Source organism: Lissotriton helveticus, chromosome 5_1 (assembly GCF_964261635.1).
Source record: "Lissotriton helveticus chromosome 5_1, aLisHel1.1, whole genome shotgun sequence".
NCBI lineage: Eukaryota > Metazoa > Chordata > Amphibia > Caudata > Salamandridae > Lissotriton > Lissotriton helveticus.
In genome coordinates, this window is record NC_136065.1 from 2,108,634,925 (window position 1) to 2,108,923,282 (window position 288,358).

Sequence of the window (288,358 nt, forward strand, 5' to 3'; positions counted from 1 at the left end):
TCATCGCTAGCCTGTACATACGCACTGTCATCGCTAGCCTGTAGATATACACTGTCATCGCTAGCCTGTAGATATCCATTGGCTTTACTAGCCTGTAGATATGCATTGGCTTCACTACCCTGTCGCACGTGTGACTCCACTCAGCCTTTCATCCTTCTGAGGTTGATAAAATGAGTACCACCGAGTCGGATAACAGTAAACATCTGTTATCTGTCAACAGCAGCACTCGAGCTCTTGTGGGGTAAAGTGGCGCTCTGTAAATGCATGTTATATAAGAGAGAGAGAGACATTTTCAGCAGAGCAAGAAGGTTTCAAACATCCAGGCAAATAACCTCACATTTCTGGCAATTTTATTCACATTCCAGTCTATTGCCGAGATTGTGGGCTGAATCGCGACCCAGGAGAGGACTCGAAACCACTTCCACATGGCATTTTTTCCACGTATGGCCAAAGAATGGAATGTTATTATTATTATTTTTTTTGGGTGCATGCACATTGTCAAACTTCTCCCAGGCTGCTGATTTAAAGCTCGGTAAGCCCCCACAGAGCTGCTTTTTAATTGCTTCCGAGGGATGCAGGTCAGATCTCCAGTTAGCCGCAGCGCCTTGTGGTTGCAAAAGTCAGACTGTGGCTTTTATTTGCATTTGGAAAACATTTTTTAACTTATTAATGGCATGTAGGTAAATAATTATTTTTAATAAACGGAAGAGAAGCCTACGATAAAGGAATACCGTTCACAGAATTATGCGCTCTTTCAGCGCTCCCACAAAGGGTCCTTAGCTCGCTTACAGTGTCACTGCAATGGTGAACGCGCTCGCACCATCTGGATTGCATTACACGGGCACTCTGACAGCTCGTAATTAAGATTAATGACTCTGCCGTGCTCGTTCGCGCACACAATATGCCACATCGGGCACGCGTAAATTACTTACAGCCTATCACTTCAAAGCTACTACATACACAGCACAGCGAAGACGAATCACTAGGCAGATGACAGAATACACTAAGGAATGTGTCTGTTTAGAGCCCTAGAGATCCTTTCTTTCTTCTTTAGCATTAGGAGCTCGAAGCTCCACCCCCTTCGTGGGCGGAGGCCTCGCCCTAAAAAGATATACCTTGAATGACCTTTGTTGAAAATGAAACCGGTTGATTTTGCACTGTTTTGTTTTAGAAGCGGAGCGGGACGACTTTTCACGAAATCTAGTTTAATCTTTCACATTTTATAGGCGGGAAAACGCGGTCTGCTCCTCTCCTTAACACGTAACCTAAGCAAAAGTAGAGCAGGTCGCTTTAATCTATCTTTTGCCAGGGTGCAAAATCGTTTTGGAGTGGAGCAAATCCTATCCAGTTCCTATGAAGGAGACAGAATATAGCGCAAAGGAGCTTTTGCTTTGAGTTTGCACCGGTGCAAAGTGTGTGTATGACTGGGTTGATTTCGGCCTTGATTCCGCCTCATTTCTTGCCCCCTTTTCTTTCCTTAGACCCCCCCCCCCCCCCCCCCCCCAGCGCCCCCTCCCCTCCTCGCAGTGCTGTGAAGCGGAGGTTGGGTGGCATGAGGCGCCCCCAGCTCGCGCACGGGTCACGGGGGAGGGAGGGGGCGATAATGTGGTCAGCCCGGGCCCTATCTGTGCCCGTGCCCTGGGCACCACACCCAGGCCGCCTTTCACACGCTGGCAGTTGCCTCCCGCCCGGCTCTGATAAAACTATCTGGTGGCCCCAGACCCGCAGGGCCCCTCGGTGCCCAGGCGTCAGATTTTCACAAGCCCCCCTGTGCGCCCCCAGTCCTCTCTCGCATCCTTCAGACCTACCCGGATTGCAGCCCCTAGCTCTGCCCGGGGTCCGGGGCAGTGCCTGGGTCATGCACACGGAGGCTTCTGGGAGACGTGAAGCCAGGCCCGGAACTCTAAACTGCGGCGGGGCTGGGGCGGAGTCACACGCACCTCTCCAGTCTGCACCAACTCGACCTCCTTGTCTTGACCATAGAGCTGCTCCCCAAGGGCCGGCGCTAGGCATGGGCAGCATGGGCGGCTGCCCAGGGCCCCGAGCTCAGCCCATCAACAGGGGGCCTCGCAAAATGTTAACTCACCACATCTTAGGCTTCGCGCCTGTGGTGAGCACTGCGTGTCCCAGGGAAGGGCTGCCTCTCCTCTGGGCTTCACAGGCTTGTGTAGGAATAGCGGAAGAGGCCCCCCTCCCCTGTGCCTTGCAGTCCTTGGCAATGGCTGTTAACCCCTAAGGAGGGGGCCCCTTTCCCCCCTGGGCCTTGCAGCCCCACGTGTCCCGCGAGGCCCTTCTGAATTTGCCAGGTTTGACCTGTGATTAAGGATGCTGTCCACTTCCCACGCCAGTGACAATTAGCACACATTTTGGGGCCTGACAGTTTTAACATTTATAAAGACAAGCAACTCTCACTCTTTCAGATGCTGATGAGCTGCGAAAGAGATGCTGGTCAGTGGCAGAAAAGAAGGTGTTGTAGCACACGAGGGGGGCATGCACCATGAAGGATCAGGAGCACCTTCCATAATTTAAATGCAAATAGCTTTCAATGTGTAAATGAAACCCGTTTTCTTCTGCTCTTTTTATATAGCGCAAACTTGACCCAAAGGTATTGGAGTGCTTTACGTGAGCACAAGTTACGTTAAACATGGACATATTCCTTTTTTTAGGCACAGTGTGATTAAGTGACTTGCGAGAATCACAGGATGAGACACCGTCAAAATTCAGCAGCCCTGAAGTAACGCCACATCTTCTCCCCACCTCTACCTCTCCGGGGAGTCATCTTTTAATGTCTATTTCTCACATGAAAGCTGTTTCAAAGTGCTGCCCTGCTGTCAAATCAGTGGACGGGGCACAGTGCCAAAATTATTTGCCCAGAATCAAACAGTTGGTTAAATCAGTAGAGCCAGGACTGCAGTGCACTCCTACTTGGAGCAAACCCTATATATTTTCCACTGTACTGCATTTAGGTGACATACCCCCAGATGCATCAAGAACCCATTTTGCTATTCCTTAATAGCGAAAAATAACGATTCGCTATTAAGGAATAGCAAAATGCAATGCATGAAGATATCACAAAAAAAATAGCGATTTCTTAAAATTCCTTAATTGCAACTCGCAAATTGCGAATCGCAATTAAGGAATACCTCCCCATTCATTCCTATGGGCCTAAAGGCCCATAGGAATGAATGAGAAGACATTCTCAATTTGTGAATCGCAATTAGCGAATCGCAAAATGAGAATGCGATTTCAAGGGTGCAGGGGTGTCCAAAGGACACCCTGTTGCACCCCTGAAATTAATCTGTGCACATATGTTGCGCACACGCATGCCCCTAGGGCATGTGTGTGCGCAACATGAAACTTTGAAAAATGCACTTTAGTGCATTTTTCAAAGTTTTTGCAAATTACCATGAAGTTGTACTTCATCGTAATTTGCGTGCCCTATTAGCAAAATCGCTATTTTTTTAAATTTAATGCATTGCATTTAAGGAATCTCAATTTGAGATTCCTTAAATGCAAGTAATCGCAATTTAGCGAATTCTCAATTTGCGATTTTTGCATTTGGGATGATGCATCCCAAATGCAAACATACCGGTCGCAAAGGGGCAGATTCTGGGAATCTGCCCCTTTGCGACCAGATTTTCCTTTGATGAATCTGGGCCTATACCATGGGTTGTATGAAGTTACAAAGCATACTTTTACAACGCATGCCTTTACAACACATTTTTCACATCACAACATCCTTTACAATGCATTCCATTACATCGCATGACACGACATCGCATTTTAAGAAACTACATTTACAATGCATTCCATTACATCACATAGTGGAGAAGCGTGGCTCAGTGGTTAGAGGTGGCAGACCCAGAAGCTGAGATCAGCCGTGGACCAGGGTTCGATTCCCCGCCTCGGCGGGTCTCGGGCTCAAAAATTCCACGGACTCAATAATTCTCGTTCCGTTGCCTACTCAACTCACGGGGTCACACTCTGCGACTCTGGGCAATAGCTTGCTTAATCTCCACTACGGCCCCTCGCGGCGGGATGCCTGGCTTTCACCTTGTGGACACCCTGCCGGGGTATCTCACAGGGGAATACCAGGACGGGTTCCCTAAGCAAGCGCTGAGATGCCTACAGGTAGTTGTGCGCTATACAAGAGCGTAATCATTTCATTTCATACTACCTTTACAACGCATACCATTACAACACATACCACTACATTACATTTATGGTAAGTATTGGATAGTAGGGGTAAAAATTACTATTCTAACTCCAGGTAGTGCAACAGTAGGGTAAGTGTTGGGTAGTGTAGGGGTAAAAATTACTATTCTAACTCCAGGTAGTGCAACAGTAGGGTAAGTGTTGGGTAGTGTAGGGGTAAAAATTACTATTCTAACTCCAGGGGCTGAAACAGTAGGGGAAGTGTTGGATAGTGTAAGGGTACTATGCGTTGTAATGGTATGCGTTGTAATGGTATGCATTGTAATGACATGCGTTGTAATGACATGTGTTGTAGTGTCATGCAATGTAATGGTTACTATATGTGTTGTGTTTTAAACTTAACATAATTCTGGTGAGTAAAGAGCCTACACACAAAAAAGATTGTCCTATGTCTCTTAGCATGTGCCTGTGGGATACTGATGAGAGGGTTTATGTTAAAACAAATTACGAAGTATTAATGTCATCCTAAGGTAGCACAATAATGGCACGGAAAGATAAGGGGGCCTTTTGAAATTTGCAATTATATCCATGGTGCGAGAGGTTTTCTCTTGTGTCATTTTATTTTTTGAATGATCCCGCCCCTCATTACCTCACAGTATCTCCCCCCTTTATGAGGCAGAACTGGAAATTGTATCATGGAGTTATCTCGAAACAATAGGTTAACGAGGAGTAAATAATATACATCTTTGTGAGACCTGCACCTAGCTTTTCCATCCAATGTGACAAATTTAATCCATTTAATACAGATTTAAAATATATGGACTTATTTAATTTGTATATTTATCTTTTTGCCCATGTTGTTACTGATATCGACGTTAGGTCTCTTCAGGGATGACAAATAAGATCAATAGTCCCGCAATGTAACTTTCAAAGCTCCTCCACTAGGGCGGAGGAGCGTTGCCCCACTGCTTTCTCGCAGTGCGAAAAGCAGAAACACAAAATGCAAAAACTACCATTTTATGTTTCTGCTACGCGCACTGCGAGAAAGCAGAAGTGTTTGGTTGGGGGCGGGCGGGTCTGCTTTAGGACAGGGGAGGAGTGCCTTGCCCACGGCTAAGGGCCCTGACTGTTTGGTCTGCCCTCCAGTCATGCACACGCTGGCCTTTCTCCATGTAGGCACCAGTGCACCCTACATGGAGAAAATGGCCTCCCCATAGGCACCTGGCTGGTCGGCTGACATTGCAGTATTGTGATTGGCTTAGGGAAGGGAGGCTGCCTGCTTCCTGTTCCTGCTAGAGGCAGGAAAGAAGGAAAGCAGGTCAGGAGCAGAGATGACGCAAGACCTGGGAAGGTAAGTTTATTTTATTTTTAAACTACTCCCCCCCCCCCCGCGCGCACGAACCCCCGCGAGACCTTGGCTGCAACTGGATTTTACATGCAAATTAGAGGGGCCTCACAACTTTCCTTTCGCCCAGGGCCCCAGAAGTTCTAGGACCGGCCCTGTGCTCCCCCCTCCCTCCAGCTCTCCTGCTCTGGCGACTTTTCAGTTCTTATTTTATTTTATTTTATGCGTTTTTATATAGCGCGGACTTTACCCGAAGGTGTCAGCGCTTCACAATAGGAACAGTAATGAAACATGAGAACATTACAAGTGAACAAATTACAAAAGCAAACGTTACATTAAATGAGGCAAAAAGGACAATCGTGAGCCAACAAAATACAAGAGGTAGCAAACGGTGCATTACAGGAGGAAAAAGTGACGTGTGCAGGTTACAAAGGCGTACAAAGTACAAGTAGAGGTATAATACTGCAATAAATGGAGGACACTCAAACACAAGAACAAACATTACGTAGGCAAAGTTGGCACTTGTGCAAGTATCGAAAGCAAACAAAATGTAAGAGGAGCAAACAGTGTGTTACAAGAGAACAGTGACGTGTGCATGTTACAAAAGAGTACCAAACACAGGTAGAAGGATAATACTGCAATAAATGGCAGAACACACTGGGAAGGCAATTCTATAGTCATGGAGAACAGAGTTTTCTATAATGGAAGGTCTTCCTTCAGATACTAGAGAGGGTGTGAATTATATTTGGAGGTGTCTTTGAAGGAGCAGAACTTTGAGGTCAGTTTTGAAGGCCTGGGAGGAGATGGTGGTCCGGAGCTGGGGCGGAAGTGAGTTCCAGATTCTCACTGCTCTGCCTGAAAAGGATTGGACCATCGATCTTTCCTTCTTGAAAGTTTGAGGTTCAAGCAGTAGATTTTCCGCATTTCGTGATGGTCTAGAGCCTCCAGAGAGTTTCAGTTTATTCGCCAGGTAGCGAGGAGAGGAGGAGTGCAAGGCTTTGTGGGTGATACAGGCAGTCTTGTAGATAGATCTTGCCTCGATGGGAAGCCAGCGGAGGGTGGATAACATCGGTGTGATGTGGTCGCTTCTTTTGGCCCCATAAATGAAACGAGCTGCTGAATGGAGAACAGACTTTAGGGGGGACAGGTGTGATTTGGGGAGGCCAGTAAGAAGAGAATTGCAGTAGTCCAGTCTGGAGAGGACCAGCGATTAGACCATGGTTTTAAGGTCTTGCTCCGGGAAGAAGCGACGAATTCCCCAAAGAAGGCGCAGTTGGTATCGAGCAGACTTTGCAATGGAATTGATGTGGGAGATGAGTTTTTTGTTGAGTATGACTCCAAGGGATTTTGTGCTGTCGACAATGATGGGTTTATTGTTCAGTAGATTCATCTGATCCATCCATGATTGAACCGGGGGAGGAGAAAGTGAGGAGGAGAGGAGGAGGAATTCAGTTTTGTAGGGATTCAGAATCAGTTGATGAGTTAACATCCAGTTTTGAATGGAGTCGAGAGTAGAGCTTAGGACGGAGAGATCGTGAGTGGAGGCAACCTTAAGGAAGATTTGAGTGTCGTCTGCGTAGAGATGATAGTGGATCCCGGATTTACTTAAGAGACTTCCCAGTGGTTCTAAATAGAGATTGAACTATGTGGGTGGAAGAATAGACCTTGAGGAACACCTTGACCCACCGCCAAAGGAGATGAAAGACTGTCCGCTATTTTGATCATTTGGGATCTAGCAGAGAGGAAGGAAGCAAACCATTTATGCACAGTGCCCTCCATGCCCATTCTCTGTTGAAGAGTGTTGAGGAGAGTGTTGTGATTGACAGTATCAAAGGCTGCAGAAAGGTCAAGGAGAATTAGAAGACAAGACCCAGGGGCGTAACACAGACCCAGCCCCGTAGTGCGGGGGGGGCCTCTAGCTCCAAGGAGCCCCCTCAGCACTGCACTGTGGCCAGAGAGCTCTTGATTGAGCCCGGAGGGGGCCCCTCTAAGTACCGTGCAGGGAGGCCCCCTCACTTTTTGTTACGCCAGTGACCAGAACCGCGCGCGAGCTGCGGGCGCTTTATGCCCCCCCACCGCCACTGAATCGAGTATCCGCAGCACGTCATCAATCACTTGCAGCAGGGCTGTTTCTCTGTCGTCCACCATCTCTTCGGCTCTACGTTCCCTCTATTTCTAAAACTTTATATCTGTCGCCGTATATCTCACTTTACCTTTCCCTCCCACCCCTTTTTACCTCTCCCTCCCCACCCCCTTCTTACCTTTCCCTCCCCACCCCCTTCTTACCTCTCTCTCAGTCCCCACCCCCTTCTTATTTTTCACCCACCCCTCTCTCTTAAACTTTTACTCCCCACACCCTTCTTGACTTTCCATTTCTCCCTCTACCAGGCTCCCTCTCTCGACCCTTATTGCCCTCCACCTTTGTCCCCTCTCTCTTATAATCGTAGCCTATCTCCCCCCTCTGCCCCCCCCCCCCTCTCCTCCTCTCCCATGTTACCCGCTCTCACATCTCTCCCTCTGGCAGTCTGCGCTTTGCATTCACCTTATTTGCAAAGCAAACCAGAGGCAGAAGCGCCTGGAAGGGGGGGGGGGGGGGGATCAGACACACACAACCCCCTTTGTCACCGCGGATCAGTAGAGATTTTACCATTTTTAAATTTGCCTTTTTGAGATTCGAGCTTTTGTTTTCCTGCCGAATACATCCGCGCGCTCTGCGGCTGCCAGAGGCGCCGTGTCAGTAATATATCCGTGCAGTGCCGTAATACACACGTGCAGTGTCAGTAATACACACATGCAGTGTCAGTAATACACACATGCAGTGTCAGTAATATATACGTTCAGTGTCAGTAATACACACATGCAGTGTCAGTAATACACACATGCAGTGTCAGTAATACACACATGCAGTGTCAGTAATACATACGTTCAGTGTCAGTAATACACACATGCAGTGTCAGTAATATATAGGTTCAGTGTCAGTAATACACACATGCAGTGTCAGTAATACACACATGCAGTGTCAGTAATACACACATGCAGTGTCAGTAATATATAGGTTCAGTGTCAGTAATACACACATGCAGTGTCAGTAATACATACGTTCAGTGTCAGTAATACACACATGCAGTGTCAGTAATATATAGGTCCAGTGTCAGTAATACACACATGCAGTGTCAGTAATACACACATGCAGTGTCAGTAATACACACATGCAGTGTCAGTAATATATACGTTCAGTGTCAGTAATACACACATGCAGTGTCAGTAATACACACATGCAGTGTCAGTAATACACACATGCAGTGTCAGTAATACATACGTTCAGTGTCAGTAATACACACATGCAGTGTCAGTAATATATAGGTTCAGTGTCAGTAATACACACATGCAGTGTCAGTAATACACACATGCAGTGTCAGTAATACACACATGCAGTGTCAGTAATATATAGGTTCAGTGTCAGTAATACACACATGCAGTGTCAGTAATACATACGTTCAGTGTCAGTAATACACACATGCAGTGTCAGTAATATATAGGTTCAGTGTCAGTAATACACACATGCAGTGTCAGTAATACACACATGCAGTGTCAGTAATACACACATGCAGTGTCAGTAATATATACGTTCAGTGTCAGTAATACACACATGCAGTGTCAGTAATACACACATGCAGTGTCGGTAATACACACATGCAGTGTCAGTAATACACACATGCAGTGTCAGTAATACACACATGCAGTGTCAGTAATATATACGTTCAGTGTCAGTAAGATATACGTGCAGCGGCAGTAAAACACACATGCAGTGTCAGTAATACACACATGCAGTGTCAGTAATATATACGTTCAGTGTCAGTAATACACACATGCAGTGTCAGTAATACACACATGCAGTGTCGGTAATACACACATGCAGTGTCAGTAATACACACATGCAGTGTCAGTAATACACACATGCAGTGTCAGTAATATATACGTTCAGTGTCAGTAAGATATACGTGCAGCGGCAGTAAAACACACGTGCAGTGCCAGTAATACACACATGCAGTGTCGGTAATATATAGGTTCAGTGTCAGTAATACACACATGCAGTGTCAGTAATATATAGGTTCAGTGTCAGTAATACACACATGCAGTGTCAGTAATACACACATGCAGTGTCAGTAATACACACATGCAGTGTCAGTAATATATAGGTTCAGTGTCAGTAATACACACATGCAGTGTCAGTAATATATACGTTCAGTGTCAGTAATACACACATGCAGTGTCAGTAATATATAGGTTCAGTGTCAGTAATACACACATGCAGTGTCAGTAATACACACATGCAGTGTCAGTAATACACACATGCAGTGTCAGTAATATATACGTTCAGTGTCAGTAATACACACATGCAGTGTCAGTAATACACACATGCAGTGTCAGTAATACATACGTTCAGTGTCAGTAATACACACATGCAGTGTCAGTAATATATAGGTTCAGTGTCAGTAATACACACATGCAGTGTCAGTAATACACACATGCAGTGTCAGTAATACACACATGCAGTGTCAGTAATATATAGGTTCAGTGTCAGTAATACACACATGCAGTGTCAGTAATACACACATGCAGTGTCAGTAATACACACATGCAGTGTCAGTAATATATACGTTCAGTGTCAGTAATACACACATGCAGTGTCAGTAATACACACATGCAGTGTCGGTAATACACACATGCAGTGTCAGTAATACACACATGCAGTGTCAGTAATACACATATGCAGTGTCAGTAATATATACGTTCAGTGTCAGTAAGATATATGTGCAGCGGCAGTAAAACACACATGCAGTGTCAGTAATACACACATGCAGTGTCAGTAATATATACGTTCAGTGTCAGTAATACACACATGCAGTGTCAGTAATACACACATGCAGTGTCGGTAATACACACATGCAGTGTCAGTAATACACACATGCAGTGTCAGTAATACACACATGCAGTGTCAGTAATATATACGTTCAGTGTCAGTAAGATATACGTGCAGCGGCAGTAAAACACACGTGCAGTGCCAGTAATACAAAGTACAGTGTCAGTAGTACAATCCATACGTGCAGTGTATTAGGACAGCTAGTGCCTTTACACAGCTGGTGTGAGTGTGTAACAACCGTTCCACATGTAAAATAGGCCAACATACACACAGTTACACAAGGTGGTGGTTACATAGTTGAGTTACACATCATAGTTGTTGAGTGAACTTTGTTACACGGTCGGTATAGTTACATCGTTACCCAGCAGCTCACACAGTGTGGCACTGCACTATGAGGTCACAGCGTTACCATAGTTACACCCTTGGGTGGTTACACTGTTAGGACGTATAGATTAGGAGTTACACAGCAGTTAGTGTCGGTGCACGGTATACTTTAACATACTTTCCATACTCGGTGGAGCTGTGCTTGTGGTGTATGCGTTCATTGCACTAGTTAGCAGTGAGGCTGGAGCCATGTAACGTCACTGAGGTCACAGGGGTTGTGAAGAGTCCAAGGTCACACAAACAACAAGTGTATAAATGAGCCCCGCGCCTTCAGCAGGAGAGGGGTGGGTGTGGTGTGCAGCCAGTGATGTGCTGGGGCGCACTGTCACCAATGTATCACTAGAACCAGGGCTTTAAAACGTAAATATAGAAGTGCAGGCACTCACTGCTTCGAGTGCCCGTTTGATCCTGAGAAGTGATGGTTCCTTTCTTTGAAATGTATTGCAGGAGTGCTGAGAAGTGCAGGTACCCTCACTCTCAGATTAAAGCAGTGCAGGTACCCTCGCTCTCAGACTAAAGAAGTGCAGGTACCCCCGCTCTCAGATTGAGGAAGTGCATGTACCCTCACTCTCAGGTTAAAGATGTGCAGGTACCCTCGCTCTCAGACTAAAGAAGTGCAGGTACCCTCACTCTCAGACTAAAGAAGTGCAGGTACCCTTGCTCTCAGACTAAAGAAGTGCAGGTACCCTCACTCTCAGACTAAAGAAGTGCAGGTACCCTCGCTCTCAGATTAAAGAAGTGCAGGTACCCTCACTCTCAGATTAAAGAAGTGCAGGTACCCTCGCTCTCAGACTAAAGAAGTGCAGGTACCCTCACTCTCAGACTAAAGAAGTGCAGGTACCCTCACTCTCAGACTAAAGAAGTGCAGGTACCCCCGCTCTCAGATTAAAGAAGTGCAGGTACTCTCGCTCTCAGATTAAAGAAGTGCAGGTACCCTCACTCTCAGATTAAAGAAGTGCAGGTACCTCACTCTCAGATTAAAGAAGTGCAGGTACCCTCGCTCTCAGACTAAAGAAGTGCAGGTACCCTCACTCTCAGACTAAAGAAGTGCAGGTACCCTCACTCTCAGACTAAAGAAGTGCAGGTACCCCCGCTCTCAGATTAAAGAAGTGCAGGTACTCTCGCTCTCAGATTGAGGAATTGCAGGTACCCTCGCTCTCAGACTAAAGAAGTGCAGGTACCCTCGCTCTCAGATTAAAGAATTGAATGTACCTTCACTCTCAGATTAAAGAAGTGCAGGTACCCTCGCTCTCAGACTAAAGAAGTGCAGGTACCCTCACTCTCAGACTAAAGAAGTGCAGGTACCCTCACTCTAAGACTAAAGAAGTGCAGGTACCCCCGCTCTCAGATTAAAGAAGTGCAGGTACTCTCGCTCTCAGATTGAGGAATTGCAGGTACCCTCGCTCTCAGACTAAAGAAGTGCAGGTACCCTCGCTCTCAGATTAAAGAAGTGCAGGTACCCTCACTCTCAGACTAAAGAAGTGCAGGTACCCTCACTCTCAGATTAAAGAAGTGCAGGTACCCTCGCTCTCAGACTAAAGAAGTGCAGGTACCCTCACTCTCAGACTAAAGAAGTGCAGGTACCCTCACTCTCAGACTAAAGAAGTGCAGGTACCCCCGCTCTCAGATTAAAGAAGTGCAGGTACTCTCGCTCTCAGATTGAGGAATTGCAGGTACCCTCGCTCTCAGACTAAAGAAGTGCAGGTACCCTCGCTCTCAGATTAAAGAATTGAATGTACCCTCACTCTCAGATTAAAGAAGTGCAGGTACCCTCGCTCTCAGACTAAAGAAGTGCAGGTACCCTCACTCTCAGACTAAAGAAGTGCAGGTACCCTCACTCTCAGACTAAAGAAGTGCAGGTACCCCCGCTCTCAGTTTAAAGAAGTGCAGGTACTTTCGCTCTCAGATTGAGGAATTGCAGGAACCCTCGCTCTCAGACTGAAGAAGTGCAGGTACCCTCGCTCTCAGGTTAAAGAAGTGCAGGTACCCTCGCTCTCAGGTTATAGAAGTGCAGGTACCCTCGCTGTCCGATTAAAGAAGTGCAGGTACCCTCACTCTCTGACTAAAGAAGTTCAGGTACCCTCGCTCTCAGATTGAGGAAGTGCAGGTACCCTCGCTCTCAGATTGAGGAAGTGCAGGAACCCTCGCTCTCAGACTGAAGAAGTGCAGGTACCCTCGCTCTCAGGTTAAAGAAGTGCAGGTACCCTCACTCTCAGACTAAAGAAGCGCAGGTACCCTCGCTCTCAGACTGAAGAAGTGCAGGTACCCTCGCTCTCAGACTAAAGAAGTGAAGGTACCCCCGCTCTCAGATTAAAGAAGTGCAGGTACCCTCGCTCTCAGATTGAGGAATTGCAGGAACCCTCGCTCTCAGACTGAAGAAGTGCAGGTACCCTCGCTCTCAGGTTAAAGAAGTGCAGGTACCCTCGCTCTCAGATTAAAGAATTGAATGTACCCTCACTCTCAGATTAAAGAAGTGCAGGTACCCTCGCTCTCAGACTAAAGAAGTGCAGGTACCCTCACTCTCAGACTAAAGAAGTGCAGGTACCCTCACTCTCAGACTAAAGAAGTGCAGGTACCCCTGCTCTCAGATTAAAGAAGTGCACGTACTCTCGCTCTCAGATTGAGGAATCTGAGTAGACGCGGCGGCCATGTTGGAGTGGGCAATGTTCCGCCGTGTGTGCGTCGCGCATGCGTTACTAGGGGCCCGGGACTCCAGGGGTCACTGTAAAACCACGGTGATTGTGGCGGCCATGGTTGAGTGAACATTGACGTAGCCGAACATCGGCTGTGTAGACCGCCTCCTGTCAGGAAGAGCCCCTTGTTAGAGTCTACAGTGCTTAGCTCTCTATCCTAACCCGGGAACCATCGAGGGCAGTGTGAGAGAGTTGAACTACAATGTGTGCCGGTAGATGAAATGGTATATATTGGAGCACTACACGTATAGAGGGAGGCTACATGCCCAGGGGTGCATGGGGCCAGACAACCGCAGTGGGAAAGGGGAAAAGGGAGGGAGGGGGGGTTTTGTGTGTGAGGCAAGGGAAGCCCAGAGGCAAGGTCGGATGTGACAGAGATAGAGGTTAAAGAGAACACTGCTCCCCATTGTCCGCTGGTATTTAGTGACTCAGCGAAAAATCCAGAACTGGACAGTGGTTTACCTAGAGACGGAGACCCAGGGAACTGCATCGTTGAGTCCCACTGTATCTAACTGTAGGCGATGCACCCACCGCTGTTCCAGTTTGAATAATGCCTGCCTGGACATGCCTGGTTGAGACTCAAGTACTAGCCACTCCAGACTGTCTACAGAGTGGTTGTGTTGATGATAGTGTTCATATAGTCTCGTGTGGGTCCTGGAGCACCGTATATTACTCTTATGCTCTGTTATTCTCAATTTAACTTGTCTCATGGTCATCCCTCGCTGTCCGATTAAAGAAGTGCAGGTACCCTCACTCTCTGACTAAAGAAGTGCAGGTACCCTCACTCTCAGTTTAAAGAGTGCAGGCACCCTCGCTCTCAGATTAAAGAAGTGCAGGTACCCTCTCTCTCAGACTGAAGAAGTGCAGGTACCCTCGCTCTCAGATTAAAATGTGCAGGAATCCTTGCTCTCAGATTAAAAAAGTGCAGGTACCCTCACTCTCAGATTGAAGAAGTGCAGGTACCCTCAATCTCAGACTGAAGAAGTGCTAGTACCGTCGCTCTCAGATTAAAGAAGTGCATGTACCCTCGCTCTCAGGTTAAAGAAGTGCAGGTACCCTCATTCTCAGTTTAAAGAAGTGCAGGTACCTTCGCTGTCACATTAAAGAAGTGCAGGTACCCTCACTCTCAGACTAAAGAAATGCAGGTACCCTCGCTCTCAGATTTAAGAAGTGCAGGTACCGTCCCTCTCAGACTGAAGAAGTGCAGGTACCCTTGCTCTCAGATTAAAGAAGTGCATGTACTCTTACTCTCAGATTAAAGAAGTGCAGGTACCCTCGCTCTCAGATTAAAGAAGTGCAGGTACCCTCGCTCTCAGATTTAAGAAGTGCAGGTACCGTCACTCTCAGGTTAAAGAAGTGTAGGTACCCTCGCTCTCAGATTAAAGAGTGCATGTACCCTCATTCTCAGATTAAAGAGTGCGGGTACCCTCGCTCTCAGATTAAAGAAGTGCAGGTACCCTCGCTCTCAGATTAAAGAAGTGCAGGTACCCTCGCTCTCAGATTAAAGAAGTGAAGGTACCCTCACTCTCAGATTGAAGAATTGCATGTACCCTCGCTCTTAGGTTAAAGAAGGGCAGGTACCCTCGCACTCAGGTTTAAGAACTGCATGTACCCTCACTCTCAGATTAAAGAAGTACAGGTACTCTCACTCTCAGACTAAAGAAGTGCAGGTGCTCTCAGATTAAAGAAGTGCAGGTACCCTCGCTCTCAGATTAAAGAAGTGCAGGTACTCTCACTCTCAGAGTAAATATATGCAGGTACCCTCATTCTCAGATTAAGGAAGTGCAGTTACCCTCACACTCAGATTAAACAAGTGGAGGTACTCTCACTCTCAGAGTAAAGAAGTGCAGGTACCCTCATTCTCAGATTAAAGAAGTGCAGGTACCCTCGTTCTCAGGTTAAAGAAGTGAAGGTATCCTCATTCTCAGATTAAAGAAGTGCAGGTACCTTCGCATTCAGATTTAAGAACTGAATGTGATTAAAGACGTGCAGGTACTCTCGCTCTCAGAGTAAAGAAGTGCAGGTACCCTCATTCTCAGATTAAAGACGTGCAGGTACCCTCGCTCTCAGGTTAAAGAAGTGCAGGTACCCTCGCTCTCAGATTAAAGAGTGCATGTGCCCTCGCTTCAGAGTACAGAAGTGCAGGTACCCTCGCTCTCAGATTAAAGAAGTGCAGGTACGCTCACTCTCAGATTAAAGAAGGGCAGGTACCCTCACTCTCAGATTAAAGAAATGCAGGTACCCTCGCTCTCAGATTAAAGAACTGCATGTACCCTCATTCTTAGATTAAAGAAGGGCAGGTACCCTCGCTCGCAGATTAAAGAAGTGCATGTACCCTCACTCTCAGATTAAAGAAGTACAGGTACTCTCCCTCTCAGAGTAAAGAAGTGCAGGTGCTCTCAGATTAAAGAAGTGCAGATACCCTCGCTCTCAGATTAAAGAAGTGCAGGTATTCTCACTCTGAGAGTAAAGAAATGCAGGTACCCTCATTCTCAGATTAAGGAAGTGCAGGTACCCTCGCTCTCAGGTTAAAGAAGTGCAGGTACCCTCGTTCTCAGATTAAAAAAGTGCAGGTACCCTCACTCTCAGGTTAAAGAAGTGCAGGTACCCTCGCTCTCAGATTAAAGAGTGCATGTACCCTCACTCTCAGATTAAAGAGTGCAGGTACCCTCGCTCTCAGATTAAAGAAGTGCAGGTACCCTCGCTCTCAGATTAATGAAGTGCAGGTACCCTCGCTCTCAGATTAAAGAAGTACAGGTACCCCCACTCTCAGATTGAAGAATTGCATGTACCCTCGCTCTTAGGTTAAAGAAGGGCAGGTACCCTCGCTCTCAGGTTTAAGAACTGCATGTACCCTCACTCTCAGATTAAAGAAGTACAGGTACTCTCACTCTCAGACTAAAGAAGTGCAGGAGCTCTCAGATTAAAGAAGTGCAGATACCCTCGCTCTCAGATTAAAGAAGTGCAGGTACTCTCACTCTCAGAGTAAAGATATACAGGTACCCTCATTCTCAGATTAAAGAAGTGCAGGAGCTCTCAGATTAAAGAAGTGCAGATACCCTCATTCTCAGATGAAGGAAGTGCAGGTACCCTCACTCTCAGATTAACAAAGTGGAGGTACTCTCACTCTCAGAGTAAAGAAGTGCAGGTACCCTCATTCTCAGATTAAAGAAGTGCAGGTACCCTCATTCTCAGATTAAAGAAGTGCAGGTACCTTCGCATTCAGATTTAAGAACTGAATGTGATTAAAGACGTGCAGGTACTCTCGCTCTCAGAGTAAAGAAGTGCAGGTACCCTCATTCTCAGATTAAAGATGTGCAGGTACCCTCGCTCTCAGGTTAAAGAAGCGCAGGTACCCTCGCTCTCAGATTAAAGAGTGCATGTGCCCTCGCTTCAGAGTACAGAAGTGCAGGTACCCTCGCTCCCAGATAAATGAAGTGCAGGTACGCTCGCTCTCAGATTAAAGAAGTGCAGGTACCCTCACTCTCAGATTGAAGAATTGCATGTACTCTCGCTCTCAGATTAAAGAAGTGCAGGTACCCTCACTCTCAGATTAACAAAGTGGAGGTACCCTCGCTCTCAGATTAAAGAAGGGCAGGTACCCTCACTCTCAGATTAAAGAAGGGCAGGTACCCTCACTCTCAAGTTAAGGAAGTGCAGGTACCCTCGCTCTCAGGTTAAAGAAGTGCAGGTACCCTCGTTCTCAGATTAAAAAAGTGCAGGTACCCTCACTCTCAGGTTAAAGAAGTGCAGGTACCCTCACTCTCAGATTAAAGAGTGCAGGTACCCTCGCTCTCAGATTAAAGAAGTGCAGGTACCCTCGCTCTCAGATTAATGAAGTGCAGGTACGCTCGCTCTCAGATTAAAGAAGTGCAGGTACCCTCACTCTCAGATTGAAGAATTGCATGTACCCTCGCTCTTAGGTTAAAGAAGGGCAGGTACCCTCGCTCTCAGGTTTAAGAACTGCATGTACCCTCACTCTCAGATTAAAGAAGTACAGGTACTCTCACTCTCAGACTAAAGAAGTGCAGGTGCTCTCAGATTAAAGAAGTGCAGATACCCTGGCTCTCAGATTAAAGAAGTGCAGGTACTCTCACTCTCAGAGTAAAGATATGCAGGTACCCTCATTCTCAGATTAAAGAAGTGCAGGTACCCTCATTCTCAGATTAAGGAAGTGCAGGTACCCTCACTCTCAGATTAACAAAGTGGAGGTACTCTCACTCTCAGAGTAAAGAAGTGCAGGTACCCTCATTCTCAGATTAAAGAAGTGCAGGTACCCTCATTCTCAGATTAAAGAAGTGCAGGTACCTTCGCATTCAGATTTAAGAACTGAATGTGATTAAAGACGTGCAGGTACTCTCGCTCTCAGAGTAAAGAAGTGCAGGTACCCTCATTCTCAGATTAAAGACGTGCAGGTACCCTCGCTCTCAGGTTAAAGAAGTGCAGGTACCCTCGCTCTCAGATTAAAGAGTGCATGTGCCCTCGCTTCAGAGTACAGAAGTGCAGGTACCCCAAAACGTGAACATTGGAACAAAAAGACATTAAAGAAAAAAGACACCTTGATCCATTACACCAGGGAAGACTGGGGACCTGTAAAGAAGAGAGAAAAAAAGAGAAGAAAAATTCAATGTTATGAAATATATGAAACACAATTAAAATGTTCTAAGTTCAATATTTTCTCCTTTATGAATGTGTTTGAATGTATTTAGCTCTACAGAGTCTACAAAAGTTGTTGACTTGTCTTTGTGTGTAACCTTGAAGAAGCAAGGATGAATAAGGCCATCACGAGCATTCATAGATCTAAGCGTTGGTCTGAGATCCACAAGTTCCTTCCGACGATTAGCAGTAGCCCTGGAGAAAAACTGACTAAAGAAAATCTTTTGACCAGACCAAAGCATTTGCTTACGTTGTTTAGCTGCTGTAAGAATCGTCATTGGATCAGAGTACTGAAGAAAAAAGGCAATGATCTCTCTTGGTCTATTAGAGGTCGAGGCTTGTGAAGAACCAATCCTGTGTGCCCTCTGAATATTGAGTCCAATGGATATTTGTAGGCCTACTATGATTGGAATATGAAGCTTCAAAAAATGTATCATGTCGTAGCCTTCAGAGCCTTCTGGTATGTCATATATGCGTAGATTATTGCGCCTGATGCGTTTTTCAAGATCCTCTTTTAACTTCTTCAATTGAATTACCGCTTTAGATAAGATATCAATTTTAGCAACCACAACCTGTTCATTACTAACTCTCTGGTCAACTTCAGTAAGTCTTGAGTCAAGATGAGACCATTTCTCTTTGATTCTCTGAAGTGCCGCACTAGTATCTGCCATAAATGGTCTCATATTTCTTAGTTCGCCCATAATAGCCTCTAGTGTCAGAGGCAATGGTGATTTATCCGGAGGACATGGGTCTTTTTAAAAAAAAATTATTAGCGTTACCACCAGACTATTTGCGACCATTTGCGTTAGAAGTGATAGAAGCCTTTGATTTAGATTAATGTGCAGTCTCCATATTTAACCAGTAGTAGGGTTGACATGAGGTATGGAGCCATTCTAACAACCACAAAGACAACAAAAAAATAGTAAAATCCAAAGTGCATAGCAGGAATCAAATGGCCCACTATATCAGGAAAATTCATACAAAAAATCATATGTAGAGTCGCAGGAACGGCTGAGAATGTGCAGATAATCAAAAATTAACCAATTCGCATTGATATAATCTTCATTGAAGACAAAAACACAGATCAAGTTGCTCATAAAACTGCCCATTGAATACCGAGCAGCTTGAAAAAATGAGGAAAGAGGCTATATTAGCATGAAAATAAAATGAGCGAGGGTGTCTCCAATGTAAATGAGTGAAAACCACCTCTGGACCCATGCCAGCATGTCTGAAAATAAACGTGCTGTTTCCTGAAGAAAAACTAGCCAAAAGCTCGCAAAATGGCAGCCATAATCAAGAGCGTGACGAACTACAAAGCTGCTAATAGACCAAATATGGGTCTAGACCTCGCCGCCCGTGAGAGCCTCGACACCATCCAGGATGTCCAGTTGAGCTGCAAAGCCGAAATATGCGTTCCTCCAGGCAAAAGATTACTCAGTGCCTTGAGAAGAGTGCTACCGAGTGGCCATCTTGTCTTGCCGATGCTGCTGAATCCATCATCTTGATTTTGTTTTGAACCTATCAATATTTTTGTTTTGGGGCTAGGTTTTGAACTTTTCAAACTTTATATGCAAGAAATCTGCAGGCATTGAAAGAATGTCAGATGTAAAATGGACAAGAGAGAATCATTTTAGCAAATCTACCAGGCAATAAATACACTTGAAGCCCTATAATCCTGTGTTTAGGCACACACAAGGTCAACATCTGGGCTTAATGGGGCTGCCAACTCTGATGGAAATATTTTTAAGGGGGTTGGCAACCCCATAACAACGCAATAAGTTGAAAGAGTCACCAAATTCCTAAATAAATAAATAGCGAAGCCCTAATCAAATCAATTCAAATCAAGGATATTTGTACAGCGCACACATCACTCGAAAGTCTCATGGCGCTTGCAGAACGGCTCTGATGGAATGTTTGGATAGTTGTCAAATAGCCATGTCTTCAGCTTCTTGCAAAAGCAGTTGTGATCGGAGATGATGCGCAAATTTAAAGGGATTTTGTTCCAGGATGTTGGAGCAAGAAAGGAAAAGGATCTGCCTCCTTTTCTGGCAGTATGAATTCTGAGAGGAGTAAGCAGTGACTCGTTGCTAGATCTTAACATCCTCCGAGGCTGGTACCAACATAGTTTTTTGGACCAGTATCCCGGACCTTTGCCATACATATGTTTGTGTGTTAGACAGAGGATCTTGAATAAAGTTTGTTTTCTGACAGAGAGCCAGAGTAGAGATTTAAGACAGGGGGCAGAGGGAGATCTGGGAGAAAGATTTAGGACCAGCCTGGCCTCGGTGTTCTGCAGAATTTGAAGTCTGTTAAGATGACATTCATTAATTGAGAACAGCAGGGCATTTCCATAGTCCACCCGATTTATTATTAGTCCCTGGACTAATGGTTTCCTGGCCTCAACAGGGATCCATTTATAGACCTTCCAGAAATTACGCAATACTCCAAAACATGTACCAATGATATGATTGGTTTAATTTGTCATGGACAATTGATTGTCCATATAAAATCCCAAATTTCGTACAGTTTGTTTGGGAGTTGGGCAAAGGCCGAGGTTCGCGGGCCACCAATCGTTGGTCCAGTACTCCTGAGCCTCACCAAAGAGCATGATCTCCGATTTGGCTCCAATCAATAGTAGATGGTTGGAACTCATCTATCTGTCAATATGGGACATGCATTGTTTAAAGCGCAGCTTAGTGTCTACAGGGCCTGGGACAAGAGTGACCAGAATCTGCGTGTCGTCTGCGTAAGATATGACATCGAAACCATAAGATCTGATCACCTTGGCCAGCGGCGTCATATAAAGATTGAAAAGAGTCAGGCTCAAAATAGAGCCCTGTGGCACTCATATCTTGACTGGTCTTTCGCATGAGACAGTGTTTCCCATTTGTACCGTAGTGGTTCGCTCAGTGAGGTAACTCTTGAACCACTTGAGGGCATTCCCCTGACACCGATCTTCAAAAGCCGATGTTCTAAAATGCTATGGGAGATGGTGTGAAAGGCAGCGAACAAATCGAGCAGGACAAGAATGACAGACTGACGTCTGTCCAGAGCCAGCCGGATATTATCCATTACCTCGACCAGAGCTGTCTTTGTACTATGTGCCGTCCTAAAACCGGACTGTGACAGATCCAACAGTCCATGATTTTCCAGATGACTGACAAGCTGTTGATTTATAAGAGATTCCAGCATTTTTCCGAAATAAGGAAGTAGTGAAATGGGACGGCAGTTTAGAAGAAGTTTAGGGTCCGCAGTGCATTTTTTTAGAATAGGTCTGACCCTAGCAGCTTTCCAAGTTTTAGGGACCTCAGCTTCCACAAGTGATTTATTAAATAGGTCTGTTAGGTTTCGTAATAGTACTGGTGCAATAGTAGAAAAGAATTTTGGTGGTACTGGGTCAGCGGGAGAACCCGATTTAATTTTCTGCATGACGGTTGTTACTGTCTTGATGTCACATTTGACAAATTCATCCAGGATATGAGGGGGATCGAGGGACATGCTGGGCCCATCTTCAGAATTGAGGTTAGTTTGTTTAGGCGGGAAGGAATGATGGATTGTTATAATTTTCTCATCAAAAAACTGAGAAAGAGAGTCCGTCCATTCTTGGGAGTCAGGGATTGATGGCTGGTTTCTGTGAGTTGAGAGTTCTTTCAGAATTTGATAAAGATCCTTACAAGAGCTTTCTGCCTGTTCAATTCGATTTAGGAGGGATAGTTTTTTTTGCTAGTTTAATGTCCAGCATATAAAAGTTGTTATTTTTTTTATAAGTTTCACGATCGACAGTATTTTTGCTTTTCCTCCACTTTCGTTCTGCTGTTCTACACGAATATTTTTGTTATCTTTATTTGCTCCGTAAACCAGGGAGCAGCCCTGTGCTTGATTTTAACCTGGGTAAGGGGAGCGATTTTATCAAGTGCAGTCGTAATGGCTTTGTCAAAGGCATGTGCCACTCGGTTGATGTCATCATCTTGGTCTGGTTGGTCAAGATAGAAGTGTTTTGAAAAAAGGGGCGACGTAACTTTGCGCCATGACCATCTCCATATGAGTTATTTTGTTTGGTCATTATTAATCAAGTGAGCTGGAAAAATAAACTTTAATAGATAGTGATCTGACCATAACAGTGGGGTAGGGGATTAAGGTCTAGGGTGTGACCAGCTTACCATCACATTTGTCCATGTTGACAATTTCTTTGAGACAGTTTTACAAAAAATAAATGTATAAGTTGACTGTCAGACTTAGCTCGTCGTGATACTACCCTCTTTCTGCTGCCAACCTTTGGCCCCCCATTTAAGGGAACTCAAACTTATCTTTTCCCATTTCCATCACTCATTACGGCTCTACCCAATTTATAAAACTAGGGTTTGCCTCACAAGTGGCCGTTTTTTAAAATACATTTGACTCTGCCTAAGTAAATCTCCTGCATCATTTGCTCACAAAGCGGATAGTATTTTAGTAATAAACCTGACATAACATGTCAACAATTCGTCAACAGTCAATTTAATTTCCTAAATCGAGAACAGAAAAAGGCACTTCCTGCCTCCATACTTCTGGGATTCTGGAGTCTGAAATGCTCCAGCAAACATGTAATTTCTAATCTACACTGCAGAGGTGAATACTTCCGTCGAGAAAGTAAAGGCTAACTTGGCTGGTCTGGAAACGGAAGAGACAAATTTAACAAAACACTAAGGGCCAGATGTAGGTAGGCAAATACCGGTCGGTAACGGCCGATTTCGGCCGTTACCGACCGGTATTTGGAGTTTGAGATGTAGGGGCCTTAAAAATTACCGATTTGGTAAATTTACCGATTCGATAAATTACCGAATCGGTAAATTTACCGAATCTGTAATTTGAGATGTAGGTGGCACTGTAAACAGTGCCACAGGGCCTTAAGGATTCGTTATTTACCACCAACTATTAGTTGGTGGTATGTAACGAATACCTGTGTATCTGCAAATCTGTGCATGCACACCTGTGCCATGTGACACACATACATGCCCTAAGGGCATGTATGTGTCACATGGCACACAAGCACTAATCAGGGGTGCAACAGGGTGTCAAAGTGACACCCTGCCACCCTTGACTATTCGGTAATTTTACCGAATCGAAAGGCAATTACCGAATCGGTTACCGATTCAGTAATTACCGAATCTTAACGATTCGGTAATTTTTACCGAATATTTACCTAGATAGCATTTACCGATTTGTAAATACCGAATCGGTAAAATTCGGTATTTACGAATCGGTAAATACCATTTACCTACATCTAGCCCTAAATCAACACTACAAGTACCACTGTACCAAAATACAAATACAAAAAACTAAGACTGGGTGATCCACTCACACATGCATCTAGAAAACCTTGGTTACTCAGCCTCCCCCTCCACCTCCTCTCAGTAGGATGATAGAGCCCTCCTGCCGGGACGCCAGTGCAAAATCAGGCTCTGAACCTAATATCAAAATAATTGTTCTACTCATTTTGTAATTGAAGGGAGTCTGGCTCGTTGTTTTGCATGGAGAAGACATCAACCCTTTGGAAAAATCTGTACCAGATGAAAAGTAACATTTAAACTTGGGTTGGACAGAATTCTCTACCATAATAAAACTTGATGTTGGTAAATAGCTAAGTACAAATATAAGCTATATTTTATTTATATAGCGTGAACTTTGTGCGCTGACAGATTAAATGATTTGTGCAGAATCACAGGATTTTGAGCCGATGCCAGGACTCGAACTTAGGGGCATAATATCAAGCCCCTTATCGCCACGTTATCGCCACTTTTCTGCCGATAACCCAGCGATATTTGCATCGTCCTATTATCAAGGCAGCGTTAAGTCAATTATCGTGGTTTAAAGCCACGTTAATTGACTTAACGCTGAAGTACTGGGTTTTCTGGACCCAGCGGTGCCAGGGGACACACCCAAAGACTTCTGGTTCTCCTGTCTCAGACTACAGAAACGCAGAGACTTCTTGGTGACTCGCTCCCAGCTCTCGAGCCGAGTGGTCGCTCCCCTGCTACTGGTATCGTTGTGCCCTCACTGCCTGCATTGTACCTCGCCTGCCGCTTTTCATTATTGCTTATTGTGAAATAGACGATCTTTGCCTTGTCTAATTAGCCTGCATTGTGCCTCGCCTGCCGCCTTTCATTTTTTGCTCATTGTTAAAGCGACGCTTTGTGATCTGTTTAATCAGCCTGCATTGTGCCTCGCCTGCCGCCTATCTTTTTGCCAATAGTAAAATAGACGCTTTTGCTCTGTTTAGTCAGCGCTTGTTAACCCCTGCTTAACTTTGTCAGAGGTAGCGCGTTAGCCCCCAGCGCTCCGCTGCCATTTTGTTTGTTGTTTGTGCTGTTATTTGTACACGCGCCCCGCCTCCCAGCTGAGCCGCCCTCGCCCCTCCCCCCTCCTCTTCCTTATATGACAGTAGTTCCCGCGTGCAGCGTTCACGCGCAGCGACCGCGCCCAATCCGCGCCGAAGGTGCGCCAAAGGTAAGCCCGTCTACGCCCGTCCGCGCCTGGACCGCGCCCAGCGCCAGACCCCCTGCCCCTCTCGCCGCCCACCCCCCCCGCATTACCTACGATGCCGCCACCCTCCTAGCCCTTAACCCCGGCCGCGCCCCCACCTGCGTCCAAGCCGCTCCTGGACGCAACCATGGACCTTTCTCCTGCTACTCCTGCAAATTCAGCAGCACCGTCACCAACTCCGCTACGACCACAACACAGATTCCCGACCCCAACCACCTAGAATGCATCCTTCTCAACACCCGCTCGGTCCACAGGCACGCCATTGACCTTTGGAACCTACTAGACACCATCTCTCCTGACGTCGCCTTCCTAACGGAAACATGGATGAACGCTTCCTCCGCCCCTGACATCGCCATCGCCATCCCTGATGACTATAAGATCACACGCAAGGACCGCACCGACCATACAGGAGGTGGAATCGCTATCGTCCATAAGAAAACAATCCGCATCTCAACCAGCTCTGATGCCAACCTCGCCAACTCCGAACACCTTCACTTCCAGATCCACATCGACCCCAAGACCACACTCAGAGGCACCCTCCTCTACAGACCACCAGGACCACGCGCAAAATTCAGTGAAGACATCACGGACTTCATCACCCCACACGCGCTCCCCTCCAAAGACTACATCCTTCTGGGAGACCTCAACTTTCACCTTGAAAAGATCAACGACCGCAACACCGCCACCCTCTTAGACAACCTCGACAACCTCGGACTTAAACAACTGGTCACTTCCCCCACCCACATCGCAGGTCACACTCTCGACCCCATCTTCACCTCCAGCAACCATGTCTCCTTCAGCCACACTACGGATCTCCTCTGGACTGACCACAGCTGCGTCCACTTCACCTACAACAAGCCGAAACCCATCATCCACCTCCAACCAACTCTACAAAGAAACTGGAACAAAATCACCACAGAACAGATCTCCACATCGCTCCTTCAAACCTCCCCAGCCCTCTCCTCTAACACCAACGAAGCCGCCTCCAACCTCACCCTTTGGTTATCCAACACCGCCGACACCTTAGCACCACTGAAAAAACGTCAACACAAACTTGGCATCAAGAAGGCCGCATGGTTCAACGACGACCTCAAGAAGTCCAAGAAACTATGCCGCTCCCTTGAAAAGGCCTGGAAAAAAGACCCATCCACCAGCAACAAGGACGCCTTCAAAAGCGCCATCCGTACTCACCACCAACTGATCCGAAAAGCCAAGAAAACAGCATTCAAAGATCGACTTGACAACAACGCCCACAACAGCAAGGAACTTTTCAACATCGTCAAGGAATTTTCCAACCCCTCGGCCAACTCCAACGACATCACCCCCTCTCAAACCCTCTGCGATTCCCTAGCCTCTTTTTTCCACAACAAGATTGCTGACATCCACAACAGCTTTGTCAACCAACCCGGAAGCCAACCCACCCTACCATCCGCTGACCATCTTCCCCCCGTTAACACCCTTAACGCCTGGAAGCCAATCTCCACTGAGGACACCATCCGCCTGATGAACTCCATCCACTCTGGATCCCCCACAGACCCATGCCCTCACCACATCTTCAACAAAGCAGACTCCGTCATAGCTCCGCACCTCCGAGACGTCATCAACTGCTCCTTCAACTCCGCTACCTTCCCAGAAGACTGGAAACACGCTGAACTCACCGCCCTTCTGAAAAAACCAACAGCAGACCCCACCGAACTCAAAAACTACCGCCCCATCTCGCTTCTTCCATTCCCGGCCAAAGTCATCGAGAAAGCCGTCAACAACCAACTCGCCGCCTTCCTCGAAGCCAACAAATCCCTCGACCCCTCACAATCTGGCTTCCGAGCCAAACACAGCACTGAGACCGCCCTCATCGCAGCAACAGACGACATTCGAACTCTGCTGGACAATGGAGACACAGTCGCCCTCATCCTCCTCGACCTCTCTGCAGCCTTCGACACAGTCTGCCACAGCACCCTTTTACAACGCCTCAGAAACATCGGAATCCAAGGAAAGGCACTGGAATGGATCACTTCGTTCCTCACCGGAAGAACCCAGAGAGTCCGCCTCCCACCTTTCAAGTCCGAGGCCACCGAAGTCATCTGCGGCGTACCACAAGGATCCTCACTCAGTCCCACCCTCTTCAACGTATACATGAGCCCCCTCGCGGCCATCGCCCGCCAACACAACCTCAACATCATCTCTTACGCGGATGACACTCAACTGATCCTATCTCTCACCAAGGACCCCAGCACCGCCAAAACTAACCTACACGAAGGAATGAAAGAAGTCGCCGAATGGATGAAACAAAGCCGTCTGAAACTAAACTCAGACAAAACAGAAGTCCTCATCTTAGGTAAATCCCCCTCTGCATGGGACGACTCCTGGTGGCCGGAAGCCCTCGGAAATGCACCCATCCCGACAGACCACGCACGGAACCTTGGCGTCATCCTGGATTCTTCACTCTCAATGAACAAACAAGTCAGCGCCGTATCCTCTTCCTGCTTTAACATTCTTCGCATGCTCAGAAAAACATTTCGCTGGATCCCCTCCGATACAAGGAAAACAGTCACCCACGCTCTAGTCACGAGCCGACTGGACTACGGAAACACCCTCTACGCAGGTACCACCGCTAAACTCCAGAAGAAACTACAACGAATCCAAAACGCCTCAGCCAGGCTCATATTAGACATCCCACGCAACGAACACATCTCTGGTCACCTTAAAGACCTCCACTGGCTACCCGTCAATAAGAGGATTACTTTCCGACTGCTTACCCACGCACACAAATCACTCTACGACATCGGACCAGATTGCCTCAACTCTCGACTGTCCTTTTACACCCCCTCCCGACAACTTCGCTCTTCCAGCCAAGCCTTCGCCACTGTACCTCGCATCAACAAGACCACCATGGGAGGCAGATCCTTCTCATACCTGGCTGCCAAAACATGGAACTCACTCCCCGCTTACCTTCGCCTCACCCAGAATCACCTAGCGTTCAGAAAGCAGCTTAAAACGTGGATATTTGACAAATAATCCTCCTCCCCTTCCTAAGCGCCTTGAAACCCTCTGGGTATGTAGTGCGCTATATAAATGTTATGACTTGACTTGACTTGACTTGGTGACGTCGAAGATCAAATTTATTGGCTGCAACCAGTAACAGAGTTCCTAGAAGTACAACACGGTGTATGTTCTCAGGAGACTGCTCAATTTTTACAAAACTAGTCGTCCCTTTTATACCAAATAATATGCTTCAGGCAAACATTCCTTATTTTACAGTTGACCATTCACATATTTTCACGACAAAGCAAATGCAGCATCATGATGACAAGCTAATTTTTCAGTTTGTCCAGCCCATAAGCAATTATTAGTCAAACCCACCATTCTTCATCAGGTAGATCGAACGGACCCCTAATAAAAACGGGCACCTCCTCATCGTAAACAGGTCATAAAGAAAGAAGCAGAGACAGGTGTGAGTAAGATAAGACATAGCTGTGTGTAATAAAAAAAGTTTATGGTGTCTTGTGGCTGATTAATAATCTTGATCAGCTACTGGGAAAGGAACTGGCTTAACAAGTTTGGCTTCAGGCAAGGGGGTCGCTTGCTCAGGTCATTCAGAAGTCAGCTAAAGTGTACGCGTGCTTGGAGACTCGTCCGGCCACTATCATCGGCCTATGTGAGGGCAACTACAAAATGGCTGCCGTATACAAAATGGAACCCGAGGGTTCAGAACAGAATCCCTGATTTCATGGCGATCTCGTCACTCGAACATGACGAAAATACTTGTGCATCTTACACTCGCCATTTTCGGTCTGCTGTTACCAAAATCGTCATGATACGACGACTCTTATGACACAGGTGCAGAATTTCAGTACCACAGACCCTCCTTTTGCCCTTACATAGGCAATAACCTACACTCACGCTAATCTGAGTCTAGGTCTATATTCATAAAATCATTGAGATGTTGCTGTAGCATCATCATATTACTTAGCTCGTCTCTCGATACAGGTTTCCTTACACATGATGTAGCACAGAGGCCACATATAGTAGGAGCACATTGTACGCACAGACAGAACAGGAAAAGAATGGCTAAGATCATCCCAATGACCATCACAATTTTCCATCCCCAGGCGGATAACAGTTCCCAGAACCACCCCATCAACGACCAATCTCCTAGATCCACATGTATAGATTCGGAGATTTTATGTAGTTTGTAAATGGCCTGGTACACTGTTGGAGCATTATCTGGAATGAAAACACAGCAACTTGATTGGATCACTTTACACACCCCACCTCGATCTGCAAGTAGGACATCTAACGCAACTCTGTTTTGGAGAGTCATAAGACGATCCGACTGGAGCTCAGCAGTAAAGTTACTAAGGGCACCGGCAGTTTCAACTACGGTGGACTCAACCACCCTCGTTAATTGCCTTATGTACCTGCTGTTAACCATAGGTCCCCAAAACGTCAGAGAACCCTTCAAGAAGTCTCCCAATTCTTGTCCTGCAGTGTCTTCCTTACTGAGGACACCTCTAACTACCCTTGTCTTGTGGTAATCTGCCGCAGCTGTGTAGGTGGGAGGCAACAGGAACGAGACAAAACATGTGCCCGAGAAGTCAGGGGGCAACCATGTGTAGGCTCTATCATAACAGATGAAATAGGTACCCTTAGCTGCTAGGAACGATGGGGAAGTCTGGGACGCAAAAACATACGTCTCAGTGAAGATACTCTTCCCTAACTGAGCTCTTGGATTCTTGCCATTACCATGCAGACATAAATGACCTTGATGGGGTACAATCCAAATCGGAGTGGATCTTTTTGCTCGTTGGTTCTCGCTTAGACTTGCTCCATATCCAGTCACGTTCCATCCAATATACGCTAGTGTCTCATCTTTCGGGATAGCCTCATAGGAAGCAGCTCCCTTTATCATGTTGACTATTGCCTTGACTAAAGCACTATTCTTTGGATTATCCTTCGCAGAGCGTAAGGGGTGGACTTCACGAGCATAGATGAACATCGTTCTGTATGCCCATACAGAACCATTGTAGCTGAATGGCAGGACCAGATAAGGGATACCTTTATCAGTAGTATGAGGCATAAGACCACACACCCAACAGTTAGTCGTGTTCACTACTAATTGGTGTTGGTGCAGAAGCTGAACGAAGGAGTTCTTGATAAACTCTAATCTTCTAACGGACTCATGTTCAGGTAGAGGGTGAAAGAAAGCGAGGAAACAGTAGAAGGAGGTATGGGCTGTGTAGTGGGTGCAAACGTCACTCGAAAAGAGAATAAAACATATCCTATTAAAAACATCATTACGTTAAGCAACATGAAAATGCATAATATCAGAAAACGTTTTCTAGTCATCATTGTACACATTTTGGCTCTAAAGTTCATCTCTTTGGCAGGTCTCTCCATCTCGAAAAACTCCATCTTCTAACCTTGCTGCTCGCGGAGGTAGGGTGTTCCGTGCTAAGGAATGCACCTGTCAGTCCAGGGAACTCCCAAGGACCAACCAGAACCGTCGACCTTGTGTCTTCGGCTTGCACTCCAAAGACTTGACGCCGCGACCCTACAGCTGAACCCGGATGGTGGTTCGAAAAACAAAAATCAAAAAAGTTTCTCAGATGAGAGCGCTGCACTTTCAAAAATATCAAAAGAAGAATTTATTTATTTGTCCATAGTTCTCGGCCTCAGATTATAACGGCTTTTTCCTGGTAATGTCTCATCACGAAACAACAGGTCAGGCTCAGTAGTGTCCAATCGAACTGAAGATGGCACGGCTTCTTGCAGAAGATCGTCGCTTTCGTGCTCAGAATTTGTCCCAATTAAACGTGCATCGCTAAGAGGCAGGAAACGAGGCACAGTTTCAGTTTCAGAATCAGTAATGCCCTCCTGGACCCACTGGTCGTACAGCAGAGGTAAGGGAACCCTCTTGCAGTGTACGCCGTGGATCCAGTTATTTTTTCCTTGCACCCGCACTGCAGTTCTTGTGGACAAGAGCACCAGGTAGGGGCCGATCCACCGTGGTTGATCGTTCTTTGTCCGCTGGAAGTTCTTAATTAGGACCCACGTGCCACGATCGATGATGTGCCCTGGATTTTCAGAAGCCTGAGGCAAAGTATCGTGAACATGTTGGTGTCAAACACGCAATTTAGCCGTCAGATCATATAAGTAATCAAGCAGTACAGGGGGTTCAATCTCGCTGTATTTTGTCGGTCTCGGCACTCCCCATATATTGGCCGGGCGACCGAACACAATTTCATAAGGACTAAGTCCCACTCGTGAATGCACAGTCATTCTTGTCGATAAAAGTGCTAATGGCAAAGCATCAGGCCATTTAAGACCAGAGCTTTCTTGTATCTTGGCCAGTTTCAGTTTTAGCGTGCCATTATAGCACTCTACTAATCCAGCTGATTGGGGTGATTTGCAGCATGGAACTTCTGCCGGATTCCTAGCCCTTCACATACTCTCTTCATCACTTGACCCACAAATTCACTCCCATTATCACTCCAGACCATTCTCGGCAAACCAAATCTGGGGAAGAATTCTTTGACAAGGGCTTTAGCTGTGGACATGGCAGTGTTATCTTTCAGGGGATATGCTTCTACCCATCTCGAAAAGGCACAAACAACAACGAGTACGTATTTCAAGTTGTTGCACCTCTCCATGTGGATGAAATCTAGCTGCAAAACCTCGAATGGATACGTTGGAGGGGAAAAATGACCAGCTGGAGTTGGAGTTCCCCTACCAGGGTTGTATTTCAGACAAACCATGCAATTTTTGACCATATTCTCTGCACACTTAGGAATTCCAGCATTTTGCCATACTGGGGCCAACAACTTACAGATCCCTTTTACACTGATGTGAGCCATTCCATGCGCCATTGTAACCACTGCAAGCACGTATGCATCGGGTAGCAACCATCGCTGATGCTCTGACAATTCAACCCAGCAGCCATTCGAGTCTAATTTGCCCGTACTCTCTCTCCACACACTCAATTCGTTCTCCGTAGCCTTAGCTTGAATAGACTTCACACTCTCTATCGTATCTTCACACATTCCGACGTCACCAATCCATCTTGCAGGGCCTGCAACATACATTCGACTCATCACATCTCTTGCTGTTTCTTTCGCAACTTCATCAGCAAACGCATTACCGCGACCAACATCATCGGTAACCTTCTTATGTGCACTGCATTTCACAATCGCGACTTGCAACGGCAAAGTAAGTGACTCAAGAAGCTCATTCACCAGCTTACCATGCTGTATCTTAGTTCCATGAGACGTGAGGAACCCACGTTCCTTCCACAATCGTCCGAAGCTATGAGCCACACCAAACGCATACTGGCTGTCGGTATATATGGTCACTTTCATTCCTTTTGATAATACACACGCTCTCGTAAGTGCAATCAACTCTGCTGCTTGAGCTGAATTATGTGGGATGCGTGCAGCTTCAACAATCGTATGCAAAGTCGTAACGGCATATGCTGCAGTCGTATCACCATTCGGAAGCTTGAAGCATGAACCATCCACCCATAAGGTACCATCACACTCCACAAGAGGAGTGACCTTAAGGTCTACTCTCCCTTTCGTTTCTTCATCTGTCCTAAAAAGGCAATCATGCTGTTCAGAAACATCTGTTTCTCCTACAATCGGCAACAACATGGCCGGATTCAACGTATTGCATCTCTTTATGTGTACATGACTTGCTAAAAGTGTCAGTTCATAACCTGACAATCAGGCACTAGTTAAGTGCTGTGTCTTGGTCCTGTTTAACAACGTATCCACTGCATGTGGAACCATCACGACCAGCGTATTATTCATCACCAAACCAGCAGACTGTCGAATAGAAACAGCTGCTGCTGCCATGGCTCTCAAGCAACTCGGCAATGCTCTAGCTACCGGATCCAAAGTCGACGAGAAATACGCACACGGACGCTGCTTGTCCCCAAAAGACTGTGTCAACACTGACAACGCACATCCTTCTTTCTCGTGGACATACAGTGTAAAGGGCTTGCTGTAGTCGGGGGTATCCAACACAGGAGCCGAACACAATGCATCACGCAATTCGGAAAAACTTTTCTGACAATTTTCAGACCACGGAAGGGGATTTGGCGTGTCTTTACAGGTCAATGCCACCAAAGGTTTGGCCAGCAGGGAAAAATTCGGTATCCATTGTCTGCAGTATCACGTGATACCCAATAAAGCGCGCACGTCTCTCTGTGTAATTGGCACACTCAATTTTGCAATTGCCTGAATTCTCTCTGGGGTCAACTTTCTTCCCTCCTTCGATAAGAGATGACCTAAGTAGGTCACTTCTTGTCGACAATACTGTAATTTAGAAAGAGACACTTTATGATGCAGATCAGACAAATGACGCAACAACGACAAGGTGGCTTCTTTACAAATTTCCTCAGTATCTGCAGCGACTAGTAAATCGTCGACGTACTGAATAAGAGCAGCACCATCAGGTAAAACAATCGTATCAAGCTGTGTCTTCAAAGCCTGACTATATATTGATGGACTCTCACAATAGCCTTGAGGAGCTCTCTTAAACCGGAAGCTTCGACCTCCTAAAGAGAAGCCGAAAATATCTCTACTCTCCTCGGCAATCGGGATGCTGAAGAAGGCATTCTTCAAATCAATCACCGAAAACCAAGTGGCTGAAGCTGGAATCATGGTTAGTAAGGCAATGATATCAGGAACAACTGGAAACTGTGGCACAACTATTTTATTCACCTCTCTAAGATCAATCACAAACATGTAAACAGGTGGCTGAGAGGAGTCAGTACGCTTCAGAACAGGCAGAACAGGGCTATTGCAAACGTTACCTCTTGTTTCTTCAATTACATCTTTTTCAATCAAGTCATGAATGATCGCTAGCAACGCCCTTTCACCTTCACTAGAGATCTTGTATTGGGGAATGCGTGGCATTTTAACGTTCGCTTTCAACGTCACAACATATGGCGGTATTTCCAAAAGACCCACATCATTAGGACCAGTAGCCCAAATAGAATCAGGAAGAGAAAACAGTTCTGCCGGAAGTTTATCCTTCGACAAATACATTGAGGAGACCACTTTCTTACCCAGTGTAAGCTGTACTCCCGAAGGAGAACAATACAATGTCACGTACAATCTTTTCAACAGATCCAATCCTAACAAGTTCTCACCACAACCTGTTGTCAGAATAAGGGGTCTTTCGATTCACAAGGTCCAACAGAAAGAGACATAGGACTAGAAATCGGGTTCCTAACCGGGGCGCCAGAAAAACCTACTGAAACATTTGTCTCGCCAGACAAAGGTGCGCCAGGGAGTCTAGAGTGCATAATAGAACTCTTCGTAGCACCAGTATCCAACAGAAAAGGCTCTGACACACCTGATGTAATTACTTCAACATAAGGTCCACTCTGATCTACTGGAACTGAAACAACTCCCTCTCTTTGTCTGCGGCTGTCCTAGCAATCGTCACCTTCCATATTCTCACCTTCTGCATAGTAGTTGTCAGCATAGTACTGAGTCGTCCTACCAGATGCGTTATTCTGCGGATCAAAACTATTAATTGAATTTTGAGGAGGAAAGGAATGTGTGTTCTGGAGGAAACCTCCACGTCCTCTACCTCTAAGAGTTTGTGGAACACCTCGACCTCTTGCGCTAGAAACACCATTCATACGCTGTAACAAAGCAGGGCAGGTACTTTTAAAATGACCCTCTTCTTTGCAATATGCACACTGATTAGGGCCTACAGGAAAACGTTGTTGAGAAGGTTCGAACCTTTGCGAGTTTCTCTGAAACTGCTGAGGTTGCTGATATTCACGCTGACCACCACGAGGCGGATAAGCTTGCCATAAAAGAACCTTCGTCTTTAACTCTTTAGTTTTTTTGTCTGCTCTATCCTTCTCATCTTTATCTCTATTTTCGTAGTACTTTGCAGTAGCCAATATCTGTGCTGAAGAGGAAACTGCCCACGAACTCTCTGAATCTTTCAATTTCTTACACAACTCGGGCAACAAATTGTGCACAAACTTGTCAACGAACAACCGTTGACCACCTTCTGTACTCATGTCTTGACCACTGTGATCGATAAACGTTTCTTCAAACCTGGTGAAGAAATCAGACACAGTTTCCTCTTTCTTCTGCTTGCATGCAGACAATTTATCCCAATTTACACGCATCGCAGGCATTAAAGTTTTCATGTAAGTGACGATCTTACCAGGGAGTTCAGCTACTAAAGGCTCAGGTTTAGCGCCGCCTACTTGTCTGTCATTCGCAGCACTAATATTAGCCCATGTGTCGCCTAATTCTTGCGCATGATCCTTGTGACGAATCAAACCCCATAAAGGCTGTGGAACCACATTTCCATACAACATGTCTATATCAACTAAATTCATAACACATGAGTCTGCGGTCTGCGATAATTCCTTATAATACCCTGCAGGATTTTTACGGGGGTCAGGTAAGGTCTGTTTAAGAGCCAAGACCTCAGCTCGCTTCCCTGGAACATGTACCCAAACACGCTGAAAATGAGGCTGAACAGGTGGATTAGCGGTTAGATCCCCTTCTTTCCAAACTGGGGGAACTTCTCTCATGGGATACTGTCTCACTTTCCTCCTAACAGAGGGACCAGACTCAAACAACGATCGAGAAATAGTCTCATTCCTGAATGACAACAATGTCGCAACTGCTCTCTCAACGTCGGAACCCACAATCGTGCCTTTCGCAAACTCGAACCGTACACGTCACAACTCAGGTGGATTGGGTTCCAAATCATTACCCTCCAATTCTTCACAAAGAAAAGCACACATTTTGTCAAAAACATATCTCTGCTTTGGTGCTTCCCATCAACGAAAAACATCCATAACAGACTCTAGCTCATATCTTGTGGGGTCAGTAACCCATTTATGTGCCAAATAATCCAATGTTTCCCGTTCTCTAGAATCAGGCAGTTGACTACGCAACTGTTTACGTGTTGAAACAGGGGTCATACTTGATGCCCCAAAGAAAGGAGATAGAAGACTAGCAACAGTATCAGTCATCCTCTGTCGAACAGAAGGAGAAGTCGACAAAAGAACAGGAGGAAAACAGGATGAGACAAGGCAGATGCAGAGGCAGTATCGGAAGGAATATCGAAGAAGTAGTCGATATATTAGGCAAAGTCGTAGGAAATACAGGCGGGGCAGGTAGCAAAGTCGGCAGCCCTTGAGGAGACTGCGCCATAGCAGTGGGAGCCAACTGAAGAGGAGCTGGCGGTTGTGGAAGAACCTGAGGCAAAACAACCGGAGGTTGCACAACTAAACGTTGCGGAGGTGCTGTAGCACTCTGCCCATAAGGGGGTGGCGAGCTCAACAAATGCGACATTAAAGGATCTTTCTCAAGTTCCTTTGCTGCATCCTGCTGAAGAGGCGGCAAAACTGGATAGCATTTATCAATTGCCATTTTACGTTGCCTGTGCAACTGCTCACTCGCTTGTTCTTCTTCATCATCTTAATACTGCATAGCAGCTTGCATTATCGAGATACCCTTTTCTCTTTTATTCCATTTTGCTAATTTAATTTCTTTCTGTTTGGCTTCCTTTCGCCATAGGCGGAAAGAGTCAAACATCGCCGGCCGGGATTTCTTCTTAAAAAGTCTAACCTCTAGATTATCTAAGATTTCCGTGTCAAAACTACCATATTGGGGCCATTTGAGGACACCGTCCTTCCTAGTGTATCAGATCCACACTTCATTATATGTGATGGGGCCCACGCCATGCTTCACATAGAGTTCATAGGTTGGAGTTCCAATCGGAGGAACCGGACACGAGTCCTCCAATCGGGAATCCCTATTTCAGCAACAACAAAACAAATTTCCAAGTCTGCTAAGACCAGGCATCTTCGCTCACTAGTCTAGCTTCAAACTTCAAAGGATTATCAAATACGATAGTCTCGTGAATACACGAGTCCCTCGGCTTTGGTACTTGCAAGTTCCAAATCAAAGGTCCCAAGGGGATACCCAAAAACTAAGGACTGGGAGACGCTGCACTCATACTTAACTGAGGTATCGATGACGTCACCAGAAGACTCGTCTATCGCCTCGCTCTACAAATCATCAAAGGGTCCAAGACAGGGCGATAGTCAGGGCAGCAGTCCTTCGTAGCCGTCGGGAAGCGGGGAACCTCGCAGCAAAGACTTTCGGACCAGGACGACATACAGGGGTCGATGAAGTGGTTGGCCTTCCTCCAGAATTTTCACACGAAGCTCCTCACGAACCTCTGGCTTGGACCGGTACCGCAGAAATCGCCCAACGTTGGGCGCCAAATGAAGTACTGGGTTTTCTGGACCCAGCGGTGCCAGGGGACACACCCAAAGACTTCTGGTTCTCCTGTCTCAGACTACAGAAACGCAGAGACTTCTTGGTGACGTCAAAGATCAAATTTATTGGCTGCAACCAGTAACAGAGTTCCTAGAAGTACAACACAGTGTATGTTCTCAGGAGACTGCTCAATTTTTACAAAACTAGTCGTCCCTTTTATACCAAATAGTATGCTTCAGGCAAACATTCCTTATTTTACAGTTGACCATTCACATATTTTCACGACAAAGCAAATGCAGCATCATGATGACAAGCTCATTTTTCAGTTTGTCCAGCCCATAACCAATTATTAGTCAAACCCACCATTCTTCATCCGGTAGATCGAACGGACCCCTAATAAAAACGGGCACCTCCTCATCGTAAACAGGTCATAAAGAAAGAAGCAGAGACAGGTGTGAGTAAGATAAGACATAGCTGTGTGTAATAAAAAAGGTTTATGGTGTCTTGTGGCTGATCAGTAATCTTGATCAGCTACTGGGAAAGGAACTGGCTTAACAAGTTTGGCTTCAGGCAAGGGGGTCGCTTGCTCAGGTCATTCAGACGTCAGCTAAAGTGTACGTGTGCTTGGAGACTCGTCCGGCCACTGTCATCGGCCTATGTGAGGGCAACCACAAAATGGCTGCCATATACAAAATGGAACCCGAGGGTTCAGAACGGAATCCCTGATTTCATGGCGATCTCGTCATCTTACACTCGCCCTTTTCGGTCTGCTGTTACCAAAATCGTCATGATACGACGACTCTTATGACACAGGTGCAGAATTTCAGTACCACAACGCTGCCTTGGTAATAGGGCCCCTTTCACGATTAACTCATCATCAAAGGGGGCGTGCAGTGAGTGTTGCGGTGGGCGTTCCACCGCAACACCCATTCACTTTGACGCTGCCACCTATTATCAAGCTTGGCGATAATAAGTGGTAGCGCCAAATTTAAGACCAGATAAATCGCGGCGTTAAGGTGGCGAAACGAGGAGAAATGCTTAATTTCTCCTCATTTTTGCTTTTTCCATGTGTGCTGCCTTGTGCAGCTTACATGGAAAAAGCAAAACGCCAAGGTTTCTTTATGTACAGGAAGGTGTACCTTCCTGTACATAAACAAACCTCTTTTTAAAAATGCCAATTTGTAACTTACATGTGTGCTGCACAAAGCAGCACACATGTAAGTTATAAAAATGGCATTTAAGGTTTGTTTATGTGCAGTTAGAAACTCCTTCCTGAACATAAACAAACCTCCCTGCTCGCAGACACCCTTGCACTCTGGTGCAAGGGGGCCTGCGCTGGCGATAAGTAGTAAAACCTATCACCATCGCAGGGGGAAACGCTAGGCTGCACCATATCCTTGGTAATGTGGTGCAGCCTAGCATTTCCGAAATGGCGAAGAGAGGTGTTAAGCCAAGATGGCTAACGCCTCTCTTCGCCACTTTGTTGATAATAAGGGGCATATGTAGGTAGCCGTTTGCGATTCGTAAACGCCGAAATTCGCAGAATTTCGGCGTTTGCGAATCGCAAACGGCGTTTTGATATGTAGGTGCCACTTAGCAAAATAAGGAATTGCAAAAATTGCGATTCCTTATTTTGCTTATAGTATTTAAGGAATTGCAATTTTGCGATTCCTTAAATGCTATCTAGGGGTGCTTTAAAAATTGCGATTTAAGGAATCGCAAAATACCACCTACTTCAAGTAGATGGTATTTTGCAATTTCCTTCAAAAATGCATTTTTTTTTAAAATTCAAAGTGCCATGTGGTGCACAGACATGCCCTTAGGGCATGTATGTGCGCCACATGTACTTACAGGCACATTCCAGGGGTGCAACAGGTGTCCTTTGGACACCCTGGCTCCCTTGGAATTGCGATTCTCAAATTGCGATTTTCACACAGAAAATTGCAATTTGAGAATGTATCCCCATTCATTCCTTAATTGCGATTCGCAATTTGCTAATCGCAAATAAGGAATCTTAAAGATTCGCAAAAAAATGCGAATTTTTACCTACATTCCATCTTGCTATTCTCAAATAGCGATTCCTTAAAAATCGCTATTTGGGAATCGCAAAATGGAAATTACCTACATATGCCCCTATGTCCCCTGGTTCCCCTGTTCCAAGCTCTGGCCTTAGGCCTAGAATTTCTCTGCTAACCTATGTTAGACTTTGGTGCATGAAGGATATTTACTGCACCAGTCGCTTAGGCCAGACTCGTTTCCTGCAGCTTGCCGGCAGCATTCTTAATCTTCTGGTCTCCTGGGTTGGATTGAGAGTCCTGGACCTGTGTGGTGCTCGGCCGTGCTGGGGTCCTCCAGTCAGCTGGCAAGAGGCCAGGCCGTGGCATGAGGGCAGCCAGTCACCGAACAGCAGAGGTGGACTCAGACTGACAAAGGCCCCAGGCCCTGCTCTCCCAGTGCTGCTGCATAATCCTTGCTTTTCCCCCTGTTTTTGAATGCCTTCTCCTTGCTTCCCTTTCATTTTCATTCCTTTCCACTTGCTTCCCCTGTTGCTTTTCCCTCAACCCGTGCGGCGCAACGGGGGATTGCCCGGTGCCCGCGATGGCCAGTCCGGGCCTGTTTTCCCTACTTTCTCCTTGACTTTTCCCGTGTTTTTTTGAGTGCCTTCTCCTTGCTTCCACTCATTTTCAACACTTTTTCATTGTTTTCTCCCGTTTTTGAGTACTTTTTCCTTGCTTTTCCCTAGTTCTTCACTGCTTTCTCCTTGCTTTTTCCCTAGTTTGTTGAGTTCCTTCTCCTTACTTTCCCTTCCTTTTCATTGCTTTCTTCTTATTTTCCCCCACTTTTTGAGTGCCTTCTCTTGATTTCCCCCCTTTTTCACTGTTTTCTCCTTGCTTTTCCCCATGTTTTTTTTAGTGTTCTCTCCTTGCTTTCCCCTCATTTTCATTGTTTCTCCTTGCTGTTTCCCCTGTTTTTTGAGTGCCTTCCCCTTGCTGTTCCCTCATTTGCACTGCTTTCTCCTTCCTTTCCCCCCAGTTTTTTGAGTGCCATCCCCTTGCTTTCTCTTCGTTTTCACTGGTTTCTCCTTGTTTTTACCCCATTTTTTGAGTGCCTTCTACTTGCTTTTCCCTAGTTTTCACTGCTTTCTCTTTCCTGTTTCTAAACTAGTCTCTGTGTGGTTTAGCCTCTGGTTGTCGGATGGTGCACAGTATAGTTACTTGGAGCTGACCCTGCAGGGTTGAATGTGCTTTGTTGAGCTCAACATTACCCGCACCAATACCAGGCGCCTATGAGTCTATGTCCGAGGAGAAGTTGCAACACTCAAAGGGAAAATGTTAAAAAGTGCTGGTACTCAGTACCGGAGGGCACCAGCCCATTTAAAGCACTGGTAAAAACAGAATAAAACAAGATGCAAACTGCAAGGCGAGTAACAATAGATATGTTAATGTAACAACATGTACACAGGGACCTAGCATAGTGAGTGAGATTCAGGGGAGGGAATCTAAAATTTTCCAACTAACAAATCACTGGGCCACAGGGTGAATCAGTGAGAAGACCAAGGTTCCGGATGGGCTGCTCTGTACTGATGTGCATTAGGTGGGCCTCTGGGGCTGATTTAGAGTCTGGGGGAAAGGTAGTCCATTGCAACGGTGGCAGAGTACCCTTTCCGCCAAACTAAAGGTTCGCCCATCCACTTTTGAGTCTGGAAGAATGCAAGTTGTACGCTGACGGAGTGAAATGTACTCAATCCATGTAAAACTTCCGCCAATGGCCCAACGGAATAGGGGCTATCAGAGGTTAGCCTTCCGAGCATCTACCCTATCTATCGTGGATGATCAGATGGCTTTTATTTTTTACAGTTCATCACCGCCAGGCTATGAGGGACAGTAAAAAAAGAGACTTAACCCCACACCATGGGAAAAAGCTCCCATGGTGCGGGGGTCATTCGTATTTTTTTATTTTTCAGAAACAAGCTTCCATTTCGTGAATTTTAAAAAGTGGTCACTTTTGCATCCATTCAAGTATTTCTATGGCTGCAGATTTGCTACTTCTTAGGTAAACTGATCACTACATATATTTTATTTGTGATTCAAAAATGAACAAGTAAAAACTTCTCAGTGAAATCAGGACACCCTGAAAAAAAACACAGGCATAGCAGACCAGACTCAGACGCCCAGTCCCCACTGCCAACTATGGTGTCTTAATAGAAAAAGACACACAATTGATAAACTGAATGCAGAAAAAATCAAAACATTCACCCCCAGTCAAGAGATCTGGGTTAAATCCACTGTCTTTTGCTCACCATGCCACCCCAGTTTAGACCTGACCATATGCAAATCAGTCTTGACCCTGCGCCCAAAGGGAACAGTCCAGCCCGAACTGCCAAGCCAGGTCTTCCCTGGACTGGAAACAAGCATCCTAGGACACGTTTCAGGGTTTCACCCCTCTTCAGCTAGCATAGCTTGATTCCAGTGGCACAGTGAATTGTTCTTTTTGAATTTGTCACCCTGAGTGGGACAAATATGCCCAGACTTGGGTCCCGTGCTCTCCATGCCACTGGAAACAAACTAATCTGGCTGATGAGGACTGAAAGCCCGAAACCGGTCCTAGGATGCTTGTTTCCAGTCCAGGGAAGACCTGGCCTGGCAGTTCGGGCTGAACTGTTCCCATTGGGTGCAGGGTCAAGGCTGATCTGCATATGACTGGGTTCAAACTGGAATTGCATGGGGGACATAAATAAATAAAGAAAACAATGGATTGAGACCCAGATCTCTGTACTGGGGTGAATGTATGACATTGTTCTGCCTTCTGTCCATTAATTGTTCTTTTGCATTTGTCACCCCAAGTAAATGTAAATGTAAATGTCGGAATTTGTAAAGCGCACAGCTACCTCCACCGGAGGTGTCCCGGTGCTGTCCGTATACCGCTTAGGAACCCTTCCTGGCTTTCCTGGGAAATGTCCACTCCTGGGCACCCCTCAGGTGCAGCCAGGCATCCCAGCTCTTTTGGGGCCGTTGTGGAGATTAAGCAAGCTATTGCCCAGAGTTGCAGCGTGGGACCCATGATCAGAACAGGCACTGAGGCGAGAATATCCAGTCAGGGGAATTAATGAGCCGGAGACCCGCCGAGGCGGGAATCGAACCCTGGTCCCTGGCCAGAGCTCTGCATCAAGGTCTGCCTGCTCTAACCATTGAGCCACACTTCTCCACTCCAAGTGGGACGGGTATGCCCGGACGTGGGTCCTGTGCTCTCCAAACTGGTCCTTGGATGCTTGTTTTCAGTTCAGGGAGGACCTGGCCTGGCAGTTCGGACTGGACTGTTCCCATGGGGCACAGGGTCAAGGCTGATTTGCATATGGCTGTGTTCAAACTGGAATGGCATGGGGAGCAAAAAAACAATGGATTTAGGCCCAGATCTCTGTACTGGGGTGAATGTTTGACATTGTTCAGCATTCTTTCTCTCAATTGTTCTTTTTGCAGGTGTCCTAATAGAAGCATGTCAGGGCCTGCAGTTTGCCATAGGTAACACCTCCCAACCATAATATATTAGTGCCCTTGTACATAAAGGAAGAATAACCTCAAGAATGCCAGACCAGCAGCACTCTTGCACACATAACATACACACACATTCTCACTATATCTCCTGCACTCCACTCCTCTGTACATTTGTACCCTGTCACACTCACACGCAGACACACTGCCCTTACACTTCCATTAGTCAATCTGCTTTTACTGAGTTAGAAAAGCTCGCCCTGCTGCTTCTGTTGTACCTGTCTTGCCTATTAAATGGAGCTTAACCCCTTGCATGCTGATGACGGCCCCCAGCCGTCATGCACTGCGGCGCTCGTGTGCTGATGACGGCTGGGGGCCGTCATGAACCCGCCCACTTGCGATTTTGCCGCACAGGCGCAGAATCGCGGCCGCATGCAAGGGGTTAATTAAAACATATTCTGTAGAGGCTATTCAAAAATATTATTATATTGCTATGTCAATGTTTGTTACAAGTACGATGTAAATAAAAAGTACCCTTCCTTAAAATAGCTGTACGGGGCTTATTTTGGTTTCCCATGTGGATCAAGCGGTTAGAGTCTAGGAAGTAAACAAATCCACCCTCTAATATGTAATATTACAGCATCCAACTGATCTTATGAAATGCTTGGCTTCTTCAGCAACCATATATTTTATCCAATAACAATTTGCATTTTTTTTTTTTTTTAGACCCAACTTTTAATGTAAACAAAAAACGACATGTCTTGGAATGAAGCATTCTGGTGAATGGAAAGCCAGGAATGGCTGAAGGTGTCACACAATCCCCAATCCATCACCATACCCCACAGCCTCACCCCTAGTCTCCCTTCTCGTACCATCCCGCATTCTCAGTCCACTCTCTCCACATGCACCAGCCCCATTGTTGCAGATGGAATAAAGTAGGCATTTAGTGCCATGGGAAGAGCAGGTATTCTGTGTGTGCCTTTATATAAATACTAGCAGCCCGTCCTGACGTTGTCCGGGTATGAATTGCTGCCGGCCAGTAGTATATTGTTTTGTAGGATTTCGTTTTGATAGCATTTCTTAGCTGTGACAGGCCTGTGAAATGCTCCGATTCACAGTGCACTGCTGATGCACTTGAGAGTGCACGTTCAGTAGTGTGTGAACTTGGGTTTCCCTACTTTATTTTTCCTTGCAATATAAATAGCGCGAACTCGACAACATGGCATGAGCACAATTTACATTACAGAACACATTCATTTGTGGTAGGCACGGGGAGACAAAGCGATTTGCCTGGAATCACAGGATGTTGAGCTGATGCCGAGATTCGAACGTAGCTCCCCAGCTCTAAAGTTCGTAAATCTAGAACTTGTGGCGGGAGGTGTGTCTAAAAGTGTATGTCGTGCTCGCCATCAATGAATGAGACCTGTACATTTTTCAACTCGGTGGTGAAAAAATATGAGTATGTTGCTGGAGATGTGGGCCGCCGTGCCACCAATGTACTTACCGGGGGAGGGTAAACACCCATTACTCCGCAACTTTCTTTCTGCATACCATCACTCCGCATACTTTCATTACAAAAGTACCATGACTCCGCATTGCCATTATAACGCATGGCATTACATTTTATATGCTTTTAAAAGCATGTTTTTTTTGTATGTTTGGATAAGGTAAGTATGGGTATAGGGGTATATGTTTTGGGGTACTGAGGTATATGCTTTGGGGTGTGGGGGTATTTTAAGGGTTCAGATATAGTTTTGGGTTATGGGATACAGGGGTAGTTTTAGGGTTTAGGGATAGGTATGGGTTTTGGGGTACAGGGGTATTTTTAGGGTTCAGGGCTAGGTTTGGGTTTTGGGGTACAGGGGTATTTTTAGGGTTCAGGGCTAGGTTTGGGTTTTGGGGTACAGGGGTATTTTAGAGTTCAGGGGTAGGTTTGGGTTTTGGGGTACAGGGTTATTTTTAGGGTTCAGGGCTAGGTTTGGGTTTTGGGGTACAGGGGTATTTTTAGGGTTCAGGGGTAGGTTTGGGGTACAGGGGTATTTTAAGGGTTCAGGGCTAGGTTTGGGGTGTTGGGGTATTTTAAGCAGTAAGGGTGGGTTATGATTAAGGGGTGCAGGGGTATTTAAAGGGAGCATGGTGGGATGAGACATGGCATGAAGGGCGGTACGTACCACACGCCCCCAGCATTTGTCACGCCCCCAGCACACGCCCACAGCACAACGCAGACACGCCCACAAGAACTACTTTGCTGGCACAGTTCTTTTACCTTTTAAATGTATATGGTGGGCGTCTGCATAGCCTATGTCCTGCTGCAACTGCCCTTTCCAACGCTGTATTGGGTGTTGTGATTGGTGCTGTGGTTCCTGAGATTACCCGCCTCAAAGGTTTGGGCTCTCTCTTTATAATATTGGTATAGACGTGTATATTCATGAGAGTTGTGTAATTTTTATATGTGCAGCGTAAGAGGTGTGCTCAATTAAGTGCTGGGTGATGGTGAAAAGTGTGAGTGAGTGCAGCATGAGTGGTGCCAGTGTAGGGTGAAAAATGTGCTAATGTGAGTGTCGGGTGAGCTGCATGAATGCAATGTGAGAAGAGGCCTCTGAGCAGGACCTCCCCCCCCCCATGGGACCCACCCCAGAGCTGACTTCACAGAGAGAAGGGAGCTTACTGTTAGAGGAGGCCACAAGCCCAGACCGTGGGACATCGAGGGGCGGCTATCAGTCGGAGCAACCACAGCCCAAACGTTGATAGTGTCTCTTCCTGCAGCGCTCTGCTTCTTCACAGGGCCCGGCTCAGGAACCAATCACAGACCTGGCAAAAATGATCAAACCAGCTCTGCTTCTTTCATGTCCTCGCGCAATCTCTCTCTTTCCATCCCACAGCAGTAGCTCCTCAAATATGATGGAGGAGCATCGCCCCACCGCAGATGAAAAATAAAACAATAATAAAACAATTTTATCATAGTTTTATTTTTGACTGACAGCCGATGCTGCTGAGCTTAGCGTGGGGCGGGCCAGACTGTCCTCTATGGACATGTCGGTTTAGCCCCCGTCTTCGGATGGCTCAACCGACATGCGCACTTAGATTTATCCAACCCAGCTGTATTGCACAGCTGGGTGGAGAAATGCCACAGGTTCTCAGTCCCTTAGTGAGCACCTATTCAGGCCATTCAGACTAATCCTGGGTCTGTTCTCATAGCATGAGAGCAACTTCTGGATTGGATGGTGAGTCAGGGAGCCTGTGCTGGCCCTTGGACGTCTTCCACGAAGAGAGGAGCACCTAGGCGGCTGGCAGGGGGAGCGGCAGCTAAGTGCTTATTTATCTATAGCTCACTCCCTCCCTCCTTCTCCCTCTCTCCCTTCCTCCCTTCCCACCTCTCTCTCTCTCTCTCTCTCTCTCTCTCTCTCTCTCTCTCTCTCTCTCTCTCTCTCGTTTCCTACTCTTTGTTTCTGAACACGGTTCCACTGATTCTCCCTGTCACCCTTCAGTTAAAGTATGTATGATGCATGTTTGTATATTTCTAAAGCACAAACCTAGCTGGTTAGCTATGGATCGTTGTACAGAGAACAATGGACACATTTCTATATAGCCGCTGGTCTGCAGAGCGGCTTTTGTCTCTGAATCAATTGCCACTGCCACTGAAAAACTCACCCGACCTCTGGGCCTGACTGGGAATGCAAACCGGCCCTGGCTATCAAATCTGACCAGCCACCACTGAGGGCGGGGGATGCTGGTGGGAACTGCTGCTGCATTTGGTAATAGGGGCCGATATTTCAACACTGTTGCAAAACTGGCCACCTATACCAAAAACGGCCCGACCAATCCAAAACCAGCCCCCACCCTTCCGTCCCACTGGGAAAACACCCAATGCCCGCTAGGGCCAGTCCGGACCTGCCGGACCTGATATCCTTCAGGAAGAGCCTAAAGACCTGGGGGCATATTATCAACAAATAGCGATATTTATCGCTAACTGGGCTTAGCGACAATTTTTTTATCGCCGCGCATCGCCGGATTTTATTGCAGAGATAACGTGCTATTAGCAACGTTTATCTCTACAGCTACAACATTTCTGGCGATAGCGGCGAAATGTGTGAATATCGCTGAGAATACAGCGATATTCACGCATTAACGCCAATAGGGTCTTAGCCTGAATATCCGCCTCCCATTGGATATACAGGCTAAGAACTGGTCGGAGCAGGCGTTAGGTTTTGGAGATATTCGCGTTTAGCGTGAATTTTTCCATCGCTACGCCAGCGTGATAATAGGCAATAGCGTTGTTAGCGACTGTTTCCAGTCGCTAACAGGTTGGGTACGCCCACTTTGCATGTCATTAGCGATAAATATCGCTGACATGCAAAGCGGGCCCCAAACCGCTTTCTATCACCTAGAAGCTGTCGCTAACTGATGTTAGCGACGGCTTGCTAATAGGGCGATGAAATTATCGCCGCTTCGGTGATAATTTCATTTCACCTGCCTTGATAATATGCCCCCTGGCTTTTTAAGTCCTCAAATATGTAAATATTATTTTCTTCTTCTCTTGATGACTCATGGCCAGATGTAAACAAGGATGTCAGCGCCTAGACGCCGTCAGGTATTAGTGCGCTATATAAATACATAAATAAATAAATAAATAGGGAGTTATGGATTTTTAAGTAACTGTATGTTTATGTTTCTGTGTCTGTATTTTTGAGCCTCTGCATCTCTCGTTATCTTTACATTTGTATATCTGTGGTTGGCTGCTTGCATATTGTGTGAAGGTGTGTATGAATGTTGTGGATGATCGTTTTATGAGATTCTGTGTCTGCATGCACAAGTGTGTAACTGCATTATAGTTTGTGCGCTGAGTTGTGTCTTCTGGATGTCTGGTTTATGTGTTGGATTGTGTTTGCGGTTCTGTGTGCATTTCGCATGTAACTGCTTTTGTATGTACTCATCAGTATGTTTGGCTGTGAGTGGATGTCTGTGTCTGTGTGTGTAATTGAGTGTGATTTGTGTGTGTGCATCAGTTTGTATGGCAGCTGCATCTCTCTCAGGGGCGTGGCCTGGATCCACCTACCCTGCCTCTGATGATGTACCTTCGCCAATGAAAGCCTCACTCCTCTAAACAGCTAAAATACTCCCTGCTTAAATAGAGATTTTGCTTAAACCAGGGCCGGGCTGGCTGTAGCGGGCACCGGGCGTTTCCCCGGTGGGCCGCCAGGGTGGGGTCTAGTTTTGGACCCCTGAGGTCTGTTTTTGTTATCGGGGGCCGGCAATATTGGCTGACTTTAACAAAATCGTCCGAAACCGGCCCTAGCAAACATCTCGGCCGCACCTCCCCAGCCCCCGCAGGGGGCTGCCCGAGCAGTTTGCCATGGCTAGTTTTGGTTCTCAGTCCGGCCCTGGCTTAAACTACATTACATGGACATCCTCAGGAGGAACAGGACCTATCTTTGGGTGAGGAGCGTTCCAGTCCATCAGATGAAATAATCAGCCTTCAGAAATTCAATAATTGTGAAACACCTTTAGCCTCAATCTTGGGGTTTCTTCTGGCATCCCTGCTCCTGGTGGTACCCAAGAAGTTTGAGTGGGGTGGTATTAGCGTGGTCTGCTTTCACCAAGGAGACATGAAACACCCCTGCACTGGCACCTTCGGACGACTCTGCCTGACCTATCATTCTTCCTCTAGAATACTCAGGGCTTCCCCTGCCAATTCTGGACATTTTTTACATTCCCCGTTCAACAAAACATCCATCCACACTCCCGGCAGGGATGTCCACTCCACAAAGACCTTAGGCCTTAATTACGAGTTTAGGAGTTAATTATCGCACCTGATAAATAACGATACCACGGGGGCGTTATTTATCAAGTGTGATACATAAGACCTATTACAAGTTGGTGGGGAATAACATGCGGACTTTGGTATTTAATGCTCCAAAATCCTCATAATACTGTAAACAACATATGCTTTTCTCCCACAAATTTCGGCAGGTCAAACTTGCCGAAATGTACCTTAGGTTGAGGTATTGAAACATCCAATTGTTAACGGATGTGTTAAATACCTACAAACTGGCCCTTCCGATCACTGCATAAACTGGGGTTCACGCATAAACTGGGGTTCACGACAGGTCGGAATATATTCATCAACTTGTAATCAGGACCTACCCGTTCTTCATCCCAAATTCCAAATATTTGAGTTGTTGAGCTCGACACTCTGCTGCCCAGAACCTAAGTCCCTGCAATAGCTGCTTTTTTTGCATCTAAGGGCTCCACTTCTCAGTGTCGTTCATGAGAGCCTGAATCACTCTGTTTCAGGGAATCACCGCCTGGCAGGGTCGCTGGAAACCTGAGTCCCAAACTAAAGACAATTACATTTCCATCTGCACATTACAAGCTTCATCAATCGATGTGCAAACATATTGTAGTCTACATATGGAGGACCAAAGTGTCATGAAAGTAAGTATATAGAGGTAAGTATAGATTGTCTATGCGTAACTCTAATAAGTGTATCATGACGGTGTGTATAGATTCAAATTATGTAAATATGGAGAAAAGAAGAGTTAATCTAAACTCTTCTATATTTACATTTATCTGCACAATATTTTGCTCCTTGAGATTTAAGATACAATATTTTCGCACATCAATATTTCCCGAATGTATGACGATACATCGCAATCATTTAGATCGCGGTATATTACATTGCGGTTTTTACAATGCAAGTCCTTACAACAACTTGCGCTGGAGGGCGCTGGACTTAGGAATAGTATGATTTACTATTCCAACTCCAGCCTACGTAACAGTAGGGAAGGTGCTGGAATAGTAAATCACATTATTCCTTAGTCTAGAGCGCCATCCAGCGCAATTCGTTGTAACGACTTGCGTTGTAATGACAGCGAAGTAAATGTATTGCGGTGTTTTGACCGCGTTGTAAAAGTGGTTTTCCATATTTCCTGCGTGATATCCTGACATACAACCGATCTGGTGGACATATTCTAGACACTTGGTTTATGGTTTCCTCAACCATAAAAGGACCAAAAAATAAGGCTATTGTATCTTAAGATAACATTGAATAAACTATTACTTGTACCGAACCACACACATTGTCCACATATTTATGAACAGGTTGTTTAGTCACATCTCCATAATTCTGTTTCTTTTTCTTGCAAGTAGGTATTGCCAAAGGTTATTGAATTTGATGTATCTGTTGACCTTCTTTGCAGCTTGATTCAACCTTTTGGGATTTAAGTCACTGAATTTGGAGGATGCCTTGCTTTTAAAGAGAAGAAATGGTGGTATTTCAGAGGAAATATGAAACATTATCAAACAAGAATCCCGCAGCAGGAGTTAGATCTTTCCTTTGACTTGGTGCGTTTTAATATACAATGAAGGAAACATTGTTCAGATGTCATGTTAGTTCTCTCTGTTTGGCCACTCAACTGCGGATGAAAGACATAGGAAAAATGTTATTCGATATTTATCCATTCAGAAGAGACTTACCAAAAGCAAGAGGTTAAGACAATGATTTACTTAGATCAGTGCAAAACTATTCCTTGTTTTTTCAGACATTTAAGACTGTCAAGATAAATAACTTTATATAAGACCCCCTTATAGCATTTTTATCTCATCAAACTGAGGACAATTACTAAAAATAGGCAACCTGCCTTAAACCTTCTGTATCTGTACTAGCGTTCAGGCCTATCAAGGCAACATCAAAGAGGTAATTGCCAAACTCATCTGGCTGTGGCAGCTATGAGGGGTGTAGGGTCGTGTACCCATGTCGGTTGCATCCATTTGGGTCTGACATTAGTAATAATCCACTTCCTGTCGGAGGATGTCCTGTGCAGGCAACAGGCCCTCATCGCTGCCCTCTTAAAACAGCTTCATGCAGAAGTAATGATGTTCTCATGTTTTCAACCAGTCTCAATCATGCCATAGAGGCAAAGGTTTTAGAAAAGGAGGAAACCAGGGAGAGGTTAATAACCCTTTCTTCCACTACTGACAATGTAGCTTCATTCCAGCCAGAGGCATTGAGCCACTGCTCGGACGGAAGAGAAACCCTTGAGAGCCCTCGACAAAACTGGACCAGCAGCCCTTATACTGCCAGACCTCTCAGAGATTCAGAAAAGGGGGTGGTGATGGACAGAGCATCTGAGTTAAACAGAACACTCATACCCAGTCAAAAGATCAGGGCTTGATCCATCACCGTTTTTTAGCTCACTGCACCATCCCAGTTCAGAACCTGGCTACATGCAAATTAGTCTGTCCCTGGCCCAGTGCATCATGGGAACAGGGCAGACCAAACTACCAAGCCAATTCTTTACTGGAATGGAAACAAGCTTCCGGGGACCGGTTTCTGGCATTGCAGCCGTCTTCGGCCCGGCTTGCTTGAATCCTGATGGTGCAGTGAGCAAGGGACTCATGTCTGAGCATACCCTGCCACTCCTATAGTGGCCAAAACGATTCAGAAAAGGTGGTGGTGATGGACAGAGCATCTGAGTTAAACAGAACACTCATACCCAGTCAAAAGATCAGGGCTTGATCCATCACCGTTTTTTAGCTCACTGCACCATCCCAGTTCAGAACCTGGCTACATGCAAATTAGTCTGTCCCTGGCTCTCAGAGGCCTGTGACACTTTAAATCAACCTTCCTACTTCGTCGCCACCAGGGCAGCTTGAGCATTGATCAACCTGGTCTAGTATGGATCCGATTTATGCTGCAGGATTATGATCAATTTGCTAATGATGGGCCAGTCCAGTTCAGCAATGCAAGAAATTCAATGTGGGGTGCCCCGAAGGTCGCGCATATACCTTTGGCACGGTACAGCACGCTGAGGTCAGCTGTGCATCGTTATCCTTTCCATTTACCAATATGACTCAGGGCGCTCCGTCTTGGAGAATCTGATATGCATTTTGTGTGTGTGTGTTGGGTGTGTATATAAATATATGTATATATATATATATATATATATTCACTGAAAAAACCATAGGTTATACACCATATATAGTTAGGAATTAGCATTTAAAAAACCTTATTTTACTCACACAAAACCATTGAAATTCCATATATAGTTAGTTGCACTAACTATATATCGCGCACCCGCAATCCACTGCTGATGATGTCACATATTACATCATTCATGACATGGTCAGTGACATCACTGATGACATCACTGATGACATCTCAAATGACATCACTGATGAGATCACTGATGACATCATCCAGTGACTGTGTGTTTTTGTAAAGTTTAAATATGTTTTACATATTGAAGAATGAGTAGATGTATAAGTGTCTGGACGAAGGATTTAGTAGGTGCATGACTGAATGTAGGAGTGAGTGATTAAATGTGTCTCACTGAGTGCATGGGTTAGTGACTAAACTGTCTTAATTTGTGCATCATTATGTCTGTTGTTCTGTAAACTGCTGCATGTGTTGATCAGTAGCTATATGATTAACTATATGGGTTATTGATTGATTGTCCAAGTATTTGTATGGGAGACTGAGTGTGTGTGTGGCTGGCTGGGAGGTGTGTGACTCTGTGCAGATCAATGTGTACTTGTATCAATGATTGTATAAGAAAGTAAGTATGTGTTAGTATATGTTTGAAAATGTAAGGTGCTCTATGTTTAACTGTATAGACAAGAAAATGGAAGTGTGATTGATTCTTTACAGGACTGACTAGGTGTGTGAGTAACTCCATGGATGAGTGGCAGACTGTGAGTGTCTGTATAGGTGTATGAGTGCATATGATAGTGTTGTAAAGATGAGTGATTGTATGTATGAATGATTGTATGGGTGAATGAGTGAAGGTGTGTGTAGACGTAGCAATCAGTGAGTGCGTATGTAGTAACTAGTATTGGTGTGTCAATGGTTTCAAAAATTATACTCTTTTTAACACTGGGTGAAACAGAGGTTATATTAAAATGTGAGGAGATGCATTGTATTGTCACATGAATGATATCATCAGTGATGTGGTCATTGATGTCAAATGAGATGTTATCAGTGATGTCATCAGTGATGTCATTTGAGATGTCATCAGTGATGTCATCAGTGATGTCACTGACCATGTCATGAATGATGTAATATGTGACATCATCAGCAGTGGATTGCGGGTGCGCGATATATAGTTAGTGCAACTAACTATATATGGAATTTCAATGGTTTTGTGTGAGTAAAATAAGGTTTTTTAAATGCTAATTCCTAACTATATATGGTGTATAACCTATGGTTTTTTCAGTGAATTTCATTGGTTTTTTAAAAGCTAATATCTATACCTGTAAAATGTATTCTTCTTTAAATCCAAAAATATATTTTATATGTTTATTAATAACTTTTTTTTTAAATATTTTTTTTTCTTCGATCCCGCTTCGCGAATCGGGAAGCTTCCCGTTAGCTGACCTTGATGCCGCGAAATAGACCGCGAGCATATAAACGTTTCTTTACCGCAACTGCCGCGTTAGAAAACAACATCATCACGCCTCCCGTCCGCATGACGTTTCGCGTTGTCGTGTGATACGTCATATGACGTGCTACGTTAGCGAACTGGTACGCTTACCGAGTCGCAAAGCACAGGTTTCTGGAAGCAAACCGGGAGGCCCTGCAAAGCGCGTAACGTAAACACAGCAGGTCATGTGACTTGGTAATAACACTTTTCATTGGTTCATTTCACTTTTGGTTTCCTAATGATGTAAGAAGCTTCCCGTTAGCTCAATTTGATGCCGCGACCCGGTCCGCGAACCGGTAAATGTTCCGTTAGCGCAACTGCCACGTTAGAAATCATTATCGTGACGCGTCGCGGAAGCGTGACGTATCACGTTGTCGTGTAATGCGTCTTATGACGCGCCGCGTTAGCGCACCCGGAAGTGCTCCTGGGCGCGGACCGAGGCGCGAAACGCAGCTCCCCGGAAGCGATCCGCGGCGCGTCGCGTAAGCGCGACGTATCGCGTTACCGCGTAATGCGTCTTATGACGTACCACGTTAGCGCACCCGGAAGTGCTCCGGGGCGCGGACCAAGGCGCGAAGCGCAGCGACCCGGAAGCTATCCGGGGCGCGTTCCGCAGCGCGTAACATAAGCGTGAGAGGTCATGTGACTTGTTAATAACACTTTTCATTGGTTCATTTCACTTTTGGTTTCATAATGTTGTTAGGCTTGGTCATGTGACCTAAAAATAACACTTTTCATTGGTTTAGAACTATTTTTTTTTCTCAAATGATGAAAACCCCTCCTTCTTTTTACCTCATTCTTACTTTCTATTTCCAGAGAGCAAGACCTATTTTTCACAATGGCTTCTGTAATAGCTGCAGCTGGTGCTTCTCAGCAACCACCACCACCACCACCACCAAAAGGACCACCACCAACACTGGACTTTGGTAGAGAGGAAGATAATGAGGACGAAGAGGAGGAGGAGGAGGAAGAGCAAGTAAGGCAGTTCCTGCCAGAAACACCAAGGCAGAGCCATATTAAAGACCACTACATATGGCAATTCTTTAAAATTCCACCTGGACAAAAGAAGGTCAATGCACCCCAGGTGTCTTGTTTGATTTGCAAAAATATACTTTCTCGTGGCAACCCCAACAAGAAATACAGCTTTGGCAATCATACAATGATTCGCCACATGGAGCGATGGCATCCTAATAATCTTTCCCAAGCACAAGTAAGGGATCTTGCTGCCAACCCCCCAGATGTCATCCCCAGCACCAACAGGGGTCAAAGCTCATTCGCCGGACCAGAAGGCCGAGAAATAATCCCCAATATTCAAGCTCCTTTTGCACACTACAAAATAGTTTGTATATATTGTGGAGGAACTATTGCTTATGGAGAGAAGAGTATTACTTTGATTAACCGAGCTGGAGAAAATCATAAATGCTACAAGATGAGAAAACAATGAATCCTTTTTATTTTTTTTTGCTCCTGTTGAGACATGTTCTAACCCTGCTTTTTTGTTATTTCCCCCTTACAAAACACAAAAAAAACACAAAATAGTTTTCAAAAATCCCAAAAAAAATCAAAAAATTGTTCAGAAAATTCATTAAAAAAAAGAAAAAAAAGAAAAAGAATAAAAAAACAGTTCTTTTCAGAACTACCTTCCATTTATAACAAAATTGCCAAAATGTTTATACCCTGTCTTTCTTTTCTCCTCATAGTACGCTCCTCCGACCGCTTCCCGGTACGCGTACCGGGCGCTACCCACGCAAAAAAAACTAAATTTTTTTTTTGTTTTTTTGCCCCGCGTGGCCCTTTTAAAGCCTCCACATTGACGCCGCCTCACGTGCCAACGTATTTTCTCCGCATTTTACACCCTATGCCGCATAACAGGTCATGTGACTTGTTTATAAAACTTTTCATTGGTTCATTTTACTTTTGGTTTCCTAATGATGGAAGGCATGATCATGTGACCTAAAAACAACACTTTTCATAGGATGAAAACTTTTTTTTTTTCCAAACGATGAAAGCCCCACCTTGTTTCTGGATGTTTCAGACTGAAGCTGGCGTCAGCATGAAAGCACCACCATCTCGTAGCTCAGTCGTGGTCATTCCGCGAGCAATCATGGCAGCCGCTCCCCACCAGAAGCCTGCAGGAGTCGGAGCCCCCAAAACTTTTGATGAATTCTCAAGGCGGAGGGGACGCTTTCGAGAATGGGGTCCAAGACCTAGCAGACAAGCGTCCGATTTCCAAGGTGTCCCAGGGCCATTTCAGTGGACCAGGCCCAAAAAGGAAACAGCCTGCCGCCATTTTGAGAGTCCTGTGACAGCCGCCTATCGCTGCACCGCAAGAGTGGGCGCAACTCAGCTGAATTGCGGCTTTTGACACAGTGGACCAAAAACGGACGGAATGGCAACTGAAACGGTAAAGGGGCGCCCCACTACAACAGATGACACTCCACCTGGAGAGGCCCGTTCACGCCGCCTCCCCCGGGGAGCTCCACGCCGTTATTCGGAGCAGCATTGTAGGATACCAAAACCAGTGCGGCAACTTACTGGACATCACCTTGGTGCCATCGTTCTGCTGCCTTGGAACTATTCGCGCAACAGTTTGCTACTGATGACCCACCCCCCGCGACGCCCCATGCCGTTATTTGCTGGGTGGCAACTTACTAGACATCACTTTCGTGTCATCTAGATTTCGGCGCGTTCTGCTGCCTTGGAACTATTCGCACAACAGTTTGCTACTGATGACCCACCCCCCGCGACGCCCCACGCCGGAAATCTGGACGTTGTGCTGCGTTGGGACTATTCGCACAGCCGACCGCTACTTCGTTGTTTTCCCCTAAAAATGTTTATATGTTATTACTATTTTTGTTTTCTTGTATATATTTATAAATTATTAAAGTTTTATAATCTTACTACTTTGTCGGAGTGCTATATATTTTTAATGTGACACATAATTGTAAAAACTTTGATGTACAAACAGTCATCCCTGGAATCTTCCGCTTCAGGCTCGGTCCCCTCCCCAATCACAATACAGGATGGTTTTCAGATAATAGCAACGCTTCTGCTGTGACGGATCTCATCGAGTGTGGGCCTTGATCTACTATAACTCCTTTGAAGAGGGGTGATTCTTTACAGCTGTGGCCATAAACTACATCTGCAGGGCTAGCTGATACCCTAGGACCAGCCTGGACAATCGGACACAGAGGAAAAGGAGTGTCAGAGGGTGCGGTAGTGAATAGGGCGAAAGGGAGGTGTCGGGCGGGCACAGGGTGTGATTCTCAGGGAACAGCAGCGCAGATGGGGGAGGTTTATTACCCATGCATAAGACAGAGAGCGGGGGTGACCACTGCCTGGGGGAGATGCTTGCGAGGGTGGGGAGCCATGCTAAGGATCGACAGCGTGCACAGAGTGGGTCTGGTCAAGGCATCTAAAATGGCTGCCGTGCACGACAAAAGTGTGGCATTTGAAAAAAGACAAGATGGCGCAGACAATGTTTTTCAACACTTCCTGATTTCCTTCGAATCGAACGTTAACAGACGTTGGGGCATATTACCAAAGTTAAGCGATATTTATCCCTAACGATGCTTAGCAACGATTTTTTTACCGTCAGAAATTATCGCAGATAAACCTTGCTATTATCAAAGTTTATCGGAAATACGATAAAAAACGACCGCAATGCATTAATATCGCTGAAAACTCAGCGATATTCATGCATTACCGAGCTAATGCTCTTAGCCATGTTATCCACCTCCCATTGGATAACATGGCTAAGAACTGCTCAGGGCAGGTGGTAGCTTTTGGAGATATTCGCCCTTATCTCGAATATTTCCAAAAGTTGATAATAGGAGATAGCGATGTTAGCGACTGTTTCCAGTCGCTAACATCTTGGCATGCCCACTTTGCATGTCATTAGTGATAAATATCACTCACATGCAAAGTGGGGCCCAAGATGGTCGCTATCTTCTACTAGCCGTCGCTAACTGGTGTTAGCAACAGCTAGGTAATACACATATAATTTTATCTCCGCGAAGCGGAGCGCTGTTACAGATATATATCTTGTTTCTGAACGTTAATTTCTCAAAATGCACTGAAGCACATATATTGAGACCTAGCAAAGGCACATCGGGCTACCAGTCCCTACAATTTTGCCAAGTTTCGTGCAAATCCATTCAGCTGTTCGATCCTACCGAGAGACAAGATGGCGGCCGCTACGGACTGTTTGGAATGTTTACAGACACCGGAGAGCCAATCAGCTTCGCTTCGCAAAGCTCCGTAACGCGAAAAGTACGCGAAGCGGTGCGCTGTTACAGATATATACCTTTTTTTGAACGTTAATTTCTCAAAATCCACTGGAGCACATATATTGAGATCTAGCAAAGGCACATCGGGCTACCAGTCCCTACAATTTTGCCAAGTTTCGTGCAAATCCATTCAGCTGTTCGATTATTATTATTTTTATTTTTTTTTGCCCCGCGGGGCCCTTTTAAAACCTCCACATCAAACCTAGGGGGTGAGCGACAATGTACTATGCCCCCTTATGGTCATTTGCCCCTTCGCTTTGGCCTCCTCTTGTCTCTCGATCCTACCGAGAGACAAGATGGCGGCCGCTACGGACTGTTTGGAATGTTGACAGACGCCGGAGAACCAATCAGCTTCGCTTCACAAAGCTCCGTTGCGCGAAAAGTACGCGTAGCGGAGCGCTGCCCAGTCCGCTGTTACAGATATATATCTTTTTTTGAACATTAATTTCTCAAAATCCACTGAAGCACATATATTGAGACCTACAAAAGGCACATCGGGCTACCAGTCCCTACAATTTTGCCAAGTTTCGTGCAAATCCATTCAGCCGTTCGGGCTAAAAGTGAGGCCAACCGCCCTATGGAAATTAACATGGGAAAAACGCGTTTTGGGACCCCCCTTTTTTCTCGGCCCCCCCTTGACGAACCCCCCCAAAATTTTCAGGGGCTGCTCAGAAACAAAATGTGCCATTTTCCTGAAAATTTCAGCCAATTCCGTCCACAAACGCCAAAGTTATTAGACATAGAATTTTCAAAAAACCCATAGAGAAAAAATCCTAACTATATATACCTACTGGCGACCGCCAGTAGGTAATATATATATATGTATATATATATATATATATATATATATATATATATATACATATATATGTGTGTGTGTGTATAACTCACACACATATATATGTATTTATGTGTGTTTGTATGTAAGTATATGTATATATATGCTTGTGCGTGTATATATAATACACACACACACATATATATATATGTGTGTGTGTATGTGTATATATAACACACATATGGATCCCGTGACACAAGATACACTCCAACCTTGCACTCCTTTCTATTTCAACAGTGATTAATCCATGTATTCAAACTAATTCATGATTTTATTTTTCATTTATTCTTTCCTCACTACCGACGCCGACGGTAGCGAGGAAAGGGCGAATTTTGACAAACACCAGCACACAGAGAACTCTGACAAAGATGAAAGATATAAAGAAGTCCCCTGATGATGGGCTATATGCTTGAAATTCATTGGGGAAATGATGAATTGTTGAATATGAAGTAAAATATTCATGGAAAAGTGTTGAAGAAATTGAAAAATCTTCTTTACCAATAAATGAAAAATAAAATCATGAATTAATTTGAATACATGGATTAATCACTGATGAAATAGAAAGAAGTGCAAGGTTGGAATGTATCTTGTGTCACAGGATCCATATTCTTGATTTACTATTTTATCACTCCAGCAGCTCAGTAGGATTGCCATCCTATGCACCATCGAAATGGAGGAAAACTTACATAACTAAAACTAACTGATTACATACTTTGAGTGCGGAACCAAACTCCAATTGGTTAGGAATATATATAACACACACACATATATCTATATATGTGTGTGTGTGTATGTAAGTATATGTATATATATATATATATATATATATATGCTTGTGTGTGTATATATAATACACACACACATATATATGAGTGTGTGTGTATATATATATATATATATGTATATATATATATATATACATACATATACATTATGAAATGTTGGTACATGTAGTATTCTCTGGTGCTGTCTTGTCTGATGCTATGATGTCACAGTCAAGTACACGATCAGAATGTGACTGTTTGAAATGTTGTAACTGAACCTAACTGTTTTAATTGTACCTGGAAAGTGATGACCTGCAGCTGTGTAGTTCCTGACATTAAATCTCTTCTACATCTCACTGTCTGGCAGTTGATTAATACAGTACATAAACAAACAGTGATAAAAAAGCGAATCTCTGTCATCACAGAAAAGTACCACCCTTGCGATTTTTTCCAGCACAAATTAAATACCAACATCCATTGTTTTTACACATTTGAATTAAAAAAGACCACGGGAATTCATATCGACTAGGGACTGAAAACAGGGCATCCCAGGCTTAGGTGTTCTTGCAGGTTCTTTACATCACCTAGAGCATGGTTTATTCTTTTGAGACAGGGACGTTCATGGTGTGGGCTGTGCTTTTGTAGTTGTTGCAGGTGAGAGTCCCCAGGTACATGACAGGGAGTTATCTACTGTGTACTGACGTTGATGGGACAGTTAGGTATGACTGTAGCTCTTGTATTACTTTGACTTGTGGTCTGCCTTGTTTAGTTTGCATATTTGCTCCATGGTTTTGCCTACTGCATTTGCTTTGCTCAGACTAGTCTTTGTATCATATTCCTTTGTATGCTTTGATTTCCCTTGCAAATCACAGTGGGTGATTGATGTGTGCGTGAACTGTATATTGAGGGTAGCTCCTACAGCGATCCGTCCATGGACGTCATTCGTGATTCAAGCGCTAGCAGTGCTGGACTACAGCATTACTCTATGTGGTAGGCACCCTCATGCCAACGGTATGGTAAATGCAGTGTTTATCTTCCGTTGGCTTTGGTGAAGTTGGTGCAGCTGCATGTTACTCCGCAGTTTGATAGATGTTTACTTACATTTTTTCGGTGTCTAAGAAGAATACTGGGCTTTTTTGACCGTGCCCAACATCTATGGGTGTATCTAAATATATAGTATTTTCTTTCGTCCATTTTGGGAAACCCAGACCTGTCTGCTGAAGACATGAGGAGCAGAGTAATCCCCCCAGACAGAAGTGTGTAACGCTGCGTTCCTGTGAGCTGGGTGAGGACACACTGGAGAAAAGGATGAGACTACGTTTACATCTTTGATTGAGTGATAGATCACAAGGAAGGGGCCTGGAAACATCTCAGGAACGGAGGGGGTGCTGATAAGAGAATCATACGACTGTGGGTCTGAGATTAACCCTTTGATGCACATATCCCTGTGACCGTAATCCAGGTGTAAACTCTGTCCACTCCCATAAATTATGTAGTGGGCAATCAATTTCAGTGTTGTGCCTGCCGTGGCAGACCTCTTTTGTGAAGGAAGATGAACAGGAGAAGTGCCCACTTCAAAAGAAGCAGAACTCCAACATAAAACTTGGTGTCTGGATAAGGACTATAAGAAGGACAGGTTGAGTCCCCAAACATGTGTCATCTGCCAAGCTGCCAGATGGAAAGAGGGGAAGCTCTGCAAGACTTCTGCCTGAGACCTGGCCTGGGAGTCAAGCCCTGCTGGTCTTCCTGCTGGGTGAGGGGACATCACCCAGGGACACCAAGACCACCTGCCCCAGAGCCTGGAGCACGAGCTCCAGGTTACCAAGACCAGTGTGCTCTGTTAGGAAGAGGAGAGCATTGGAGGGAGCGAAGGCCAGTGGGGATCCCTGCTGAGAGGAATCCCTGAGCAAGGTGTGAGGAGAGCGGCTGCGCACCGATCGGGTCATTGCCCACGTACAGGAACAGTCCAGTGACCTCCGATTGCCAGTAGAGTGCCACCATGATCTCAGGCGTGTGAACTGTGCCATGTGGGAAGCACCATCCCCACACAACCACACTGCAGTGACCCCATATGCCAGAAGGGGCCACTGGTGAACTTAATTGGGCCGAAGAATGAGTCTTTTTTTTAGGCGGGTTGCCCCAATAGCTAGCCATGCATCAACCCCAAATGCCAGAAGGGACTCCCAATATTGATGTGGCCTGTGGTCCAGACAAAAAGATTACTGCCCTCTGACTGTGCATGACTGTTACCCCAAGGATCACTGGATGCCATTGAGGACGTCGCATCCTCACCAGAGCTCCAGTCAGGAGTCAAATACCCCCCACGCCTTTTGCTAGGGGAAGCGCAACTTACCTTTTGTATCTGTTGAGCGGGAGCAGCTCTGAATGCTGGAAATCGACTGGCAACGCTGCTCGACAGGAAAAGCCTGTGCCGTCGGGCGCTGACACATCCTTCACGAGCGGCTTGACTTCGCAGTACAGGATGCAGACTTGAAAGTGCCTGAGCAGAGGGTACTCACTGCACTGCTGAATACTGTTGCACCGCCAGAGTGGGTCAGACTGACACCAGGACTGTGGGGACCCCGGGGTTTCACTGCTGAAGGTGCTGTGGCACCATAGACACTTTTGACTGAAAGCCTGAAGAGTCAAAAGGGAACTCTTGAGTATGGCCTAAAACTATTAGGCCGTATTCCCTAATGCGGCCACCTATGAACGGAGAACAACCCTGGGCTCGTTACACTAAGGAGGGTGGGAAAGAGATTTGTCTGACAATTATTAGAACACCAACCTCAAAGGAGGTTGTGCTGTTGCTTTTAAATGTCGTATTCCTTTGCATGTGTAGAGTTAGAAATAAAATACTACATTTTATTATAAAAGCAAGTATTTTGCTGGACATAGACGTATTGTTCATACTGTCTGCACTTTGAGTTATGAGTCGTGTTCATTGACCTGAATCTACACCTCCCCCTCCCCTGAGGGAGCCTTGACTGCTCGACCACAGCCACCACTGAGAGTCAAGTGCAGGAGAGGTCCTGGGCCCAGTTGATCAGGATCCATAGTAGGACAAGCCCTGGGACATCAAGAGTAAAAGTCCTCAAGCACCACGGTTGTGCCCAGTAGCCCCTGCATGCCCAGTGGCCCTCTGAAAGGGGTTCCCGACACTAGCAAAGTATTTTAAGTGCACATTTTTAAAGCAATGGACAAGTGCTTCACAGTCTGAGTCGCTAGAAAATATACCCCTGAATTCACTTAAATTCCATACTTTTTACATACATTTTCTGCAATGCAGCAAGTGGTCGATGGGACATGTGATGTTATCTGAACCTCTAGATTTCAGCTCGAGAGCAGGTACCTAGCTCCTGAATCAAAAATATCAGAAGGCCTTGAAGACTTGATACAGTAGGCTTGGACGCTCACTTCACAACAGCTGTTGTTCTCCCTCAGAATGGGGAGATGTGACCATATAACTTCAGACCTTGAATGATACGAGCTGCAATGCCAAGGATGCCCTGACGGTGTGCCACTGTGGACTCTGGGAGGCCAGGGAGTAGGGCATTACCACCACCCAGATGTGGATGAGGAGGAGAGCTTGAACAACAGTTGTGAAATCGCTTTCTGGAAGAAATAGATTCATTTTTCTTAGAAGAGTGAGGTGATACATGACTGTCATTGTTTTTGACAATGTGTTCCTTAACCCCTCCCCTGCTGGTGACGGAACCACTCCGTATTCAGCTGCGGTCGCGCTGTGCTGATGACGGAGCGGTTCCGTCACGGCCCGCTCGGAACGCCTGCGCGGCGCGGATTCCGCGCCTGCGATGAGCGTTCCATTGAGCGGGCGAGGCCGTGACGGAACCGCTCCGTCATGAGCACAGCGCAACCGCGGCTGGTGACGGAGCGGTTCCGTCACCAGCATGCGCCCGCCGCGCGGCCGCCCCGCCCCCTTACCACTGCGGCGGAATAGCCGCCGCAGTGAAGGGGTTAAGAGCGAGGTTTGTGTAAAGGGTGAATATTAGTGACTTGGCATTCAGTGAGAGTTGGGGTTTTAAGCCGTCAATGTTCATGCCACTGAGCCAGGTTTGTACAAATTCTTGTTTGTTGTTCTTGTCAAATTACAAGAATTCAGTCTCAGTGGGGTTGAGCTTCAGGTTGGAGTTAGATGTCTAGCTTTTGATGATGTACAGGCAGTGTTGGAGGTGGTGGATGCCTGAAGCCGAGGAGACTTTGATGTACAATTCTTGACGCTGTGAGTAGAGCACCAAGCAGCTCAATGTCACTTTTTAGGATAAATAACAACAATAAATTGTTGTAAATAATATTGAAAAGGTTTCAATTCTGAAATTGTAAAACTCAATTAAACATCACTGAGGCCTGTTGAAGGGGTCGTGGTCTTTAAAGTGTCAATCACTCCTTTTATGTTCACTCAGTGTTATCCATGTACTCCCCTTTTCCTCTCCACGTTCCTCCATCTGCCCATCTCACACCTCATCTCTTTCCTCTTCAGCACCCTCTTTTCACTCTCTCCTGAATGTATTCCCTCGCATCTCCTTCACTTCACCATCCCCCAAACACACAATGCACCCACTCACCTGTGAGTGCTGCATTTTCTTTTACCTTTACCGTGTCAATGTTTTGGCAACTTTGTACCTCCTTCACATACATTTGCACAGAATCACAATTGCAACTGGAATACAAGAACATTGTCCTGTGTGGTCTGCAGAGCGTGCAAGTATTGGCTGACCATGAATTTTGAACATCTTTCTGGTCCCCTGACAGGTACTATGAGGAGCATGTGCAGCCTTCATTCTCAGCTCCAGAACTCTTCATCGGGCCCATTATAAACACCCGGAGGAGACTCAGGCCAAACTTCCATTGCCAGGTCCATCAGACTTTTAAGTTCACTGGTAACGAGGTCCAAAATCCAACTCCCTAGCAGTAAAAGTGCAAAGAGGGCACAGGCCTTTCTATTTGTACTAAATACACATGAACATTTCCTGAATGTACCTTTTGTACTCCCAAATGAGATATTTTGGTGTCAATTCACAAAGGCAAATACAGTATGTAAAATAGTACTCCTGTGGGATCCCTTTTCATACATTTGCATGCCTTGAAATGTATTTATATTGAACTGTCATGTTGTTCATAAGTGTTCCTGACTTCCACTAGATGGCAGTGTGCAGCCTGCTTCCTGGCATGCATCAATGATAAGGGACGCTTTATCACATTCATACCATGAGAAACTGCTCTTTTCTTCATAAACTGTTTAGAGTTAAATGTAGTGTTAGGTGCTGCAAAAACTGTCTGCTTACAGTACCATGTAGGCATTATGAACATAATTTAGTGGCAGCCAGGGTTCACACCTGCAACCTTTGGCTTGCCCCTTGCAACCCCTGGCTTGCCCCTTGCAACCCCTGGCACTGCCTTTTTTTCCCTTGGTGTCAGAGGTGACAAAAACAGTGCCAGGGATGCTGAGGCTGCCCATATTCTTTACTTTCTGCCCCCTTTTCATTATATTAAAAGTGATTATTGTTCTTTTATTCACAGTTAATGTAATCAAAAGTGGAGCACATTTCCTGAACATCTGGGAAGCAAATGACCTTACAGATATAGAACAACAATTCACCACCCTGGGATACACCCTGGTTAAAAGAGCCATTGCTATGAAATGGGGGGGGGCTGCAGACAAGCCGTTGCTGATTGGTTGGGTGGCGGAAATGGACAAATGTATGGTAGCCGAAAAGGAAGTCTACAAAACAAGAGGATGCCCTAAGAAGTGGGATAAAAAATGGGGGGGCCTGGAATGCTTATCGGGGGGGGGGGGAACTATGCATCTCACCAACTGTAGAACTTGAAATGACACAAAGGAAATTCATGAAACTGTAATACCTGATTGTATTGTTGCATATTAAACAGCATTTCTCTTTTTTCAATGACGAACTGTATATCCCGATTCTGTACATGACGAATGTTGTAATGGTCAATAAAAAATAAAAAAGTGGAGCACATTTTGCTGGAACGAGACCTTTTGGTGACGGTTATGATGTTAAAATGATTGTAAATGTATGTTGTGTGCGTGCTTTCGGTGAGAGTGTTTAAGTGAGAGAGAGCGTGTGTATGTTTGAGCAAGTGTGTGTGAGTGAAACTGAGGTAGAGTCAGTGACAGGCAGTGAGTGAGACTGTGTGAGATTGAGGCCCAATTTTTAGGTTTCGCCTGGCGAACAGCTGCGCAGCAGCGTTTCGCGCAGGCGAAATCTTTTGAGAATAGTATGTGTGTGTTGTCCCGCCTCTCTGTTCCATTGGCTAGCTCCATAAATGGAGGCTAGCCATTGGAAGAGAGAGGCGTCCGTCATTCTGCGAGGCTTCGTGGGCGTTTCCGTCGACTTTTTCTCATCCCGCCCCTTTGTGACGTCATTCCGGCGGTGGGCGGTTGTTTTTTTTTTTTTCGTATCTGCATGTTGGTTTCATTTGCAACGTGTGCTTTGCAGGGGTGGGCTGCGCGATTTGACTTTCCAAGAGTTGCTAGCAGGTAAGCGGCATATTTTAATACTTTTTTAAATCCCGTTCCAGCCCCCCCCCGCTGTCCGTGTACCCGTTCCCGACCCCCTCCCGCTGTCCGTGTGCCCGTCCCCGCTCCCCTCCCGCCATCTGTGTGCCCGTCCCCCCTCCCGCTGTCCGTGAGCCCGTCCCCCCTCCCGCTGTCCATGTGCCCGTCCCCCCTCCCGCTATCCTTGTGCCCATCCCCCCTCCCGCTGTCCGTGTGCCCGTCCCCCCTCCCGCTGATGCACCAGAGGCCTGTAGCTGAAGAGCGTTGAACTAAAACATGAATAGGCAGCAAGGAGGTCGGGCTTCATCTCAGGGGCCCAGATGAACATACTGCGAGGGACACGCCAAGCCCCATGCAGCATCACCTCCCCATTCACACTGTGCAAGTACGATTTGCAATTTGGAACCAGAATGGCCAAGTTGAGAGCATGCCCCCCTCTCCTTGGAACACACGATACAAATAGTGCATAATTTACATTATTTTTGTTTGTCTGCTTCTAATAAGGAAAAGACACAAATAGTGGAGTGTTTAAACTTCATTTGTGATATTTTAATACTTTTTTTAATCCCGTTCCCGCCCCCCTCCCGCTGTCCGTGAGCCCGTTCCCGCCCGCCCCTTCCGCTGTCCGTGTGCCCGTCCCCACCCCCCCATCCGCTGTCTGTGTGCCCCCCCCCCCCGCTGTCCGTGTGCCCGTCCCCCCTCCCGCTGTCCGTGTACCCGTCCCCCCTCCCGCTGATGCACCAGAGGCCTGTGGCTGAAGAGCGTTGAATTAAAACATGAATAGGCAGCAAGGAGATCGGGCTTCATCTCAGGGGCCCAGATGAACATACTGCGAGGGACACGCCAAGCCCCATGCAGCATCACCTCCCCATTCACACTGTGCAAGTACGATTTGCAATTTGGAACCAGAATGGCCACGTTGAGAGCATGCCCCCCTCTCCTTGGAACTTGTAAGGCCAGCGATCAAAGTTGCGTGAAATAGAAAGCGGTGCCCTTCGGTCGATTCCTGTTCCATAACGGCAGTTTCAGAACGCGCCCCTTTATTTGTGGCATTATACCCTTCACCTGTGGCAATGGGGGCACGTCCAAAATAGAGACTTCTGCTGTCGCTTGGGGGCTGGCATTCTTACTTTTGTACCTGTGTGAAATCGTGCACGCAACCAGAGCCCACTTCAAATACTCATAATACGGATGTGTGAGTCTCCAGTTCCCTTTTCCTAAGTGCAGTTAGTATATGGGGTACATAGCGAAGGACAGGCGGGGTCATACCGCTTCACCTCTCAGATGCTGCAACAGGGTGAGTGTGTACATACGGACAACACCGAACCAACCAATGAGTTTTGGAAAGGCAGGACTTCACCATTACATGTAAACCTCACGATGATTACATGATGCTGAAGACTTATTGTTATTCTGTTCCTGTGTCAACCTTCAAAAGCATCCCAAAAGCGCACCTTAACAGTCTGAGTATTTGCCCTCCCTAAGCAAATGATCCAAGTAGAGCATTGTTTACAGACTTTGCTTTGCCCTTACCGAGCACTGTTTGCAGACTTTAGTCTGCCCGTACTAAGCACATGCTGCAAACAGAGCAGTGGCCACCGTCTTCCCTCATTAAGCACACGGTGCAAATAAAGCAGTGTTTACAGTCTTTCCTCTGCCCTTACTAAGCTTTGTTTACATACTCCCTCACTAAACACACGATACAAATAGTGCATAATTTACATTATTTTTGTTTGTCTGCTTCTAATAAGGAAAAGACACAAATAGTGGAGTGTTTAAACTTCATTTGTGTCTGCTCCCACTAAACACATGATGTTTACTGTATGCCTAAATGCCATTGCAAAGCTCGATGCAGATAATGCAAAGTTTACATTCTTTTTGTGGAACGTATTCCACAAAGTATTTATAAGCATATTAACTAGTACTCCTGTAGTTCTGAATCCCAAATTGAAATAATTGACGAAGAGCTTGGGAGAGCCCTATCTTTGACTACGCCTTTATGGAGCTGAGGCTCTGTGTGTGTGGCTCTGTGTGTGTGGCTCTGTGTGTGTGGCTCTGTGTGTGTGGGGGGCTCTGTTTGTGTGTGTGGGTCTGTGTGTGTGTGTGGGTCTATGTGTTTTTGTGTGGCATTTGCCAGAGATTAAACTATTGGCATTGTAAATGACAATGCCATTTAATTATCTGTTTTCGAAAACCAACACATAAATAAAAATGTTGTCATTTACAATGCCAATAGCTCAAACTTTTCAAAAGGCGAAACCATTGCATTGTAAATGCTTGTTCTATTTTCTGATGAAATGCAACGCATCCCCAAAGTTGCTGCACTGCCTTGCGTCAACGGGAGAGAAAAGAAATTGCCAAATCTATTAAGATCTGGTGCATTTTTCTCTCTGTGTGTGCTGGCGCACATTTGGCAGCCATGCGGAAAAGCAAAAACCCTTGTGCCGTAGGACAAGGATGCAACCAGGATGTCTTCATTCACTGAAGCATAGGTTTGGGACTGCAAGGCGTCCCCTCCAGTACAAAAACTATGCTTTAAATCTCTTCCCGCTTTGTATGTGTGCTGTACAAGGCAGCACACATGCAAAGTTGGAAAAACAAAGTCAAAAGAAAGCACTTCTCCTCATTATGCCTGCCTCAAGGAGGTGTAAGATTTTGGAGCTAATTCCTGTCTACCAATGTTTGTAGTTAGGGATTTGTATCAAATCCCATGGGTGGTTGCATGGAAACACCCCTGAGCCACCCATGGAAATCCCTCATCACACAAAATAATATAAAGCAACGCATAGCGCAACTTTGCTTTACTTTGGGATACTATCCAACGCGAGCCCTGATTAGCATTGGACATTAAATCCCACCTGAACATTTTGCACCTGGTTTGCATCGCAAAATTGACGCAAATCCGGCATAAGAAGTTAGTAAATCTGGAACTGAGTGTTAGTAAGTATGAGTGAGTAAATAAGGGAGAGTGAATGCAAGTGAGCAAGATTGAATAAGAATGAGTGTATGGGGGTGTAAGAGAGTGTGAGTGAGAATTATTGGGTGAAAGAGAGGGTGAGTGAGAACATGAGTATGAGTGAGTGAATGTGAGTGTGAGCAGGTTTGTCATTGGCCCTGGCATGCTGCAGGTAATTTTTGTCTTATGGAAATCCATATGGCAAAATACTTGTGCTGGCATGCTTGCGCAATTCTTAGTAAAACAGACACCTGTGACATAATGCTGGCACTGGCACACTAGGGTAGTTCTTGGAATACTGGGCCACCAACGGAAAAATAATGCTACTGGCATACTCGAGGTAATTCATGGCATGAAGGGCACCCATGGACAAATACTGGCATACTTGAGACCATGGCACGTGGACAGCAGTGGCAGAATGCTGGCCCTGGCACAACTGAGGTCATTCTTGGCATACAGGTGAACAATGAGGCATATGGGAGGCCGGCAGCCATGACAAAAGGCTGGCCCTGGATTACTGGGGTAATTTTTGGCATACACAGGGCCGGCCTTAGGCATGTGCAAGCTGTCCACCTGCACAGGGCCGCCAAACCCCAGTGGCCGCCCCGCCAATATATATCCTTAATATAATAATCCTCTGAGGATGGATACATATTTGCGTGGCGGCCCCTGGCATGGATTTGGCGGCTCCGGCTCTGTTTCACTTCCAAACACCCTGAGCTCCGGGGGGCTTCGCCCCGCCCGGACCCCCTCTTCCAGGGCCCCCTACCTACGCTCCCAGCCCAGGGCCGCCATGAGCCTAGAGCCGCCCCTGGCATACAGGTCTCCTATTTTATATCTATGGTATACATTCCAAAATGTTGACACTGAAATGATTTGTGTTTTTGAATAAGGGTGAGCCCTTGGAATACGTGGATGCGCATGACAAAATAATGTGCCTAGCATAGTGGATATCATTTTTGACGTGTGGGGGCATCCATAGCACATTTGGGAGAAAAAGGTCAACTCCTGGGGTAGGTCAGGGTTCATTGGCTTGGTGCCCCATGAAAGGATTTGAACATTTAATATTTGCCCTTTCAGCGCCTATGGCATTTTAGCAAATGCATGTGAAAATTGCGCTTTAAAATTCACAATTTTTCCCCATTCTTTTCAACTTTTTCTTGGGAGGAGAACCCCCCAAAAAATGACTGACTTACTCACTTTGTTCACTCATTCAAATCAAGGGCAAAAATTGTGACCTAGAACTTTCAAAGATCAAGTGCGCACCATAATATATGCGGTATCTAATCTAAATATTTGTTTGTTTTATGCTGTTATACTAATCACACAGTTATCGCAGAACTTCACCTATGACAATGGTTGTGATTTTAGGGTCTTGTGAGAAGCCTTCCCGATTATAAAAGCAGAGTCAAAAGTCATATGATATCACTACCTGTGATGTTGTTAAGGTCAAAGGGTATGTGAGGTCACTTCCGCTACTTCTGGCAATAAATAAACATACCTTTAAATTCTGTATTATTCTTGTCACATTTGCTGCTCTTCATAAACAGAGGTCAAATGTCAGGCCATGTATTCTGACAAATGGCTGCTTCTGTTTTTGTTTTTTAACATGGGCGTTGGGGCTTAGAAACTGCTCTCACTTTACAGTGAGATAAAGAAAAGTAAAGTGTATTATGTGACAATCTTGCTGAAGGAGAGGGAGTGTGAAAGATAAGGCTGTAGGATGTAATGTTTTGTAACACATAACAAAGTGTAAATACCTTTAAATGAACTGTACACATTCAACAATTAGGAAAGCAAACTGAAACAATTTTTTTTTGTAATTGTAACTGTGAAATGTGATGAAGCAAAGACTTTAATAGGTTCAAAACAAATCAAGACAATTTACTTGGTGATTCACAAATAATAAATATTCACTGAAACCCGATCCACACACTCTATCATTTGTGTGCTGTATAGTTTTATCAGTAAAGCTGTATTTCTGGGCACAATTAGTTGGTAACGACAATAGAAAATATTCTGTCTGTAATGACAGTGTTCTGCCACACAATGCTTTATTACATTTGCATTAAAAAATCACCCACTCCATGTCCATTAAAGCTAGGTGGTTGGTGAAGGTTTGTCGTTCTAAAAAGTGAGTCTGTGTTAACAAATGTTTGGAAGTCCTGCTTTATGAGAGGTAAACAACCTTTACAACGAAACTTTAACAACGCTCTACCATTACAACGCGGTCATTACAACGCAAACCATTACAACGCATTGCGCTGGGGGGCGCTCTAGGATAGGGAATAGGTTAATTTACTATCCAATAACCTTCCCTAGTGTCCACGGGGACTGGAGTTGGAATAGTAAATTAAACTATTCACTATCCAACACCCAAAAGCACTATGCGTTGTAATGGATTGCGATGTAAAAACCGCGTTGTAAAGGCAGGCGTTGTAATAGCCTGCGTTGTAACGTCATACATCCTTTATGAGATGAACACAGTTCCTGAGCACTATCCTTACATGTGGTTTTTCATAAGTCACCTTAAAGTACACACTTAACAATGTTGCTTGCATCACATTTCCCAAAGCCTGACATTCACCTACATTATAAGTGCTCCACCTCTAAATTAATAAATAGTAAAAACTGCCTCTGAAGAGAAAAACACTTTAAGCACATTCAGACTTATGTATAGATTGTGCCTGAGTAGAAAGAACAAATTCATGTTCGGGGAGCACCTGAACGACACTAAGTGGACAGCACTTCACAGCAGCATCAACAGTGCAAGCTTTGGTCCCTCCTGGTGAAAATGAAAAGTGCATCCCTTAAGGAGGTAGGTATAAAGCTCACCTCAGTAACTATACGGAGCCCTAATGAAATGCAGAATCACTCTAGTGAATGTACCTTTGGAAAAACAGTTGCAGTTTTCGTGCACTTTTCATTTATTTTTCATTTAGAACTGAAACTTAGGAATGGACTCTAAGGAGGAAAAATATAAAGGGAAACATCCTTTACACCGCAGGTAGAACCACAAACTGCTCTACTCCGCAGTCACTACCCCAACTTCGGCGTTACCATGTGTTGCTTTACCACGCAAGCCGTTACAATGACTTGCTTTAGGCGTCTGTCGTTGGACTGGTGTTGGATTTTAAGTCCAACACCTTCCCTACTGATACACCGACTGAAGTTAGAATAGTAATTTATAGTATTCCAAAGTCCAGTGCCCCCCTAAGTGAAGTTGTTGTAATGACTTGCGTGGTAGAGGAATGCATGGAGCGTCGCAGTTGGGGTAATGACTGCGGAGTAAAGGCATGCGTGGTAAATGCATGTATAGTTGCGTTTACATCCGAAAATAGAACAAGTCACTTGCTGGCACTTATGTTCAAATATTCTGCATTTTCACTCCCTTGCTTTGGGATGGCAGCAGCCTTTTCCTATTGTTTGTCCTAGGACTGTTTTTGTCTCTGAAGTGAACTGTGATGGGAGCTTGCAGTCTGTTGTGGTAGAGTGGCAGTGTCACCAGAGACCCCTGCTGTTTGTGTGTGCATGTCCCAGCAGAACCTATCCCTACTATACTCACACCTGGCACTTAAAGTAGCCCAAGTCACTAGTGTTAATCATGAAAGTGAAACCACTAAGCACAGAAATGTCTGCTGCAGGACCCTGTGAAGCATGTAGAAAAAGATAAAACTCTGGTTTTCCAGTTCCTCAATGGGCCTTGGATGAACTGGTTGGGTATCAGGGGGTTCGGGCTCCAGTCAGACCCAAACCTGGTGCCCACTCTTTAACCAAACTCACAATGACATGAAACAGAGAGAGTGTGTGTGTGCGCGTGCACGTGTGTGTTCATGTTTTGGGCGGTATACCCCTCAAGTCTCGGCCCCTACTCCAGTCTCTGCATCACAACCTCAGACACTGCCACTTCTTGCTTTTGGTCTTCAGAAGTCTGTCTATTAGTGCAAAGAGGGTTAGGCCTGGCTGCCGGGCATGTGTCCACTAGTACGACTCCCCTAACACCGCTTGATGCACATGTATCCACACTGAAACATTCAATGAGTTGGCTCTGAAAAGTTCCTTTGTGTTGGCTTTCCCAGTGCCTCCAGTCACGCGTTTATCTGCTCTGGGCCCACATTCACCAGTGCTGGCTCTGCCCTGGCTGCCAGTTGCACCTTAAGCCATGGTGGTTCTTCTCCGGTAGACCACCAGGCACTGCTTCAGCCATGCTGGCTCTCGCGGTGGCGCCTGAGGTCCACCTTCCGCTGGAAGCCCTTGCCGCACAATTCACAGGTGAAGGGCTTGAACCCGGTGTGCTTCCGGCTGTGTGTGATGAGGTTGGAGCTCTGGCTGAAGGCTTTGCCACAGACTTGGCATTTGTGAGGCTTCTCCCCTGAAACACAAGGCAGGAAAGAGATCAGATCAGGGTGGTGGGCTCCAAAACAAGGAAGAAGAGCCTGATAACTTGAGCACTCACCTACTAAAACACCCCAAGCCTCACCCACCCAAAAACACTGATGCTGTGGTTGGAGCTGAAATGGACCTTTACAAGAACCGGCCTAGGCGACCGAAGAAGAGGGTCATTCATTGCCAAAATAACCCAGACCACTTTTCCACTGTCCTTTCCTGACCAAGAGGAGAGTTCATATGGCTTCCATTCTGAGACATCTTCACTGACCCTGGTTAAAGCAGGAACCACCACCAAAGTCCAATCAATCACACACTGCCATCAAAAGAGTCTCCCAATACACCAAGGACAGAATTAGCTGACACCCAACAGCCAAACCTTTATAACAGACTAAAAATCAACATGTGGCTCCCCTCAAGGACCCTCACCCAGTACCAAAAATAAACAGCTCTGCAAGACAGAAACCTTCAAAAAACAAAAGCTAACCTAAGATCCAGTACCCAGGTCTTCCAGAAGCCAAACGTAAACCTGTGCTCCAACATCAACACCCGTTTCAAATATCAAACTTCTACTACACTCCAATTTGTAGGTCAGCTTTAAGTAAATATAAGTCAACTTATACGTCACCAAGCAGACCCTAATTCAAAATGAAAAGGACACATCCTGACATCCAACACAAAGACCCTCCTTCAAATACAAACAGGTCACCTGCAGTCCAACACACAGACTCTCCTTCAAATACAAACAGGTCACCTGCAGTCCAACACACAGACTCTCCTTCAAATACAAACAGGTCACCTGCAGTCCAACACACAGACTCTCCTTCAAATACAAACAGGTCACCTGCAGTCCAACACACAGACTCTCCTTCAAATACAAACAGGTCACCCAAAGTCCCACACACAGACTCTCCTTCAAATACAAACAGGTCACCTGCAGTCCAACACACAGACTCTCCTTCAAATACAAACAGGTCACCCAAAGTCCCACACACAGACTCTCCTTCAAATACAAACAGGTCACCTGCAGTCCAACACACAGACCCTCCTTCAAATACAAACAGGTCACCTGCAGTCCAACACACAGACCCACCTTCAAATACAAACAGGTCACCTGCAGTCCAACACACAGACTCTCCTTCAAATACAAACAGGTCACCTGCAGTCCAACACACATACTCTCCTTCAAATACAAACAGGTCACCCAAAGTCCCACACACAGACTCTCCTTCAAATACAAACAGGTCACCTGCAGTCCAACACACAGACCCTCCTTCAAATACAAACAGGTCACCTGCAGTCCAACACACAGACCCACCTTCAAATACAAACAGGTCACCTGCAGTCCAACACACAGACCCTCCTTCAAATACAAACAGGTCACCTAAAGTCCAACACACAGACCATCCTTCAAATACAAACAGGTCACCCAAAGTCCAACACACAGACCCACCTTCAAATACAAACAGGTCACCTAAAGTCCAACACACATACCTTCCTTCAAATACAAACAGGTCACCTAAAGTCCAACACACATACCTTCCTTCAAATACAAACAGGTCACCCAAAGTCCAACACACAGACCCACCTTCAAATACAAACAGGTCACCTGCAGTCCAACACACAGACCCTCCTTCAAATACAAACAGGTCACCCAAAGTCCAACACACAGACCATCCTTCAAATACAAACAGGTCACCTGCAGTCCAACACACAGACTCTCCTTCAAATACAAACAGGTCACCTAAAGTCCAACACACATACCTTCCTTCAAATACAAACAGGTCACCCAAAGTCCAACACACAGACCCTCCTTAAAATACAAACAGCTCACCCAAAGTCCAACACACATACCTTCCTTCAAATACAAACAGGTCACCCAAAGTCCAACACACATACCTTCCTTAAAATACAAACAGGTCACCCAAAGTCCAACACACAGACCCTCCTTAAAATACAAACAGGTCACCTGCAGTCCAACACACAGACCCTCCTTCAAATACAAACAGGTCACCTGCAGTCCAACACACCGACCCTCCTTCAAATACAAACAGGTCACCTGCAGTCCAACACACAGACCCACCTTCAAATACAAACAGGTCACCTGCAGTCCAACACACAGACCCTCCTTCAAATACAAACAGGTCACCCAAAGTCCAACACACCGATCCTCCTTCAAATACAAACAGGTCACCTGCAGTCCAAGACACAGACCCACCTTCAAACACAAACAGGTCACCTAAAGTCCAACACACATACCTTCCTTCAAATACAAACAGGTCACCTGCAGTCCAACACACAGACCCACCTTCAAATACAAACAGGTCACCTGCAGTCCAACACACAGACCCTCCTTCAAATACAAACAGGTCACCCAAAGTCCAACACACCGATCCTCCTTCAAATACAAACAGGTCACCTGCAGTCCAAGACACAGACCCACCTTCAAACACAAACAGGTCACCTAAAGTCCAACACACATACCTTCCTTCAAATACAAACAGGTCACCTGCAGTCCAAGACACAGACTCTCCTTCAAATACAAACAGGTCACCTAAAGTCCAACACACAGACCCACCTTCAAATACAAACAGGTCACCTGCAGTCCAACACACAGACCCTCCTTAAAATACAAACAGGTCACCTAAAGTCCAACACACATACCTTCCTTCAAATACAAACAGGTCACCCAAAGTCCAACACACATACCTTCCTTCAAATACAAACAGGTCACCTAAAGTCCAACACACATACCTTCCTTCAAATACAAACAGGTCACCTGCAGTCCAACACACAGACCCACCTTCAAATACAAACAGGTCACCTGCAGTCCAACACACAGACCCTCCTTCAAATACAAACAGGTCACCTGCAGTCCAACACACAGACCCTCCTTCAAATACAAACAGGTCACCCAAAGTCCAACACACAGACCATCCTTCAAATACAAACAGGTCACCTGCAGTCCAACACACAGACTCTCCTTCAAATACAAACAGGTCACCTAAAGTCCAACACACATACCTTCCTTCAAATACAAACAGGTCACCCAAAGTCCAACACACAGACCCTCCTTAAAATACAAACAGGTCACCCAAAGTCCAACACACATACCTTCCTTCAAATACAAACAGGTCACCCAAAGTCCAACACACATACCTTCCTTCAAATACAAACAGGTCACCCAAAGTCCAACACACAGACCCTCCTTAAAATACAAACAGGTCACCTGCAGTCCAACACACAGACCCTCCTTCAAATACAAACAGGTCACCCAAAGTCCAACACACCGATCCTCCTTCAAATACAAACAGGTCACCTGCAGTCCAAGACACAGACTCTCCTTCAAATACAAACAGGTCACCCAAAGTCCAACACACAGACCCACCTTCAAATACAAACAGGTCACCTGCAGTCCAACACACAGACCCTCCTTCAAATACAAACAGGTCACCTAAAGTCCAACACACAGACCCACCTTCAAATACAAACAGGTCACCCAAAGTCCAACACACAGACCCTCCTTAAAATACAAACAGGTCACCCAAAGTCCAACACACATACCTTCCTTCAAATACAAACAGGTCACCCAAAGTCCAACACACATACCTTCCTTCAAATACAAACAGGTCACCCAAAGTCCAACACACAGACCCTCCTTAAAATACAAACAGGTCACCTGCAGTCCAACACACAGACCCTCCTTCAAATACAAACAGGTCACCCAAAGTCCAACACACAGACCCACCTTCAAATACAAACAGGTCACCTGCAGTCCAACACACAGACCCTCCTTAAAATACAAACAGGTCACCCAAAGTCCAACACACATACCTTCCTTCAAATACAAACAGGTCACCCAAAGTCCAACACACATACCTTCCTTCAAATACAAACAGGTCACCCAAAGTCCAACACACAGACCCTCCTTAAAATACAAACAGGTCACCTGCAGTCCAACACACAGACCCTCCTTCAAATACAAACAGGTCACCCAAAGTCCAACACACCGACCCTCCTTCAAATACAAACAGGTCACCCAAAGTCCAACGCACAGACCTCCCTTCAAACACAAACAGGTCACCAGCAGTCCAACACACAGACCATCCTTCAAATACAAACAGGTCAACTGCAGTCCAACACACAGACCCTCCTTCAAATACAAACAGGTCACCCAAAGTCCAACACACAGACCCTCCTTCAAACACAAACAGGTCACCCAAAGTCCAACACACAGACCATCCTTCCAATAAGAACAGGTCACCAGCAGTCCAACACACAGACTCTACTTCAAATACGAACAGGTCACCAGCAGTCCAATACACAGACCCACCTTCAAACACAAACAGGTCACCTGCAGTCCAACACACAGACCCTCCTTCAAACACAAACAGGACACCTGAAGTCCAACACACACAGACCCTCCTTCAAACACAAACAGGACACCTGAAGTCCAACACACAGACCATCCTTCAAATAAGAACAGGTCACCAGCAGTCCAATACACATACCTTCCTACAAATGCCATTCTGGACCCCAGGCTCCAGTACCCACTTGGCAGGTCCTTACCTGTGTGGATGTACGTGTGTTTCTTCATGTCGGACTTCTGGTGGAAGCGCTTGCCACAGAACTGGCATGGGTAGGGCCGGGTGTCCGAATGGATCAGGAGGTGGGTGGACAGCGTGGACGACCGCTTGAAGGTCTTACCGCACATCTTGCACTCGAAGCTTCGCTCCTGGAGGGGGATAAGACCCCAATGCACAGGTTTAACTTTTTATCAACTTTTGTAAACCTAATCCTCACAAGTCTTCAACAAAGTGACTTGCCGGACACCTTGCGGGAGTATACTACTGGGATACCATGGGCGAAATATGGATTTACAGAAAATTGTGGCCTGAATATTGAATGCTAACATATTGTGAAGGTGCACACATGTACCCTGAGGATACGTATATCTTCAAGGTACGTAGATGTGGTGTTAACAAAAGTGAATCAATACTTACCTATGAATGCGTACGTTCACTATATTCTTGGAATCGATAGCTAAGCTAGGATAGCTTTGTATGTCGCGATTTTGCCCTCATTAGCGTGACATACAATGATGCTCTCAAAGGACGTGGGAGACCAATATACCCTTGTAGGCTTGGGCAGTAGTTAGTTCAAGTAAGGGGTGGCTACAAGGGATTTAGTTTATAGATCAGTGGGGGTATATATAATAGTTATTCGTAGGTTCTTTCAATAAATTGAACCAGATGTATCCACAGGATTACTCAAATATAATCACAGATTTTCATACAAATAAAAGAATGTGGTCAAGAGAAGAAGTACACAGCAAAGAAAGGTTATGTTTCAAATTTTTGTATTAAGATCAATCATAGAGAAAATTTCATGGGGACAAAACATAGAACAAAACTTTCACATAAAAGTCATGAAAAGCAGTATATCTGAATCAACTGGTCATTTCATAACAATCCATCAACTTCATTAACATGATGTATTAATGAAGTTGATGGATTGTTATGAAATGACCAGTTGATTCAGATATACTGCTTTTCATGACTTTTATGTGAAAGTTTTGTTCTATGTTTTGTCCCCATGAAATTTTCTCTATGATTGATCTTAATACAAAAATTTGAAACATAATCTTTCTTTGCTGTGTACTTCTTCTCTTGACCACATTCTTTTATTTGTATGAAAATCGGTGATTATATTTGAGTAATCCTGTGGATACATCTGGTTCAATTTATTGAAAGAACCTATACAATGATGCTGGCATTACATCAGACAAGACAACAAAGACTGATAAACAGAGTTATGAAGAAGAATGTAACATAGCTTATATTTCGACTTGTCACAGCAAGATACACCTCAAACAATCTCCCACCTTCCCATGTGCCGGAGAACGCTATTGTGGTCTAATGCAACTGATTTAAGCAATAGATAGGCACAATCGCAATATAAAGGGTACAGTATTGTCAGAGGGTAAGAAACCATTTACACTGAAAGTTCAATATACCATATTTTATGATTTTTAGAAGAAACAAAAAAATATACGTACACTTTTTTTTAAAATTCAAATAAGCTAACATTTGTGCATTGTGTCCCCAAGTGAAAAATGGAACCTAAATGTGAGTTACAAGGTGAACAGTTATATACAAGGTTTCCATAAGTTCTAAGAACGACCATTCATATATGAATTTTTTGCAGCATAAATACACAATGATACACGCAGGGTAATGGCTCGTTCTTAACCCACCTAAAGGGAACACTGGTTCCCATCACAGGCTCTTCATGGGCTCAGGGTACCACGAGACTGGTGAAAGGTGAAAGTTCCAGTGTCCAGTTAATAGTGATTCTTGGCTCTGGCACTTGGTGACAATGGTAGGCACCGGGCACAGGTCAGCAGAGCTCGGTTCCTGCCTCAAATGGGCTCGAACCACAACATCTCCCCAAACTGTATGTTGGGAACAGACGGTCACAGTCAAACATCCAGGTAGACCCTCAAGACCTGGCTCTTTGGCTAAACTGACCTGCGGATCCCCCTCCCCCAGCACCTTGAGATCCTCACGGGTGAGTAGCGCGCTTATAATCCCCTGGTTGAGGTACATGGAGCGCCCACACAACTGGCATCCACAGGCACCAGTCACTGCCAGCTGCCCCCTACACCCAGGGCTCTGGCACCTGGACCTTGTGGCGTGTCCTCTTGGGTAGAGGTCAGCCACTACCCATGGCAGCTGAGGTTGTACTGCCCTCTCGCTGGGCAGTACAACCTCAGCTGCTTCCACTAAGGCTCCCAGGCAGTGTTTCAACCACACCCCTAGCCTTCTTCCCAGACACAGGACAAAACCACTCCCAGCATCTGCTCCTGGTCAGAGGTCCTGGTGCAGCAGAGCTTTCCAGATGTCCAGACATGGACCGACTGCTGGCTCTTGGGTGGGTCCAAGGTGGAGAGCATCTGTTTCTGCCCTTCTTCTCAGACTCTGGTCCAGCCTGGCTCTGTGATGCGCATCCCCGGGGAAGCAGGGCAAGGCTTGTGAGATTGTAAGGCACCCCAAGGTTGAACAAACCAAGGGGAGCAGGGATGGCTCCAGAATGTGGACAGAATCCATGTGCAGCAAACATTGTGGAGAAGTGTGGCTCAAGGGTTAGAGCGGCAGACCCTGATGCAGAGGTCTGTCCCGGGACCAGGGTTCAATTCCCGCCTCGGCGGCTCTTGGACTCAATCTCCCCGGACCTGATAATTCTCGCCTCGGTGCCTATTCCAATCTTGGAGTCCCACTCTGACTCTGGGCAATAGCTTGCTTAATCTCCACAACGGCCCCAACAGCGCTGGGATGCCTGGCTTCACCTTGGGGGGTGCCCAGGAGTGGACACCTCACAGGGAAAGCCAGGAAGGGTTCCACAGCGGTTTGAGTGCAGCGCCGGGACGCCCCGTCGCGTGGGCAGCCGTGCGCTTTACAAATACAACATTGTATTTACATTTACCTACAGTGCAGGTGGGGCTCTGGTCTAGACAGATCCACAAACAAAGTTGTGCAGCCGCTGGGCAGGTCTCAGGTGATCTTCTGTGCTCAGACCAGGCTGTAAGGAAAGCCACGATTACATGGCCTACAGCGCCATGACGCTTCTGCATTAATCTGCTTAGACGACACCCTATAACCATGGACAGTGGAATTATGTGGCAGAGGAGGACCAAATTATGCGGCAGGCTTACGTTTATTGTGCGGCAAGAATAGGCAAATTATGTGGCGTAATGCGCCACATTTTGCTATAGTATTACTTTCACTTTTACACTGTTTGGGCATTGAGTGCACCTCTTTAGTACCAGTTTAATATCCCGAAATAGCTACCAACAACAGAAAGGTGACCAGTCAACCTTTGCAAAGGGCCTTCTTCTGCCGGCAGACATGTGGCTGCATTTTTAGTAACTCTTGAACCATTTGACCAAGAAGTATTTTGTTTTCGTTCAAACCTGCAGATTACGCAGAAGATGATGGATTAGGTGGCAAATGCAGCAAATGTATAATTATGCCACAAACACTGCAGCCCCACAATCGCATAATTCCAGCAAGACAAGACCAGACAAGAGCATAGGTGCTGGAAGCAGGGGTGAAGGGGTTGCTGCAGCACCTCCATTATAACCATGCTGGAGATAAGAAACAGAATGAGCAATAAAGATGCCTTTACATTTTGTGTTTTTGTACCACATCACATTTGTTGTGCTTCAAAAACAGAGGTCAAATGTCAGGCTCTGTTTTATGACAAAGTGCTGCTTATTCTTTTAACATGGAGATTGGTGTTTAATTTTCTTTGTTTGATTGCAAAGTAAGAGGATTTTATACAGTGACAATCTTGAAGAAGATCTGGTAGTGTAAAAGGAAAGGCTGTAAGGGGGCTCTCATAACGCTTTGGGGCCATTTTGTGTGGCACCCGCATACTCGCCTGCCCAGACCGCCGTCCAGGGGGTCTGCTGAAGCCGCGATTTCTCCCCCGCTGCCGCTGCAGGAACAACGCGCCCGCCGAGAGGGGAGAAAGACTACGGCTCCCAGCGTTCCTTCCCTGCCTGCTGGGGGACGCCTACCACCGCCCACTTCCGCGCCCGGAGGCGCCTAAAGGAGAGCTGCTCCTCCCGCATCGCGGGACACGCGCGGGCGAGCCTGGGAGGAGCCCGGGACAAGGGGGGGACCATCTGTGGCCATCAGGGGCCAGAAGAGGCTGGGCTGGGCCACCCCCCTTAAAAGTAAAAGTTACTGTAAGAAACGCTGTGAGTAGGCATAGTCGCAACTTGATTAAGTGACATTTAGCTAAGTGGGATCGCTTGGACGCTTTTCCTGTTAGTGTTAAAACTCGACTTACATTGACATTGAGTGTTTTTTCCCCGGCTAGGTCTCTAAAGGCACAAAGAACTTACGGAAATAACATCTCATTTTCAAGGTTAACAGGAACTATAAACAATCGATTTGGGTGGTCTCAATCCAGATGGTGTAAATACTATTGTGTTTGTTTCTACACTTATTTTCTGTGTGGTTTAAGCTCTCTTAAACGGTAAATTATTTGCTTCTTTGGTTGAGGAGCCCAATATGGCACCACGCAAAGAGAAAGACACTGGTACAGCGGGGATGATTGGGACCCTAGATGCCTACCTGACTAGGGCCGAGTCAGTCGTCAATAAAGAAATCTCCCTGATGAGCCTAGGCTCTCTAGGGACCCTCTTTTTGGACGAGTAATAGCCTCCCCTGCTTTATTGAGTAATGAGTCACTAACAAACCCCCACCTGGCCAACTAACGGTGATGCAGCCAGACAGTGACACTTCCTCAATAAATGATAACCTAATTATTGGTACAGGCCCTGAGCCCGGTAAAACCTAGACTAAGGGCAAAACAGAAAAGCCAGTCTTGAACTGCTCGAAAAAACCCACTTCCCTAAAAAATAGCAGGGTGCCTAAACAGAGCCGCGTAGCTACAGGTAGTGAGTTTATAACGGTAGCAGATATCCATGCCACCGGGGGAAAAACCAACAGTGGTCTCACCCGAAACGTACAATGCGACGGAATAGCACAGATTTGTAATTTGACTGGGGGAGAGTTCTGGGGGAAACTAGAAGGTATTATGCAAACGCTGTTGGCACCAATTATACTGAAGCTTACTGGGATAGAATCCAGGCTTCTGCTCCTGGAAACGTCCATGGGGAATGGAAAGCAAACAGCGGTTACAGCTCCCACTACTAACATAGCAAATCCTCCTTCTACCACTAGCAGTAAATCCAAGACACTCAGCAGTAGCATCAATCCGACTGCTCCAGAAATTAATAACCTAAGCTCTCCAGGTCCTGCTGATGCGACTATTTCTACCTCACAACAGGCAAGCACTAGGAGGGATATGCCCTTACCCGACCCCCAACCGAGACTGGACGAAAGAGTCAGTGCGACCCGCCGCTCCATAGTCATTTATTTACCCCCAGAGGTGACCCCATATGTCATTATATTGGGGATTGCTCCTGCTCTCCCACACGGGGAGTCAGAGAGCTATGAGCAACTATGAAACAAAACAACCTACTGGCTTAATCAAAACCGCCTAGGGAGGATGAATGTCGCAAATAACATATTAATGTTACGTAGGGTCAGCTGAATTGGCAGCACAAACAAAAATGGGAGTGGGGACTGTATCATTGTTAATTTCGATAACCCTTCCACTGCTGGCCAATTACTATCCTACGGACAATGTCATCAGCGGATGACTGGTACTGCAATTGAATTATTCCCTCTAGGCTTTTTCTACAGGCCCGCTTTTGGGAGAGGCCTGACACGCCCTAGCCAGGGAGGTAATTGGCGCACAAGAGATAATTCAAGGGCGAGACCCCTTACCAGCTATCCGCCACCAAGGTTACAACTTAACAATCTTGGCAACCACTGTAGGAACGGGTTCGGTGTCCCAACCCAAAACAGATTTGAACTTTTATCAGGTCTAGAAGCATGTGATTGACTTGAGTGCCCCGGAGAACAGGGACTGGAGAGATCGATTGATCTGGGAGCTACAGAAGCTACCTTGGGCAAGAGGACCTCTAACAATGTAATCTCTTGGAACATTATGTAAAATAACAGGAGCCCCCTGGTGCGAATAGCAATCCTGGGTCAGGGTAGAGAATATACGTAAACAAAAATTCCCAGGCATGCACAAACGTAACTAGCAAGTACACATGTAGATAGAATTATCTACAACAACATTAGACAACTGCTTTCTCCAAAGAAATTGGTTTTAATTTCTTTCAAATATTCATAAGAAGTTCATACGATAAAAATGCATTACAATGTTCAGAGTCAATGCAAACTTCATTGTAACTATACATAATTTGTCATGGTTAAAATTTCAATAGACATTATAAAAACTGATGGTTTCCTGTCGACGCGTTTCGACACGTAAGTTGTGTCTTCTTCAGGACTGTACCATCGATATTCTGTAAGAATAATAATTATGGACATTTTTTACTTTATAGTTCTTTTCCTGGTAAAGCAGTTATTCAATCATTTATAACATGTTCGTTGTACCGCTAGTCATTCTTTCATACAAATTGATGTACCGCATTACTGCTCTAAATATCTATAGTGAACCCATTAACTATGTCTATTGTCTCTATACACATAGGCGTCTTCAAAATAGGACATAAACATGCTTTAAAGTTAATAGCAGTATCAGCATTTGCTATTCAACATCATCAAAATAAAGCGTAATTATGCTTCATAGTTCTTCACATTGTTGGCATTTCTCATATACAATCCAGATTTTCTAGTTACCCTGGTAATTTGTTGAAAACTCAAAGACAAGTTTATGTCAGAACAGGCTGGCATGGGTACATACTATGCTGTATATATATTCTACTCAAACACAAAAGGCAGGGATTACCCATGGAGGAAAAACGTATAGGTCTGCACAGTCCTGGATAGAGTTCTACCGACTGTACAGAGTAAGTCGTATTAATACCCGAATGCGTAATCGGTGCACTATCCCGCGGGAAGAATTATCCAGCGAAGCACTGCAAGGAATGCGCACTGATCTATTGGTGAATATGTGTTAGAGAGAATGACCCATGCATGTATACCTATCTCTGCATGTGTAAATCGATTCACACATATTGGTCTTGGCCTATTCCTATTTAGGAGACAAATACTACAAAAGTATATCAAGGCAGCTCGTCTGTCCCTATATAAAGTGATTGCTTTCTAATTCATTATTTACTCACATATACAAGAATCTCACCTTCTAGTATGTCAAAAAATGGCGTTGATATATGTTAGGTTTAATTTTCTAAAGGCGGGTTACCCAACGAAGTACTCCAGTCACAGGGATATAAAGACACTTAATATCTGGAATGGTATGAAAACAAAGGGTATCATTTAAGGTGTTCTAATTTAATTAGGACGACACAATTGCTTTACATTTTAGCACTGGGGCATGTTACCTTGGATTCGGTGACTCGTGACTGGTGGCATGTGCTATTTTGGTAATAGTTAAAACATCCTCTTTCCACTATATGATATATCGGGACGCTGGGCACGCTGTAGACGCTGTAGAACGCTCGTATTGCCGACCCTGAAGTTAAGAACATTTACTATTATAGCGTGTATTTACTTTTCCCCATTATTCAGATTCTCGATGCTCTAATTTAATTAGGACGACACAATTGCTTTGCATTTTAGCACTGGGGCATGTTACCTTGGATTCGGTGACTCGTGACTGGTGGCATGTGCTATTATGGTAATAGTTAGAACATCCTCTTTCCACTCTATGATATATCGGGACGTTGGGCACGCTGTAGACGCTGTAGAACGCTCGTATTGCCGACCCTGAAGTTAAGAACATTTACTATTATAGCGTGTATTTACTTTCCCCCATTATTCAGATTAAAAAGCACGGCGATTCTTACCGAGTTGATTTTATTAGCCACACCTACTCAGAGGATTTGGTATAACCAATAGACGGACAAGGGGACGGCCAGACTTGACGGAATGAAGTTCGTCCGTTTCTTGGCGGATAAGATGAAAAGAACGCTCTGTGCTGAAACCGGCAGCTATAGGGATAGAGGCCTGATTTTAGAGAAGTGATATCTGTAGCCTACCCCCTTAAAATTGAAGGACATGTATACCGTGTGGACAATTCTTACCGGTATTCAGGAGGAGCCAACTATAACCAACCTAGAATAAATAACTTTTCGATTCCTCCGACCCGGATTCAGACATAGATTCAAATTATCAGGAAGACGGCCCATATAATCCCCAACAGGGACGAAAAAATACTCGGCAGCCTTTTTTAGGCCACCGCGGGGCAAGACGGGCCGACAACGGGTTCGGTTCCAACCCCAGTCCCGAGGTCAATATCAGACACACCAACATCCTCCAGAACACCAGAACTACCTAGAAACACACCACAAACAATACCACAAACAATGGATTTAATACCCATCTTTAACCTTTCCAAATACCATCTGGAAACATCAGATGTATCCCTGCTAACAAAAGGGCTTACTTTCGTCCCCCATACAAATGTAGATACATTTGAACTTCATCAGGACTTACACTTTTTCTTCAGGAAGATAAGACTTCAAAAATTCTTCCAGGACAAATCTGACAATGATATAGACATGGGAAGCAATAACATTGTAGCCTTACCCTCTACCTTTACCCCAAATTTGGACCAATTAGGCCCAGAAGTGGCTATTTTTGAAAAAGTGGTTATAACCAAGTTGGAACAAGCTCTCAGATATATACCCAAACCTAGGTACAATATATCTAAAGATGAATACGACTCTTTAAATAACTTAAAAAATAACAAATCGGTCGTAATCAAGAGTAGCGACAAAGGAGGGGGCATTGTTCTTATAGATTCAACACAGTATGAAACCAACATGCTAAAGATGTTGAATGACCCCCTTTTCTATAAAAAAGTAACAAACAACCCTACTATGAGAGTAATCAACAAAATCCAAAAAATCACCACCAAGGCCCTACAGGAAAACATAATAAATAAAAAGGAGTATGAGTTCCTCAACACATCACAAAAAAAGATAGCATGCATCTACGGGATGCCTAAAATGCATAAGGACCAACTAGACCCACCCTATCGTCCCATTGTATCCACCATAGGCACCCCCACTGAGGCCATTTCAAAATATTTAGATAATATTCTGAGACCATACGTATCATTGTCTCCATCGTACATCAAAGACACTGGAGCGATCATCACTAAGATAGAACATCTTCCCTTCAACACCAATAGTGACCTATTAGTCACTCTTGATGTTGAAGCTCTGTATAGCAACATCCCCCAAACAGAAGCAGTAGAGGCCACCATGTGGTTCATCGACTTACATAGCATTCCATGTAATAAACAATTTATTTGTGAATGCCTCAACCTGGTACTGAAGGAAAATGTCTTCCAGTTTGGTGACCATATGTACCAGCAGATCAAGGGCGTGAGCATGGGGGCAGCCATGGCTCTGTCCATAGCAAATATATATATGGCCCTCTTTGAGGCTCACCATATATTCAATGAAATGGCCCCCTTTTATGAGTCTGTTTCCCATTGGTACCGGTTTATAGATGATATCTTTTTCATCTGGACCAATGGGGAACAGACTCTACGAGAATTCCTGCAATGGATTAACATGGCTGACAGTAACCTTCGGTTCACTGCACATGTACATGAGTCCCAGGTTGAATTTCTGGATATATATATCAGAAATCAGTCCAACAAACTGGAGGTGGATCTATTCACGAAATCTACCGCGAGGAACACCCTCCTCCACTTTTCCAGCTATCACCCCAGGTGCCAAAAAGATGGAATCCCCTTCTCCCAATTCTTGCGTGTAAGGAGAAACTGCACCAACATTAGAGATTATGACCAACAATCTATAAAAATGAAACAAAAATTCATAGATAGGGGATACCCACGTCGTCGGGTGCGAGAAGCATACAAGAGAGCCCGGTTTTACAACCGAGAGAGTCTCCTCAAACAGAATAGACCAACACAAGAACCTAAACTGGTGTGTATTACTAAGCACTCCACATTGAATGCTACCATCAGACAAACTATCAATGCCAACTGGCACTTGTTGAACACAGATCCATCCAGACCGAAACTTGCCAAACCGATGTATGCGCATCGGCGAAATAAGAATCTGAAAGATCTGATAGTCAGATCGCGCTTTGACAGCCCAACGGCAAGAACCCCCTTTATACAGAAGTCAATAACAGGCACTGATGCCTTTAAAGGCACTTCTCGATGTGGCACATGCCTATCTTGTGATGGAATCATCTCAGGAGATACTCTAATACATAATGATTTTAAAATAACAGCAAGGGAACTTTGGACCTGTAAGACAAGCAATGTTGTCTATCTGATTTTATGTCCGTGCAACAAAGGGTATGTTGGCGAAACTGCCCGTATGATCAAAACACGATTGACGGAACATAAATCAGCGATCAAGACAAAGAAATTAACATCTCCCTTAGTGAGTCATTACATAGAATATCGCCATGCTCCAACTGACATCAGATGGCGCATTCTTGAGAAAATACACACACCCGATAATGCGGGTGGCGATAAAATAAGAAAGAAGAAAGAAGTCTTCTGGATTTTTTCGCTTAAGACATTTTCTCAAGGCCTGAATAATGATCTACCATGGTCAAATGCCATCCTCTAACAGAAATAGTAGCCCAACTACTGTCGAATGAGATGTCCAGGAGCCCAAATACTGTTTTTCATACACACTCAATGATATCTATGAGGGATTTTCGTCTTAAATCCATGCTGGATTTAAAGATGAAGTGTGTCCCCCTTGTATCTTCCAATTATAACCCCCCCCGCCCCCTCCCTCCCCCTCCACCATTCCATACCAATGTTGATGTACACCGCAATATAATCGCAATGTGGAAAAAATACTTATGTCATGACTAAATAAAAGAAACAAATTAAGTTCTCATGAAAACCCCTTAAGGGTTAGATAAATAACGCTATATTTGCTTCATGAGAAAACAGGCTACATCTATATACATGTGTTATCACCGCTAAGTTGTAAGTCCAAGGCTAAGAACGACCGTCGCCTTGTAAAAGGCGCTATATCCCTTTAAATAAAATGGATTGTATCCACCAATGGCTAGTTCGTTTATATAAAAGGCCTGGGTAGTCACAGACTCAAACCTTGATCGAACGAAGGAAGACAGCATACGCGACTCACAGACCTGGGAGAACGGTAAGAGTAGGACGGCTTCAGTAGCGTTAACTATTTCCGTGTACAAATAGACTGTGAACTCAGTTCGGGTGACACCCTCTTTCCCTTGCCTTATTATACAGATAGACGTCACCGCTATCAACCTACACGCTGCACCGCTCCAGACAACCAACTAGATCTAGGAAAATTTTACCGGTAAGAATTGTCCACACGGTATACATGTCCTTCAATTTTAAGGGGGTAGGCTACAGATATCACTTCTCTAAAATCAGGCCTCTATCCCTATAGCTGCCGGTTTCAGCACAGAGCGTTCTTTTCATCTTATCCGCCAAGAAACGGACGAACTTCGTTCCGTCAAGTCTGGCCGTCCCCTTGTCCGTCTATTGGTTATACCAAATCCTCTGAGTAGGTGTGGCTAATAAAATCAACTCGGTAAGAATCGCCGTGCTTTTTAATCTGAATAATGGGGGAAAGTAAATACACGCTATAATAGTAAATGTTCTTAACTTCAGGGTCGGCAATACGAGCATTCTACAGCGTCTACAGCGTGCCCAACGTCCCGATATATCATAGAGTGGAAAGAGGATGTTCTAACTATTACCATAATAGCACATGCCACCAGTCACGAGTCACCGAATCCAAGGTAACATGCCCCAGTGCTAAAATGCAAAGCAATTGTGTCGTCCTAATTAAATTAGAGCATCGAGAATCTGAATAATGGGGAAAAGTAAATACACGCTATAATAGTAAATGTTCTTAACTTCAGGGTCGGCAATACGAGCGTTCTACAGCGTCTACAGCGTGCCCAGCGTCCCGATATATCATAGAGTGGAAAGAGGATGTTTTAACTATTACCAAAATAGCACATGCCACCAGTCACGAGTCACCGAATCCAAGGTAACATGCCCCAGTGCTAAAATGTAAAGCAATTGTGTCGTCCTAATTAAATTAGAACACCTTAAATGATACCCTTTGTTTTCATACCATTCCAGATATTAAGTGTCTTTATATCCCTGTGACTGGAGTACTTCGTTGGGTAACCCGCCTTTAGAAAATTAAACCTAACATATATCAACGCCATTTTTTGACATACTAGAAGGTGAGATTCTTGTATATGTGAGTAAATAATGAACTAGAAAGCAATCACTTTATATAGGGGACAGACGAGCTGCCTTGATATACTTTTGTAGTATTTGTCTCCTAAATAGGAATAGGCCAAGACCAATATGTGTGAATCGATTTACACATGCAGAGATAGGTATACATGCATGGGTCATTCTCTCTAACACATATTCACCAATAGATCAGTGCGCATTCCTTGCAGTGCTTCGCTGGATAATTCTTCCCGCGGGATAGTGCACCGATTACGCATTCGGGTATTAATACGACTTACTCTGTACAGTCGGTAGAACTCTATCCACGACTGTGCAGACCTATATGTTTTTCCTCCATGGGTAATCCCTGCCTTTTGTGTTTGAGTAGAATATATATACAGCATAGTATGTACCCATGCCAGCCTGTTCTGACATAAACTTGTCTTTGAGTTTTCAACAAATTACCAGGGTAACTAGAAAATCTGGATTGTATATGAGAAATGCCAACAATGTGAAGAACTATGAAGCATAATTACGCTTTATTTTGATGATGTTGAATAGCAAATGCTGATACTGCTATTAACTTTAAAGCATGTTTATGTCCTATTTTGAAGACGCCTATGTGTATAGAGACAATATACATAGTTAATGGGTTCACTATAGATATTTAGAGCAGTAATGCGGTACATCAATTTGTATGAAAGAATGACTAGCGGTACAACGAACATGTTATAAATGATTGAATAACTGCTTTACCAGGAAAAGAACTATAAAGTAAAAAATGTCCATAATTATTATTCTTACAGAATATCGATGGTACAGTCCTGAAGAAGACACAACTTACGTGTCGAAACGCGTCGACAGGAAACCATCAGTTTTTATAATGTCTATTGAAATTTTAACCATGACAAATTATGTATAGTTACAATGAAGTTTGCATTGACTCTGAACATTGTAATGCATTTTTATCGTATGAACTTCTTATGAATATTTGAAAGAAATTAAAACCAATTTTATTGGAGAAAGCAGTTGTCTAATGTTGTTGTAGATAATTCTATCTACATGTGTACTTGCTAGTTACGTTTGTGCATGCCTGGGAATCTCTTGGAACATTGCCAGCTTAGGTGCTAAAATGCAGGATTGTAATTGGATTACTTACATTAAACAGTATTTTATAATTTGTTTACAGGAGACTTGGTCTATTGAATGTAATCCCTTTTTAGAAGGGTAGAAGGCATATTATGTTCCAGCCACTGCAACCAACAAGGGAAGACCTGGGGGGGGGGGTTGGTTATATACATTGCTGTTGCACTAACTTGTAAAGTACGTAGAGTACCATCTGCTAACCCTGGTATTCTTGATTTAATTTTAAATGGAGAAAATTGTCTGGCTGGTCTGGTAAATTTTTATAATTCAGTTAACTCGTGCTCAGATTTTAGTCACTTATCTGCTTTGAATGTCTTCATTAGTATGTCAATGAAACAGAGCTTGCATAACCTTATGATCATGGGTGACTTATGTTCACCCTTGTGGTGACCCCTTATTCAAATGTATCTCAGATCTAAACTGTGTACGATTTAAAGGTTTACACCTAGAACACTCAATTGAGGGGGAGCTTTTTAATGATTTACTGAATTATCTGGATGTGACACCTACTATGGCCTTGATGGATCCCGTCAAAAGATTTGAGACACCTACTTTTAAGGGTCATGGGAGGAGAACTTTCATTGACTATGTACTAATTTCTTTATCTATGCAGTCTTTTGTGGATTCTTTAATTATTGAAGAGAGTGAATTTAGCGACCATAACCCTCTCACTGTACGTCTGCTGGGACCTTGGATAGTTAAGGAAGGGCCGAATCCCAGTCAGGGAAGACTGAGCACAACTGATGGGCGACGCAGACAGAGATGGTCCAAGATTACTCCAGATCTGCTGCATAAAGACATCAAAGTCATATGCGAAGATGAAATTAATACTTGTACCCAAGAAGGTGCTCAGCCTAGAAAGGTGCTCGGGGCGTTTCAGTGACTCTCAGATAAGGTCTCCAAGCTGCTGTCGGCACCAGCTAAAAATCAAGCTAATGTGGGCCCAAAGTGGTTTAATCATGACTGCACTAAAGCAGCAAGTAACCTCAGGCTGGATTTAGTAGCTAAACCAAGAGAACAGGCGACCGTACAACTTTGCCGGAAAGAATATAAATCTAATATAGCCAAACGTAAGGAATCCCTAAGGGAAGTGGCCTGGAACGAGATACTGGACCCCATAACTTTAAAGAGTAGCTCTAGATTTTGGGCCGTAATGAAAAAGCCTTTTCTTGTCCATCTTTGCTGTAACCATCTTGGAGCCTGCTGGCGCTGCCGCGGTCCACACTCGCTGAACCATCTCGGAACCTGCTGGCGCTGCCGCGGTCCACACTCGCTGAACCATCTTGGAACCTGCTGGCGCTGCCGCGGTCCACACTCGCTGAACCATTTTGGAGCCTGCTGGCGCTGCCGCGGCCCACACTCGCTGAACCATCTTGGAGCCTGCTGGCGCTGCCGCGGTCCACACTCGCTGAACCATCTTGGAACCTGCTGGCGCTGCCGCGGTCCACACTCGCTGAACCATCTTGTAGCCTGCTGGCGCTGCCGCGGCCCAACCTTCCGGAACCCCCCAGCTCGAGGATTGAGAGCTGTGCGTAGGGTCTCCTTGCAACCGACCATCTATAAGACTGTCCCGCTACCTTGCCCCTTGCCACGAGACTTTCCAGATCTCGGGATCTGCTGAATATATATTGAAACGATACTAATTGCCCGATAAAGATTGAAAACTCTATCTACGTGTGGTGTATATTTGTAGTGGTGTGGTTACTCTGCTGTACGATTCTAGGAGAGGGCCCTCCCGTCGGAGGCCTCTCGACATCGCTCGGTCCCTTCTCTGAAGGAGGGGTAGACCTAGGGGTGGTCAGTCAGACACCTTCTGCCTCCCCCGGGTTCGCCTTTCTAACATTGGTGGCAGGCGCTGCGATCCGAGCCAACGCAAAATCGTACAGAGAGTGATCTACCCGCTACGACGGAAAAACACACAGAGACCATGACGACCCAAGGAACCAACCTACCTGCCGAATTCCAGAAAGAGAAGATAGAAGAATACAGCCACAAAGAACTAAAACAATTCTGTAAAGACATGGGTATCGCTACCACTGGCCTGAGCACAAAAGAGGACTTCAAATCGGCCCTACAAGCCTGGGTGGAAACCCGAGACAGACCACCCCAAGAGGAGAGTGGCCCGAACGGGCAACAGGAAACCCGCGCACCCCCCACGGGGGAAAGAACCGCAACACTAAACGCGGACCTCATCTATGAAGACGCTCGAGAACGAGAGTGCAACCGGCTACACGAAGTGGAGCTTGCACGACTCCGGCTAGACGGAGAACTCCAGCTAGCGGAGAAAAAGATAGCCCTCGAGCAACTACGGCTGGAGGGGGATCTAGAAGAGAAACGGAGACAACGTGACCTCGAAGAAAAACGACTAGTATATGAACACGAACGAGGCCTGAGAGAACTAGAAATCAAGTCCAAGATCAACGAAGATAGCGCGGCCGGGGCCAAGACCTCGGCCCCTCCCATGGACACCAAGGTTCACCTACCGAAAGATGTAGTCAAAGAATACTACAAGAACGATGATATCCAACAATGGTTCAAAGCCTACGAGGTGGCCATGACCGTCCATCGGGTGCCCCTGAAGGATTGGGGCGCCGGCCTGTGGGGGAAGTTCGTCAACGAAGGGAGGGACGCCCTGCTGGAACTCCCTGATACCGAAATGACCTCCTATGAACACATGAAAACGGCCCTACTCACGCGCTACGGACTCACCCCCGAAATGTACCGGCAGAGGTTCCGAGACTGTAAAAAAATCCCCGGTACCACTTGGGTAGAATATGTGAACTTTTTTAGCAGAGCCTTCGAGGGGTGGGTCAAAGGCAGTCAGGTCACTACCTACCAGCAGTTGGTCGACCTGATGTTATGGGAGCACATCTCCAACAACTGCTTCATTGAACTACGACAGCACCTCCTCGACAGCAAGTTGACCGAGCCGCGAAAGCTAGCGGTCGAAGCAGATCGGTGGGCGATCAACCGCGTCCACCGGAACACCACAGGAGAATACGGACGGGGGTCCCCGGGGAACCACCAGCCGCGAGGCGGCGGGTCTGGCATCAGCCGAGGCCGAGACCTCCCGCCGGGGTCTTCGCCCGCCTCCTCTACACCAGCCTCCAGCCCGAGGGGGACCCATCCAGCCCGACCGGGGCCACGCCCCAACGTTACGTGCCACAGATGCCAGCGGCTGGGTCACTATGCCAATGATCCTCTCTGCCCCATGAACCAGCGGCCCGGCACCACCGGGCCCCCCGGTCAACAAATCACGGCAGCTGCTCTGAGCGAAGAAAAGGATGAAGAAGAGGAGGTCCCTATGGAACCAGAAGAATGGGAGTCCGCGGCCATGTGCCTCGCCTCCCTGGGCGACAAAGACATGATCCCCCGAGACCAGATTCCGATCAACACCCAGAAGTACCGCCAGTGGGTCACCATCAACGGACGCCGGGCCGAGGCTCTCCGTGACACGAGGGCCAGCATAACCGCCGTCCGCTGCCATCTGGTGACCCCAGAACAAATCTTGCCCCACGTTCTGTGCCCTGTCCGGTCAGCGGACAATTCCGAGAGCCTGTGCCAGATGGCTCGCATCCCCTTCGAGTGGGGAGGAGTGTCCGGCATGCTGAAAGTCACCGTCCGAGACGATGCCCCGGTGGACTGCCTCCTAGGGAACGACCTGGAAAGTTCCCCCTGGGCACAGATCGAGCGAAGAGAGCATCTGGGGATGCTAGGCCTTCCTGAATGGGTTTGCGTAACGACCCGATCCATGTCCACCCGGGACACCGCCCCAACCGAAGACAATCTGCCCGAAGAACCTGAATGGCCGGCACCTCCGCCACCCGCCACTGCCACGGCCGAACCCGAACTGGGGCCGCAGGGCCCCAGCCATGAAGAACTTCCCGAGCTCGGGCCCCTTCCCAAACTAGCCCAGTGACTTCAAGAAGGGGTCCCCACCCGCGAACAGTTCCGTCGGGAACAAAAGACATGTCCTTCCCTTGAGGGACTCCGACAACAAGCCACCACGCAAGCCTCAGGAGACTCCTCGGGGTCCCACTGGATCTATTGGGACCAGGACCTCCTGTACAGTGAACAAAAGATCGCCGAACTGGGGGCCGGCCGAGTGCTAGTCGTCCCCCTCCACTTCAGAGACTTTCTCTTAAACCTGGCACATGATGTGCCCCTCGCCGGGCACCTGGGGCAGGACAAAACCTACAGCCGCCTGGTGACCCACTTTTATTGGCCGAAGATGCGCCGCGATGTGTACAACCACTGCCGAACCTGTCCGACCTGCCAAGCCAGCGGAAAGAGTGGGGGGAAAATCAAGGCCCCACTCCAACCGTTTCCCGTGGTGACCACTCCCTTCGAGCGAGTAGGGATCGACATCGTGGGGCCCCTGGATCCCCCAACCTCTCAGGGGCACCGCTTCATCCTCGTCCTGGTGGACCATGCCACCCGCTACCCAGAAGCTATCCCCCTCCGGACTATCACAGCCCCCGTAGTGGGTCGGGCGCTAATGGGGATCTTCTCCAGAGTCGGCTTCCCCCGAGAGGTCGTCAGTGATCGGGGCACAAACTTTATATCGAAATATATGCGGTCCCTGTGGCAACAGTGCGGGGTCGCGTATAAGTTCACCACCCCGTATCACCCTCAAGGGAATGGACTAGTGGAGTGATTTAATAGGACCCTGAAAGGAATGATCAAGGGCCTAGAAGAGCCCCTCCGGCGCAAATGGGACGTTCTGCTGCCGTGCCTCCTGTTCGCCTACCGGGAGGTACCCCAGAAGTCCCTGGGGTTCAGCCCCTTTGAACTATTATATGGACACCCGGTGCGAGGCCCCCTCAGCCTGGTCAAGGAAGGCTGGGAGCTGGCCGCCTCCGATGCTCCGCCTGATGTTTTCCGATACCTCTTGACTCTCCGCAACCAGACTCGGAAGTTCCGGGAACTGGCCGAAACCAACCTTAAGGCCAGTCAAGCGGAGATGAAGCGCTGGTATGATGAAAATGCCTCGTCCATTGAATTCGAACCGGGCCAGCAGGTCTGGGTCATGTCCCCGGTCGACCCCGGCGCCCTCCAGGACAAATGGACGGGGCCCTTCAACGTGGTGGAGCGCAAGAGCCCCGTCACCTACCTAGTGAACATGGAGTCCCCCCGGAACCCCCTCCGGGTCCTACACGCCAATCGGCTCAAGCCCCACTTTGTCCGCACCGAACTGAGCCTGTTGTTGGCTACCGATGACGGAGCAGAGGACGACTCCGAGCCTCTACCAGACCTCCTGAGCCCCTCCGAGAAAGATGGCTCCGTCGAGGGAGTCTCCCTCTCTCCCACGCTGACACCCAAACAGCGCCAGGACTGCCAGAAACTGCTGGGTCAATTTGCGAACTTATTTTCCCTCACCCCCGGAGTCACCGGGGACAGTCCGCCCGTGCGGCACCGAGCCTACCGAGTCCCCGACCGAGTCCGGGCCTGCATCCAAGCCGAAGTTTCCAAGATGCTAGCCCTAGGGGTAGTCGAGCCCTCAGACAGTCCAAGGGCCAGTCCCGTCGTCCTGGTCCCTAAGGCCGCCGCCCCCGAGGTGCCCCCGGAGCTGCGGTTCTGTGTCGACTACCGGGGACTGAATGCCGTCACCAGGACCGACGCCCATCCCATCCCCCGAGCGGATGAACTGATCGATCGCCTGGGAGCCGCCAGGTACCTCAGCACCTTCGACCTCATGGCCGGATCCTGGCAAATCGGCCTCACGCCAGGGGCCCAAGAACGATCCGCTTTCTCGACCCCTGATGGCCACTTCCACTTCAACGTGATGCCCTTCGGCATGAAGAATGCTCCGGCCACCTTCCAGAGACTAGTGAATCGGGTGCTGGCAGGGCTGGAAGAGTTCAGTGCCGCCTATCTGGACGATATTGCGGTGTACAGCCTCTGTTGGGACGAGCACCTGACCCACCTCTGGAAGGTCCTGACGGCCCTCCAACGGGCCGGACTAACAATAAAAGCCAGCAAGTGCCAGATCGGTCAAGGGTCCGTGACCTATCTGGGACACCAAGTGGGGAGCGGCCAAGTGGCTCCCCTCCAACCCAAGATCGACGCCATCCAGGCCTGGGAGCCCCCCGTCACCCAGACCGCCGTCCGAGCCTTTGAGACACTAAAGACTGCCATGTGCACCGCCCCGGTGCTCCAGGCCCCCGACTACAGCCGAGAGTTCATCGTCCAAACTGACGCCTCGGAACACGGCATTGGGGCCGTACTGTCCCAAATGAACTCTGACGGAGTTGACCTCCCTGTGGCCTTCATCAGCCGGCGCCTGCTGGCCCGAGAACAACGATGGAGCACCATCGAGAGGGAAGCATTCGCCGTCGTATGGGCCCTAAAGAAGCTCCGGCCCTACCTCTTCGGCACCCACTTCCGAATACAGACCGACCACCGGCCCCTGCGGTGGTTGATGCAGATGCGGGGCGAGAACCAGAAGTTGCTACGTTGGTCCATCTCCCTCCAAGGGATGAACTTCACCGTGGAGCATCGCCCTGGCAACGACCACGCCAACGCTGACGGCCTCTCCAGATTCTTCCGCCTTGGCGAGGAGAATCCCCAAGAAGATGGGTGACTCTCCCCCGCCTTCAGCTGGAGGGGACATGTGTTGGACCCGGCCTCGTGGCATGGTCCTACCCCTCCCGCATGGCGGGCCCCGGACGACATCGGCCCTCCATCCAGCCCGGGTCGGCCTCGGGCACACCTCTGCACGCCCTCCAAACCTCCAGATCCGCCACCCGGCGGCCCACAACCACTGACACGGCACACTCGGGCCGCCCCAGCATTACCGGTCCGGTGCCCACCCCGGACCCACATTCCAGGCCCGACGCCATCTTGGGCCCATCACGTCCCAGACACGTGGTCCCGGACCAGCCGCGGCCACGGCCCTAGCGAGCTCGCCATCGAGGCACCAAGAACCCTCCGGGTGGTAGAGTGGCCACTCAACCAGAGACAAGGAGAGGGGAGTTTCGATGGCTCTCCAACCGTCCCCGGATGCCTGGTTTCGATCGACCTCCGGCCTCCCTGAGCGCTGGCCCCAACCCCTGCTGGGTGTCTGGACACCATCATCCCGGCCCTTCTGACCCCCAGGCGAGAGGGTCCGGACATCAAAGGACTCCAGACCTATATCTGGGCCAGCCCCGGAGTAGGACGGCAGTTGTATCCCGGAGTCGAGAAGCCCTGCTGACACTGTCGCGGCTGACCCTGAGACGAACTCCCCTTGCTGCTCTACCTGGAACCTGCTGGCGCTGCCGCGGTCCATCTTCGCTGTAACCACCTTGGAGCCTGCTGGCGCTGCCGCGGTCCATCTTCGCTGTAACCACCTTGGAGCCTGCTGGCGCTGCCGCGGTCCATCTTTGCTGTAACCATCTTGGAGCCTGCTGGCGCTGCCGCGGTCCACACTCGCTGAACCATCTCGGAACCTGCTGGCGCTGCCGCGGTCCACACTCGCTGAACCATCTTGGAGCCTGCTGGCGCTGCCGCGGCCCACACTCGCTGAACCATCTTGGAGCCTGCTGGCGCTGCCGCGGTCCACACTCGCTGAACCATCTTGGAACCTGCTGGCGCTGCCGCGGTCCACACTCGCTGAACCATCTTGGAGCCTGCTGGCGCTGCCGCGGCCCAACCTTCCGGAACCCCCCAGCTCGAGGATTGAGAGCTGTGCGTAGGGTCTCCTTGCAACCGACCATCTATAAGACTGTCCCGCTACCTTGCCCCTTGCCACGAGACTTTCCAGATCTCGGGATCTGCTGTATATATATTGAAACGATACTAATTGTCCGATAAAGATTGAAAACTCTATCTACGTGTGGTGTATATTTGTAGTGGTGTGGTTACTCTGCTGTACGATTCTAGGAGAGGGCCCTCCCATCGGAGGCCTCTCGACATCCCTCGGTCCCTTCTCTGAAGGAGGGGTAGACCTAGGGGTGGTCAGTCAGACACCTTCTGCCTCCCCCGGGTTCGCCTTTCTAACATCGTTCAACAATAACCCAATGCCTTAACCTATTCTTAATTTTAAGTAAGTACACAGTGGCTCATAGGGGCACCATCCACCTCCCCTTCATGGACCTGTCCTCAGCTTTCGTCTGTGTGAACAGGCGGAAGCTGTGGCAGTCGATGAGGGCGAAGGGGGTGGACAGTGGTATTGTCGATTTTCTTATGGATCTTCACAGCAATACCAGAGCTAATGTTAGATACTCTCAAGACCTGAGCGTGACTAACAATTTTGATATTGAAAAGGGAGTCCGCCAGGGATGTATCTTGGCTCCTTTCCTTTTTAATTTTTATATCAATGATCTGGATAGCGTCTTACAGGAGGTGCCGGCTGACTGTCCCAGAGTCGGTCGGCAGGGTATTCCAGTTCTTTTATATGCAGATGATGCAGTATTAATATCCAGGACCGAAAGGGGCCTTCAAGCTCTTTTAAATGCTTTTAAATCCATCATGACAGATAGAGACCTAATGATTAATAACTCTAAATCATTTGTCATGCAAGTAGGTCAACAACCCAGAAGAAATTTTCTATTTAAAATAGACGAAGCAGTAATCCCGATATTAAAAACGTTCTCCTACCTAGGGGTACTTTTTGATACAAAACATAACAGGGGCCCTAAAAAAGAAAGGAAAACTGATTAGGGTGAGCGCTTCTATTTTTAACTTTGCCTCGAAATTGGGGAAAAAACCTACTGGAGCCATGCTGCAACTTTATAATGCCAAATCAGTGGCCACGGCTACATACGGTAGCGAAATATGGGGGTATGTCGGTGGTGAGCAGCTGCAGATTGTTGAAAATTCTTTTATGAAGCATCTCCTGTGCGTCCCCTCAGGTACGTCCAATCTTGCAGTTCATGAAGAATTGGGGACACAATATATATGTGACACCTTCTCTTTACGCCCACTGACCTGCTGGATAAAACACTGGTTGAATCCTGACATCCCATTGACACACCTGATTGTGATGGACTGTTTGTCTCAGGACAAGGCACTGGCTATCCCATGGATAAAATACCTGAAATCCAGCTTCTCTAGACTGGGGCGTCCCGAACTGTTTGTAAATCCCAGTCATATTGTTAAGGGGGACCTGGAGGTAACGAAATGGGCCTTCCTCATGGATAGGAAGACCCAGAGGGAAGGCATAGAGCTCCAGAAGCCGAGTGTCAGAAAATATGTTATGTTAAAAACGTGTGTAACTACTGAGCCGTTCCCTGACCTCTTATGAAAATTTTTTATTAACCAGGTTCAGGCTGAATCTTTTTCAAAATCTGCTTATTAGGCCAAGAACTGCTAATTTTAACAAGACTGCAGCTCCCTGCGGCTGTGACGGAAAGTCTCCGCAGGACATGCTGCATTTTATATTTTTATGTCGTTTTTATGAATACCCCGTAAGCGCTATCTGGTGACTCTTTTAAGGAATCTTAATTTTACTCAGATCAGACCGGCCCTGATGTATTTACAACTTCTGCACAATGATAGTATTCTCCAAGTTACTGAATTTTTAAAACTAACTGTTAAATATAGAAAATGTGTGGATCTGTAATGTGCCTTACGCAATGAATTTTTCCAATCTCCTGGTATTCATGTAATGACGAAATTAGATCCTTGCACCTCTGCACTTTATTATGATATGTGCTTTTAACAAAAAGTATTATGAATTGCTAGCATTACTGTATATGTACTTTTATGGTTTTGAACAAAAACCGAAATAAAGTTTTATTGACTTGACTTGAAAGGCTGTAGGATGTAATTTTTTTGTCACACACAACAGCATTTTAATATTTCAGAATATATCAGCAGATGAGAAAGCCCAATGAAGCACATTATAATTGGATCACAGCAAATCAATACACTTGGTGACGCACAAATTAAAATATTTGCTGAAACCTGATTTCCAAACATCATTGCTTGTGAGCTTTATAGTTTTATCAGTAAAACTCATCTTCTGTGCATATTTAGTGGTCATTTCAATGGAGATGTGCTGTATGTAAACAACAGTGCACTGCCACACCATGCTTTAATAGTGTGTTTCTGACGGTGTGCCCCAAAATGCACCACCAACTACACACTACACCTTTCCCACTCTCCTGCTGAATGCTTGGAGTTTTCACAATCCCTACGACTTTAATGACGTAAACATTGAAGACGGCAAACAGTAAACTGCACCCAGCACCACAGTGCAAGAGCTGCCCCCCTCTAAATGAGTAAAAAATATCTCTTTTTCGATTATTTTCTGTACAATATGGCGGTTTTGTCTTTATGCCCCCCAAGGTTCCAGCACATCTACAAGGTTTCCAATTTCATGGCATATTTTTCTAAAAATACTAGGGGACAGAATTATAAGCCCTTTGCGCCACTTTTGCTTCACTTTTAACATGGGAAAAGTGACGCAAAAGTGGCGCAAGGGGCTTGTAGATCTGCCCCTTACTTACTCATTTAACTGTTCAAGTGGTTCTGACTTAGGAGCAAAGACATGCCATGCGTTGTAGAGTAGGGCGATAATAGACTGCAAGCCATGGCGGGGCTTGTGAGACAGACAAGGTGATTTGGAGGATAGTGGCGTAATCAAAGCAGACGGTGACCATGGGTGCTCGCCAGAGACGTACCTGAGAGTGGATGTTCATGTGCTGTTCCCGGCTCACTGAGTGGCCAAATGTTTTACCACAGATGTCGCACGCAAAGGGCCGGGTGCCGCTGTGGGATCTGCGCACGTGGACTTCGAGCCCATGTGGCGTGGAGAACACCTGGGAAAAAGTAAATGGCAGCCAGTCAACTCACTGTTATAGGGTAGAAGGGGGTTCCCAGTACAGAGAGTGGGATTTCAGCAAGATCTTGGACAAAAGACTTCAATCCATCCCTCTCTCCATCCCTCATCAATACATCCTCCCTCCATATATCCATCCATCCATCCACTCACCCATCCATCCACCCACCCACCCATCCATCCACCCACCCACCCATCCATCCACCCACCCACCCATCCATCCATCCATCCATCCATCCACCCACCCAACCATTTATTTTATTTTAAAAGCTTTTATAGCGCGCTCCATTACCGTGGGGTATCCTGGCGCGGTGAGTAGTTCAGCCTCGAGAGTGGAGCACATCTGTTATAGTGGGGCGTTAAAAAGATGGGTCTTAAGATCTTTTTTGAAGACAGTGATGGTTGGAGAGGCTCTGAGAGAAAGGGGGAGGGCATTCCAAGCATAAGCTGCCTTAACTGAGATAGATTGGCCTCCCAATCGAGCATATCTATATTTAGGAACAATCAGTTGGCATTGGTTAGCCGATCGCAGGGCACGATTAGGAATGTAAAATAAAAATCGTCTCCGCAGATACATCGGACCCTGACCATGTGCTGCTCTAAATGCCAGCACCAGAATTTTAAACAAAATTCGGTGTGGTACCAGGAGCCAGTGCAGGCTACGTAAGTGGCTCCGCACGCTCGTCCTCCTAGGGAGCGAGAAGAGCAGGCGTACTGCGGCATTTTGTATCACCTGAAGGCGATGAATCATATACCCAGGCAAGCCGCAAAATAAGGCGTTGGCATAATCGAGCCGAGACAATATCAGGGTTCGAAGAACAGTTTCCTTAGCAGCCCTGGGGAGGAGAGGAAAAAATCTTCTCAGGGTCTGCAAGGTGCCAAAGCAGATACCAGTTAATTTTTTTACGTGATCCGAAAACTTCAGGTCCTGGCCGAACCACACCCCCAAGTTCTTAGCTGGGCCACCCATCGCATTAGGACCATCCATCAGTCAATATATCCATCTATCCACCCACCCACCCATCCATCCATCCATCCATCCATCCACCCACCCAACCATCCATCAGTCAATATATCCATCTATCCACCCACCCATCCATCCATCCATCCAGCCATCCACCCACTCACCTAACCATACATCCACCCATCCACCCACTCCTCCACCTACCCATCCATCCAGTTGCATGGATAGCTCATACATATCCTAGGTTCTGTTATGTTCTAATAGAGTTAGGCTCCATTGTGGGACCAGAAGATGGCACTGTAGAAAGATGATCTTATTGAGTAAAATTATGTACATATAATTAAGTACATGAGCAGAGACATATGTTGCGTAAGATAGACTTCTTTTTTTTCAGAACCTTTTTCAGAGGGCCACAGGAATACTATACTCAACCGTGGGGGTTGAGGTCTTTTACTCCTGATGCCCCGGGGCCTGACCTACTATGGATTCTGGGCAACTGGGCCAAGAAACCTCCTGCACTTGACTCTCAGTGGTAGCTGTTGAAGAGCAGTCAAAGCCTCTCTCGGGGAAGAAGTGTGGATACAGGTTTGTGAACACGACTCACAACTCCAAGAACGTACAGCAGTATCAATAAACCAATATCTAGACTAATACTTATTTTTCTAACAAAAAAACACCTTTTATTTATAACTCTAAGCATGCAAAGGCAGGTTACGACATTTATAAACAACAACACATTTCTCCACAAAATTGGGCTCTGGTGTTTCTCTGGCAAATCCCTGTCCCACCCGCTCCTCGCAATGTGGTTGGGGTTATTCCCCCATTCACCAGTGGCGTGATCCATGGAATGCCACTAGTAGCCTTAAATCAAGAGTCCCCTCGGACTTTTAGACAATAGTCAAAAGTGTCTTGGCGCTGCAGCACTCTAAGCAACAAGACCCCTGGGGTCTGGTAGACCCGTTGCCAATCTAACCCGCTCCAGCAAAGAGGAAGAGTGCAGCGTTTCTGCGGGAGCCCCGTCTGCGGGGGGAAACATCACTTACAACGCAACTTTTACCACGCAGTGCCTTTACATCGCAACCATTACAACGCAAACCATTACAACGCATTGCGCTGGGGGGCGGTCTAGGATAGGGAATAGGTTAATTTACTATCCAATAACCTTCCCTAGTGTCCACGGGGACTGGAGTTGGAATAGTAAATTAAACTATTCACTATCCAGTGCCCAAAAGCACTATGCGTTGTAATGGTATGTGTTGTAAAAACCGCGTTGTAAAAGCATGCGATGTAAAAGCATGCGTTGTAATGTCGTACATCCGTCTGCGGGCACTCGTAAGGCTCCAGTCCTGCTCGGTGAGTAGGATGCACATGGAAGGTACAGCAGCACTCGACAAGTGCAGGCTCTTCTTGAGTCATCTCCAGCAGCAATCAGAGGTATTCCCACACTCCTCCTGCACAGTAAGTTCTGTGCTGTCCAACAGGGAAGGGGGGTTGGTTCTGATGCTCCTGATCTGGCTCCCAGTGATGTGGCGATACGTCGGTGGCGTCCTCATTCTCCCTACGGGTCAGATGCAGTCCTCGATGCTCCATATGACTGACGAGTCATCACGGCTTCACAGTTCTCAGGCATCGTCCTGATCCTTACAGCAAAATATTCCCGGAGCCCCTCCGGGCATACATAGTTGCCGTACCACTGCCACCCAGGTGCTGACCCTCACTGCACAGCGGTCTGTACCATGGCGGACCCTCCTTGCACAACGGGTTGCCACTACGATGCAGCACAGGCTTCACCCCTCGTTATTAGGCAGTAACTTTCACAGCAGCCGCTCCTGGCATACGGGGTCACCACAGCAGTGCTGCACCGGCTGTGCTCTCACCGCACGGCACTTTCCACAACTATCTTTACGGAGGCCCCTCTCCTGGCATTTGGGGATCACCAAATTAAATCTGCACACAGGCAATGACCCCATAGGTGCAATAGTCGTTTCCTGACACTGCGCACTAGGAGTCCACCTGACAGACCTCAACAGTAGATCTCACTCCCTCCAATGCTCTCCTCTTCCTCACAGTGCACGCTGGTCTTGGCAAGCAGGCAGGCACTGGTGCTTCAGAGTAGGTGGTCTTGGTTTCCTTCGGTGATGTCCCCTCACCCAGCAGGGAGACTAGCAGGTATTGGTCCCCAGTCCTGGTCAAAGTGAGAAGTTTTGCAGAGCTTCCCCTCTCAAACAGTCCACCTCGCTGCTTGATAGATGAGACTTTTTATGGTCTCAACCTCCCCTACCGATAGTCTATCTCCAGACACCAAATGAGATTTTGGGCAGGGCCGGCTTTAGCACTAGTGATGCCCCGTGCAACAAACATTTTTGAAGCCCCTACACCCCATGACCGCCTCTTCGGATTCTCTCACTACTACCGGGCAAAAGTGCCGCTCAGCTCTCCAATCATAAGTTATTACTAAATGTAGCGCCCCCTCCACAGGTCAGCGCCCAGTGCAGACGCACTGGTTGCACTGCCCTAAAACCGGCCCTGATTTTGGGTCTCGGTCTTTGAAGTTTTATGTTGGAGGTCTGCTTATTTTGGAGTACACAATTCTCCTCTCCCTCTTCTTCTTGAAAGGCCGTCTGTCACAGCAGGAGAGACTTCGAAGCTGATAGTCCCACAAAACAGGCCATGGGACTGACTGGCGTTCACACCATCGGTATGTCAGCCCAAGTGACGTGTATTAAAAGGTTAAGTCCAGGCTCCCAGCCCTACTCTTTATGGTTCCCTTATCAGCCTCATCTCCTTCCTGAGATGTGTCCAGACACCTTCCTTGCGGCATAACACTGAGTCAAAGAGCAGTCTTTGAAGTGTTGAAGGGGAGCCTCGCTCTCCTTCCTCCAGTGTGTCCCACCCGGATGTACGTTGTTACAACGCATGCTTTTACTACGCATGCCTTTACAACGCAGGTTTTTCAATGCAAGTCGTTACAAAGACTTGCGTTGGGTTGTGCTGGATAGTGAATAGTTTAATCTACTATTCCAACTCCAGTCCCCGTGGATAGTAGGGAAGGTTTTGGAGGTATACAACCTTTACAACGCAACTTTTACCACGACCTACCATTACCACGCATTTTTTACAACGCAGGATCCATGACAACGCATACCATTACCACGCATGTATTTACAACGCAGGTACTTTTACAATGCATACCATTACAACGTAAGTATTGGTAAGTATATTATTTTATTAAAAATATTATTTGTTTTTTTTTGTAAAGGGGTATTTTTTGGGTTCAGGGTCAGTTTTGGGTTTTTGGGTAAAGGGGTATTTTTAGGGTTCAGGGTCAGTTTTCAGTTTTTGGGTAAAGGGGTATTTTTAGGGTTTAGGGTCAGTTTTCAGTTTTTGGGTAAAGGGGTATTTTTAGGGTTTAGGGTCAGTTTTCAGTTTTTGGGTAAAGGGGTATTTTTAGGGTTCAGGGTCAGTTTTCAGTTTTTGGGTAAAGGGGTATTTTTAGGGTTCAGGGTCAGTTTTCAGTTTTGGGGTAAAGGGGTATTTTTAGGGTTCAGGGTCAGTTTTCAGTTTTTGGGTAAAGGGGTATTTTTAGGGTTTAGGGTCAGTTTTCAGTTTTTGGGTAAAGGGGTATTTTTAGGGTTCAGGGTCAGTTTTCAGTTTTTTGGGTAAAGGGGTATTTTTAGGGTTCAGGGTCAGTTTTCAGTTTTTGGGTAAAGGGTTATTTTTAGGGTTCAGGGTCAGTTTTTAGTTTTTGGGTAAAGGGGTATTTTTAGGGTTCAGGGTCAGTTTTTAGTTTTTGGGTAAAGGGGTATTTTTAGGGTTCAGGGTCAGTTTTGGGTTTTTGGGTAAATGGGTATTTTTAGGGTTCAGGGTCAGTTTTGGGTTTTTGGGTAAAGGGGTATTTTTAGGGTTCAGGGTCAGTTTTGGGTTTTTGGGTAAAAGGGTATTTTTAGGGTTCAGGGTCAGTTTTGGGTTTTTGGGTAAAAGGGGTATTTTTTTAGTTCAGGGTCAGTTTTGGGTTTTTGGGTAAAGGGGTATTTTTAGGGTTCAGGGTCAGTTTTGAGTTTTTGGGTAAAAGGGGTATTTTTTGGGTTCAAGGTCAGTTTTGGGTTTAAATTTAAATTACATTAAATTAAATTGATTAAATTAAATTAAATTAATTAAATTAAATTACATTGAATTAAATTAAATTAAATTAAATTAAATTAATTAAATTAAATTAAATTAATTAAATTAAATTAATTAAATTAAATTAAATTAAATTAAATTATATTAATTTTAATTAAATTAAATATTAAAAAATATTATATACTTACCAATACTTACGTTGTAATTGTATGCGTTGTAAAGGTATATGCGTTGTAAATACATGCGTGGTAATGGTATGCGTTGTCATGGATCCTGCGTTGTAAAAAATGCGTGGTAATGGTAGGCGTGGTAAAAGTATGCGTTGTAACGTCATACATCCGGTTTTGGATAGTAAATTAAACTGTTACCTATCCTAGAGCGCCCTCCAGCGCAATTCGTTGTAATGACTTGCGTTGAAAAACCTGCGTTGTAAAGGCACTGCGTGGTAAAAGTTGCGTCGTAAAGGATGTTTCTCGTCCCACCCAGCTCATTGGAGTGCAGCAAGACACACATCTGTCTGCGGGATTCCTCTACCCACTCATGACTTCAACAGGCAAGCCTGGGTTTCCCAAAATGAAACCCAGAGTCGTCCATGTAATGTACCATTACAGGCGCACTTGCACTCAGTGTATGTACACAGTACACACACTGCCCAGCACTGTCACCTCAATGTCTTGTGCCACTCCAGGCACATAAACTTTCAGCACACATCTTCACTCTGCGCACACTGCTCAGTACTGTAGCCTTTCTGCATTGTGCCATACAAACAGCACACACGTTCACCGTGTGCCCGCTGCACAACATTGCACCCTTTGTGCAGGAAGGTGCCCATTCCTGCACAAAAACAATCCTGCATGCAACAGAGGCACCTTGGCACATTGGTGCACGAGTGCCTACATTGGCGCACGGCTGCCGTAACGGCACCAGCACATGGAGAAAGGATAGGAATGCACTGTATTGCTTAATTACTGTGCATTCCAGCCCTTTCACTTTGGTGTAGGGCAGCACAGCAAGATGCCCTGCTGTGCTGCCCTACTCTAAAATTCCATAAATAGCCCCACAATACAGCACCTTGAAACCTGACCCCATCTCCCACCAGCAGGGGGCACCAGTCCCTCCCACACAGGCCTGATAGACTCCACTCTGCATTTAGCGCCTCCCCAAATCGGATGATTTTCTGTTACAGCGCCTCTGATTCAGGCCCCAGGCTGGATGTGTGTGTCTTTGTGCTAACTTCTCTCTAGCTTTGTTAACCTTGTGTTCCCTAGTGCAGAGACGTGATCTGGTGACGTGCACCGTAGCTGCACCTTGGTTCTGACCAGGGCTCTGGAAAGTCCCAAAGTTTTTCCTCCACAATCATCTACTGAAGCTTTGCAATCTTTGCAGGGGTTGTGAAGCAGGGCCGGCTTTAGCACTGGTGGTGCCCGGTGCAATGAGCTTTTTGGCACCCACAATGACCTCCTTCTCCATGAATTCACTCACTACCACCCTCAGACAAAATTTTTTTTATAGCGCTACTCATAGTTCACTCACACTCAGTTCTGTGTCCTGCATGGCACACGTTCTTTGCAGCAGGCACATTAACCCTGTGCGCTACTTTAGGATGAGTCAAAACAGCCACTAGACAAAACTCCTATCTCTTTCCAGCAGGAACATTAATCACCAGATTTATCTTGACATTTTTATTGTTGCCTGAAAACGGCCGGATGCGCATGGAACTCAGCAACACCTGCATTTAAACCCATATGTTATTTTTAAACACAGGACACCGTGATGTCAGTGCCTGGTGCGGCTGCACCGATCGCAACACCTTAAAGGTAGCCCTGTTGAGAAATAAGAAGTATAAATTGCTGGCAATAAGATCGACATTATTGTTTTTCAGGAACAAACTGCCGGCAGAGGGAGACTTATTTTCCCAAAATATAATTTACAGAAATTCTTCTTTAAGCCTAGTTTTGCATGGCTGGTAGAACTCTGCAACCTGTGAACTTTACAACAACTTTGGAAGCCAGGTTAAAACCCCTCCCACCCCTATTAACAGCCCTTTTTTTCGATGCGTAGCTCTGCACCGTAAAGTTTGTATAACTGCAAGCATTAGTTTTAGGGCTCAGATCATTCAGGTTAGGAATTTTGAACAATTTAATATTTAATTGTTTATATGACAAGTGTTTGAATGAAACATGTCTGTCTTTCCCTGTTATTACGGCCTCGCTGCAACCCGCTCTCTTCAGCCACCCAGTGAAGTCCTCGGCATGGACGGGTTGCCTCCTGAGCTCTGATGGATGTTAATTCACCAGATGCAAGGGGTACCGGAAGTGACACCGCGCACCTTCTCCCTCCCCATTACGTCACAGACATGACACATTATCCAATGGAACAGCCTCCTTTAGGCTACTGAGGGGATACGCGATGGGTGGCATGGTGTGGGAAGGACAGAGAGGGAACAGGGCTCAGATTACTGTTCGTACCTGCAGCTTACCCTTTGACCCCGGGTAGTAAGAGCAACGCCAGAGGCAAGAGGTAAGCCAGGTATAGCAGCTGCTACCCCAGGCTGCCCCTAACTGACGTCAATGTGAGTCTGTTAAAAGTGGAAGCTTAATATGAGGGGGGAATTCACCAAAGAACACCCACCAGCTGTTTCTTTGTGAGGGCGGGGGACGGGGGAGCAACGACCCCCCCCCTTCCCCCCTGGAGGCGCGCTAAACTTGAAAAATAAAATGGATTGCCATTTTTATTTGTCAAGTTTAGTGTGCCACAGCTGCCAGCTTCGCCAAGCCGGGAGAAATGGAGGCCTGTCCTCCTCTGCTGCCTGACTGGCAGAATACAAAGACTGGAGGAGCTGGTCGCTCCAAAGTGCGCATGTCAGTTTGGCCGGCAGTCTTGCGCCGGCCAAAGTGACATGGCACTTTGAAGCTCTCCACCCAGCTGTCTTAAGCCACTGGGTGGAGGCCAAGCACAGGCCTACAAGGCCTGAAGGATTGTCCGGCCAGACCACTCCATCCAATCCTGGCACTTCTCTCATGCTGGTTACCAGCTTGAGAGTGGTGCCAGGATTGGCTAGGGGAATTGGCTGGAGCCCATGGAGCCGACAGAAGAGGCACAGGAGCGAGGATGACGTCCTACCTGCAGCAAGCAAGGTAAGTGACTTTATTTTTTTTTTTATTGTCTGCCACTCGCCTTGCCTGCATGTACCTGACCACCAACAACTCAGTTGCCCGCCCCACCGATCCATGTACTTGCCAACCGCCCCTGCATGAGAAGGTGTTAAGGTGGCCCAGTGGGGTCTGTAAATGTGATTTTTAGGGGGGGGGGGAGACACAAGGGGTCACAGATAAAACTGATGGGGCCGCATGCAACCAGTGATCATGAAGAAAGTGCATGTCTGTTTTGTGTATATATTTTTATATATATATATATATATATATATATATATATATATATATATATATATATATATATATATATATATATATATATATTAATTTAAACTTTTTAAGCAGACTGTGAATTAATCATTACTATGGTCAGTGAAGGGGGAACGGTCTTCAAAGTATCTCAATCACTCCTGTTCTCTTCTTCACAGGACTCTCTTTTGCAGTCTTTTTTTGAGACACGTATGCTCATTTTCTTCTCATATCTTTCAGAAAAAACTGTCTGCCGTCTGCGTGTCGCACGCCTCGCCCCTTTTCTCTCCAGCACCCACTTGTCACTCTGTCCTGCATGTACTCCCATCTTCTCTTTCACTTCACCACCCACACACACACACAAACACAACGCACCCACTCACCCGTAAGCACCACATTTTCTTTATCTTTCTCCCTGCCAATATATTGACAGCCGTGTACCTCCTTCACATACTTTCGCATATACTCACAGTTACAATTGACACACCTTTTTTAATTGAAGCATCTTTATTGTATGATTAATTAAAATCCTTTACAAAAACGGCAGAAAGTGCAAGTTTAGAAAAGGTAATAATAAAATACATAAAATCTAAATCTCAGGGCATACTGTATTTAGTTTTTCTTCTTTTCTTTTGTGTTCATTGTTTTAAAAGAGGGAGATGTGTTATATCCTGTTCATCTCTTTCCCTGCTGCTCAGCCTGTGAGTGTGATGTCATTGGAATGTTCCTGTGTGCATGGTTTGAGTGTGTGGGCAGTTGGAATGAGTGGGGCTGAGCAGCTGGATGCTGTTCCCGGTGGGGTCTTCCTATTCTTACTATTAATCATCTTTAACCAATAAACATCTATTCAAAAATACCAACGACTACTGGATCTACTTACATTACAAAGTACTTTTATTAATGCAACAATGTGTTATATCCTGTTCATCTCTTTCCCTGCTGCTCAGCCTGTGAGTGTGATGTCATTGGAATGTTCCTGTGTGCATGGTTTGAGTGTGTGGGCAGTTGGAATGAGTGGGGCTGAGCAGCTGGATGCTGTTCCCGGTGGGGTCTTCCTATTCTTACTATTAATCATCTTTAACCAATAAACATCTATTCAAAAATACCAACGACTACTGGATCTACTTACATTACAAAGTACTTTTATTAATGCAACAATGGCGACGAGGGAGAAAAAACTACGTGTGCAGGAACTAAATTTACAATATGGAACTACAAGATATGAAGAAAAGTTTTTAAATGAAGACAAGCAACGCTTTTTGATGCCCCACCGGTGTCATGTCACATCTGACAGCCTACTGAAAACATCCATAAAGGTATGTTTCAAGCGTTGGACTTTGTGTGGCTTATTGAATTTAAAAATGGCAGATTTATTAACAAGACCGTCAAAATTTCAAAGTTATGGCTGAGTGTCTGAGTGAAACAGTGGAAAACTTTATTACCTTTCGTGCTACGATGTTCAGGAAGATAAAAAAAAAAAAAAAAAAATGTCATGTTATTTATAAACTTTTGACGATAAGTGTGACATCTGGCTGGACTAATTCAGAGTAGTTTATTAAGCTGAGAAACAAATGAGTGGCGCTTTTATGGAAAGAAAACGGTCTGAAGAAAACTCATTCTCTGCAAGTGTTGTGTACAAGCTGTGACTTTATCCACACTAAAGCTTCCGATTTTGTTAAAAAAAGAAAAAGAAGATATCTTGAGCAGTGTTTAAGAGATAATTGGGTGCCAGCGCGCCCAACTTAACGGAGCTGTCACATTCAGTAAGCTTTCTTTCTTTTTCATCTAAAACGCTGACACTCACCGTCCAGTTTGGGGATGACAGTTGAGTTGTCAGTTGGACTGCAGCGATTCTTGCCCTTTCCCTGCTTCAGTCTGTTTGATGACGTCTTCTGAGGGCTTCGAGGAGTTAGCGAAGTGAAGCTCTCCTCGCGTTCTGATGCAGTGATGTCAGTCCATGAGTCACCGCCTTTGTCCATTCGGAATGCTTTTTCAGTCAGCACATTTTGTCGTGAGCCATCTTGTGAAGACGTGACAGCGTGATGCTTGCTGCGTGCTGTCGTCATCAATCAAGTGCTTTCATTCCTACAGCGTTTCCTTTCTAAGTCTCTGCCGTCGCATTTCACCATAAGTGTCTGCTATCGCATTTCACCTTCATGCTACAGCGATAGGCACGCTTTATAATACTTGCCTATTTCATTTCTTAAAATTTTGTTACAGCGACTGGCACGCTATGTTGTTTTGAAACCCTGCATTCATCAAGTCTCTGGAATGTGTCCGTTATATTTCACCGAGACAAGGTACTGTTTATTTCTCCAGGATATACAACTTCTAGCATGACAACGGTGACTACTTTTATTATTTTAGTTTCTTATTTTAAATCATTTGCTAAACACATGTGTATTTATTTACATGTTTATGTTTTAAGTGACTGACTTATTTACTTTTACTGCGTGCAACCGTTATGTGCTGAAATTGATGAATCAATTAATGTTTACTGTTTTCTTTAAATGTCGATTTTTTTAATTGTCAAGTTTTACTATGCTGAGTCGTGGAAATGTTAGATTTTATTTATGGAAATGAACCACATTTGTGCTCAATTTATTTGAGGTGTTCATTAAGTGTTGAGATTTATTTATACTGTATTTTGATGAACCACTTATTTCATAGTGCTCTATTTTAATAGAGGAGTTCACATTTTATTTGAGGTGTTCGTTAAGTGTTGAGATTTATTCATACTGTATTTTGATGAACCACTTATTTCATAGTGCTCTAATTTAATAGAGGAGTTCACATTTTAACTGCGAAGAGTCGTGCAGACTCTACATTTATTGCTTTGAACCACATTAAGTGCTCATATGTTTTGAGGAGTTCAATACTAGTATGTATTTTCTGAAGATTAGTTTTCAAAGTTTGATTATTTAGTCTGTTTCTTCTGCGGAGCCACATAGGTGCTCATTGTTTGAGGCGCTCCATCTGTTTAAGTATATTTTCTGATGATTACTTCTCCAGTTTGGATTTTAAGATGCATATTTTGCGGAGCCACATACGTGCTCATGGTTTGAGGTGCTCCTTTTGTTTCAGATCAGATTATATGGGGCTGCAGAGTCCTCAGTTCTGTTTATTCATGATTTATTTTGTTGAACCACGCAAGTGCTCTATTCAGTTAGGGGTGTTCAGTTTTACAGAGAGCCGCTAGGGTGTCATGTACCCCATGCACTAGGTGCTTTACGCCTTGTTCTCTATGCTTTATTTTAAGTGTGTTGTCCTAAATTTGTTATTCTAATGGGACGCCATTTTCTCTAGTTTTATTCCCTTTTTATTGCTTTTCGTGACAGTCTGGCCAACTGCCATGATTGGTGATATTTTGGGTTTTGTTTGTGATGGGAATGGTAGTTATGTAATTTTGTTCAAGAAGATATTATTCCTCTCTTAATCTTTTATGCAACAATTTTTACGTTATGATATATTGCTATTTCATAATATGATTTACAGTCGTTCATTTTCTTATGTTGACTGCTTATTTGAAATCCTGATCTTGTCATCATCAGGGCATACTGTATTTAGTTCAGCCCCACTCATTCCAACTGCCCACACACTCAAACCATGCACACAGGAACATTCCAATGACATCACACTCACAGGCTGAGCAACAGGGAAAGAGATGAACAGGATATAACACATCTCCCTCTTTTAAAACAATGAACACAAAAGAAAAGAAGAAAAACTAAATACAGTATGCCCTGATGATGACAAGATCAGGATTTCAAATAAGCAGTCAACATAAGAAAATGAACGACTGTAAATCATATTATGAAATAGCAATATATCATAACGTAAAAATTGTTGCATAAAAGATTAAGAGAGGAATAATATCTTCTTGAACAAAATTACATAACTACCATTCCCATCACAAACAAAACCCAAAATATCACCAATCATGGCAGTTGGCCAGACTGTCACGAAAAGCAATAAAAAGGGAATAAAACTAGAGAAAATGGCGTCCCATTAGAATAACAAATTTAGGACAACACACTTAAAATAAAGCATAGAGAACAAGGCGTAAAGCACCTAGTGCATGGGGTACATGACACCCTAGCGGCTCTCTGTAAAACTGAACACCCCTAACTGAATAGAGCACTTGCGTGGTTCAACAAAATAAATCATGAATAAACAGAACTGAGGACTCTGCAGCCCCATATAATCTGATCTGAAACAAAAGGAGCACCTCAAACCATGAGCACGTATGTGGCTCCGCAAAATATGCATCTTAAAATCCAAACTGGAGAAGTAATCATCAGAAAATATACTTAAACAGATGGAGCGCCTCAAACAATGAGCACCTATGTGGCTCCGCAGAAGAAACAGACTAAATAATCAAACTTTGAAAACTAATCTTCAGAAAATACATACTAGTATTGAACTCCTCAAAACATATGAGCACTTAATGTGGTTCAAAGCAATAAATGTAGAGTCTGCACGACTCTTCGCAGTTAAAATGTGAACTCCTCTATTAAATTAGAGCACTATGAAATAAGTGGTTCATCAAAATACAGTATGAATAAATCTCAACACTTAACGAACACCTCAAATAAAATGTGAACTCCTCTATTAAAATAGAGCACTATGAAATAAGTGGTTCATCAAAATACAGTATAAATAAATCTCAACACTTAATGAACACCTCAAATAAATTGAGCACAAATGTGGTTCATTTCCATAAATAAAATCTAACATTTCCACGACTCAGCATAGTAAAACTTGACAATTAAAAAAATCGACATTTAAAGAAAACAGTAAACATTAATTGATTCATCAATTTCAGCACATAACGGTTGCACGCAGTAAAAGTAAATAAGTCAGTCACTTAAAACATAAACATGTAAATAAATACACATGTGTTTAGCAAATGATTTAAAATAAGAAACTAAAATAATAAAAGTAGTCACCGTTGTCATGCTAGAAGTTGTATATCCTGGAGAAATAAACAGTACCTTGTCTCGGTGAAATATAACGGACACATTCCAGAGACTTGATGAATGCAGGGTTTCAAAACAACATAGCGTGCCAGTCGCTGTAACAAAATTTTAAGAAATGAAATAGGCAAGTATTATAAAGCGTGCCTATCGCTGTAGCATGAAGGTGAAATGCGATAGCAGACACTTATGGTGAAATGCGACGGCAGAGACTTAGAAAGGAAACGCTGTAGGAATGAAAGCACTTGATTGATGACGACAGCACGCAGCAAGCATCACGCTGTCACGTCTTCACAAGATGGCTCACGACAAAATGTGCTGACTGAAAAAGCATTCCGAATGGACAAAGGCGGTGACTCATGGACTGACATCACTGCATCAGAACGCGAGGAGAGCTTCACTTCGCTAACTCCTCGAAGCCCTCAGAAGACGTCATCAAACAGACTGAAGCAGGGAAAGGGCAAGAATCGCTGCAGTCCAACTGACAACTCAACTGTCATCCCCAAACTGGACGGTGAGTGTCAGCGTTTTAGATGAAAAAGAAAGAAAGCTTACTGAATGTGACAGCTCCGTTAAGTTGGGCGCGCTGGCACCCAATTATCTCTTAAACACTGCTCAAGATATCTTCTTTTTCTTTTTTTAACAAAATCGGAAGCTTTAGTGTGGATAAAGTCACAGCTTGTACACAACACTTGCAGAGAATGAGTTTTCTTCAGACCGTTTTCTTTCCATAAAAGCGCCACTCATTTGTTTCTCAGCTTAATAAACTACTCTGAATTAGTCCAGCCAGATGTCACACTTATCGTCAAAAGTTTATAAATAACATGACATTTTTTTTTTTTTTTTTTTATCTTCCTGAACATCGTAGCACGAAAGGTAATAAAGTTTTCCACTGTTTCACTCAGACACTCAGCCATAACTTTGAAATTTTGACGGTCTTGTTAATAAATCTGCCATTTTTAAATTCAATAAGCCACACAAAGTCCAACGCTTGAAACATACCTTTATGGATGTTTTCAGTAGGCTGTCAGATGTGACATGACACCGGTGGGGCATCAAAAAGCGTTGCTTGTCTTCATTTAAAAACTTTTCTTCATATCTTGTAGTTCCATATTGTAAATTTAGTTCCTGCACACGTAGTTTTTTCTCCCTCGTCGCCATTGTTGCATTAATAAAAGTACTTATTTATGTAAGTAGATCCAGTAGTCGTTGGTATTCTTGAATAGATGTTTATTGGTTAAAGATGATTAATAGTAAGAATAGGAAGACCCCACCGGGAACAGCATCCAGCTGCTCAGCCCCACTCATTCCAACTGCCCACACACTCAAACCATGCACACAGGAACATTCCAATGACATCACACTCACAGGCTGAGCAGCAGGGAAAGAGATGAACAGGATATAACACATCTCCCTCTTTTAAAACAATGAACACAAAAAAAAAAAAAAAAAAAAAAAAAAAAAAAAAAAAAAAAAAAAAAAAAAAAAAAAAAAAAAAAAAAAAATGTCATGTTATTTATAAACTTTTGACGATAAGTGTGACATCTGGCTGGACTAATTCAGAGTAGTTTATTAAGCTGAGAAACAAATGAGTGGCGCTTTTATGGAAAGAAAACGGTCTGAAGAAAACTCATTCTCTGCAAGTGTTGTGTACAAGCTGTGACTTTATCCACACTAAAGCTTCCGATTTTGTTAAAAAAAGAAAAAGAAGATATCTTGAGCAGTGTTTAAGAGATAATTGGGTGCCAGCGCGCCCAACTTAACGGAGCTGTCACATTCAGTAAGCTTTCTTTCTTTTTCATCTAAAACGCTGACACTCACCGTCCAGTTTGGGGATGACAGTTGAGTTGTCAGTTGGACTGCAGCGATTCTTGCCCTTTCCCTGCTTCAGTCTGTTTGATGACGTCTTCTGAGGGCTTCGAGGAGTTAGCGAAGTGAAGCTCTCCTCGCGTTCTGATGCAGTGATGTCAGTCCATGAGTCACCGCCTTTGTCCATTCGGAATGCTTTTTCAGTCAGCACATTTTGTCGTGAGCCATCTTGTGAAGACGTGACAGCGTGATGCTTGCTGCGTGCTGTCGTCATCAATCAAGTGCTTTCATTCCTACAGCGTTTCCTTTCTAAAACAATGAAAACAAAAGAGAGAGGATGAAACTAAATACAGTAAGTCTTGATGATGACAAAATCAGGATTACAATTAAACAGTCAACATAGGAAATGAATAATTGTAAATAATATCATGAAATGCTCAATCATCATAGAAAATGAATGACTGTAAATAATATTATGAAATAGCAATATATCATCATGAAAGATACATAGAGAGGAAAAATATCTTTTCGCACAAAACCAGGAATAATATCTTCTCGTACTAAACGGAGAGAGAAATCACATACAACCATCCCCCATCTCAAAGAAAAACCCAAAATATTACCAATCATGCCAGTTGGCCAGACTGTCACGAAAAGCAATACTAGGGAATTAAACTAAACAAAATAGCGTCCCAATAGAATAACAAATTTAGGACGTAGGTGTTACCACGCTGTCCAAAATCACTTAATTAAAGTATAAAGCACCAAAACGCATAACACCTAGTGCAAGGGTACATGGCTACCTAACGACTCTCAATAACTGAACACCTCTAGTAGAATAGAGCACTTGCGTGGTTCAGGAAATTAAACTTGAATAAACAGAGCTGAGGACTTTGCAGCCTCATAAAATTTGAACAACATATGCATCATAAAATTCCAAACTGTAGAACTAAACTTCAGGAAATACAGGAGCGCCTCAAACCATGAGCACGTATGTGGCTCCGCAGAATATATAAATTACAAATCCAAAAATGCACACTAGCATTGAACTCCTCAAAGTTCAAGAAAATAACGTGAACTTCTCTATCTAAAATAGAGCACTGTTAATTAAGTGGTTCTTCAAAAATCAGTATAATAAATCTCAACAGTTAATGAACACCTCAAATTAATTGAGCACAAATGTGGTTCATTTTTACAAATAAATTCAAACATTTTCATAACTCAGCATATCAAAACTTGATCATTAAAATCAACCTATAAAGCAAAGTGTAAATAAATTAATTCATAAATTTTAGGATATAACAGTTCTCAGTAGTGTAAGAAAATAAGTAAATCACTCAGAACACAAATAAACCAATATCTCAATTTCAGTACATAACAGTTCCTTAAATCACTTAGAACAGAACATGTACATCAATTTATATATAAATAGTGACTGATGTAAAATAAGAAACTAAAATAATAAAAGTAGTCACCGTTGTCATATCAGATGTTGTGAATTGTGAGACTTGAATAGAAAAACTGTACCTCGTCTCTTGGAATAGAAATGAAAACTTTTCAGGTACTTGTAGGGTTTAAAAACAACATAGCGTGCCAGTCGCTGTGACACGATGATGAAACACGATGGCAGACATCCAGATAGGCAAAGTATTTTGACAGAAACGCTGTAGAAATGAAAGTGTTTGATCCAGGACGACATCAGCGCATTTAGTGTCTTTCACGTCAGGAGGCTCCTGATAAATGACGACAGCACGTAGCAAATATCACGCTGTCAGTCACGTCTTCGCCTGAAGGCTCACGGCGAAATTGCAGTTTAAAAGAAACGGTGACTCATCGACTGACATCAGCAGCAGCTTGAACAGAGGCGGTGACTCATCGAGTGACATCAGCAGCAGAACGTGAGGAGAGCTTCACTTCGCCAACTCCTCGGAACACTCTGAAGACGTCATCATACAGCGTGAAGCAAGGGAAAGGCAAGGATCTCTGGAAACCAACTGACAACTCAACCGCCATCTCCAAACAGGACGGTGAGTGTCAGAGTTTTACTTCAAAGGGTCGGAGTTTTACATGACATGCTCCGTTAATTTGAGCGCGCTGGCACACAATTATCTCTGAACACTGCTGCAATTAATTTCTTAAATTTAATGAAAACGGAAGCCTCAGAGTTGAAAAAGGTCGCAGCTTGCAGGCAATGAATTGAAAAATAAACTTCTTTTCCTTAAAAGCGTCGCTACAATCCACTTTGAAATAGGGCAGTTATCTGTTTATTTCATCTTCAAGGTTTTAGACAAAATGAAAACAGTCGCTTCAGACACATTGCAGATAGGTTCACATGTTTGCCCTTGAATTATAAATGGTCATTTTAAATTGCTGAAAGGTTCATATCTTTGCCCTTGAAAATTAAATAGTCATTTTAACTTGGGCTCTGAACATCGCAGTACGAAAGATATATAATTTTTCTACTGTTTTACTCTGACAGCAGTCCTAAGTTGAAATTTTGACACTCTTGTAAATAAGTCTGTAATTATAAAATTCAAATAAGCTACACAAAGTCCAACGCTTGAAACATACCTCTTTATAGATGTTTCCTGTAGGCTGTCAGATGTGACATGACACCGGTGGGGCATCAAAAGCGTTGTTTGTCTTCTTTTAAAGTTTTCATTTTTCATCTCTTCAATTCCATGTTTTAAAAGTAATTTCTGCACACGTAGTTCTTTCTCGCTCGTCGCCATTGTTGCAATGCTAAAGGTACTTTGTAATGTAAGTAGATCCAGTTCACAGGCTGAGCAGCAGGGAAAGAGATGAACAGGATATAACACATCTCCCTCTTTTAAAACAATGAACACAAAAGAAAAGAAGAAAAACTAAATACAGTATGTCCTGATGATGACAAGATCAGGATTTCAAATAAGCAGTCAACATAAGAAAATGAACGACTGTAAATCATATTATGAAATAGCAATATATCATAACGTAAAAATTGTTGCATAAAAGATTAAGAGAGGAATAATATCTTCTTGAACAAAATTACATAACTACCATTCCCATCTGTGTTATATCCTGTTCATCTCTTTCCCTGCTGCTCAGCCTGTGAGTGTGATGTCATTGGAATGTTCCTGTGTGCATGGTTTGAGTGTGTGGGCAGTTGGAATGAGTGGGGCTGAGCAGCTGGATGCTGTTCCCGGTGGGGTCTTCCTATTCTTACTATTAATCATCTTTAACCAATAAACATCTATTCAAGAATACCAACGACTACTGGATCTACTTACATAAATAAGTACTTTTATTAATGCAACAATGCAAAATATCACCAATCATGGCAGTTAGCCAGACTGTCACGAAAAGCAATAAAAAGGGAATAAAACTAGAGAAAATGGCGTCCCATTAGAATAACAAATTTAGGACAACACACTTAAAATAAAGCATAGAGAACAAGGCGTAAAGCACCTAGTGCATGGGGTACATGACACCCTAGCGGCTCTCTGTAAAACTGAACACCCCTAACTGAATAGAGCACTTGCGTGGTTCAACAAAATAAATCATGAATAAACAGAACTGAGGACTCTGCAGCCCCATATAATCTGATCTGAAACAAAAGGAGCACCTCAAACCATGAGCACGTATGTGGCTCCGCAAAATATGCATCTTAAAATCCAAACTGGAGAAGTAATCATCAGAAAATATACTTAAACAGATGGAGCGCCTCAAACAATGAGCACCTATGTGGCTCCGCAGAAGAAACAGACTAAATAATCAAACTTTGAAAACTAATCTTCAGAAAATACATACTAGTATTGAACTCCTCAAAACATATGAGCACTTAATGTGGTTCAAAGCAATAAATGTAGAGTCTGCACGACTCTTCGCAGTTAAAATGTGAACTCCTCTATTAAATTAGAGCACTATGAAATAAGTGGTTCATCAAAATACAGTATGAATAAATCTCAACACTTAACGAACACCTCAAATAAAATGTGAACTCCTCTATTAAAATAGAGCACTATGAAATAAGTGGTTCATCAAAATACAGTATAAATAAATCTCAACACTTAATGAACACCTCAAATAAATTGAGCACAAATGTGGTTCATTTCCATAAATAAAATCTAACATTTCCACGACTCAGCATAGTAAAACTTGACAATTAAAAAAATCGACATTTAAAGAAAACAGTAAACATTAATTGATTCATCAATTTCAGCACATAACGGTTGCACGCAGTAAAAGTAAATAAGTCAGTCACTTAAAACATAAACATGTAAATAAATACACATGTGTTTAGCAAATGATTTAAAATAAAATTTATAATGAATAAATTCCTGTAGACGTAGGTATCCTTAAGATGGTGTTTATTAGTTATAATTAGGTAAAAGGAAGAAATAGGAGTAATGAATCAGTCCCCACCGGGAGCAACATCCAGCTGCTCAGCCCACTCAATCAAACTGACCACACATTCAAATCATGCACACAGTAACATTCCAATGACATCATACATACTCAGGCTGAGCAGCAGGGAATAATATGATCAGGATGCAACACATCTCCCTCTTTTATAACAATGAAAATAAAAGAGAGAAAGTGAAATTAATTATAATATGTCCTGATGGTGGTAAAATCAGGATTACTAATTAGCAATACATAGAGAATGAATAACTGTGAAATTATATCATATCAGGATTACTAATTAGCAGTACATATAAATAAATAACTGTGAAATTATTTCATGAATTTAGTAATCAACAATTAGATGACTAATTATAAGTAATATCATGAAATAATATTATATCATTACGAAAGATGAATATTGGAATGATATCTTCTCATATAATACCAGAGAGTAATCATATACAACCATTCCTCATTACAAATAAAAATCCAACTTATTACTAATCACGGCAATTGGCCAGACTGTCATGAACAGCAACAAAAGGGAAATAAATTAAACAAGGTGACGTCCCTATAGAATAACATTTTTAGGACGTAGGAGTTATCACGTTATTCAAACACTTTTATATAAAGTATAATGAAAATTACGCATAACACCTAATGCATGGGTATATGGTTTTCTAACAACTCTCTGTAATTGAACACCTCTTATTGAAAAGAGCACTTGTGTGGTTCAACAATAAAAACGAGAATAATTTTAACTGAGGACTCTGTTGCCTCATATAATAAACATAACTGAGGAAAATGGAGCATCTCAATCCATGAGCACGTATGTGGTTCCGTAACATATGTATCATATAATTCCAATTGGAGAACTAAACTTCTGTAAATATAGGAGCACCTCAATCTATGAGCACTTATGTGGCTCCACAATAAAATTTTATACACATTGAACTCCTCAATGTTTAAGCAATATATGTAGACTTTGCACTATTTTGTAGTAAATTGTGAACTCCTCTATTTTTTATAATAGAGCACTTTTATTTAAGTGGTTCATCAATAAATTTCAATAACTTGCAGTAAATTGTGAACTCCTCTATTTTTATAATAGAGCACTATTAATTAAGTGGTTCATCAATAAATTTCAATAACTTAATGAACACCTCAAATTAATTGAGCACTAATGTGGTTCATTTACATTAATAAATTTAAACTTTGTTAGAACTCAGCATAGTAAACTTGACTCTTAAAATCAAGCATTAAATAAAATAATATAAATAAACTAATTCATCAATTTCAGTACTCAACTATCCAAGCTGTATATAAATAAATAAATCATTCTCAGAACTTAGTATATTGAACCTGACCCTTAAAATCAACTTTTAAAGAAAACAGTAGAATTAAAATAATTCATCTATTTTAGCACATAACAGTTCCAAGTAGTATAAGTAAATAAGTAAATCACTCTGAATACATATAAACCAATATTTCAACTTCAGTACGTAACAGTTCTATAAATCACTTAGAACAAAACATGTGCATCAATCTATATATGATTAGCGACTGATGGAAAATAAGAAACTAAAATAATAAAAGTAGTCACCGTTGTCATGTTGAATAGCTCCACTTCTTTAGTAAGGTAGGTAAATGACTTTCACAAAATCGAATCCAAAGTGTCTAATTTGAGTGGATAATATTTTCCTGTATTCGTGCCATACTGAAAATAGACACTAGATGGCGCATTTTGAATAGAATCGATGTATGCAGTACGTTATGTATGAGGAAAATAACTCAGGTTATAAACTTGTGGCAGTTCCGAAATCAATTTCAGTCAATTTGTTCAACAACAGTACCTTTCTCATGAAAAACAGCTCGAAAATGCGCCCGATGTTATTGTGGAGACAGGAGAACAATAAAAGAATTCAGGCAGTCAGTCCTTCGCAACTTCGATGTTCTTTGAACTTGCCATGACAGTTTTCCAATGATGCGCGCATGCGTACACAGACTCTGCGTGAACTTGACCTTTCAAGACGCAGATGTACGTTATGGATGACGGTGCGTTTCACAGAATCACCAATACTGTGGTAGCATTCTGTTGCGTCATCATTTATCATCCAGACAGCAAAGAAACAGCTCCCCAGCCGATGAAAATGACCGTTGGAAATACGGTGAGCAAATTACAGTCAGGGTCAAAATTTTCACTAAGCAAGTAAACAGTATACCGGGGCTTGATGTTAACCTCTGATATGTAATCTTTGCCGCCTCACAAAAATTGCTGAACACAAGTACGCTGCGTACACAAGTTTGTAGATATTGAATTAAAAGGCATTTATTTTTTCCATGAACACAGCGCTCATTTGTTTCACAGCTGCAATTTACTTTTAAATTGTCTAGATTTCTGTCTTAATTATCTTCACATGTTATAGAGAAAATGAAAGTAGCTGCCTCAAATAAAATGCTTAAAAGTTCACAACTTTGCCCTTACAAAAATAAATAGTCATTTACTCTGACACTTGTCATAACTTGAAATTTTGACGCTCTTGCTAATAAATTCGCCTTTTTAAAATTCAAATAGTTCCACCAAGTCCAACGCTTGAAACATACCTTAATAGATGTTTCCTGTAGGCTGTCAGATGAGTCATGACACCGGTGGGGCATCAAAAAGCGTGGCTTGTCTTTACTTAAATTCTTTTCTTCATATCTTGTAGTTGTAAATTGTAAATTTAGTTCCTTTACGCGTAGTTCTTTCTCTATCGTCGCCATTATTGCATTAATAAAAGTACTTATTTATGTAAGTAGATCCAGTAGTCGTTGGTATTCTTGAATAGATGTTTATTGGTTAAAGATGATTAATAGTAAGAATAGGAAGACCCCACCGGGAACAGCATCCAGCTGCTCAGCCCCACTCATTCCAACTGCCCACACACTCAAACCATGCACACAGGAACATTCCAATGACATCACACTCACAGGCTGAGCAGCAGGGAAAGAGATGAACAGGATATAACACATCTCCCTCTTTTAAAACAATGAACACAAAAGAAAAGAAGAAAAACTAAATACAGTATGTCCTGATGATGACAAGATCAGGATTTCAAATAAGCAGTCAACATAAGAAAATGAACGACTGTAAATCATATTATGAAATAGCAATATATCATAACGTAAAAATTGTTGCATAAAAGATTAAGAGAGGAATAATATCTTCTTGAACAAAATTACATAACTACCATTCCCATCTGTGTTATATCCTGTTCATCTCTTTCCCTGCTGCTCAGCCTGTGAGTGTGATGTCATTGGAATGTTCCTGTGTGCATGGTTTGAGTGTGTGGGCAGTTGGAATGAGTGGGGCTGAGCAGCTGGATGCTGTTCCCGGTGGGGTCTTCCTATTCTTACTATTAATCATCTTTAACCAATAAACATCTATTCAAGAATACCAACGACTACTGGATCTACTTACATAAATAAGTACTTTTATTAATGCAACAATGCAAAATATCACCAATCATGGCAGTTAGCCAGACTGTCACGAAAAGCAATAAAAAGGGAATAAAACTAGAGAAAATGGCGTCCCATTAGAATAACAAATTTAGGACAACACACTTAAAATAAAGCATAGAGAACAAGGCGTAAAGCACCTAGTGCATGGGGTACATGACACCCTAGCGGCTCTCTGTAAAACTGAACACCCCTAACTGAATAGAGCACTTGCGTGGTTCAACAAAATAAATCATGAATAAACAGAACTGAGGACTCTGCAGCCCCATATAATCTGATCTGAAACAAAAGGAGCACCTCAAACCATGAGCACGTATGTGGCTCCGCAAAATATGCATCTTAAAATCCAAACTGGAGAAGTAATCATCAGAAAATATACTTAAACAGATGGAGCGCCTCAAACAATGAGCACCTATGTGGCTCCGCAGAAGAAACAGACTAAATAATCAAACTTTGAAAACTAATCTTCAGAAAATACATACTAGTATTGAACTCCTCAAAACATATGAGCACTTAATGTGGTTCAAAGCAATAAATGTAGAGTCTGCACGACTCTTCGCAGTTAAAATGTGAACTCCTCTATTAAATTAGAGCACTATGAAATAAGTGGTTCATCAAAATACAGTATGAATAAATCTCAACACTTAACGAACACCTCAAATAAAATGTGAACTCCTCTATTAAAATAGAGCACTATGAAATAAGTGGTTCATCAAAATACAGTATAAATAAATCTCAACACTTAATGAACACCTCAAATAAATTGAGCACAAATGTGGTTCATTTCCATAAATAAAATCTAACATTTCCACGACTCAGCATAGTAAAACTTGACAATTAAAAAAATCGACATTTAAAGAAAACAGTAAACATTAATTGATTCATCAATTTCAGCACATAACGGTTGCACGCAGTAAAAGTAAATAAGTCAGTCACTTAAAACATAAACATGTAAATAAAATTGTTGCAATGCTAAAAGTACTTAATTAAGTAAGTAGATCCAGTAGCCGTAGATGTTCTTAATTGAATTTATTATTTAAAGTTGGTAGAAAGGAAGGCCCCACCGGGAGCAGCATCCAGCTGCTCAGCCCCACTCATACAAACTGACCACTCATTCAAACCATGCATACACGAACATTCTAATGACATCACACATACACAGGCTGAGCAGCAGGGAAAGAGATGACCAGAATATAACACATCTCCCTCTTTTAAAACAATGAACACAAAAGAAAGCAAGAGAAAATAAATACAGTATGCCCTGACGATGATAAGGTCAGGATTTCAGGTAAGCAGTCAACACAAATAAATGAATGACTACAAATAAAATATGAAATAGCATTATAGCATAATATCACACAACCATCATCTCCCATCACAAACTAAAACCCTAAATATCACAGATCATGCCAGTTGGCCAGACTGTCACAAAAAGCAATAGACAGGGAACCAAACTAGATAAAATGGCGTCCCAATAGAATAACAAAAATAGGACGCAGAAGTACCCACACACTACCCGAAACACACTTACAATCAAACACACAGCACAAGGCGCATAACTCCTAGTGCATGAGGTACATGACACCCCAAGTTGATGTAAAATTATAACATTTCGCACAAGGTACATGACTCCTCAGCGGCTCTCTGTAAAACTGAACACCTCTAACTGAATAGAGCACTTGCGTGGTTCAACAATATAAATCATGAATGAACATAACTGAGGACTCTGCAGCCTCATATAATTTAACCTGAAAGAGATGGAGCACCTCAACCAATGAGCACCTATGTGGCTCCGCAAAAGATACACACTAAAATCCAAACTTGAAAACTAATCTTCAGAAAATACACACTAGGATTGAACACCACAGCACTAAAAGTGGTTCAATGCAATAGAAGAAAACATAGCACCTACACAACTCCTCACAGTAAAAAGTTTGTGAACTCCTCTATTAGAATAGAGCACTAAGAAAAAGTGGTTCATCAAAAACATATACCAAATTAAATCTCAACACCTACCAATAGTAGTTCCAAATGTTCATCAAACAAATACCAATTTAAATCTCAACACCTACCAATAGTAGTTCCAAATGCTCCTACTAAGAATTACTAAAATAATTTAAATTGAGTATTCCAACTCAATTAGCGCACTCCTATGGCTCAAGCAATTAAAGCCAATACTACAAATAATGAACTCCTCAAATAAATTGAGCACAAATGTGGTTCATTACGATAAAATAAAATTTAGCACTTCCACGACTTTGCATAGCACAACATGACCAGTAAAAATTCAATTCATAAGTAGCTAAAATCAGTAAATGTAAATTAACTAATTGAAATTAAAGTAAAGGAGCATATTAACAAAAATCTCAGCATATAAACAGTTCATGTAGTAACAGTAAATCAAATCAGACTCTTGAACATAACATGTAAAGAAGCGTAAACATATAATCACAAGTACACATGTGATTATCAAATAATTCAAACAATAAACTAAAACAATAAAAGTAGTCACCGTTGTCACGATTAACAGCTCGACTTCTCCAGCAAGTCAGGTAAATGACATTGACAGAATTCAATCCAGAGTGTCTAAATCGAATTGATAATATTTTCATGTAGTCTTGCTATGATGAAAAACAGACACTAGATGGCGCAAATGGAACAGAAATGAAAATTGCAGTACGTAATGTTGGAAGTTTCCGAATGAAATCAGCTCCGGTGAGCGATCTGTGGAATCTCAGTCAAAATGTCAAATAAACAGTACCTTTCACATGAAGAGCGGTTGGAAAAAAATCAGCTCGATGAAACTGAGGAGACATGAGCACAATGAAGGAAAGACTCAGTCAGTCATGCGTAGACTCGACGCTCCATGACGCTGACGTGACAGTCAACAATGCTTAACCCTTCGTGACGCTGACGTGACCTGAAGAGAAGTGCGGTGGGTTAATCGATGACAACGCGCTCCACAGAATCACCGATATCGTGGTGACATTCTTCTGCGTCATCACTCACACAAAGCTGGCAAAGAGACAGGTCCTCAGCTGACTAAACGACCGTTGGATAAGACGGTGAGCAAAACACAATATCTTACATACGGAAAAAGAGTGCAGGGTTAATTTTTCACTAAGCCAGTAGTCAGCACTCCGGGGCTCGATGTTAACCCCCGATGACAGTAAAAAACATATACAATCTTTGCCACCTCAGAGGAACTGCTGAAAGGTTCATATCTTCTAATTTAATATCGGGTTCTGATCTTTGCCTCTGATAACATAAATAGTCATTTTAAGTTGGGACTTGAACATCGTAGCTCAAAAGGCATTAAAGGTTTCCACTGCTACACTCTGACGTTCAGTCTTAATTTAGAAATTTCGATGGACTCGTTAATAAATCAGTTATCTTAAAACTCAATAAGCCACTCAAAGTCCAACGCTTGAAACATACCTTTATGGATGTTTTCAGTAGGCTGTCAGATGTGACATGACACCGGTGGGGCATCAAAAACGTTGCTTGTCTTCTTTTAAAAAGCTTTTCTTCACATCTTGTAGTTCCATGTATCAAATACGCGTTCCAGCACGCGTAGTTCTTTCTCCCTCGTCGCCATTGTTGCAATGCTAAAAGTACTTAATTAAGTAAGTAGATCCAGTAGCCGTAGATGTTCTTAATTGAATTTATTATTTAAAGTTGGTAGAAAGGAAGGCCCCACCGGGAGCAGCATCCAGCTGCTCAGCCCCACTCATACAAACTGACCACTCATTCAAACCATGCATACACGAACATTCTAATGACATCACACATACACAGGCTGAGCAGCAGGGAAAGAGATGACCAGAATATAACACAAATAAATTGAGCACAAATGTGGTTCATTTCCATAAATAAAATCTAACATTTCCACGACTCAGCATAGTAAAACTTGACAATTAAAAAAATCGACATTTAAAGAAAACAGTAAACATTAATTGATTCATCAATTTCAGCACATAACGGTTGCACGCAGTAAAAGTAAATAAGTCAGTCACTTAAAACATAAACATGTAAATAAATACACATGTGTTTAGCAAATGATTTAAAATAAGAAACTAAAATAATAAAAGTAGTCACCGTTGTCATGCTAGAAGTTGTATATCCTGGAGAAATAAACAGTACCTTGTCTCGGTGAAATATAACGGACACATTCCAGAGACTTGATGAATGCAGGGTTTCAAAACAACATAGCGTGCCAGTCGCTGTAACAAAATTTTAAGAAATGAAATAGGCAAGTATTATAAAGCGTGCCTATCGCTGTAGCATGAAGGTGAAATGCGATAGCAGACACTTATGGTGAAATGCGACGGCAGAGACTTAGAAAGGAAACGCTGTAGGAATGAAAGCACTTGATTGATGACGACAGCACGCAGCAAGCATCACGCTGTCACGTCTTCACAAGATGGCTCACGACAAAATGTGCTGACTGAAAAAGCATTCCGAATGGACAAAGGCGGTGACTCATGGACTGACATCACTGCATCAGAACGCGAGGAGAGCTTCACTTCGCTAACTCCTCGAAGCCCTCAGAAGACGTCATCAAACAGACTGAAGCAGGGAAAGGGCAAGAATCGCTGCAGTCCAACTGACAACTCAACTGTCATCCCCAAACTGGACGGTGAGTGTCAGCGTTTTAGATGAAAAAGAAAGAAAGCTTACTGAATGTGACAGCTCCGTTAAGTTGGGCGCGCTGGCACCCAATTATCTCTTAAACACTGCTCAAGATATCTTCTTTTTCTTTTTTTAACAAAATCGGAAGCTTTAGTGTGGATAAAGTCACAGCTTGTACACAACACTTGCAGAGAATGAGTTTTCTTCAGACCGTTTTCTTTCCATAAAAGCGCCACTCATTTGTTTCTCAGCTTAATAAACTACTCTGAATTAGTCCAGCCAGATGTCACACTTATCGTCAAAAGTTTATAAATAACATGACATTTTTTTTTTTTTTTTTTTATCTTCCTGAACATCGTAGCACGAAAGGTAATAAAGTTTTCCACTGTTTCACTCAGACACTCAGCCATAACTTTGAAATTTTGACGGTCTTGTTAATAAATCTGCCATTTTTAAATTCAATAAGCCACACAAAGTCCAACGCTTGAAACATACCTTTATGGATGTTTTCAGTAGGCTGTCAGATGTGACATGACACCGGTGGGGCATCAAAAAGCGTTGCTTGTCTTCATTTAAAAACTTTTCTTCATATCTTGTAGTTCCATATTGTAAATTTAGTTCCTGCACACGTAGTTTTTTCTCCCTCGTCGCCATTGTTGCATTAATTGTTTTAAAAGAGGGAGATGTGTTATATCCTGTTCATCTCTTTCCCTGCTGCTCAGCCTGTGAGTGTGATGTCATTGGAATGTTCCTGTGTGCATGGTTTGAGTGTGTGGGCAGTTGGAATGAGTGGGGCTGAGCAGCTGGATGCTGTTCCCGGTGGGGTCTTCCTATTCTTACTATTAATCATCTTTAACCAATAAACATCTATTCAAAAATACCAACGACTACTGGATCTACTTACATAAATAAGTACTTTTATTAATGCAACAATGGCGACGAGGGAGAAAAAACTACGTGTGCAGGAACTAAATTTACAATATGGAACTACAAGATATGAAGAAAAGTTTTTAAATGAAGACAAGCAACGCTTTTTGATGCCCCACCGGTGTCATGTCACATCTGACAGCCTACTGAAAACATCCATAAAGGTATGTTTCAAGCGTTGGACTTTGTGTGGCTTATTGAATTTAAAAATGGCAGATTTATTAACAAGACCGTCAAAATTTCAAAGTTATGGCTGAGTGTCTGAGTGAAACAGTGGAAAACTTTATTACCTTTCGTGCTACGATGTTCAGGAAGATAAAAAAAAAAAAAAAAAAATGTCATGTTATTTATAAACTTTTGACGATAAGTGTGACATCTGGCTGGACTAATTCAGAGTAGTTTATTAAGCTGAGAAACAAATGAGTGGCGCTTTTATGGAAAGAAAACGGTCTGAAGAAAACTCATTCTCTGCAAGTGTTGTGTACAAGCTGTGACTTTATCCACACTAAAGCTTCCGATTTTGTTAAAAAAAGAAAAAGAAGATATCTTGAGCAGTGTTTAAGAGATAATTGGGTGCCAGCGCGCCCAACTTAACGGAGCTGTCACATTCAGTAAGCTTTCTTTCTTTTTCATCTAAAACGCTGACACTCACCGTCCAGTTTGGGGATGACAGTTGAGTTGTCAGTTGGACTGCAGCGATTCTTGCCCTTTCCCTGCTTCAGTCTGTTTGATGACGTCTTCTGAGGGCTTCGAGGAGTTAGCGAAGTGAAGCTCTCCTCGCGTTCTGATGCAGTGATGTCAGTCCATGAGTCACCGCCTTTGTCCATTCGGAATGCTTTTTCAGTCAGCACATTTTGTCGTGAGCCATCTTGTGAAGACGTGACAGCGTGATGCTTGCTGCGTGCTGTCGTCATCAATCAAGTGCTTTCATTCCTACAGCGTTTCCTTTCTAAGTCTCTGCCGTCGCATTTCACCATAAGTGTCTGCTATCGCATTTCACCTTCATGCTACAGCGATAGGCACGCTTTATAATACTTGCCTATTTCATTTCTTAAAATTTTGTTACAGCGACTGGCACGCTATGTTGTTTTGAAACCCTGCATTCATCAAGTCTCTGGAATGTGTCCGTTATATTTCACCGAGACAAGGTACTGTTTATTTCTCCAGGATATACAACTTCTAGCATGACAACGGTGACTACTTTTATTATTTTAGTTTCTTATTTTAAATCATTTGCTAAACACATGTGTATTTATTTACATGTTTATGTTTTAAGTGACTGACTTATTTACTTTTACTGCGTGCAACCGTTATGTGCTGAAATTGATGAATCAATTAATGTTTACTGTTTTCTTTAAATGTCGATTTTTTTAATTGTCAAGTTTTACTATGCTGAGTCGTGGAAATGTTAGATTTTATTTATGGAAATGAACCACATTTGTGCTCAATTTATTTGAGGTGTTCATTAAGTGTTGAGATTTATTTATACTGTATTTTGATGAACCACTTATTTCATAGTGCTCTATTTTAATAGAGGAGTTCACATTTTATTTGAGGTGTTCGTTAAGTGTTGAGATTTATTCATACTGTATTTTGATGAACCACTTATTTCATAGTGCTCTAATTTAATAGAGGAGTTCACATTTTAACTGCGAAGAGTCGTGCAGACTCTACATTTATTGCTTTGAACCACATTAAGTGCTCATATGTTTTGAGGAGTTCAATACTAGTATGTATTTTCTGAAGATTAGTTTTCAAAGTTTGATTATTTAGTCTGTTTCTTCTGCGGAGCCACATAGGTGCTCATTGTTTGAGGCGCTCCATCTGTTTAAGTATATTTTCTGATGATTACTTCTCCAGTTTGGATTTTAAGATGCATATTTTGCGGAGCCACATACGTGCTCATGGTTTGAGGTGCTCCTTTTGTTTCAGATCAGATTATATGGGGCTGCAGAGTCCTCAGTTCTGTTTATTCATGATTTATTTTGTTGAACCACGCAAGTGCTCTATTCAGTTAGGGGTGTTCAGTTTTACAGAGAGCCGCTAGGGTGTCATGTACCCCATGCACTAGGTGCTTTACGCCTTGTTCTCTATGCTTTATTTTAAGTGTGTTGTCCTAAATTTGTTATTCTAATGGGACGCCATTTTCTCTAGTTTTATTCCCTTTTTATTGCTTTTCGTGACAGTCTGGCCAACTGCCATGATTGGTGATATTTTGGGTTTTGTTTGTGATGGGAATGGTAGTTATGTAATTTTGTTCAAGAAGATATTATTCCTCTCTTAATCTTTTATGCAACAATTTTTACGTTATGATATATTGCTATTTCATAATATGATTTACAGTCGTTCATTTTCTTATGTTGACTGCTTATTTGAAATCCTGATCTTGTCATCATCAGGGCATACTGTATTTAGTTTTTCTTCTTTTCTTTTGTGTTCATTGTTTTAAAAGAGGGAGATGTGTTATATCCTGTTCATCTCTTTCCCTGCTGCTCAGCCTGTGAGTGTGATGTCATTGGAATGTTCCTGTGTGCATGGTTTGAGTGTGTGGGCAGTTGGAATGAGTGGGGCTGAGCAGCTGGATGCTGTTCCCGGTGGGGTCTTCCTATTCTTACTATTAATCATCTTTAACCAATAAACATCTATTCAAAAATACCAACGACTACTGGATCTACTTACATAAATAAGTACGTTTATTAATGCAACAATGGCGACGAGGGAGAAAAAACTACGTGTGCAGGAACTAAATTTACAATATGGAACTACAAGATATGAAGAAAAGTTTTTAAATGAAGACAAGCAACGCTTTTTGATGCCCCACCGGTGTCATGTCACATCTGACAGCCTACTGAAAACATCCATAAAGGTATGTTTCAAGCGTTGGACTTTGTGTGGCTTATTGAATTTAAAAATGGCAGATTTATTAACAAGACCGTCAAAATTTCAAAGTTATGGCTGAGTGTCTGAGTGAAACAGTGGAAAACTTTATTACCTTTCGTGCTACGATGTTCAGGAAGATAAAAAAAAAAAAAAAAAAATGTCATGTTATTTATAAACTTTTGACGATAAGTGTGACATCTGGCTGGACTAATTCAGAGTAGTTTATTAAGCTGAGAAACAAATGAGTGGCGCTTTTATGGAAAGAAAACGGTCTGAAGAAAACTCATTCTCTGCAAGTGTTGTGTACAAGCTGTGACTTTATCCACACTAAAGCTTCCGATTTTGTTAAAAAAAGAAAAAGAAGATATCTTGAGCAGTGTTTAAGAGATAATTGGGTGCCAGCGCGCCCAACTTAACGGAGCTGTCACATTCAGTAAGCTTTCTTTCTTTTTCATCTAAAACGCTGACACTCACCGTCCAGTTTGGGGATGACAGTTGAGTTGTCAGTTGGACTGCAGCGATTCTTGCCCTTTCCCTGCTTCAGTCTGTTTGATGACGTCTTCTGAGGGCTTCGAGGAGTTAGCGAAGTGAAGCTCTCCTCGCGTTCTGATGCAGTGATGTCAGTCCATGAGTCACCGCCTTTGTCCATTCGGAATGCTTTTTCAGTCAGCACATTTTGTCGTGAGCCATCTTGTGAAGACGTGACAGCGTGATGCTTGCTGCGTGCTGTCGTCATCAATCAAGTGCTTTCATTCCTACAGCGTTTCCTTTCTAAGTCTCTGCCGTCGCATTTCACCATAAGTGTCTGCTATCGCATTTCACCTTCATGCTACAGCGATAGGCACGCTTTATAATACTTGCCTATTTCATTTCTTAAAATTTTGTTACAGCGACTGGCACGCTATGTTGTTTTGAAACCCTGCATTCATCAAGTCTCTGGAATGTGTCCGTTATATTTCACCGAGACAAGGTACTGTTTATTTCTCCAGGATATACAACTTCTAGCATGACAACGGTGACTACTTTTATTATTTTAGTTTCTTATTTTAAATCATTTGCTAAACACATGTGTATTTATTTACATGTTTATGTTTTAAGTGACTGACTTATTTACTTTTACTGCGTGCAACCGTTATGTGCTGAAATTGATGAATCAATTAATGTTTACTGTTTTCTTTAAATGTCGATTTTTTTAATTGTCAAGTTTTACTATGCTGAGTCGTGGAAATGTTAGATTTTATTTATGGAAATGAACCACATTTGTGCTCAATTTATTTGAGGTGTTCATTAAGTGTTGAGATTTATTTATACTGTATTTTGATGAACCACTTATTTCATAGTGCTCTATTTTAATAGAGGAGTTCACATTTTATTTGAGGTGTTCGTTAAGTGTTGAGATTTATTCATACTGTATTTTGATGAACCACTTATTTCATAGTGCTCTAATTTAATAGAGGAGTTCACATTTTAACTGCGAAGAGTCGTGCAGACTCTACATTTATTGCTTTGAACCACATTAAGTGCTCATATGTTTTGAGGAGTTCAATACTAGTATGTATTTTCTGAAGATTAGTTTTCAAAGTTTGATTATTTAGTCTGTTTCTTCTGCGGAGCCACATAGGTGCTCATTGTTTGAGGCGCTCCATCTGTTTAAGTATATTTTCTGATGATTACTTCTCCAGTTTGGATTTTAAGATGCATATTTTGCGGAGCCACATACGTGCTCATGGTTTGAGGTGCTCCTTTTGTTTCAGATCAGATTATATGGGGCTGCAGAGTCCTCAGTTCTGTTTATTCATGATTTATTTTGTTGAACCACGCAAGTGCTCTATTCAGTTAGGGGTGTTCAGTTTTACAGAGAGCCGCTAGGGTGTCATGTACCCCATGCACTAGGTGCTTTACGCCTTGTTCTCTATGCTTTATTTTAAGTGTGTTGTCCTAAATTTGTTATTCTAATGGGACGCCATTTTCTCTAGTTTTATTCCCTTTTTATTGCTTTTCGTGACAGTCTGGCCAACTGCCATGATTGGTGATATTTTGGGTTTTGTTTGTGATGGGAATGGTAGTTATGTAATTTTGTTCAAGAAGATATTATTCCTCTCTTAATCTTTTATGCAACAATTTTTACGTTATGATATATTGCTATTTCATAATATGATTTACAGTCGTTCATTTTCTTATGTTGACTGCTTATTTGAAATCCTGATCTTGTCATCATCAGGGCATACTGTATTTAGTTTTTCTTCTTTTCTTTTGTGTTCATTGTTTTAAAAGAGGGAGATGTGTTATATCCTGTTCATCTCTTTCCCTGCTGCTCAGCCTGTGAGTGTGATGTCATTGGAATGTTCCTGTGTGCATGGTTTGAGTGTGTGGGCAGTTGGAATGAGTGGGGCTGAGCAGCTGGATGCTGTTCGCAATTCATTACAATTAATATGACAACGGTGACTACTTTTATTATTTTAAATTCTTATTTTCCTTCAGTCACTGTTATATAAACATTAATGTACATGTTATGTTCTGGTAATTTATGGAATAGTTATGTACTGCAATTGAGAAATTGGTTTATTGGTTAATTTGAATTCTAAATGATTTATTTATTTATATACAACTTGGATAGTTGAGTACTGAAATTGATAAATTAGTTTATTTATATTATTTTATATAATGCTTGATTTTAAGAGTCAGGTTTACTATGCTGAGTTCTGACAAAGTTTGAATTTATTGATGTAAATGAACCACATTAGTGCTCAATTAATTTGAGGTGTTCATTAAGTTATTGAAATTTATTGATGAACCACTTAATTAATAGTGCTCTATTATAAAAATAGAGGAGTTCACAATTTACTGCAAGTTATTGAAATTTATTGATGAACCACTTAATTAATAGTGCTCTATTATAAAAATAGAGGAGTCCACAATTTACCGCAAAATAGTACAAAGTCTATATATATTGCTTAAACATTGAGGAATTCAATATATATAAAATTTTGTTGTGGAACCACATAAGTGCTCATAGATTGAGGAGCTCCTATATTTACAGAAGTTTAGTTCTCCAGTTGGAATTATATGATACATATGTTACGGAGCCACATACGTGCTCATGGTTTGAGATGCTCCATTTCTTAGTGATCGAAATATATGAGGCTACAGAGTCCTCAGTTATGTTTATTATATGAGGCAACAGTGTCCTCAGTTAAAATTATTCTCGTTTTTATTATTGAACCACACAAGTGCTCTTTTCAAAAAGAGGTGTTCAATTACAGAGAGTTGTTAGGAAACCATATACCCATGCATTAGGTGTTATGCGTAATTTTCATTATACTTTATATAAAAGTGTTTGAATAGCGTGATAACTCCTACGTCCTAAAAATGTTATTCTATAGGGACGTCACCTTGTTTAGTTTATTTCCCTTTTGTTGCTGTTCATGACAGTCTGGCCAACTGCCGTGATTAGTGATAAGTTGGGTTTTTATTTGTAATGAGGAATGGTTGTATATGATTACTCTCTGGTTTTATACGAGAAGATTTCACAGTTATTTATTTATATGTACTGCTAATTAGTAATCCTGATATGATATAATTTCACAGTTATTCATTTTCTATGTATTGCTAATTAGTAATCCTGAATTTACCACCATCAGGACATATTGTAATTAATTTCACTTTCTCTCTTTTATTTTCATTGTTATGAGAGAGGGAGATGTGTTACATCCTGATAATATTATTCCCTGCTGCTCAGCCTAAGTATGTATGATGTCATTGGAATGTTACTGTGTGCATGATTTGAATGTGTGGTCAGTTTTGATTGAGTGGGCTGAGCAGCTGGATGCTGCCCCACCTGTGTCCGTTATATTTCACCGAGACAAGGTACTGTTTATTTCTCCAGGATATACAACTTCTAGCATGACAACGGTGACTACTTTTATTATTTTAGTTTCTTATTTTAAATCATTTGCTAAACACATGTGTATTTATTTACATGTTTATGTTTTAAGTGACTGACTTATTTACTTTTACTGCGTGCAACCGTTATGTGCTGAAATTGATGAATCAATTAATGTTTACTGTTTTCTTTAAATGTCGATTTTTTTAATTGTCAAGTTTTACTATGCTGAGTCGTGGAAATGTTAGATTTTATTTATGGAAATGAACCACATTTGTGCTCAATTTATTTGAGGTGTTCATTAAGTGTTGAGATTTATTTATACTGTATTTTGATGAACCACTTATTTCATAGTGCTCTATTTTAATAGAGGAGTTCACATTTTATTTGAGGTGTTCGTTAAGTGTTGAGATTTATTCATACTGTATTTTGATGAACCACTTATTTCATAGTGCTCTAATTTAATAGAGGAGTTCACATTTTAACTGCGAAGAGTCGTGCAGACTCTACATTTATTGCTTTGAACCACATTAAGTGCTCATATGTTTTGAGGAGTTCAATACTAGTATGTATTTTCTGAAGATTAGTTTTCAAAGTTTGATTATTTAGTCTGTTTCTTCTGCGGAGCCACATAGGTGCTCATTGTTTGAGGCGCTCCATCTGTTTAAGTATATTTTCTGATGATTACTTCTCCAGTTTGGATTTTAAGATGCATATTTTGCGGAGCCACATACGTGCTCATGGTTTGAGGTGCTCCTTTTGTTTCAGATCAGATTATATGGGGCTGCAGAGTCCTCAGTTCTGTTTATTCATGATTTATTTTGTTGAACCACGCAAGTGCTCTATTCAGTTAGGGGTGTTCAGTTTTACAGTCACCGACACATTCCAGAGACTTGATGAATGCAGGGTTTCAAAACAACATAGCGTGCCAGTCGCTGTAACAAAATTTTAAGAAATGAAATAGGCAAGTATTATAAAGCGTGCCTATCGCTGTAGCATGAAGGTGAAATGCGATAGCAGACACTTATGGTGAAATGCGACGGCAGAGACTTAGAAAGGAAACGCTGTAGGAATGAAAGCACTTGATTGATGACGACAGCACGCAGCAAGCATCACGCTGTCACGTCTTCACAAGATGGCTCACGACAAAATGTGCTGACTGAAAAAGCATTCCGAATGGACAAAGGCGGTGACTCATGGACTGACATCACTGCATCAGAACGCGAGGAGAGCTTCACTTCGCTAACTCCTCGAAGCCCTCAGAAGACGTCATCAAACAGACTGAAGCAGGGAAAGGGCAAGAATCGCTGCAGTCCAACTGACAACTCAACTGTCATCCCCAAACTGGACGGTGAGTGTCAGCGTATCGGAAAGGGTTCCTTCGTGAAAGTTAATCGCCGTGTGAAGTTGCTTAGCAACGAAGAAACAAAATGGAGGCACGGCGTGCAGACGTCCAAACAATGCGTGCGTGATGACGTGAAGACGTTATTTGACGGAGCGAGCAGGTAGCATTGTTGGTAACTCAGGAAGATGACGCGGAGGCGTTGTTAGGAGCTACAGCGTTGTTGGGTGATGACGCGGAGGCGTTGTTAGGAGCTGCAGCCAATGGTAGCGTGTTGCTGAAGGTTGCGCTGGAAACTGGAAAGGCTCCAAGGGATTTCAAGGCGTCAATGCGTCACTCGTACAAATTCAATATGATGACGTATGATGACAACCAAGGCGTTGTCAAGGCAAAAGAAACGTCGCGTTGTCAAGACAGCAGGAGCGCTCGAGAAAAGATCGCGCTGTGAAATACCCAAAATTGAAAGATGCCAAGCAAATTTTACAGGTCAGAAACAGAAGTAAAAGTCTCAAAACAAAATCCAAATTGCAGGGAAACGTTGGTACAAACAAGCAAGTAGTACAGGATGTCTTGGTATCTTGTCTTGGTATCTTTAAGGCAGGCAGTTCAGTAAAAATTTTGTAAAATAGGTAAAAATATCCAAAATGGGTTCAGACTCCGCTCCTGTGCTGTAGATGGCTGGAGTAAGGTTATCCTCGTCGCCAATTTTGTAAAGATCCAAGGAAGCAGTTGTAGTTAAGATGATTTATTGAGCAGCACAGCATCCAGTCCTGACACAGCAGGACACAGGTTACAACTGACTAACAGTGGAGAATGCTGTATGAGCAAAGCTCTGTTAAGAATGCAGAGTTAAAAGGAAACACAGCATGGCTCATGCAGTTAAAGAGGTACAAGCATAAATAATATAGGCACTTAATAATAACAGGATATAACACACCTCCCTCATTAAATGAAAATGAAAGGAGTAAGGCTGGGAGGGCTACAGACCAAACAAAGGAAAGAGAAAAAACAGCTATACAAAATCTTGCAAAGAAACTGGTCTTCTTCTGATTCGCCTATCGTCTTTGATCCTTGAAGCTACAGAATCAGAAAATGAATCAGACCCACCATCAGAAATGTAACCTCTATCAGTAACAGCGTGAGGTTGGAATTTAGACACATCTTGAGTAGGACATTTAGCAACCCTGCCTGAGTTCCAAACCTTGCCATCCTGAGTAACAACTGAGTTACTGAAAACTCTTTTGATTTGAATAGGTCTGCCAAACTTACTCGTACCTTTGGTGACTAAGAAAGGTTTTAAGATTCTTACCCAATCCCCAACACACAATTCATGCTCTCTTGTTTTCCACTTCTTATTGTACCAAACTTCAGATTTACTTTGTTTCCCACTTACTCTCTTTGCAACTTCCTTGACATCTACATTATTTTGTACCAGAGCTTCACATTTTTCCTTGAACCACCAAGGGCACGTGTCTGACGCAGGATCCCTACCTTTGAGTAGTTTGAACGGACTAATCTCAGTAGTGCTATGGGGAGTTATACGATAAGTCCAAAGTTTCTGTCTGATACGGTTTAACCAATCCCCTTTCTCTTTGATGGCATCAGAGACAAAACCCTTTAAAACACGGTTGAAACGCTCAACCTGCCCGTTCTCATGTGGCTCGTAAAGAGATGTACACATGTGTTTGATGTTGCAGGATTGTAAGAACAATTTCATTTCAGCGGAGACTAATTGCACCCCATTATCAGAAACCAATACCGAAGGACAGCCTTCCCTAGCAAAAACTTCTTTAAAAAAAGAAATGACAACTTCAGAAGTGATTTTGGCTACAAATTTCACTTCTGGCCACTTAGAGTGGTAATCCACAATGACCAATGCAAAACGTGAACTTTCTGGCAACACTTGGAAGGGTCCTGAGAGGGAGATGTGTTATATCCTGTTCATCTCTTTCCCTGCTGCTCAGCCTGTGAGTGTGATGTCATTGGAATGTTCCTGTGTGCATGGTTTGAGTGTGTGGGCAGTTGGAATGAGTGGGGCTGAGCAGCTGGATGCTGTTCCCGGTGGGGTCTTCCTATTCTTACTATTAATCATCTTTAACCAATAAACATCTATTCAAGAATACCAACGACTACTGGATCTACTTACATAAATAAGTACTTTTATTAATGCAACAATGGCGACGAGGGAGAAAAAACTACGTGTGCAGGAACTAAATTTACAATATGGAACTACAAGATATGAAGAAAAGTTTTTAAATGAAGACAAGCAACGCTTTTTGATGCCCCACCGGTGTCATGTCACATCTGACAGCCTACTGAAAACATCCATAAAGGTATGTTTCAAGCGTTGGACTTTGTGTGGCTTATTGAATTTAAAAATGGCAGATTTATTAACAAGACCGTCAAAATTTCAAAGTTATGGCTGAGTGTCTGAGTGAAACAGTGGAAAACTTTATTACCTTTCGTGCTACGATGTTCAGGAAGATAAAAAAAAAAAAAAAAAAATGTCATGTTATTTATAAACTTTTGACGATAAGTGTGACATCTGGCTGGACTAATTCAGAGTAGTTTATTAAGCTGAGAAACAAATGAGTGGCGCTTTTATGGAAAGAAAACGGTCTGAAGAAAACTCATTCTCTGCAAGTGTTGTGTACAAGCTGTGACTTTATCCACACTAAAGCTTCCGATTTTGTTAAAAAAAGAAAAAGAAGATATCTTGAGCAGTGTTTAAGAGATAATTGGGTGCCAGCGCGCCCAACTTAACGGAGCTGTCACATTCAGTAAGCTTTCTTTCTTTTTCATCTAAAACGCTGACACTCACCGTCCAGTTTGGGGATGACAGTTGAGTTGTCAGTTGGACTGCAGCGATTCTTGCCCTTTCCCTGCTTCAGTCTGTTTGATGACGTCTTCTGAGGGCTTCGAGGAGTTAGCGAAGTGAAGCTCTCCTCGCGTTCTGATGCAGTGATGTCAGTCCATGAGTCACCGCCTTTGTCCATTCGGAATGCTTTTTCAGTCAGCACATTTTGTCGTGAGCCATCTTGTGAAGACGTGACAGCGTGATGCTTGCTGCGTGCTGTCGTCATCAATCAAGTGCTTTCATTCCTACAGCGTTTCCTTTCTAAGTCTCTGCCGTCGCATTTCACCATAAGTGTCTGCTATCGCATTTCACCTTCATGCTACAGCGATAGGCACGCTTTATAATACTTGCCTATTTCATTTCTTAAAATTTTGTTACAGCGACTGGCACGCTATGTTGTTTTGAAACCCTGCATTCATCAAGTCTCTGGAATGTGTCCGTTATATTTCACCGAGACAAGGTACTGTTTATTTCTCCAGGATATACAACTTCTAGCATGACAACGGTGACTACTTTTATTATTTTAGTTTCTTATTTTAAATCATTTGCTAAACACATGTGTATTTATTTACATGTTTATGTTTTAAGTGACTGACTTATTTACTTTTACTGCGTGCAACCGTTATGTGCTGAAATTGATGAATCAATTAATGTTTACTGTTTTCTTTAAATGTCGATTTTTTTAATTGTCAAGTTTTACTATGCTGAGTCGTGGAAATGTTAGATTTTATTTATGGAAATGAACCACATTTGTGCTCAATTTATTTGAGGTGTTCATTAAGTGTTGAGATTTATTTATACTGTATTTTGATGAACCACTTATTTCATAGTGCTCTATTTTAATAGAGGAGTTCACATTTTATTTGAGGTGTTCGTTAAGTGTTGAGATTTATTCATACTGTATTTTGATGAACCACTTATTTCATAGTGCTCTAATTTAATAGAGGAGTTCACATTTTAACTGCGAAGAGTCGTGCAGACTCTACATTTATTGCTTTGAACCACATTAAGTGCTCATATGTTTTGAGGAGTTCAATACTAGTATGTATTTTCTGAAGATTAGTTTTCAAAGTTTGATTATTTAGTCTGTTTCTTCTGCGGAGCCACATAGGTGCTCATTGTTTGAGGCGCTCCATCTGTTTAAGTATATTTTCTGATGATTACTTCTCCAGTTTGGATTTTAAGATGCATATTTTGCGGAGCCACATACGTGCTCATGGTTTGAGGTGCTCCTTTTGTTTCAGATCAGATTATATGGGGCTGCAGAGTCCTCAGTTCTGTTTATTCATGATTTATTTTGTTGAACCACGCAAGTGCTCTATTCAGTTAGGGGTGTTCAGTTTTACAGAGAGCCGCTAGGGTGTCATGTACCCCATGCACTAGGTGCTTTACGCCTTGTTCTCTATGCTTTATTTTAAGTGTGTTGTCCTAAATTTGTTATTCTAATGGGACGCCATTTTCTCTAGTTTTATTCCCTTTTTATTGCTTTTCGTGACAGTCTGGCCAACTGCCATGATTGGTGATATTTTGGGTTTTGTTTGTGATGGGAATGGTAGTTATGTAATTTTGTTCAAGAAGATATTATTCCTCTCTTAATCTTTTATGCAACAATTGATATTATTCCTAGTTTTATACAAAAAGATAATTTTCCTCTCTAAGTATCTTTCATATTGATATATTGATATTTCATGATTTGTACAAAAAGATATTTTTCCTCTCTAAGTATCTTTCATATTGATATATTGATATTTCATGATATTATTTACAGTTATTCAATTTTATGTTGACTGTTCATTTCATGATAATATTTACAGTTATTCATTTACTATATTGACTGTTTAATTGAAATCCTGAACTTATCATCATCAGGACTTATTGTATTTAATTTCATCCTCTCTCTTTTATTTTCATTATTTTAAAAGAGGGAGATGTGTTATATCCTGTTCATCTCTTCCCTGCTGCTCAGCCAGTGTGTGTGATGTCATTGGAATGTTACTGTGTGCATGGTTTGAATGTATGGTCAGTTTGGTTGAGTGGGCTGAGCAGCTAGATGCTGCTCCCGGTGGGGCCTCCTTCCCTACTCCCTCCTATTTACTTAATTACCAGATTTTAACTAATAAACACCCTTTCAAGAATGTAATTCTTGAATAGAAGAACTGTACCTTGTCTCTTGGAATAGAAATGAAAACATCTCAGGTACTTGCAGGGTTTAAAAACAACATAGCGTGCTAATCGCTGTGACACGATGATGAAAACGAAAGCATACATCCAGAAAGGCAAAGTATTTTGATAGAAACGCTGTAGAAATGAAAGTGTTTGATCCAGGACGACATCAGCGCATTTAGTGTCTTTCACGTCAGGAGGCGCCTGATAAATGACGACAGCACGTAGCAAACATCACGTTGTCAGTCACGTTTTCGCCTGATGGTTCACGGTGAAATTGCAGTTTAAAAGAAACGGTGACTCATCGACTGACATCAGCAGCGGCTTGAACAGAGGCGGTGACTCATTGAGTGACATCAGCATCAGAACGTGAAGAGAGTTTCACTTCGCCAACTCCTCGGAACTCTCAGAAGACGTCATCAAATAGCCTGATGCAGGGAAAGGGTAAGGATCGCTGCGGACCAACTGACAACTCAACCGCCATCTCCAAACAGGACGGTGAGTGTCAGAGTTTTACTTCAAAGGGTCGGAGTTTTACATGACATGCTCCGTTAAATTGAGCGCGCTGGTACACAATTATCTCTGAACACTGCTGCAATTAACTTCTTAAATTTAATGAAAACGGAAGCTTCAGAGTTGAAAAAGGTCGCAGCTTGCAGGCAATGAATTGAAAAATTAAACTTCCTTTCCTTAAAAGCGTCGTTACAATCCACTTTGAAATAGGGCAGTTATCTGTTTATTTTATCTTCAAGGTTTTAGACCAAATGAAAACAGTCGCTTCAGACACATTGCAGAAAGGTTCATATGTTTGCCCTTGAAATATAAATGGTCATTTTAAATTGCTGAAAGGTTCATATCTTTGTTCTTGAAAATTAAATAGTCATTTTTAACTTAGGCTCTGAACATCGCAGCACGAAAGATATATAATTTTTCTACTGTTTTACTCTGACAGCAGTCCTAAGTTGAAATTTTTGCACTCTTGTAAATAAGTCTGTAATTATAAAATTCAAATAAGCTACACAAAGTCTAACGCTTGAAACATACCTCTTTATAGATGTTTCTTGTAGGCTGTCAGATGTGACATGACACCGGTGGGGCATTAAAAGCGTTGTTTGTCTTCTTTTAAAGTTTTCATTTTCCATCTCTTCAATTCCATGTTTCAAAAGTAATTTCTGCACACGTAGTTCTTTCTCGCTCGTCGCCATTGTTGCAATGTATAAATGGTACTTATTTATGTAAATAGATCCAGTAGACGTTGGTATTCTTAAGTTGGTATTTATTGATAAGTAAGTAGATCCAGTAGCCGTAGATGTTCTTAATTGAATTTATTATTTAAAGTTGGTAGAAAGGAAGGCCCCACCGGGAGCAGCATCCAGCTGCTCAGCCCCACTCATACAAACTGACCACTCATTCAAACCATGCATACACGAACATTCTAATGACATCACACATACACAGGCTGAGCAGCAGGGAAAGAGATGACCAGAATATAACACATCTCCCTCTTTTAAAACAATGAACACAAAAGAAAGCAAGAGAAAATAAATACAGTATGCCCTGACGATGATAAGGTCAGGATTTCAGGTAAGCAGTCAACACAAATAAATGAATGACTACAAATAAAATATGAAATAGCATTATAGCATAATATCACACAACCATCAATCTTTTAAAACAATGAACACAAAAGAAAAGAAGAAAAACTAAATACAGTATGCCCTGATGATGACAAGATCAGGATTTCAAATAAGCAGTCAACATAAGAAAATGAACGACTGTAAATCATATTATGAAATAGCAATATATCATAACGTAAAAATTGTTGCATAAAAGATTAAGAGAGGAATAATATCTTCTTGAACAAAATTACATAACTACCATTCCCATCACAAACAAAACCCAAAATATCACCAATCATGGCAGTTGGCCAGACTGTCACGAAAAGCAATAAAAAGGGAATAAAACTAGAGAAAATGGCGTCCCATTAGAATAACAAATTTAGGACAACACACTTAAAATAAAGCATAGAGAACAAGGCGTAAAGCACCTAGTGCATGGGGTACATGACACCCTAGCGGCTCTCTGTAAAACTGAACACCCCTAACTGAATAGAGCACTTGCGTGGTTCAACAAAATAAATCATGAATAAACAGAACTGAGGACTCTGCAGCCCCATATAATCTGATCTGAAACAAAAGGAGCACCTCAAACCATGAGCACGTATGTGGCTCCGCAAAATATGCATCTTAAAATCCAAACTGGAGAAGTAATCATCAGAAAATATACTTAAACAGATGGAGCGCCTCAAACAATGAGCACCTATGTGGCTCCGCAGAAGAAACAGACTAAATAATCAAACTTTGAAAACTAATCTTCAGAAAATACATACTAGTATTGAACTCCTCAAAACATATGAGCACTTAATGTGGTTCAAAGCAATAAATGTAGAGTCTGCACGACTCTTCGCAGTTAAAATGTGAACTCCTCTATTAAATTAGAGTACTATGAAATAAGTGGTTCATCAAAATACAGTATGAATAAATCTCAACACTTAACGAACACCTCAAATAAAATGTGAACTCCTCTATTAAAATAGAGCACTATGAAATAAGTGGTTCATCAAAATACAGTATAAATAAATCTCAACACTTAATGAACACCTCAAATAAATTGAGCACAAATGTGGTTCATTTCCATAAATAAAATCTAACATTTCCACGACTCAGCATAGTAAAACTTGACAATTAAAAAAATCGACATTTAAAGAAAACAGTAAACATTAATTGATTCATCAATTTCAGCACATAACGGTTGCACGCAGTAAAAGTAAATAAGTCAGTCACTTAAAACATAAACATGTAAATAAATACACATGTGTTTAGCAAATGATTTAAAATAAGAAACTAAAATAATAAAAGTAGTCACCGTTGTCATGCTAGAAGTTGTATATCCTGGAGAAATAAACAGTACCTTGTCTCGGTGAAATATAACGGACACATTCCAGAGACTTGATGAATGCAGGGTTTCAAAACAACATAGCGTGCCAGTCGCTGTAACAAAATTTTAAGAAATGAAATAGGCAAGTATTATAAAGCGTGCCTATCGCTGTAGCATGAAGGTGAAATGCGATAGCAGACACTTATGGTGAAATGCGACGGCAGAGACTTAGAAAGGAAACGCTGTAGGAATGAAAGCACTTGATTGATGACGACAGCACGCAGCAAGCATCACGCTGTCACGTCTTCACAAGATGGCTCACGACAAAATGTGCTGACTGAAAAAGCATTCCGAATGGACAAATGCGGTGACTCATGGACTGACATCACTGCATCAGAACGCGAGGAGAGCTTCACTTCGCTAACTCCTCGAAGCCCTCAGAAGACGTCATCAAACAGACTGAAGCAGGGAAAGGGCAAGAATCGCTGCAGTCCAACTGACAACTCAACTGTCATCCCCAAACTGGACGGTGAGTGTCAGCGTTTTAGATGAAAAAGAAAGAAAGCTTACTGAATGTGACAGCTCCGTTAAGTTGGGCGCGCTGGCACCCAATTATCTCTTAAACACTGCTCAAGATATCTTCTTTTTCTTTTTTTAACAAAATCGGAAGCTTTAGTGTGGATAAAGTCACAGCTTGTACACAACACTTGCAGAGAATGAGTTTTCTTCAGACCGTTTTCTTTCCATAAAAGCGCCACTTATTTGTTTCTCAGCTTAATAAACTACTCTGAATTAGTCCAGCCAGATGTCACACTTATCGTCAAAAGTTTATAAATAACATGACATTTTTTTTTTTTTTTTTTTATCTTCCTGAACATCGTAGCACGAAAGGTAATAAAGTTTTCCACTGTTTCACTCAGACACTCAGCCATAACTTTGAAATTTTGACGGTCTTGTTAATAAATCTGCCATTTTTAAATTCAATAAGCCACACAAAGTCCAACGCTTGAAACATACCTTTATGGATGTTTTCAGTAGGCTGTCAGATGTGACATGACACCGGTGGGGCATCAAAAAGCGTTGCTTGTCTTCATTTAAAAACTTTTCTTCATATCTTGTAGTTCCATATTGTAAATTTAGTTCCTGCACACGTAGTTTTTTCTCCCTCGTCGCCATTGTTGCATTAATAAAAGTACTTATTTATGTAAGTAGATCCAGTAGTCGTTGGTATTCTTGAATAGATGTTTATTGGTTAAAGATGATTAATAGTAAGAATAGGAAGACCCCACCGGGAACAGCATCCAGCTGCTCAGCCCCACTCATTCCAACTGCCCACACACTCAAACCATGCACACAGGAACATTCCAATGACATCACACTCACAGGCTGAGCAGCAGGGAAAGAGATGAACAGGATATAACACAGTCCCTGCTGCTCAGCCTGTGAGTGTGATGTCATTGGAATGTTCCTGTGTGCATGGTTTGAGTGTGTGGGGAGTTTGTATGAGTGGGGCTGAGCAGTTGGATGCTGCTCCCGGTGGGGCCTTCCTTTCTACCAACTTTAAATAATAAATTCAATTAAGAACATCTACGGCTACTGGATCTACTTACATTACAAAGTACCTTTAGCATTGCAACAATGGTGACGAGGGAGAAAGAACTACGCGTGCTGGAACCGTATTTGATACATGGAACTACAAGATTTATTAATGCAACAATGGCGACGAGGGAGAAAAAACTACGTGTGCAGGAACTAAATTTACAATATGGAACTACAAGATATGAAGAAAAGTTTTTAAATGAAGACAAGCAACGCTTTTTGATGCCCCACCGGTGTCATGTCACATCTGACAGCCTACTGAAAACATCCATAAAGGTATGTTTCAAGCGTTGGACTTTGTGTGGCTTATTGAATTTAAAAATGGCAGATTTATTAACAAGACCGTCAAAATTTCAAAGTTATGGCTGAGTGTCTGAGTGAAACAGTGGAAAACTTTATTACCTTTCGTGCTACGATGTTCAGGAAGATAAAAAAAAAAAAAAAAAAATGTCATGTTATTTATAAACTTTTGACGATAAGTGTGACATCTGGCTGGACTAATTCAGAGTAGTTTATTAAGCTGAGAAACAAATGAGTGGCGCTTTTATGGAAAGAAAACGGTCTGAAGAAAACTCATTCTCTGCAAGTGTTGTGTACAAGCTGTGACTTTATCCACACTAAAGCTTCCGATTTTGTTAAAAAAAGAAAAAGAAGATATCTTGAGCAGTGTTTAAGAGATAATTGGGTGCCAGCGCGCCCAACTTAACGGAGCTGTCACATTCAGTAAGCTTTCTTTCTTTTTCATCTAAAACGCTGACACTCACCGTCCAGTTTGGGGATGACAGTTGAGTTGTCAGTTGGACTGCAGCGATTCTTGCCCTTTCCCTGCTTCAGTCTGTTTGATGACGTCTTCTGAGGGCTTCGAGGAGTTAGCGAAGTGAAGCTCTCCTCGCGTTCTGATGCAGTGATGTCAGTCCATGAGTCACCGCCTTTGTCCATTCGGAATGCTTTTTCAGTCAGCACATTTTGTCGTGAGCCATCTTGTGAAGACGTGACAGCGTGATGCTTGCTGCGTGCTGTCGTCATCAATCAAGTGCTTTCATTCCTACAGCGTTTCCTTTCTAAGTCTCTGCCGTCGCATTTCACCATAAGTGTCTGCTATCGCATTTCACCTTCATGCTACAGCGATAGGCACGCTTTATAATACTTGCCTATTTCATTTCTTAAAATTTTGTTACAGCGACTGGCACGCTATGTTGTTTTGAAACCCTGCATTCATCAAGTCTCTGGAATGTGTCCGTTATATTTCACCGAGACAAGGTACTGTTTATTTCTCCAGGATATACAACTTCTAGCATGACAACGGTGACTACTTTTATTATTTTAGTTTCTTATTTTAAATCATTTGCTAAACACATGTGTATTTATTTACATGTTTATGTTTTAAGTGACTGACTTATTTACTTTTACTGCGTGCAACCGTTATGTGCTGAAATTGATGAATCAATTAATGTTTACTGTTTTCTTTAAATGTCGATTTTTTTAATTGTCAAGTTTTACTATGCTGAGTCGTGGAAATGTTAGATTTTATTTATGGAAATGAACCACATTTGTGCTCAATTTATTTGAGGTGTTCATTAAGTGTTGAGATTTATTTATACTGTATTTTGATGAACCACTTATTTCATAGTGCTCTATTTTAATAGAGGAGTTCACATTTTATTTGAGGTGTTCGTTAAGTGTTGAGATTTATTCATACTGTATTTTGATGAACCACTTATTTCATAGTGCTCTAATTTAATAGAGGAGTTCACATTTTAACTGCGAAGAGTCGTGCAGACTCTACATTTATTGCTTTGAACCACATTAAGTGCTCATATGTTTTGAGGAGTTCAATACTAGTATGTATTTTCTGAAGATTAGTTTTCAAAGTTTGATTATTTAGTCTGTTTCTTCTGCGGAGCCACATAGGTGCTCATTGTTTGAGGCGCTCCATCTGTTTAAGTATATTTTCTGATGATTACTTCTCCAGTTTGGATTTTAAGATGCATATTTTGCGGAGCCACATACGTGCTCATGGTTTGAGGTGCTCCTTTTGTTTCAGATCAGATTATATGGGGCTGCAGAGTCCTCAGTTCTGTTTATTCATGATTTATTTTGTTGAACCACGCAAGTGCTCTATTCAGTTAGGGGTGTTCAGTTTTACAGAGAGCCGCTAGGGTGTCATGTACCCCATGCACTAGGTGCTTTACGCCTTGTTCTCTATGCTTTATTTTAAGTGTGTTGTCCTAAATTTGTTATTCTAATGGGACGCCATTTTCTCTAGTTTTATTCCCTTTTTATTGCTTTTCGTGACAGTCTGGCCAACTGCCATGATTGGTGATATTTTGGGTTTTGTTTGTGATGGGAATGGTAGTTATGTAATTTTGTTCAAGAAGATATTATTCCTCTCTTAATCTTTTATGCAACAATTTTTACGTTGTGTTATATCCTGTTATTATTAAGTGCCTATATTATTTATGCTTGTACCTCTTTAACTGCATGAGCCATGCTGTGTTTCCTTTTAACTCTGCATTCTTAACAGAGCTTTGCTCATACAGCATTCTCCACTGTTAGTCAGTTGTAACCTGTGTCCTGCTGTGTCAGGACTGGATGCTGTGCTGCTCAATAAATCATCTTAACTACAACTGCTTCCTTGGATCATTACAAAATTGGCGACGAGGACAACCTTACTCCAGCCATCTACAGCACAGGAGCGGAGTTTGAACCCATTTTTGGATATATTTACTTATTTTTACAAAATTCTACTGATCTGCCTGCTTTGAAAATACCCAAGACATCCTGCACTACCTACTGGCTTCTACCAACGTCTCTACCAACGTTTCCCTGCAATTTGGATGTTTTTGTGGCATTTATTTTCCTTTTCTGACCTTTAAATGTCTTTTGGCATCTTTCAAGCTGGTACTTTATAGCGCGATCGCTTCACGAGCGTTTCTGCTGCCTTGACAACGCGACTTCTTCACGAGTGTTCCTGCTGCCTTGACAACATTCACTCGTCATTGCCTCATTCCTTGACAACGCTTTGGTTGCCAGCGCACACGTCATCGCCTTGGTTAATTAGCGATGACGCTTTGAACATCGTCGGAGTCATTTCAGTTTTCTACGCGCTCCTTAGCAACCAGCTACAATTGGGCCGTAACTTCCAGCAAAGCCTCCGCGTCATCACCCTGCGTTACCAGCCACGCTATCATTGGTCTGGATCTGCTAACAACGTCTTCGCGTCATCACGCACGCATTGTTTGGACGTCTACACGCACGCTACATCACGTGCCTCCATTTTGTTTCTTGGTTGCCTAGCAACTTCACACGGCGATCAACTTTCACGAAGGAACCTTTTCCAGTCATCGTTTTGCTTCGTTTCTTTTTGATTTTATCTAGTTTTTAGCCCTTTTTACTAGCGCTTCTCTTAATTACAGTTCACACTGTTTATTTACCTCGCCAAGCGCTCCACAACCATTATTAAAACCACAGCTTCGCCTCTTCTCCACTGACAAGCCACTGACCACGCTGACTTCAATTGGCATAAGTACTGTTACATTTTACCTTTTACCTTTTCTGCATATTTACATTTTGTTTTTTTTTTATATTTTATCATTTTATTCGTTTGTTCAATTTATTATTCTATTTTACTATTAACAACATGCAGTTTGATCCTCCTGCAAAATTTTTACAAGTCAAGGGCGATCCACCGTTGCCTTGGTCAAGGTGGAAAGAGGAGTTTTTCAATTATATGAAAGCTATTGATGGAGAGCGTATGGGTTCAGAAAGAAAAAAAAGTATTTTGTTACATTGTTTAGGCTCTGAGGGTCAGGAAATCTTTAGGACCTTGCCTCCTTTTGCTGCGCCTAGTGGTAGTGGTGACTCTGTGAATGTTTACACTGAAGCTCTAGGTAGGTTGGAAAAACGCTTTAAGCCTACCGCTAACATTGCGTTGAATCGTTTTAAATTTTATACTAGAGCACAAAAACAAGAGGAATCCTTTGATGATTTTCTTACTTCTCTAAGAGCATTAACCTTACATTGCAATTTTGGTGCCATGGCAGATGAAATGATTCGCGATCAGATCATTGTCCATGTCAAAAACAAAAAAATTCAAGATAAGCTTTGGTGTATAGGTGATCCTAATCTGGAAGAAACTATAGCTATTGCTAAGTCTACAGAAATGTCAGAGAAATGGATGAATATTGTTGTGAAACAAACATCTAATTCTCACTCTGTTAAATCCAACACTGAAGAAGAAGTGTGTATTGTTAAATCCAAAGTTGATGAAAAAAATGTTGTTCCTTTCCAATCTAAATTTAAAAATACTGTGGGTATTGGTAATAGAAGATTTGATTCTAATAGTTCATCACTTTTATGCTACAGATGTGGGAGTAAATCACATATAGCCTCTTTTCAGGGCTGTCCTGCCATAAACAGAACTTGTAATATTTGTAACAAGGTAGGACATTTCAGCAACGTATGTAGAGAAAGGAGGTACAATTCTCAACCTCGTTCTGGACGATCTGTCACTCCCTCTTCCTCAAAGGTATCTTCTGTTGGGGTGGTTGAAGTACAACATGAAGTTGAACGTGGCTATGTTGTCTCTATTCTTGGATCAACCACTAAGAAATCTCCCAAATGTACTTTTCATGTCTCAGGTATTGCTATTGAACTTATGATAGATTCAGGATCTCCATGGACAATTATTACCAAAGAATATTTTAACGAAAAGTTAACAAGTGTTTGCAATATTTCTGATTTACAACCTTCAGACATTTTAGCTGAAAGTTTCAATGGAAATACTATCGATATTGAAGGTTTCTTTGATGTTCTTTTATGTTTCAGAGGTAGATCAGCTCAAATCAAGCTTTATATAGCTATCAAAGGAGTCAATGTTCTGGGTTGGCATGATCAATGGGAACTTGGCATCACGTTGAATCCACGTGCCAAGGATCCCATCTCTCTTTGTAGTGAACAAGATATGATCAACTCTGTTTCTGATGTTAATGGAAAGGATGATGTAATTATTTCATGGTCTGAAAAGTTCAATAAAGTTTTCTGTGACCGTTTAGGAAGATTGGAAAATTTTGCACACAAAATTGTTCTCAAGGAGGGTGCTGTCCCAGTCAAACAAAAGCTTAGGGGAGTTCCTTTAAATGTTAGGGATGAGCTAAAAGAAATGTTGGATGACCTACTCAAGGACAGTATTATAGAGCCCATTGAATCTTCAGAGTGGGTTTCGCCCATCGTTTTGGTGCGCAAACCTGACCAGAAATTGAGGGTCTGCATTGATTTGAGGGCTTTAAACTCTAATATTGTTATAGACTGTCATCCACTCCCCAATATTAATGAGCTGGTTTCCTTGTTTGATGGTGCGCAGATCTTTTCCACCTTGGACCTTAGATCTGCGTATCATCAAATTGAGCTTACTGAAGATTCCAAGAAATATACAGCCTTCATTACCCCTATGGGACTATTTCAATATAGAAGGATGCCGTTTGGATTAGCATCCGCTGCCTCCGTTTTCCAACGTATTATGTTTCAAATTTTTAGGGATCTTGATAAATTCGTAAAATGCTTTCAGGATGACATCTTAATTTTCTCAAAAAATGAGGCCGAACATAGTTCACATTTGAGTATTGTATGCAAAAGATTAGAAAAATCTGGCCTTACCCTCAAAGCACACAAGTGCAAACTTTTTAGGAAGTCGGTGGAATACTTAGGTCACACCTTGTCGGGGGAAGGTCTTGTTCCTAAAAAATCTAATGTTGAGGCCATCCTCTGTGCTCCAGCCCCAAAGAATAAGGAACAACTTCTCTCTTTCTCCGGGATGTGTGAATACTATAGTAAATTTGTTGTGAACTTTGCCACCAAGATGGAACCTTTAAGAAAACTGTTAAGACAGTACAACGATTTTGTATGGGAAACTGAACAGGAAAAAGCTTTTACAGATATCAAACATGATATTGTTAATTCCCCGACTTTGAAACCATTTAGAATTGGGAAAAAATGCATCATCACCACTGATGCAAGTTTGTACGGTCTTGGGTGTGTGCTATCTCAAACTGATGATGTTGCAGAATGGAACGTAGCTTTCTCCTCCAGAACTTTGAGTGAAACTGAACGCAGATATGCGGTTATTGAACGTGAGTTGCTTGCTTGTGTGTGGGCCATTGAACACTATAGGATTTACATTTGGGGCAGTAAGTTTATTCTAAGAACGGACCACAAACCTTTGGTGCATATCCTATCAGCCGGGGGTGGTTGGAATTCGACAGCTAGGATTGCACGTCTTTCATCCAAGCTACAGGAGTACAATTTTAAGGTTGAATATATTCCAGGGAAGAAAAATGTCACTGCTGACTGTTTGTCACGTCTTCCGTGTGAAAGTAAAGTAGACAATGTGAATAATCTTTCTGAAGTTGATTTTGTGTTAGGATTGACAGATTTAGTATCTCCCCAGTATCAAGATATTTCTGAACAGTTTTGGTTAGAATGCCAGAATAAGGATGAGAAATTTGTTAAGCTGAAGAAATACCTTCTAGAAGGTTGGCCCAGCAAGAATAACGTTGAATATGATCTGCTACCATTTTACAACATAGCAGAAGAGTTATGGTGTGAAGGGGATTTGTTCTTCAAATCTGAAAAATGTATTCCACCAAGTGGGGTGCAAGAACTTATTCTCAAATTAGCACACAAGACCCATCCGGGAATCTCGGCCATGAAGCGTATTATAAGGTTACATTTCTGGTGGCCTGGAATGGATAGATTCATAGACCGTACTGTCAGAGAATGCAATGAGTGCTGTAACAGCGACAAGATGTTAAAATTACATGTTCCACCTCTTAAGACAGTGAAATGGCCAGAATTTCCGTGGAGCAAGATAGCATTTGATATTTCAGGACCCTTCCAAGTGTTGCCAGAAAGTTCACGTTTTGCATTGGTCATTGTGGATTACCACTCTAAGTGGCCAGAAGTGAAATTTGTAGCCAAAATCACTTCTGAAGTTGTCATTTCTTTTTTTAAAGAAGTTTTTGCTAGGGAAGGCTGTCCTTCGGTATTGGTTTCTGATAATGGGGTGCAATTAGTCTCCGCTGAAATGAAATTGTTCTTACAATCCTGCAACATCAAACACATGTGTACATCTCTTTACGAGCCACATGAGAACGGGCAGGTTGAGCGTTTCAACCGTGTTTTAAAGGGTTTTGTCTCTGATGCCATCAAAGAGAAAGGGGATTGGTTAAACCGTATCAGACAGAAACTTTGGACTTATCGTATAACTCCCCATAGCACTACTGAGATTAGTCCGTTCAAACTACTCAAAGGTAGGGATCCTGCGTCAGACACGTGCCCTTGGTGGTTCAAGGAAAAATGTGAAGCTCTGGTACAAAATAATGTAGATGTCAAGGAAGTTGCAAAGAGAGTAAGTGGGAAACAAAGTAAATCTGAAGTTTGGTACAATAAGAAGTGGAAAACAAGAGAGCATGAATTGTGTGTTGGGGATTGGGTAAGAATCTTAAAACCTTTCTTAGTCACCAAAGGTACGAGTAAGTTTGGCAGACCTATTCAAATCAAAAGAGTTTTCAGTAACTCAGTTGTTACTCAGGATGGCAAGGTTTGGAACTCAGGCAGGGTTGCTAAATGTCCTACTCAAGATGTGTCTAAATTCCAACCTCACGCTGTTACTGATAGAGGTTACATTTCTGATGGTGAGTCTGATTCATTTTCTGATTCTGTAGCTTCAAGGATCAAAGACGATAGGCGAATCAGAAGAAGACCAGTTTCTTTGCAAGATTTTGTATAGCTGTTTTTTCTCTTTCCTTTGTTTGGTCTGTAGCCCTCCCAGCCTTACTCCTTTCATTTTCATTTAATGAGGGAGGTGTGTTATATCCTGTTATTATTAAGTGCCTATATTATTTATGCTTGTACCTCTTTAACTGCATGAGCCATGCTGTGTTTCCTTTTAACTCTGCATTCTTAACAGAGCTTTGCTCATACAGCATTCTCCACTGTTAGTCAGTTGTAACCTGTGTCCTGCTGTGTCAGGACTGGATGCTGTGCTGCTCAATAAATCATCTTAACTACAACTGCTTCCTTGGATCATTACACACCACATTTTCTTTATCTTTCTCCCTGCCAATATATTGACAGCCGTGTACCTCCTTCACATACTTTCGCATATACTCACAGTTACAATTGACACACCTTTTTTAATTGAAGCATCTTTATTGTATGATTAATTAAAATCCTTTACAAAAACGGCAGAAAGTGCAAGTTTAGAAAAGGTAATAATAAAATACATAAAATCTAAATAAAACAACATGTTTAAAATGCAGAGATACTATAAGGTAGCAGAACGCAAATGACTTAGCACCAAAAAGGGGAAAAAAGCGGTCCATTTAGAAACAACAGCATGCAGAGATTGACAGGCAGGGAATGTGCAAAACTTCCCGGGGCGTCCTGTTCCTACCAAAAATTAGTATAGACGTGTATATTATTGAAAATGTGGTGATAAGTCAGTGGTGCTTGAAGCATAGTTTATACAACTGTCACTTCTCTGGCTGATCGTATGAGCATTCCAGCAGCAGCATAAAACTTCCCAATTTTTTTTTTTGGCAGAGTTTTATATAGCGCGAACTAGAACCGAACCGAATCAGTTATCAGAGCGCTTTACATAGCACCGGTTACGTTACATGAGGACACACTTTCATTTTAGGAACGGGGAGATTAAGTGATTTGCCCAGAATCACAGGAGGTTTTTGGCGTCGTTACCGAGACTCGAACCCAGAATCCCAGGTCCGAGGTCGAGCGCCTTAGCCGTTAGGCCAACCCCTCTCCCCTCTCCAATTAGTGCCAGCTCCATCGGGACTGTGGTGGTGTAGATATGCCTTAAAACCTCCTTACATGATCTAACACCGTGATGTATAAGCATAGTTCTTAACTCCTTGGATGCTCATGACGAGGTCAGCTCGTCATGAGCGACGGCGCTCCGGTGCTCATGACGAGCTGAGCTCGTCATGACCGCGCCCGTTCCGTGGAACGCTCGCACGCTGGGCTGATTCCCCTGCTGTGCTGAACATTCCATTGGAACGGGCGCGGTCATGACGAGCTGACCTCGTCATGAGCATGGGGGCGCTGTACGCGCCCCCCGCCCCCAGCACAGCGGGGAAATACCGCGAGCAGGGAAGGGGTTAAATACAAGCGCCTTGGGGACAGCAAAGCTGGGCAGCAGCAAATAACATGCTCTGCAGATTCTGTGTGGTGTTGACACAGACAACAGCTGGAGCCACTTGATGTCCAGTTTTTCCAGTGGGCTCTGTAGTCTTGTATAGACAAACTTAAGAGCCTCACTCTTACGGCATTTTGTAGGGCTTGCTTTCCAAGACCTGGTTTTAAGTAGGGCTGGCATGTGGTACTTTCATGTGAGTTAACAAGGCCTTCTGCACCTAAGACTGATCTGATGCATTCAAGGTCTTGTTGCCTCAAGATGTTATTGCCACACCTGACTATTGCTATGTGACCTCTGCAGAGAGGCCAAGGATTGGATGAGCATGTATTCCGAACCCCTTTCTTACCCACTGACAGGTATTGTGAGAAATTTGCACTGTGTTCCCCCTAATCACTTTAGCTCTCAATCGTGGATGTTTCATGCTCGAACTTACAGCGCTTCAAAAAAGTGGCTTTTTCACACTATGCATTAGAAAGTAGTATGTTCCATGAAAAAAACGACAGACACACGCCATCCTGGAGAAAAAAAAGAAATATTCTCAGGAAATGCACAAGTATGTGAAACGTGAAATGTAAAACAGGAACAGCCTTGCTGTTCCCAGGCTGACAGGGCAGTGTCTGATGTGCTGACACTGGCTGTCGCTGGAGGTGGGGCCCCAGCGAGTCTTCAAACTGACCTCCTGACCTCTGGCTGTCCAGGACTTACACTTCTAGGTGAGTAAGGGTGGGGGGTCCACTCTGGAGGAATCCTGGTGAGAATGTGCACAGGAGCTTGAGGATGATGGGTTTCACTTGGGCGTGGAGATGTTCTTTTATTGACAATTCGTTCTTGGTTTGTGCCAATGCTTAATTTGTAAAATATTAAGTGCCAGGGCTCTCATCAGGAGGGCACTGCAGCTAGCATCATGCATTGACCCTGCCAGCGCTGCCAATGATAGTAACAACACACCTACTAACCACGACACGCCTACAAGTGTGACAATTTGGACTATTTCAGGCCCCAAATCTATTAAGAATGGCTTGGAACGCAGGTAATAGTCATATTTAATGTATATTAAATTAATAAAATAACTGTTGTTGTGTTCACCTCTAAATTAGCCAAACAGGGCCACCTTGTGGCAGACTACAAAAGCGCCAGTGTTCACAATTAAGTTCCGGTGGCGAGCCCAGGAAACCACCGGCTCAAATTAAGCACAGGTTGTGATCCTCCAAGTGCTACCCCGAGACCCTGTGTACAGGGTACACAAAGTCCAGAGACACTTACCTTGTTGCACTTCACGCAGTGGTAGGACTCCATGTGGGGTGAGTACCGGGTGCAGTAGTCGATGGGCGGCTCGGGGTCGGCGCTTGGTCGCAGGCGGCTTCCGTAGAGGTTGATGGAGCGCTCCAGCAGGGCGGACTGTGCGCTGGGGGTCATCTGCCTGAAAGAGGGGTAGGGCGGGCAGTAGGAGTCCCACGGGAAGCTGGGCTTGTAGTAGGGTACCATGGCGGGCGAGCTGTAGGCCTTGATGGGCAGAGGGACCACAGGTGGATCTGAGAGGAAATGGATTCTCGTTAAAGTACAGAAACGTCTATGCAACCAAGTTTTTGATCCCATTTTAGATAGATGCTCCACAGTTAAATTCTCCAACACTAGAATGCACTCACAATTCACCTCTGCCATTTGTCGCAAAGCCTTGTCTGATATCTGGAGGCTTTGCGATTCTGATCTACAGGAATATACTTTTTATTCTCCTCCTCATATTTCGCCGTCCAGAATAGACTATCTTTTCTTCAGTAAACCTCTATCCCAACTTGTCTCACACTCTGAAATTGGTTCTAATCTGATTTCCGACCATGCTCCTGTCTTTGTGGACTTTGATTTGCTCCCCTTCTCTCCTCATTCTGGCAGATGGCGTTTTAATAATACACTACTTTCGGATCCTAATTTCACAGGCCAATTCACTTCTTTTGTGACTGAATTCGTCTCTCTTAACTCTTTCCCAGACTCTTCTCCAGTAATGATCTGGGATTCTTTCAAGGCGGCGGCTAGAGGTTTTATTATCAACTTCGTTTCGCGGAGAAGAAAATTCTTTGAGAAACAACATACTCAACTATTAGCTGAAATTAAAAATCTAGAATACTCCTATTACCGTACGAATTCCGACACTTCCTTAAAAAAGCTTATTGCAGCTAAAATATCCTTTAATAAATCTTCCACAGAAGCTGCTTCCTCTTACCTTTTGAAAAGTAGTGCCCGGTACTATGGAGGACAAAACAAGATGGGCAAATTGCTTGCGAACTAATTAAAAATTCGTAAAGAACGGACAAAAATTGAAGCCATTCGTAACAATGCTGGTGACTCATTTTTTAAAGATGAGGACATTCTCTATTCATTTGTTTCTTTTTATAAGACCTTATACACACCAGAACAACACCGTTCGTCCGCTGCGCTCTCCTCTTTTTTTGACTCACTTCTTCCCCCTTCACACTCAGCCTTGGACTTTTCCTCTTTGGATACCGACGTCTCTTTATCCGAAATTAAAACAGCTGTTTCCAAATTAAAAAGGGGTAAAGCACCTCGCCCTGATGGCTTTACTATTGATTTCTATCATCATTTTTTTTTTTTATTACTTACTCATCTTCTATCGCTCTATCAATACTTTATACTATGTAACTCTTCTTCTGGTTCTTTTCAAGAAGCTGTGATTTGTTTAATCCCCAAAGAAAAGAAGGACCCTTCTTTATGTAAAAACTACCGCCCAATTTCCTTGGTCAATTTGGATTATAAGATTTTTGCTAAGATTCTTGCTCTTCGTATTGCCCCCATTCTTCCATATGTTATTGGACCGGAACAATCTGGTTTTGTTAAAGGTCGTCTGTCTTCAGATAATTCCAGAGTCTTTTTTAATATTCTCAGTAAAGCCTCTTCCCTTGACTATCCCATTGCTGCTGTAGCATTAGATGCTGAGAAAGCTTTCGATAGAATTGGATGGGATTTTATGTTTCAGGCTCTTAAATGGATAGGTTTTCCTCCCAAATTGATTTCTTTCATCTCATTATTATATTCAGATCCGAAAGCTTCTATATTTGTCAATGGGAAACCTTTGTCTTCCTTTTCTTTGTTTCGAGGTGTCCGCCAAGGCTGCCCCCTCTCCCCTCTTTTATTTATAGTTGCCTTAGAACCCTTCTTAACGAAAATCAGACTAGATGATAGAATTTCCGGTTTTAAACTTTGTACTTAACAAGTTAAATTGTCGGTATACCCTGATGATATCCTTCTTTATTGCTCCAACCCCTCTACTTCTCTTCCGGCTTTCCTATCCCAAGTCGACACTTTTTCCGAACTCTCTGGTTATCGTCTGAATTCAGATAAATGTGAGGTTCTTCCCTTAAATGTTCTTTGCCTAAAACAAGATTTTATCTCAACCGGTTTTTCTTGGAAAACTACTAAGATTAAATACTTAGGCTTATGGTTCTCTTCTTCCATCCCTGACACACTGAAAGAAAATTTTGAGGCTCTTTCCAAATCGTTATCTTTTTCTATTGACCGTTGGCATCCACTTTTTCTCTACTGGTGGGGACGCTTAGACTCCATCAAAATTATGCTCTCTCCACTCGTCCTTTATCTCTTATCCATGATTCCAGTTCATATTCCTAATTTTTATTTTAAAAAGATTGACTCCATCTTAAACAAATTTCTTTGGAAAAATAGATCTCCTCGTATTTCTCTTGCTGCTCTTAAAGCTGATAAAATTTCTGGTGGTCTTAAATTTCCTGATTTCAAATCCTATCATCTTGCTTTTTCACTTCGTCTAGCCTCTCGTTGGATTTCTTCTCCTGATCAGGATCAAGATTCTCATCCTCCTCTTTGGCTGGAAATTGAAAAATATTTCATAACCCCTTTCCATTTTGATGAATCTCTTGCTTTTACTAAAACCATTTCTTCCTTTCGTCCTCAAGTTATTTCTCATACTCGTAAAATACTAATGCCTCTTCTTCCGTCCTCCTTCCCTGCTACCTCATCGCTGGACCTTCAACCCATTTGGAATAACAATTTTGTACGCATTAAAGGTAGGACCTTTTACTGGAAAGTATGGAGATCCAGAGGTTTACTATGGATTTCTCAATTGGTATCTAATGATATTCCTCATTCTTTTCTAGATCTTCAATCGTCCATCTCTCTACATTCCTCGTGTAGATCTCAATATGATTTACTACTCCCCTTCCTCCAGCAATACATTCTCTCCCTACCTACTAGTCCCACTATTCCTAACAAATGTACATTACTTTTTCCTTTACTATCTCCCTCTACTTCTACCTCATCACTTTATCGTAATTTATTCTTCTCTTCGGATAGACCCAAAAGTAAATGTGAATTGGCCTGGGAAATAGACCTTGCGGATTGTTGGAGTACTCCCTTTTGGGATAAATTATGGTTAAAGATTCATAAGACGTCCAGAACAGCCAGCACTTCTCAAACTTTTTACTTCTTATACAAACGCCTTCTCTTCACTCCGATGAAACTAGCCGCCTTCTCTTCTGACCTTTCCTCCCATTGCTGGTCATGCAAACATCCCTCAGCAGATTTAAAACATATGTTGTTCGAGTGCCCTTTCCTTTCCCGCTTTTGGCTTTTGATTTGGTCCCAAATTAATAAAATCTTTCATACCCAAATTCCTTTTTCTATCTCTAAAATTTTTCTAGGCTCCCTTTCATCCGTATGGCCGTTCCCTTCCTCCACTCCCACACTACTAGATTTGCTTATCGCAATAGCCCTACACCTAATTACCTCTAATTGGAAGCAAGCTGAGAAACTCACTTTTAAGGCCTGGTGGAATGCTGCCTGTTTCCACCACAGATTAGACACCAGTAATGTTTCCCCTATTTCTTTAGGTATTAAGAGAGATCTTTTATGTCTTCCTTTATCATCTTACTTGTCCTCCTCAGCTTTAGCTTCCACTTCTTTACTCACCTCAGAGGAGGTCAGGGAACCTCCATGGCCTCTAATTTTGCCTATGCTTACATATGTTTTAATATATGCTTTCCGTTATAACTCCTTTCTCCTGATTGTGACTATCATACCTTGGATGTTCATATTCAATTTATTGTTACATTTGTTACCTTTGCTAGACTTGCATTTGGGTAATATTTTTGACCCCCCTTTTCTTCGTTTCCCTCCTCTTTCTCTTCTCTTCCCCCTCCCTTCTTCTCCTCTCCTTTTCTTTTCTACATATTATGGTCATAATTGATTTCCAATGTAACGTTTGTATTTTATTGCATATTCTTTCCTATACTGTTTCTATTTTCTTCAATAAACTTCAAACTTTAAAAAAAAAGTACAGAAACGTCTACTCCACTACCTCATTTAGGGCCAGATGTAGGTAAATTTTATTTTACCACCTCTTAAATACCGCATCATACCGACTCGGTATTTAAGAAGTGGTAAAATAAAAGTACCGAGATGTAGGTAAATGCAGATGTGCATTTACCGATTCGGAAACAATCGGTATTTACCGATGCGGTAAATACCGACCGGTAAATGCCCATGCATTCCTATGGGCTTTGAAGCCCATAGGAATGATTGGGCATTTACCGGTCGGTATTTACCGCATCGGTAAATACCGATTTACACAAGGGTGCAGGGGGTGTCACTTTGACACCCTCTGGCACCCCCAAAACGGGTTTGGGTGCCATGTGGCAGGCATACCTGCCCTAAGGGCAGGTCTGCCTGTCATATGGCACAGGTGTGCATGCACACATGTGCATGCACACCGGAATCGGTATTTTACCATCAAATAGTATTTGATGGTAAAATACCGATTTTTTAATGCTTGTGGGACTCAGAAGAGTCCCACCTACATATCAATTGTCCCTATTCCTTAAAAATACCGACTCGGTATTTTACATAATCGGTAAATTTACCTATCGGTAAATTTACCGAGTCTGTAAAATACAGGGCCCTACATCTCAAATTGCATTTACCGGTCGGTAACGGCCGAATTCGGCCGTTACCGACCGGTAAATGCCTACCTACATCTGGCCCTTACTTGTTTAAAAGCCCACTTTAAAGAGGAAGTGCTTCGAGGCCTTTCGTGCAACTGGCCCGGTATACGGGCCAATAGTTTCTACAGACTTCTGAATTAGTGCCTCTAGTGACCTCTGACCCCCCTGCGCCCCGAGAAATATCTGAACGGTATGCCTCTTCATGCCAGTGACCCTATGCACCCTTAGGGACCTCTGACTTCTGTGCCTCTGGAAGCATCTGTCTCCTGCCCCTATATACACATCTGAGACTGTGCCTCTAATGAACTCTGACCCCTCTCCTCAACAGACACTTGACTCCTGAGCCGCTACTGACCCCTGAACCCTGTGTTTCTAGTGACCAGAACCCATGTGCCTCTGGGGACCCCTAGTGCCTGTGCCTCAAGAGACCCCTGGTACCTGCGGCTCTGGAGACCCCTGGTACCTGGAGACCTCTGGTACCTGTGCCTCAGGAGACCTCTGGCACCTGTGCCTCTTGAGACCCCTGGTACCTTCCCCTCTAGAGACTTTTGATACCTGTGCCTCCACTCTCAGGCTAGGACTCACACCTCCACTCTCAGGCCAGGACTCACACCTCCACTCTATGGCCAGGACTGACACCTCCACTCTCAGGCCTGGACTCACACCTCCACTCTCAGGCCTGGACTGACACTGACAGTGGGAGAGGTGTGGCGCCGCGGCCAGGGCGACTGACGCTGGAATCTGGGGACCACGGTTCGATCCCGGCTCCGGCGGCAGGTTAGCCCAGCACCATGTGACTCTGGGCAATAGCTCGCTTAATCTTCCCGACGGCCCCCAGCGCCTAGAGACCCTTACGGGTGATTGTGCGCTTTACAAATGTGGACTTTGTGGACTTTACACCTCCACTCTCAGGCCAGGACTGACACCTCCCCTCTCAGGCCTGGACTGACACCTCCACTCTCAGGCCTGGACTGACACCTCCCCTCTCAGGCCTGGACTGACACCTCCCCTCTCAGGCCTGGACTGACACCTTCACCCTCAGACCTGGACTCACACCTCCACTCTCAGGCCTGGACTGACACCTCCTGTCTCAGGCCTGGACTGACACCTCCTGTCTCAGGCCTGGACTGACACCTTCACCCTCAGACCTGGACTCACACCTCCACTCTCAGGCCTGGACTGACACCTCCACTCTCAGGCCTGGACTGACACCTCCACCCTCAGGTCTGGACTGACACCTCCACTCTCAGGCCAGGACTGACACCTTCACTCTCAGGCCTGGACTGACACCTCCACCCTCAGGCCTGGACTCACACCTCCACTCTCAGGCCTGGACTGACACCTTCACCCTCAGACCTGGACTCACACCTCCACTCTCAGGCCTGGACTGACACCTCCACTCTCAGGCCTGGACTGACACCTCCACTCTCAGGCCGGGAGTCACACCTCCACTCTCAGGCCTGGACTGACACCTCCACTCTCAGGCCTGGACTGACACCTCCACTCTATGGCCAGGACTGACACCTTCACTCTCAGGCCTGGAATCACACCTCCACTCTCAGGCCTGGACTGACACCTCCACTCTCAGGCCAGGACTGACACCTCCCCTCTCAGGCCTGGACTGACACCTCCACTCTCAGGCCTGGACTGACACCTCCCCTCTCAGGCCTGGACTGACACCTCCCCTCTCAGGCCTGGACTGACACCTTCACCCTCAGGCCTGGACTGACACCTCCACTCTCAGGCCTGGACTGACACCTCCACTCTCAGGCCTGGACTCACACCTCCACTCTCAGGCCGGGAGTCACACCTCCACTCTCAGGCCTGGACTGACACCTCCACTCTCAAGCCTGGACTGACACCTCCACTCTCAGGCCTGGACTGACACCTCCACTCTCAGGCCTGACTGACACCTCCACCCTCAGGTCTGGACTCACACCTCCACTCTCAGGCCGAGACTGACACCTCCACTCTCAGGTCTGGACTCACACCTCCACTCTCAGGTCTGGACTCACACCTCCACTCTCAAGCCTGGACTCACACCTCCACTTTCAGGTCTGGACTGACACCTCCACTCTCAGGCCGGGACTGACACCTCCACTCTCAGGCCGGGACTGACGCATCCACTCTCAGGCCGGGACTGACACCTCCACTCTCAGGCCTGGACTGACACCTTCACCCTCAGGCCTGGACTGGCAACTCCACTCTCAGGCCTGGACTGACACCTTCACCCTCAGGCCTGGACTCACACCTCCACTCTCAGGTCTGGACTGACACCTCTTCTTTCAGGCCAGGACTGACACCTCCACTCTCAGGTCTGGACTGACATCTCCTCTTTCAGGCCAGGACTGACACCTCCACTCTCAGGCCGGGACTGACACCTCCACTCTCAGGCCTGGACTCACACCTCCACTCTCAGGCCTGGACTGACACCTCCACTCTCAGGCCTGGACTGACACCTCCACTCTCAGGCCTGACTGACACCTCCACCCTCAGGCCTGGACTGACACCTCCACTCTCAGGCCTGGACTCACACCTCCACTCTCAGGCCTGGACTGACACCTTCACCCTCAGGCCTGGACTGACACCTCCACTCTCAGGCCTGGACTCACACCTCCACTCTCAGGCCAGGACTGACACCTCCCCTCTCAGGCCTGGACTGACACCTCCACTCTCAGGCCTGGACTGACACCTTCACCCTCAGGCCTGGACTCACACCTCCACTCTCAGGCCTGACTGACACCTCCACCCTCAGGCCTGGACTGACACCTCCACTCTCAGGCCTGGACTCACACCTCCACTCTCAGGCCTGGACTCACACCTCCACTCTCAGGCCTGGACTCACACCTCCACTCTCAGGCCTGGACTCACACCTCCACCCTCAGGCCTGGACTCACACCTCCACTCTCAGGCCTGGACTCACACCTCCACTCTCAGGCCTGGACTCACACCTCCACTCTCAGGCCTGGACTGACACCTTCACCCTCAGACCTGACTGACACCTCCACCCTCAGGCCTGGACTGACACCTCCACCCTCAGGCCTGGACTGAAAACTCCACTCTCAGGCCTGACTGACACCTCCACTCTCAGGCCAGGACTCACACCTCCACTCTCAGGCCTGGACTCACACCTCCACTCTCAGGCCTGACTGACACCTCCACCCTCAGGCCTGGACTCACACCTCCACTCTCAGGCCTGACTGACACCTCCACCCTCAGGCCTGGACTGACACCTCCACTCTCAGGCCAGGACTCACACCTCCACTCTCAGGCCTGGACTCACACCTCCACTCTCAGGCCTGACTGACACCTCCACCCTCAGGCCTGGACTCACACCTCCACTCTCAGGCCTGACTGACACCTCCACCCTCAGGCCTGGACTGACACCTCCACCCTCAGGCCTGGACTGACACCTTCACCCTCAGACCTGGACTCACACCTCCACTCTCAGGCCTGGACTGACACCTCCTGTCTCAGGCCTGGACTGACACCTCCTGTCTCAGGCCTGGACTGACACCTTCACCCTCAGACCTGGACTCACACCTCCACTCTCAGGCCTGGACTGACACCTCCACTCTCAGGCCTGGACTGACACCTCCACCCTCAGGTCTGGACTGACACCTCCACTCTCAGGCCAGGACTGACACCTTCACTCTCAGGCCTGGACTGACACCTCCACTCTCAGGCCTGACTGACACCTCCACCCTCAGGCCTGGACTCACACCTCCACTCTCAGGCCTGGACTGACACCTTCACCCTCAGACCTGGACTCACACCTCCACTCTCAGGCCTGGACTGACACCTCCACTCTCAGGCCTGGACTGACACCTCCACTCTCAGGCCGGGAGTCACACCTCCACTCTCAGGCCTGGACTGACACCTCCACTCTCAGGCCTGGACTGACACCTCCACTCTATGGCCAGGACTGACACCTTCACTCTCAGGCCTGGAATCACACCTCCACTCTCAGGCCTGGACTGACACCTCCACTCTCAGGCCAGGACTGACACCTCCCCTCTCAGGCCTGGACTGACACCTCCACTCTCAGGCCTGGACTGACACCTCCCCTCTCAGGCCTGGACTGACACCTCCCCTCTCAGGCCTGGACTGACACCTTCACCCTCAGGCCTGGACTGACACCTCCACTCTCAGGCCTGGACTGACACCTCCACTCTCAGGCCTGGACTCACACCTCCACTCTCAGGCCGGGAGTCACACCTCCACTCTCAGGCCTGGACTGACACCTCCACTCTCAAGCCTGGACTGACACCTCCACTCTCAGGCCTGGACTGACACCTCCACTCTCAGGCCTGACTGACACCTCCACCCTCAGGTCTGGACTCACACCTCCACTCTCAGGCCGAGACTGACACCTCCACTCTCAGGTCTGGACTCACACCTTCACTCTCAGGTCTGGACTCACACCTCCACTCTCAAGCCTGGACTCACACCTCCACTTTCAGGTCTGGACTGACACCTCCACTCTCAGGCCGGGACTGACACCTCCACTCTCAGGCCGGGACTGACGCATCCACTCTCAGGCCGGGACTGACACCTCCACTCTCAGGCCTGGACTGACACCTTCACCCTCAGGCCTGGACTGGCAACTCCACTCTCAGGCCTGGACTGACACCTTCACCCTCAGGCCTGGACTCACACCTCCACTCTCAGGTCTGGACTGACACCTCTTCTTTCAGGCCAGGACTGACACCTCCACTCTCAGGTCTGGACTGACATCTCTTCTTTCAGGCCAGGACTGACACCTCCACTCTCAGGCCGGGACTGACACCTCCACTCTCAGGCCTGGACTCACACCTCCACTCTCAGGCCTGGACTGACACCTCCACTCTCAGGCCTGGACTGACACCTCCACTCTCAGGCCTGACTGACACCTCCACCCTCAGGCCTGGACTGACACCTCCACTCTCAGGCCTGGACTCACACCTCCACTCTCAGGCCTGGACTGACACCTTCACCCTCAGGCCTGGACTGACACCTCCACTCTCAGGCCTGGACTCACACCTCCACTCTCAGGCCAGGACTGACACCTCCCCTCTCAGGCCTGGACTGACACCTCCACTCTCAGGCCTGGACTGACACCTTCACCCTCAGGCCTGGACTCACACCTCCACTCTCAGGCCTGACTGACACCTCCACCCTCAGGCCTGGACTGACACCTCCACTCTCAGGCCTGGACTCACACCTCCACTCTCAGGCCTGGACTCACACCTCCACTCTCAGGCCTGGACTCACACCTCCACTCTCAGGCCTGGACTCACACCTCCACCCTCAGGCCTGGACTCACACCTCCACTCTCAGGCCTGGACTCACACCTCCACTCTCAGGCCTGGACTCACACCTCCACTCTCAGGCCTGGACTGACACCTTCACCCTCAGACCTGACTGACACCTCCACCCTCAGGCCTGGACTGACACCTCCACCCTCAGGCCTGGACTGAAAACTCCACTCTCAGGCCTGACTGACACCTCCACTCTCAGGCCAGGACTCACACCTCCACTCTCAGGCCTGGACTCACACCTCCACTCTCAGGCCTGACTGACACCTCCACCCTCAGGCCTGGACTCACACCTCCACTCTCAGGCCTGACTGACACCTCCACCCTCAGGCCTGGACTGACACCTCCACTCTCAGGCCAGGACTCACACCTCCACTCTCAGGCCTGGACTCACACCTCCACTCTCAGGCCTGACTGACACCTCCACCCTCAGGCCTGGACTCACACCTCCACTCTCAGGCCTGACTGACACCTCCACCCTCAGGCCTGGACTGACACCTCCACCCTCAGGCCTGGACTGAAAACTCCACTCTCAGGCCTGGACTGACACCTTCACCCTCAGGCCAGGACTCACACCTCCACTCTCAGGCCTGGACTGACACCTCCACTCTCAGGCCTGGACTGACACCTCCACTCTCAGGTCTGGGCTGACACCTCCACTCTCAGGCCGGGAGTCACACCTCCACTCTCAGGCCTGGACTAACACCTCCACTCTCAGGGCTGGACTGACACCTCCACTCTCAGGGTTGGACTCACACCTCCACTCTCAGGCCTGGACTGACACCTCCACTCTCAGGCCTGGACTGACACCTCCACTCTCAGGCCGAGACTGACACCTCCACTCTCAGGCCGGGAGTCACACCTCCTGTCTCAGGTCTGGACTGACACCTCCACTCTCAGGCCTGGACTCACACCTCCACTCTCAGGCCTGGACTGACACCTCCACTCTCAGGCCTGGACTGACACCTCCACTCTCAGGCCGAGACTGACACCTCCACTCTCAGGCCGGGACTCACACCTCCACTCTCAGGCCTGGACTGACACCTCCACTCTCAGGCCTGGACTGACACCTCCACTCTCAGGCCAGAACTGGCACCTCTACTTTCAGGTGTGAACTGACACCTCCACTCTCAGGCCTGGACTGACGCCTCCACTCTCAGGGCTGGACTGACATCTCCACTCTCAGGGCTGGACTGACACCTCCACTCTCAGGGCTGGACTGACACCTCCACTCTCAGGCCTGGGCTGACACCTCCACTTTCAGGCTAGGACTGACACCTCTACTTTCAGGTGTAGACTGACACCTCCACTCTCAGAACTGACACCTCCACTCTCAGGCCGGGACTGACACCTCCCCTCTCAGGTCTGGACTGAAACTACCACTCTCAGGGCTGGACTGACACCTCCACTCTCAGGCCTGGACTGACACCTCCACTCTCAGGCCGGGACTGACACCTCCACTCTCAGGCCGGGACTGACACCTCCACTCTCAGGCCGGGACTGACACCTCCACTCTCAGGCCGGGACTGACGCATCCACTCTCAGGCCGGGACTGACACCTCCACCCTCAGGTCTGGACTGACACCTCCACTCTCAGGCCGAGACTGACACCTCCACTCTCAGGTCTGGACTGACACCTCCACTCTCAGGCCTGGACTGACACCTCCACTCTCAGGTCTGGACTGACACCTCCACTCTCAGGCCTGGACTGACACCTCCACTCTCAGGCCGGGATTGACACCTCCACTCTCAGGCCTGGACTGACACCTCCACCCTCAGGTCTGGACTGACACCTCCACTCTCAGGCCGAGACTGACACCTCCACTCTCAGGCCTGGACTGACACCTCCACTCTCAGGTCTGGACTGACACCTCCACTCTCAGGCCTGGACTGACACCTCCACTCTCAGGCCGGGACTGACACCTCCACTCTCAGGCCTGGACTGACACCTCCACCCTCAGGTCTGGACTGACACCTCCACTCTCAGGCCGAGACTGACACCTCCACTCTCAGGTCTGGACTGACACCTCCACTTTCAGGCCGAGACTGACACCTCCACTCTCAGGTCTGGACTGACACCTCCACTCTCAGGCCTGGACTGACACCTCCACTCTCAGGTCTGGACTGACACCTCCACTCTCAGGCCTGGACTGACACCTCCACTCTCAGGCCAGCCCTGACACCTCCACTCTCAGGTCTGGACTGACACCACCACTCTCAGGTCTGGACTGACACCTCTTCTTTCAGGCCAGGACTGACACCTCCACTCTCAGGTCTGGACTGACACCTCCACTCTCAGGTCTGGACTGACATCTCTTCTTTCAGGCCAGGACTGACACCTCCACTCTCAGGCCGGGACTGACACCTCCACTCTCAGGTCTGGACTGACACCTCCACTCTCAGGCCTGGACTGACACCTCCACTCTCAGGCCAGGACTGACACCTCCACTCTCAGGTCTGGACTGACACCTCCACTCTCAGGCCTGGACTGACACCTCCACTCTCAGGCCAGGACTGACACCTCCACTCTCAGGTCTGGACTGACACCTCCACTCTCAGGCCTGGACTGACACCTCCACTCTCAGGCCAGGACTGACACCTCCACTCTCAGGCCAGGACTGACACCTCCACTCTCAGGTCTGGACTGACACCTCCCCTCTCAGGCCTGGACTGACACCTCCACTCTCAGGCCAGGACTGACACCTCCACTCTCAGGTCTGGACTGACACCTCCACTCTCAGGCCTGGACTGACACCTCCACTCTCAGGCCAGGACTGACACCTCCACTCTCAGGCCAGGACTGACACCTCCCCTCTCAGGTCTGGACTGACACTACCACTCTCAGGGCTGGACTGATACCTCCACTCTCAGGCCGGGACTGACACCTCCACTCTCAGGTCTGGACTGACACCTCCACTCTCAGGCCGAGACTGACACCTCCACTCTCAGGTCTGGACTGACACCTCCACTCTCAGGTCTGGACTGACACTACCACTCTCAGGTCTGGACTGACACCTCTTCTTTCAGGCCAGGACTCACACATTCACTGTCAGGCCTGGACTGACGCTTGACCTCAGACTGCTGGCGGTGGAGCTCAGTCAGCCCCTGGGTGTGTGGCTGTGAAAGAGTGCACGCCCTCGCCCTTACCTTGAGCTCGGTGCAGTACTGTCCTGTTCAGGTACTGGAGGGGAGAGACCCCTGTGTCCATGCAGGGCACCTCTTCTTTGATGGGCCGCTCGGGCGCTGGGCTCAGCAGGGGGGCGGCCATGCAGGGTTCCGGCTCCGCCTTGGGTTCACTGAACACAGCTGGAAATAAACAGTACATGGGCCAATCTTCTTCTAAAGCTGTCACTTTTCATTTTACACCAGTGTGCACACCCACTCCTCACCAAATCACAAAGCGCTGCCTGTGGCGCAAGGCGCCGGATTCCACAAGAGTTGGAGCGAACACAGCCAAGTTTAATACTATATTGCTTATGGTTAATAAAAAGTAACCCTGGGCGTAGTTCGTGAAGTAGCGCTGAGCGTAGCTACGCAAAGTGTACTTTGCATGCTACGCGGACTGCATAGTGCGCTGTTCGCGATGATTGCACAATGCCGGATGCTTGTCCGCACTGTGCAATCATTGAAAACGGCATCTTGCACAGTGCGAGCTGTCGTTTTCTTCCACTCGAGTAGATTTTTACTCGAGCGGCAACTTTCTCAACGCGGACTGGTAGTTTCTCATCGCAAGCGGTCACGGGCATACGTGACCACTCGCAATTAGAAACCTGTCATCCCCGCATTGAGAATCTCGCCGGGAGGTTTATTTTCCACGCTCGCGATCGCCAACTTGATGTTGCTGATCCCGAACAAGGAAAAAGTCTCGCCTAGATGTCATTTTGCTTGCTTGCGGTCGCCAACTTGACGTTGAGGATCGCGAGCAAGCAAAAAATTACTGCTGCGCAACGCTACGCGTGTTTGCACTGTGCTACATGCAATTTGCTTAGCGCGAAGTAGCACTAACTTCGCAAACTACGTGAGCGTAGCGTAGTTGTCCGCTGAGGCTTAATAAAAACCTTTACAATCTAAAACAGCAAGTTTCCCTTTTAGTTTGATCAGCAATGGCCTTCCTTGTTTACTATACTTTATTGCGGCCCCACCATTTTAAAAATAATTTACATTTTGTTTAAAAAAAAAAAAAATCTTGACTTTAACACACCACCTGTCCTGGCACCCTAGGCGGTCACCTAGTTCACCTCAGTGGACTTGAAGCCTCGTTTTCCATGTTTTGCCTGTGTTTCGTGAAGCCAAAGTCCACTGTGAAATAGTTACAACTGATTGTACAAGTCTACCCCCTAAGCATGCTGGGCAGTCTGTACCTCTGGTGTTGGCCATGACCTTTGGGTTTTACTCAAGTTGTAAGAATAATACATTTAGAGGGACTTTCAGTCAGCCCTCTTCATCCATTGGTCTGTTATTGTGTCATTCACATGTTTCTTCCACCCAGTACAGTACACAGCATGGGACAATGGGTCAGCCATTGGCTAACTTGACTGTGAGTGACAGCACTCTGCCCTTTCACAATCCACAAAGTATTCCCTTGAGTGCCAGGTGCCGTGAGCTTCACCTAAAATAACATTTAACAAACACACCTCCACGCACCCAAACAAAAAAAAGCAAAAAACGGGCTAGCACCAGATCTATTGCCTTTTCCAATGCTTGTTGGAAATTCTCCTGGCTCCATTCAACTATGTATTATAATTGATGCCTCGCCCTAATTTTCCAGTTATCAGCTGACCGCGTTTTTACTCCACTAAAATCAAGAAAAAAGTATTTTACTCACTTAAGAGTAAAATATCTTTTCAGTGTTTTAAAAATGTAGTCAATTGAAAAGTGTATCCCAAGGGACAGTCACGAGTTATGACGTAGTTACACCTGGCTGTGAGGTTACCCACACAAGGGGGGAGGTCACCAGGGGATAACACAGAGTGTGACACAGGCCCCTGCCGTAAGGGGGGCGGAGGGGGAACCCTTCGGGGGCCCCATTCAGCCTTGGGACTTTAAATATGTGTGACATATGGGAGTCTCAGGGGCCCTCTACACATTCTGCGGGGGGGGGGGGGGGCATCATTTCGCGTGACACCACTGGTTACTTGATGGATTTGTCAGCACGTTTCCCGGACCCTTCCACCTGCGGGTCATACATGGGGTCCTCTGTACCCCCCACTCCATCACTGGTCCACCACTGGTGCTGATGGGAAACCAGAGGTCCTGCCAGACCCCCTCAGAGCAGTGATCCATGTAAGGGGACCCAGGCCTCTTGTTAGTCCTCCAAGTGCTTAGAAGCATCATCTTCATGTTTGTTCTGTAATCCAGGCTGCAGATTTCATCCTCAGACCTGCTGCTGTCTGTTTTGTAGCTTTGAAGAAACAGCAGCTTTGTTCTGAAGCTAGCTCACTCCCTCACCGTGGTATCACCAGAGGCATGCTGGGAGAATCCCAGCCTGGCCCTGGCTTTACTGTGAAACTGTGGCTGGAGCAGGAGGAAGGATGACCTGGGAGTCTTTAACAGCAAACAATCAATCAATCAATCAATCAATCAATCAATCAATCAGGAGGTTGTAGAGCATGGCTACTCACCCGTAAGGGTCTCAAGGCGCTGGGGGAGGGGACTTCTAGGAGGCCTGGGTGGTGGATCATTCGAAGAGCCATGTCTTGAGATCCTTCCTGAATTGGGTCAGTGAGGCGGATTGGCTGAGGTGTAGGGGCAGAGTGTTCCAGGTCTTGGCGTTGAGGTAGGAGAACAATCTTCCTCCGGTTCTAATCTTTTGGATTGTAATAGTGTAAGAAGTCGATACACACACTATTGTGGTCCTGTGGTGAGTATAGACTTTATTAAGTTCAGATAATGGTGAGTAATGGTTGCTGCAAGTTCGGATTGGTCTCGGAGGGCTTCAGATGACGGTGATGGGTCCCTTTCCTCGGGAAACGTCACGTCTCTCCGGGTATTCAAAAGAAACAAAGCGGGAAAAAAGAAAACCCAAAACAGGGTATTATTAAAAAAAAACACTTCTTTATAGGATGTCCACCTTAGTGCTGCCGCCACCAGTCATGGGTGTTCATGTGGGGTGGGAAGTTGGTGGTATTAAGTTCACCCCGACACACCCGCATGCAAATCCCGCATGCCTCGCTTTGTTTTATTGTGCCCTTTACTTTGTGGTGCCCCCCAGAAGCAGTGTGTGTCTTTCGGTACTTGCCTTGGACCACAACCCATCTCCTGGGTCGTGGCATTGGGAGCTGAGGCATCTGTCTCGTCCCTCGAGTCCCTGAGACGTTCACTGGTGCAGTACAACAGCCGTTCTTCAGGGTCCTCTGGTCAGGCATCTCCGGGCTTTCAGCATGGTCCAGGCTACAGGTTGTTCAGGCAGGGGAGTCGTCCGCCTCCTCGCTTCCTGACATTGCTGCCTCTCCTCTCAGGATCCAAATGTCCGCGTCTTCCTGATCTCTTGCGGGCTGTTCCTGTGTTGAACTCTCCCCCTTTGCCTTGTGCTTCCTTTTGCCTTCTAAGGGGTGTGGCCATTCCGCTCCCCTTCCAGGGAATGCTGATGCGCTCTCTGTTTCCTGGACTTGGACGAGGAAGCCGGCCATGTTGGATTCACGTCATTCCTTACATGGATCCTGGGGATGGAGGCGAGGTCGAGTTGGGAGTATCGGAGTTGTCTCGGTGGTGGTACAGGTATGCTGGTCCTTCGTCATGTAGGGCCTTATAGGCATGAGTGAAGAACCTAAAGGTGACTCTCTTGTTGACTTGGAGCCAGTTGAGTTGTTGGAGGTGTTGCATGATGTGGCTGCAGCAGGGGATGTCGAGGATCAGTCAGGCGGTGGCGTTTTGGGTGTTCTGGAGTTTCTTGAGCTGTTTCTGGGTGGCGCCAGCATAGAGTGCGTTGCCATAGTCGAGTCTGCTGGTGATGATGAGTGCATGGGTGACCATCCTTCTGGATTCTGTGGGGATCCATCTGAATGTATTTCAGAGCAGGTGGAGCAGGTGGAAGCCGGCTACGTTTATTTGGTGGTTCATTGTGAGCGAAGAGTTCAGTATGATGCCAAGGTTGCATGTATGGTCCATCGAAGTGGAGGGAGCGCCCAACGCGGGCGGCCATAAGGAGTCGTCCCGGGCTGACGTGGTGGGTCCCAGAATGAGAACTTTCGTCTTGTCCAAGTTGAGCTTGAGGCAGCTGTCTTTCATCCATGTAGTGACGGCCTTTATTCCATTGTGGAAGTTGGTTCTGGCGGTCGAGAGTTCATTGGTGAGAGAGAGGATGATCAGCTGGGTGTTGTCGGCTTCGGAGACGATGTTGAGTCCATGGCTTCTGACGATGGCTGTGAGGGGGGATGTGTAGACGTTGAAGAGGGTGGGCTCAGGGAGGAAGCCTTGGGGGACTCCACAGCTGATCTCCATGGGTTCTAAGAGAAACTGTGGTAGTCTGTGGTAGTCTGACTCAATGGTTTCGGACGGTGAGTGGTTCCAGTCTAGAGCCTTGTTGCGGATGCCGGTATCGTGGAGTCTGGGAATTAGGGTGCGGTGGGAGATGGTGTTGAAGGAGGCTGAGAAGTCCAGTAGGATTATGGCTGCAGTCACGCCACAGTCAAGGATGGAGTGGATATCGTCTGTTGCAGTGAATAGGGCACTCTCTGTTCTGTGGTTGCCACAGAAGCCTGATTGGTAACAGTCCAGGACGTGGTTCGTTTTGATGAACTCGGACATCTGGATATTGATGGCCTTCTCGATGACCTTGGCAGGGAAGGGGGGGAGAGATCAGTCTGAAGTTCTTGATGTCCGATGGGTCTGAGGATGGCTTCTTCAGCAGGGAGTTAATCCCGGCGTGTTTCCAGTTGTCGGGGAAGGTGGCAGTTTCGTTGGAGCAGTTGATGGTGCAGCGGAGCTGGGAGCGATGGCGGCTGCTGATCTGTGGAAGTGTCCACCGGGGCCCCTGAGTGGATGCTCTTCATCATCTTGAGCATGTCCTCTGTAGTGAGCGGGGTCTAGTAGAGCATGATCTGTTGAGTGGTGGCTTGATTGTCTGCGATGGTGGCAGGCGTGGCAGCTGACTCTAAAGTGTCGAAGCTGTGGTATTACTTCCTGATTTTGTGGTGGAAGAAGTTGCCTAGTTTGTTGCAGAGGTCTTGGGAGAGGGGATCGTCTGTGGTCTCACTGTTGGGCCTGGCAAACTACTTGACAATGGCTAAGAGTTCTTTGCTGATGTGTACTTTGGTGTTGATTCTGTCTTGGAGGGCTGTTTTCTTGGTGGTTTTCAGGAGGAGGTGCTGTGCGTTGATGTCGGACTTGAAGGTTGCATGAGTTTCTGGGGTTTTGTTGCTCCTCCATTTCTTCTCGACACATCTGCAGGCACGTCTGGACTCGTGGAGGACGTTTGTGAACGAGCTGGCCTCCTTGGAGCGTTGCTTGCCTGGTCTTCTCTTGAGGGCTTCCAGCACCAGCCATAAGAGCCTTTACCAAAGTCATGTTGGGAGAATCCCATCCTGAGCCTGACCCTGGCTTTACTGTGAAACTGTGGCAGGAGCAGGGAGAAGGATGCCTTCGTATTCCTTCGCAGCCATCAGGTCTTAAGAAAACTCAGCTACGTAGAATGCACCATGGGAGAGCACACACTGCGGTCTGGTGCAGTGCCCATACCTACATGCACAGTACACCCTGGTTGCCATTTTAACCTACCAACTGTGTTCATGTGAAGCACAGACCTTAGTTTAAATAGCTTACACTTTTTAGGTGCAGCGGCATATGAAAAGGTAAGCATAAAAATGCACGAAATCGGACTCTCCAAAATGTAGACTTTAAAAATAGACCAGAGAAAAGCCCTAGAAGCAAAACAATTGACCCTAAAAAAATTAATCCAAGACACCTACCTGCTGTTGTATGATGGAGTAAATTAGCAGTGCGAATCATTGGTATAGTATTGGATGTTTTTACAGCACCATTAAATTTACATTCTATTATTAATGCTTGGATGCAATGCCAAATAAAAATAGTTCAGCCCATAGGACGAAAAACTAGTCTTCCAACAAAATATTAATTTAGATAATCCCATGAGACAAGTTATCTTTTTTACTAGTTATATATAGTTTCTCAGCTTGAAAAAATTCCACGTGGAACTGAGAACAATTGTTATTTGAGTTGTATATAGCGCAAACTCGACCCGCAGAGATAAGGTATCAGAGCACTTTACATGAGCACCAGTTGCATTACAGAAGGACACATTCATATATTTTTTTTTTTTAGGCAAGGGGAGATTAAGTGTCAGTCAGTCAGTCAAATACTTTATTGCGATAACTTAATATCATACAAAGACAATGGCAAATATATGAGACAGAAACAACACATACATTAAAAACGTTTAAGAAACAGTTTAAAAATAACAGGTTTAAAAAGACCAGCAACGAATTAATAAGACCAACATACACAGTATTACATTTTAACATCAGCCTAGCTGGTACAAAGTGCATAGTGCTAAAGTGCAAAAGTGCTAAAGTGCAATAAAAACTAAGAAATGTTAAAAAGTATGCTAAGGGGGTCCCTAGAAAAATAATTAGGACAGGCAACTACTAGCCATGTTACTTTGCTTCTAAGAATGCTGACCCAGAAGGTCAACATACTAGCTAGAATGTTGATCTATACTACAAAGGCAAGTAGGCACATTTTTAAGTCTGATATTCCTGCTTCTAATAGCTCTCACCAGGAAACTAGCCACATAAAACATGATCCTGGGAGTTTGTAGCATTTGTAAATAAATAAGAGCAGGTCTAACTAAAATAAATCCTGCTTCCTTGAGTATAGGTACAAGAAACAATTTCCGGGCTTCATTATAGTGGCTACAAAACATTATAAAGTGCATGGTACTTTGCTCGGAAAAATGGTCGCAAGAACATGGTGGTGCCTTTTCAGGGCTACTCCAAACGGGATAAAACCCCAAGCTAAAATGTATCACATTAAATCGAAAACGAGTTAAAATGAACCTGTGGTAGGGATGGGTCACCACGTTAAGATAACTGTCAGGACCGTTGGGTATAGCCAACAGTATACTGGCCCTGACACAGGGTTTCTTCAACTCAGTTTCTTCCCTCTCCAAGGTTAGGAGCTCCTTCATTCCAGCTTTAATGTAAACTATATCTTTTGACGTTAGAGAATCAGTAGCAGTATAAAGTTCAGGCCTCCCCAGCTTCAGAAAATTTTCCTTAATGTACATCAACCACCTAATCCTATGTACATTATCTAGTTTCAAGCAGTCCCTCATTATGGTGTGATTAAGAGGAATTTCTGTGTTCAGCCACATCCTCAGCCAAGCAACTAAAGGTGCTATTCTAATCAGGTCTGAAATGTAGCCTTCCCCCAATTCCATGTGAACTGTATAGGTCGGGGTTGACTGGGGGACGCCCAAGACAGATCTAAAAAATGTGTTTTCCATTGTCTGTATGGGTTCCATACCCCTATAACCCCACACTGAGCCACCATATGATGCAACTGAGATACATTTAGCCTTGTATATTTTGCTGATAGCTGCAAATGGCCTACCCCCCAGTTTTTTAGAAAACCCATGGAGGGCAGCAGATGTCCTGGCCAGCATGGATGCTCTACTTGTAACATGAGGGCCCCAGCTACCATTGTCATCAAAGGTGAGCCCTAGGTAGGGGAAGGAGGAGACACGTGCGAGCTTTTCCTGCCCACAAAGAAAAGTTTTATGGAAGGGTCTCCTAGAGGCCCTGCCCATAAGCATAACCTGTGATTTTTTTGCATTTATTTTCAGGTCAAGTGAGCCCATAAAAGATTCAAAGGCATCCAGGAGTCGTTGAAGCCCCACCCCGGTGCGCGCAAGAAGAACAGCGTCATCCGCATAAAGGAGGACTGGTATCCCCTGCTCTCCTGCTCGTGGGATGTCGCTAGTAACGCCCCTAAGGGCTGGCTCCAGCGTGTTCACATAAAGCGAAAATAACAATGGTGCCAGAATACATCCCTGTCTTACTCCTTTTTCAGACGCAAAGACATCTGTACACCTTCCATTCGTTGATACTCTAATTTTAGCAGTAAGGCCAGTGTGTAAATCAGCTAGTAAATTAACTATGGATCTATCCAGACCCATATCGAGTAACTTTAGCCAGAGCTTGGATCTATTGACCATATCAAACGCCGAGGAGAGGTCCATGAACCCAAGGTACATGGACCCGTCCTTGGCCCTGGTGTATTTCTCGATCAAGAGGTGGAGATTAAGGCACTGATCCAGGGTACTTCTTTTAGGTCTGAACCCATATTGCACATTACTCAAGATGTTGTTCTCGGTAGCCCATTCATTCAATTTCACTAATATGACTCTCCCGAGAATTTTAACTGAAGAATCAATCAGTGAAATTGGTCTGTAACATGCAGGATCCTGCCTATTTCCTTTTTTAAAAACAGGAATAATTATTGATGTTTTCCATGACTTGGGAATGTTATCACGGTTTAAGGCATTAAAGACCCTGCAGAGCAATCTTGACCAGAAGTTAGGGAAGCATTTAAAGGCATCAGCAGGGACACCATCTGGTCCTGGTGCCTTTTTTTTTAAGGTACAGTCTATTGCAGATAATACTTCACAGACTTCAAAGTGCAAATAGTTCCCTAATGGAATAGTATTAACTTCCTGTTCCCTGGTAACAGCGATATTGTGAGCTGAATAGATGTCTCTAAAGTGCTTAATCCAACCCTCATCAGGAATATTAGTTTCTAAGGGGGAGTTGTCCTCCCCTGTGAATAAAGGTTGGTTGACAATCCTCCAGAATTCTCCACTATTTTTTAAAATGGCTGGATCAGTAAGTTGGGTCCAGGCTTCATCTTTAAGCTGTTTTTTCCTTAATACAATGGCCTTTTTGTAAAGTGCTCTACTATTACTAATGAGGTCACGATCTTTTTGAACAGTTTTCAGAGCATTAAGCAATGCAGAATGTGCTTTCGAGCAACTGTGATCAAACCATCTTTTAGGAGGTTTCGGCTTAGGATTACTAGTCACAGAAAGCCTGCCATTTATCTTGTTACAAATGCTGCTAAATGCAGAGATCACTTCCCCATCGTTAGAGTCGCTAGATAAAGACACTCCTACCTCCTCCTCAGCCTCTAAAAGGACTTCTTGAATGAAGGGTTCTGGGATTATACTATCCCATTTCAGTTTCCTTCCCTGATCCTTAACTTTAAGCTTTTTTTCCCCATAACAAGGACCATGGTTTCGCCCTAAAAGATCAGACACTACGAGGTCCATGGAGACTGGGTTATGGTCGCTAAAAGTGGAAACCACAGTTCTATACATTAAAACCTTGGATAAAAAACATGCAGAAATAAAGATATAATCAATAACAGAGTCATTGTCTGAGCCCTTAAAAGTAGGGGCCCTATTCCCCCCCTCCCCACAGCTGGATTCATATAGGTTCCATCTTACGAGAAAATTCTCTAAACAGCCCCCCTGTCTGTTATGTTCAAGATGGACCAGTACGCCATTTGGAGGGGATTCTGAGTCATCGCAGACACACATAAGTGAGCAAGGATGTATATTAAAATCCCCCAAAAAAATGATTTCAAATGCTTTAACATCTTCACTATAGACTGACAAAAAATAATCCAATCTACCAAGACTATGTGTGGTACAGTCGGCAGCATTGGAATTATAAAAATTAATAAATAAAATATTAGGAGATTCCACGCGAGACAATTCAACAATAAGACATTGCTCAGATCCTGAGTCACATTTCTTAAGGCTACCTTTGATATCTAGTTTGAAGAGGCTTAGCAGTCCTCCCCTCGCTCTTCCTGCCGTGCTAGTCACGGCAGGGATACAGAAATAACTGTAGCCATCAAGAGAAAAACAAGAATTTGTGTCCCAAGTTTCCTGCAGAGCAATGATATCATACCTAGTTATAAAAGCCAACCAAGGTGCATTACCTACTTTGGACTTTATACCGGCTATATTCCAAGTAAGCATACTGAAAGCTGACACACTATTCTCTATCTGACTAGAATGATCTGACAAGAGTCAGTCATTATGATCCAGAAAGGATAAGGGTGCAAATCGATTAGACAATAAGAGGGGTTGAGCAAAAGGATTCTGATATGCTATGGGGGCGGATTGATTTACAGTATTCCGCTGTTGTTCCCAGCCCCTTCTATAGTTTGGATCAGAATTAATGTCCCATCCGAAGGCTGGTGTTTTAGGGTAGGTGACATTCTGCTGCTCACCATAAAAAAACTTCAATGTTAATGGTACAACAGAGCCCTGCCTACGTTGGGGTGGGAGTAAGTTGATAAGGATGTTAGGCAACACGCCTGGGTGTAAGAAACTTACTGCCACGCAATCCCCCTTAAATTTTTTAGGGCGATTACCTAGCCATGACACCCTTTTAACAGTTTTAATCTCTTGAGCCAGCAGTTGACCCCCCCCTGGAGCTAACCTGATGTTAGTAGTAAGCCACTGCAAGGCTTTGTTAGACAGAGAGGAAGGGGATTCTTCAATGCCGGCTTCTAAGGGTGGAACATTTGCCAATACTAAAACGACAGGGGAAGCTTCAACTATAAATTGAAGAGGGTCAGTTAACTGAGCATGTGCAGGGGGTATCTCAACCGTTAGCAGACCATCCCCTCTATTAGTATTGGGAGCAATAAGTTTTGGGTCAGGAGGCTGAGATGGTAGATTATTTAGTACATCATCTGTATTCTCCCCCTCCTGATCATCAATTTCTCTACTATTTTTGTCCAGGTTTGATACCAACGTCGTAACGTTAACAACTCCCTCTGTTAATTTGTTCAGCTGCCCTCCCAACTTTTTGACTTCAGATTGTAATTTATCAATTTTAGAGAGTAACGGTTTAACAATGGATTTGATTTTACTATCTATTAGGTCAGCAAATCTTACAAACAAGTCCTCATCATGGCTGACATTAATCTCAGCACTTCCCCCTTCAGCTTCCTTTGGGTTTGCCTTTGGGATGTTTACCCTCTTCCTCCTAGCCCCAGATCTTAGTCCCCCCCGTCTCGGTGGGTTTTTATTTTTCACAGAGGCTAATCGTGAAGTTTGTTCAGTGGTGGAAATATCTTCATCTGTGAGGTCAGCACGATTATCTTGTTCCATATCACTGTCAGAATTATTTCCATGCTCCACGATGAAGACCTCGGGACCAGACAACATATTGTAATTTAGGGGGCCGGGTTCCTGTGTAATAGGACAATTTGAAGAGGCATCAAAAAAAGTCTGAAGGGACGCTACGTCCTCAAGTGAGGGGGATGAAGATGGTGACAAACGGTGTAAGTCAGGTGACAGACTCAAACCCAGCGATTCTCTCCTCTGTAAATTGATTTTTTTCACTGTTTGCACCAAATAATTTTCCATTGTGTTAGCAAGTGGTGCAGGTGGTGCTGGACCCTTTTTAGGCATACTGATGGTAGATGACAGGGAACCAGTACCCCTCAAACCACAACAAATTATGTATTACAACAGTACAGTCTTACTTGAACAGTAGAATGCCTCGCGAACCTTGCGCAGGGTTTCTGGCCCTGCCCTGCCTCCTCGTGCCGATGAGGGCCGTAGAGGGCCCGCCCTTTGCCCGGGCTTCGCCCCGGGCGTCCCGCTCGCGTCCCGCGACGCGGGGGTGCTCCTCCTTTTGAGCGTCTCTGTTGGCGCTCACAGGGCGCTACCGCGTCACTCAGACGCGCCGCCGCGGTGCCTGCCGGGATTTGGAGTCTCCCGGAGCGGCGGCGCGGAGTCCGGTGTCCCTTGACTCTTGGCGGTGGCGGCGTTACAGGCGATGACTTCTGCCGTCTTCTGCGGGCGTCTGAGAGGTAAGTGTGACTCTCGGCGGTGTCGGCAGTTTTTTTAAAATGTCTCCCCCTGCTCTGCCGCGGTGCTCCTCCTTTTGAGCGTCTCTGTTGGCGCTCACAGGGCGCTACCGCGTCACTCAGATGCGCCGCCGCGGTGCCTGCCGGGATTTGGAGTCTCCCGGAGCGGCGGCGCGGAGTCCGGTGTCCCTTGACTCTTGGCGGTGGCGGCGTTACAGGCGATGACTTCTGCCGTCTTCTGTTGGCGTCTGAGAGGTAAGTGTGACTCTCGGCGGTGTCGGCAGTTTTTTTAAAATGTCTCCCCCGCTCTGCCGGGGTGCTCCTCCTTTTGAGCGTCTCTGTTGGCGCTCACAGGGCGCTACCGCGTCACTCAGACGCGCCGCCGCAGTGCCTGCCGGGATTTGGAGTCTCCCGGAGCGGCGGCGCGGAGTCCGGTGTCCCTTGACTCTTGGCGGTGGCGGCGTTACAGGCGATGACTTCTGCCGTCTTCTGTGGGCGTCTGAGAGGTAAGTGTGACTCTCGGCGGTGTCGGCAGTTTTTTTAAAATGTCTCCCCCGCTCTGCCGGGGTGCTCCTCCTTTTGAGCGTCTCTGTTGGCGCTCACAGGGCGCTACCGCGTCACTCAGACGCGCCGCCGCGGTGCCTGCCGGGATTTGGAGTCTCCCGGAGCGGCGGCGCGGAGTCCGGTGTCCCTTGACTCTTGGCGGTGGCGGCGTTACAGGCGATGACTTCTGCCGTCTTCTGTGGGCGTCTGAGAGGTAAGTGTGACTCTCGGCGGTGTCGGCAGTTTTTTTAAAATGTCTCTTTTAAAATGATTAAGTGATTTGCCCAGAATCACAGAATGTTGAGCGTCCCTGCCGAGACTCGACCCGGTTCCCCAGCTTCGATGTCGACCGCTCTACCGATAAGGCTACATTCTCTCCCCAAAAAACTGATTTCTGGAGCCTTTCAATATCAGGTCTAGAGTGCAGACCTGAGTCCCAGGAAGCTCCATCTACACTGGGGGTTCTCTGTTTACTTGTGATGAGATGGTGGGCACCTTTTTGACTCAACAGGACCAATGGATTCTGGAATCTAGGATGGGGGGCTTCAAGCCAAAGGGTCAACCTCTGGTCATTTGTGGTCAGAGTTGGGAGCAAGGACATTCCCTGGCACCTCTTGGGCTCCTCAGCTTGGTGCTGATGGATTGCGATCAGAGGAATGTATGTCATTACATCGCATACTAATTTCCCCCGATCAGAGGGATCCATATAAGGAGATCCACTCACCTGTGCTGAGACTCATCACTGGATTCCATCGGGGCAGGAAGTCGGTGTCCACGTAGCGGTGCTGATGGTACGAGTGGGTCTTCTTGCTTTTCACGAGAAAAGACCGAGGCATTTTCTACCCAATGGCCGGGGTGATCCTTGAGGAACAGAACACACAACCTTTCAGTAAAAACCCTTTTACAACAACTCCAGTTCTATTGACTCCAAAGAAATGGTTTTATGTGGAAGTAATGGTGTAATACATCACAACAAAGTCTCTTGATCTGAGCCCCACCCTGAGGTGAAAATAAAGAAACCATAAAAACAGAAACACACCATTGTAGAATACAGAATGAAGAAAAGAGAAAATGACAAACATTTTAGGTATCTTGAAAAAAGCCTTGAGATAGTGTATGTCTTTGATGTTTTTAAAAATAACAAAGTGACATTTAATAAAAAACAACTGAGGGTTGAATTGAGTGTTGGTCCAGGGCTGTAAACATGCTTCTTCTTGGGGTTAGAGGTCGGCTAATGGTTAGTGCAAGGGGTGGCATTTGGGTCAGTGTAAGACTTAGAGCACAGGTTAGTGTTTGAGCAAACATTATGGTTAGTGCTAGATTTATAACTAGGTTTACGGTTCGGGTTCGCATTGAAGCCATACTTTCGTCATATAAATTAAAAATTAGTATCAATCTAAGTAAAATTGAAACTTTATCATTAAGCATTCTCCATTTCTATGGTCCTACTCAGTGATTCCAAGGGGCATATCAACAAGGGCCTTCTCTCCGCTTTTTTGGCTTTAAAAGCCAAGAAAGCGGAGATAAAACCTTCGCCCTATTTACAAGTGGGTGCTAACATGCATTAGCGCATGTTCGCACCCCTTTTCCCGACGCCTCCCTTTGCATCTCTAATGAGATGCAAAGTGGGCGTCACTGGGCAGTACTGCTTGTAAGTTATCGCTGATGTGCACATCGGGATATTTACAAGGAGGCCCATGCATTTTAGCAGACGTTAGTTTTTGGCAAAAACCGCAGGTTTCGACAAAATCTAACGTCTGCTAAAATGCTGACTTACCTATACTTTACATTGGGGGTGGATTATGCTGATACGACCACAGGGTCATATCACCAAGGTTTTCGCCGTTTTCCATGGAACATCGCTGGAAAACCAGCGATGGTCCATGGAAAACACCGCTATCGCTGGAATAATTATCGTCCTTGCGCTATGCGATGTTAATACAGCGCTAGCATGGCGATAATTTCCAGCGTTAGCCGGCGATTAAAAAATCTAACGCTAAGCGCAGCCAGTGATAATTATCACTGCCGCTTGATAATATGCCCCCAAGCTACTGGACCATGGTGACCCGAGATCTATCCGACATCCTTGGGTAGGAAGTTCCCCCTTGTTGTTATTACTTGGTGTGTTGGAGGGCTCTGGAGGCACAAGACTGAACGATCATTCCTGGGTTCGGCCCTCCTAGTTGCCAAGCACGATATCGCTGCTCGATAGATGTCGCCCACCCTGGCAGCGGGCATCAGGGTGGACATCAGGTGAGCGCAGCAGGACCTGGTGGTCTATGAGGCAAGAGGCTGTCCCCACAAATATGGCGGATGTGTCGGAAATGGTTGTGTCAATCTGTTTGAACTTGTAATTGGAGTTGTAAGTGGGATGGTGCTTTCTCCAATTATGGTGCAAGGCTTGAGAGTCACTGATTTGAGCAATTGTCTGTTCTTCTTCTGCACTGCGATAAATGTGTGTGTGAACTGTTCACTTTTACCACTTGCTGTGGGCTAAAAACCAATAAAAATGTGTTTAAAAAATAAAAAAGAATTCTCCATTTTGAATGTGCTATGTTTTTTTATTATAGATTCTACATCTTCACACCTGGCCTCATACATAAAGGGCGGGTTTCAAAGCGGCCACTGTGCCTCACATGCCAGCCAGGCCTGGGTGTTGTTCGCGGAGTTTTGCTACGCGGAACTCTGCGAAGTTACAAAAAAACTCTGCGAAGTTCCGCAAGGGGCGTAGTGCAGTGCGGACTGAAGTTTTTGCTGATATTCCTGCTGCTTGGGTAGAAATTCTACTCGAGCCGCAGGTCGCGCTCGCAAACTTACTGTTCGCGAGTGGGGAAAAAACTCAGGTGCACATCGCAAAGCGGAGCTTTCTGCACTCCGTGAGCTCGACGGAGTGCAGAAAACTCTGCAAACTCTGCGAACGGAGCGAAGTTCACCGCCCAGGCATAGTTGCCAGCTACTATGCAAAGCCGCCTTCTGTTTTGCACTGTCGACAGATGTACACATTGGTTGCAGCACTAAACCAGAATTCGCAAGTATGGTGGGCAGTCCCAGGACTGCTGGAGAATGTGCAAAGTAAGAGACATTGGGAAGTTCTGGAAGGGAACAAAACCAGTGGTCAGAGAGTGGGTTAGAAATGTTGGGAGCGGAGGACATGAAGGGTCGCTTGGAAGCGAGGGAAGGTGACCCTGCCTCAGCGAGGGTGGAGCAGACCTGGCAGGGAAGAGAGTGGTTTCAGGGTCATATTCTCACCCCATGTCAGCCCCGGGATCTCTAGAGCCCATTTCGTTATTGTTGGTGATCCGTAGGGTGCTGTCACCCTGCCGCGACGCCAAGGTGCTAGCTCACCAGGAAGTCATCAAACAGGTGGGAAGTTGGGTTGACTAGCTGAGTGTCCTCTGATTGGTGAGGCCTGGTCCTTCACAGACTGAGTTGACTACAGACAGGTCGTCAATGGAAAAAGGTTATGTCTTAGTTTAAACAAATTGCTGAGTGAAACAAATTGAAAGTGCTTAGGAGCAGTCCTTCTATCAGAATTAAGCACTAAGGTAAACTTTTCAACTGATGGCTTTCAACAGAAAGTCCTAGCCTATGACAAGCCTTTGCTTCCCAAGTCCTCTTCTTGGTGGCACCTGGTTGGGCTGGCCTGGGCTGGCTTGGGCTGGGCAGGCTGGGCTGGGCAGACTGGGCTGGCCTGGCTGGCCTGGGCTGGGCGGGTTTGGGCTGGCTGGGCTGGCCTGGGTTGGGCTGGCCTGGGCTGGGTTGGCTGGGTCGGGCTGGGCTGGCCTGGGCTGGGTCGTGCTGGCTTGGCCTGGGCAGGCTGGGCTGGCCTTGACTGGGCTGGGCTGGCCTGGCCTGGGTTGGGCTGGCCTGGGAGGGGTTGGGCTGGGCTGGCTGGGTCGGACTGGGCTGGGCTGGGCTGGCTTGGCCTGGGCAGGCTGCGCTGGCCCTGACTGGGTTAGGCTGGCCTGGCTTGGGCTGGGCTGGCTGAGTGGGCTGGCCTGGGCTGGGCTGGGTTGGGCTGTGCTGGCCTGGGCTGGACTGGGCAGGCTGGGCTGGCCCTGGATGGGCTGGGCTGGCTTGGGCTGGGCTGGCTGGATGGGCTGACCTGGGCTGGGCTGGGTTGGGCTGGCCTGGCCCGGCCTGGGTTGGGCTGGGCTGGCTTGGGCTGGCTAGCCTGGCTTGGCCTGGGCTGGGTTGGGTTGGGCTTGCCTGGGCTGGGTTGGGCTGGGCTGGCTGGGCTGGCCTGGCCCGGCCTGGGTTGGGCTGGGCTGGCTTGGGCTGGCTAGCCTGGCTTGGGCTGGGCTGGGTTGGGCTCGCCTGGCCCGGCCTGGGTTGGGCTGGGCTGGCTTGGGCTGGCTAGCCTGGCTTGGGCTGGGCTGGGTTGGGCTGGGTTGGGCTGGGCTTGCCTGGGCTGGGTTGGGCTGGGCTGGCTGGGCTGGCTTGGGCTGGGCTGGCTGGGCTGGCTGGGCTGGCTTGGGCTGGGCTGCGTTTATAGAGGCCTCCGGTGATGACCAGAATGAGCTTTTACCTTGCATCCTTTTCACAGTGTAGGAGGCATAGATTAAAAGTGTTCATCAAAGCATTGACATGGAAGAGGCTTCTATGGGATCTGCTTCAGTGCTGTGCTTTAACCCAGGGAGGCTGCAGGGTGCCCCCAGATGATCTTGAAATCCATCACACCAGCAGAGATTTGAAGACTTTCTTGACTTCATTATGACCTGTTCCAGGTATCTGACTTAGGTAAAATCCCTGGCCAGTGCCCACCACAAGCTACCAGTCTGTCATACCCATAACCCTTGGTGACGTAATGATGTCCTGGTGGCCCATGATGCTGGCCAGGTACCCTTCTGTGCATAACATGAGATGTAGGTCTAGGTATTGTTTTGCTGCATTTTTGTAAGGGATGCAAGCATCTCTTAAACCTTTCCTTTCTAAGGGATGTATTTTGGAGGATAGAGACCTTTTGTCCTGTGGAGAGGCTCTTTCCTCCAACCTGACTAAGTACTTGAATCCAAAGTTAGGTTTCTAACCATTTTCAACCCTATCGGATCAGCTTCTGGTGAGTGAGCTCTGACAACAAAACACAATTCTCTCTTTCCTTCCTTATCACATGCAACCATGCAACCATGCCACGTTCTTCTCAATGCTATACTTTCGAACCTCTGCCATATATAGTCCAATTAAATTTACGCATATCAAACCCAGCTAGCCCCACTCAGTCAACTACAACCCCCGTAGCATACACCAAAACAACTCCAGGCGGGCCTATTGTGATCTAGCTACATTCACAAATAATATAAACAGCCTGGCTCTGCCAAGTCCATTCTGACCCAATTCACCTCTAACAGAAGTAGCTTCAGTTTAACAAATCCATTCTAACCCCATTCGCTTGTTCCAGAACTAGCCCAACCCAACCCAGTCAATTTTAACCCCATTTGTGTCTACTAGAGATAGCCTGACCTAACTCAGTCCATTCTAACCCCATTCGTCTCTGCCAGAACTAGCCTGACTAAACACAGTCAATTTTAACCCCATTCGACTCTACCAGAACTAGCCTACCCCCACCCAGTCAATTCTAACCCCATTTGTGTCTACCAGAGCTAGCCTGACCCAAGCGAGCCATTCTAACCCCATTCACCTCTACCAGAACTAGCCTGCCCCAACCCAGTCAATTTGAATTCCATTCACCTCTACCAAAACTAAACTGACCCTATCCAGTCCATTATAACCCCATTCGCCTCTACCAGAGCTAGCCTAACCCAACCCAGTCTATTCTAACCCCATTCACCTCTACCAGACCTAACGTGTCCCAACCCAGTCAATGTTAATCCTATTCACCTCTACCAGAACTAGCCTGACCCAACCTAGTCCATTCTAATCTCATTTACCTCTACCAGAACTAGCCAACCCTGCCCAGTGCATCCAAATCCAATTCACCTTTACCAGAACTAGCCTAAGTCTACCAAGCCCTTTCTAACCCCATTCACATCTACCAGAACTAACCTGACCCAACCCAGTCACACGTAATCCCATTTGCCTCTACCAGAACTAGCCAGCCCTGCAAAGTGCAACCAAATCCCAGTTATCTCTATCAGAACTTCTCTGAGTCCACCAAGCCCATTCTGACCCCATTCACCTCGACCAGAACTAGCCTGACCCAGCTCTGGTCCATTTTAACTCTATTCACCTCTACCAGAACTAGCCTGACCCCACCCAGTCCATTCTGACCCCAATCGCGTCTATCAGAACTAGCCTGACCCAACCCAGTCATTTCTAACCATATTCACCGCTACCAAAGTAACCTGTCCAAGATCAGTTCATTCTTAACCCATTTACCTCTACCAGAAGTAGCCAGCCCTGCCCAGTGCATTTAAACCACATTCGCTTCTTTCAGAATTAGCTTGAGTCTACCAACTCTATTCTAACTCTATTCTCCTCTCCCAATAGTAGTCTTACTCTACCAAGTCCATTCTAGTTCTATCTACCTCTACCAGACCTAACCTGACCCAATCTAGTCCATTGTAAACCAATTCACTCCTACCAGAAGCCAATGACAAAAATATCATGGAAAAAAATATGGTGAGACAAGAATATTGTGTCAAAAATATTGTTATTTCAGAAATATTGTTGGACAAAATATAGATGGTAAGAATAAATTGTTTTTAAAAATATACTATAGTTTTTATAAATATTGTTGTTCATAATATAATTGTATATACTATGGTTGTAAAAATGTCTTGTGTAAGTAAATTGAATAGATATTAGTTATTTTATCATTTTATGGTATTAGTATAATAAAAGTATTTCCATTTAATTTTTATAGTATACGTGGTCATTCTATTGTGAACTTTAAATTTTCTAAATTTAATCAGATGTTTTCAATTTAGTAGTTGGTTGTTGGGTTTGTAGGGGATTGCATTAGGAGGTTATTTAAAAGGCATTTTTTTAATGTAAATTATTTTTATGTAAATCAATGTAGTAATTGATAAATATTTGCAAAATTATCCATGTGTGTATTTATTTATTCGTAAAATGATGTGCATTATTTTGTATCTAATAATAATGTTACTTTTGATTGTTTTATTTAAAAATAATTCAATAATATTAATGTTTCATTTATATAATGTTTTATTCAGTTCTTAATTTTAATTGTTCAGTTATTTGAGATATTCTAGAGTAAAGTGTATTTTCATTCAAGTTTTGTATTTCATTCTTAATATAAAATGTGTATTTTTAGAATTTAATTCAATCAAATTTATTTTAAGTGAATATATTTTTATTTTAAATATGTTTACATGTTTTTATTTTGTTTTATATTTAAATGTGTTTTTGAAAAAGCTTAGTAAATTTGTCACCTACTAAGTCCACCACTTAGATTGCTGTCGGAATAGTAAATCGAACCTCTCCAAAGTCTAACAATTTCCCTGTTTTAGTTTAGGGTAGAGTGGGGATAGTAAATGTGACCCCCTCCAAAGCCGAACACGTTCCTTACTATTGCTGAGTTTGGAGCGGAAATAGTCAATCTAACCCTTCCAAAATCCAACTCTTGCTGAGATTGGAGAGGGAATAGTATATCTAACCCCTCTAAAGTCCATAATGTACGCTACTGTTGTTGACATTTACCTTTTTGGATGGTATTGTGGTCCACAATATTATATATATATATATATATATATATATATATATATATATATATAAATTCATATTCAAGTTATTGGAAATATTACATTTTACAACAATAATATAATAGGAAACAAAATCTAGAAAGTATTTACAGAAATTTATGAAAAAGGAATATATAATATATATATATATATATATATAAATGTTAACAAATTCTTCAAATTGTATTAAAAATACAATGAATACAAAATCAACATTTAAATATAAATAAAACATTACAAATGATCTCTTCCTTTTTATAAATAATCATATATGTATTTAAAAAACAAAAAAATATAAGTTTACAATCATAACTATAAAATAGTAGGTGATTGGAGGGGTTACATTTACTATCCCTACACTAATCACAGAAACCACATGGGAAGTGTACGTGTTTGGAAGAGTTAGATTAAGCATTCTCACTTCAATCTCAGCATATATATATATACACACACACACACATTTACCTTTATGGATGGTATTCTGGTTGACAATAAAAAAAAATGGTAGAATGAAAACTCTATATTTTGGTTGCTGACATTGTTAACCCGATAAATGGTAATGCATCCCTACTAGAACTAGCCTGACCTTACCCAGGCAATTCTAACCTCATAAACCTCTACCAGAACTAGCTTGACCCTACCTAGTTCTTGTTAACGTAATTTGCCTCTACCACAATTAGCCTGACCCTATCTAGTTCTGCCTAATGTCATTTGCCTCTACTAGTACTAGCCTGACTCTACCTATTCCATTCTAATCCCATTCACTGTATCGGAACCAGCAGAACACAATCCAGTACATTCTAGCCCCATTAACATCTACCAGAACTAGTAGAGCCTGGCCAAATGGAGTTAAACCACATTCAAAACGACCAGAGGTAGCCAGCTCTACCCCGTGCTATCAATCCACATTCACTTCTACCAGATCCACCCTGACCCTACCTAGCCATTCCACCCATTTCATTATAACCTCATTAACATCCATCTTTGCCAGCCTGACCCAACCTCGTCCCTTCTAACCCCATTACCATTTACCAGAAATAGCCTGACCCAACCTAGTCCATTCTAACCCCATTCTTATCTACCAGAAGTAGCTTGACCCAACCTAGTCCATTCTAACCCCGTTCTCATCTACCAGAAGTAGCCTGACTATACCTAGTTCACCCTAACCCCCTCCCAGAAGAAGTATGACTCAACCTAGTCCTATTCTCATTGGCCTCTACCCTTTACCAGAACAAGCCTGATCCTACTCAGTCCATTGTAAAGCCATTTGTCTCTACCAGAACTAGCCTGATCCTAGCCAGTCAATTATAATCCAATTGGTCTCTACCAGAACTAACCCAACCCTAGCTAGTCCCTTCTAACCACATTAACCTCTGTCAGAACTAGCCAGACCCTACCTAGGCCTTTCTAACTTCATTCACCTCTGCTTAAACTAGCCTGACCCTACCCAGTCCATTCTAACCCCATTCACTTCTACCAGAACTAGCCTGACCCCCACATAGTCATTTCTAACACCATTAACCTCTGTGAGAACCAGCCTGACTCTACCTAGTCCTTTCTAACCCCTTCCAGGAGTTCAGTTCTCCTGACCTTCAGACACCTGGAACATAATCTCCCCTTCCCAGTAACTCACTGACAACCTGGCAGACTACTTCCACAACAAGACATCTACCATCTACGGAAACTTTGAACCCCAACCCACCGAACTCTACAGCCTCCTCACTCCAACTAATGCCACCCACAATCACCCACTCACCACATGGGAACAGTTCACCACACAGAGCACCACAGTCATCATGAACTACATCCACTCCACAGCACTGCTGGACGCCTGCACTACCACTTCTTCAATGTTAGGTCCCTGATTGATGGAAACATGCAGAGGTCAAACTCCTCCCCTCCTCAAAAAACCCTCCGCTGACCCCAGAAAACTCAAGAACTACCGCCTATCTCTTTACTCCCCTTCCCCGCCAAAGACCTCAAGAAGGTCATCGACCTCTTACTCACCAAACACCTAGAGAGCAACAGTCTTAAGGACACCTCCAAATCCAGTTTCCATACCACTGATCGCTGCCACTGATGACCTCACAACCTTCCTCGACTGGGGAGAAACAGTGGCTGTGATTCTCCTAGACCTCTCAGCAGCATTTGATACCGTATCCAACCACACCCTTATCAAAATACTTCATCAAATCGGGATCCAGTGAGACACCTTCAAATGAATCGCCTCCTGCCTCACAGGAAAAAAACTGAGAATCCACCCATCACTCTTTTATTCGGAACCCAAGAGCATCATCTGTGGTGTCCTTCAAGGCTCATCCCTCATCCCCACCCTGTTCAACACTTACGTGACACCCCTGGTCAACATCGTCAGAACATATGCCCTCAACCTCACCTCCTACACAGGTGACACTCTGCTAATCCTCTTGTGTTCAGAAGTCTCCTCCACAACTAGGACTAACTTCCACAAGTGCGTGCCCTGCCTCTGTGATCAAACAAATCCCAGAAACTGTTGGGGCAGCTCTCACTCCCTTGTTCAACTCCCTTCTTAAGTTTGGTCATTTTCCCAAAAAATGGATGACAGCATCCATTCTGCCTCTGCTCAAAAAACAAAACCTCGACCCCAAGGACCCAAACAACCATAGACCTATTTCCCGCCTTCCACTACTGGTAAAAATGAACGAGAAAGCCTTGAATGTGCAACTCAGGTGATTCTTGCAGACCCATAATATACTGGATCCAACCCAATATGGATTCAGAGCTGAACACAGCACAGAGTTGGCATTGGTCAAGTTCACTGAGGAGGTTGGAAAGGCCTTGGACCAAGGAGGCGCCGCGATCTTGATCATGTTAGATCTCTCTGCGGCTTTAGATACTGTCCATCATAGGGTTGTGATGGACCGTTTAGCAGAAAATGGGGTTCAAGCGACGGCTTGGAACCTCCCTAAATCCTTTCTCACTGACAGATTGCAAACAGTGGACCTGGACAAGGGTAAACAGACATAATATCGACTACAAAATATCGAATGGACATAATATCGAGTCCAAAATATAGGCTGGACAAAATATCGAATGGACAGAATATAGACATCAAAAATATCGTTTTGAAGGTAAGTAATGTAATATCGAATGTTAAAAATATAGAAAGTTAAAATATCGAAGTATATAATATAGGTTATTAAAATTATCGAATTTGAAATAATATTGAATTTTTTATAGTGTTTGTTATGTTATTATATGTGTGAAAAGTGTGTATTTATGTTATAATTAATTTTAATTAATTCATTTAGTTTTTTTTATTTTTGCGTAATTTAATTCTGTAGCAGGTTGTGGGTTTATAGGGGAATAGGGTGGGAAGTAATTTAATTATAATTAATTAAATATGTAAATGTATATATTGGTAATCATTTTTAATTAATTGTTAATTAATTTATATTTGGTAATTAATTAAATTTTAATTGGCAATTAATGTTAATTAATTGATTAATTGCTAATTATGTTAATTTTACTAATTTATTTTCTGTAGCGGGATGTGGGTTTATAGGGGAATTGGGTGGGAAGTAATTTATTTATAATTAATTAAATACGTAAAAATATTTATTGGTTTTTTTAGAATTAATTGGTAATTAGTTTTTTATGGGTAATTAATTAAATTTTAATTGCCAATTAATTTTATTTAATTGATTAATTGCTAATTATGTTAATTTTACTACCCAGAGGTAGTGCGTAGTATCATTCTAAGCAGGCTTGACTACTGCAACGCGCTACTTCTGGGCGCGCCTGCTGCCTTAGTGGGTAAACTGCAGCGAGTGCAGAACATGGCGGCTAAGATGGCTCTTTCCAGACGACGTCTTGACTCCTCCTCATTGGCGCTCATGGACCTCCATTGGCTGCCTATTTCCCGGCGCATTGATTTTAAAGCACTATGTCTTGTCTTCAGGGCCCTTCATGGCCAGGGACCCACCTCCTTGCAGAGGATGTTCTCCTGGTATGTCCCCACTAGATCTCTTCGCTCCTCCTCTGCATGCCTGGTGGTAATTCCTAAAATCCTCAGGATGCGGATGGGCGGGCGCTCTTTTAGGTTCACTGCAGCCAAGTTATGGAATGCTTTACCTTTGCCCTTGAGAAGTAATGAGGACCTTTCCTCTTTCAAAAAAGGTTTGAAAACATACCTTTTTGCAAGGTTGGTGTAAAGTTATAAGGCAGCATAAAGTTACGTATGGCTGACCAAGTCAAGCACCAGGATACCCTATGGGTGACAGTTTTAGCGCTATATAAATATGCCATACATACATACATACATACATTTATTTTCTGTAGCGGGTTGTGAGTTTATAGGGGAATAGGGTGGGAAGTAATTTATTCATAATTAATTGAATACTTCAAGTTATTTAATTGTATTTAATATTGAATTAATTGTTAATTAATTTTTAATTGTTAATTAATTAATTGTTAATTTGTAATTAATTTGAATAGGTAACTAATAGTAACAATTAATTGTAATTTGTAATTTTAATTGATTAGTTATTATATTATATTAAATTTGTAATTACTTTTAATTAATTTGTGATAGATATTTATTTATATTTTTTTACATAATATAAGAAGTCTTTACTTTCCCTACTGTTGCACTCTCTGGAGTGGGAATAGTACTTTTTACCCCTACCCTATCCAACGCTTTCCCTACTGTTGCACTCACTGGAGTGGGAATAGTAATTTTTACCCCTACGCTATCCAACGCTTTCCCTACTGTTGCACTCACTGGAGTAGGAATAGTAATTTTTACCCCTACGCTATCCAACGCTTTCCCTACTGTTGCACTCACTGGAGTAGGAATAGTAATTTTTACCCCTACCCTATCCAACGCTTTCCCTACTGTTGCACTCACTGGAGTGGGAATAGTAATTTTTACCCCTACGCTATCCAACGCTTTCCCTACTGTTGCACTCACTGGAGTGGGAATAGTAATTTTTACCCCTACGCTATCCAACGCTTTCCCTACTGTTGCACTCACTGGAGTAGGAATAGTAATTTTTACCCCTACGCTATCCAACGCTTTCCCTACTGTTGCACTCACTGGAGTGGGAATAGTAATTTTTACCCCTACGCTATCCAACGTTTTCCCTACTGTTGCACTCTTTGGAGTGGGAATAGTAATTTTTACCTCTACGCTATCCAACACTTTCCCTACTGTTGCACTCTTTGGAGTGGGAATAGTGATTTTTACCCCTACGCTATCCAACGCTTTCCCTACTGTTGCACTTAGTGGAGTGGGAATAGTAATTGTTACCCCTATGCTAGCCAACGCTTTCCCTACTGTTGCACTCTCTGGAGTGGGAATAGTAATTTTTACACTTCCTCTATCCTACGGTAATATTATTGGATATGATTTAATTATATTATGTTACTATATATATATATGTTTTAACAAATATGATTGTAAAAACATTTTTTATAACTTTCATTAATTATTTTATTATTATAAGGTAATTTAAGTATTGTTAAGTATATTTTAGTAATTAATTTTTAATATTAATTTAATTTAACATTGTTTTTAATAAAGTCGATATTTTTATAAACTATATTTTTGTAAACGATAATTTTGACTCGATATTTTTGTACTTACCTGTTTGTAGATACAAAGTCGATATTCTGTCTGTCGATATTTTTTCGCCGATATTTTTGATAGTCGATATTATGTCCCTCGATATTATGTCAGTGATCCCTGGACAAGGTCAGGTCCAAACCCTTCTCCCTTCCTTGTGGCGTGCCTCAGGGTTCCTCCCTGCGCTCTACTCCTTTTAATGTACACGTGTCCCCGCTGGGAGCCCTGATAAGGTCTTTCAGGTTCCAACTGACATCATATGCGGATGACACGCAAATTGTATTGTCCCTTCAGCGTGGCCATGAATCTGAATCCGGAATAAAATGTCACGACTGCATGAAAGCCATCTCAGTATGGATGGCGTCCACCTGCTTGCGACTTAATTCTGGAAAGACTGAGGTTATTATTTTTGGTAATAACATGAATATCTGGACACCGGACTGGTGGCCGAAAGAACTGGGAACACTTCCAGAACCAGCTGAGAAGGTGAAGAACTTGGGGGTGATTATGGACAATAAGCACACTTTTGGAGATCAGATTACTGGGGTTGTCTCTTCTTGCTTCATTCTTCTCAGAATTCTAAGGAAATAAAGTTCCTTCTTTCTGGCGACAGCCTGAGGACAGTAGTTACAGCACTCATTATGTCCCGCTAAGACTAATGTATTAGTCTCTACTTGAATATACATAAGAGACATATGAACAAACTTCAAGTAGTTCTAAACGCAGCGGACAGGCTGCTGACAGGTACACCTAGGTTTGTCTCTGTCAAGAGGGAACTAAGACAGCTTCACTGGCTCCAAGTGAAACATCGGGCTCAATTTAAATCCCTTTGCACAGTCTTCAAGGCATTAAATGGAGAAGGTCCTGACTGATTGGAACAACAGTTTAAATGGTATGTCCCCAGAGGGGATGTATGACGTTACAACGCACACTTTTACAACGCATACCTTTACAACGCATTTTTTACACCGCAACATCCATTACAACGCACACCATTACAACGCATACCATTTCAACGAATTCTCAGAAACTACCTTTACAACGCATTCCACTACAACGCATACTACATTTACAATGCATACCATTACAACGCATTTCTTTACATTGCATATAAGGTAAGTGTTGGATAGTGTAGGGGTTAAAATTACTATTGTAACTCCAGGGGGTGCAACAGTAGGGAAAGTGTTGGATAGTGTAGGGGTTAAAATTACTATTCTAACTCCAGGGGGTGCAACAGTAGGGTAAGTATTGGATGGTAAGTTTTGCCTTGTAATGGTATGCGTTGTAATGACTGCGTTGTAATGGTATGCGTTGTAGTAGTGTGCGTTGTAGTTTCATGCGTTGTAATGACTGCGTTGTAAATGCATGCGTTGTAATGGATGTTGCGTTGTAAAAGTTTCGTTGTAATGGTAGTGCGTTGTAAAAGTTGCGTTGTAAACGTTGTATACCCCCCAGAGGAACCTTGCGCTCTCTGGCAGCAAAACAGGTGATTGTTCCCTTAATTGAAAAAGCTTGCTGGGGTGGCAGGAGTTTTACTGCCTCCGCTGCAAAAGGATGGAACAATCTACCATTGCACCTTAGAAATGAAACTGAGCTCCTCTCCTTCAGGCGAGGGCTGAAAACCTGGTTATTTACATTTTAGTTGATTCAATCCACGGGAACCAATTAGGCATGCTCAGCGCCAGGACACCTTAGGGTAACAGTCGCGCTCTAGAAATAGTATTAACATAACATAACATGACAAGCGTTGCCAACTGGATGAAGACTAACTGCTTGAAAGTCAACAAAGACAAGACGGAAGTGCTGATCTTCGTGAACAACACTTCCCCATGGAATGACACCTGGTGTTCCTCCGAACTCGGGCCTACACCCACACCGACAAATCACGTCAGCAACCGTGGCCTCATTCTGGACAGCAAACTCACCAGGAAAAGCCAGATCAACGCAGTGTCTTCCGCCTGCTTCCACACCCTTAATATGCTCCAAAAAATCCTCAGATGGCTCCCCGTCAACACCAGGAAAACCGTCACTCAAGCTCTAGTCACCAGCCGGCTGGACTACGGCAATGCACCCTGTGTAGGAATCACCATCCACCTCCTGAAGAGGCTCAAGATGATACGGAACTCAGCTCCAGGCTTATCCTCTACGTTCCTAAACGGACCCACATTAACCCCCACCTCAAGAACCTCCACTGGCTCCCTATTCATAAAAGATGCCAATTCAAGATGCTGATACACGCCTACGAGGCCCTTCACGACCAAGAACCAACAACCATGGACCAGCATACATCAACCACCGCCTTAATTTCAACCAACCTTCCAGAAACTAGCCGTCCGCCTGGCCCCACCCAGTCCACCCTAACCCCAGTCATATCCACCAGATCTGGCCTGATCCCACCAAGTCCACCCTAACCCCAGTCATATCCACCAGATCTGGCCTGACTCCGCCCAGTCAACCCTAACCCCAGTCATATCCACCTGATCTGGCCTGACTCCGCCCAGTCAACCCTAACCCCAGTCATATCCACCTGATCTGGCCTGACTCCGCCCAGTCAACCCTAACCCCAGACATATCCACCAGATCTGGCCTGACTCCGCCCAGTCAACCCTAACCCCAGTCATATCCACCTGATCTGGCCTGACTCCGCCCAGTCAACCCTAACCCCAGTCATATCCGCCAGATCTGGCCTGACTCCGCCCAGTCAACCCTAACCATATTTTCATATAACAGTTAATACCTGACCCAGCCCACTCCACTTTAACCCCATTCTTAATCTCCAGGTGCAACCGGGCCCCATGCAGTCTACCCTAAACCCATTCACGTCCATCAAATCCACCTGGCCCGCCTTGATACAACCTGGCACTGCCCAGTTCTTCCTCACCCATTCATATCCACCAGATCCGGTCTGACCCTGCCCAGTCCATTCTAACCCTCTTCATCTCTATTATATCCAACCTGACCCCATTCAGTCTGCTGTAAGCCCATTCACATCCAGTACGTCAGGCCAGGCCCACCTAGTCCACCCTAAGCCCATTCTTATCCATCAGAACAAGCATTGTCAATTTAACCCATTCACAACTACTAGAGCTACCCTGGCCCGGCCAGTGAACCCTGATCCATCCTGGCCCCGCCCAGTCCACAACAGCCTCATTCATATGCACAAGTTCCATACTGGCCACTCCCAGTCCACCCTAACTCCATTCATATATACCAGTTCCACCCTAACCCCATTCATATCCACCAGATCCACCCTAACCCCATTCATATCCAGCAGATCCGGCCTGACTCCGCCCAGTCCACCCTAACCCCATTCATATCCACCAGTTCCACCCTAACCCCATTCATATATACCAGATCCACCCTAACCCCATTTATATATACCAGATCCGCCCTAACCCCATTCATATCCACCAGTTCCAGCATGGCTGACTCCAGTCCACCATAACTGCATTCATATCACCAGATCCAGTCTGGCCCCGCCCAGTCCACCCTAACCCCTACATATCACCAGATCCGACCACTCCCATTCCACCCTAACCCCATTCATATCCACGAGAGCTGGCCTGGCCCGATCAGTCCCTGCCCATACCACCCTTACCCCATTCATATCCATCCCCAGTCCACCCTAGCCCCTTTTCATATCCACCAGATCTGGTCTGGACACCCCCAGTCCACCCTAACCCCCTTCATATGCACCAGATCCGGCCCCACCCATTCCACCCTAACCCCATTCATATCCATTCTCATTCCACCTTAACCCACTTCATATGCACCAGATCTGGCCCCACCCTAGCCCCATTCATAACCACCAGATCCAGACTGACTCCGCCCAGTCCCCCTAGCCCCATTCACATCCATCCCCTCTCCACCCTAACCTCAGTCATATCCACCAGCTCCGGCCTGGCCCCGCCCAGTCCCCCCTAACCCCATTCATATCCACCAGATTCCGCCTGGCCCCGCCCACCCATCCTCACCTGTGCATCTTTCAGCAACATGAAGCCGTGGACAGACAGCTCCTGCGCTCTTTTTCACAGAATGAAATCTGCAGAGAAGCAAAAGTCCCCCGTCCAGTCCTTTCCCCTTTCTAGTTCCGCCTCCAAAACAGGAAGTGGCTTCCGGGACTCCCCGCCAGGTAGGCCGAGGAGCAAACTCCGAGCCAAGCCTGCAAAAGCAGGGTTTTTAAAAAAAAAACAGGCCACGGCGCCAAGCCAGGTAAAGGCCCCTGTCCTTTCAATCTCGCGCGTGCGGGGTCTAACAGGGTGTTAGCAGAGACAATAAGGTGCTCAGGAACACACATGAGGTGTGTGGTGAACGTGTCGGTGATTTTCTGGCCGGGGATTTTTTTTTTTTTTTTTTTTTTGCAGTTTTATATAGCGCGAACACGACCGGAAGGTGTCAGAGCGCTTTACTTGAGCACCAGTTGCATTACAGACGGACACATTCATTTCCAGCCACCGGGAGATTATGTGATTTACCCAGAATCACAGGGTGTTTGATCCTCCCTCCAGACTAGAACCTGGTCCCCCACTCTCATGGATGTGCCCCTGGTCTTGGTGGACTAAGCAGGGTGTGTCTCTGCTCAGCAGCAATCCAAGCAGTTTACTTAATTGAAGACACCATGATACACCACCCTACCAGCAGCAATCCAGCCAGCTCACATCATTGAAGTCACCAAGACACACCACCCTACCAGCAGCAATCCAAGCAGCTCACATAATTGAAGACACCATGACACACCACCCTACCAGCAGCAATCCAAGCAGCTCACATCATTGAAGTCACCAAGACACACCACCCTACCAGCAGCAATCCAAGCAGCTCACGTCCTTCAAGGCACCATGACACACCACCCTACCAGCAGCAATCCAAGCAGCTCACATCATTGAAGACACCATGACACACCACCCTACCAGCAGCAATCCAAGCAGCTCACATCATTGAAGACACCATGACACACCACCCTACCAGCAGCAATCCAAGCAGCTCACATCATTGAAGTCACCAAGACACACCACCCTACCAGCAGCAATCCAAGCAGCTCACATCATTGAAGTCACCAATACACACCACCCTACCAGCAGCAATCCAAGCAGCTCACATCATTGAAGACACCATGACACACCACCCTACCAGCAGCAATCCAAGCAGCTCACATCATTGAAGTCACCAAGACACACCACCCTACCAGCAGCAATCCAAGCAGCTCACATCATTGAAGTCACCATGACACACCACCCTACCGGCAGCAATCCAAGCAGCTCACATCATTGAAGTCACCATGACACACCACCCTACCAGCAGCAATCCAAGCAGCTCACATCATTGAAGACACCATGACACACCACCCTACCGGCAGCAATCCAAGCAGCTCACATCATTGAAGACACCATGACACACCACCCTACCAGCAGCAATCCAAGCAGCTCACATCATTGAAGACACCATGACACACCACCCTACCGGCAGCAATCCAAGCAGCTCACATCATTGAAGTCACCAAGACACACCACCCTACCAGCAGCAATCCAAGCAGCTCACACCCTTGAAGACACCATGACACACCACCCTACCAGCAGCAATCCAAGGAGCTCACATCATTGAAGTCACCAAGACACACCACCCTACCAGCAGCAATCCAAGCAGCTCACATCATTGAAGACACCATGACACACCACCCTACCAGCAGCAATCCAAGCAGCTCACATCATTGAAGACACCATGACACACCACCCTACCAGCAGCAATCCAAGCAGCTCACATCATTGAAGACACCATGACACACCACCCTACCAGCAGCAATCCAAGCAGCTCACATCATTGAAGACACCATGACACACCACCCTACCAGCAGCAATCCAAGCAGCTCACATCATTGAAGACACCATGACACACCACCCTACCAGCATCAATCCAAGCAGCTCACATCATTGAAGACACCATGACACACCACCCTACCAGCATCAATCCAAGCAGCTCACATCATTGAAGACACCATGACACACCACCCTACCAGCAGCAATCCAAGCAGCTCACATCATTGAAGTCACCAAGACACACCACCCTACCAGCAGCAATCCAAGCAGCTCACATCATTGAAGTCACCAAGACACACCACCCTACCAGCAGCAATCCAAGCAGCTCACATCATTGAAGACACCATGACACACCACCCTACCAGCAGCAATCCAAGCAGCTCACATCATTGAAGTCACCAAGACACACCACCCTACCAGCAGCAATCCAAGCAGCTCACGTCCTTCAAGGCACCATGACACACCACCCTACCAGCAGCAATCCAAGCAGCTCACATCATTGAAGACACCATGACACACCACCCTACCAGCAGCAATCCAAGCAGCTCACATCATTGAAGACACCATGACACACCACCCTACCAGCAGCAATCCAAGCAGCTCACATCATTGAAGTCACCAAGACACACCACCCTACCAGCAGCAATCCAAGCAGCTCACATCATTGAAGTCACCAATACACACCACCCTACCAGCAGCAATCCAAGCAGCTCACATCATTGAAGACACCATGACACACCACCCTACCAGCAGCAATCCAAGCAGCTCACATCATTGAAGTCACCAAGACACACCACCCTACCAGCAGCAATCCAAGCAGCTCACATCATTGAAGTCACCATGACACACCACCCTACCGGCAGCAATCCAAGCAGCTCACATCATTGAAGTCACCATGACACACCACCCTACCAGCAGCAATCCAAGCAGCTCACATCATTGAAGACACCATGACACACCACCCTACCGGCAGCAATCCAAGCAGCTCACATCATTGAAGACACCATGACACACCACCCTACCAGCAGCAATCCAAGCAGCTCACATCATTGAAGACACCATGACACACCACCCTACCGGCAGCAATCCAAGCAGCTCACATCATTGAAGTCACCAAGACACACCACCCTACCAGCAGCAATCCAAGCAGCTCACACCCTTGAAGACACCATGACACACCACCCTACCAGCAGCAATCCAAGGAGCTCACATCATTGAAGTCACCAAGACACACCACCCTACCAGCAGCAATCCAAGCAGCTCACATCATTGAAGACACCATGACACACCACCCTACCAGCAGCAATCCAAGCAGCTCACATCATTGAAGACACCATGACACACCACCCTACCAGCAGCAATCCAAGCAGCTCACATCATTGAAGACACCATGACACACCACCCTACCAGCAGCAATCCAAGCAGCTCACATCATTGAAGACACCATGACACACCACCCTACCAGCAGCAATCCAAGCAGCTCACATCATTGAAGACACCATGACACACCACCCTACCAGCATCAATCCAAGCAGCTCACATCATTGAAGACACCATGACACACCACCCTACCAGCATCAATCCAAGCAGCTCACATCATTGAAGACACCATGACACACCACCCTACCAGCAGCAATCCAAGCAGCTCACATCATTGAAGTCACCAAGACACACCACCCTACCAGCAGCAATCCAAGCAGCTCACATCATTGAAGTCACCAAGACACACCACCCTACCAGCAGCAATCCAAGCAGCTCACATCATTGAAGACACCATGACACACCACCCCTACCAGCAGCAATCCAAGCAGCTCATATCATTGAAGACACCATGACACACCACCCTACCAGCAGCAATCCAAGCAGCTCACATCATTGAAGACACCATGACACACCACCCTACCAGCAGCAATCCAAGCAGCTCACATCATTGAAGTCACCAAGGCACACCACCCTACCAGCAGCAATCCAAGCAGCTCACATCATTGAAGTCACCAAGACACACCACCCTACCAGCAGCAATCCAAGCAGCTCACATCATTGAAGTCACCAAGACACACCACCCTACCAGCAGCAATCCAAGCAGCTCACATCATTGAAGACACCATGACACACCACCCTACCAGCAGCAATCCAAGCAGCTCACATCATTGAAGACACCATGACACACCACCCTACCAGCATCAATCCAAGCAGCTCACATCATTGAAGACACCATGACACACCACCCTACCAGCAGCAATCCAAGCAGCTCACATCATTGAAGACACCATGACACACCACCCTACCAGCATCAATCCAAGCAGCTCACATCATTGAAGACACCATGACACACCACCCTACCAGCAGCAATCCAAGCAGCTCACATCATTGAAGACACCATGACACACCACCCTACCAGCAGCAATCCAAGCAGCTCACATCATTGAAGACACCATGACACACCACCCTACCTGCAGCAATCCAAGCAGCTCACATCATTGAAGACACCATGACACACCACCCGACCAGCAGCAATCCAAGCAGCTCACATCATTGAAGACACCATGACACACCACCCTACCAGCAGCAATCCAAGCAGCTCACATCATTGAAGACACCATGACACACCACCCTACCAGCAGCAATCCAAGCAGCTCACATCATTGAAGACACCATGACACACCACCCGACCAGCAGCAATCCAAGCAGCTCACATCATTGAAGACACCATGACACACCACCCTACCAGCAGCAATCCAAGCAGCTCACATCATTGAAGACACCATGACACACCACCCGACCAGCAGCAATCCAAGCAGCTCACATCATTGAAGACACCATGACACACCACCCTACCAGCAGCAATCCAAGCAGCTCACATCATTGAAGACACCATGACACACCACCCTACCAGCATCAATCCAAGCAGCTCACATCATTGAAGACACCAAGACACACCACCCTACCAGCAGCAATCCAAGCAGCTCACATCATTGAAGACACCATGACACACCACCCTACCAGCAGCAATCCAAGCAGCTCACATCATTGAAGACACCATGACACACCACCCTACCAGCAGCAATCCAAGCAGCTCACATCATTGAAGACACCATGACACACCACCCTACCAGCAGCAATCCAAGCAGCTCACATCATTGAAGTCACCAAGACACACCACCCTACCAGCAGCAATCCAAGCAGCTCACATCATTGAAGTCACCAAGACACACCACCCTACCAGCAGCAATCCAAGCAGCTCACATCATTGAAGTCACCAAGACACACCACCCTACCAGCAGCAATCCAAGCAGCTCACATCATTGAAGACACCATGACACACCACCCTACCAGCAGCAATCCAAGCAGCTCACATCATTGAAGACACCATGACACACCACCCTACCAGCATCAATCCAAGCAGCTCACATCATTGAAGACACCATGACACACCACCCTACCAGCAGCAATCCAAGCAGCTCACATCATTGAAGACACAATGACACACCACCCTACCAGCATCAATCCAAGCAGCTCACATCATTGAAGACACCATGACACACCACCCTACCAGCAGCAATCCATGCAGCTCACATCATTGAAGTCACCAAGACACACCACCCTACCAGCAGCAATCCAAGCAGCTCACATCATTGAAGACACCATGACACACCACCCTACCAGCAGCAATCCAAGCAGCTCACATCATTGAAGACACCATGACACACCACCCTACCAGCAGCAATCCAAGCAGCTCACATCATTGAAGACACCATGACACACCACCCTACCTGCAGCAATCCAAGCAGCTCACATCATTGAAGACACCATGACACACCACCCGACCAGCAGCAATCCAAGCAGCTCACATCATTGAAGACACCATGACACACCACCCGACCAGCAGCAATCCAAGCAGCTCACATCATTGAAGACACCATGACACACCACCCTACCTGCAGCAATCCAAGCAGCTCACATCATTGAAGACACCATGACACACCACCCGACCAGCAGCAATCCAAGCAGCTCACATCATTGAAGACACCATGACACACCACCCGACCAGCAGCAATCCAAGCAGCTCACATCATTGAAGACACCATGACACACCACCCGACCAGCAGCAATCCAAGCAGCTCACATCATTGAAGACACCATGACACACCACCCGACCAGCAGCAATCCAAGCAGCTCACATCATTGAAGACATCATGACACACCACCCGACCAGCAGCAATCCAAGCAGCTCACATCATTGAAGACACCATGACACACCACCCTACCAGCAGCAATCCAAGCAGCTCACATCATCGAAGACACCATGACACACCACCCTACCAGCAGCAATCCAAGCAGCTCACATCATTGAAGACACCATGACACACCACCCTACCTGCAGCAATCCAAGCAGCTCACATCATTGAAGACACCATGACACACCACCCGACCAGCAGCAATCCAAGCAGCTCACATCATTGAAGACACCATGACACACCACCCTACCAGCAGCAATCCAAGCAGCTCACATCATTGAAGACACCATGACACACCACCCTACCAGCAGCAATCCAAGCAGCTCACATCATTGAAGACACCATGACACACCACCCTACCAGCAGCAATCCAAGCAGCTCACATCATTGAAGTCACCAAGACACACCACCCTACCAGCAGCAATCCAAGCAGCTCACATCATTGAAGTCACCAAGACACACCACCCTACCAGCAGCAATCCAAGCAGCTCACATCATTGAAGTCACCAAGACACACCACCCTACCAGCAGCAATCCAAGCAGCTCACATCATTGAAGTCACCAAGACACACCACCCTACCAGCAGCAATCCAAGCAGCTCACATCATTGAAGACACCATGACACACCACCCTACCAGCAGCAATCCAAGCAGCTCACATCATTGAAGACACCATGACACACCACCCTACCAGCATCAATCCAAGCAGCTCACATCATTGAAGACACCATGACACACCACCCTACCAGCAGCAATCCAAGCAGCTCACATCATTGAAGACACAATGACACACCACCCTACCAGCATCAATCCAAGCAGCTCACATCATTGAAGACACCATGACACACCACCTGTTGGACAGGCCGCATGTTCGAGCTGTCCCCCCTCCCCGCAATGGGACCAGGACCCTGGCTCTCACTGCATCCCCAGCCAGAGTCCACAAACGACCACCCGAAGTACCCTGCAGTCCCTCCACTACAAGGCACCTGCTCCGGACCCAGCTGGCCCGGGTCACCATCTACCCCATGACATCGACCCGGCCGCCATCTTGGGGCACTGCAGCACGAGGCCGCGTGGCCTCAACTCGACCCTAACCCCGGGCCCGGCCGGCCCCGACATCGAGGCCCCACCATCCTCCCAGGAGGCAGAGTGATCACTTGGCGAGTCAATGGGAGAAGGAATCGTCAACGGCTCTCCTCCGCCAGGTGTCGATCACCCCAGGCCGCCTGGGCGCTGGCTCCACCCCCCTGCTGGGTGTCTGGACTCCCTCATCCCGGACCTCCCGGCCCCCAGGCGCGAGGGTCCGGACATCAAAGGGGACCAGACCTATAACTGGGGCAGGGCCAGACCAGGAAGGCAGTTGTATCCTGGAGTCGAGAGACCCGAGAAGAACTCATCCGTGACTTGGCCTGCTGGCGCTGCCGCGGCCCTCTGCCTCGTGAAACCATCGTCTTGGCCTGCTGGCGCTGCCGCGGCCCTCTGCCTCGTGAAACCTTCGTCTTGGCCTGCTGGCGCTGCCGCGGCCCTCTGCCTCGTGAAACCATCGTCTTGGCCTGCTGGCGCTGCCGCGGCCCTCTGCCTCGTGAAACCATCGTCTTGGCTTGCTGGCGCTGCCGCGGCCCTCTGCCTCGTGAAACCATCGTCTTGGCCTGCTGGCGCTGCCGCGGCCCTCTGCCTCGTGAAACCATCGTCTTGGCCTGCTGGCGCTGCCGCGGCCCTCTGCCTCGTGAAACCATCGTCTTGGCCTGCTGGCGCTGCCGCGGCCCTCTACCTCGTGAAACAATCGACTTGGCCTGCTGGCGCTGCCGCGGCCCTCTGCTTTATGAGACTATCACCTTGGCCTGCTGGCGCTGCCGCGGCCCGATCCACAGACCCTCCAGCTCGAGGATTGTGAGCTCGCCTTTTACCACTACCTGTACCGATCCGGTACCAAGACTGTCCCGCTACCCCCTTTCCCTACAGAGACTAGAAGTGAGAGGACCCCCGGGTCCAAGTTATCCTGTATCGCTGATATCCTTGCCTTAAGAACCTTATATAAAGCCTTGAACTCGACTTGGTGTGGTGCCTGTTTGTGGGGAGGGAGGGTACTTGTCTGTACGATCGCCGGAGACGGTCCCCCTCGGGGATCTCTCCCTCGGTATCCGGCCGACCCTCAGGGTCCCCGTCTAACATTGGTGGCCAGCGACGGGATCCGAACCTACGCATAATCGTACAGAAAGTCACTCGCCCCACCACACACAACAACCATGTCAATAGAGAGCGGAACAACGGAAAAATTTCAGATGGAAAAATTGGAAGACTACAACCACCGGGAACTGAAGCAATATTGCATAGAACTTGGACTTCCAACCACAGGTCTTAGCACAAAGGAAGACTTCAAACGAGCCCTAGAAGCTTGGGCAGAAACGGGTACGGCCGTACCCCGAACACAAACAACCGAAACGAGCCCCGCACCAACTAAAGAAAGAGCGGATCTCTCCCTGGAAGAGGTCAGAGAAAGAGAAAAAACCAGACTCCACGAATTAGAACTTGCCCGACTTCGCTTGGATGGGGAACTCAAGCTGGCAGAACAAAAAATAACCCTGGAACACTTACGGCTCAGGGAAGAGCGGGAAGACAAGCAAAGACAGAGGGAGCTAGAGGAAAAGAGACTAGAGTACGAACATGAGCGCAATCTCAAAGCACTGGAGATTCAGAAACAGAATAAAGACCTCGGGCTCCCCGAACGACCGACCCCGTCTGCCTCGACCGAGCCCAAGGTTCACATCCCCAAAGATGTCATCCGGGAATACCACAAGAACGATGATATCCAGCAGTGGTTTAAAGCCTATGAGGTGGCAATGACCTCCCACCGGATTCCCCGAAGCGATTGGGGAGCCGGATTATGGGGGAGGTTTGTCAACGAAGGGCGGGACGCCCTGCTGCAACTCCCGGACCAGCTGATGACCTCCTACGACCACATGAAGGCCGCCCTCCTCACTCGATACGGGCTCACACCTGAGATGTACCGCCAACGGTTCCGCGACTGCAAACGGATTCCGGGTACAACTTGGGTGGAGTACGTGAACTTTTTTAGCCGAGCCTTCGAGGGGTGGATCAAGGGCAACAAAGTAACCACCTACGAACAACTCTTTGACCTTATCGTATGGGAACACCTGTCGAACAACTGCTTCGTGGAGCTCCGGCAACACCTCCTGGACAGCAAGCTAACCGACCCTCGACAACTCGCCGCCGAAGCCGACCGGTGGGAAAGCACCCGAGTTGGCCGGAGCGCACCCAGCGAAGTATCCAGATCGTATCGCCCCCGAGGGGGAGGAGGAAGTCAGGGTCGGGGGAGAGACCCCGGCCCCTCGTCACCCCCCAGAAACCCCTCGACCCCGGTTGGCCGGGGAAGCCCTGCCGTCCGGGCCGGTTTCCGGGCAAACATTACGTGCCACAGGTGCCAGCGACCCGGCCACTACGCCAGTGATCCCAACTGCCCAAAGAATCCGAACACGACTCCCCGCCAAGTTGCAGCGGCGGCCCTAGGGGAAGAAATAATCCCGGAAGACCAAGAGGAGTACGAGACCGATCCCTCTGAATGGGCACCCGCCGCCATGGCACTGGTCTGCTTAGGGGAGAGAGACATGATTCCGCGGGCCCCCCTTCCCGCCAACACACAGAAGTACGGTCAATGGGTTAACATCAATGGCCGCCGGGCGGAAGCCCTCCGCGACACCGGGGCCAGTGTAACGGCGGTCCGACGCCACCTCGTCACTCCAGACCAAATCTTGCCGAACATTCTTTGCCCTGTTCGATCAGCCGACAACTCCGAAAGCCTATGCCACATGGCCTGCGTCCCCTTCGAGTGGGGAGGAGTAACAGGGATGTTAAAAGTAACTGTCCGCGATGATGCCCCCGTGGACTGCCTCCTAGGAAACGACCTTGAAAGCTCTCCCTGGGCAGCTGTCGAACGGAGGGAGCACCTGGGGATGCTTGGCCTCCCCGAATGGGTCTGCGTCACGACCCGGTCCATGACCGCCCGCGCGGTCCCCAGCCCAGAAGAGCCCGAGTGGCCAGAACCTCCTCCCGCGCTCATCCCAGAGGAGGCCGCCCCAGAAGCCATTCCCTTGACCCAAACCGAAGAAGGACCCGACCCGCTTCGGGACGTCCCTGACCTGGCACAATGGCGGCAGGAGGGAGGCCCCACGCAGGAACAATTCCGGGCCGAGCAAAAAACCTGTCCTTCTCTCGAAGGACTCCGGCAGCAAGCCCTGGCCCAGAGCACCGGGGATACCTCGGGGGCCCACTGGATCTACTGGGACCAAGACCTGCTCTACAGCGAGCAGAAAATTGCAGAACTAGGGGCCAGTCGGGTGCTGGTGGTGCCCCTCCGCTTCCGAAACTTCCTCCTGAACTTAGCCCACGATGTCCCCCTTGCCGGACACCTGGGGCAGGATAAAACCTACGACCGCCTGGTGACCCATTTTTTCTGGCCCCACATGCGGAAGGATGTCACCAACCACTGCAAGGCCTGCCCCACCTGCCAGGCCAGCGGAAAAAGTGGCCGAAAAATCAAAGCACCATTACAACCCTTTCCTGTCGTCACCACCCCGTTTGAACGAGTGGGAATAGACATTGTGGGGCCCCTCGACCCTCGAACAGCCCAAGGACACCGGTTCATCCTGGTCCTTGTAGACCACGCCACCCGCTATCCCGAGGCCATCCCTCTTCGGACTGTGACGGCCCCCGTGGTGGGCCGGGCCCTGATGGGGATCTTCTCCCGGGTGGGGTTCCCCCGGGAGGTCGTCAGTGACAGGGGCACGAACTTTATCTCCAGATATATGAAGTCCCTCTGGCAGCAATGCGGGGTCACCTACAAATTCACGACCCCCTATCACCCGCAAGGAAACGGACTGGTCGAGAGGTTCAACCGCACCCTCAAGGGGATGATTATGGGTCTAGAAGAACCCCTTCGACGCCAGTGGGACGTACTGCTTCCATGCCTCCTGTTTGCCTATCGGGAGGTCCCGCAGAAGTCCCTCGGCTTCAGCCCCTTTGAACTACTGTACGGGCACCCCGTCCGGGGCCCCCTCAGCCTAGTCAAGGAAGGTTGGGAGCAGCCTCCCCAGAAAACTCCCCCGGACATCTACCGGTATCTCCTGGCTCTCCGCAACCAGACCCGGCGGTTCCGAGACACCGCCAAAGCCAACCTCGAGGCCAGTCAGGAGGACATGAAGAGGTGGTACGATCAGCACACGTCCTCCATTGAGTTCGAACCTGGACAACAGGTCTGGGTGATGTCCCCGGTTGAGCCCTGTGCCCTCCAAGACAGATGGTCCGGGCCCTTCAAGGTAATCGAACGCAAGGGGCCCGTCACCTATTTAATCGACATGGAGACTGCCCGGAACCCCCTACGGGTCCTCCATGCCAACAGGCTCAAACCCCATTTTGTGCGATCCGAACTCAGCCTCCTGATGGCTACCGATACTGGGACAGAAGAAGACTCCGAACCCCTTCCGGACTTACTGAGGGCCCTCGAGCAGGATGGCTCCGTGGAAGGGGTCCAGCTCTCCGAGACCCTGTCCCCGGAGCAACGCCAAGACTGCCAAACGCTCCTGAGGCAGTTCGCCTCCCTGTTCTCCCTCACCCCCGGAGTCACCCCCTGGTGCCTCCACGATGTGGACACCGGGGACAGCCCTCCTATTCGACACCGAGCATACCGCGTACCAGACCGGGTACGAGCCTGCATCCAGACCGAGGTGTCCAAGATGCTGACCCTAGGAGTGATCGAACCCTCAGACAGTCCCTGGGCGAGCCCAGTCGTCCTGGTTCCCAAGGCAGCTGCCCCGGGCGTTGCCCCTGAGCTCCGGTTCTGCGTGGACTATAGAGGGCTGAATGCAGTTACCCGGACCGACGCTCATCCCATCTTCCGGGCAGACGAGCTAATTGACCGGATGGGGGCCGCCCGCTACCTGAGCATCTTCGACCTAACAGCGGGCTACTGGCAGATCGGCCTCACCCCTAGGGCCCAAGAACGATCCGCCTTCTCTACCCCAGACGGGCACTACCACTTTAAAGTCATGCCCTTCGGCATGAAAAACGCCCCGGCAACGTTCCAACGGCTGGTAAACCAGGTACTGGCGGGCCTGGAAGACTTCAGCGCCGCCTACCTGGACGACATTGCTGTGTACAGCCACCAGTGGACCGACCACCTCCGCCACCTGCGGGAGGTTCTACACGCCCTCCAGCAAGCCGGGCTCACCATCAAGGCCAGCAAGTGCCAAGTTGGCCAAGGGTCCGTGACCTACCTGGGACACCAAGTGGGAAGCGGGCTGGTGGCCCCTCTCCAACTCAAGATTGCTGCCATCCAGGCCTGGCAACCCCCTACGAGCCAAACGGAGGTCCGGGCCTTCCTGGGGCTCACCGGATACTACCGACGGTTCGTGAAGGACTATGGCAGCATCGTGGGGCCCCTCACAGAGCTCACCTCCAAAAAGAGCCCCAAAACCGTCAACTGGACCCCGGACTGCCAATCAGCCTTCGAGAAGCTAAAGACCGCCATGTGCACGGCCCCCGTGCTCCAGGCTCCCGACTACAGCCGGGAATTCATTGTGCAGACGGACGCCTCCGATCATGGTGTGGGGGCCGTCCTCTCCCAACTCAACACCGAAGGGGTCGACCATCCGGTGGTCTTCATCAGCAGACGCCTCTTGCCCCGAGAACAGCGCTGGAGCACCATTGAGAGGGAGGCCTTCGCCGTAGTCTAGGCACTCAAGAAGCTCCGGCCATACCTCTTCGGCACCCACTTCCGGGTGCAAACAGACCACCGACCCCTGCAATGGCTGATGCAAATGCGGGGGGAGAACCCGAAGCTGTTGCGCTGGTCCATCTCCCTGCAGGGGATGGACTTCACGGTGGAACATCGTCCAGGCCAGGACCACGCCAACGCCGACGGCCTGTCACGCTTTTTCCGCCTCAGCGAGGAGAGTCCCCAGGAAGATGGCTGACTCTCCCCGCCTTCAGCTGGGGGGGACGCATGTTGGACAGGCCGCATGTTCGAGCTGTCCCCCCTCCCCGCAATGGGACCAGGACCCTGGCTCTCCCTGCATCCCCAGCCAGAGTCCACAAACGACCACCCGAAGTACCCTGCAGTCCCTCCACTACAAGGCACCAGCTCCGGACCCAGCTGGCCCGGGTCACCATCTACCCCACGACATCGACCCGGCCGCCATCTTGGGGCACTGCAGCACGAGGCCGCGTGGCCTCAACTCGACCCTAACCCCGGGCCCGGCCGGCCCCGACATCGAGGCCCCACCATCCTCCCAGGAGGCAGAGTGATCACTTGGCGAGTCAATGGGAGAAGGAATCGTCAACGGCTCTCCTCCGCCAGGTGTCGATCACCCCAGGCCGCCTGGGCGCTGGCTCCACCCCCCTGCTGGGTGTCTGGACTCCCTCATCCCGGACCTCCCGGCCCCCAGGCGCGAGGGTCCGGACATCAAAGGGGACCAGACTTATAACTGGGGCAGGGCCAGACCAGGAAGGCAGTTGTATCCTGGAGTCGAGAGACCCGAGAAGAACTCATCCGTGACTTGGCCTGCTGGCGCTGCCGCGGCCCTCTGCCTCGTGAAACCATCGTCTTGGCCTGCTGGCGCTGCCGCGGCCCTCTGCCTCGTGAAACCTTCGTCTTGGCCTGCTGGCGCTGCCGCGGCCCTCTGCCTCGTGAAACCATCGTCTTGGCCTGCTGGCGCTGCCGCGGCCCTCTGCCTCGTGAAACCATCGTCTTGGCTTGCTGGCGCTGCCGCGGCCCTCTGCCTCGTGAAACCATCGTCTTGGCCTGCTGGCGCTGCCGCGGCCCTCTGCCTCGTGAAACCATCGTCTTGGCCTGCTGGCGCTGCCGCGGCCCTCTGCCTCGTGAAACCATCGTCTTGGCCTGCTGGCGCTGCCGCGGCCCTCTACCTCGTGAAACAATCGACTTGGCCTGCTGGCGCTGCCGCGGCCCTCTGCTTTATGAGACTATCACCTTGGCCTGCTGGCGCTGCCGCGGCCCGATCCACAGACCCTCCAGCTCGAGGATTGTGAGCTCGCCTTTTACCACTACCTGTACCGATCCGGTACCAAGACTGTCCCGCTACCCCCTTTCCCTACAGAGACTAGAAGTGAGAGGACCCCCGGGTCCAAGTTATCCTGTATCGCTGATATCCTTGCCTTAAGAACCTTATATAAAGCCTTGAACTCGACTTGGTGTGGTGCCTGTTTGTGGGGAGGGAGGGTACTTGTCTGTACGATCGCCGGAGACGGTCCCCCTCGGGGATCTCTCCCTCGGTATCCGGCCGACCCTCAGGGTCCCCGTCTAACACCACCCTACCAGCAGCAATCCATGCAGCTCACATCATTGAAGTCACCAAGACACACCACCCTACCAGCAGCAATCCAAGCAGCTCACATCATTGAAGACACCATGACACACCACCCTACCAGCAGCAATCCAAGCAGCTCACATCATTGAAGACACCATGACACACCACCCTACCAGCAGCAATCCAAGCAGCTCACATCATTGAAGACACCATGACACACCACCCTACCTGCAGCAATCCAAGCAGCTCACATCATTGAAGACACCATGACACACCACCCGACCAGCAGCAATCCAAGCAGCTCACATCATTGAAGACACCATGACACACCACCCTACCTGCAGCAATCCAAGCAGCTCACATCATTGAAGACACCATGACACACCACCCGACCAGCAGCAATCCAAGCAGCTCACATCATTGAAGACACCATGACACACCACCCGACCAGCAGCAATCCAAGCAGCTCACATCATTGAAGACACCATGACACACCACCCGACCAGCAGCAATCCAAGCAGCTCACATCATTGAAGACACCATGACACACCACCCTACCAGCAGCAATCCAAGCAGCTCACATCATTGAAGACATCATGACACACCACCCGACCAGCAGCAATCCAAGCAGCTCACATCATTGAAGACACCATGACACACCACCCTACCAGCAGCAATCCAAGCAGCTCACATCTTCGAAGACACCATGACACACCACCCTACCAGCAGCAATCCAAGCAGCTCACATCATTGAAGACACCATGACACACCACCCTACCAGCAGCAATCCAAGCAGCTCACATCATCGAAGACACCATGACACACCACCCTACCAGCAGCAATCCAAGCAGCTCACATCATTGAAGACACCATGACACACCACCCTACCTGCAGCAATCCAAGCAGCTCACATCATTGAAGACACCATGACACACCACCCGACCAGCAGCAATCCAAGCAGCTCACATCATTGAAGACACCATGACACACCACCCTACCTGCAGCAATCCAAGCAGCTCACATCATTGAAGACACCATGACACACCACCCTACCAGCAGCAATCCAAGCAGCTCACATCATTGAAGACACCATGACACACCACCCTACCAGCAGCAATCCAAGCAGCTCACATCATTGAAGACACCATGACACACCACCCTACCAGCAGCAATCCAAGCAGCTCACATCATTGAAGACACCATGACACACCACCCTACCAGCAGCAATCCAAGCAGCTCACATCATTGAAGACACCATGACACACCACCCTACCAGCAGCAATCCAAGCAGCTCACATCATTGAAGTCACCAAGACACACCACCCTACCAGCAGCAATCCAAGCAGCTCACATCATTGAAGACACCATGACACACCACCCTACCAGCAGCAATCCAAGCAGCTCACATCATTGAAGACACCATGACACACCACCCTACCAGCAGCAATCCAAGCAGCTCACATCATTGAAGACACCATGACACACCACCCTACCAGCAGCAATCCAAGCAGCTCACATCATTGAAGACACCATGACACACCACCCTACCAGCAGCAAACCAAGCAGCTCACATCATTGAAGACACCATGACACACCACCCTACCAGCAGCAATCCAAGCAGCTCACATCATTGAAGTCACCAAGACACACCACCCTACCAGCAGAAATCCAAGCAGCTCACATCATTGAAGACACCATGACACACCACCCTACCAGCAGCAATCCAAGCAGCTCACATCATTGAAGTCACCAAGACACACCACCCTACCAGCAGCAATCCAAGCAGCTCACATCATTGAAGACACCATGACACACCACCCTACCAGCAGCAATCCAAGCAGCTCACATCATTGAAGACACCATGACACACCACCCTACCAGCAGCAATCCAAGCAGCTCACATCATTGAAGTCACCAAGACACACCACCCTACCAGCAGCAATCCAAGCAGCTCACATCATTGAAGACACCATGACACACCACCCTACCAGCAGCAATCCAAGCAGCTCACATCATTGAAGACACCATGACACACCACCCTACCTGCAGCAATCCAAGCAGCTCACATCATTGAAGACACCATGACACACCACCCTACCAGCAGCAATCCAAGCAGCTCACATCATCGAAGACACCATGACACACCACCCTACCAGCAGCAATCCAAGCAGCTCACATCATCGAAGACACCATGACACACCACCCTACCTGCAGCAATCCAAGCAGCTCACATCATTGAAGACACCATGACACACCACCCGACCAGCAGCAATCCAAGCAGCTCACATCATTGAAGACACCATGACACACCACCCGACCAGCAGCAATCCAAGCAGCTCACATCATTGAAGACACCATGACACACCACCCGACCAGCAGCAATCCAAGCAGCTCACATCATTGAAGACACCATGACACACCACCCGACCAGCAGCAATCCAAGCAGCTCACATCATTGAAGACACCAAGACACACCACCCTACCTGCAGCAATCCAAGCAGCTCACATCATTGAAGACACCATGACACACCACCCTACCTGCAGCAATCCAAGCAGCTCACATCATTGAAGACACCATGACACACCACCCTACCAGCAGCAATCCAAGCAGCTCACATCATCGAAGACACCATGACACACCACCCTACCAGCAACAATCCAAGCAGCTCACATCATCGAAGACACCATGACACACCACCCTACCAGCAGCAATCCAAGCAGCTCACATCATCGAAGACACCATGACACACCACCCGACCAGCAGCAATCCAAGCAGCTCACATCATCGAAGACACCATGACACACCACCCTACCAGCAGCAATCCAAGCAGCTCACATCATCGAAGACACCATGACACACCACCCTACCAGCAGCAATCCAAGCAGCTCACATCATCGAAGACACCATGACACACCACCCTACCAGCAGCAATCCAAGCAGCTCACATCATCGAAGACACCAAGACACACCACCCTACCAGCAGCAATCCAAGCAGCTCACATCATCGAAGACACCATGACACACCACCCTACCAGCAGCAATCCAAGCAGCTCACATCATCGAAGACACCATGACACACCACCCTACCAGCAGCAATCCAAGCAGCTCACATCATTGAAGACACCATGACACACCACCCTACCTGCAGCAATCCAAGCAGCTCACATCATTGAAGACACCATGACACACCACCCGACCAGCAGCAATCCAAGCAGCTCACATCATTGAAGACACCATGACACACCACCCTACCAGCAGCAATCCAAGCAGCTCACATCATTGAAGACACCATGACACACCACCCTACCAGCAGCAATCCAAGCAGCTCACATCATTGAAGACACCATGACACACCACCCTACCAGCAGCAATCCAAGCAGCTCACATCATTGAAGACACCATGACACACCACCCTACCAGCAGCAATCCAAACAGCTCACATCATTGAAGGCACCATGACACACCACCCTACCAGCAGCAATCCAAGCAGCTCACACCCTTGAAGGCACCATGACACACCACCCTACCAGCAGCAATCCAAGCAGCTCACATCATTGAAGACACCATGACACACCACCCTACCAGCAGCAATCCAAGCAGCTCACATCATTGAAGACACCATGACACACCACCCTACCAGCAGCAATCCAAGCAGCTCACATCATTGAAGACACCATGACACACCACCCTACCAGCAGCAATCCAAGCAGCTCACATCATTGAAGACACCATGACACACCACGCTACCAGCAGCCATCCAAGCAGCTCACATCATTGAAGTCACCAAGACACACCACCCTACCAGCAGCAATCCAAGCAGCTCACATCATTGAAGACACCATGACACACCACCCTACCAGCAGCAATCCAAGCAGCTCACATCATTGAAGTCACCAAGACACACCACCCTACCAGCAGCAATCCAAGCAGCTCACACCCTTGAAGGCACCATGACACAGCACCCTACCAGCAGCAATCCAAGCAGCTCACATCATTGAAGACACCATGACACACCACCCTACCAGCAGCAATCCAAGCAGCTCACATCATTGAAGACACCATGACACACCACCCTACCAGCAGCAATCCAAGCAGCTCACATCATTGAAGACACCATGACACACCACCCTACCAGCAGCAATCCAAGCAGCTCACATCATTGAAGACACCATGACACACCACCCTACCAGCAGCAATCCAGCCAACTCACATCATTGCAGAGTCCACGACAGACCACCCACTCAGCAGCAATGCAACAAGGTCGCATCTTTGAAGGCACCATGGCACACCACCCCAGCAGCAGCAATCCAAGCAGCTCACATCATTGAAGACACCATGACACACCACCCTACCAGCAGCAATCCAAGCAGCTCACATCATTGAAGACACCATGACACACCACCCTACCAGCAGCAATCCAAGCAGCTCACATCATTGAAGACACCATGACACACCACCCTACCTGCAGCAATCCAAGCAGCTCACATCATTGAAGACACCATGACACACCACCCGACCAGCAGCAATCCAAGCAGCTCACATCATTGAAGACACCATGACACACCACCCTACCAGCAGCAATCCAAGCAGCTCACATCATTGAAGACACCATGACACACCACCCTACCAGCAGCAATCCAAGCAGCTCACATCATTGAAGACACCATGACACACCACCCTACCAGCAGCAATCCAAGCAGCTCACATCATTGAAGACACCATGACACACCACCCTACCAGCAGCAATCCAAGCAGCTCACATCATTGAAGACACCATGACACACCACCCTACCAGCAGCAATCCAAGCAGCTCACACCCTTGAAGGCACCATGACACAGCACCCTACCAGCAGCAATCCAAGCAGCTCACATCATTGAAGACACCATGACACACCACCCTACCAGCAGCAATCCAAGCAGCTCACATCATTGAAGACACCATGACACACCACCCTACCAGCAGCAATCCACGCAGCTCACATCATTGAAGACACCATGACACACCACCCTACCAGCAGCAATCCAAGCAGCTCACATCATTGAAGACACCATGACACACCACGCTACCAGCAGCAATCCAAGCAGCTCACATCATTGAAGTCACCAAGACACACCACCCTACCAGCAGCAATCCAAGCAGCTCACATCATTGAAGACACCATGACACACCACCCTACCAGCAGCAATCCAAGCAGCTCACATCATTGAAGTCACCAAGACACACCACCCTACCAGCAGCAATCCAAGCAGCTCACACCCTTGAAGGCACCATGACACAGCACCCTACCAGCAGCAATCCAAGCAGCTCACATCATTGAAGACACCATGACACACCACCCTACCAGCAGCAATCCAAGCAGCTCACATCATTGAAGACACCATGACACACCACCCTACCAGCAGCAATCCAAGCAGCTCACATCATTGAAGACACCATGACACACCACCCTACCAGCAGCAATCCAAGCAGCTCACATCATTGAAGACACCATGACACACCACCCTACCAGCAGCAATCCAAGCAGCTCACATCATTGAAGTCACCATGACACACCACCCTACCAGCAGCAATCCAAGCAGCTCACATCATTGAAGACACCATGACACACCACCCTACCAGCAGCAATCCAGCCAACTCACATCATTGCAGAGTCCACGACAGACCACCCACTCAGCAGCAATGCAACAAGGTCGCATCTTTGAAGGCACCATGGCACACCACCCCAGCAGCAGCAACCCAACCAGCTCCTATCCACAAATACGCCAAGCCACATCACCCCATCAGCTGCAATCCAACCAGCCCACCTCCTTAAACACTCCACGACAGACCACCTCTACAGCTGCAATCCAAGCAGCCCACACATCCACAAATACCCCATGCCCGATCATCCCATCGGCAGCAACCCAGCCAACTCACATCCTTCCACAGTCCATGACGGACCACCCACACGCATTATACTCACATATAGCAATAAGCAACAGAGAGGTGACCAGTCAACCTTTGCAAAGGGGCTTCCACTGCGCTGCAACCCCTGTTGCTGCCTCGTTATTAACTTTTTGAACAGTTTGACCTGGGAACATTTTATTCTTTTTGTTAAAATCTTCAGATTATGCAGCAGATAATGGTTTATGTGGCAAAGGTGGCAGAGCTATAATTATGTGGCGGCACATTCGATCGCATAATTCAGTGGCCCTGGTTATAGCAGAGCAATCCAATACAGAATGCCCTCAACTCTACCTGCTGGAGAAAGTGACAGTCACAGACATCAGGTCAACAGTCTGGGCCCTGGGGCCCTGGCATGTGGACGGCCCCCTCCGCTCCGAGGGAGGCGCCCTCGGCCCCCTAGCAGGCACAGCTGCTGCAATCCAGAGCAGATGTGGCCCTCGCCTCTCCGAGGACCCCGGCATCTCTCTGCACGGACTCTGCTCACACTTGCTCACTTAGACACTCAGGCTGCAGTTCGTGGCATCCAGGCCTGGGATCGGCACCCATATTTGCATACTCATTTGCATATGTCCCGCAAGCACTGGAAGCAAGCTGTGTCCTGCTGTAAACAGTTATGGTGTTGTATTTCAGAGGCCTCTGCTGGGACCCACAATCTCCGGCCCTATTCGAGGGTCTTTACTGTGCCCGCCTTGAAGGGGCTTTAATAAAATATAGAGCTTGACGGAGATGCTCGTGTGTGATGATATCCGTGTAGCGCCCACTACGAAATCAGTTGTCAATATTGCACTATTGGTGCAGTATTAGGGCCTCGGGCGTCATCTATTTGATTTGTGCGCTCGTGACAGCACGAAGAGGCGGGCAACCATCCCTACATATGAATATATATATATATATATATATATATATATATATATATATATATATATATATATATATATATATATATATATATATATATATATATATATATATATATATATATATATATATATATATATATATATATATATATATATATATATATACGACTCCAAAGTCCCAGAATTCCAATGTTTGAGCCTGGTGTGAAGCTAATATGAGCTCGGGTTTGGAGTGTGTCGTTGTGTCTTTTTATAGAACAAGCGTCATTTTAAATCAAACTCATTTTACTTCCTCTCGGACTTACACAACCCACCACACTAACTCTCCAGAATCGCATCCAAACAAGGAACACTCTCCCAAATAAAATCAAACAACCACGCGCCAATAAAAAGTCACTGTTAGAGGTTGGCGCTGGGTGTTAAGCAAAAAAAACGCCAAAATGAAGACAGCGCACTGATGCCATGAAAATTATTAAAAACGCTATGCAAAGCTATAATAACATCACACTCAGGGAACTGCCGAGTGATGGGAGATGTGTCTATAGGGGCAAATTAGTCCCCTCCTGTGTGTGTGAGTGAATCGACTCGCCCATCAGTTATTGGTTGGGTTTGGGGCGACCTGGGGCGTTGTAAGAGGGGTGAGCAGGTACCCGCAGTTCCTTTTCTGTAGACTGTGACCCGAATGGGGTCTAGTCCCGGCGCGTGAGGCCACACCCGGGCAGAGGTCACCCCACAGACCCCACGCTCCGAGGGTCGCTGCAGGAGCTGTGTTAGTAATTGTGAACTACCTCCTAGGGCTCAATATAAACATGTAAGCGCTATGTTTCTTCTTCTACACCAGTATGACTGAGTTACATAAACAGAGGTCGACCCCCCCCCCCCCCCCCCCCCCCCACTACACAAACACCCGCGCGCACACACACACCCTAGTTTTACAATCAAAACGTACTTTCTGGATAGCGCTACAAACTTACTTCCACTGTCGGGCGGCTTCGTAGCTCTGTAAACACAGGTATTACCATTACCCTACTCGGTCTTATCACTCTATGGTGGATGAAAGACTGAGTCAGCCCATCCTTATTCGAACTTGTGAAATTGTTTATGTCAGGTTCGCACAAATCCGAAACAAAAATTAAACAGGAAAGTATAACAGACGAAATAAGGCAGGGGCTTATAATGGTATAAAGGCGTGTAACACTCACCTGTTCAGTGCTCTGTGCTTCAAGTGCTGGGCGAGGAGGCCGGCGGCCCAGGGGCGCAGTGCTCACACAGGTGGTGGAGCACGCAGGCTGGGGTGCATTGAGCCGTCAGTCCTGAGAGGAAGTGTTCAGTCCTGAATTAACAGGACTTGTAGAACAGACTCCGCGGCACTGCGCAGCGCTATGCTGAAATGCGTGGTCCTGGGGTGGAGTCTGCAGTGCTGAGGAACACTGTCGTTTTATGATAAAGTGAACTGTCCTTGTGTTAAGTGCACAGCCCTATGCTGAAAGGCGTGGTCCTGGGGCAGAGAGTCCAGTGCTGAGGGAAATTGTGTCGTTTCACAACAAAGTGAGCTGCCCTTGTGTGAAATGCACAGCCGTATGATGAAATGCGTGGCCCTGGGGTGGAGTGTCCAGTCCTGAGGTAGAGTGTCCAGGGCTTAGGGAAAATGTGTTGTTTCACAATAAAGTGAGCTGCCCTTGTGTGAAATGCACTGCCGTATGATGACATTCGTGGCCCTGGGGTGGAGTGTCCAGTCCTGAGGTAAAGTGTCCAGGGTTTAGGGAAAATGTGTCGTTTCACAATAAAGTGAGCTGTCCTTGTGTGAAATGCACAGCCGTATGATGAAATGCGTGGCCCTGGGTTGAGTGTACAGCCCTGGGATGAAGTGGAGTGAGCAGGCCTGGGTTAAAGTGCACAGTCAGGGGGAGAAGTGAGTGTCCTTCGATGGAGTGCGCTCTTCTAGATCGAAGTGCAGGGCCCGGGCCCGAAGTGCGCCGTGTTTCAAGGGAGTGTGCAGACCTAGTTGGAGGGCGCAGCCGGGCCCTCGCCCTTGAGTGCGCAGTCCTTGCCTTTGATGCGCAAGTTTTGGGGCGAAGTGCTTAGTACTTGGCTTAAGTGGTCAGTCCTGGGATGGGGTACAAGGCCAGGGCGAAGTGTGCAATCCTGGAGTGAAGTGCGCAGTAGTGGTATGAAGTGTCCTGTCACGGAGTGAAGTGCAAGACCTCAGCCAAAGTGCTTGGTCCTGTTAAAGTGCACGACCTGGGCTGAAGTGCGCAATGCTATCGTTGAGTGCCAGTTCTGGGGCGAAGTGTACAGTTCTGGACTGTAGTGCGCAGTCGGTCCTTGGCTGAAGTGCGCAGTCGGTCCTTGGCTGAATTACGCAGTCGGTCCTGGGCTGAAGTGCTCAGTCGGTCCTAGCCTGAAGTGCGCAGTCCCGAGGCTGCAAGTATTGAAGTAAAGTTCGTGATGTCCCGGCGTGGACTGCAAGTCTGACTCCCGGTCTGAACTGCGCAGTCCTGGCGCAGTTTTGAAGTACGCACTACTGGAGGTTTGCTGCACAGTTGTGGAGATAAGTGCTGAGCTCGTGGACGAAGTGCTCACTCCTAGGAGACAAGCACCTGCTGGGCTAAGGTTTTAGTCGTGGGTTAAAGCGAGCAGTTGTGAAGAGTGAGGTGAGGTGAAGACACAATCCGCGTCCAAAGTGCGATGGGGCACACGCCACGGGCTGAAGTGCGCAGCTGAGAGGGTGTCGTGCGCAGTTATGGGATGAAGTGCTCAGTCCTTGCTTAATGTCCTAAATCCCAGAGTGAAGAACACGTCCGGGGCAGCTGTGGGCTGAAGTAGACAGGCATGGGTGAAGAGAGCAGGCGTGAAGCATGCGGCCACTGGGTGGACTGTGCAGGTGGGTGGTGAAGTGCGCAACCCTTGACTGGAGTGTGGTGAAGCGCAACTCCCGGACTGAAGTGCCACTTGTGACGGCGCAGTGCCCAGTCGCTGGGTGAAGTGCACAGCCCTTCGCCGAAGTGAGTAATTGTTGGCCTAAGTGTACAGTCAAGAAGTGCACAGTCATGGGGTAAAGTGAACAATCCTTGGCCGAAGTGCGCAGTCGTGAAGCGCGCAGTCTTGAGGCGAAGTGAGCAATCCTTAGCCAAAGTGCGCAGTCGTGAAGTGCCGAGTCTTGGGGTGAAGTGGGAGAGAGGTGTGGCTCACCGGTTAGAGGCGGCAGACCTGTAAGCAGAGAACGGCCTGGGACCAGGGTTCAATTCCCGACGCGGCAGGGTCTTGAACCAGGGTCAACGGACTCGATAATTCTCGCCTCAGTGCCTACTCTAACCAGGGAACACACTCGGCAACTCTGGGCATTAAGCTTGCCTCATCTCTACAACGGCCCCCCACAGACGCCGGGGATGCCTGGTTTCACCCTGGAGATACCCAGAAAGGGACCATCTCACAGGGAAAACCAGGACGGGTTCCCCAGCGGTCTACAGCGCCAGGACACTTGGGTAGAGTAACAGTGCGCCTTACAAGTATCCCACATTTACATTTGGCCAAAGTGCCGAGTCTTGGGGTGAAGTGAGCAGCCCTTGGCCAAAGTGCCAAGTCTTGGGGTGAAGTGAGCAGCCCTTGGCCGCAGTGCTGAGTCTTGGGGTGAAGTGAGCAGCCCTTGGCCAAAGTGCCGAGTCTTGGGGTGAAGTGAGCAGCCCTTGGCCAAAGTGCCGAGTCTTGGGGTGAAGTAAGCAGCCCTTGGCCGAAGTGCCGAGTCTTGGGGTGAAGTAAGCAGCCCTTGGTCGAAGTGCCGAGTCTTGGGGTGAAGTGAACAGCCCTTGGCCGAAGTGCCGAGTCTTGGGGTGAAGTAAGCAGCCCTTGGTCGAAGTGCCGAGTCTTGGGGTGAAGTGAACAGCCCTTGGCCGAAGTGCCGAGTCTTGGGTGAAGTGAGCAGCCCTTGGCCGACGTGCCGAGTCTTGGGGTGAAGTGAGCAGCCCTTGGCCGACGTGCCGAGTCTTGGGGTGAAGTGAGCAGCCCTTGGCCAAAGTGCCGAGTCTTGGGGTGAAGTAAGCAGCCCTTGGCCGAAGTGCCGAGTCTTGGGGTGAAGTAAGCAGCCCTTGGTCGAAGTGCCGAGTCTTGGGGTGAAGTGAACAGCCCTTGGCCGAAGTGCCGAGTCTTGGGGTGAAGTAAGCAGCCCTTGGTCGAAGTGCCGAGTCTTGGGGTGAAGTGAACAGCCCTTGGCCGAAGTGCCGAGTCTTGGGTGAAGTGAGCAGCCCTTGGCCGACGTGCCGAGTCTTGGGGTGAAGTGAGCAGCCCTTGGCCGAAGTGCCGAGTCTTGGGGTGGGGTACACGTCCCAGGGGCCTGCCGTGGTGAACCTGCTGGCCACCCTGCCAGGATATCTCTGCCTCCCTCCGGCTCTGCCTGGGCCTCTACACGCACTTCTGTTTTTCTACCCACCGTTGATTTTTCAATCTGATTACTTGTGTCAAAATCTGTCGACCAATGGCGAGGCGCGGAGTTGGCGGTATTTGCTTATCAAAACTTCCCAGGCCTGTGCAACTGAGCGCCTCGTCTCGTAACCGCACAGACGAGACCTGTCCTCCGCCTCTGGGCGCAACCTTGTGCAGGTCGGCACCAAAAGTAGAAATATGTGTCTACATAAACATTCACACACTCTAGTGCTTTGTAAAGTGCCGCTTCCGAGCGCTAGCTCACTAGGCAGGCAGATGGAAGTCCGACCCAGGGGTAGAGGGGTCTCCAGCTGGTGCGGTCGGGCCCCCACTGAGAGGTCGAAGGCTGGACACAGTCATATCGGTCTCTGTGCACCAACCAGCAGTGCTTTGAAGCAGGCTAAACTGTCAATCCGAAGCACTATTTTATTGTATTGTAAGTTACATTTATATAGCGCTTACTACCCCTGACGAGGCGTCAAATCGTTTTTTGGGTGAGTAGCACGCTACTCTGGGGCCCATAAAGGATAGTGGTGAATAAGTATAGTGAAATTTGAAAGTAATTTGAGTGGTGGGTAATAATAATATAATAATAATACAATCTTTATATATACAATCTTTTTTTTGTGTTTAAAAGTTTTTATTGAATTTTCAGGAAAAAGAAACAAACAAGCAGGCAGAAAGAAAAAAAAGGCAAAAGCATTCATGAAAATATGAAACATATTACAAATTATAAGCAAGCAAGTAATATACAAAAACTGTATGCGCATAAACAGGAAAGAAAAAGAAGAAAAAACGAAAAGAAGAGATAGAAAGATCTAAAATTGTATATAGAGAATTAGTGTAAGGGAGCATGGGTAGAAAGATATGTTGTAAAGGGTAGCCAAAGAATATATACATTCTTTATTCGGCATATAAAAATAGCATAGAAGAGTGGTGGGTATGTTAGTCAGTTATTTGGATTGAGAGGGATAGAGGAGGGATAGAAGAGGGAAAAAGGTTTGCATTTATATAGCGCTTGCTACCCTTGTAGGGGTGTTGAAGCGCTTTTCTCGGCGAGTTGTACAGTACTCTGGAACCCATAAAGGATTAGTAGTGAATGTAGCATAGTGAAATATGAAAGTAATTTCTGTGGTGGTATGCTAGAGCCAATAGAAAAGGCTGACCTATCTTCTCGGCACCCAGCCTGCCCGGCCTGGGTACCGATTAACCAGCTGTGCTCCCTTAGTCCTGAGGCTCTTTCGCCCTGATCCTTTGGGGTCTCCCAGACTTACCTGTAAGTTCCCTTGTGCAGCCTGTTTTGAGGTGGCCCCCTTTCTTCATAGCACACCATCTACCAACGACCTGAGCAACCTGCTCCCGGCCGAATCCTGGATTCTCCTGACGATCCACCAGTGGAACATTGGAACTTGGCCTGCTGCTACCTTAAACCATGAGGTGAACCCCTAGAACCAACTGTAAGATGTTATAAACATTTCTGTATTTTCTCCACCGACTTTCATTGTGCGTAATTGCGTACAACACTAAATTATTTTCCGACCTATGAAAATTCATAACTAAAAATTTACTTACCTGTGAACAAAGTTCTTGGTTTTAAAAATGATATAAAATCTGTGTTATTTTTGCAAATTGATCTTGGATTCATTCTTGAGTGAGTGTCTCATTTATTGCCTCTGTGAGTACAGTGAATGATTAGCACTACCCTCTGATTAGCCTACCTGCTCGCCCACACTACCACAAATAGAGCTTTAGTATTATCTACTTTTTTCTCTGTAAACCAATTGGGGATCCATTGGACTCTCTGTGCAGTGTACTTCATTTTAGTACACTATATAGAGAGCCAGATTCCTACACTCCCTCTCCCCCAGGAGCAGCTGTCTTGGAGCTGACAAGGAAGGAATGCAAGTGTGTTCAGTCCCAGGTCTGTAGTGGACTCCGGGCCATCTTGCACAAAGCCAGGCGCCATTTTGAAGGCACCATCAGAACTGTGAAGTACAATGGACAGCACCATACACTCATAGGGACTCACCTTGTGTCTAAATATTTGAATATACGAGCCGGAATTTTTGGATCGCTACAGACGACTTTAAGACTGTGATCTACTAGGTCTCAAGTGAATGACCCCAGGAATTTATATTTCTAAGATAACGAGTGGGTTGGAACTTAAAATATACATATTAAGTAGATATAAGCCTTGAGAAAGCCCTGCTGGGTGAAACGGGTGTCGGCTGCCGTTTGTATATGGACTAATAAAGTGATAACGGAACACTTTCTCCAGATGAGGACTATTTTTTGTGGACTGTGTGTTCAGATAGCACATATGTGAGTAGACTAAAAAAAATTGACTTTTCTGCAGATTAAGTTGAATTGGTCAAGGAACTGTTTAACTACTTTTCTTTGGTGTGCTTTGCTGCTTTTGAGATAGCACCATACACTCAGCCTAGTGCCCTCACAGCCCTGAAACTCATCCACAGTCATAAACATACATTTCACAGATATTATTGTGGTAAGGGAACCCAGTTAGGAGAGAATGAACAGACCTTTAAAACAGGGGAAGCAGAATTAGGCTGCCAACATTGTCAGTCTCCAGAGCAGTTCTAAAAAATGATCTGCCTAATTAAATTCCTGTGTGTCCTACAGAACACTCCATTTGAGGTCCCTAATCAGTTATTTAGGGAAGTGGACGCAGTGACGAGGGACCTTCTGCGGGACGGGGGATCCCCCAGGTTAACACTTGAGACCTGACCAGGAAAACCTATGAAGGGGGATTTGCTCTCCCAAAATCTAAAATTACTCTACTGGGCGTCTCAGCTGTTGGTGGCTAATGACTTGGGGCCAGATGTAGGTAATCACATATTACCGATTCCTAAATACCGAATTTTACCGATTCGGTATTTAGGAATGGGAAAATGTGATGTAGCTAATGATTCGGTAAATTTTACTGAATCAGTAATATTCAGTTTTTACCGATTCAGAATTTAAACGAATCGGTAATTCCCATTCATTCCTATTTTTTTTATTATTTTTTTTACTTCCCCCTATTACTGATTCGGTAAATACCGAATTGGTAATAGGGGGAAGACTCACAAGGGTGGCAGGGTGTCACATTGACACCCTGTTGCACCCCAGAATAGTGCATGGGTGCACATGTGGCACACATACATGCCCTATGTATGTCTGCCACATGGCACTGTTAATAAATCACAAAATTGCTTTTTTAACGGTTTTCGATTTTACCACCAACTTGTAGTTGGTGGTAAATAACGAATCCTTAAATGAGAAATGCACTCACTTGAGTGCTCCCTAGGGATTCGGTAAATTACTGATTCGGTATCTTAAGGATTCGGTAATTTACTGATTCCTTTAATTACCGATTCCTTAAATTACCGATTCGGTAAATTATCGAGTCCTTCAATTTGGCCTCCTACTTCTGAAAAGCCTAATGACGCAGTCGGTAACGGTCGGTAACACGGTCGGTAACGGTCGCAATTCGGTAATTTTGGCCGTTACCGACCAGTATTAGGCTACCTACATCTGGCCCTAGGTGTATGCAAGCCAACTGATGGGAGATAGTAAGGCAATGGACTCGAAGGGATAGCAACGATACCTGTATGGGGATGAACGGGCAGGCGAGTGGTGTGACTATGGAAAAAGATGACAGTGGCCACAGGGTGAAAAGCTGAAACTGTACACACCACTCTGGGAGATGGAGGTATTGAAAGACCTAGGGCTCAGGGAGAGGTACATGAAGTGGGACCAGCTGGGCATCTCAGAGGTAGGTGACGTCTGGAAAGACGGAGACGTGTTACCATTCCGGGAACTCCAGATGTAGTATACCTTGGCAGATAGCCGGATCTTCATTTCAAGCAGAAGTGGCATATACTGAGGGCGTCTATCAGCAACCTGGAAGAAATGGGGATAGAAACACCATTAGTAATAAAAAATGCTGGGGGGGCCCCTGCACAAACATGCCTGTCACAGATCCACGCCATGCTACTTAACAATAGCCTTCCCACCCTCGCCCTGACACGGCCCTCAGAGACAGCTAGGAGTGAGATGCGGGGAGACTTGAGGATGGCACCTGGGTAGAAGCATGTGGTTACCCTAGGGTAGAGGCTACCTGGGCAGGCTTTAGATTGGCACAGCTACAGGTGTTCCACCGGACACACTATACTGGAACACAGCTGTTGGTGATGAGTAGGACAGATACTAATAGATGGCTCAGAGGTTGCAGACAAGGAGGAACGCTACAGCATACTCTATGGGACTGCCCCCGTCTACATGGGTTCTGGGACATGGTCAGCAACACGCTTTCAAGAGGGCCGGTGTGAGAAGTTGGCCTGATGTGCAGTGCTCACTATTCTAGTGATCACTATATATCAGTCCAAACAACCCTTATTGATGATTGGTTGTAAGTCAACCTTATAGACCAGCTATCCTAGTAGCATGGATACGAGCAGTCTAAGGCTAAGACTCTAGAGGGCGTGTTAAGCCAGCTGTTTTACCATCACATTACCCCTTGAACACCCAGTGAAAGGACACCACACAAGTTGTTATGAAAATAAACAGTGTATTTATTTATAACAAGACTACCCTGGCTCTTTATGAGACAGGGAGCTAAGCACACAACAAAACTCTTACGAAAATACTTTTAAGTTAGCACGTTACACAAATGCCCGAGGGGCACGAAAAACCATATACGCTAAAAGTGGAATGCGAATTACTAGCAGGTAAGTAACAGTTCTAATAGGCTTTGGAATCGCTAGGACTGGATTAGGGAATCGTTAGATTACTACTAGGAGGCCCAGGGGACTCGGGTGCAGAGTGTGCACTCTCACGCGGGATGCGGGACAAAGTCTATGGAAGCTAGAATTCACAAAGTTAGTGTTCACGGGCGAACCCGACCTGGTAGGGAGAAGACGACAGTGGATCCTGACCCTTGGATAGTGAGGCTATGCTGGGACACCGGAGTGCCGAAGTTACCTAGCCCAGGGGCTGCAGCTGCATAGGTCTGAAAAGACGTCGGGGATCTCGTTGCCGGACCAGGAGCCTGGAAGGAAGAAGTTGCTGGCAGGCGACCAGTGAAGAAAAGTTCGATGGATCCAAGCCTGGATCAAGGAAGAAGAAACCTGAAAGCAGAGGGGACCAAGTTCTTGAATCACTAGCCAGTGATTAAGTGGGCACCAGGATGGCACCGGGCGAAGTCACCGCAGTCAGGTGAGTGGGCGCTGCTGGGCTCTGCAGTCTCTCGGACCAGGAGGCGTTGTCGGCGACCAGGATGGAGGTGCGAGCTGTCCCACGAAGGATGAAGTCGTTGGCGTCGAAGTTACCCAGGATTGGGCAACAAGCCTTGGCTAATTCAAGCCCACGCGGTGGACTCAAAATGGCGTCTTGAGTGGACCAGGAGGGTCCGGGGTGCTCCTCTTCTGGAAGGGAGCAAGGGCCAGTCTGGAGCAACCAGACCAGCAGCAGAAATGTCGTCGGGCGTCGTCAGGAAGGCCACAAGCCAACGGGCTAGTAGCCAAACAACGCGGTGAGCAGCGGAAAGCAGAAGGGCCCCACGCAGATCGTGGAGATGCTGGGGGGCTGCTCTTCGGTGCTGGAGCTGCTCAGGGTGGGGGCTTCTCGGACCCCAAAGCACTCACCAGTAGATTACTCGGCGGGCTTGCTGGAAAGAAGTCGTGCAGTCTGGAAGATGGCCGGTCCCTCGAGGTCTCGTCACACCCACGAATCTCAGCGTGACTGATGATGCAGGTAGAGGTCAGAGGTGCCAGGGAAGCCGGTTCTCGTCGAGCTGGGCAGTCTTGATCCGGAGGAGAGACTTGCAGCAGACCGCAGTGTTCTTAGATGGTGCCTGCGGATGCAGGGTGACTACTCCTTAGTCACAAGGGAGAAATCTTAGGAAGAAGTCTTGAGTTCCTTTCGTGGAAAGTAGTTTCAGGATTCAAAGATGATCTGATTTGGAAGGGGGCCAGTCTCTACCTTTATCCTGTAAAAAGGGGCTGGCACGCGACTAAGTCCTGCCCTATGGGTGGGACTAGGAGGGGGGTGGTTACACCCACTTCCTTGGCGGGCTTTTCCCCAGCACAGGGTCTGGAGTGACCCTGGAACTGGTTCCAGCCAGCCTATGCACAGTGAGCACCGGGGTGCCACGTGCAGTCACCTTCCTCTAAAGCCCTGCCTACCTACAATACACAAAACCCTGTCTGGGACGGTGCTGGCACCGCCCCTGGCAGGAAACCCTTTGTCCTTATCTCCTGCTCTGGGAGGACTCCCAGCAGCAGGAGGGCAGACTTGTGTCTCGGTGGCAGCATCCATTTTGTGGATGCTAAGGCTCTGTCTGACTTTTAACCGGGTTATAGGTTACAGGCATGTCGTGTCCCTCTAGAAGGGTGGAATGCTAACCCCGTCGCCAGAATTGGCGAGGGGTTAGTATTCCAATTCGTATGACACCTTACTCGACATGTTTTGATAAAGCGATACCAGAGTTGGCACATAACCGCGAGGATTATAATGCACTTAAGAGTATATGGTATGCGATATCATGGAAACGGCTAAGGGATGGATCCCGAAAGCCGCAGACAGGCTCAGCTCGTGCCAGAGCACCATCTCACACGATTCCAAGCACTCTGCCTTCAGGATTGTTAAGGCCTGCCATAGGAGTGACTGATAGGAGATCTGTGTGTCCATTTTAGGGTTAGATATAGGTATACTATATCTAAAGCAAAGGGTGATTACACCACCTTGCCCCAGCTGTCGTGCAGCCAGTTGTGTCAGTTTAGTTAGTCAGCCCAGGGGTGGCATAATACATGCTTCAGCCCCTGGGAGACTTCTGGGTGCACCTCAGCCCTGGGTACAGGGACTTGGAGAGGGCCCAGTGCCAATTCAGTACCTGAGTACAATTTGGATAGAGAGAACAGCTAGGCTGTGGGTCTGATTAGCAGGCCCACAGCCAGGGAAAGTCGTAAACCAGTGCAGCAAAAAGCAAAAAATCTGGGTGATCATAGGATTGCAGACCCTACTCTCCTACATGACCCCCCCCCCCAAACCTTGGGACAATAAACTAACCTTGACCAGGTGAGTCTTCTTGCTCTAAGTGGAAATACCTGGAGAGCCCATCAGCATTGCTGTGATCAGTCCCAGGTCTATGCTCCACTGTAAAATCCATCCCCTGTAGGGAAATGGACCACCTAAGCAGTTTGGGGTTTTCACCCTTCATCTGATTTAGCCACAAGAGGGGCTTATGGTCTGTCTGAATGGTGAAGTGAGTGCCAAACAAGTAGGCCCTCAGCTTCTTCAGGGCCCAGACCACAGCAAAGGCCTCCCTCTCAATAGCTGACCAATTTTTCTCTCTGGGTGTCAACCTTCTACTAATGAAAGCAATAGGCTGATCATTACCATCAAAATTCAGTTGAGACAGAACAGCTCCCACACCCAACTCAGAAGCATCTGTTTGGACAATGAATGGCTTGGAGTAATCTGGACTCTTGAGGATAGGTGCTGTGCACATGGCCTGTTTTAGGTCATTGAATGCTTTCTGACAGCTTGCTGTCCACTGAACTTTCTTTGGCATCTTTTTGCTTGTCAGGTCATTAAGGGGGGTCACTATGGACCCATAATTTCTGACAAACTTCCTATAGTACCCAGTCAGGCCCAAGAAAGCTCGAACCTGAGTCTGGGTGATTGGAGGAGTCCAGTCCTTGATGGCCTGTATCTTACTCTCCAGTGGCTGAACCTGGCCTCCACCTACAAGGTGGCCCAGGTATACAACCTGTGACTGCCCTATCTGGCACTTTGTGGCCTTGATAGTGAGGCCTGCCTTTTGCAGGGCCTCTAACACTTTCCTCAGGTGGACCAGGTGATCCTCCCAGGTGGAGCTAAAGACAGCAATATCGTCAAGATAAGCTGCACAGAAGTCATCCAGCCCAGTGAGGACTTGATTCACCAACCTTTGGAAGGTGGCAGGTGCATTTTTCAGTCCAAAGGGCATTACCACAAATTGATAATGCCCTCCAGGGGTAGAAAATGCTGTCTTAGGTTTGGCTTCCTCAGCTAACCTGATTTGCCAATACCCAGCTGTCAAATCAAATGTGCTTAAGAAGTTGGCAGAAGCCAATCTATCTATAAGCTCATCTGCTCTTGGTATTGGGTGGGCATCAGTCTTAGTGACTGCATTGAGGCCTCTGTAGTCTACGCAAAACCTCATCTCTCTCTTACCACCCTGGGTGTGAGGTTTTGGCACTAGAACTACTGGGCTAGCCCAAGGGCTATCTGAGGGCTCAATGACTCCCAGTTCCAACATTTTCTGCACTTCAGTTTTGATGCAGTCTCTAACATGATCAGGCTGTCTGTAGATTTTACTCTTGACAGGCAGACTGTCTCCAGTGTCAACATCATGGGTACACCAATCAGTTTGGCTGGGTGTCAGAGAGAACATATGTCGAAAGGATTGCAGAACTTGCCTGCAATCCTGTTGCTGATGTTCAGTGAGGCTGCCACAAAAGACAACACCATCAACTGACCCATCATCAGGATTCTGAGTGAGCAGGTCTGGGAGAGGGTCACTCTCTTCCTCCTGTCCCTCATCTGTGGCCATGAGCCAGCTCATGTCCTTCCTGTCAACATATGCCTTGAGCCTGTTAACATGGAGCACTCTGAGAGGGCTCCTGGGAGTTCCAAGGTCCACCAAGTAGGTAACCTCTCCCTTTTGCTCAATGATGGTGTGGGGCCCAGACCATTTGTCTTTCAGAGCTGCTGGGGCCACTGGCTCCAGCACCCACACCTTCTGTCCTGGCTGGTACACAGTCAGTACAGCCTTTTGGTCATGCCAAGCTTTTTGAAGTTCCTGGCTGGCCTCAAGGTTTTTAGATGCCTTCTCCATATACTCAGCCATCCTGGAGCGGAGACCAAGTACATAGTCCACTATGTTGGTTGCAGGCTTTTTGAGAGGTCTCTCCCATCCTTCCTTCACCAAACACAGGGGTCCCCTTACAGGATGCCCATACAGAAGCTCAAAAGGGCTGTAGCCAACCCCCTTCTGTGGGACCTCTCTGTAAGCAAACAAGAGGCAGGGGATCAGGACATCCCATCTTCTCCTAAGAGGTTCAGGTAGTCCATGAATCATCCCTTTCAGGGTCCTGTTGAATCTCTCAACAAGCCCATTGCATTGTGGATGATAGGGTGTGGTGAACTTGTAGTTCACACCACACTCTTTCCACATGGCAGTCAGATATCCTGACATGAAGTTTGTACCTCTGTCAGAAACGACCTCCTTAGGGAAACCCACTCTGGAGAACACTCCAACTAGGGCTCTTGCCACTACAGGGGCTGTAGTGGTCCTAAGGGGAATAGCCTCAGGATACCTGGTGGCATGGTCCACCACCACCAGTATAAACTTGTGTCCTGATGCTGTCTGGGGTTCCATTGGACCAACAATGTCAATCCCCACTCTTTCAAAGGGGACCCCCACCACAGGTAGTGGTATGAGGGGGGCCTTTGTTGTGCCACCTGACTTACCACTGGCTTGGCAAGTGACACATGAGCGACAAAACTCCTTGGTATTCTCATTCATATGGGGCCAGTGAAAGTGTGAGACAAGCCTGTCCCAAGTCTTTGTCTGACCTAAATGACCTGCAAGGGGAATCTCATGGGCCAAGGTGAGAAGGAAACCTCTCAGAGACAAGGGGATGACCAGCCTCCTGGTTGCACCAGGCTTGGGGTCTCTTGACTCAGAGTACAGGAGTCCATCTTCCCAGTATACCCTGTGGGCACCTGTGGCATTCCCTGCAGCCTCAGCAGCAGCCTGCTGTCTGAGGGGTTCAAGGGAAGGGCAGCTCAACTGTTCCTTCCCCAGGTCTGCTCTGGAGGGTCCCCCTGAGCCCAGAAACTCAACTTGATCAAGTTCAAGCTCTTTAGGCTCAGTTTCCCTCAGCTCTTCTAGATCAGCCTCCTCAGAGACTTGATCCTCAACCTGGGGCAAGGGGGAAGGCAAAGCCTTACCCTTACTGCTCTTCTTCTTGGAAGGTGTCTGGTCCATAATTTCAGGATCCAGCACCTGTTCAGTGGGGCATTTTCTGGCCTGTGACCTAGTCACAGCAAGCACATGTGCTGGCAAGCCTAACATCTCCATGTGAGTCCTCTGCTCCACTTCTGACCATTGTGATGACTCCAAATCATTGCCCAACAAACAATCAACTGGGAGGTCTGAACTGACTACAACTTTCTTTTGTCCCTTCACTCCACCCCAGGAGAAAGCCACAATTGCCACACTATGACTAGTAGTGACATTGCTGGCATTGGTCACCAGGAAATCAGTACCTGGCATGATCTGTCCAGGGTCCACAAAGTTAGGTGTCACCATGGTGACACTGGCACAAGTGTCCCTATAGGCCTGAGCCATCTTGCCATTAATCAAAGGTGTCTGCCTGTATTTGCCCAAAGTATTGGGACTTATTTCAGGGGACATATCCATATCCCCTGTACAGACAAGGACAGCCTGAGTGAGTGTGCCAACTAAGTTGTCAGACCCCTCAGTACCCAAGGTTAACCCAACTAATGCCTTGGGAGTGACACTACCACTACTGACTGTACTAGGGGGTGCAGTTGCTTTAGGAGCTGTAGTGGCAGGAGTTTGTCCTCCTCCTCTTTTGGTGCACTCACTAAACCAGTGAGATTTACTTTTGCAGTACTGGCACCACCTTTTTGACTGGCCTTCTTGAGTCTTCTTCTTCTGGGAAGCCTGACCCCCACCCTCTTTGGTTTGTTGGGGACCTGGTGAAGACTTCTGGTCATTTTGCTCATTCTTAACATTACCCTTCTGGTCTGCTTTCTTCTGACCACCCTGGTTCTGGTTCTGGTTCTGCTTGATCCTTGTCCTGACCCATTTGTCTGCCTTCTTTCCCAATTCTTGGGGAGAGGTCAGATCTGAATCAACAAGGTGCTGGTGCAGCAACTGGTTCTGACAATTGTTCAAAATTTGTTCTCTCATCATTAGATTATACAATCCTGTGTAATCTGTAACCTTGCTACCCAGCAACCAGCCCTCCAAAGCCTTAGTGGCACAATCCACAAAATCAGACCAGTCCTGAGACTGAGTTTTCTGGGTGTCTCTGAACAGCAACCTGTACTGCTCAGTGGTTAAACCAAACCCATCAACCAGTGTATTCTTCAGGACCTGGTAATTGTTAGCATCCTCCACTCTTGTAGTGAGGAGCTTATCTCTACCTTTACCATCAAAGGAGAGCCACAGTATAGCTGCCCACTGACTCTGGGGAATGCCCTGCACAGTGCAGGCCCTCTCCAGAGCAGCCATCCATTTCTGGATATCATCCCCTTGCTTAAAGGGGGGCACTATTTTAGTCAGGTGTTTAGTATCTAAACCCTTCTCTCTATCTCTTGGGAGATTGCTGCCACCAGTGGGAGCTAGCCCACTCATCTGCTGCTCTCTTGCCAGGGCAAGCTTCTCTTTGGCCAGGGCAATTTCTTCCCTTTCAATCCTCAGTTCAGCTTGTCTCATCCTAGCTTCATGCTCTTTTCTCTGAGGGGAAGTAAATCTCCTCTGTGGAGGATTCCTTCTCCCCTGAGAAGAGGCATTAGAGTGCAGAGATCTATTGGAGTCCCTAGAAAGAGATCTATCTCTCCTAACTCCAAGGTTAGGCCCACTTCGGGTTAGTACTGGGGGGCCCCCAGATCCTAGCCCAAGCAAGTCTAAGTTGGTCCTAGTTAGCCTTCTGACTACCTCAAGACCCTTGTCTACCTCATCCCCAGAGAGTACCTCCTGATCCTCCTCCTCAACTGCTGAATCAGTGTTGTGGAGATCTGGATCCCCAGAGGTTCCCTCTAAGGCTGGCATGTTCTCATGTAACTGAGAAAGCTTTCTGGCATCATATGTCTCTAAGAGACCTATCAGAAAGGAAGTGGTGGGGTTAGACCCCTGCTTCAGTTTTCTGGAGACACAGATCTGTCTCATCTCATGAAAGCTGAGAGCTGCATATCTTGAAGTGACCTGTGGAGGGTCAACACTGACCAGGGGAGTCTCAGTAGAGTCCCCCTGAGTCGACATGCTTTTCTAGTGAGGTGTAAGTGGTGCACTTACCTACACTATATGTTTGCCTACTGATCCCTTGCTAGAGTTGTAGTTTAGGGTGTGCTAGGCCCTAGGAGCTACAACAGCTGGTTCAGTAGAACTCAGAGTATTCTAAGCTAAGTTATATGTACCTTTAGTACTTATGTGATCTTTCACAAGATATTCTTAGGGCATGTGTGGTAAAACAACAGCAAGCTCAAATCCCAACCGCTGCTCACCAATGTGAGAAGTTGGCCTGATGTGCAGTGCTCACTATTCTAGTGATCACTATATATCAGTCCAAACAACCCTTATTGATGATTGGTTGTAAGTCAACCTTATAGACCAGCTATCCTAGTAGCATGGATACGAGCAGTCTAAGGCTAAGACTCTAGAGGGCGTGTTAAGCCAGCTGTTTTACCATCACATTACCCCTTGAACACCCAGTGAAAGGACACCACACAAGTTGTTATGAAAATAAACAGTGTATTTATTTATAACAAGACTACCCTGGCTCTTTATGAGACAGGGAGCTAAGCACACAACAAAACTCTTACGAAAATACTTTTAAGTTAGCACGTTACACAAATGCCCGAGGGGCACGAAAAACCATATACGCTAAAAGTGGAATGCGAATTACTAGCAGGTAAGTAACAGTTCTAATAGGCTTTGGAATCGCTAGGACTGGATTAGGGAATCGTTAGATTACTACTAGGAGGCCCAGGGGACTCGGGTGCAGAGTGTGCACTCTCACGCGGGATGCGGGACAAAGTCTATGGAAGCTAGAATTCACAAAGTTAGTGTTCACGGGCGAACCCGACCTGGTAGGGAGAAGACGACAGTGGATCCTGACCCTTGGATAGTGAGGCTATGCTGGGACACCGGAGTGCCGAAGTTACCTAGCCCAGGGGCTGCAGCTGCATAGGTCTGAAAAGACGTCGGGGATCTCGTTGCCGGACCAGGAGCCTGGAAGGAAGAAGTTGCTGGCAGGCGACCAGTGAAGAAAAGTTCGATGGATCCAAGCCTGGATCAAGGAAGAAGAAACCTGAAAGCAGAGGGGACCAAGTTCTTTAATCACTAGCCAGTGATTAAGTGGGCACCAGGATGGCACCGGGCGAAGTCACCGCAGTCAGGTGAGTGGGCGCTGCTGGGCTCTGCAGTCTCTCGGACCAGGAGGCGTTGTCGGCGACCAGGATGGAGGTGCGAGCTGTCCCACGAAGGATGAAGTCGTTGGCGTCGAAGTTACCCAGGATTGGGCAACAAGCCTTGGCTAATTCAAGCCCACGCGGTGGACTCAAAATGGCGTCTTGAGTGGACCAGGAGGGTCCGGGGTGCTCCTCTTCTGGAAGGGAGCAAGGGCCAGTCTGGAGCAACCAGACCAGCAGCAGAAATGTCGTCGGGCGTCGTCAGGAAGGCCACAAGCCAACGGGCTAGTAGCCAAACAACGCGGTGAGCAGCGGAAAGCAGAAGGGCCCCACGCAGATCGTGGAGATGCTGGGGGGCTGCTCTTCGGTGCTGGAGCTGCTCAGGGTGGGGGCTTCTCGGACCCCAAAGCACTCACCAGTAGATTACTCGGCGGGCTTGCTGGAAAGAAGTCGTGCAGTCTGGAAGATGGCCGGTCCCTCGAGGTCTCGTCACACCCACGAATCTCAGCGTGACTGATGATGCAGGTAGAGGTCAGAGGTGCCAGGGAAGCCGGTTCTCGTCGAGCTGGGCAGTCTTGATCCGGAGGAGAGACTTGCAGCAGACCGCAGTGTTCTTAGATGGTGCCTGCGGATGCAGGGTGACTACTCCTTAGTCACAAGGGAGAAATCTTAGGAAGAAGTCTTGAGTTCCTTTCGTGGAAAGTAGTTTCAGGATTCAAAGATGATCTGATTTGGAAGGGGGCCAGTCTCTACCTTTATCCTGTAAAAAGGGGCTGGCACGCGACTAAGTCCTGCCCTATGGGTGGGACTAGGAGGGGGGTGGTTACACCCACTTCCTTGGCGGGCTTTTCCCCAGCACAGGGTCTGGAGTGACCCTGGAACTGGTTCCAGCCAGCCTATGCACAGTGAGCACCGGGGTGCCACGTGCAGTCACCTTCCTCTAAAGCCCTGCCTACCTACAATACACAAAACCCTGTCTGGGACGGTGCTGGCACCGCCCCTGGCAGGAAACCCTTTGTCCTTATCTCCTGCTCTGGGAGGACTCCCAGCAGCAGGAGGGCAGACTTGTGTCTCGGTGGCAGCATCCATTTTGTGGATGCTAAGGCTCTGTCTGACTTTTAACCGGGTTATAGGTTACAGGCATGTCGTGTCCCTCTAGAAGGGTGGAATGCTAACCCCGTCGCCAGAATTGGCGAGGGGTTAGTATTCCAATTCGTATGACACCTTACTCGACATGTTTTGATAAAGCGATACCAGAGTTGGCACATAACCGCGAGGATTATAATGCACTTAAGAGTATATGGTATGCGATATCATGGAAACGGCTAAGGGATGGATCCCGAAAGCCGCAGACAGGCTCAGCTCGTGCCAGAGCACCATCTCACACGATTCCAAGCACTCTGCCTTCAGGATTGTTAAGGCCTGCCATAGGAGTGACTGATAGGAGATCTGTGTGTCCATTTTAGGGTTAGATATAGGTATACTATATCTAAAGCAAAGGGTGATTACACCACCTTGCCCCAGCTGTCGTGCAGCCAGTTGTGTCAGTTTTAGTTAGTCAATCCAGGGGTGGCATAATACATGCTTCAGCCCCTGGGAGACTTCTGGGTGCACCTCAGCCCTGGGTACAGGGACTTGGAGAGGGCCCAGTGCCAATTCAGTACCTGAGTACAATTTGGATAGAGAGAACAGCTAGGCTGTGGGTCTGATTAGCAGGCCCACAGCCAGGGAAAGTCGTAAACCAGTGCAGCAAAAAGCAAAAAATCTGGGTGATCATAGGATTGCAGACCCTACTCTCCTACAGCCGGGCCTCATCCTGACCCTCACTCCAGCCTTGGGGATGCTGGGCATATGGGGCGGACAATCGCTAGACAAAAATGCACAGCTGTTTTGTAATGTAGCACTAGCAGTTGCTAAGCGGGATATAATCTGCAATTAGGGAACAGGGACACCTCCAAGGGTCGAGGCCTGGAAATCAAACTTAGATTGATGAATGCAATAGGAACAAGCATTTGCAAAGCAATCGGTCTCGCCTTTGGGACCTTATATGTATTTAGCTATGCAGCACATTAGCCTGGGTGCTGAAACATCTACAGTTCTTTAACATGGAGGGAAAGTAAGCACCAAACTGCGTGACATGCCAGATATGGGAACACATGGAGAGAAATATTGACTTTCAGCCGGAAATGGTATAGTCCAAAGCTTTGTTTTTAATATAAAATCAGGGCCTTCAGTGGTCATATCACTGAAAATACAAGATTTGCTAAAAATAATATTGTCTACGGGTGCTCGTGGAAGACAATTTCTATGGACTGGAATCTAGAGAATGCTAAAGTGATTCTGGTATTTTACTGACCTCTGCTGGTCGTTTTCTATCAAGAAAGTTAAATAGAGGCAGTTGCCAGAAAAAGAAAAAAAGAAAGAAAGTCCCTCAGCAGAAAGCAATTCTGGTATTTTACTGACCTCTGCTGGTCGTTTTCTATCAAGACAGTTAAATAGAGGCAGTTGAACAAGCAGAAAGCAATTCTGGTATTTTACTGACCTCTGCTGGTCGTTTTCTATCAAGACAGTTAAATAGAGGCAGTTGAACAAGCAGAAAGCAATTCTGGTATTTTACTGACCTCTACTGGTCATTTTCTATCAAGACAGTTAAATAGAGGCAGTTGAACAAGAAAAAGCAATTCTGGTATTTTACTGACCTCTACAGGCCGTTTTCTATCAAAAAATGTCCCTATGCAGAAGCAGACAAGTCCTAGGACTGATCTCCAGAGCCCACAAAGTACATACACATATAAGTATATACTAAAGTATAAACAAGAGGCGTGGAATGCTCGACCTAAAAACTGGTCTATCGGTCAAGAGGCATCCACTAGAAGCATGAGAAGGTCTGAGGCCCATGTAGACCCCTCATATAAGAAGCAGTAGAATCAGAGCTCAACGGCTGGGTCCGGGTGGGTACTGAGGGGTGTTTTTTTTATGGACTGCCTCATATCCAGCCAAGTGGATGGTATGGGTGGAGAGGTACCTCCGAGTGTGCAGGACGGGGCAGGAACTCACTGTGTGGGCGGTGCTACAATGTGTATTTGATGTTTGGACTTGTTTTCATAATGCAGACCTGGACGAGGGATGGTGGTGGGTTCAAATGAGACTGCGTTCTCGTGTTTAATGTTTATTTGTTGGCTTTGAAACTAAATAAAAAGATTTAAAAAACAAAAACATTGTCAGTCTCATAGCTCAGACAGGAAGGACAGCAGACCCCCTGCAGAGGGGTGCATGTTGTGTGCCCCATAACATCAGAGTCCAACCCTGGGGTCTCATTCAACTAAAATGTGAGTACCCTCATTGGGCGCCCATGATTCTTAAGCTCACTGGAGAAAGAAATTACTATCGCACTGCGAACGGGTACAACAAGCAAAGCCGCACACCTCTCCAGAGCCATGTTGGGGAGTTTCTGTCTCAACATTGTAATGCAAGAAATTGCTCCATTGTCATTGCATTTATATAGTGCTTTAGTGCCACTAACAGGTCCTGGGGCACTGCTACTTTACCTCTGGAAGTCATCTATCTGCCTGCTTGCATGGATGACAGGGGTGTTTGGTGGTGAATCCTATGTGCAGGGGAGGAGTTGTACGTTTTCCACTTATATTCTTGGGGTTGGAGATGTGCCATTTGGTGGTTGGTTGTGACCAAAGACACGTGGAAAAGCAGAAGCAGGATACTAGACTAGTTTCAAGTTTATTTTTATTAAGCGCACAGTTAATTAAAACTTTAGCACTGTGACTATGTAAAATCTTTACATGGAAAATAGCATAACAGTTCTTAAGTTAATGGCAATAAATAAAGCATGATGAAAAGAATATTAAAAGACTTAGGAGCCTTTTGTGGGCAATGTAGACTTTAAATAAAGCACCACTTCTGTCCCAGACTTCAGCCCCATGCTGCCTGCTCGTTGTAAGATTACGCTGCAGCGCAAGTTGTATAAGGGCACTTAATCAGGGCCTTAGATGGCTGCACAGGTTATAACATCCTATGCAATATTGATTCTCTGATCAATCCTAATCAGACATTTGAGCTGCAGCTGAGCTGTGCATTGTCTACTGCATTGAAGGAAGCAGGCTAGTATAGTAGGCCTACAGCGGGTTAACCGCCTCTGGTTCCAACCTGGTCTTAAAATAGATCTTCGGTCTTTTATGTTGGCTTTGCAAAGACTTATCTAATGGACCAAGGTCTCAGGAACTTTTCCACAGGGCCGACAAAGCTCCGTTATGCCAGTACGCGTCCATGAGGTAGAAGTGATGGCAGGAAGTGCATATGGGACCTCATGAATGTTGTTTTGAGTTGGGCTTTGATGGCAATGCCCAGGTATGGCTGATGTATCAGCTTGGTGTAAGATGCCAGTGTGAGCCAAGCGTGCCGACTCCGTGCAAATGCCTCTTTGACGCGCTCGTTAACCTGGACCCGAAGGCACTTACAAACTTCTCTTTTTAATGGTGTACCATATGTTGCAAACCATTACAACTAACTCCCCTATTTTAATTAATGGGGTAGGAGGTACATCCACATTGTGCCATATTTAAAACTTGCCAGATCCCTTTTGTAAAACAACCATACTCTACTTAGCCGGAAACGCCAGTTGTCCCTTTTCCTATCGTGAAAATAACCGAAGGGGAGGAAAGGTGACTCACGTTTGGAGTTATTTAGAAATACATGAAGGTTTCGTCCTGTCAGCTGGTACGAGTCAAGGTGGCTGATTGAGGTTGTGAAGACTATGTATGTCCAATGCAGTGGCTTAAAATATGTGACGCCCTCAAGAAATTGCCAAAAATTTGAGTGGCAATGAAACATGTCAGCAAGTTGAGTATGGTTGGATAAGTAGTAGCCATACTCACTTTTTTAAGAGCCCACAACCAACACGAAAGAGACAGAATAAAACTCAATATCCGTGTTGTTTGGGGTCTGTATGTTGTTTTGACACTATGTTTGTTGTCTATTGTCTATTTACACTGAACGTATTCACAAACACATTCCTTGTTTGTTATTGGACACATATTTTCTTTCGAGCTTGATGGTGCCTATGATGAGATCAGGGCAATCCTGGTGAGTACCTGCCAGGTTCCCGTTGGTGGTGCGCCCGTGAGGCGCCATCTCGCTCACACACACTTTTTTTCTTTCGTCTGAGTTTGACACTTGGGTGTGTGTTTTGTTGTCTCACAATTGTTGTTTTACAAAAGGGATCTGGCAAGTCTTAAATATGGCACAATGTGGATGTACCTCCTACCCCATTAATTAAAATAGGCGAGTTAGTTGTAATGGTTTGCAACATATGGTACACCATTAAAAAGAGACGTTTGTAAGTGCCTTCGGGTCCAGGTCAATTTTGTGGAAATTGTATGGTGAGTGGAGAGCGACCTATGACCTTAGTTTCCCTCTAAGCTCCTTGTTGGTAGGCACTTCTTAACCTAGTCTTGGTCTAGGAGTAGGTGGAGAAAGTCTCCCATTGTTCTGTTATGTCTAGTGATGACAGGGAGCAACCGAGGTAGTCTCTGGACAGAGACTAGTCCCTACCTTGAATTTCTGGCCATAAATGAAAGTTTAGCATTTTGCAGCTGGCTTCAATTAGTTTGTAGCAGAGTTTGACAGAGGCTCCCTGCCTTGTGATGAATTGCTTGACTAAGCCAAATTCAAGGTGAAGCTGGGCTGGAGAAAAGTATTTGGGGCCTCATTTATGAGGCCTTGCGTCAGTTTTGCGCCTCCGATGCGTCCCTTTTTGAGACGCATCGGCGGCGTAAATGCCTCCTGTTGCGCACTATTTACAAAGTGATGCATCTAAGCAGACGCGTCACTTTGTAAACCCCTGCGCTACATTATACCTGCGTCTGGTATAATGTATGAAGGGGGGGCGTTCCCCCGCAAAAAGCCTCATAGAAGTGACGCAGTGAAATCTATGAGATTTCACTGCGTGACTTCTAGGACGCCATTGCTTCAATATCTTGCGCCTGCCTCACAGCAGGCGTCATACATTAAATATGACGCATCCAGTATGTCGCAAGGAGTGCGCACTAAGAAGTGACGCATCGCTGTCGCAAGGAGTGCGCACTAAGAAGTAACGCATCGCTGTCGCAAGGAGTGCGCACAAAGAAGTAACGCATCGCTGCTTTCACGCAGCAATGCGTCATTTCTCATAAATGAGGCCCTTGGATTCCACGTAAAAAGAGCTGTGAGACGGTGCCCGTGAAGGAACACTTGGCAAAGAGAAACTCCTTGGCAGAGGTGCCCTTGTGGCACAGAGACAACCAACTTCAGAAAAAAGATGGCCACCACCTGCAGACGTAGCTATCTCTCTTCGTCCCCAGGGCGTTGATGTTTGGACATCCCCTGGCAGAGGTGCCCACTTGGGAGAGAACCTCCCTCTTCCCCCAGGACAGAAGTGTCCATGTGGCACAGAGCCCCATGTCATTCCTTCGGATGTATGACGTTACAACTCATACTTTTACAACGCATACCATTACAACACAATTTTTACAACGGAAAAACTATTACAACGCATGTATTTACAACGCATGTTTTTACAACGCAGGTACCTTTACAACGCATACCATTACAACGTAAGTATTGGTAAGTATATATTAATTTTTTTAATTTAAATTAATTGAAATGAATATAATTTAATTTAATTTAATTTAATTTAATTTAATTTAATTTAATTTAATTTATTTTCATTTAATTGATTTAATTTAAATTTAATTTAATTTTATTTTTACCCTGTACCCCTGTACCCCAAAAACCCAAAACTGACCCTAAACTCTAAAAATACCCCTGTACCCCAAAAACCCAAGTGACCCTGAACCCTTAAAATACCCCTTTACCCAAAAACCCAAAACTGACCCTGAACCCTAAAAATACCCTTTTACCCAAAAACCCAAAACTGACCCTGAACCCTAAAAATACCCCTGTACCCCAAAAACCCAAAACTGACCCTGAACCCTTAAAATACCCCTTTACCCAAAAACCCAAAACTGACCCTGAACCCTAAAAATACCATTTTACCCAAAAACCCAAAACTGACCCTGAACCCTAAAAATACCCCTGTACCCCAAAAACCCAAAACTGACCCTGAACCCTAAAAATACCCCTTTACCCAAAAACTGAAAACTGACCCTGAACCCTAAAAATACCCTTTTACCTAAAAACCCCAAACTGACCCTGAACCCTAAAAATACCCCTGTACCCCAAAAACCCAAAACTGACCCTGAACCCTAAAAATACCCCTTTACCCAAAAACTGAAAACTGACCCTGAACCCTAAAAATACCCCTTTACCCAAAAACTGAAAACTGACCCTGAACCCTAAAAATACCCCTTTACCCAAAAACTGAAAACTGACCCTGAACCCTAAAAATACCCCTTTACCCAAAAACTGAAAACTGACCCTGAACCCTAAAAATACCCCTTTACCCAAAAACTGAAAACTGACCCTGAACCCTTAAAAATACCCCTTTACCCAAAAACTGAAAACTGACCCTGAACCCTTAAAATACCCCTTTACCCAAAAATTGAAAATTGACCCTGAACCCTAAAAATACCCCCAAAAAACCAAACATATAACATTTTAAATATAATTATATACTTACCAATACTTACGTTGTAATGGTATGCGTTGTAAAGGTACCTGCGTTGTAAAAACATGCGTTGTAAATACATGCGTTGTAATGGTTTTTGCGTTGTAAAAATTTCGTTGTAATGGTAGTGCGTTGTAAAAGTTGCGTTGTAAAGGTTGTTTCCCCATTCCTTCTGACAGAGGAGCCACAGGTCTACAGAGGTGGCGGGCTCACTTTGTCCATGCTTGCACAACCCCTGGCAGAGTGCCCCCCAAGTGAAACCTTTCTCAAATATTCACTGGCAGAGCTGCCTCTTGGAAGAAAACCCCCTTTTCCCACCTCCTGGCAGGAGGCAGACAGCCCACTCTCCAGTAGCGGTCGGCAGTAGGTGTTTCTGCAGGGCGGTGACGTGGGCAGGTGGAGGGGCAGGGTGGGGGATAGTAATGTATGGATTACGGAGTTTTACAGGTAAGTAAACATTTAAATAAATAAAACGAATTTCGTTGCGCGCACTGCATCACATTTAATGTTTATTTAAATTTCATTTGTTAACAAATGAAATAAGATTATAAAATAAAAAGCAATTCATAAGCTTTCTGATATTCTGATGGTCAGTTCTTATATCATTGTGAATTTAGTGTAGGAAATCGTAGCAGTATTGGCAATTGTTGTCTGGTTTTTACTTCCCACCTCCTGGCAGAGGCGCCCTGCTCTGCATAGAGAGCTGTCTTCCTTTGTCCCCAGGCCTGTCATGTTTGGCAGGGGTGCCCCCCTAAACAAAGGCCTTTTCCCTCACATTGTCTGGCAGACATGCCTCTGGGCACAGAGCCTCTGCAGGCAGAGATCCCCCTCTCACCCCCTGGCAGAGACACCCAGGCAGACAGCCCCTCCCACATCCTGACTGAGGTACCCCAGGTAGACACCCCTCCCACCTCCAGGCACAGGTGCCCCAGGTAGACACCCCTCCCACCTCCTGACTGAGGTACCCCAGGTAGACACCCCTCCCACCTCCTGGCACAGGTGCCCCACGTAGACACCCCTCCCACCTCCTGGCACAGGTGCCCCACGTAGACACCCCTCCCACCTCCTGGCACAGGTGCCCCAGGTAGAGACCCCTCCTACCTCCTGGCACAGGCGCCCTGCTCTGCACAGGTAGGTAGGTAGCTGTCTCCCTTCGTCCCCAGGCCTGCTCTGTGTGCACAGGCCCCTGCTCTGCACAGGTAGGTAGGTAGCTGTCTCCCTTCGTCCCCAGGCCTGCTCTGTGTGCACAAACCCCTGATCTGTGTGCACATGCCCCTGCTCTCCAGAGGTAGGTAGGTTGCTGTCTCCCTTTGTCCCCAGGCCTGCTCTGTGTGCACAGGCCCCTGATCTGTGTGCATAGGCCCTGCTCTGCACAGATAGCTGTCTCCCTTTGTCCCCAGGTCTGCTCTGTGTGCACAGTCCCCTGCTCCGCAGAGGTAGGTAGGTAGCTGTCTTCCTTTGTCCCCAGGCCTGCTCTGTGTGCACAGGCCCCTGATCTGTGTGCACAGGCCCCTGATCTGCGTGCACAGGCCCTGCTCTGCAGAGGTAGGTAGGTAGCTGTCTCCCTCTGTCCCCAGGCCTGCTCTGTGTGCACAGGCCCTTGATCTGTGTGCACATGCCCCTGCTCTGCAGAGGTAGGTAGGTAGCTGTCTCCCTTTGTCCCCAGGCCTGCTCTGTGTGCACCGGCCCCAGCTCTGTGTGCACAGGCCCTGCTCTTCACAGGTAGCTGTCTCCCATTGTCCCCAGGTCTGCTCTGTGTGCACATGCCCCTGATCTGTGAGCACAGGCCCCTGCTCTGCAGAGGTAGGTAGGTAGCTGTCTCCCTTCGTCCCCAGGCCTGCTCTGTGTGCACAGTCCCCTGCTCTGCAGAGGTATGTAGGTAGCTGTCTTCCTTTGTCCCCAGGCCTGCTCTGTGTGCACAGGCCCCTACTCTGCAGAGGTAGGTAGGTTGCTGTCTCCCCTGGTCCCCAAGCCTGCTCTGTGTGCACAAGCCCCTGCTCTGTGTGCACAGGTAGGTAGCTGTCTCCCTTCGTCCCCAGGCCTGCTCTGTGTCACAGGCCCCTGCTCTGTGCACAGGCCCCTGCTCTGCAGAGGTAAGTAGGTTGCTGTCTCCCTTGGTCCCCAGGCCTGCTCTGTGTGCACAGGCCCCTGCTCTCTGTGCACAGGCCCCTGCTCTGCAGAGGTAGGTAGGTACCTGTCTCCCTTGGTCCCCAGGCCTGCTCTGTGTGCACAGGCCCCTGCTCTGTGTGCACAGGCCCCTGCTCTGTGCACAGGACCCTGCTCTGTGCACAGGCCCCTGCTCTATGCACAGGCCCCTGCTCTGTGTGCACAGGCCCCTGTTCTGTGTGCACAGGCCCCTGCTCTGTGTGCACAGGCCCCTGCTCTGTGCACAGGCCCCCGCTCTGTGTGCACAGGCCCCTGCTCTGTGTGCACAGGGCCCTGCTCTCTGTGCACAGGGCCCCGCTCTCTGTGCACAGGCCCCCGCTCTGTGTGCACAGGCCCCTGCTCTGTGTGCACAGGCCCCCGCTCTGTGTGCACAGGCCCCCGCTCTGTGTGCACAGGCCCCTGCTCTGTGTGCACAGGCCCCTGCTCTGTGCACAGGCCCCTGCTCTGTGTGCACAGGCCCCTGCTCTCTGTGCACAGGCCCCCGCTCTGTGTGCACAGGCCCCTGCTCTGTGTGCACAGGCCCCTGCTCTGTGTGCACAGGCCCCTGCTCTGTGTGCACAGGCCCCTGCTCTCCGTGCACAGGCCCCTGCTCTGTGTGCACAGGCCCCTGCTCTCTGTGCACACGCCCCTGCTCTCTGTGCACAGGCCCCTGCTCTGTACACAGCCCCCTGCTTTGCATGGAGGAATCTGTTAGCTCAACAGGCAGCTAACAGGCTGCTTTGCATATCTCTAAACACAGGCGAGAGGGCACAGTTGGTTTCAGCCGATACAAGCCGCGCATTGTCTCCTGAAATCCAGTGATGGGCGGGTTCACGTCACGGAGCGCGAGTCTCGGCAGCGCCACCCAGCGGCGCCCTCGTGGCTGGTTCATGATCTGCTTTAAAAGGCCACGGAGGGCTGGGGCGCGGGGAGACGCACCCAGACCAGTGGGGCACACCGAAAGGAGGGTAGGGCTGGGGCACAGTCCGCCGGTGTCTGGCCCATGCCTTGGAAAGGGTTTGGGGGCATAGAATGGACTACTTGTGAGGCCAGTAACACAATTGAGCCTGCAGCCTGGGGGGCGTCTGAGGGGGGTGACAGGTGACAGAGTCAGTCACCTGTCAGGCCGGTGTCTTTAAATGTCCTGTAGAGTGAGAGTCAGTCACCTGTCAGGGCGGTGTCTTTGAATGGTCTGTAAGGAACTGTGAGAGTCAGTCAACTGTCAGGCCTGTGACTCTGAATGGTCTGTAAGGCAGAGTGAGAGTCAGTCACCTGTCAGGCAGGGGTCTTTGAATGGCCTGTAAGTCAGAGTGAGAGTCAGACACCTGTCAGGCCGGTGTCTTTCAATGGTCTGTAAGGCACTGTGAGAGTCAATCACGTGTCAGGGCGGTATCTTTGAATGGCCTGTAAGGCGGAGTGAGAGTCAGTCACCTGTCAGGGCAGTGTCTTTGAATGGCCTGTAAGGCAGAGTAGGAGTTAGTCACCTGTCAGGCTGATTTCTTTGAATGGCCTGTAAGGCAGAGTGAGAGTCAGTCACCTGTCAGGGCGGTGTCTTTGAATGGCCTGTAAGGCAGAGTGAGAGTCAGTCACCTGTCAGGGCGGTGTCTTTGAATGGTCCGAAAGGCAGAGTGAGAGTCAGTCACCTGTCAGGCCGGTGTCTTTCAATGGTCTGTAAGGCACTGTGAGAGTCAATCACGTGTCAGGGCGGTATCTTTGAATGGCCTGTAAGGCGGAGTGAGAGTCAGTCACCTGTCAGGGCAGTGTCTTTGAATGGCCTGTAAGGCAGAGTAGGAGTTAGTCACCTGTCAGGCTGATTTCTTTGAAGGGCCTGTAAGGCACAGTGAGAGTCAGTCACCTGTCAGGGCAGTGTCTTTGACTGGCCTGTAAGGCAGAGTGAGAGTCAGTCACCTGTCAGGCCGGTGTCGTTGGCCTGTAGAGTGAGAGTCAGTCACCTGTCAGGGCGGTGTCTTTGAATGGTCTGTAAGTGTAGTGTAGTTCCGATATTCCCAATAGGTTCTGCGCATTGGAATAATATCTTCAATAGTATAGACGTAGGACAGAGGTTAACTAGGTCTTCTACTGACTATATTAGACTTAAGTTTTGTGTGCCAGCTAGCTCAGAGTTCACTAGAAACTTTCTCGAAAAGGCGAGGAGGAGTTTAACCTCCCTGGATAGACAAGAAGGGATTTAGTTTCTGACAACCATAGAACATGACAACTTTGCTCTCCCTGATCAAGAGTATATCTCTAGAGTCGTGTGAAAACAAAAGACAGCTATTTTACTCAGTCAATACGTGCATACTTAGTTTCACCAGATTGTAGAGAAAAGAAGAGACGGGCGTTTTCAATAAAAGGTGTTATTTATTGATCAGTCTCTTTTCTCATACAAGAGAAATGAATTGCTACAATTGCAATACTTAGGGTTAAGTAGAATGCATATAGTAAAAGCAGGATTATAAAATAATACTGTAAAAGCATTGATATGGTTTCTTAGCCATATGATACTTTAAAATGGATAAAAGATATACATACATATATACATTGACTAATCGTACTCAACTGGTGCTTCTAACTACACCTACCCCGGTGTACCTGGCCTAAGCCTAATACATGGGAGGGAGTAAGTAAGTAGCAGTTTAAGTTAAGTTTGTTTTGCCAAGAATCTGACTCAAGAATTCTCTACTAGGGTTTAGTCAGTTCAGTACCTGGGATTTAGAAGGCTGGATGTAGGAAGGTAGATCCCTGACTATGGTTGCCCCCAACTTTTTGCCTGGTGTTTTGCTGGTTTTCTGACTTAGTTGATCTGGGACCCTGCTATTCAGGGCCCCAGGCCTACTGTTCTCTCTGTAAAATGGATTCCATGTACCTTAGGTACATATCTAAATTGGACACTGAGTCACCTTATCAGTCCCTGTACAGTGTACCTTAGGTACCCAGGGCATAGGTGTACCCAGGGCCTACCAGGGGCTGCAGCATGTATTATGCCACCCCTGGCTGGCCATCCAAATCTGACACAACTGGCTGCTTGACAGCTGGGGCAAGGTGGTGTAATCACCCTTTGCTTTAGATATAGTATACCTATATCTAACCCTAAAATGGACACACAGATCTCCTATCAGTCACTCCTATGGCAGGCCTTAACAATCCTGAAGGCAGAGTGCTTGGAATCGTGTGAGATGGTGCTCTGGCATGAGCTGAGCCTGTCTGCGGCTTTCGGGATCTATCCCTTAGCCGTTTCCATGATATCGCATACCATATACTCTTAAGTGCATTATAATCCTCGCGGTTAAATGCCAACTCTGGTATCGCTTTATCAAAACATGTCGAGTAAGGTGTCATACGACTTGGAATACTAACCCCTCGCCAATTCTGGCGACGGGGTTAGCATTCCACCCTTCTAGAGGGACACGACATGCATGTAGCCTGTAACCCCGGTTAAAGTCAAACAGAGCCTCAGCTCCACAAAATGGATGCTGCCACCGAGACACAAGTCTGCCCTCCTGCTGCTGGGAGACCTCCCAGAGCAGGAGATAAGGACAAAGGGTTTCCTGCCAGGGGCGGTGCCAGCACCGTCCCAGACAGGGTTTTGTGTATTGTAGGTAGGCAGGGCTACAGAAGAAGGTGACTGCACGTGGCACCCCGGTGCTCACTGTGCATAGGCTGACTTGAACCAGTTCCAGGGACACTCCAGACCCTGTGCTGGGGAAAAGCCCGCCAAGGAAGTGGGTGTAACCACCCCCCTCCTGGTCCCACCCATAGGGCAGGACCTAGTCGCGTGCCAGCCCCCTTTTCCCAGATAAAGGTAGGGACTGGCCCCCTTCCAAATCAGATCATCTTTGGAATCAAGATACCACTTTCCACGAAAGGACTTCACGATTTCTTCCTCAAGATTCTCCCTTGTGGCTAAGGAGTAGTCACCCTGCATCCGCAGGCACCATCTAAGAACACTGCGGTCTGCTGCACGTCCTTCCTCCGGAATCCGACTGCCCAGCTCGACGAGACCCGGCTTCCCTGGCACCTCTGACCTCTACCCACCTCTACAGCACAGCTGAGAACCGTGGGTGCGACGAGACCTCGAGGGACCGGCCATCGCCAAGACTGCACGACTTCTGCACAGCAAGCCCACCGAGTAATTCCCTGGTGAGTGCTTTGGGGTCCGAGAAGCCCCCACCCTGAGCAGCTCCAACACCGAAGAGCAGCCCCCCAGCATCTCCACGATCGGCGTGGGGCCCTTCTACTTGTTGCTGCTCACCGCGTCGTTTGGCTACTAGCCCGCTGGCTTGTGGCCTTCTGAACGACGCCCGACGACATTTCTGCTGCTGGTCTGGTTGCTCCAGACTGGCCCTTGCTTCCCTCCATCGGAGAAGTACTCTGGACCCTCCTGGTCCGGCTAAGACGCCATTTTAGGTCCACCGCGTGGGCCTTGCATTTGCCAAGACTTGTTGCCCAATCCTGGGTCCAGCGACGTCGACAGCAAGAACCTTCGTGGGACAGCTCGCACCTCCATCCTGGTCGCCGACAACGCCTCCTGGTCCGAGAGACTGCAGAGCCCAGTAGCGCCCACTCACCTGACTGCGGTGACTTCGCCCGGTGCCATCCTGGTGCCCACTTAATCACTGGCTAGTGATTCAAGAACTTGGTCCCCTCTGCTTTCAGGTTTCCTTCTTCCTTGATCCAGGCTTGGATCCATCGAACTTTTCTTCACTGGTCGCCTGCCAGCAACTTCTTCCTTCCAGGCTCCTGGTCCGGCACGAGGATTCCCGACGTCTTTTCAGACCTATGCAGCTGCAGCCCCTGGGCTAGGTAACTTCGGCACTTCGGTGTCCCAGCATAGCCTCACTATTCAAGGGTCAGGATCCACTGTCGTTTTCTCCCTACCAGGTCGGGTTCGCCCGTGAACACTAACTTTGTGAATTCTAGCTTCCATAGACTTTGTCCCGCATCCCGCGTGAGAGTGCACACTCTGCACCCGAGTTCCCTAGGCCTCCTGCTAGTAATCTAAAGGTTCAGTAGTCCAGTCCTAGCGATCCCAAAGCCTCTGAGAATCGTTACTTACCTGCTAGTAATTCGCATTCCACTTTTAGAGTATATGGTTTTTCGTGCCCCTCGGGCATTTGTGTATAACGTGCTAACTTAAGTATTTTCATAAGAGTTTTGTTGTGTGCTTAGCACCCTGTCCTCATAAAGAGTACAGGGTTGTTGTGATTCTAATAAATACATTGTTTATTTTCATAACACTTGTGTGGTGTCCTTTCACTGGGTGTTCAAGGGGTAATGTGATGGTAAAACAGCTGGCTTAACACGCCCTCTAGAGTCTTAGCCTTAGACTGCTCGTATCCATGCTACTAGGATAGCTGGTCTATAAGGTTGACTTACAACCAATCATCAATAAGGATTGTTTGGACTGATACATAGTGATCACTAGAATAGTGAGCACTGCATATCAGGCCAACTTCTCACATTGGTGAGCAGCGGTGGGATTTGAGCTTGCTGTTGTTTTACCACACATGCCCTAAGAATATCTTGTGAAAGATCACATAAGTACTAAAGGTACATATAACTTAGCTTAGAATACTCTGAGTTCTACTGAACCAGCTGTTGTAGCTCCTAGGGCCTAGCACACCCTAAACTACAACTCTAGCAAGGGATCAGTAGGCAAACATATAGTGTAGGTAAGTGCACCACTTACACCTCACTAGAAAAGCATGTCTAACCATGGAGAGTCCACTGAGACTCCCCTGGTCAGTGTTGACCCTCCACAGGTCACTTCAAGATATGCAGCTCTCAGTTTCCAGGAGATGAGACAAATCTGTGTCTCCAGGAAACTGAAGCAGGGGTCTAACCCCACCACTCCCTTTCTGATAGGTCTCTTAGAGACATATGATGCCAGAAAGATTTCTCAGTTACATGAGAACATGCCAGCCTTAGAGGGAACCTCTGAGGATCCAGACCTCCCCAACATTGCTACTGCAGTTGAGGAGGAGGATCAAGAGGAACTCTCTGGGGATGAGGTAGACAAAGGTCTTGAGGTAGTCAGAAGGCTAACTAGGACCAACTTAGACCTACCTGGGGAAGGATCTGGGGGACCCCCAGTACTGACCCTAATAAGGTCTAACCTTGGAGTTAGGAGAAATAGATCTCCTTCTAGGGACTCCCTTAGATCTCTGCACTCTAATGCCTCTTCTCAGGGGAGAAGGAACTCTCCCCAGAGGAGATTGACTTCCCCTCAGAGAAGAGAGCATGAAGCAAGGATGAGACAAGCTAGACTGAGGATTGAAAGGGAAGAACTTGCCCTGGCCAAAGAAAAGCTTGCATTTGCTAGAGAGCAGCAGATGAGTGGGTTAGCTCCCACTCGTGGCAGCAATCTCCCAAGAGAAAAAGAGAAGGGTTTAGATACTAAACACCTGACTAAGATAGTGCCCCCCTTTAAACAAGGGGATGACATCCAGAAATGGATGGCTGCTTTGGAGAGGGCCTGCACTGTGCAGTGCATTCCCCAGAGTCAGTGGGCAGCTATACTGTGGCTCTCCTTTGATGGTAAAGGTAGAGATAAGCTCCTCACTACAAGAGTGGAGGATGCTAACAATTACCAGGTCCTGAAAAATGCACTGGTTGATGGGTTTGGCTTAACCACTGAGCAGTACAGGTTGCTGTTCAGAGACACCCAGAAAACTCAGTCTCAGGACTGGTCAGACTTTGTTGATTGTGCCACTAAGGCTTTGGAAGGCTGGCTACTGGGTAGCAAGGTTACTGACTTCACAGGATTATATAATCTTATTATGAGAGAGCAAGTCTTAAATAATTGTCAGAACCAGTTATTACACCAGCACCTGGTAGACTCTGATCTGACCTCTCCACAAGAATTGGGTAAGAGGGCAGACAAATGGGTCAGAACCAGGATTAGGCCCAAGAACCAAGGTGGTGACCAGAAAAAGGAATCAACCAAGCCTCAAGAGAAGGGTGGGAATAAATCTCCAGATCAAACCACATCAGGGCCCCAAAAATCCTCTGAGGGGGGTGGGTCCCAGAATCCTTCTAATAACCAGAAGAAACCCTATTGTTATCCCTGTAAACAGGTGGGTCATTTGAAAACTGACAGCAGTTGCCCAAAGAATAACAATAAGGAAAACATACCCCCAAGTAACATTCCCAAACCTCCTGTTACTACTAGTAGTAATCCCCCAGGTGGTGGGAGTGCCCCCAAGAATTTGGGTGCATTTACTTTGGGAGTTCCTGGGGACTCTGGCCTAACCAGGTCCCCTGACTTAGATACTCTTGTCTGTGAGACTGGCATGGGGTTTGCCAACTTCACAATTTGTCCCAACACTTTGGGCAAGTACAGACAGGAGCCCCTCATCAATGGTATAAAAGTTGAGGCCTATAGAGATACAGGGGCTAGCATCACTATGGTGACTGAGAGTCTAGTCCCCTCAAGGCAACTTTTACCTGGTGCCACATACCAGGTGACCAATATTGATGGAGTACAGAGAGATCATCCCATGGCAGTGGTCAATCTCAGCTGGGGAGGTGTCACTGGCCACAAGAGAGTGGCAGTGTCACCAAACGTGCCTGTAGATTGCCTACTGGGGAATGATTTAGAGCTCTCAGCCTGGGCTGAAGTTGAGCAAGAAACCCATTCTAAAATGGTAAACACCCATGGTAAGGTTAGTGGGGCAGTGATAGCCACAGCCCCAGTCCAAGATGTCCCCCCTGAACAGGTCAGGAGGGTTGTGCCAGTCACAACCCAATCTCAGACAACTTCCTTCCCAGAACAGGTTGTCAAGGCTGTAATGGTAACAGCCCACACCCAAACTGAGCCCCCTCCTGAAAAGGTTGGGAGAGTTGTGATGGCCACAGCTCAAACTCAGACAGATGATAGTGTTGTGAAGCCTGAAACTATGGATCACTCCACTCAGACAGAGAGCATTGAGGAGGAAGAGAAATCTCCCTCCCACCAGACTTTAGGAAAAGATCAGCCTCATCAGGGAACTGATCTGACCCCTTGTGAAGAAACTGCCACAGAGGTAGTCAGGCCTAGCCTGGCAGAACCCCTGATGTCAGTGGACCCTTCCAAGGTGGGACCCAGTCTGGAGCAGGTAACCTGCCCCTCTCTACCCTGCCTCAGTCAGCCCAGGGCTGTAGAGGTCAGGGAGGCCAGTGTTGGACCCCAAGGGGCCCCCTGTCCAAAAGAATTTCCCAAACAGCAGATTAAGGGCACTGAAGCTAGTAGTCCTAGCCAAGTGAAAATAAAACATACTCCTGAGGGATCCCCCTTAAAATTAGTTAGGGACCTCCCACAGATGGACACTGTTGGGCACAGCCAAACTTGGGACCTGAGGGCCCCAAACCTGACCTGTCCCTCCAGTAAGCCAAACAGAGGGACCCAACCTCCAGCTGTAGGTAGCCAGAGGTTGACCCTGAGAGCCCAAAACAACTCAGTCTTGGAAAGAAAGGCCTTTATGGTGGATAGTGATTGGAGGAAGCTGAGCCCAAAATTAGTGGAGCCTCACTTCAGTACTCCATTTCAGCACCAGCCTTTTACTTTGACAAAACACACCACAGGTAGAGATTCCCTATGGTGGAGACCCTCAGACACCCTTAGGGTGAGGGATTGCTTAGTGGACCATGAGATAGGGGGTAACCATGCCAGTGCTGGTACTTCCTTATATGGCCACTCAGGCAATATAGGCTTACCTGGCAAGGCTAGCCTTATCTCCCTTCGTTTGGGGGGGGTTATGTAGGAAGGTAGATCCCTGACTATGGTTGCCCCCAACTTTTTGCCTGGTGTTTTGCTGGTTTTCTGACTTAGTTGACCTGGGACCCTGCTATTCAGGGCCCCAGGCCTACTGTTCTCTCTGTAAAATGGATTCCATGTACCTTAGGTACATATCTAAATTGGATACTGAGTCACCTTATCAGTCCCTGTACAGTGTACCTTAGGTACCCAGGGCATAGGTGTACCCAGGGCCTACCAGGGGCTGCAGCATGTATTATGCCACCCCTGGCTGGCCATCCAAATCTGACACAACTGGCTGCTTGACAGCTGGGGCAAGGTGGTGTAATCACCCTTTGCTTTAGATATAGTATACCTATATCTAACCCTAAAATGGACACACAGATCTCCTATCAGTCACTCCTATGGCAGGCCTTAACAATCCTGAAGGCAGAGTGCTTGGAATCGTGTGAGATGGTGCTCTGGCATGAGCTGAGCCTGTCTGCGGCTTTCGGGATCTATCCCTTAGCCGTTTCCATGATATCGCATACCATATACTCTTAAGTGCATTATAATCCTCGCGGTTAAATGCCAACTCTGGTATCGCTTTATCAAAACATGTCGAGTAAGGTGTCATACGACTTGGAATACTAACCCCTCGCCAATTCTGGCGACGGGGTTAGTATTCCACCCTTCTAGAGGGACACGACATGCATGTAGCCTGTAACCCCGGTTAAAGTCAAACAGAGCCTCAGCTCCACAAAATGGATGCTGCCACCGAGACACAAGTCTGCCCTCCTGCTGCTGGGAGTCCTCCCAGAGCAGGAGATAAGGACAAAGGGTTTCCTGCCAGGGGCGGTGCCAGCACCGTCCCAGACAGGGTTTTGTGTATTGTAGGTAGGCAGGGCTACAGAAGAAGGTGACTGCACGTGGCACCCCGGTGCTCACTGTGCATAGGCTGGCTTGAACCAGTTCCAGGGACACTCCAGACCCTGTGCTGGGGAAAAGCCCGCCAAGGAAGTGGGTGTAACCACCCCCCTCCTGGTCCCACCCATAGGGCAGGACCTAGTCGCGTGCCAGCCCCCTTTTCCCAGATAAAGGTAGGGACTGGCCCCCTTCCAAATCAGATCATCTTTGGAATCAAGATACCACTTTCCACGAAAGGACTTCACGATTTCTTCCTCAAGATTCTCCCTTGTGGCTAAGGAGTAGTCACCCTGCATCCGCAGGCACCATCTAAGAACACTGCGGTCTGCTGCACGTCCTTCCTCCGGAATCCGACTGCCCAGCTCGACGAGACCCGGCTTCCCTGGCACCTCTGACCTCTACTCACCTCTACAGCACAGCTGAGAACCGTGGGTGCGACGAGACCTCGAGGGACCGGCCATCGCCAAGACTGCACGACTTCTGCACAGCAAGCCCACCGAGTAATTCCCTGGTGAGTGCTTTGGGGTCCGAGAAGCCCCCACCCTGAGCAGCTCCAACACCGAAGAGCAGCCCCCCAGCATCTCCACGATCGGCGTGGGGCCCTTCTGCTTGTTGCTGCTCACCGCGTCGTTTGGCTACTAGCCCGCTGGCTTGTGGCCTTCTGAACGACGCCCGACGACATTTCTGCTGCTGGTCTGGTTGCTCCAGACTGGCCCTTGCTTCCCTCCATCGGAGAAGTACTCTGGACCCTCCTGGTCCGGCTAAGACGCCATTTTAGGTCCACCGCGTGGGCCTTGCATTTGCCAAGACTTGTTGCCCAATCCTGGGTCCAGCGACGTCGACAGCAAGAACCTTCGTGGGACAGCTCGCACCTCCATCCTGGTCGCCGACAACACCTCCTGGTCCGAGAGACTGCAGAGCCCAGCAGCGCCCACTCACCTGACTGCGGTGACTTCGCCCGGTGCCATCCTGGTGCCCACTTAATCACTGGCTAGTGATTCAAGAACTTGGTCCCCTCTGCTTTCAGGTTTCCTTCTTCCTTGATCCAGGCTTGGATCCATCGAACTTTTCTTCACTGGTCGCCTGCCAGCAACTTCTTCCTTCCAGGCTCCTGGTCCGGCACGAGGATTCCCGACGTCTTTTCAGACCTATGCAGCTGCAGCCCCTGGGCTAGGTAACTTCGGCACTTCGGTGTCCCAGCATAGCCTCACTATTCAAGGGTCAGGATCCACTGTCGTTTTCTCCCTACCAGGTCGGGTTCGCCCGTGAACACTAACTTTGTGAATTCTAGCTTCCATAGACTTTGTCCCGCATCCCGCGTGAGAGTGCACACTCTGCACCCGAGTTCCCTAGGCCTCCTGCTAGTAATCTAAAGGTTCAGTAGTCCAGTCCTAGCGATCCCAAAGCCTCTGAGAATCGTTACTTACCTGCTAGTAATTCGCATTCCACTTTTAGAGTATATGGTTTTTCGTGCCCCTCGGGCATTTGTGTATAACGTGCTAACTTAAGTATTTTCATAAGAGTTTTGTTGTGTGCTTAGCACCCTGTCCTCATAAAGAGTACAGGGTTGTTGTGATTCTAATAAATACATTGTTTATTTTCATAACACTTGTGTGGTGTCCTTTCACTGGGTGTTCAAGGGGTAATGTGATGGTAAAACAGCTGGCTTAACACGCCCTCTAGAGTCTTAGCCTTAGACTGCTCGTATCCATGCTACTAGGATAGCTGGTCTATAAGGTTGACTTACAACCAATCATCAATAAGGGTTGTTTGGACTGATACATAGTGATCACTAGAATAGTGAGCACTGCATATCAGGCCAACTTCTCACACTGGAGGACTGGCATCTCTTTCTCAGGACTCGGTATCCCAGTCACCCGCGAAGGTGGGCTGGAAACGCTGGAAGCTGGATTTCTCGGCAAGAGAAAAGACAGCGTCTTCCTCAGCGCGTCAAAAGGGGAGGGGCAGTGTCCGTGGGCTCTCGCTTCAGCTGGGCTCTCCGGAAAGTAGTCACTGCTCCAGGTTCATCACCACCGTGTCTATGCTTAGGGCAGCGTTGGTATATTTATACCTGAGAGGTGCTGGGTTTGACGTAAGGATGGACATAAGACGTCAATAAAGATGTCACTAAGAACTGATCGTTCTTGCAGTGCATTACAGGAGTTCTCGGACTAAATCAAAACATAGCAGGCGGGGATTTCCCAGGTTGCTCGAGGCTTGGATTTGTTTAAGAACTCGGTGTGCTTTCTAGGGGGCTGGAGGAATAGTGCTTGCTTAATGTGACAGCATGCGCTATGACTAATTTATGAAACGGGTTTCTGTGCCGTTGTAGGGATATTAGTGATTTATAACCGGACAAGGGTCAGAAATAGGAGTATCGATACAGGTCCCTAGATAAACATACTACACCCACTCCACGCATTCATGTCCATAGTTACTAACCTAAGCAGTAGTAAACATAACTAATAGTGCATGTGTATACCGAACCACCCCAAAATACATTATTTGCATTTGAAAAATGGCATATGCGAAATACATGAAAATTAGTATAGGTACTATATGCTTTCAAGCAGTGTAATCATTCAAAAAAGATGCGTATTTATATCAGCATGAATGATTTACGAAAATAACACATGAAATGGCTCTTAATACAGAAGAAAAGTGCGAGACCACTCCATCACATGTAAATACAGTTATTTGTAAATATGCTAGAGGCTGAGGTAATGTATTGTCTCTAGAGTTCCTAAAAATAGAAGCTCTGTTCTCTAAGAATAGTTCTACTTTAAGCAGAAGATTAGTGCCAAAAAAAAAGTAAATATTTTGGAATCGAGAAAATAGTTTTCGTTGTCAAGGGAAGTGGAAAAAAATTCCAAATAGTCCCGGTAGCTTTTGTTTTTCAAAGCTGAAGGCCAAATTTAGAGTTCAGGGAACGCTGTGTGCTCGTTTGCTTAAAGTTATTCCTTTTGTTCTGGGGAAAACATCATTTCAGACAGACTTTCAAAAAAAAGTCTACTGCCTCAGGTGAAAGTTCGACCAAATTGGAGAATGTCGCTACCATGCAGTCGTGCGCATGATTGCTTTCAATGATGTTTCGATCAGTATTGCTTACAGAAGGTCGTACCTGGCTGATGCTGCTCTCATCTTGTACTTCACTACCCTTTAATCGCAGTGGTGAAGTTTCCACGAATGCCGTCATCAGGATAGGTAACCGCTGGGGACAACACGATGCATGAGCCTTTACTGGACCCAACAAAGTATCTGTATCCAATGGTACTTCTGATTGCAGTGTAAGACAGGTGTCCAACACGCTTTCTTCGCCGCATAGCATACATCTTAACACAGGTAAGACACAGTTCTGCCATATGGGTCTGAATGAAAGAAACCAGGTCATATTCAGATCTCGTAGCCGGGCTAATCCAAGGACTTTAGTTATGCGGTCCCGATAGCGTATAGCTAGGATCGTTTCTTCCATTGTTGCTGGAGTCTTGTCTGTGACATGGCTTGCCATAACGAAGCAGGAGTAGCAAAAATAAGATGCCTGCTATGAGTCCCAACAGGAGTGGAAGTCCGCCAAAGACAGAATGGACAAAATTAGAAAAAATACCCAGGACTGCTTTGAATGGTGTCAGTAGTCCCGAAAAAATTGGCTTAAATACACTCGCGATACCATTCGTATCAGAAATGTTTAAGATTTCGTTTAGCATTTCTGCGAAGTGTAGGGGGCAATTTGTTGATAATAATGCATGTATCTCTGCCGTTGTCCTTGCAACTTGGAGATCATACGTTTCTTTTGATGACGTCAAGTGTACTGGCGTCTGTAGAAGCACAGTCTTCATTCTGCTTAAAGTATCAATTCGAATAGAAGAGATATTCAAACTTGGCCAAATGTTTCCCTCCCTGTCTGGAGTGTCATTTGGAAACAATACTCGCTCACAGCAAGTGACCATGGAACTCACGCTTACCAGATAAGGTTTTCCTGGCAGCAAGCCACAACATCTGTGATCCACAATTAGAATGTAGCTCCCGTTAGAAAGCCGTCTAAAGAATGGCTCTATTCGAGTTGCAGGTGTGCCGAGCTGGTGACATGAAAGGTTATTTGAAGTCCCCTCACAGGCCCCATGCAAATTAATAACCTGACACAGAAGTATACCACTTAGTGATTTTTCACAATTATTTCCACTAAGGAATACACTCTGTCCTTTTTTACTATAACATGTGTGTGTATAAGGTAGGTTCCATGTTGACCTAATGTATCCTTTACCCAACCTTTCATACTGGCCTGCCTGTATATACTTTTGGCAGTATCGAAATTGGAAAGTCGTTATCGGAATAGTTATGATTCCGTGTATTATCCATTCAATGACAGGTCGTTCTGACATTGTTAATGGTAATCTCTCAAGTTTTTCAATGCTCAGAATTGTATATTCTGCTCCCTTTTGTGCCAAGCTGATTTGTATATCAGTAAGGTTAAAGATAGTGAATAATGACGTTGTGTTGATTAAACGCCAAGGCACATAGCCTGAACGCAGATTTTGTAACGTCCAGCCAAGCTGTACAATAGAACGCAATTGAGACTGACCATGTTGTAACATTAGTAAGTCCTGCTCTATTATATCGATTGCAGATGACACAATACTGTCCAGTGAATATATTCTGGAAGACAGAGTCATTAACCCATTGTCCACAACAGAAAGTGATTTTTCCAAAATAACACGGTCAATTTCCCGTATTTTCTCTGCTGTCTCAATTTGAGTTTCTTTCCAAGCTTCGTTGTAAGCTGCATATATAGAGGCCGCTATGAAACGTTTTTGACGCTGTTTGCGTGGGCCCATAATGAAATCAAGCAAGTCAGCACCTTCTTTAAGTAAAGTCAAGTGTTGCTTAATTTCTGCCAGTGTGGATGTTCGTAGCCATTCGAGGCAGAGTTTTCCTACACTGTATGTTGTTACAATCCCTGGATGTTGTCTCTGGGAGTATCTAGGGTCTGGCCTGGTCAATTTGAACCCCTGTATTTTGTTCAGGAATCTATCTTGACAGTTATTTGTGTCTGTGGGCCAGATCAACCATTTCTTCCAATCAGGATGAGTTCTGTTTTGGTTTAAAATATGGGATACGTCTATCTCAACATCTGTAGTGCTATTACTTTCATGTGTTGGCTTTGGAATAGACGGTTTGTTCAAGTCTTTTATCTTGGCTAGGCCTAGACATGTTGTCTGTTGAATTGTGTCATTCAAAAATATAATTTGTTCCGGGATAATGCAGGCTCTAAATAATGATTCTATACCTTGGACCTGCCAATCTTTTGTACCCCAGATTGTTTTTGTTTCAATATTATTGTTCCAGAAATCAAAACCGAATGTATTCATTTTTTCAAAAAATGTTTCTGAATAGATTAATTTTGTATTTGTAAGCATGGTTGTCATTCCTGTCTTATTTAACATTCTAAAATAAAATGTTTCTGCATTGCTTGTGTTAAACCCTGAGAAGTATGAACATTTATCATAAAATGTTTTTGAACTGCCTTTTGGCGGAGTTGCACAATGTTCCCATTGATTATAATTAAAAACATTTCTAGGTTGAGCAGATTTATGCAGATAATGGTTACCATAGTGGTTGTAACAGTACATCTGGTCATAATTAGATGAACCCTGTAAATAATCATGTTCTGTAAATTTAGCTGACATAACTAGGTCTGACATCATATCATTAATACTTTCAAAGTCCCAATCATCAGAAAATGTGCTCGATTTTACAAAGTCACTTAATGAAACCTTAAATTGATGAGGATACTTCAAGAGTTCGACCGGACCATATATGTCGGAATCAGTTTTGTCCCATGCTACCCCACCGGGTATAGGATTGGCTGTGAAGTTTACTGAAGAAAGTTCTCTTTTCTCGATGTGTGAAGACTTGTGTGGTTTTAGGACCAAGTTGATTTTCTGACTTGCTGTGTCCATTGTAACATATTTTCCCTCAATGAAATGTCCCAAGCATAGTACCATGATGAGCCAAAGTATGAGGACAAATACACCTTGTGCCACCCAAAATTCAATCCATGGAGAAATCAGATAGGTTTCTTGTAGTTGATGAAAGAGTTCTTTTGCTTTGTCTTTAAAAGTCTTTGATGTTGTCGGCTGTTCCTCAGGTTCGCTCGGATCCTCAGAAAAGTCATCGAAGTTGATGAAATAGCCTGAAGCAGTTCTGTCAATTGTTTCAATTGCTTCTGGATTTCTTTTTGCTATTGGAATTTTCTTTATTTCATTAGCATAGTCAGTGGTTACATCATTGTAGACTGGTGTTTCTTGATGCATTATTGCGATTTGGGTTTCAAGAGGTTTAAGTTCCATTGCTTTGTTGCATAGTCCTTGTTGATTCACTGTAGGTTTATCAAATGTGATTAGTCTCTCAGTTTGAACCTCTGAGTTTGTAGCAAACTTTGGTGTTCTGCTACTTCTTGGGAGTCCACTTGGCCTACTACTTATTATTGGACACATGATTGTGGTTTAACCAGGTCGATGGATACGACTCGGTTCTCCTTTCTACCAGCAAGGGGCGGTAGTACAACTGATCTTGTTCCGTTGATAGCTAAGACAGGTACTGCTTTTCTGTAAGAAGGCCCAAATTCCTTCTTCACCGCGATTTTCTCTCTGACCAGATCCCCAATCTTTGGAATCCAGACAGGCCTTGCTGGGACAGGTGGTTTCTCTTCAGTGGTTGTTGGCTGTTGTTTCAACTTTATGTTGCTCAGGTCTTTTCTTGTTTCATTTAAGTCCTGTAAAATAGCCAAACGATCTTTGATATCAAAGCATTTTTCTTTCACCACTGAAGTTTGACTATCGAGGTCCTGGATTAGCATTCTAGTCCCGAACAATAGTTCATACGGACTGAGACCTTTTAGAGAATTTCTTGGCAGATTATTAAGACTACGTTGGACACTTATTAAATGTTTGACCCAGCCAGCCCCCGAACCTAATACCTTTGCCGTTATAGATTGCTCTATGCCTCGGTTTTTTCTTTCCACCATCCCAATTCCCTCAGGAAGGAAGTGATAAGAGTCCCGCAATGCAATGCCCATGCAGGCCTTTGCCTCCCCCCAAGCTCGACTTTAGAAGCAGGACACTGGTCAGAATGTAGCATGCCCATTGCGTATATGCCGTTTTAGACTCGCGAATCTTTTTAAAACAGTTCTGGCGTCAGCCGAGAGCTGGGGTCTACATTTTAAGTGAAGTTAGTCTCAAATAATTATTAAAGGGACGCATTTTTCCTGGGTATTTTTCATTGTTATTCTTATGATATCTAAAAGAAGGGAATTGGTACTACTCGGGGCATTTCGCCACTGCGGTCTCTGTTGCAGTTTTGACAGTAAAATGCAAATTTGTAGTTTTGCAGGCTCATTCACGGCCACCAGTATATTGATTGTAATTCTTTCAGAGATTCCAAGATCTTAAGGTGTCTTAGACCCTTACCCATATATGCGTCTGCCACTAATAAGTTTCTCCTCTTCGTGTTTGGAATTACTCTATCCCCCACTCCAGGGATTTGAGCAAAAGGAACGGAGTTTGCATCTATTATGTATGTATAATTGAGTGGATAGTTGATGGGTAGCGCTGAGCAGGCGCCTTTTGATGACGTTTTCACCGCCAGCATTGTTTCCCCGTCAATGTATTTTTCCGAACGCTTTTTTGTAGCTACGGAAGCCGATTTAGTTGCTTCCGCTGTGGCTGTCTCAGCCAATGAATTCCCTGAAACGTGAACGCCATCACGTTCATGACTCAGTGAATGTATCACGTGAGTCTTTGGTCCCAAAGCGATTTTTGCTTTAGTGTGGCACCTGTGTCATCTTTGTAACCGTTTTGAACCCATTTCTGCAAGTCGTTATTGTATGATTTGACGCAGTAATATGAATCGCACACTATTAGTGTCGGGAACTTGCGATCCGCATTATCCAGCGCCATTTTTAACGCTATTTTTTCATTTTGTTGTTCTGAATTATTTTCCACTGAATGTGTTTTAGTTACCAGAGGTCTCAATTTACCTCCGCACCACACGTATTTAACAATTTCGCATGTGGCGTTATAGGCATGTTTTCCCCAAACTGAGGGTTGTGCATGTCCGTCTGTATATATTACACAGGCGTACTGTCGTATGGGCCGAATGTCGATCGGCAGAGGATATTCTCTTTCATATTCTAGATTTTTTAATTTTTTTATTTCCGGGTCAAAATAGTATTTCACTTTGTCTGTAGCAAGACAATTTTCCCATTGTATCCATTTTGGATTTAGTGCCACAGTAGGTAAATTACATGGGCTTGTTAATGCCTCAAAGGCTGATTCTGCTGTTAACACAGTAATCCGTCTGCCTTGGGCCTGGGCTCTTTCTTTTGCTATAGCTGTTTGAACCGCATGTACAATGTTTTCCTTAATACTGAATGTTTTTTCAGCTTCTGTGTACAAATGTGAATTGTATGCTATTGGTACCGTTTCTCCCTCGTTAGAGGTTAGGTATGTGAATCCGCATCTTCCTGGGATGACCCGAATCACAAGGTTGCGTGTGTTATCGCGTGTTTGCAATTTTGTTTTAGCTAACATGTCTGTTTGTAATGATCTCAAAATCTCTGTGTGTTTTTGAGTCCAATTGATTGTTTTAAAATCTGGTTTTATTAGGTCATAGAGAGGTTTAACCCTCTCTGCATAATTTATAATGTAAGTTCTTCCGAAATTCAGGAAACCTAGAATTGATTGTAAGTTTTTCAGCGTTCTTGGTGCTTGGATTACAGCGCATTTCTCTAAGAAATTGTCAGCCAGGCTTTTGCCTTCACTTGATAATTCATATCCTAAAAACAGGACAGTTAGATGGGCAATTCCTGACTTTTTGAAGTTGAATTTGTAACCCTCTGCTGCGAACCCAAGTATTATGGTGTTCACTCTTTTCAAGTGAGTATCCAAGTCATCATCTGTTAGATAGATGTCATCGACATAAGATAATGCCTCATCATCATACATTTGAAGTAACTCTGTTACTCTTGCTGAGAATAATCCTGGGCTGTTCTTGAACCCCTGTGGCAACCGACAGAAATTTTTCTGCGAGCCATTTATTGAGAAAGCGGTCAAATATCTGCTTTCGGGTGCTATATTTTGACAAAAGAATCCATTAGAGATGTCTAATGTTGTTTTGTATTTTTTGCGCACGATGTTATTCATTAGTGCTGCACTGTGTGAGTTTTGTACTGCAAATGTTTTGCAGCAGGAGTTAAGGTGTCTGTAGTCCAAAACTAGACGATATGAATCGTCTGGCTTGGAGACAGGAAACAAAGGATTGTTCATTTGTGAGGTGCATGTTTCAATCACCCCTTGGTATTCAAGTTGATCTAAGATCTCCCTGACTTGTTTTTTAGCTTCTTGCTTAATTGGGTACTGCCTTTGTGCAGTTGGTTGAGATTTTAACTGGATTTTGTGAGGAAAAGAGTCCTCATCCCATCCCACATGGTTTTTGGGTTTCGCCTGCCGAAGGCTGCGCTCTGCGCAGCTTTTCGGCGCAGGTGAAATCCTTTGTTGACAATAAGGACTTCGGGAACGTCCCCCGGCTCTCATTGGCTAGCTCCATAAATGGAGGCTAGCCATTGGGTGCCGGATCTGTCCGTCAAGGCCGGACCAGATTCGGGGGCGTTCCCGAGATTTTTTCCCTGGGCGGAGTTATGTTTTTCCCGTTCCCTCCCCTTTCCCGCCGTCCGTGTCCTCTCCCGCACCCCTCCCGCCGTCCGTGTCCTCTCCCGCCCCCCTCCCGCCGTCCGTGTTCTCTCCCGCCACCCTCCCGCCGTCCGTGTCCTCTCCCGCCCCCCTCCCGCCGTCCGTGTCCTCTCCCGCCCCCCTCCCGCCGTCCGTGTTCTCTCCCGCCCCCCTCCCGCCGTCCGTGTTCTCTCCCGCCCCCCTCCCGTCGTCCGTGTTCTCTCCCGCCCCCCTCCCGTCGTCCGTGTTCTCTCCCGCCCCCCGATGCTACAGCGAGCCTAAATAAGATTGTAAAAACAATATTGGCGTGCGGTGCAGCTAATGATTTCTCCTTTTGCATTTATGACCGTACTTTGTTTACGTTGCTCCAGAGAGGTGAACTGGGGAAAGCAGGTGTCGGTGGAAGTTTAATCTGAAGAGAGCCAGTCATGTGAGAGCATCCCTGGCCTGTACCCGTCCAAAGGCCTGTTTCTTCAGATTCCAGACAGTGAGTCAGAGGCACTTGAGCGCGGGATCGCTGGGGGTACAGAGGCGGCAGCGTCCCGGCCTAATTCCATCACATGACGGGCCCCGCAGCAGTGGCGCTCCTTGGGCGGGAGGGGGCAGGCTGCTAATCAGCCTCAGCTGCCGCCCCTCGCGGGGCTTTAAAGGGGGCGTGGGAGGCGGGAGTTCATTCTCTCTCTCTCAACATGAAGCCGACGGTGGTGCTGTTGTTGCTCGGGGTCCTGCTGCTGGTGCTTGGCGTGGGAGCTGTCACGAGTGAGTGGTTTCCCGCTGGTGACAGACGTTTGCGCGTTATTTGCTGCTGTGGGTGAGAGGAGCGTAAAATAAGCGGTGCAAGTTGGCACTCGCTTATCTTTTAGTTAGCATTACGTGGTAGAGCTAGGGGAGGGCTCTACTAAGTCTCAGGTGCGGCAGGCGAGTTCTAGGAGTCCTCTCCCATAGTGTGTGGCGCGCCAGGTAGGCGCTGTGAGGTGTGTGGCGCGCCAGGTAGGCGCTGAGGTGTGTGGCGCACCAGGTAGGCGCTGTGAGGTGTGTGGCGCGCCGGGTAGGCGCTGTGAGGTGTGTGGCGCGCCGGGTAGGCGCTGTGAGGTGTGTGGCGCGCCGGGTAGGCGCTGTGAGGTGTGTGGCGCTCCGGGTAGGCGCTGTGAGGTGTGTGGCGCGCCGGGTAGGCGCTGTGAGGTGTGTGGCGCGCCGGGTAGGCGCTGTGAGGTGTGTGGCGCGCCGGGTAGGCGCTGTGAGGTCTCTGCAATCTCTGGGTCTCATGGTACTCCACACAGGCGGGGTAGTCATCAACCCGTTGTCGTGTGCGGCTCTTAAAACCCCTGCAATCATATTTGCAGTATAAAAAAGTACTGCCTGAAAGGCGCTTTTGATTTTTCAGAGCTCCTTCTATAATGCGCGATTAAAGACATTAAACGTACTTTTCTTTATTTTCTGTTGACAATCTCTGAATACTTGGACATGTACTCCCCGAAATATGACGGACAGTTGATTGTAAGCATCTGTCCTACAGGGTCGTGTGCCCCCCTGCCTGTGAGGGCAGATTAGCGGGGGCTCCCGCACCTGTCCTCATCGGTATGATGGTAGGGTTTTAGTTGAATCGGTGCGCGGTCTCTGCTGCTTCAGATGTGGACAAACCACGCCTTCCTAGAGTCCTGGTCCTGAAAACGTAAAGAGCAGTCCAGCCCTCGGATGACCCTCCGTAGTCATTAGATGCGTGGAGAGACCTTTTTCAATTTTTTTTTTCTTAAATTCGCTTTTTGTGTGCGCTTAACTATAAGCGAACTTAGAAACAAATAAGGTTTTGGATCCTACGTCTACCCAGCCCGGATCTCAACAACAGGGTAAACAGAACAAAGTGGCTGGATAGGAAAGATTCATATCGTAAGTAATAGCGACGCAGTCAATGTGTACTACGTAGCCACAGTCATAAATACCAAAGCAAATTTATTTTCTTTTTTTGGTTTTTCAAAATTTCAAAGACACAAGGGCAAACCAAGGACTGTCACGACAGTGATTTCATGAGTACAATATCTACACATATACAAAAGTACAAATATACAATATTTACAATATGAATGAAACAAAACGAATGAAAGCAAATAAACAGAAATGACACACCAAAAACAATAAATAAATACAATGTTCACAAATTAATTGCATTCATAAGCAGTGAAAAATTCGTGCAAGAAGCAAGGGGACAACCAGTCCGTGGGAATGTGAAACCAAGGGACAGGCGGGGACAGATGGAATGGGACGCCTGCCTGCCTGACAACACTGCGGTACAATATTTATGTTGGGTTGCACAGCTAGGATCTCAAGTGATGGACAATTTCTTTTCCTAGATGCACCCTTGTGAATAACCGCAGGGTGAAGGTGTCGACGCGTTTCGAACCCGGGAATTTAGGGTTCTCTTCAGGACGGGGACTGGGAACAGTGAGTCTGCACGTGGCAAGGAGTGTGCCTCGGTGTCGGTAATTCGCAAAGAAATGGAGTTATCTGTGGTTCACCAGGTGTAATTCGTGTTGATATGTTGCCCACCGCGCGGTACAAAATTCGGGGGGGGGGAACAGCTCACATTATCGCTGTGTTTGAAGGCTTCGTAACGAGGTGTCTGGTCTCAAGCGTCAATTTAGAGCCAGCGGGCGGTGTCTCCGAGGCCCGGGACTTGTTCAGCAGGATTGAATCTCTTCTCTGTCGACTCAACATACAGTCAATGGGTACGAAAGTCTTTTTAAACTGAACTAATGTATGAAATGTATTTTTATGAACTTTTATGGTCTTCTTTGCAAAACCGAATAAAGTGATTTTTGACTGTGGCTACGTAGTACACATTGACTGCGTCGCTATTACTAACTATAAGCGAAGCAGCTACTCTGACGCTGTAAGTTTGTAGTGATGTCCCTGGTGGTGGCATCATGGGGCGTCCGCAGGGGAGGGCAAGGGGTGGCGCTTGCCCCCCTCTGCATCGCCGGCATGGAGTTGTCTGATCCCGGCACCTACTGTGGAAGTTTAGGTTTTACTTTTAGCCCAGGTGACCGTATCTACATTTGTCACCAAAAGAACAGTCTTTTGAGAGCAAAGTTTGTGAGGTTTGACGTTTATAACAAAAGCACCTGGTAAACCATGTGGTCTTTCACTAAAGAAAGAACTCTTCTAAACTTTGTATAGAGCATAGCAGCGATCTGCCAATTTACTTGTTTAAATTGCGGTTTAGTACACAATTGTTTCGGGGAATCCCTACACCCCAATAAAAGTATTTAACAAACTTAGCAGCCCAATCGGTCATAAGGTGCAGAGTTCTTTCAGGTTACACTGACTATATGGTAATGCTAACCAACATTTGGGAACTTCTAGAAAGGCGGCGAAGCCGAGAAATGGGGATTGTATTTCTATCCAATTTCTTTCGAGTAGTGGTACACTCGAGGACGACAAAAATGACATTATTTCTGCAGTCTAAATCTGGAAGCTGGTATGTATGATTGGTGCAGACGATGGCGCATTGTCTTAATGTTTGCTCGGCACGGACTTTCGTTACAAGGGAATTGGAAAGGTTAACGCAGTCATTTAAATTGTTCGATGTTAAACGGCGCAGCAGCTCTCAAAGTCGCTGTGTGGTGCCTGGTTAATTTGTTTGGGGGGGGGGCGGGGGCTTCCCCCAAAGGAGAGGTCGGTGGCCCGGCGTCTGCGGCTCGCTCTGTAACGGAGCCCCTGAGCCTGATGTAAGCCCGAGCCTGCCAAGGGACTCCCACTTGCAGAGGTTAAACTAAGCCCCTGACTTGCTTCAGGGGGCACTCGGTGAACGGGGCTGATCTGGGGGCACCAGCAGAGGTCTCCAAGCGAAGGAACGTTCGAGAATGTTCTGATCATTGCCAGTGACGCTGCGGTGGGTACCACTATATGGCGCCTACCCACTGGATGAACGTGGGAGGACCCAAACTATAGCTGGCAATGAAATGGAGGGGGACGAAGGCATACGACTTTAAACGAAATATGTGCTGTCCAGAGGCTGGCCGTTAAGGGTAGTCGGTAGCCTCGGCCTTGGCACAGTTCGCTGGCCTCTTGGAGCGCCCCCTGGAAATACTCTTGGGAGACTGAGGGCGTAAGCTACTGGGATTGCTGCAAAGCCCCCGCATACAGAGAACCGACACGTGCACATATATGCAGGGGTTCAGGTGATATAAATAAACTGGCGGGGTTCACAGAGGTGGGTTGCCTATATTATCGAGGGAGTGGCTTAAACGCAACTAAACTTTCTGCTTACCGAAATGTTAACCGACTGGTATTTTGCTTCCTCTTTTCATTACTGCATCCAGATACAGTACACATGCCAGGACTATTGGCGTTGTCAATGGTTGTCAGCTGCATAACAACTGTTGTAAATAATATTGAAAATGCTTCAGTACTGAAACTGTGAAAGCACGAATGCCCAATTAAGGATGTTGAATTAAACTATAAAATATGTTATTTTATTTATGGTGGACTTGAGATTTCTAGAAGCTGCTAATATTGGACCGCAGGAGTCCATGCAGCGGCTCTAACGCCGTAGACCTGTTGCATTTAGAGCCTGACCTCTACCCTTCACCCCTTCTGCCCCACTGCTGATTCAGATCACTGTCGGGTGATCTACCTTCCGATAGGAACGGCACTCGACACCTGCTTTGTAAAAGTGCCGGTGGGGGAACACCGCCGAGACCCGGCCAACTTAAAGCCCTATATAAATGGAAAATATATGGGATTTGAGTAAGTAAAGTAATATTTGATTTGCAAAGTTAATTAAAACCATTGCAGTACAAAAAAAAAGTTTAGAAATAAATCTATATGCTTGATAAAACCAGCATATCATGATCACAATTTCTCTTTTCATTTTAAAATCGCAAAGATGCATCCTATTAAATTGGCCTTTGCAAATAGATAGTTTTGTTTTATAACTTTGTCTAAACATTTAGAATTCAAGTTTTGGCATTTTCTTTTCCACCGCCTTCATAAATTTCACAAAACTGTGGGTCCTGAGATGCAAAGCAGGCGAACTGCTTTCCTTCGTGAACGTATCCAAAGTGGCGTTTCTGCAGATGTTTTCGTTCATCCAACAATTTGTCACAGGAGAATAACAAGTGGGGTTTTTAGTAGATACCAGAAGAGTTGGGGGCCCTTAGTGGAGCATTTTGACTTTGATGGCCTCCTTTCCTTTAAGTCGATGATGCTTTTTGCAGAGAAGTCATAACTTGCAGCTCCTTGTGCCAACCTGTATCGTGGGACCGTTTCATTACCTCCAATGAACCACCCTTGTCGTTTCTGGTTATTGTAAACCAGATCACCCATAACTTGTTTGTTAAAAAAATCTGCCAAGCTTGTGTTCTGCTCATCCGCAAGTGGAAAGGGCTTAGGAATGTTGTTTTCAAGAATCATTGGATCAGGTCAGTGAGTGTTAAAAATGCAGATGAGACCCCAAGTGCTGCTTCCGAAGCCCCATCACTGAAGGCTACGGTAAGGCAATTGTTTCACAAGCTTGCACTCCTTGCTGTGTAACTATTGCAAGTTTGGCTTCACTTGCAGGTGTTCTATGGCGGGGGTTGATTTTCTTACTGTTTAAATCTGAGTAATGACTTTTTGGGTTCTATTTTGCTTCCAGAATCTCCTCTGGGCAATGGTACAGCTGTCTGAGTTTTATCAGGCATGTGCCGATGGTGTTCCTGCAATGTTAAGGAGTGCCATTCATTTCTATAGCTCATACTCTCCCTGGCAGTGCGTTGAAGCACTTTATGATGGGTAACACACTACTCCAGACCCAAAGGTAAGGGCTTAGTGCAGTGTTATTGGAAGTAGTCTTGGGCAATAAAGCAAACCACTCGAGTAATGTGGTAGAATAAGTTATCAGGAGTTGGGTGTTGTCACTAGTGAGTGGAGGTTGTATGGCCGTTCATGTTTGGGATTGGTAGGTGAGCTAGAAGTCGCATATGAGGGGTTTTGTTTTCACGATGGTTGTGCTTGTGATCTATGAAATTAGCTGTGCGGAAGTTTGAAGAAATGCTTTAATAGAGCTGCAGGCATGCACGTGACTTGGAGAAGATTGTGCCCATGAAGAGGACATGCAGTGGATGGGGAAAATAAAAGGCCTTTTGAAAGGGAAAGGGGTTCTAATTCGATTTAAGTGAATCTGTTTTTCATGCTGGATTTTATAAATGGAGGGCACGTCTCCTAATTACACGCAATTTGAGGATGAAAAATTCGGACCGAAGCAACAGTAGTTCAGTGTCAAGATAATGCTATGTGCAGTAATTTTCGGATTCCTTAGAATCCGATGAACAGTCTGCAATGCTAGGTTCCTGCTAGGCCACTCCTTCAGAAAGGACAGCTCATTTCAGAGGTTGTAAGCTTACAAAGACTGGCAGTGCTAGGTTCCTGCTAGGCCACTCCTTCAGCAAGGACAGCTCAGTTTGGAAGCTTACAATGACTGGCAATGCTAGGTTCCTGCTAGGCCACTCCTTCAGCAAGGACAGCTCAGTTTGGAAGCTTACAATGACTGGCAATGCTAGGTTCCTGCTAGGCCACTCCTTCAGCAAGGACAGCTCATTTCAGAGGTTGGAAGCTTACAAAGACTGGCAGTGCTAGGTTCCTGCTAGGCCACTCCTTCAGCAAGGACAGCTCAGCTCAGAGGTTGGAAGCTTACAAAGACTGGCAATGCTAGGTTCCTGCTAGGCCACTCCTTCAGCAAGGACAGCTCAGTTTGGAAGCTTACAATGACTGGCAATGCTAGGTTCCTGCTAGGCCACTCCTTCAGCAAGGACAGCTCAGTTTGGAAGCTTACAATGACTGGCAATGCTAGGTTCCTGCTAGGCCACTCCTTCAGCAAGGACAGCTCAGTTTGGAAGCTTACAATGACTGGCAATGCTAGGTTCCTGCTAGGCCACTCCTTCAGCAAGGACAGCTCAGTTTGGAAGCTTACAATGACTGGCAATGCTAGGTTCCTGCTAGGCCACTCCTTCAGCAAGGACAGCTCAGCTCAGAGGTTGGAAGCTTACAATGACTGGCACGAAACTTGAAAGATTCTGCGAATGCTGGAGCGGGTGACTTTGAGATTGGCTCGGAGTACTAATTGAGAAGCCAAGAGGGATCCATTTTGGATGCCCTTTGGTTTGACATGGCGCAAGATGGAGGACATTTACAACTTCCCTACACAGTGTAATTGTATTGCCAGCAATCTGTGGGTTGAGGGTGAAGATCAAACAGTTGCGAAGCAGCTGTTGATTAGACTTTCAGGAGTGCTGCTTCTGGTAGGTGATGGGGTGGCACTGCAGATTCTCTTGTGCAAGATGATGGGGCCATAAGGGGAGGCCTTTCTTTGATCTCATTGTTCGGTTTATAGTAGCCAGTACAAAACCTCACACCTTTGTGCCTTAGTTTTGGGTGTTCCAGGCCACACTAGCCTGCTGTGAGGCATCACTAGACAAAGGACGGTCTGGGGCAGCCTGGAATGGGCATTTGTAAGAATTGCCCCAAACCTGCTATGAGCAGTTATTCCGTTCATAGCGAAATAGACCACTTGATGCACAGAACCACTCGTAAGGCAAGCCTGCTGAAGGAAATGCAAACAATATTTTAAGGCATAGTGTAAGAACCAATCGCATTGCCATAGAGGGGCAGTCAGAGAAAGTGCCCTTAAAATAGGCTTTAAATAGATGCAAATTTAATGGAAAGACCCACTTAAAGCCTCAGCCCCATGGAGGGTGTACAATTATGCAGGGGATGAGCATCATTGAATTCAGCAAACGACAATAACAAACTTTTTTAGAGCATTTGGACTAAAAGGCAATAAAATACGTTAAATGTTCTATTATGCCACCAGGAAAACACGAATCGCGGTGGTCCATATTCACCAGGACAGTTACGAGTGTTCATAACTTTTAATGGCAGATGCCACTAAATTCGGGACATAGTGAAATGTGCCAGTTGTTGGTTTTTGGGTTTCGCCTGCCGAAGGCTGCGCTCTGCGCAGCTTTTCGGCGCAGGTGAAATCCTTTGTTGATAATAAGGACTTCGGGAACGTCCCCCGGCTCTCATTGGCTAGCTCCATAAATGGAGGCTAGCCATTGGGTGCCGGATCTGTCCGTCAAGGCCGGACCAGATTCGGGGGCGTTCCCGAGATTTTTTCCCTGGGCGGAGTTACGTTTTTCCCGTTCCCTCCCCTTTCCCGCCGTCCGTGTCCTCTCCCGTCCCCTCCCGCCGTCCGTGTTCTCTCCCGCACCCCTCCCGCCGTCCTTGTCCTCTCCCGCACCCCTCCCGCCGTCCGTGTTCTCTCCCGCCCCCCTCCCGCCGTCCGTGTCCTCTCCCGCCCCCCTCCCGCCGTCCGTGTCCTCTCCCGCCCCCCTCCCGCCGTCCGTGTCCTCTCCCGCCCCCCTCCCGCCGTCCGTGTCCTCTCCCGCCCCCCTCCCGCCGTCCGTGTTCTCTCCCGCACCCCTCCCGCCGTCCGTGTTCTCTCCCGCCCCCCTCCCGTCGTCCGTGTTCTCTCCCGCCCCCCTCCCGTCGTCCGTGTTCTCTCCTGCACCCCTCCCGCCGTCCGTGTTCTCTCCCGCCCCCTAATCTGGTCCGGCATTGAGCCGGCACCCGCCTTCCTGCTCCGGCCGTCTTCTGCGTCTCTCCTCCCCCTTTCCCGCCCCCTCCCGCTTGTTTTCCTGATGCTGGCCTCACAATGGCGCTGCGTCTCTCCTCCCCCTTTCCCGCCCCCCTCCCGCTTGTTTCCTGATGGCGGCACCGGCCGAAGATGGAGGCGTCCTTTCCCTTGCCGCAGAGCTCAGGGGCGCAGCCTGAGATCGCTCTGCTCTGGCAGGGACAGTGAGAAGCGGCCGCCTCCTGTTTACACCATGAAGCGGCCACGGCCGAAAGAGACGGTGGAGGAAGGTAGACTTGGAATCATTTAAGGTGGGCCATTTGTTATTGCCATCCTTTCGCCTTCAGCGTCCTTTTCTTCACATCTCCCCATACTTATTGCCACCATTTCCACCTCACTGTCCAGTGTTTCGAAGCACTGTGGAGTGACTGAAAGATTGGATAATATATTATATCTTGCACTTGGCACCTTAAGATTTTCTTAGCAGGGAAATGTTCTGCTCATAGCAAGCAAATAACTCAGGGAGTGGGCTATATCTCAATGAGAGTTTAGAAACATTCCAGCATGTTAGAAATCAAACACCGGCCTCTATAGTAGTCTGTTTAAGGAGCATTTAGTAATGTAATTTGGTAATTTGGTTGCAACACAACCCTGCTCCACGCTGTTCATAGGAGCTCTAGATGGCAAACTGCAAACCATTCATTTTATTGAGCTTTCTTTCAGCATAGTACGATATGCATCTTTTGTGCATTTTAAATACCATTTTTGGTCATTTGTTAGAGGTTAGCTACGAGGGCGGGGTGAGGAATTTGTTGTTACCTATTACTTTCAACAAATTACTTCTAATTGGAAAAAAGGCAAATAATGTATCACATAGACCATGGTGGAAATGTGTATGCTATAATAACTGACTTGATAGAGCGCATGTTTTTTCCTTTGATTTAGCTGTTAAAAGAAATATATTATCGTCCCCGGTGTCTTCGTTTCTATAAAATCTTGAAATACAAATAAATATAGTTAGTAAAACACACGTTAGTTACAAAGATGTTCCTAAGCCACTTTGATTAGAAATTAGAATTACTACTCAAAGTTATTTTTCACAAAAGGTTCGTTTACTTTTTGTAACTAAAATGAATGTTGCTATTCTTTTTAGCCAATTAATACTTTTAATATTTTAGGTGTTAACGAATAATTCCTGATTATTACTATTCGTGGCACTTTAAGTTAGCATATCTATAGCTCCCCTTCCCTTAGTTCCCCTTTATAAGCATTTTAAAATTATTTGTTTAGTATTAAAACATTAGAATGTTGAGCACTCCATTGCAGACAATGTAGTGCTCTGGGCTTCTACGGGCAAATAGAAGCCAGCAGAACAACTTTCTAATGCTGTTTTTCATTCACAGCTGCTGGCGTGAACAAATGCCTCTCGGGTCCTGAGGGGATTTAAATCCCCTTGGACTCCGTGAGGTCTTTGTTTTTAGTAATTAGAACATTCTGACCTCTGGGGGCAGAATGTTCTAATAGCCTTTGAGCCTTTCTAACGGGCTCTACCAGCCATTAAAGGCCCGCTCCTTTGTTAAAGGCCCGAGCCGAAGGCCTTTAACGCTGGAGCGTGCCTTTAATGGCCGGTAGAGCCCGCTAGGTCGGGCTCTAAGGCTATAGTAACTTTTGGCTTGGATAATATTATTGCCCTCCAGCTTCCAGCCAAGGGCTATAAGAGCATCCCCAAAAGCGTTTATCTACTTGGAAGGTGGTCTGGTTTGGTTGATCAGTGTTGCCAGACCAGTTGTTCATTTGCAGGCAGGTCCTTGATTTCCAAAGAAAGTCGAGTATGCTTCATAAGGCTTGAGGAAATATCTCTGGCTAGCTGACAGTTTTATGTATACAATATATTATTGGTCAGATGCCAGTATATTTGCTCCAAATTTCTCCAGACCCTTCTTGCATCGCTCTTTTTCTACTTTGTAAAAGAAAGCATGGATAATAAATTCACTTTTTTTTTTAAAATGAAAGGAAAAAAACAAGCGGTGTCTTTGGACAAGACTCGGTGCGGTGCTTAATCTCTGTTTACCACTTTTTCTGTCTGCTTTCTCTCCATGGTGACCACTTTTCAGAGTATTAGTGCTGTAGTTGTTATCTCTTTCAACAAGAACAACTATTTTCCGAGTCGCTCCTGGGAAGAGTCCAGTTAATATTGCAGGCCTTTAGTCCTGAGGGGTCCATATTTCCCGGGACAGTCTTCTATCACAGCTTGGCCTCACTACGCTGGCTGATGTGCTTGGAACGTTGAAATCGCATTTGCGAGAGATTAAGCTATTGCCATTGTAAATGACAATGCCATTTATTTATCTGTTTTCAAAACCAACACATAAATAAAAAGTTTGTCATTCACAATGCCAATAGCTCAAACTTTTCCAAGGGCGAAACCGTTGCATTGTAAATGCTTGTTATATAATGCAGGAGCCTGGGCTACTGTCCTCTTTCTTGCAAGTGTATATTTTTTATGAATTGGAATGTGATTTGAGAAGGCAGGCATAATCATTTCTTCGCCATGAGGGCACTCCCTGACAAACTCCGGTGGCCAGTCTTTTTCAGCTAGAAGGATGTCATAGCCTTTGGAGAGGTTATCCCAAAATAGACCCCTTATTTTCCTAGTCTTATCTCCCTCTATACGTAATGTTATTTCGTATATTTTATGAGGTTTGCTAACTCTGGTATCTGCAGTTTCCACCTGAATGTATACATTCGGGTCCACTGTCTCCAGATGATTCATCAGGATCTTGCGAGCTATGCTCACTTCTGCTGCGCTGTCTAGCATTGTCTGAGCCCACTCTCCGTTTTTCAGCTGTGTCCTCAGTATCCTCGGCATGTTTGATTACTTTAATACTGGCTACCTTCTTCTTTGGAAATTGTAACTTTTTACTTTGATGAGCAGGTTCCTTGTCTTTGGACTTGACGTGCTCTTCCCTGTGTTCTGACCGTCCTCTTCTTTCCGATTTCTGCGAGGAAGTCTGAAAAGATCGAGAGGGACGTGTATCAATATCTTGATATCTATCAGGTTTCTTTAGATTATCCCTATTTCTAAGGTTGTATCTTTTCTCAGAGGGCTCCCTCTGGGGAGACTTGTGTCCTTGGTCCGGAGATCTTTCTTTCCGCCGAGGAGACCTTCCTCTGGACTGGAATCTTTTTTCTTTTGGAGTGGATTGTTTATTTCCATCCCAGCTCTTTTTTGGAGTGTTTAGATTATTTTTAATAAATATCTTTTCAGGATTTTCAGTTAGTTGGGGTTTTACTGGTTTCCCACCCAAACTATCTCTTCCTAGTTCTTCATAGGATTTTTCTATGATTCTGGCAAGTTCAAATGGTTGTTCTGCTATATCTGTTTCTTTCAACTTCTGGCGGATCGCCACAGATGCTGCTTCCCCTTTTATGTTTGATAATAATAAAGCTGAGACCTGCTTGAAGTCTTTCAGTAATTTCATACCCAGAGTTAAAGCAGGTTCTGGACCGTATTCATTTTGAATCTGTCTTAGTACATCTGGTATTACCGCCATGGACGGAACACCATGTTTTTTTGTGTAAATGGAAGCAAAGACTGTGCCCCAAGTGTCACAGTCCTCCACATGTGGTGCGATCCCCATTGGAAGACAGATAGTCAGAATTCTGTGTTTCTCAAAAGGTGTAGTATCCGGAAATACTGCCTCTATTTGAGTGATTTTTTGTGCTAACCAGAATAGAATTTGTTCCCGTTTTGCGGGTACTTTACCCAGACATGATTGTATGTTCTGTGGTGTTATTTTGTTTGTGTTCCCCTGATGTGGGGTCAGCTGTGGAATGTTAATAGCTGGTTGGACTGTTGAAGTCCGCATTACATATTGAACTAATTGTCTATGAATTTTAATCAGTTGTTTTAGCTGCGCTAAAAGTTCTGGTATTGACATCTTTTCAATGTCTGGATGTGGTGTGTAGCCGGCTAGAACCGGCCACGTTGCTCCTGGTCTTCCTAGTGGACCGAGCATGGTGATGTGATCATTATGTTTTAGGGCACCTTTAAACCAGAGCAGGTGCTCTTGGTATTTTAATAGGGTTTCCACCTCCTCGAAAGGAGTGTACGCATCCGGAGGTTCCTCTATTTTATAATAGTGGAATTCTTTTGTGACAGCGTTTGCTGCTGGAAAGTTTATCCATGTATAGAATACCTCTGTCTGCCGATATTCATGTGCCTCAATTACGAATATGACTGTACCACCTCTTGGTGTTAGTCCATTTTCTATAAGTTTAAGTGTTATAGTTTTTCTTATGTTGACCGGGATGAGTATTGCATCCGGGTCAGTCTGCAGAAGACTTGTGTCATCCGCTAGGAGTTGCGCTGCTATTCTAGCTGCCTCCCTTTCTTCTTCATTGTCTGACAATATTTTGGAACACTGTATCCTTCAACGTTGAATAAACCAAAAACTATACATAGAAATCTCTTTCTACTAAGTTCTGGCGGATTTTAACCTTTTACCCACTCCAGACGTCTTTGGAGTATTTACGGGAGAAAGGGTCTGTGTGAAAAAGCACGACTGAGTTACTCTAATGCCCTGCGTTAGATTTATCGCCTTACCAAACCGTTGGGCGCCATGTAGTGTAGTTCCTATATTCCCAATAGGCTCTGCGCATTAGAATAATATCTTCAATAGTATAGACGTAGGACAGAGGTTAACTAGGTCTTCTACTGACTATATTAGACTTAAGTTTTGTGTGCCAGCTAGCTCAGAGTTCACTAGAAACTTTCTCGAATAGGCGAGGAGGAGTTTAACCTCCCTGGATAGACAAGAAGGGATTTAGTTTCTGACAACCATAGAACATGACAACTTTGCTCTCCCTGATCAAGAGTATATCTCTAGAGTCGTGTGAAAACAAAAGACAGCTATTTTACTCAGTCAATACGTGCATACTTAGTTTCACCAGATTGTAGAGAAAAGAAGAGACAGGCGTTTTCAATAAAAGGTGTTATTTATTGATCAGTCTCTTTTCTCATACAAGAGAAATGAATCGCTACAATTGCAATACTTAGGGTTAAGTAGAATGCATATAGTAAAAGCAGGATTATAAAATAATACTGTAAAAGCATTGATATGGTTTCTTAGCCATATGATACTTTAAAATGGATAAAAGATATACATACATATATACATTGACTAATCGTACTCAACTGGTGCTTCTAACTACGCCTACCCCGGTGTACCTGACCTAAGCCTAATACATGGGAGGGAGTCAGTAAGTAGCAGTTTAAGTTAAGTTTGCTTCGCCAAGAATCTGACTCAAGAACTCTCTACTAGGGTTTAGTCAGTTCAGTACCTGGGATTTAGAAGGCTGGAGGACTGGTATCTCTTTCTCAGGACTCGGTATCCCAGTCACCCGCGAAGGTGGGCTGGAAAGGCTGGAAGCTGGATTTCTCGGCAAGAGAAAAGACAGCGTCTTCCTCAGCGCGTCAAAAGGGGAGGGGCAGCGTCCGTGGGCTCTCGCATCAGCTGGGCTCTCCGGAAAGTAGTCACTGCTCCAGGTTCATCACCACCGTGTCTCTGCTTAGGGCAGCGTTGGTATATTTATACCTGAGAGGTGCAGGGTTTGACGTAAGGATGGACATAAGACGTCAATAAAGATGTCACTAAGAACTGATCGTTCTTGCAGTGCTTTACAGGAGTTCTCGGACTAAATCAAAACATAGCAGGCGGGGATTTCCCAGGTTGCTCGAGGCTTGGATTTGTTTAAGAACTCGGTGTGCTTTCTAGGGGGCTGGAGGAATAGTGCTTGCTTAATGTGACAGCATGCGCTATGACTAATTTATGAAACGGGTTTCTGTGCCGTTGTAGGGATATTAGTGATTTATAACCGGACAAGGGTCAGAAATAGGAGTATCGATACAGGTCCCTAGATAAACATACTGCATAAGGAACTGTGAGAGTCAGTCAACTGTCAGGCCTGAGACTCTGAATGGTCTGTAAGGCACTGTGAGAGTCAGTCACCTGTCAGGCGGGTGACTTTGAATGGTCTGTAAGGCACTGCGAGAGTCAGTCACATGTCAGGCGGGTGTCTTTGAATGGTCTGTAAGGCAGAGTGAAAGTCAGTCACCTGTCAGGCCGGTGTGTTTGAATGGCCTGTAAGGCAGAGTGAGAGTCAGTCACCTGTCAGGCAGGGGTCTTTGAATGGCCTGTAAGGCAGAGTGAGAGTCAGTCACCTGTCAGGGCGGTGTCTTTGAATGGCCTGTAAGGCAGAGTGAGAGTCAGTCACATGTCAGGCCGGTGTCTTTTAATGGTCTGTAAGGCAGAGTGAAAGTCAGTCACCTGTCAGGCCGATTTCTTTGAATGGCCTGTAAGGCAGAGTGAGAGTCAGTCACCTGTCAGGCCAGTGTCTGTGAATGGTCGGTAAGGCGGAGTGAGAGTCATTCACCTGTCAGGCCGGTGTCTTTGAACGGTCTGTAAGGCAGAGTGAGAGTCAGTCACCTGTCAGGCCCGCATCTATGAATTGGCTGTAAGTTGGAATGAGGGTCACTCACATGTAAGGCCGGTGTCTTTGAATGGCCTGTAAGGCAGAGTGAGAGTCAGTCACCTGTCAGGGCTGTGTCTTTGGTCTGTAAGGCACTGTGAGAGTCAGTCACCTGTCAGGCCGGTGTCTTTGAATGGCCTGTCAGGCAGAGTGAGAGTCAGTCACCTGTCAGGCCGGTGTCTTTGAATGGTCTGTAAGGCACTGTGAGAGTCAGTCACCTGTCAGGCCGGTGTCTTTGAATGGTCGGTAAGGCAGAGTGAGAGTCAGTCACCTGTCAGGACGGTGTCTTTGAATGGCCTGTAAGGCAGAGTGAGAGTCAGTCACCTGTCAGGCCGTTGTCTTTGAATGGTCTGTAAGGCACTGTGAGAGTCAATCACGTGTCAGGGCGGTGTCTTTGAATGGCCTGTAAGGCGGAGTGAGAGTCAGTCACCTGTCAGGGCGGTGTCTTTGAATGGCCTGTAAGGCAGAGTAGGAGTTAGTCACCTGTCAGGCTGATTTCTTTGAATGGCCTATAAGGCAGAGTGAGAGTCACTCACCTGTCAGGGCAGTGTCTTTGACTGGCCTGTAAGGCAGAGTGAGAGTCAGTCACCTGTCAGGGCGGTGTCTTTGAATGGTCTGTAAGGAACTGTGAGAGTCAGTCAACTGTCAGGCCTGTGACTCTGAATGGTCTGTAAGGCACTGTGAGAGTCAGTCACCTGTCAGGCGGGTGTCTTTGAATGGTCTGTAAGGCAGACTGAAAGTCAGTCACCTGTCAGGCCGGTGTGTTTAATGGCCTGTAAGGCAGAGTGATAGTCAGTCACCTGTCAGGCAGGGGTCTTTGAATGGCCTGTAAGGCAGAGTGAGAGTCATTCACCTGTCAGGGCGGTGTCTTTGAATGGCCTGTAAGGCAGAGTACGAGTCAGTCACCTGTCAGGCCGGTGTCTTTTAATGGTCTGTAAGGCAGAGTGAAAGTCAGTCACCTTTCAGGCCGATTTCTTTGAATGGCCTGTAAGGCAGAGTGAGAGTCAGTCACCTGTCAGGCCAGTGTCTTTGAATGGTCGGTAAGGCGGAGTGAGAGTCAGTCACCTGTCAGGCCGGTGTCTTTGAACGGTCTGTAAGGCAGAGTGAGAGTCAGTCACCTGTCAGGCCAGTGTCTTTGAATGGTCGGCAAGGCGGAGTGAGAGTCAGTCACCTGTCAGGCCGGTGTCTTTGAATGGCCTGTAAGGCAGAGTAGGAGTCAGTCACCTGTCAGGCTGATTTCTTTGAATGGCCTGTAAGGCAGAGTGAGAGTCAGTCACCTGTCAGGGCAGTGTCTTTGACTGACCTGTAAGGCAGAGTGAGAGTCAGTCACCTGTCAGGCCGGTGTCTTTGAATGGCCTGTAGAGTGAGAGTCAGTCACCTGTCAGGGCGGTGTCTTTGAATGGTCTGTAAGGAACTGTGAGAGTCAGTCAACTGTCAGGCCTGAGACTCTGAATGGTCTGTAAGGCACTGTGAGAGTCAGTCACCTGTCAGGCGGGTGTCTTTGAATGGTCTGTAAGGCACTGAGAGAGTCAGTCACATGTCAGGCGGGTGTCTTTGAATGGTCTGTAAGGCAGAGTGAAAGTCAGTCACCTGTCAGGCCGGTGTGTTTGAATGGCCTGTAAGGCAGAGTGAGAGTCAGTCACCTGTCAGGCAGGGGTCTTTGAATGGCCTGTAAGGCAGAGTGAGAGTCAGTCACCTGTCAGGGCGGTGTCATTGAATGGCCTGTAAGGCAGAGTGAGAGTCAGTCACCTGTCAGGCCGGTGTCTTTTAATGGTCTGTAAGGCAGAGTGAAAGTCAGTCACCTGTCAGGCCGATTTCTTTGAATGGCCTGTAAGGCAGAGTGAGAGTCAGTCACCTGTCAGGCCAGTGCCTGTGAATGGTCGGTAAGGCGGAGTGAGAGTCATTCACCTGTCAGGCCGGTGTCGTTGAACAGTCTGTAAGGCAGAGTGAGAGTCAGACACCTGTCAGGCCGGTATCTTTGAATGTCCTGTAAGTTGGAATGAGGGTCATTCACATGTAAGGCCAATGTCTTTGAATGGCCTGTAAGGTGGAATGAGGGTCACTCACATGTAAGGTAGTGTCTTTGAATGGCCTGTAAGGCAGAGTGAGAGTCAGTCACCTGTCAGGGCTGTGTCTTTGGTCTGTAAGGCACTGTGAGAGTCAGTCACCTGTCAGGCCGGTGTCTTTGAATGGCCTGTCAGGCAGAGTGAGAGTCAGTCACCTGTCAAGCCGGTGTCTTTGAATGGTCTGTAAGGCACTGTGAGAGTCAGTCACCTGTCAGGCCGGTGTCTTTGAATGGTCGGTAAGGCAGAGTGAGAGTCAGTCACCTGTCAGGACGGTCTTTGAATGGCCTGTAAGGCAGAGTGAGAGTCAGTCACCTGTCAGGCCGTTGTCTTTGAATGGTCTGTAAGGCACTGTGAGAGTCAATCAAGTGTCAGGGCGGTGTCGTTGAATGGCCTGTAAGGCGGAGTGAGAGTCAGTCACCTGTCAGGGTGGTGTCTTTGAATGGCCTGTAAGGCAGAGTAGGAGTCAGTCACCTGTCAGGCTGATTTCTTTGAATGGCCTGTAAGGCAGAGTGAGAGTCACTCACCTGTCAGGGCAGTGTCTTTGACTGGCCTGTAAGGCAGAGTGAGAGTCAGTCTCCTGTCAGGCCGGTGTCTTTAAATGTCCTGTAGAGTGAGAGTCAGTCACCTGTCAGGGCGGTGTCTTTGAATGGTCTGTAAGGAACTGTGAGAGTCAGTCAACTGTCAGGCCTGTGACTCTTAATGGTCTGTAAGGCACTGTGAGAGTCAGTCACCTGTCAGGCGGGTGTCTTTGAATGGTCTGTAAGGCAGAGTGAAAGTCAGTCACCTGTCAGGCCGGTGTGTTTGAATGGCCTGTAAGGCAGAGTGAGAGTCAGTCACCTGTCAGGCAGGGGTCTGTGAATGGCCTGTAAGGCAGAGTGAGAGTTAGTCACCTGTCAGGGCGGTGTCTTTGAATGGCCTGTAAGGCAGAGTGAGAGTCAGTCACCTGTCAGGCCGGTGTCTTTTAATGGTCTGTAAGGCAGAGTGAAAGTCAGTCACCTGTCAGGCCGATTTCTTTGAATGGCCTGTAAGGCAGAGTGAGAGTCAGTCACCTGTCAGGCCAGTGTCTTTGAATGGTCGGTAAGGTGGAGTGAGAGTCAGTCACCTGTCAGGCCGGTGTCTTTGAACGGTCTGTAAGGCAGAGTGAGAGTCAGTCACCTGTCAGGCCGGTATCTTTGAATGGCCTGTAAGTTGGAATGAGGGTCACTCACATGTAAAGCCGATGTCTTTGAATGGCCTGTAAGGTGGAATCAGGGTCACTCCCATGTAAGGCCGGTGACTTTGAATGGTCAGTAACGCCCAGTGAGAGTCAATCACCTGTCAGGTCGGTGTCTTTGAATGGTCTGTAAGAGACTGTGCGAGTCAGTCACCTGTCAGGCCGGTGTCTTTGAATGATCTGTAAGGCACTGTGAGAGTCAGTCAACTGTCAGGCCAGTGTATTTGAATGCTCTGTAAGGCAGAGTGAGAGTCAGTCACCTGTCATGCCGGTGTCTTTGAATGGCCTGTAAGGCAGAGTGAGAGTCAGTCACCTGTCAGGGCGGTGTCTTTGATTGGTCTGTAAGGCACTGTGAGAGTCAGTCACCTGTCAGGCCGGTGTCTTTGAATGGTCTGTAAGGCACTGTGAGAGTCAGTCACCTGTCAAGCCGGTGTCTTTGAATGGTCTGTAAGGCAGAGTGAGAGTCAGTCAACTGTCAGGCCGGTGTCTTTGAATGGTCGGTAAGGCGGATTGAGAGTCAGTCACCTGTCAGGCCTGTGTCTTTGAATGGCCTGTAAGACAGAGTGAGAGTCAGTCACCTGTCAGGGCGGTGTCTTTGAATGGTCTGTAAGGCAGAGTGAGAGTCAGTCACCTAACAGGCCGGTATCTTTGAATGGCCTGTAAGGCAGAGTGAGAGTCAGTCACCCGGTGTCTTTTAATGATCGGTAAGGCGGAGTGAGAGTCAGTCACCTGTCAGGGCGGTGTCTTTGAATGGTCGGTAAGGCGGATTGAGAGTCAGTCACCTGTCAGGCCGGTGTCTTTGAATGGTCTGTAAGCCAGAGTGAGAGTCAGTCACCTGTCAGGCCGGTGTCTTTGAATGGCCTGTAGGGCAGTGTGAGAGTCAGTCACCTGTCAGGCCGGTGTCTTTGAATGGCCTGTAAGGCAGAGTGAGAGTCAGTCATCTGTCAGGTCGGTGTCTTTGAATGGTCTGTAAGCAGAGTGAGAGTCAGTCACCTGTCAGGCCGGTGTCTTTGAATGGTCTGTAAGGCAGAGTGAGAGTCAGTCACCTGTCAGGCCGGTGTCTTTGAATGGCCTGTAAGGTGGAATGAGGGTC

At 46.2% G+C, this 288,358-nt stretch overlaps 1 protein-coding gene across 1 annotated transcript; it reads right to left on the reverse strand.

The window, feature by feature from the left end:
* Positions 1–72,242: 72,242 nt before the first annotated feature.
* LOC144756383 (zinc finger protein Gfi-1b-like) lies at positions 72,243–226,466 on the reverse strand. The gene is made up of 7 exons (XM_078646163.1): positions 223,291–226,466; positions 184,347–184,483; positions 171,380–171,538; positions 158,215–158,483; positions 101,204–101,341; positions 77,202–77,367; positions 72,243–72,618 (listed from the first exon to the last, which is right to left on the reverse strand). The coding sequence occupies exons 2-7, from the start codon at positions 184,456–184,458 to the stop codon at positions 72,446–72,448; spliced, it is 1,017 nt and encodes a 338-aa protein (XP_078502289.1). The 5' UTR covers positions 184,459–184,483; positions 223,291–226,466; the 3' UTR covers positions 72,243–72,445.
* Positions 226,467–288,358: the final 61,892 nt, after the last annotated feature.

What these genes read in the sequence shown, in the direction of transcription:
- LOC144756383 (XM_078646163.1), bottom strand. Translation starts at nt 184,458, where the DNA reads ATGCCTCGGTCTTTTCTCGTGAAAAGCAAGAAGACCCACTCGTACCAT. An exon ending in ACTGCGTGAAGTGCAACAAG is followed by an intron (nt 101,342 to 158,214) that starts GTAAGTGTCTCT and finishes ACTTTTTCCCAG; the next exon opens with GTGTTCTCCACGCCACATGG. An exon ending in ACACACGTACATCCACACAG is followed by an intron (nt 72,619 to 77,201) that starts GTAAGGACCTGC and finishes CTTGTGTTTCAG; the next exon opens with GGGAGAAGCCTCACAAATGC.